The sequence below is a fragment of the Larimichthys crocea genome, chromosome IX (assembly GCF_000972845.2).
Source record: "Larimichthys crocea isolate SSNF chromosome IX, L_crocea_2.0, whole genome shotgun sequence".
NCBI classification, from domain to species: Eukaryota; Metazoa; Chordata; class Actinopteri; family Sciaenidae; genus Larimichthys; species Larimichthys crocea.
In genome coordinates this window covers 1,507,208-1,712,502 of record NC_040019.1, presented here as the reverse complement: position 1 = coordinate 1,712,502, position 205,295 = coordinate 1,507,208, and the positions used below count along the sequence as shown (strand labels likewise).

General features: G+C 41.6%; 5 protein-coding genes and 1 long non-coding RNA gene across 31 annotated transcripts in view; 4 read left to right on the top strand and 2 right to left on the bottom strand.

Moving 5' to 3' along the window:
• erbin (erbb2 interacting protein) overlaps positions 1-6,447 on the top strand; it is a 53,513-nt gene extending 47,066 nt beyond the window's left edge. For all 4 annotated transcript variants that reach the window (XM_019266802.2, XM_019266801.2, XM_010753592.3 and 1 more), the window contains 3 exons: positions 2,873-2,965; positions 3,062-3,136; positions 3,227-6,447. In XM_019266802.2, coding sequence (XP_019122347.2) covers positions 2,873-2,965; positions 3,062-3,136; positions 3,227-3,334 — 276 coding nt within the window. In that variant the 3' untranslated portion in view covers positions 3,335-6,447. The remainder of the gene's footprint in view (positions 1-2,872; positions 2,966-3,061; positions 3,137-3,226) is intronic.
• A 6,513-nt stretch (positions 6,448-12,960) lies between these two features.
• On the top strand, positions 12,961-25,288 carry srek1 (splicing regulatory glutamine/lysine-rich protein 1). 7 transcript variants are annotated; one of them, XM_027282083.1, is made up of 12 exons: positions 12,961-13,238; positions 13,378-13,511; positions 17,819-17,934; positions 18,015-18,158; positions 19,379-19,557; positions 19,663-19,793; positions 19,879-19,996; positions 20,094-20,219; positions 20,491-20,562; positions 20,676-20,790; positions 21,054-21,125; positions 22,600-22,733. In XM_027282083.1, the coding sequence occupies exons 1-11, from the start codon at positions 13,111-13,113 to the stop codon at positions 21,081-21,083; spliced, it is 1,293 nt and encodes a 430-aa protein (XP_027137884.1). In that variant the 5' UTR covers positions 12,961-13,110; the 3' UTR covers positions 21,084-21,125; positions 22,600-22,733. The 7 variants fall into 7 exon arrangements, with proteins under 7 accessions (XP_027137884.1, XP_027137883.1, XP_027137882.1 ...); XM_027282086.1 differs by lacking the exons at positions 12,961-13,238; positions 21,054-21,125 and adding exons at positions 16,418-16,597; positions 16,769-17,460 and having other exon boundaries at positions 22,600-25,288; XM_027282087.1 differs by lacking the exons at positions 12,961-13,238; positions 21,054-21,125 and adding exons at positions 16,418-16,914; positions 17,330-17,460 and having other exon boundaries at positions 22,600-25,288.
• Positions 24,981-25,654, bottom strand: LOC113746435 (uncharacterized). Its single transcript, XR_003462862.1, has 2 exons — positions 25,584-25,654; positions 24,981-25,541 (listed from the first exon to the last, which is right to left on the bottom strand). It is a non-coding gene; the product is annotated as an uncharacterized LOC113746435 (long non-coding RNA).
• A 58-nt stretch (positions 25,655-25,712) lies between these two features.
• Positions 25,713-33,562, bottom strand: LOC104930946 (protein sidekick-2). 3 transcript variants are annotated; one of them, XM_027281946.1, is made up of 16 exons: positions 33,175-33,562; positions 32,956-33,009; positions 32,648-32,704; positions 32,430-32,541; positions 32,178-32,344; positions 31,939-32,084; positions 30,065-30,206; positions 29,889-29,977; positions 29,603-29,810; positions 29,029-29,214; positions 28,678-28,809; positions 28,364-28,519; positions 27,278-27,421; positions 27,105-27,186; positions 26,936-27,017; positions 25,713-26,852 (listed from the first exon to the last, which is right to left on the bottom strand). In XM_027281946.1, the coding sequence occupies exons 1-16, from the start codon at positions 33,254-33,256 to the stop codon at positions 26,397-26,399; spliced, it is 2,295 nt and encodes a 764-aa protein (XP_027137747.1). In that variant the 5' UTR covers positions 33,257-33,562; the 3' UTR covers positions 25,713-26,396. The 3 variants fall into 3 exon arrangements, with proteins under 3 accessions (XP_027137747.1, XP_027137748.1, XP_027137749.1); XM_027281947.1 differs by having other exon boundaries at positions 32,648-32,666; positions 33,175-33,561; XM_027281948.1 differs by having other exon boundaries at positions 32,648-32,663; positions 33,175-33,561.
• Positions 33,563-41,899: 8,337 nt separating this feature from the next.
• Positions 41,900-134,129, top strand: mast4 (microtubule associated serine/threonine kinase family member 4). Of its 13 annotated transcripts, XM_019264950.2 has the most exons (31): positions 41,902-42,508; positions 59,803-59,956; positions 64,369-64,502; positions 86,579-86,610; positions 95,456-95,536; positions 108,507-108,595; positions 111,927-111,996; positions 112,171-112,191; positions 112,622-112,700; positions 114,290-114,444; positions 114,523-114,598; positions 114,689-114,898; positions 115,584-115,685; positions 116,118-116,250; positions 117,268-117,329; positions 117,443-117,534; positions 117,649-117,857; positions 117,943-118,081; positions 118,583-118,715; positions 118,800-118,965; positions 121,610-121,711; positions 122,376-122,498; positions 123,209-123,318; positions 123,924-124,045; positions 124,172-124,386; positions 125,044-125,244; positions 125,671-125,897; positions 126,305-126,427; positions 126,724-126,860; positions 127,407-127,591; positions 127,685-134,129. In XM_019264950.2, exons 1-31 carry the CDS (start codon positions 42,311-42,313, stop codon positions 131,272-131,274), a joined length of 7,470 nt encoding a protein of 2,489 aa, XP_019120495.2. In that variant the 5' UTR covers positions 41,902-42,310; the 3' UTR covers positions 131,275-134,129. The 13 variants fall into 13 exon arrangements, with proteins under 13 accessions (XP_027138109.1, XP_019120497.2, XP_027138108.1 ...); XM_027282308.1 differs by lacking the exon at positions 112,171-112,191 and having other exon boundaries at positions 41,900-42,508; positions 114,308-114,444; positions 126,724-126,872; XM_019264952.2 differs by lacking the exon at positions 95,456-95,536 and having other exon boundaries at positions 41,901-42,508; positions 126,724-126,872.
• Positions 134,130-165,542: 31,413 nt separating this feature from the next.
• Positions 165,543-187,441, top strand: pik3r1 (phosphoinositide-3-kinase, regulatory subunit 1 (alpha)). Of its 3 annotated transcripts, XM_010745839.3 has the most exons (15): positions 165,543-165,808; positions 166,955-167,602; positions 177,018-177,110; positions 177,243-177,317; positions 177,571-177,702; positions 178,318-178,519; positions 178,899-178,981; positions 182,723-182,924; positions 183,018-183,198; positions 183,286-183,411; positions 183,501-183,643; positions 183,732-183,908; positions 184,012-184,086; positions 184,174-184,344; positions 184,596-187,441. In XM_010745839.3, the coding sequence occupies exons 2-15, from the start codon at positions 167,266-167,268 to the stop codon at positions 184,783-184,785; spliced, it is 2,187 nt and encodes a 728-aa protein (XP_010744141.1). In that variant the 5' UTR covers positions 165,543-165,808; positions 166,955-167,265; the 3' UTR covers positions 184,786-187,441. The 3 variants fall into 3 exon arrangements, with proteins under 3 accessions (XP_010744141.1, XP_010744138.1, XP_010744139.1); XM_010745836.3 differs by lacking the exons at positions 165,543-165,808; positions 166,955-167,602; positions 177,018-177,110; ... (2 more) ...; positions 178,318-178,519; positions 178,899-178,981 and adding an exon at positions 180,405-180,698; XM_010745837.3 differs by lacking the exons at positions 165,543-165,808; positions 166,955-167,602; positions 177,018-177,110; ... (2 more) ...; positions 178,318-178,519; positions 178,899-178,981 and adding an exon at positions 181,421-181,695.
• The last annotated feature ends 17,854 nt before the right edge of the window (positions 187,442-205,295 follow it).

The window sequence follows — 205,295 nt, the reverse complement described above, 5'->3', positions numbered from 1 at the left end:
TTCTCTCCTTCTTCTTCAAGCGCACTTAAAACTCCTTCTTTTGCTCATTCGTCATCATCTTCCAACTTCCAAATCACTTTGTGTGTGAGGATGAAAACTGTGTTTGCCAAAAGGTAAGTGGGAGAAATGTGTGCGTGTCTTAGATAGGGATGTAACGATACACTCAACTCACGACTCGATTCGAGTCACGATTTTTTGTTCACGATACGATTTTTTCACGATTTTTTTTTAAATCAAAATGAGCTACAGACAAATTCTGACCAAATAAAATTATCTTTTTATTGTAGGAAAAAAATCTCTCTTTACAGAAACTCTCAAGCAGTTTGTGTTTCTTATTAGGGCTGCCAGCAAGCAGCTGATCTGACCATTACCTTTCAGCTTGAAGTATGAGCTAACTGAAAATAAAAACAACAAGATGATAGCTATTAACCCTTTAATGAGAGTCCACGGCCCACGGGAAACGGCGAGGTCCGGGCGCGTGTAAACGCAGAGCCGGTCGCGGCGCCACGCCGCAGAGGAAATGCGCCCGGCGGGGGCCAGCCAGTGCCGGGGAGAGGACCCATGAGGGGATCCTCCCGCACCGTGCGGCCGTCCCTGACCCGAGTTTAATCCCCGTGCGAGACTGCGCGGAAGTTGCGGAAAAGTTGCGGTGATTGGTTAAAATTGCAACACCCCGAATTCACGGGATTCACTGAAGTTGCGTTGAAGTTGCAAATCGCAACATCGTGAATTACTGGAGGGTCTGTGTTATGGTATCATTTACGCCGATTACCACTACTGCGTGTGTGTGTGTGTGTGTGTGTGTGTGTTGTGTGTTGTGAGACAGAAAGGCAGACGGGCAGCGGAAGCTGCAGCCACAACGTAACTATTTCTAATTTAAAAAAAAGAGAAAAAGAACATATCCTACTTCTCTCGCATCTTCAAGAATCGCGATCATTTTTTCTGTCAACCGATGCGAGTTGTCACGCATTTGTTGCGATTTTAATCGTGGTCACGAGTGATCTTACATCCCTAGTCTTAGATGTGTGTGTGTCTATCTGGAGTCTTGTGTAACCCCTTCTCCATCTAACATTTAAGATCCAGACGATAATATTCAGAAGTACACGCCGCTTCGTGTCTGAATAATCTGATGTGCTCGTCTAAAGCAACACATCACTGCCTCGCGTCTTCATCTTCATCCTTTCTGTTCTCCTCTGCTGGAACGAGGTGTTAATCGGCGCTTTCTTTCCTTTCAGGACGACGTGTTCAGTCCCAAGGGCAGCAGCAGCAGGCTACACCTACACCCTCACAGAAAAGTACGTGCACACACAGCCGCAGATCCCAAATGTTTGTTTGTCAGATGCTTAAAAATCGATCCGCAGAGGCGGCTTTGTGTTTTCTGTGACGCAGGACTACAAGAAAGATGGCTCGTGTTCACCGCTGTGTTTTTTCCTACAAAGGTGCCTTTTGATGAACGGTCAGATGGGCCCTTCTGTTCGCCTCAGATCAGCCAGGCGGCCATGGCTCGCACCCTTCCAGAGAGCAGCTCATCGATTACCTGATGCTCAAGTCTCCCATCCGCCCCAGGGGCCGCGCGCATGCCGCAAGACGACTGCAGCAAGAGGTGAGGAAATCGAGTTTGATCTGAGGATGTTCTGCGATTATCTTTAGTTTATGTCTTCCTGGAGTCACAGCTGGTTTTCCTCACTTAACAACAAGAGCAAGAAAACGCCTTTCTCCATCTGCTCTTGTTTTACTTGTGGTGACTGATGACAACAACACAGCTACTGTTCTGAGATAAGTACGAGCCTTTAGTGATTCACCGCTTCAGTCTTAAGTACACCAGATCGTTCTCCGAATACTCCACAGCACGACGCAGAACTTTACACTGAGAGGACGTGAGCGCCTGTAAAACCCCGTCAGCAGTTAAACAAACCATGTCACAATGTTAAGGAGTGAGCTCTCCTGTCACTCTGCAGGTGTGTCCACCAGGTGAGCTCACCGGTACTGTGCAGCCCATGTACAGAGCGAGGGTTTGATTCTGACCGTGGGCCCTCGTGTGCATGTCGTCCTCTCTATATCGTCTGTGGCCCCTCTGCTGCATGTCGTCCTCTCTCTCTCTGTCTCTGTTTGTCTCTCTCTGTCTGTCTGTCTGTCTCTCTCTCTGTCTCTGTTTGTCTCTCTCTGTCTGTCTGTCTGTCTGTCTGTCTGTCTGTCTCTCTCTCTGTCTCTCTCTCTCTCTCTCTGTCTCTCTGTCTCTGTCTGTCTCTCTCTCTCTGTCTCTGTGTCTCTGTCTCTCTTTCTGTCTGTCTGTCTCTCTCTCTGTCCGTCTGTCTCTCTGTCTCTCTGTCTCTGTCTGTCTCTCTCTCTCTGTCTCTGTGTCTCTGTCTCTCTTTCTGTCCGTCTGTCTCTCTTTGTCTCTCTGTTCCGTCTCTCTGTGTCTCTGTCTCTCTTGCTCTCTCTCTCTCTCTCTCTGTGTCTCTCTCTCTCTCTCTCTGTGTCTCTCTCTCTCTGTCTCTGTCTGTCTCTCTCTCTGTGTCTCTGTGTCTCTGTCTCTCTTTCTGTCTGTCTCTCTCTCTGTCCGTCTGTCTCTCTGTCTGTCTCTCTCTCTCTCTGTGTCTGTGTCTCTCTCTGTCTCTCTCTGTCTCTGTGTCTCTGTCTCTCTCTCTCTCTCTGTCTGTCTCTCTCTCTCTCTCTCCGTCTTCCTGTCCCTGTCAGGTGTCTCTTTAAAAATAAAGGTACAAAATCCCCCCCAATATAGCCAGCAGGCCAGTTATTAAACCGCCCGTTCCCTAAATCCCCTGCTGTGTTATTTTCCCAAACTGATGCAGAAAATTGTGCAATTAATTAATTACCAGCGAGTGACTGATGAAAGTCCGTGGGTGTGTTTCAGATCCGTGTGAAAGTGGAGAAGAATCCAGAGCTGGGTTTCAGTATATCAGGAGGAGTCGGAGGCCGGGGAAATCCCTTTCGTCCAGACGATAATGTAACTAAATGTTTTGTTTTTATCATTCAGCACAACTTAGCAGCTCTTAATAATAATAATAATTAACGTCATACTGTCCATATGATTTCATTCCAGGGTATATTTGTGACGAGGGTTCAACCTGAGGGACCGGCGTCGAAGGTTCTGCAGCCCGGAGATAAAATCATCCAGGTATTCTGCCGCCTGTACACAAACCACAAAGTGTTTTTTTTGTGATTTTTCTGTGTCAACCAACTCAAATTTGTGTATTTTTCCTCGCAGGCAAACGGATACAGCTTTGTGAATATCGATCATGGGAACGCAGTGTCCCTCTTGAAGACATTTCCAAACACTGTGGATTTGATTATCATAAGAGACATGCAAGCGTAAAGAAAGGAAAAGAAAAAAAACTGACCTCGACACGAGAAGAGAAAATTTATGTTGACTCTCATATTTTTCTACACAGCGGAGAGACTGAGATCTGTTGATACCTGTTGGGACTATTTATAGTAGAGATCTTCATAGCCTTGACTTAAACAAAACAAAAAAACGGGGATAAAAACCACTGAATGTAGTGGATCAAAGTGAGACGGCGGCAAACCTCTGCAAGTACGAGTCCTCAAAAGGCCATCACTGTGGTATATATATTTTTCTACAAAAGAAGCTGAAGATACGACCTGCTCTGAAGCAAATAATTACTGTGGTCTCTGTACAGATCATCCTTTTTTTCTTTGTTTTCTTCTCCCCCCACACAAATCTCTTAAATCCTTCATCATGAATTAGGTTTTCTCTCTGCAGCTCGACATGAATTGACCACTAGCTCTTCTGTCATCCAGTTTTTTTTTTAATTTAAGATGTTGAAACCTTTCTCCGGTCTGCCGTGCGATCTTATACGGAGGACAATGTTACGTGCTTTTCATGTGGAGACGAATGTAGATCAAGGAGGAGGTGTTTTGTTTTTTTTGAGACGGAGGAAATCATCCACCCCTGCTTCCATTTTCCACTCCTCCTCCTCCAGCTTTCCTCACAGCAACTGCTCGGCATATCACCAAACCCAAGACCACTAACCTGAGCCGCAGTACAAACAGATCTCGAGCTCCTTCGAGAGGAAAAGCAGTCTGATCGTTTAATGAGGCCGGAAAATGGGAGAGGAGAGCCTTAAAAGTTTTATCAATCGTTTGACATTTTTGGATTTGTTTCCAGGCGATGAGACGAGAAGATTGAAGCCCAGGCAGCTTGAGGCAGCACACAGACTGGAAGCTCTGTCAGAAAAGGGGAAATCCACCTACCAGCACCTGTAAAGCTCACAGCATGTCCAATCTCGTTCAATACGCACAAAAAACTGACGTTTCCTCGTTTATGAGGGCTGCCTGCCGATGGCATAGCATCGAGGAATGGCACCTGACCCTCAGCACGAAAATAAGCTGTACTTTTCCAAACGAGATCCAACATGTTCCGACACGCCCAGCTAACAGTTTCCCTTCGTTTCCAGTCTTTGTGCTAAGCTAAGCTAAGCTAAGCCGGAGGCAGTGGCTCGTCTATTTTAATCATCTCTGATTTTTAAATGTCCCAAAACGTTCCCAAACTTTTTTTTTGTGAAGCAGAGAAACGTTGGAGCGGTGAACTGCTAGTTGAACCAAAGCAAGTTTTTTGGACAGAAGGCAAAAAAAAAAAGCAAAGAGGCAACTGAAGAAAGATATTTGAACACGAACACGTTTCACTCGTGTGTTTTTTAATTTTTTAAAGGGCTTCATCTTTCAGGCGGCCATCGGAGACATGAGCGTGTGTTTGTCTGTGTGTGTGTGTGTGTGTGTGTGTGTGTGTGTGTGTGTGTGTTGTCGGGGTTTCAACATCTGGCAGTTTTATTTTATTTTTTACATGGGAGAAGACCACAGTTTGCCTTTTTGTGTCTTTACAGATGTTTCCTCATGCTTTTTACTCACTCACCTTGGAGCAGTTTCTTTTTCTTTTGGCTGTACAGAGTCGAAACTGGGAGAAGCAAAAGTTGTCAAGTGCCATAGACCTTGAACTGTTTGAATAAAGGGGAAGGACCTTTTTTTTTTTGTTGTTGTTTTGTTTTTTGACCCCAGAGCCCAAGCAATATTCACATCTTCACAACCTTCTGAGTACATCTGCAGCATAACGGACGGCTTCAAAAGAAAAGAGGGGAAAAATAGAAAGAAGAAGCAATATTCAAAGCCTTTATTTTCATCAGAAAAACAACATCAGATAGCATTTTTAAAAGAAACACGACCTTTTAGTATCCCTGAGGATGATTTTACATGATTTTTATATTGTAAACTATCTTTTTTTTTTGTAATGAAATAGCACAGGAGATATATACGGTAGTGCTAAAAAACAAAAACAAAAAAAGACTTCTCTGCATTGTGTAAAAGTGAATGTTTGTCTGCCGCTTAGATTCCCAATAAACTCCCTGTTCATGTTCATCTGTGCAAAATAATCAGTCAGAGCCGCGTCTCCAAACATTCCTAACGTCTGTTTTTATGAAATCCACCATCGCGTCTCTTCTCTGTGTTTAACATTCACGTGTAAATAACTTTTCAGTGAGACGTGTTTCCGAAAGACACGGAAACGATTTTTTTAAAAATTCACGCGAGCGACGGATAAATATAAATTCTCACAGCACATTCGTGACCACTGAATTGTTTGTACGATATATATATACATACAGAAAAGTGTTTGACAGTAGAGCGTGTCGTCTACTGGATGACCCAGATTTCGTGCACGTGACACTGTCGAACCAAAATGAAAACACTGTGGTGATTAACACAAATTAAACGTCCCTTTAATAATAATAATAATTCTAGTGATACTGTTTTAAAGGTAGCTGCACCCTTCCTTTTTAAATTTTTTACTCGCAGGCAAATGACAATATATAACGTGCGATCCCCAAACTCCTCACAGAACATGATAGTATTTTACACAGATGAATTATTGTTTATATTATTTGTATTAATTTTGTTGGTGTTTTGTTTTGGTGACTTTCTAAAAGTAGGGGAAACATTTCCGGGGTGATGGTCACTGTATTCATTGCAAAAACAAAAAAAACAAGTCTGACATTGTAGACAATCTTGGGAGATAAAACGTTGAAATGTTTGTCACATTTTTCTTCATCCATGTCTGTTTCTTACGCTCCCATATTCTTATTTATTTAGCGGTCTTCTGTGGGGTTTTTTTTTTTTTTGTAGACCTTACTAATCAAATTGTAAATACTCTTTAAAAAAAAGAAAACCAACCGAGAAAAGAATTAATAATGGCATTAGTGACTTGCGATTGTAAAACCAGCAATAAATTGCAATGCGGAGGCGCCCGTTTTAATGTATAGCTAGTGTTTCTAAGGTTTCTCTGGAAATAGCCACAGTGAGATGATGATGATGATGATGATGATGATGATTGATATGCATTTATCCAACATTCCAGATTTTGTACATAATTACCTGTTTCTGAAGTAACCTGTGGAAAATAAAAACTAATGCTCTTTACGTCTGGGTTTCTCTTTTTAAACAGTAAATGAAGAAGGCTGCACTATTAGACACATATGTAGTGATTAAATGTAGAAATAAAGCAGCAATCATGCTAAACCTGAAGGATCACGTGTAGAATTTTATATATATATATGAACAGATGATTACACATCGGTATCTTCCTGCCTCGTTCTTTAGTCTGGTTTGTTGTATTTTGTCAGTTTCAGGCAACTCCAGGAGGCAACATGTTGATTTTGTTTTAGATTTTAATATGGATGATCACTTCATCAAGGTTTCAGCTTCCTCTGATCCTCCCTGGAGACTTGTTTTTGTCCCCACAACATTAAAAATGTTTCAGCTTTTAATCTTTTTTTAGACCACTGATGCCACCTACAGGCCAAAACACTTTTTTAAAATATTTATATTTGTTATTTATTTTTATTTTTATTTTTAGCCCAGTGGTATCAAAGAAAATCATTCTCATGGCTTCCCAGCATGGCTCTTTAGTTTTATTTTAGAGGAGGAAGCATCATCACAAAGTAAATTTACTGTACGACATAGTTCTGTTAAACTAAACTGTGATTTAAGAAACAAACATCGCAGCAGAAAATAAATCATAAATCATATATAGGTTCATGTAAAGTCTTTTTTTTAATTATTTATTATATTCCTGGTCACCCTGCATTGATTCCATTACAAGCTTCTGTTTAGAGACGTTTTTGAAGTTCTCGTAATCTGCGATCAAAAATGTGATGATCTTCTTAATCCCCTGATTTTTGATTGTTTTCTCAGAAATGTTGGATCTGCAAGATGAGACACAAACAGAACAGGTAATCCATTTTTTTCTATTTTTAGCCTTATAATAACTTTTATATATTTACTTTATTCAACTTTTATTTCACCTTATTAACCTACTTATATACTGGCTTACTGGCCTATACGTGTTTCTGCATAATTATTGTTGGTTATTAAAAGCCAAGATCTGTGCGTCAAAAAAAAATGTCGGACCCCCTGCAAGTACCTCTGCGGACTCCCTAGGGGTCATGGACCCCTGGTTGAAGACCCCTTTATTAGACAGATTAAAGCTGAATCTGCGTATGAACTGATTTAAAACGACTCTGTCGTCTTAGCAACAGTTTAACATTATATGACACTTCAATCTGATAGGTAGCCTAGTGCAATATTCAATATTAACATTTTAATATAACATTACAGTCATTATGGCCTTGATGTTGATGTTTTTCATGTAGAGCACTACAGGCCACTGAGGCACGGGGCCTATAACATTTGATGGCTTTACAGTATTCCTAATGCCTTTACATTACTTTTACTTTTATACTTTAAGTACTTTTGAAGCCAGTACTTTTACACTTCTACTTGAGTAAAAAGTTTAAGTTGATACTTCAGCTTCTACAGAAATCTTTTTAAACCCTAGTATCTATACTTCTACTTGGGTAATGAATGTGAATACTTTTGACACCTCTGCTACTGTGTCGTAACCAATTATGCTGCAGCTGATAATATTTCACATGTTGCCATCGGTGTGAAGATAAACAGGCAGGAAAGATAGACAAAGAGAGCAAAATGTTAACTTCACCATTCATAGTCAGTCAAAGGTACACACGTACCAAAAACTGCAGTTCCCTCAAACGTCCACTTGAGGCTGGCTCCAGAAGTGAGTCAGTCTCCATAAGTCCCCATGTTTCACAGCAGAAATAAACATGTTTACAGTCTGGTACAAAAAACAGTTTTGGTCTCTGTAGCTAATTTCCCCGTTCATGACAACTGTACTGAGGGTGAATTTATATACAACTCACCTGTTCACATTATATTAAGGCTTAAAGTTATGCAGGATTAAGGACGCTTTGATTGACAGGTGGGTGTAACCAGGTGTCATTAAGCTCGCCTAAGCTCCACGCTCTCCACCTCTTGGCCGGGGCCGGCGGAGGCAGAACTCCCATTGTTGGTTTTGGCTTTTCATGGGATTTGGTGACAGTAACAAAAATATAGAATAATACCAGACAGATTTCCTGATGTGAGATCAGCTGTAATATGAAATGTATCTTCAGTGCTTTCCGTCAGTTTGTTCTGTCAGGCTCATTTACCGCGCAAGTCAATACGGGAGCCCGAGCCCGGCCTGGGCTCAAATTAAAATAAAAATTATGCAAAGATTCGCAGCTCTAGTTTAAAACACGTCTTAAGACCCATTTTTATTCCTTGGCTTTTAACCCAGCATGAGACTCTGTTTTTGTTTTTGCTTTATTGTTATTTTAACATTGTTTTATCATTTATTATTGTTTTTATATTGTTCTTATGTCTTATATGTCTTATATGTCATGTTCTATTTCATGTACAGCACTTTGTCAGCTGCGGCTGTCTTTAAAGGGCTTTATAAATAAAGTTGAGTTGAGTTCTTCTTCCCGGTGTTCCAAAAACGGCACTAACACTCACCCCGCTGCTCTGAGCTCACAGTCCGGGCAGCTTGGCTAACAAACTGAGCTAACAGCAGCTACATTTGGCAGCAGTTTACTACACTGTCCATCAGGAAACTCAAGTCAATTAAAATCTGTTATTTCTTTGGTTGAAAAATTACATAATGTTGCTTTTAATGTGAAGAGTCCAACAGAATTACCAACAAAATGACAAAATGAATTAAAGAGAGGACAAGGGAGTCATAACCAATAAATTAAAGAAATACATACATAACTTTTTTTTTGTTTTTATTTTTATTTTTGTTTTTTTTTGTTTTTAGATCTTATTTAATTTGTGGGGGAAACCAGAGCACCTGGAGAAAACCCACAAAAAAAATCACCTTATGGTCACATCAACCTTTCTTCTTCTTGGCCGTGTTAACCACTACGCTACCGACTGCCCCGCAGTCCAAACTTGTGGAGTCATTGTCCTTATGAACCACAGAGTCAATGCATGCCTGGCCGTCCTGCTCTTGCTTTAGAGTTTCTTTAACCCCAGAGTACAAACTTTGGGAAAAGATGATGCCCTTACTCCTAATCACAGGGTCAGTGGATGTTGAGGCATCTTGCTCTTGCTCCGGAGCTTCAATATCCAGGCAGTCCAAACTTGGGGTGTCATTGTCCTTTGTACTGGGTTGGTTACGTCCCAAACTAGACATGACATGACCTATTTTTTTGGCCACCCAAGGCAAAAAGGATAGACCCAGATTTGATATTGGCCTTTCTTTAGATAGAACGACGTTATCTGAAGGTGATTCCTTCAAATATCCAGCCACCGCAGAGTCAGTGCATGCCTGGTTATCCTGCTCTTGCTGCGGAGTTTTATTAACCAGGCAGTCCAAACTTGGGGAGTCATTGTCCTTTGAACTGGGTTGATAAAGTTCCAATCTAGACATGATGTTGTGACTTGTTTTTTTGTCCACCCAAGGCAAAACAGATAGACCCAGATTTGATATTGGCCTTTCTTTAGATAGAAGGGAGTTATATAAAGGTGATTTCTTCAAATATCCAGCCACCTCAGAGTCAGTGCATGCCTGGCCGTCCTGCTCTTGCTTTAGAGTTTCTTTAACCTGAGAGTACAAACTTGGGGAAAAGGTGATGCCCTTACTCCTAATCACAGGGTAAGTGGATGTTGAGGCATCTTGCACTTGCTTCAGAGTTTTGTTAACCAGGCAGTCCAAACTTGGGGAGTCATTGTCCTTTGAACTGGATTGATTAAGTTCCAATCTAGACATGATGCCGTAAGGAAAAACGGATAGACCCAGATTTGATATTGGCCTTTCTGTAGATTGAAGGAACTTATATGAAGGTGTCTTAAAATATCCAGCCACCGCAGAGGCAATGCATGCCTGGTTATCCTGCTCTTGCTGCGGAGTTATATTAACCAGGCAGTTTAGACTTGGGTCCTTTGAACTGGGTTCAATATCCCGTCTAGACATGATGTCGTGACTTGTCTTTTTTTGGCCACCCAAGGCAAAATGACTCAACCCAGATGTAACGTTTTTGTAGATAGAAGTTATATGAAGATGATTTCTTCAAATATCCAGCTATTGTTGAGGGTTTTCAAGACTGTGCTCAAAGTAGTAGTAACTTGTACTAAGATCAGTGCTGCTTGAAGTTACTTACACATGTCTTACATCTACCAAACATCATCTACCTGCCAAACATCAAAGGGCAAGTGGGAGGAGCCAGAACAGATCAAATGGTAAGTGGGAGGAGTCAGAACAGATCAAAGCATGTGGGCGGACAAGTGGGCGGAGTCAAAACTGATCAAAGCATTCAAAGAAAACAAACAAGCTCTATGCATTTTTAAAAAAATGCACCAGACACCTTGAAAGATTCTCATTTCCACAGCCCAGCCTCTGTGATTTAAGACAGTCCCGTCAGTGTTTTGGGGGGCTGGGCTTGTCAGAAAATATGTTTTTTAATCACAGACTGTATAAACTTCCACTTGAGGCTGGCTCCAGAAGTGAGTCAGTCTCCATAAGTCCCTAAGTTAAAATGTTCAACTTCACAGCTGAGACTCTTTGCATCGGGACTGGGACTTCCTGATTTATACAATTCATTCAATAAATAATTTGCGACAAATTTCACACCATGTTTACCTGTTGTCATAACAACAATATTATTTAAGATAAAGTCGGTGTAACTAAACTGCTTCCTGCATACAGGCCGACACTGCCGTCACTGCAGGTACCTGCAACATGATAATTTAGGACGGCTGTTTCTGCACACATTTTTATCACACACCTTATTATTATTTCCATTTTTGTGGATATGAATGAAGCGCTTTAATTATCAGGAGAGTCATTCATTTGACATCAGAACAGTCCTTTGAGTCGTAATCTTTTATTCCAGCTACAAAATACTGACTGTAAACAACACAACACATTCCTGTTCATGGTATTGACAATATAATATTCAGTATTTTCAAAGAGTTCCAAATAGACAATCTGCAGCTTTGACAAACATGTTGAAGCATATATTTGTGCAGAACTTAAAGTAAATGTACTATACTAAATGGAAAGGTTTCAGAACTGTAATACTCATAATAATTCTGCTGAATTTGAGTATACATATTTAAGAAGTGTAATGTGTGATTTTTCACACATGTAGCTCCACGGCTCCACCTAGCTGATCAGTCCCAAACTACAAACTTCTGATAACTCAAACAGCTGAAAGAGACGCGTGAAAATGGGTTTAAAGAACCAAACATGATCAGGACCTCTCCACTAATCTCCCACATCTAAAGATCATTAATCCAAACATCTCAAAAGACCTTCAAACGACACTTCATGGCAACTCTTCCCTTTTCAGATTAAAATAAAAGAGCTGCAGTAGATACCTGGAGGGCCTCTGTGCTGTTGTAACGCTGTATTTACATGCAGGTAAACTCAAAGCCTGCTCCAAAGGGGACGAGAGGACCCACAGCTGCTGGTTTATGGGATCAGTGTAAATTATGGTGAGGGGTATAGACCCCTATGGAGACTTTTTTAACAGAAAGGCATGAAGGGTAACGCAGACGGGAGGGAGGAAAGAGTTTTAGCAAAGATTTAGCAAATCCAGATTAAAGTTTCTGTATATATGTATCTGAGTCCAGATTAAAAAGTTGTTCATGTATCAGAGAATAATTACTGTATTAGTTTCAAGTCCCTTAAATCTGAATAGATAGATAATGCATGGTTCCTACACATTAAACATTAAATTCAAGGACTTTTCAGGTCCAATTCTCTCACATTCAAGGTCCTAATAAGGCAGGTAACTAGCAGAACGAAGACGATTTACTTAAAATATTTTTAGTTTTGTTAGTTTTAATCTTTAGTTTTGTGCAAGTCTCTTGCACAAAATCTATAAACTTTCAATGACGTCTATATTTTCAAAAACGCTTAAGGCCTTGTTTTTTTCATTTCATTTCAAGGACCCATAGGAACCATTAAAATTATTTATTCTTTTTATTTATTTATTTTATAAAAAAACGTTTTTTTCTCCACTTTTTTAATTATGAAAGCCGAACGTGATTGGTCAAGATGTATAGCAGCATCCACAGCAGGGGTGACACACACTTACAAACACATGTGGACAGACAGCGGAGCAGCTTCTCCCACAGGCTGCTACAGCTCCGCTGTCGAAGGGACAGGTACAGGAAATCTTTCCTGTCACATTCCATCACACTGTATAACAAAAGCTAAAGCATAACCTACAATCTACAGTCACCTCACATTTCCTCTGTACAATATATTTTATTTTATCGTATCTACTATTGCTTTTTGATATTTTATTATGTATATTTTGCTTTATAGTATATTTTTATTTTTTGTTGTCCCTTGTCACTTTGTGTAATGCTGCTGCTGCACTATAATTTCCCAGCTTGGGATAAATAAAGTCTATCTATCTATCTATCTATCTATCTATCTATCTATCTATCTATCTATCTATCTATCCATCCATCCATCCATCCATCCATCCATCCATCCATCCATCCATCCTAAGAAGAAGATGGTAATGCGCTGTCCAGCCCTGCAGGGGGCGGTGGCGCACCTCACACGTTGTGTCGTCATCACGTCAAAGGCGTCAAGAGAGGAAGCCGGTGGAACGTCTCGCGCCGCCTCGCCTCGGATGTAACGGCTGCGGCGCGCGGGGCTGACACACAGGTATAAATACCGCACGGACACAAACACCGGCACGGTAACGGCTCGTCCACGGTCACACCATGAGCGGGATACCGGGGACCGCCGTGGTCCAGGTCACCAACCTGTCCTCGGCCGTGAGCAGCGAGCAGATGCGCACTCTGTTCGGTTTCCTGGGAGACATCGAGGAGCTGCGGCTCTACCCGCCCGAGTAAGAGCGACACACACCCGGCCACGGCTAGCTAGGCGACACCGCGGATGTGCGGCCTTGTTTAAAAAAAACATAAAGACGGTTTGTTGTAAACAAACTAACCCGCCTTTTTCTTTTCTTTTTTTTATCCCTTTCACAGCAATGCCCCTTTGTCTTTCTCGTCCAAAGTGTGTTATATAAAGTACCGAGACCCCTCCAGTGTTGGTGTGGCGCAACATCTCACCAATACTGTGTTTGTTGACAGAGCTTTGATAGTAGTGCCATGTGCAGAAGGTGAGTGCAGCCTGCTTCATTCATAGAAATAACTTGAAAATCACCTCCTGTCCTCTGTGAATACAAACCGCTTCAATGCTGGGTAGGGATGTAACGATACACTGACCTCACGACTCCATACGGTTCACGGTTTTTTTTTTTTTTTTTTTTTTTTCACGATACGATTTGTGTTTTTTAACAGACAAATTATGACCAAATAAAATTATGTTTTTATTTGTAGGAAAACAAATCTTAGGTGCTTTCTTTACAGAAGGAAAAAAAAGTGCAACTTATGTGGTCATCTTTACGGAAGCCCTGTTGAGCCGCATTTTGTAATAACGGTGCATTTTGTAATAAACGTCCAAAATGTAATAACTATTTCATTTAATTTTGTAATAAAGCCACATTTTCTAATAAACTGACGCATTTTGTAATAAACTGCCCCAACGCGCTTTGTAATAAATTTTGCCGCATTATGTAATAAGTTATTACATTTTGACAAGATTATTACAAAATGCACTTGCAACTTGCACTTTTTTATTTTCTAGGAAATGTAATAACATGGTGCATTATGTAATAACAATTCTAAAGCATAGTTTATTTGTTTGTTAATTGTATTTTATTTTACTTTAAAGTATTTGTAAAAGCTAGGCCTATTATTAGTATCACTGTATTAGCCTAGTAGCAGTACTTAGCAATTACTATCAGTACACTATTCAAAGTTTGCATTAACAGAGAATATTATGTAAATTGCAGATTTTTTGCATTTGGTAATAATCTTGTCAAAATGTAATAACTTATTACATAATGCGTCAAAATTTATTACAAAATGTGGCAGTTTATTACAAAATGCGGCAGTTTATTACAAAATGAAATGAAAAAGTTATTACATTTTGGACGTTTATTACAAAATGCGTCTCAACAAGCCCTCAAGGGTCATCAGTCCCACCAGGATTTCACGGGCTTTTTAAAAAAAATAGTTGCGGCCCAAAATGCCTGATGTTGCATGAGGGTTTAAAAAAAATGAAAGTTGCGGTGCTTTTTACATTTTTGTTGCGTGAGGCGATAAGTTGTCGATTTGACAGTTGCGCCTCAGGCGAGGGGGCCCCGGAGAGGGCACAGTGGGCACTAAGTCCACGGCCCCGGGAAGCGGCGAGGTCTGGGCGGGAGGGCGCTGTAAAGCTAACCCTAACCCTTTCCAAGACGACCCAGAGCCGCGGAGGAAATGCGCCTGTCGGACGGGGGAACCAATGATTGGTCAAAGTTGCGGAAAAAACGCGGTGATTGGTTCAAATTGCAACGCCGCCCTGAATTCATGGAGATTCACTGACGTTGCGTTGAAGTTGCAAATTGCAACATTGCGAATTCCTGGAGGGTCTGCTGTCATACATACATACATTTTATTCCACCTGTTTTCCCGTGATAACGAGATAATTACAGTGTTCCCTCATTTATCGCGGGGGATACGTTCTAAAAATGACCCGCAATAAACAAAATCCGCGAAGTAAGTTTTACAATTATTATACATGTTTTAAGGCCGTAAAACCCCTAACCACACACTTTTATACAGCTTTTTACACGCATTTTGTACAGTACTCCCTTAGCCAATCAGGACGCAGAACACAATGCGCGTTCATACTGTACAGTACGCTGTAAAAAAAAGCATGCAAAATGACACACAAAAAAATCCGCGAAACAGGGAGTCCGAAAAGTGAACTGCGATATAGCGAGGGACAACTGTAATTCGAGATCTCTAAAACAAAACGATAGTCTTGTGTATTAAATCATTGCAGGAAACATCATTTAGTGTAGCAGTGTCAGAGGAGCAGGAGACACCTTTAGTGTATTTTGTATTTGTTCTTGTTCTGTCTCAAAACATTTCAAACAGTTACTGAGTTTGAAATACAGATAGTCAGTTTTGATTTTCAGGGTATTTACAACGACATTGCGCCTCCGATAAAGCTGAAGCCTTTTCTCGAGATCTCGAATTAATTATCTTGTTATCACGGGAAAACGGGTGGAATAAAATGTATGTATGTATGACCCTATAGAGCTTCCGTATTAAACAACAAAATAGATGACAAATATCTCGTTTCTTTAGAAACAATCTCACAAGTAAACTGGTGTAATGTGCAGTTTTCGCTCTCGAGGTGACGTAACGTTACTTTGGCGGCTGATATGCTGCTGCGTGTTGCTCGTGTTGTTTTTGGTTTTGTCTGTCCATTTCTCATCATTTCAAACTGCTCGGTGCATCCTCTGTTTTCTACCGTCGCCATGTCTTCCCTCGCTCTGTGCTCCGTACCTACGTAGTGACGTCTGTCGTTGAACAAATAAATCAAGAAGCAGTGACTTTTTTAAAAGATAACGTAAGAAAAACAACACATCCTACTTCTCTCGCATTTGCGAAGAATCGCGATTAATTTTTCCGAATCGTCAAGCATTTGTACCGATTTTTAAATCGTGTCACGATGCATCGTTACATCCCTAAATCTGTGTGTGTGTTTTTTTTAATATTATTTATTTAATTATTCACATGGCACTGTAGCCACACAGGTGACTGGTTGTATCACCTCACTAAGTTAATTTCTTATAGGTTTCTGGTGTCACAAGGTGTTTTTTTTAAGGTCACTGTAAAAAAAATAAAAACTGGATTCTCTGGAACAGGTTTTAATTACAAGTCTGTCATTGATGCTACTTGTTTCATGGAGAAAAAAAAGCTAACTTTCTCTCTCTTTTCATTTTTTGGTGCTCCTTTTTGTTTTTTCTTTTAAAAAAATCCCCCCCCCCCCTAACCCTACACCACTGTTGTTGATATCACCTCTAACCTGATGCTTTTTTTGTCCAACGTGACTTGGTGCTGGATTGGCTACTGAGTTTATTAATTTGGTTTTGTATGTTTTTTCTGTGTGATTATGTGTGCATATCAGATGACTAGACTGGCCCAGCTGTTACACTACACTAGCCTGAGTCAGGCATTGTTTTCCAAGCCACTATCCCCGATCGGGCCAACGCAGCCTTCAAGGGGGGAATGTGACCAGGAGAATAGCCCGCTGAGCCTTCCAAGATGGACACCTTGTCTCTTTTTATTTATTTTTCTTTTCTTTTTGGTTTGTTTCCTTTCATACTTTCCCATGTTGTCCACTTTCTACTGTCTTCTATCTAGAAAAAAAAAAACAGTATTGCTTAATCTCTAGCGTTGTGTTTTTATATTTGTTATTTTGGTTTGTTGTTTTGATTATTGTCCAACCCCCCACCCCCCTCTCTCTCTTCTGCTACAGCTGCAGCTTGTGTGTGATTGAATTCTGTCCAGGTTGCTACGGCATACCGGTGGGATGTGTATCACACATGGGATGCTAGGAGGATCACTAACACTTTACTCTCTTGTCACCTACTCCTGTTGACATAGCGAGGGGGCTATCTCAAAGTGAGACCCAGTAATGAAAACTTTCACCGCACTTGAACGTAGAATCTTTTTAAATTCAACACGTAGGAGTTTTTCCCTCACATTACAACATGACAGCTCTGACATGGATGTTTTTTTAAGACTTTTAATAATAGCACAGGCACACTTCAGTCTTCTTTTTAACTTCGTGACACATCCATTAATGCTTTGCGTCGCTACTTGTTGTTGAAACACATTTCCTAGCTCTAGAAGAGTTCTTCGTGTTTAGACAAATGGTAATTCATGCACAGTTCCTGCAGCTATCATGAATTTCTTCAGATTTTTGGAATTCCTCATTGGTTTGTTTGTTTTTTTTATAGCTAAGTCTTGGTTAACATTTCCTACAGTTCTTAAAATTGTTGTTCTTTTCTGTATCTGATGTCCTGTGTGCTATTAGTGATGCAGCCATTGGGGTTGTCTTGTGTTGCACACCTTTCCAACACTGCGAAACGATCGCCCCTTCCCCCCCACGGAAAAGCGCCCATGCTTGATATCGTATGGTTCATGACCAATATGTTTCCAGTACAGGTGACCCATGCATCAAAGTGTTGACTCATTCTCTGCATTGTGTTTCTTTTTCTTTTCTTTTTTTTTTGAGCTATGAAAAGAGACCAAAGAGACAAAATCAGTCCTCTTTTTGTTTGTGAAAAAAAAAGAATTTAAGATTTTCTTCATTGAAAATAATAATAATTTTTTTAATGAAAGCAAAGTAAGGATGCACGGTCTCCAGTTTACCATGAGTAGACAGTAGAGCACTTGTAGGCTGTATGGGGAAGTGTATGCTCTCTTTCTCTCTAGAATACAGTGGGCTAATTGTGCAGACATAGAGGAGACAGAGAGAAGAGTCCCTCTATTTCCTTCACTAATATCCGCTTCTGTCCTGCAGGGAAAATCCCAGAGGAGGCCAAGGCCTTGTCTCTTTTGGCACCCGCCACCCCAGTACCCAGTCTGATTCCTGGTGGGGGGCTGCTACCAATTCCAACCCCAGCCCCGCTTCAGAATGTGAGTCAGCATCTTTTTTATTTTTTTTGTCCTCTCTGTTTGTCTGTCTCTGACCGTTTTGTTTCATTTCACCCGTGCAGCTGAACCTTCCCGTAGTGAATCGGATGTCAGCTGGTCTGGACGCCACAGCGTCGGTGTCGCAGCCTCCCCTCATGGGAAATGTGGATCCCTCAAAAATTGATGAGATCCGGAGGACCGTCTACGTCGGCAACCTGAACTCGCAGGTAACCTCAAACGTCAAATCTGTGTTCGCACCTAACAGGCTGAGTACGTACAGCAGCAGGGAGGTGTCTCGACTCAGAAATAAAGACTTTGATGGTGAGATTATAGTCTCGGTTTCATGGTTTCATAATTATAATGCTTTAATTTATACGCTGCAGATGTGCCAGATCACTCCAGCTTTTTTGTTTTGATATTTTTGCATGTTACGACCCAGCTCCTATAGGGAAAAGGAAGTAACCTATAATTATATATAATAGTAAAAGTTATAGCCAGAAATTTGGATTTAAAATACAACAAAAGTTGAGGCAAGTAGATGCTGTTCAAACCAACTGAACAAATATAACTCAAAGAGTCGGTCTAAGCAGAGGAATTCATCTAATAACAAAAAACAGAGTGAGTGTCGCGCTTCTAACAAAAATATCTGTGTGTCCCGAATACGCAGTGGTTCACAGTCAGTTCATGATTATAATACAAAGGCAAGCTCAACACAAACCTAAGACTGTCAGGCCGCTCTGAGTCAAATAACATCACTCTTCAAAATGAATGGATTGATTGGTGGGTCAGACCTCGTGCCTCTCCGATCGTCACCCTCAAGTCTCTAGAGAGGGACGCCTCGCAACGAACACTACAAGCCGACGTTTATCATCGGCGTGCCGGCAGAGGCGTAACATCGCGGGCTCGGGAACATCTCTTATGCAGATGATTACAAGCTACTTTGTTGATTGTAATCGACAGAAACACTCGTTGCAGTTGAGCCTTCATGATGATTTTAAACCACAGTTAATGATGATATCAGCTGTGGCTTTTCAGACACACACACATGCTTGTTGTCGTTCATTATTAGATCGGATCGGTCTGTTGGATTTGTTGACAAAGAAAAATCTATATCATCACCAGATTTACCCTTTTTAAGTAGCAACCATCTCCATTATTTACCAGCAATCATTAATATTTCAGTGCAATGCCTCATTTCTGTCCATCATTACTCAGATCCGAGCAAATTACAGTCTCTTCTAATAACGCTCAGAGAGATAAATGAAGCCTTCAAGTGCGATGACTTGTTTTCAGTCACTTGTATGGACTTTATTCTCATGGGACCATTCAGGACGTATCAGATCACTAAAATATGTCATTTGAACTCAGGAGAATAATCAGAGAGGATCAGAGCTTTCCGTTCCGTAGCTGCGTTGGGTTGTCGTTGAGTTGATGTCTCCGTCCGCAGACCACCACTGCAGAGCAGCTGTTGGAGTTCTTCAAGCAGGTGGGAGACGTGAAGTTTGTGCGAATGGCCGGAGACGAGACTCAGCCGACACGTTTCGCCTTCGTAGAGTTCGTCGAGCAGGAGTCCGTCGCCAGAGCGCTGACCTTCAATGGAGTCATGTTCGGAGACAGACCCCTCAAGTACGTATTAAAAGAGCTCTGCAGTGAACAGACTCTTTAAAAAGATTCCTTCTTTGGCGTGATTGATGTCATTCTGAGCACATATTTACCTTTTATGTCTTTCAGAGTTAATCATTCCAACAACGCCATAGTAAAACCCCCAGAGATGACGCCACAGGCCGCTGCTAAGGAGTTGGAAAGTGTGATGAAGAGGGTGAGGGAAGCCCAGTCCACCATCGCTGCTGCTATAGAGCCAGGTAAGACATTTTGATGTGCTGCATGCGATCCAGGTTTTAGTAATAAAGTGTCGTTCAGATGATGAGGCGGCTGCTCTTCCTCCAGCGGACATAAAGAAGCGCTCCTCTAGTCGATCCAGAAGAGGACGTCGAGTGTCCCGCTCGAGGTCACGGTCCCGTTCGCACTCGAGGACGCGCAGGAAAAGGTCGCGTTCGAAACACAGGTGCCCTGCTAAAACTCTCACCTGTTTCATCACATTAATCACAACAGTGTCCAGTCACAGTGACTTTTGTTTTTCTTCTTCCCTCCTGTCGGAGCAGACCGCCACAGAGGTTGTGGCCGAGGGGCGACTCCCACAGTTCCAGAGGCGGTCACAAGAGGCGCTCTCGCTCCAGAGACAGGAGACACAGTCGAAGTCGCTCAAGGTGTGTCGGGAACAGAAACACGTATGAGCTCTTTTACTTTGAAACTCTGAATAATGTTCAGGCTCCCAGACTCACCTGCTGCTGTGCTTTTAATTTAAGATATTACAGTTCTTTATGTTATAACCAGGTACCTCATAAGTCTACTAACTATCTGAATCAGGCTCCTGTTGTTCTGCAGTGGCATCACAGGGGGAAGAAATCGTGTTATCTTGTTATGATCTGATTCTTTAATGCTTCTAGTTTATATTGGATGCAATAATGTGCTATAATACAGTAAATATGTTGTAATCAGGGGCCACAAGAGGAGGAGTAAAGATCGGTCCAGGAGCCCTCGGAGGAAAGCCAGATCACCCTCACCGAAAAGGTAAATCCATGCCAGCTCATCCCGCCAAACTGTTCTGAGATGCCAAGAAGTGTGCGCACACTATCAGTGAATCTGAGTCTAAAAGATTGGTTTCTTTCTGTCGATTCTTTCAGAGGCAAAAAAGACAAGAAGAGGGATCGGAGCAGGGACAGAAAAGACCGCTCCGCATCCAGAAAAAGAAGCCGCAAGGACGAGGACAGGATAAAGAGCAAGGCGAAGCCAGTGAAGGTGAATGAACCTTACACTTCCTCACCGTGCAGATATGCGCCACACCAGAATCTGCTGATCGGTTTCTGCCGGTCGAGCAGGCAGATAAAACCGCAGCACTACTGATAATTTAACGAGCCGAGCTTTGTCGCACAAGAAGACTTGTCAGGCAGCGAGGAGAAGAATGACAAAGAGACGAGCATAAGGAGCTCTGCTCCAGCAGTTTGTCCCCGTGCTGTAATAGGGTGTAGACATTGTCAGTGACCTTGTTTTCCCTCCTCCAGCTCTCTACGGCTGGCAGATTTGCCCGATGAACACCTGCCAGCTGAGAGGAATGCATTTTGTGAGCAATATCCGTAAGCAGTGATCGCCTGCTTTAATGATCTATAACGCAATTACATTTTTGCTGCACAACTTCACCCCATGCATCCTTTGCTGCTCATAACCCGACGCTGTGGTGGACTAAAGGAATTCTACTGTAACATTTGACATTTGGGGAAAGTTCATTCACATGCGTGGTATCGACTTTCTCATCTATGTGGTTGGCCCAAATACTCTGCGTGAAGTGACTTGCTTGAATCATATTCATTAAAATTCACAAGATTAGATATAAGAAGGAACAAATGCCTTCGATAAATTGTTGGTTAATGTTGTTAAACTGTAAATAAAACCTGACACGCTGGCTTTTAACAAGTGTAGCATGTGTAACACTAAGTTAACCCACATCAGTGTGCAGCATGTTGTTAACAAACATCTCTGATCTTCCAGTAGACACATCGAGGCAGTGTAAAATCTCTTTCCTGTCCTGGAGACGTCCCACAGTCACCTTTGTTTCTTTTGAGCCTTTAACTCAAACCACATGAACGCTGGCCTACTTCTGAAAGTTCACCTTATGATGGTTGAGATAACACGAGGTGATGCGTTCTGAGCTTATCAGACGGCATCTTTGCTGTCGATTTAAGAAACTCGCAGCTTAAACGGTTCACAAGTTTCCCAACCGGAACCACTGCAGCCTCACCAGACGGTGCACTTGCAGAATCTCGTTGTGTAGTTTAGTTCACAGCTATCAGAAGTGATACTCAACACCCAAAGTCCCTCTGCAGACTTCATTACTTGTGTTTCCTCATTGAAGAAATGCCGCTGCACTTGAAAAAAAAAATCTATTAAAGTCGACAAACATATTCAAATTTCAAAAATTCTAAGTTCTAAGGTCTGGCTCTCTGAATTTGGGCGACCAAATAGAAGTTCGGACACAGAAGCAGCCAGCGAGCCATCTAAAGGAATGAATATCTGTTTATGTGCACGCTACAGTGATCACATTCGCTGCGTTACCTTGCTCTGGTCCATGTTTTCTACAGGATTTGGTGGGACATTGTCGGGTGATCTCTGAAGAGTTAAACGTACCAATCTGTTGAGAACAAAATTAAGAGGCTGGATCCAAGTATGAATGTTTTTTGGCACGGCAAAATGTCCCCCTGATGCAGTGGGTTTGATAAATACTGGATGATTATTCGGATTTTTGGTGCTGATTACTGGAAGCAGAATCGGCCAATACCAATCACAGAAGTCTTCTATTTCCTTCTGGGAGTAATTAATCATCTATCTTTGTCCCACGTCTATTACTAAAGACTTTCTGTCACTATCAAACTTCCCAAGAAGCTTCAAGGTCCTGGAACAAATCAGACCAATGTCAACCTTCCTGTCCACACAAAAATACTAGTGATACTGTGAATGGGCCGACACGCCTGCATGCCATCTTCAGTATTATCGCGTAGCCTTTCCGTCAGATTTCAGCTGACCGGGTTTGACTGTCGCTCCTTCACATTTCAGGTGGAAAGGGACTACGACAGACAGAGGGACGAGTTCGAAAGCGACCGGGAAGACTCGGTGACGCTCAGCGAGGACATGACGTCGTCGCCCTGCACCCAGCACAACGGCAGCTACAAGACTCACAGCGAGGAGGACGCGTCCATGGGCGCAGACGGCACCAAGTGACTTTACCACGACACCGCGGACACTAATCTCGTTCCAATCGGACGATCTCAGCGCCCATCGCGTACAAAAACACCAGATAAACCACCGTGTTTCGTCCCACGTCATCGTCTCCTGTCGTACGACCCGGTTTCTACTGTACGTTCTTGGCAACACATGGATCCTGTAATTCAGCTCAGCATCCCACCTCGAGGCCAAGTGAGCACGCGTTGCAGCAAAGTGGTATCAAGTAATGCAACAAAACAACACTAAAAAGCTCTAAAACTACCATAAAGTCGTGTCAATGCCTCGACGTCCGGACAAAAGAAGCTTCCCAAACAGTTTATTGTTCATAACTTTTAACTTTTTCCAGTGATTCTTTCTGTTTAGATACTAAAACTGTAGCGGATGAGTAGAATGTGCAGGCCTGAATCTTTATCTCCATTCCTCCAGTGCCATCGTCAAAAAATCTGATCAGTATTCACGTCATACTGTAGTACGTACGCCTTGTTTCCTTCAAAGCGTTTGATCTAAATATTGCAAACGATAACATGCAGCAACAGTCAGCGTTAACGGTAATGAAGTGTTTCTTACGTTGCGCTTAATTTACTGTACTTCTGAGCAAAGTCTGTCAGCGGTAGAGACGTTAAAGTTCCTCCTGCCTGCAGTGTGTGAGAATCGGCAGCAGAGTGCACTCCCTGAATGAGTCACAGATACACAAAGGCTCGATAGGTGTGCAAAGAGTGGCATAAAAACACACAAACGAAGGCTTGGACCGGCAGCTACTGTGGATTACAAGACATTTGAAGCTTGGCACATTTCCTCAGGCAGCATTTTAATACATTTAGATTAAAAATTTCTGCGAATTATTATTGTGTAAAGTTCCTCCTACATGTGTGGCCCGCTGACGGTAAAATAACGTCACTTTTTTAGCTGGAAATGAGTGAATTTTAGGGATGTTTGTGACATTCTGCAGTTGAGTCATCAGTTTCTCGTACGGCTTCTCGTTTATCACACGTTGGTTTTCAGAGAGAGCGAGAGAGAGAGCGGTGCCGCTCGAGCACTTGTTGAGCAGCGGATACAGTTGCATTTTGTCAATGCATAAACAGAAATGAGAAGAAAAGTACAGCTCGACAACAAGACTCTTACCAGTTTACCAATTTCTACCAGATCCTTTTTATTAGCCGGCTGAAATGTGACACCTCCTGAAGTAAAAATAAACTCGCCTCTCCGGCTGAGGCCTCAGGGGGGTGTGACTGTTTACTCGTAACTGCTGCTCGGGCCTTTTCGTGGCTGTCGTAGCAACTTCCCGTATTCAGCTTTGCGTCTTTACTGAGTGAAACGAAAATTATGATCAAAGAATGTAGAGTGTAAAGGTAGAAACATAACTTGTGCTAAAATGCTCATTCGCCCCTTCGTTCAAGAACGGTTTGAACTCGCAGGTCCGTGAAGTGGCCTTTTATTCCCAACCCCCCGCCCCCCACTATTATTTACATTTGTTTGCCTGTTGCTATGACGTTTTAGTAAACAAATCACACATTTCTCATTTGGTCAACATGCACACAGTGTTTCACTTCCTGTTTTTGTTTTATGGATGTACATTTACTTGCTTTTTTAAAAAATATATATACATATATAAATATATATGTATGATTACAAGTAGTCATAACAAGATCACAATGTATCATGTTCATTTTCTTGTTATTGTTGTAATGCTGTGAGATAAAAAAACAAACTATTAAGTGTTTTATAGATAAAATACAGGCCTATACTGTAAAAAAAGATGACGGTGGTGGTGTGCGAAATGTCCGTCAGCTCGTATTGCTGGGTGAGAAAGGTGAGACCGAGCTCACAGGATGTATGTCACAGGTAAACAAACAGAAGGGTCAAAAAAAAGTGCCTAGACTAAGATTGTACAGAATATTCTGATAAAATATGGAGACTTATTGACAGATTCAACCTGAATTTATTGTAAATGATGTTTAACAGCTATATTAAAGTATTGTCTTTTAGTAATTAATAGCAGACTAGGCTGAACGTCGATGGGACTTTTGTGGTTTTTCATTTTGTTTGTCTTTTTTTTTTTTATGTTGCAGTTTGCAGTATTGTGAGTGTGTCAAAAAATGTCTCATTTTTGTGCAAACTGGCCCATAGATGGAGATTTTTCTAAGATTCTATGAAAGCTCGTTCTATTTTAAGAAAATGACTTCATGACTGTCTTCGCCAAATTCCTCTTCTTCATTTATTTCTCGTCTGTCCCTGCTCTGTTTCGTTTTTTTGTTTTTTTTCTCTTGAGTTTAAAGTGGCGAACTCCTGATACAGTTTAGTAAAAGAAAAAAGAGTTTCGACACAACTGACAGTATGTGAAGAATCTTATTTTTTTATACCCGTTATGTACGGTATATACTGTAGGAACAATTCACAGTTTGCTCCTCGGGGGATCGGGCACTTGATATCCGTGTTTGGGACTTGATGTAAAAGGTTTGGCGTGGGTTGTATGTATGTGGTGGTCCTCTGAAAAACATTCAATAAAGAGACTTTTCATTCAGTTGTTTCACTTTTTTCTGCCTTTTGTTTTCCCAGTTTGGGGTCATTTGCTGCAGCTTGACTAAGAAGTGAAGAATTGTGGACTTCAGTGTGCCAAAAAGAAAACAGCTATCTGACATCCACAGGGGTTTATTCATACTTTGTTAATCACATTTTTGTGAAATGTCTCCACAGCTGTTTAATTGATGCGCCCTCTTTGAAAGAAAACGTTGTCAGGATATCATGTACCGTATTTTCTGGACTATAGAGCGCACCTGAATATAAGTGTACCGTATTTTCTGGACTATAGAGCGCACCTGAATATAAGCCGCACCCACTAAGTTTTAAAAAATAAAAAATAAATTACATATATAAGCCCCACTGGACTATAAGCCCCAGATATCCAGGTTGAGAAATGAGATATTTACCGTATACACAGACAGATTTTGTACCGTAAATGTTTGTTTATATACCTGAACTGAATCAACAGAAAAGCCGCATCTTTGTATAAGCCACATTCAAAGCGTGGGGAAAAAAAGTAGCGGCTTATAGTCCGGAAAATACGGTAGTTGCTTTGGTTTCAACGTTTCCTCGGATTGTCCATGTTAGCTCACTTACACACTTAAATAAAATGGAGCCATCATTAATGTCGGTAATTAATACATCTGCTGTGATAGGCTTACGTTTGGTATACAGATTCATGTCCCCCTGAGGATGAATCACATCCCCTGACTTCAACATCTTGGGCCACCACCAGTCCTTCCGTGACCAGTCACGGCCTGTAAATACATTTTCATGTCATGTTTTCATGAGGTATTGAGAGTTACAGATAAAAATAACATACTGTATGTTTAAGAATATATATCAAGCGATAAAGCAGAGATTAAGTTCAAGTACTTGTGTTAGAGAAGTAGTATTTTTGTCAGTTTGAAATAAACCTAGAGCTGTAGTATTGCTATTGATTAAGACTAAATAAATTCATGGTGTTGCCTTGGAACACATGCAAACAGTCCGACAGCCTCTCATGGTGAACCCCTGCATCCTGAGGACTGTCAGAGAATTCATATGATTCAAACATTCATGGATAGTAATTGTGACGGTCCTGATTTCTTGACTCTTCCAAACCGTTTTCACAAAATCGTGCTCGTGCCCTCAATGTCCAACATCGGACTGGCAATGATATGCCTAATATAGTCCTGTCCTGCTTTCATCACGGTAAAGTCTGTCCCCGCTGGTTTGCTTTCTTCAGTAACTGATGTATTCGCCGGCTGAGGCACCCCCTGCTGAAACATTTCCATTGTCGTATATCCACTTGGAAAGGCAGAAGTCTGTTGGTCTGTCCGATGGATGTCCAGGATTGTTTCTGCATTAATGTCAGGTAGGATATCTCCGCTTGAGTCTTCGTTGTCTCTTTGGATCCAGTTGCAAGTCATTTGCGCTGAGTCGTCCTCATCCACTGAGGCACGGAGAAGTGGCAGCATCGATGGCAATGTACTAGCGGGGTTCACGTCTTCTTTCGCAACTATCTGAAGACTATTAGTATCCCATTCTTCAGCCTTCAGAGTGTTGATGGACTTAAGTAGTTCCTGAGTGAAGCGAAAACAGTTTAATCTGCAGCACTGTCTTTGACTAGATTTAACTTTTTTGTTTGAAAAGCACAGGTACTTACCACTTCACAGGGTCTTTCTATTTTCTGCATTGCATTGCTCTTTCCTGGGTTTGGTATGCTCGGCCACAAAATTGCCTTTCCTCTAAATAAGGTAAGCAGAGTAAGTATTTAGTCATGTTAAAAATAGCTGACAGCTTGCTCAATGTACATGCAAGAGTCAGGACTGTACCTTTTTATCAGCGGGGTTCCAAATATCAGCACAAAAGCCACAACTGCAGAGACTATGATGATACTATTCATGTTAGAATATCCTGAAAAAAGGCATAAAATACTCAGTAAGTAAGGATGTATCTTTTGATGCATGATGCTTTGATGAGTCACGATTAAAAGTAGTTTGATTACCATGATACTTTGTTTTAAAGAGGATTGCTTGGCTTCGTTCTCCCTCTCCCGCTCGGGTGAAACCTGCGATTTGGATTTCGTATGCGGTGTCACTTCTCAGGCCCGTCAGTTCATAGCTGTTTTCCAGTGGATCCACTGTAACATCTGCAATCAAAGAGTGACAGTTTTCAGCATATTACAAATGCAACTTGGACACGTCTGCTTTAAAGATGATCATCATGATCCCCAGAGGATAAATCCTTGGTGATCCCAAGGATTGACTTTCCCACTAGTAGCACTTTTTACTCATGCAGTTAAGAAATCTCAACATCTACCAAATAGATTGCCACGACTTTTTGTGCAGGCATTCATGGTTCCCAGATGATAATCCGACCTTGCTGATTCCCTTTGATGATAATCATGGTCTCCAGAGGATGAATCCTTGGTGATCCCAAGGATTGACTTTCCCCGTAGCGCTTTTCACTCATGCAGTTAAGAAATCTCAACATCTACCAAATAGATTGCCATAAGTTTTTTGTGCAGACATTCATGGTTCCCAGATGATAAATCTGACCTTGCTGATTCCCTTTGTGGGTTTAAATGAAATATCTAATATCTAACCCTAACTATTGGACCTGTTGAAGTGAAATTCGGTATACTCATTCCCTGTTCAACTCAGGATAAAGTATTTGGTGATCCCCTGGCTGGACAACTCTTTGGCACCAATATTAGTAGTAGTATGCCAACGTGTAAGTGGGCGTGTAAGTGTGCTGACATTAGCACTTAACTCAAAGCACCACAGTGCAAAACTACAACCTCACATAGCTGTAGACTCTTAAGAGCTTTTCACACTAAAGTCAGCCCAGGGCCAAAAGCATTCTTAGGCTTAGCTCGAGGCTTTCTAGCTCTTCACAGTTTGAAACAGAACCAAAGTTGTACATTAGTGTTAATCGTACCTCCCTGGGCTTCGGTTAAACCTGGGTTGACATTGTGTGTCAATTTCTCAGTCTGAATTTTGCAGTTAAAACTTTGATTTGTATTAAAGAACGACCTGAAATAAACATGTATTTTATGTGTGAATGACTTAGTTTAAAGCGTAATGCTTACTTCTCTCTATCCCCCTGTGGTGATACTCGGAGTAGTAGATGACGTAACCCAGCAGGAAACCTCTGATGTCTTCCTCTGGGATGGACGACCACTGCAGCACCAGTGAATTCAGCGTTGCGTTGTAGCAGCTGATGTTTGTCGGAGCGCTGACAGGAGCTTTGGGGCATTAGGGAGGTGAATTGTTAGTGTGTGGGCACCAAGAATGCCAGACATTCATGGTACCCAGAGGATGAATAACAACTTTTCCTCTAGAGCCATCATCTGGTCAAAATTTAAATGTTTCCAATCGGAAAGGAAGAAGGCCTGTGACTTACATCCTTCAATGAAGTAGAACTGCGTTCTCCCGTAGGTGCTCTCACTGTTATTGATATGCTTCATGTTGCAGGTGTCCTTGTTTGGTCGTCTGTGCAGAGTGAGGCTGTATCTCTTGTAAGGCTCCAGAGGCTCTGCGTGTTTAAAATAACCCAATGGATTATCTCAGAGGCTGGAAAAATGAATATATATGTACCAAAACCATCTCTGTCTCCCAGTTCTGTTTGCATGCTGCTTAATTGCATCAGCAAGCATCCGTTATGTTTTCTTCCAACCATATTTGGCAGAACCATTTAGTAGCATGTAAACAGAATTTCTAGAGGACAGAACAGAACTTATGAATATTTCCGCACCTGGTAAAGGTGATAAGGTCCTGTGGTTGTGTTTATTCTCATAGAAGGACTTGCACTGCGCTTCATGTCCCTTCGTCATCCACTCCGCAGAATAGCAGACGTATTTTTTGATGAGATCGTCTTTCCAGTAGATAGTAATAGATGTATTGCTGTGAACTGTCACGTCCACCTTCCCAGCTTCCATAGCTGTGAGGACAAATTCATAATAATCATTGAATAATCGTTATAAAATCAGATTAACGCACAGTTAAAGGTCCCATATTTAACACTTTTCTGATGCTTTATAATAATGTTTTGATATGATGATATATTAGTAGTTTCAAACACTAAAAACCATCTCCACGAGACTCGAAGAACTCGAGTTTTTGTCTCTCATCAGTATTAATGAGCCTCTTTGGCGGTAACTGTATAGTTTTCCTCCTCACAGCTTATTTAAAGCACAGTTTCTGAATACAAAACGACTAAACCGACTAAGCGATACTATGCGCATTACATATTACTACTTTCTGATAAACTTATATTATCTAAAAGTACCTGTCTTCCTGAGAAGTCACTGCAGCCACTACATACTCACTGAGCTCGTCGTCACGCTGTGGTATTATCTGTCTCAGTGCCGGGGAGGTGCTGGCGCTGTTGAAGGCGCTGATGTTGAGATGATAAGCTGAGTGAGAGAGAATCAGCCTGATCTCAGGATGACTGGTGTTCATGCGCTCACGTGGGGGCTCCCCAGATGCTTTCCCAATGGTCACATAGAAGCCTTCATGCAGCTGTTTAGCAGGAAACTAACAAACAGTAACATCAATTATAGCTGCACAGAAGACACATTCACATTCAGGATACTTTTCAAAAAATGCATTTACCTTCCAGGTTATAGAAAGCAGCCGGGTGCCTTTTCTCTCTGCAATGTCGGTGTCTTCAAGGCGGACAATGACGGGCTGCGTAGTCAACTCTGTGAGAGATCATCTCATGACATTAACGCAACAAATCAAAGCTGACTTATTCAGTTAAAAACCAATAAAGCGGAAATCAAACTGACCTGGTGGGACAGTGTAGACTTCGCTCCATGGACACTGTGTGCATTTATCACTGGTGACACACTGTATCTGCACATTGTAGACCAGTGAGGAGTCCAGATTCTCCACTGTGTATTCCTTTCCGATTTGGCATTGCATGGGTAACTGTGAGCAACGTAGAAATGACTGAATGAAGCAGGAGAGAATAATCCGAGATATTAATAGACACAGACATTCTAGTTTTACTCATCATGAAGAACATTACTCAGCTGGTGACAATGTCTTCTGTAGCTCTGGAAGGAGCTTTATAACTTCAGGGTTATATCTATACTAGCGTTGTGGCTTGAGGAATGGCAGCGTTGGTCCACCACTTTGGACCAGACTGAAATATCTCAACAGCTATTAGATGTGTTATGGAATTTTCTATCCTTAGATTACCTGAAGTTACGTGTGGGCCTTGAGGTCCTCAGCAGTATTAGTTGTTTGGCTTTGACTAGGTGCCAGTCTATCTCAACACTGTGGTGGCCAGGGTCGAAGAGACCTGTTGCTGCCTTCATAGACATAATAGAGAGCTGCCGTTGACGGTCCAATCTGCGCCTCCAGATTAGAATATGCTGACAATAACACCTACATGGGTAAAGACATTCTCTTTGACTTATTCTGGGCGTATAGTATTTGTCTATCCACCAGAGTTCGGCAGAATGTGAGACCGACTCAGGCACTTCTGATGAACTTTGAGAGTGTCTCTAATTCTCCTTGGGCCAAGCGTCAATAAATAATACAACATAAGACATCAGAGGCTGCTGAACACTTTCTTCCTTCCTGACCTCACCATTGACCTTTGACTTCAGCAATTTCTCCACAACAAGATGGATTGGCATGAAACTTTTGTGTAGACATTCATGGTCCCCCGAGGATAAATCTGAATGATATTTCAACATCTGGATGAATTTTGATGCAAAATCTCTACCACCACAATGATGTTTCACCGCCAAGTTAATATTTCTGGTCCAACTTCTGAACAGATAACCACAAAACTCCTCTCGTAGATAGCATCTGGATTTATTTATTTTATTATTATTATTGTGCTGTTGTGATTGAGCATGTTTGTTGTGTTCTCTGATTCCGGATGTACGGCCAATTGAAGCATTAAAACTATTATTCTACTATATTCTGCAGGCATGGACCACACATTCAAATATATATCCCAAAGCCACTGTAGTGGCAAAAAGAGTCCGAGGGGTCAAAGGGTTGTTTTATTTTTAACGTCTCATCCTGTTTTTATTTTGGCTTGAAATACAGTAGATCTGTTCCTGGCAAGCAAGAATAACCTTTCAGAACTTTGCCTTTTTACCTTATTTGATCACCTCAATGACAGCAAGAGAGTGTGAAAATATGTCTTAACCATGTCTTCTTTTTGAAAGAAATAAGGGTCCACAGAGTGCCAAGTCACAGAGAGAGAGAGAGCAATAAACTGAGGCTGAGGTTAGTCAGCGTGGCCTCCGTCACCTGCAGGTCTATGGCAACATGTCATTTGCAGACTGATCGCTGCAGCAGCTACACTACATCACTGAGGGGTTGGTGCATATGTCTACTTTATATAAAATGACATTAAGACGTGATTATGCCTGCATGAAACCTGTATATCAACAAAAACAGTGAATCCTGCAATCTCCACTGCAAACCCAAATCTACACCAACTCTCTAACTACGTAGTTTAGGATCTAAAAAAGTATGAGGAGTTAGTTTCAATCCAGATTCAAAGATGTACAGTTACTCTACTGAAGTTACTAACTCAGGTCTTTGTTGATTGCAATGAAGACTTTAAAACTTCACCTGCTGTTCTAAAATCTCGAAAAGATATTTCATGTTAAATGATCAAAACTTTCATACTGACCTCGCTCCACGAAAGGTTGTCCAGTGCTTTATATCTCACAGAGTAATACTCAACGACCTTTCTGTCCTCCTGTTGCCAGCTCACATTCACAACTAGTCTTCCAGCATGGCGGCTAAAGGACGCATTATAAGGAGGACCACACCGGACTGAAATATAAAACAAAAAATAAATCAAATTCACTTGAGCTCAGATCAGATTTATCATGAAGAGGAGGGAAGTACAAAGAAACGTGGACTTACACAAACTGTTTGGTGAACCTCTGAAAACTGCTTTGGTGCAATTTGTTGACTTGCTGTTTTCAAAAACCTGCACGGTCATGTTGTATTTGTCCCATATTCTGATCTCTTGAGACATGTCAGTGATGTTGATGTGAACTTTGCAAACTTTATTTCTTGTCGTAGGGGTACTGGTTTTAAGAAATTAGATAAAAAATCATTACAGTATATATATATATTAGCTTGATATTCAAGAAGAAAACTGATGGCACTCACTGTTGTTGTATGATGAGTGTGTGCGTCTTGCCGTGGTTTCCAGGTTTCCACACACAAGTTTTTTTACCAGGTGAACTCTTTTTACCAAAACAATCTAAATCATGGACTCCATCTAAAAACAAAAAAAGTAATAATGAAGAGTAAAAATAACTTTTTTTTTCCCCCTTCACCTCAACCTGATGATTCAATTTAAGATGACTCAGATGTGCGATGATTACCTGGGTGAATCCCGCACTGCTGATATTTGAGAGAAATGTTCATTGACTTGCAACTCACTGGAACAAAATGTGAATATGGAGTGAAACTAGATCATGGCCACAAAGAATGGTTTGTCTTTCAGTGGAAAAAAAACACTAAATATGATACCACTTTTATCTTATGGTAGGAAATGTATTTCATGATTTTTGTCAATACATCAAAGGAAATACATCAATAAAAACTATCCAGTTATCAGACACGAGAAATTGCTGATATATGAGTTGTGGTATGACGAGTTATTAGCTGACAAAAAGTAAAATAAGCGTACCTGAAGATGCTTGAACGCGAGACGAGAGCGTAGTGTCATAAGCAAGGATTAGACCTTCAATGTGAACAACAGTTTGTCTTAAAAGCTGAACAGAAGAGCTGTTTGACAGATATACAAAACTCAACTTTATAGCTGATTTAAGGCACTACAAAGAAGAAATGAATATAAAAGACGTAACATAATAGTACAATAGTAACAGAAGATAAAGACAAGACTTACCAATGATAAAGAAATATGAACGTCTCCCATGTGAAGAACTCTTTAGGTCTGAAAAGTCTAACTGAGATCCACTGCCAACCATGTCGCCTGGCACAGAGAGACTGAAACCACCAACAAAAGAAGAAACAACAAAGTGGGTTTATGACAATCTCACACCCACAATCAGCCACTGCTGCCATTCACAGTCACACAGACACACACGGCCGCTGCTCACTGAGTGTGAACGAGAAGGAAATATTTTGAGGAGTTATACGCTCAGCGTGTCGGGGCGGGGACACGTTTGTGACACAGTTCACAGGATTCATAGAGACAGACAGAACTGTCATCTGCTTGTGTACTTCTTCTTTTTTAGACCTGCTCAGCCCAAACAAAACAAGAGGCCTGGCTGTAAACCAACTCTGCACATGGTTGTTTGTCTGAATGAAAATTTCTCTCTTTCTCTGATCAGTTACTGAAAACAAGCTCTCTCTGTCTCTCTCTCGGGTTCAACGTGACTCAAAGTACGAAGACAAATGACTTTTTGACTTCTTTGATTTCAGGAACTCTTCGTGTTTGTGTTGCTTTCAAAGAACTGAGCTCATTTTTGCTTGAAAGTGACAGATTTGTGCTCAAAAATCACGTGTTTCTCATGTTTCATTTCGGATCAGAGGTGGACTAGATTGATTGAAGTGTTTCAGAGAGTTGAGAATCGCTCCCTACGGTTTTCTAGTGAAGTGAATGTTGTTTTGTTTTTTGGATTTTTTTTTTTTTTTTAGAAAACTGTAGTGGAAAGAAAATGTAGGTTATCGTAGTGAGAGTGCACCGTGTCGAGTTTGTCGTGGTTATTTTCAACTGCGCGTGGATGTCCTGATTCACTGCACGCACAACACATACTGCAACGCACGGACAATTAGTGCAAGAAAAATAAACATTTCAGTGTTTTATATTCAAAATTTGTACTGTTTTTAATTATGTTAAAAGAGAAGAATGAGCAAGCAACATGCAAACATCAAACATGTATTTAAAGATCCCCTCCATGCATATTTTAACGCTAAAAAAGTAAACTTCTCTTTCTTTTCCATCATTTGATTGAATCTATGAATATATTTTAATTTCGAGAATGTAATCACTCTGCACAGTGTGAAGTAACAGTCACCAAAATACAGTTTGAGTGGAGTCAACTCTTTTATTTAATTTAAAGCGATATATATAGAGTTTAATTTATAATATATATAATATATACAAAGTGTCAGGAACAACTGCTCATACTGTTCATATTGTATATACTTAAAGCAACCTGCTACACTACTTCTACTCATTTCAGCGCCCGTCATACCGTCTACAAACGTCATTGTTGTTCATATCTGTGTATTTACATCAACCGGATCAATAAAAGTGATCCTGACTCTGATGTGCGTCGGTTGAAAGATTGCAGATTTCTGCGTTCATGCTGTGGGTGTGAAAAACACTGCGTACTGTGTGAGACCACCGGTGACTCAAATACTCACCCTCCGTTTCCAGTGAAAGGTCACAGGATTAATCACAGAAAAAGGACGGTGCACTTTTTTTTTTTTACCAAAAGTGAACACATCCTCAATTCGTGGAGACTAGCAAACTGAGAGTGGACAATCTTTTTGTGCGGCCGTTAAAGTTGTGAAAAATTATTTGCATATTCATAGTTTCTGGATATTTAAATGATATTTAAAAAAGGATGATGATTAATTTGAGTCCAAAATGAATAAACAAATCATGTCAGACACAGATTATTATTTCAAGCAAATGTCAAGAGATGGAAGTTTGAGAGCATTTCTTGTCCTTGTAGGGGGATTTAGTTTGATTTGTGAGTTCCTCTATTAAAAATGTTTTTTCTCATAAATCTACTTCCTATAATCGCACACAGTATGGATTTTTTTTTTAAACATTCAAGGCCGGGCAATGCACCCCGCTCCCCTAACTGGGCTGTAGTTCTCAGCCGTATGAGAAGATGGTATGGTGTGACTGGTGAAGGACGTTTTAGCAAAATGATACAACCCAAAGTAACAACAGCAACGACAAGTATGCACTTACGCGTTGTCATATTTTAAGACAGAGAAGCAGAGAGACATTGCGTCCTTTAAAGCTGCATGTTCCTCTCTCTGTTAGACACACAGGAAGCTCAGTTCTCACCTCACTGACTTCAGTTCGTACAGTTAAACACCAAGACTGACGTTTATCACCGTCTTGATCTCGCCACTGCAAATGAGCTCTTCTCCAGCTGTAGAGTGTGAGAGTGAACCATCATCTTTGTAAAGCTTCTGCCCATGCCTGAAGCCCATGCAGGCCTCTCGAGAAGCCATTTTCTTGCTGACGACGTGCCTATACCTCAGAAATGTTCTGCTGGAGGTGTTCGCGGTATTGAGATTAGGGGAACTGATACTGACAAAGACACGTTCGTAATCAAAAGAAGTGATTAAAATTGGTAAAAAGAACATTTCAAAGATCCTTACCACAGGAAATTAATTTCCGCTAAACAAGTAAATGCCTGCCTACTCATGTTTTTCTCACATGTAAATTTCCCCACCTTTACCCTTATCATCCCGAAGATCAGCAGTGTGTTATAACTCACTTGTGGGCTACGAGAGTTCAAAGATGATGTGGGTTTCTCACATGGTGCTCTGCCAGTGAGCGAGCACAGGATTTAGTAATCGTTTCTACAGTAAGTCGATCATCATCGTCGTCATTTCTTCTGCGTTTACTGTGATACGATGAAATATTCTGCTGGGAAAAGTCAAATCAAGCTCTATTAAAAAGTTGTTAAATAGAAAAAGTTGCTGCATGCGTTTAATGCACAAGGAATTTCGGGCCCCATGACATAAAAAAATCAAACTGTGCAGCTGTTGTCCCCACATCTCTAGGACCTAACTATCCCATCAAAAGCTTCACATAACTCTAATTAATTAAAGGCTTGCAACTGTAGTTCAATACTAGTACTAGCACAATATTTACTGCTGGTGATTTGTACATGCATGCAGGTCTGCATACAGTCTGCAGTGCAGTTCACTATTTGATGCAAGATTCAAAGCCATCGTAAAAATGTGCTAAAGGACATTTTTATTACAGTATCAATGTATTTTTATTGTTAAATTTCAAAATGGAAAATTCTCTTAAGATTAATGAACGATTAAAAACTTAAAGATATATTACATTTTCAATCATAATAAATTAACATCATCCTCTCAAACAATAAAAAATTTTGAACTTAGCTGCACATATGACAACTATATTTTTTGGGGGCCTCTGTCAGTCGTGGGCCCTAACTTTTCCCCCCTGTACGGCGCCCCTGGGTTTGTGTTTTTACAGATTAGTGAAGACGGCTGCACGAGTTCTCGTGCCTTTGACCACCTGTTCCCATCTGAAGTGACTTCCTGATGGTCTGAACTGCGAGGCGAATTCTCTGTAATCATGTTATCAAGATCAGCGTGCGTCCTGATCGGCAGTTATCATGAACGTCTGTTCCCCTTTATTTGGCATTCAGTTGACACCTCGCCCAACGAGCACTGAGTCTGTCTGTGCAACCTTTTTTAAGATCCCACAGCCACTGTGACAAACGTTGCTTGTTGTGTAACAGGACTGCACATTTACCATGTTTGTGCCTCTAGAAATTTGTTCCTATACACCTTAGACTACTTCTAACAATAAACTTCTAAAAGAGTCACCTTGTAGTTCGGTCCAAGAATAGCAACTGTTTTATATTTTTGTTGCATGTTACTTTCAAGCTTCTGCACAAAAAATGGCGTGCTTGTTAAGGTGTTAAAAAGTTAAAATCAACAGCCGAGGGGAGGGTGCATGTTTGGTTGTCAGTGCTATCAACGAGAACACATGATGATCATGAGCTCAGCCTCTTTTCATCGACATCAGCGAACAGTACCCTCCAGTGGAGAGTCTATGTGCTGCCTAACCTGTATGAAACATTTAAGAGAGAGACAGACAATGCATGTGCATCTCACTCTCAGTTTATATTTCAAGATATGCGTTCATAAAGACGGACGTAACATTTAGTCAGGAGCATTTTCATCAAAGAATCTCGGTACAAAAGCAAAACAGTCACACTAAGAACAGCAGTTACTTTCACGTGTTTTCCAAAACTGCTTTGTGACTAATAGCTGGAACCAAGACAACCAAAATAAAAATGTCACAGTGACCGAAGGGCATTTACACCGAGCCGTTTGATGCTGCTCAGAAAGTCAGAATGAACCTCATAAGCGTTGTTTCAGTCAGTCAAACCTAACGAGAAAAAGGTGTAGAAAGAAAGAGAGTTTGATTCAGCAGCTGGATGGAGGTCAAAATAAACTTTAAAACAGATTCAGAGACTGACAAAAGCTGAGTGAGGTTTGTGTTGACGGTTCAGTGGCAGAGGAAACATGTCAATCATTCATTTGATTCAGTAATTATACATAATTACACGTGATTATGTCGACTGACACCTCTAACCCAAGCAAACGCCTACTGCGCCTTGGCAGACATTTGCAGTAAGCTGATGTTTAATGTTCACCGTCACCGTCTGACTTCAGCGTCCTCACACGTCTTTAGTTTTGCAGTCGTAAAGAAATTAATGTCATAACAGGATGATGTTGCTGGATGAAATTCATCTTGAACATGAACGTCTGTGCACAGTCAGTTCATGGCAATCCACGGTGAAATCCAAACGGCCTCATGGTGGTGCTAGAAGAAAAGTCAGGGGATCACCAGCTGGCTGGGAACAACAATGCAAAAGATTTTTTCACCTGAGCGTCCAGTAAATATAGAGAGATATTAAGATATGTAGAGATATGTGACCTAATAATAACTCTGACCTGCTGATGGCGCTACGAGAAAAGTCAGAGTTACTAAAGCCAGTAGAGTACTTACAAGTTTCCTGAAATGATGTTTGAATACGCAAATGAGGATCTTATTAAAAATGCGATCATTTGCAAATATTCTAGGAACAGAAATCTGAACTCCGGATGAACCCAAGTTCAAAATTCTTGTTTCATCCTGTTCACATATTAGAACAGAAGAAGAATATTGGATATTTCTTTTTTGTCGCTCCAGGTTTTTATGGATAAATTGTTCAATAAATCAGACTATGAATGATATACGAACAAACCCCTCTGTAAAAACCTTCGAATATTAGATATGAATATAACTGGAAGGTTTGGTGTATGTAAGTGCTGCTGAAGTCGAGATTCCTGTCGCAGGGCATAGACTAATAATCATCATTTAACTTCCCCAGTAGATTATGTACAGCATACAAATGAGATATTATCCACTTCTACTTTAACTTTTGGTGAATTTAGGAGAAATCTACAGATGCAAATAGACGTAGTGAAGTCAAATAAACACCAAAATATGTAATTTGGGTGTTTTGTCCTTAGAATTTTGGAAGGAGACACGTTATAGAAGCAACATCTCAGATTTGATTGAAATCTCAACCTCACGATGGCACTAAAGGAAAAGTTGGGGCATCCCTAAAAAGTCAGTAGGATCCATCCTTGAAATTTCTGCCTCACCGTCCTTAAATCTGTTGAGGATCCCAATAATAGTTTATTATAGTATGGTGTTGGGCAGACGTGCAAGCTGGCATTCTACACAGGATCTATCTGAAAGTCAACACTTTCACACGTCAACACCAGATCGCAAACAGGGCTGGGCGTAATTGCTTGACACTCAGTCTGTCTGTTTACTCTCAGGCGCTCAGTGTACCTTGACATAACGTGGTAGACAAAGACTGTGAAAGGAGGAAGCTTTTTTAGGTTCACTGCTTGTGACGTTTAGGCTTTTAACGGTGAGGCCAGAGGGCAGTATGTGCTGTTGACTGTAAACTTGTTTTTGGATAGAGATATGTGCCTCGGAGTTGTACTCCATGTATTGTTGTTTTTAGAATTAATTTATGCAGGGCTTGTGTGTATATTACAATTTAAGGTGTAAACAAGTGAGGGCAACACGATGACAAAAAACAAAGAGAAAGAGCGAAACAGTTCTTGTGTTTTTCAGAATTTACGCTGACTTTGTAACATCTGTCCGGAGGCTACGGATGAAAAATTGCTTCTTTTCTAACTGAAATTGAAGGGGACATACCCTCCCCTGCCCTTGGTGGTCATGAATGCTAATCCATCAACTGAGTGATATGATTAATGTGGTGAGAACTGTTGAGCAAACCAAAAAGTTGATCTCTCTCTCTCTCTCTTTGGGTGTAGCATCTTATGGGTGTGGTACTGTACCAACAAAAGTCAGTACATGATGCATTCACTGTCCTGGGAACTGGTTTAATGAAGATGACTGAAGGGATAATATATTTTCTCTCTTGTTGATCCCGTCCGATGTGTTTACGACCTCAGAGAAAGAAATCGGTCTAACATAAATAATGATCTGTGCAGCAGAGTTTCCCCTCTGTGGCTCCTCTTTCATAAGCAATGACTAAACGGTCAGCTATGTTAAACATTTGGGCCCAAACAACAAGCGAATTCCCATCATTAAACTAGAATATCCTTTTTCCTTTACAGTAATTGTAGACTCAAGTGGGTCCTCTAGTGGTAGCAATGTGCATGATGAGCCCTGCTTATATGTGGGATCATAAAGCTCAGGTATGCTCAGGTATGGAGCCGCTTACCTGGAAGGAAAGCACAACCAATTTCAGACAGCTACTTCCTTTAAAGATAAAACTGTTGTAATCTATTTGGGGAGATGTCTAATGGGCGAGGGCGGAAAAGTATTTAAAAAGATAAACAAATCATCCGCAATGATGTCATGCGATCAGTTAATAGGTCACATAACAAGTTATACTGGCTCAGCCTTGTCAGATGTTTTATTTGTTATTTGAACACCTGCAAATCACATTCATGCAAGTCTTGTCTCTTTGTGGTAGTCTGAAAATGTTTTTATAAGAATAAATCATCATCTTCCTACATGTTGGAAAGAAGCTTTTACTTTTAATTTCCCCCTGGGATTATTAAAGTGTTTCTGATTCTGGTTTGTTTATATCTATTTCTTGTTGAGTTTTCTATGCTGTTCTATTTTTGGCTGGGTAGCAGCAGTGATACAAATTACAGGAAAATAGTCAGAACTTTGACTTTACTTTGGCATGTGTTATTGTCTTGTACCACTTTCTAATCATCGGGATGGAAAAATATTTTCTCAGCTTAATCCAAACAAGATCAATTTGCACATCATGAACCAGAATTAAGCAAAAACAAAAAAAAATCAGTTCTATTGGTTTATATTGATTCCAGTATTTCCAATATAACATTAATATTTGCTTGCGTTTTCCAAGAGCAAGAACATATATCATTTCTCGTTATCTGGATTAGGAAATACAGTCACAACTTTAGAAATGGGTCGAGAATGTGTTAGGAATATTTATTTATCCAGGTGGTGAGAAGAGTCTGAAAGGATTCTTGAAATATCTTCAGAACAGCAGTTCAGAGTGTTTACATGAACATGAGCAGTGGTGGAAAAAGTATTAAGACTCTACAGTGGCCGTGAACATGAACATTTCTTATTTTCAGGTGTTTATACACTAATGAAAACATAGTTGTGGATATTATATTTAATTCCTGTCACTAAATCGCCCCTAGAGGTCAAGTGTGTAGGATTTAGCACCACCTAGTGGGGAGAAGTTGCAGACTGCGACTAAATAAATACTCTCCCACGCCTCAGCCTCTCTTTCCAGGCATGTAGGAAAGAAAAACTCTGGCTGCTTTAATTCACATTAAAAGCAAAAAGCACACATCGAGATCAGAGCCTGGTTTGTCTGCTCAGGGCTACTGTAGAAGAGGACCCGCTCCCTCTGTAGATATTCAGGCAACGAAAACACAACTATTCTTATTTTTTAGGTGATTATACACTAATGAAACATACTAATTAATATCATGTCCAAGTCCTGCCTCCTCCTAAACTCCTAAATCTTACACACTGGACCTTTAAGGTAACATAATAACATAATAATTCTGATTTTCAAGTAATTATACACTTAATAAACATAGTTATGGATAATATATTTAATTTCTGTCAACACATCTTACATACTGGACCTTTAAGGTAACATAAACATAATAATTCTGATTTTCAAGTGATTATACACTCATGTAAACATAGTTATGGATAATACATTTAATTTCTGTTAACAATTCTTACACACTGGACCTTTAAGGTAACATAATAAGATAATAATTCTGATTTTCAAGTGATTATAAACATAGTTATGGATAATATATTTAATTTCTGTCAACAAATCCTGCACACTGGACCTTTAAGGTAACATAATAAAATAATAATTCTGATTTTCAAGTGATTATACACTTAATAAACAAAGTTATGGATAATATATTTAATTTCTGTTAACAAATCTTGCACACTGGACCTTTAAGGTAACATAATAACATAATAATTCTGATTTTCAAGTGATTATACACTCATGTAAACATAGTTATGGATAATATATTTAATTTCTGTCAACAAATCTTACACACTGGACCTATAAGGTAACATAAACATAATAATTTGGTAATTTTCAAGTGATTATACACTCATGTAAACATAGTTATGGATGATATATTTAAATTCTGGACCTTTAAGTTTAATTTCAGTTGACTTTAATGTTCTCCCTCTTGTTTCAGGTGACTGTAATAACCTTGCCTCACACTTGAACACATGCACATACCTGATTAAGACGGTCTGTCTGTTTGGTTTGTTTGGCACGGGCTGTGCTCTGATTGGCCGTCGCTTGCACGTTGTGGGCGTGTTTTGCGTTGTGGTGTTGCGGTGCTTGTGCACACTCGGTGCGTTGTGAAAGTCAGTGACAACATGGAGACACGCTCCCTGGGAAAGTAAGGAGACACACTGAGTGCAAACAACTTTTACCTGAGGAGAGAGGAGCCTGGCGTTCACCTGAAACAGTGTCGGTAAATGTTTCAACATCAAAGACTTTGAACAACGTCGTTTTTTTTTTTTTTTTTTTTTTTTGCTACGTCAGAAAATACCCTTTTATGGGCTCGCGACTCCTAACGACCATGAGCTCACCGGACAGGTGCGTGGACAGGTTAATTAACGGCGACGTTTTGTTTTGACGTTCGCACCTGAATGGAAAGGTGTGTTTTGCTCAGAAATATAATTTAAAAATTAATAATAATTAAAAAAAAACATGGAGCAGGAGCGTTTTCTGGCGTGTGGTGAAAGTCAGTCGTCGTCAGGTTCACACACCTTATCCGAGGGAGAGGAAGAAATAACGGCTGTGATGGACGTGAACGCTCCGGGAGATGGAGAGGATGGTCACAACTCCACCGAGGTGGAGGAGGTGGAGGAGGAGGAGGAGGAGGAAAGTGAGGACGAGGACGAGAAGGTAAACACAACATGAGGTGCAGATTAAAAAATGTGTCTTTGCTTTGCATACACACAAACTTTAAGTAACAGAAATACACCCAGGCGTGTCACTAATCCCTAGAGAAGCTCATGTGAAGGCTGTAAACTCATTACTCTCGCCTCCTGCTGTCTAAATATTTGCAAACACCTGCATGAGCTTCTTGCCTCAGCTCATGTTTTCTCAGTCTAAGTATAATTCATGCTGCTCTGACTTCCATCCAGTACAAGTCATGCTCATCCTGCAGGATTTCCAGCACAGTGTCTTGATTTCCTCAACTGTACCTCTTTTTACATTCAAATCTAAGAGCTTAGCGTCACATTCTCCGAGAAATGAAATGAAACACCACAGAAGGTTGTTTTAACAATCCTTAAAGACTCTTCTGAACCAAAAACATCCCATCTGCTGCACGGAAAGCCAAGTCGCACCTATTTTTCCTCATGCAAACGGAGATGGAAGCCCGAGACTACCTTTATGTTAGTGTTTAATTTGTGCAACATGAACCAAACATTAAAATCCAGCTAAGCCCAGTGCAGTCTAGATGAAGGTTATTATTACGGTTACGGTTTTTGGCTTTGCTTCAACTTTTTCCAGTTCGTTTGGAGGCTGCATTTAGAACTCCACTGCATTTCAACGTGAGTTGTTCCTCACACTTTGTCCACCCCATTTCATATCAGCGAGTGTAGACTAAATATTAGAAGCAGCCGCAGCTTCAGCAGCTTCAGCAGCCTCCAAACGAACCGTAAAGTTGAATCAAAAGCGACAAATCCGAACTTGACGACCTCCCTGAAGGCAGGATTAACCACGGGAGGCTGTTGTATTAGACTTTTCTATCCAATAGTGTATATTTTATGGAATGGCATGTTAATATTTGGTTGTGTTTTACACATGCATTAGGAAATGCAACTTGAATCTTTCTCATTGCACAAAAAAGGGAGTATGTTTTCACCCAGGTTGTTGAAATATTCTCTAAAGACTCTGGAAGTGTCGTCCTAACAGCAGCGAGTGTTGTTAAAGATCATCGGGAGGTTTATGTTTCAGAAGATCAGATGTTAAGCTCCGTAAATCCTAATTTAAAGGTAATACACGCACAAACCAGAGGCTTGGATCTTTGAGAAGAACAGCGCAGTTGTTGTGTTTATTCAGGAAACAGATGGGGGGAAAATGAGGAAGACGAAATTCATGTCTCAGCCTTTTATTTTATACAATTTACATGAATGCATTTGCAGACTGGTTTGACTGGCTCTTATTTCTTTTTAAAAAGCCTGGTGCTTACAAAGGTGTGTTTGAGAATCGAAGCACTTGCCTTGACCTATAAACCGAATCATAATATCATGCACCATGACTTCATGCTGTAGGTGTGGCTGACTGTCATCTCTCATTGAGTCCAAAACAAGCAGTGGGAGAATACAGAAACTTGTGCAACGTTAGTCATCTATTACCCCACGACTTCTTCCACATGCAGCGGTACAGGAGTAGTTGAAATAGTTGACTGCTTTTTGGCGTGACAAACTCTTCTGTCATGATTTTAAAAAACTGACTAATCTCTTTGTCATGTCATGGAAGTTGGGAATTCACAAACATGAGGAGAAACCAAAAGCACGATTTAACACGTTTAATTGTTTCTTTGCCTCTCCATGTTGTGACTGCTAAATCAGACTCTCCTTGCGTGCGTGCACCGACCTCCCGTCAAACTTACCCCCAGGGGTGGTGTCATGTTTGCCAACACTGGTGCTCAACTAATTTGGTTCGTCTGAATAACAGATCAGTCGCTTATTAGAGCTGAGATATCACAGGCGAGGTGACTGGTGTCTTATTTCAATCTCACTTTCTGGAAGCTGTTCTACACTGTTCAAAATGCACAATTTATATCTGAATCCAATGTTTTACCCCCTTGTTTTAGGTGGCATGTGTAACATAATAAGGAGAAATAGTTTGACTGAGGTTAAACCTGATATAAAGAGACTTTAAAAGCCAGAGAGAGCAGCGAGCACGCGTTGGATGAACCCTGTGTCCTTTTCCCATGATCGCTTTGAAATGTCAGTTGGAAGTTCATTTAAAACCAGTGACCTCTTTTACGCCGGTCACAGAAGAGGAGCTGTAATATGACCCCGTTATACTGAACTAAATAGAAATGTGACTGACCAAACGGCACAAAGCAGGCCAGGCGAAGAGCAGCCTTCCAGTGGTAATACTATAGGGTTAATCAGGGAACCCTGAACTTTGACCTATGTGTTGCTGTTGCTGAGTTAAAGACGGAAAGTCTTCTGAGAACTCGCATGACGTCACCTCTCCAGAATTATCCCCGTGCAGTGTTTCAAGAAAGGAGACACACTCTTACTACGGCGGAGTTTTCCACTGCGTTTTATTATTTATCTCAGTCCGTCACGGACATCTAAATCAGTCCAGTGTCCAGCGTGTGGGCAGTGACAGAACATTATCTACAGGATGAGATTATCCCACACATCTTCCTTTCTTACATGCATAAGACGGTAAAACAGAAAGTATGTAGCATACCAACAGATTTTAGCCTAAAGGACACTGTCAGTTATGAGTTTAAACTTAGTGTCAGTGTCCAAATATGCTGAAATGATTCCAGCTTTTTTTAAAATTGTGATTAATGTTTTATGTTATTGTTATATTAATTAAATATCTCCGGGTTTTGGACTGTTAGTCGGATAAAACAAGCAATTTTAAAATGTTACCTTGGGCTTTAACAAAGTGTGTCAGGTAACTCCATTATTGATGAATCTGTTGATTGTTTTCTTATTAATCGACTAATTTTTGGGTCCAGAAAATCTCAGAAAATAGTAGAAATAAGAGGATTATTCCAGTTTCCCAGAGTCTCAGGTTTGTTTGCTTGTTTTTTTCTGACCAACAGTCCAAAACCTGAAATATATCATGATCATGGAAGACTACAGTGAGGAAATCAGCGGATATTCACCTTGAAGAAGCTGGAACCACAAAATTTAGTCTCAAAAAACTCAAAGCTTTGAATCGACCTATTTTGTAGTCGAAGAAAATGACCTGCAGGTTAACAGACGATGGTGATAATCATTAGTTGCAGCCCTCATATTTAACTTGTTATGTTTCAGTGTCTTTAAATACGCTGTTCTGCTGAATGTAAAAGCTTTTTTAGTTTCCAATCAATCTGGTTTAGAGCTGCAAGTAACAATCAGTTCTCAGTTAATCAATTAATTGTCCCTTAAGTACATTAAACTAAATTAAATGTCAAGTAGTATGTTAAGTAGTGCCCAGAGCTCAAAGTTATGTTCTTAAATGACTCATTTTGTATAAAATATAATACACTGATTGGCAGATATGGCAAAAACAAGCATAAAATCCTCATTTTTAAGCCGGTACCAGAGGATATTTGGCTGAAACAATGAATCTTTTTTATCGAAACAGCTAAACTGACTAATTATTACAGCTCTAGTCTGATTTATTTAAAGCTAAGTTTACCGTCTAAGTTATTTAAATATGAATTTTGGTGTAAAGCTTCACAGAAAAGCAGTTTTCATCTCCCTTGATACATGTTATATTCTGTCAGTTCACATAATATTTGACTGCTTGTCAGTGTCCACATTTTGTCAGCGTGTTAATCATTGTATTCCTTGTCTAGATTTGTTTTATATCCCCTGGTAATCATAAATCCTGTGTTCCATACTTTCTCATCTCTACCTCTGATGTTGTGTAAACAGAGTATGGGAATTGTGTGTGCTCCGTTTAATCCCACCATTTCCTCTTTTTGCATTTACATTTGCTGCTGCTGCAACAACAAATTCCCACAGTGGAGCAAGAAGCGTTCGTGTTCTCCTGCGTGTTTCAACCTTTCAGCACTGTGTGATATTTGAAATTCTCCGTTATAATACGTACTAAAAACCTGAAGTCATTCTGGCATGGATCAGTGAACATCTTGCAACAAAAGTGACAGATTATTCTCAGGAGAACACCTTTTCCTATTCTTCCCACATGCCAGCTTTATTCTTTGGGTTTTGATAATGACAGCAGATGTTTTTGTAGCACTCACTCGACAATCGGGTGGATTATCTTCAGCACACAGAGCGAGCACCAACACAAACTGAACGGCTTCCTCAGCGGTGGGGTTAGATGGAACACATTGCATCATGCAACAGCCCGTGCCACCCCTCGTAAAAATCACGGTCAGGGCTAGTTCTTGTGTTTTAAGCAGAAGAATGACGCGTCAACAATGAGACGATGTAGAGGAGGTCACCTGTAGTGGTGAACCGGCAGACTCACCTGAATCTACGGCTGACTTTCAGCTCATCGCTCAACTGTAACTTTTACTGTTTTGGCTCGATCCGTCTGCTTTCATAAGCAGCGTTTCCACCCAGCAGTCCAGCTCAGCTCAGCTCAAAAGTTGTGTACGGTACCAACAGAACCACTCCAGTCCGTCCTGTTTTTTCCCCTCTGCACCTAGCACACCAGTCAACAGCCTGCAGTGTTTCTACCTTCACTTTTAGGTGTCCGGATGATTGTGATGGAAACTCCAAACACTTTATGCAAAAACATTTTACCAGATGGCAACAACCGTTCCTGCCCTGCCCAAGAGTACTGTCTGCAGTGAAGAGATGCAAAACAGACAAAGGGTTAGCTACATGTAGGTAGAGGTTAGGGTGTCCAGGGTGCAATACAAGAAGAGTTTGGTGGAAATGTTTTTAAGACAGCAACAGACAGACAAGGTTAACAACTAATTGGTGAACATAGTGGAGCGTTTAAAGAGCCACAGAGAGAGTGAATATTGGACTTGCTTCCATCGTGTGTACACAAACACGACTCTGCAACTGTTTGCTGACAACTTTGACTTAAAAGCTGGCAATATGTCAGTGTTGTGATCGACTAAACGTATTACATTGACTGACTGTACGTCCATTCGTCTTTATCTGTCACCCAGCAGGCAGCTGCCGCCAACTGATAGATTCAACAGCATGTTTGCCTATGCGTGTGTATTACACCGAATGACGCAGTCAGATAATTTACAGCAGTATTGCAGCAGCTGAATAGCACATTACTTCCTTTTTAAAAAGGCCGTGAGAACAAACAAACAGCACAGAAAACTGAGATATTAACAAACAAAACAGAAAATGACAAATGAAGTGTCTTTCTCAGCGCTCGAGCTGGGGAGCAGCGTGCTTTGAACAAACCGCTCTGTGAGTAATGATGTTTGTTCAAATGGGAACTAACCATGTGTGACACTTTGCACTCCGCAAGCTGCATTAACCGGAGGACTAAAACAACTAGACTGGTCTGTTGAATTGATGCTGCTCTGTTTATCTGTGTCGCAGGACACTCATTTATCACATGAGACAAACGTTCACCACTTGGTCTGTCCGTGTTTTAGTACAGAGGGACAGCTTCTGTTTCGTGATTGATTTGTTTGTTTAAAAGTGTCTGCATTATAAAGATAAATAGTTTTTTTTTTATGAATTATATTGAGGCTGGCACAAGTAGAGGCAGGCATGGAGGAGATAGATTAGATTCACATGTTTCCATACGCTGTCATAACAACATAACCTTTCTCTAACTATGTGCTAAGTGCTTCTTCTTTCTGCACACATTGTTCCCGCTGCACCAGTTAGTGCTGAAATGTTTTGTCGATTGATTTAATGATGGAAAAGTAATGGCCATATATGCCCTGGATGCAGCGCTCTCTGGGAATCTACGTTTGTCATTTTAGTCATACATTGGACGTGTTGGAGACTAAATATTTAACACCCCCGTCTACAAACTCTCCACCTACCCAGCCTCCTTCTTTTGCATGATCATTGAACACAAGCTGCGTAGTGAGCAGCAGCAGCTTCAGGGCTCAGTTTGTGCCTACACAGGATGCATTCAGAGTGTAGTTCAGTGCTCAGAGCCCAGTAACAATCACTGTAAAATGGAAGAATTGACTTGGAAGTGTGGAAACATACATTTGTTCCATCAGATGCGCCTGAGCCACATGACTCAAAGGCCTCCTGTGTAGACATGCATTAAAGATTTGTTTCAGAGGAGGACAGAGCCACACCAACAAGCTTCAGGATGTGTCATTGTTGGAAGAGAATCTGGCAGCTCGAGGGGAAGTGATTCTTTCTAGAGATGTTTAATTTATTCTCGAAGGCTTCTTCTTGATCTAACGTGACTTACAATTGTCCCTCCATGGTTAAAGCGTACATACCACTGTATTACTTTATACTAACCAGCTTCTCTGTAATAAAACTCTCGCTAAAGGGGAACTCCGTCCATTTTTAGACATGTTCAGTTTATAGAGTACAATTAAGCCTCCGAGAACAGTTGCATCACATCCTGTGTGGCTCTTTCCAAAGTCTGGAAAATCATTTTGGGCTTCAAACCTCAGCCTTGCATCGCACAGTGGAGGTGTGGCGTTTAATAGATGTGGGCACTTACAGTACAGTTTCTTTAAAACTTTTATTAAAGTGTATTTGGGGCGTGACTCATACTAGGGGATAAAAATCAGGATATCTCCACCTCTGCTGCTTCGATTATCACAGTTTATTTTTAAATCTGTTTCTTGGAAGTCCCCTCACTTTATAGAAGTGCAGCACTAAATCACTATAGTGCCCCTTGAAGATAAGACCAGTTTTATGCTCAGTACCTCACTAGACATTCAGGGTCAGATGAGGCCGTTGATCTTGGTTGTGTTTGTTCGTTGCTCACGCAGCGGCTGTTTGGGGCCGACTCACACAGGAGATCATCGCTTTATTGATATATTGAGTCCATGTGATACCCTGCAACAAACAGGAAGGAGGATTTTCTTGAAAAATTACTGAATTGTTGACTGACTGGAAGTGAGGAAAGCAGCTTAAAAATATATTTTGCTTTGGTAAAATGTTTTTAGACTTCTCTGAGAATATTTTAGGAACAAGAACAGACAAGCAGTATCGTATGGCCTAAAGCAAACCGCTGAGGATGAGCTGCTGCTCTCGCTCCTGGGTGCGGCAATGCTGCTCTTAACGCAAGAAAACAATGACTCAGGTGGCACACAATCGTGTCATGGCTCATTATATCCTGCGCTGATGCCGGGACAATGGAAGAAAAAACGATGGGAACATGGTGACTTGAAGGGGGATTTAAATGATCAAGTTTCAGAGGGGCATTCCTAATTTAATTCCTACTTTTAAACAGCCGCTTCACGCTGACGGTTTACATCTCACTTCTACCATCTGTCTCAATCTGACATAATCCTTCGGTTTATTCTACGAGGGCCTGCGCACTAAAGTTGGAAGGGCAACTGCAGGACGTTGCCTCAGTGCTTACTTGTGTATAAATATTTGCTTCTGTTTGACAATGTTTAACTCTCTCTCTCTCTGTATGCAACGCGTCTGTTCCTGTGGTGTGCCCCTAAATAAGCAGCCATTTATTTAAGCAGGCAGCCAGTCAGGGTGATTAGAGGGACATCCAGTGTCACGCTTATGCTTCGTGTCTAAGAGGATTAACACAATCTGGTTAAGACTCTTTTCACTCCTACGTTGGCCTGTGCAGGATCCGTCTTCTGATTTTTTGACTCTTCTTTCCTGTCCCTTTGCCTGCGTGAACGTCTGGGTTTAATCAACAACCGTCTGTGATGACTGAGCGCCGGAGGTGATACAGGAGCTTAAATTTGTTGTTGCCCAAACAAAATGTCTCTCGGCAGGAATTTACCTGTCGGTCAGTGCGCCTCGTCGGAGGGAAGCAAGGTAAGACACCGCTGATGGAGGAGGACTAAAGCGCCCGGGACCCTAATGTTTTACTCTAGTTTGTGTTTTAAAGTGAGATAGATTTACTTATTGTGTTCAGGGTCCCTCTCAGTGATGTACTGTGCATGCATACATGCAAATAAGTCATCCCGGATTATTTAATCTTTCTGAATTTGGTTGTGCTTTGAGAACAGAGTAAGTTTGGAGTGTTTAACACACTTGAAAATCAGATTAAATTAATCTAATGTGGGATGTACAAGCGTTAATTAATGCGATTGTCAACTACAATCTCTGGGCAGCCATAAATACAGGCTGTATGAACAAGTAATTGTTGTAAATATTCCGCATTAACAAACAAAATGTCCTTATATCTGCTCATAATTACATTAGTGTGTTATAATTCATTAATTAAATGTTTCTATGGTGCTCATAAATTTTAACTAATACTAATACTAATACTCCAGCCTACAGTAAAGAAGCAAGAAGGTGATGTACCAAATCAGACTTTGACACATTGTCACCGTGGAAGTGTTTCATGAAATGAAGTCAAACAAACAGTGATGCCAAAACAATAGACAAAACATTGGATCATTCACTCTTTCCTAAAAATATTCCTGTTACTCATGATGCAGCAACAGAAAAAGACTCTTGGCTGATTCTTGAGGAATTTCTGCTGCAAAAATGGGCACAAAAACAATCCTAGTGGTCACATGGCAGCTCATGAGAGACTTTCTTTTGGTTAGTTTATTACTTGTTGTATTTTTTTATGGCGGAAATCCCAGATGCACATGAAGCACAAAGTGTAATTGGTTGTTCCTTGGCCTAAGGCCTATCAGTCCACCAGATTTTATGGAATGCATACATTAAAGTCTCTAACGCTAAACTGCAGGAACACATGACCTCCTTGTTGGAACAAATAATGCATGGTTTAATTCTTCACATGCTGCAGAAAATGCTTTGTGAAATTGGAGATGGAAAGAGCCGCTGTATTTTTCTAACTTTAGGTCAACACAGGAAACTCAGTTCCCATGTGAATTCAAAACTCAGGGCGAAGATTTTCTTGAGCTAATGAACTCTCACGGAGAAAAATGAAGCGTCCAATGGGTGACTGAAATGTAGAGTACCACACGGAGAGTTTTGATCACGCGGGGTTATTTGGATTCGAGCCGTGGGACTTTAAAGTGTTCTGTTTTTCCTCATGAGTAAACACTTCGATCCTTCAGTGCAGAGAGCAAGGGAAGAGCGAGAGCTTCAGGCCGGGCTGGAATTCGGGGAGAGTTGAAGAAGACAGATGTTGGGTGACGGAGGTCGGCCAGAACATAGTTTACTCTACTGCAGTTGACCCTGAGAAAAAGAGTGATGAACAAGAGTTCACTGAGCACAGTTCACAAAGATGTAAGCATTGTTTGAAATGACCGCATTATATAATTACACCATGTGTTTGTTTTTTAGGCTACTAGAAAGGAAATGTCAGTTTTTATAGGAACTGCAACAACAAACCTTCAAACCCATCCCCTGAACTGTGATTGTCTGATTGAAGCTTTGCAACAGGCAGCAGCACAAAAGAACAATTAAAACAGATACACAATGAAATAGACATAACATAAGAGTCCAACAATCGGTTTAAACAACGACACCCCAGTTACTCACACTCCCAAGTCGTGGAGTTTTATAACTTCCTTCGATATGTTCCAGTCTGAGGGCGTGTAATACAAAAACACCCTTTTTCCAATCTCTCTGCGAGCATTTGAGGTTACAGCTAACATATAAAAGTCGCTTGACCACGACGAATCCGGTCCATCACGTTTCACAGAAATAAAAGTACATAGTTAGAGGATGGGAACAACCCAAGACTTGCTTTTGTTTCTGAAAGTATAGCAGTGTGTGCCAAAGCCTGACCATCTGACCCAGTGGTAAAGCTCACAGGGAGTGAGTCATGGCTTCACAGCTTGATAAGCTGTGTCAGATAATATGCAAAGCCTGAGCACGTATATAAAAGATAACTATACATGACGGCAGCACATGTTGAAGCAGTGAGTGCTCAGCATGTAAAGATCTTTTTAATTTAGACGTTCCAAAACCAAAAACACGAGAGAAGAAGAGTAAGAAATATATATTTAAGTGTTTTTATATGTTAGCTACACTTGTCCAAGTCCAAATATCCAACCAGACAGTCAATACCAAGCCAGTCCTCGATGTGCCTAAACTCTGACACCTCTGATTTGTTATTGGATTTGGAGAAATTTACACTCGAGCAAATCCAGCCAAACTCATTACCCCAGTAATCTTTTCACTGATTAAGTCCACATCCTATAAAAGCCTTTTCTCTCGTAATGCTGATGTGTGAACGTACAAACAAGGATGTAAGTAAGCAGCCAAACATGCTCCTGGTCGAAGGAAAATTTTTTGAAACAATGCTTTTATTTGTCCTCTAGCTTTAACCTCTCTGCCTTTAAGCAGAATATCACATATGTAGCATCACAGTTGAAACCACGACAACATTCTTCTTTGAAAATGAGTCAGCTGATGATGATGATGATTATAATACTAATAATAGCTGATAAACAGCTGATAAAAATCGACCAGCAGCAACTTTTACTTCGGTGGAAAGCAGCTGTGTTCAGACTAGCAGTGTGAGGGTTGGAGTACGCCCGAAAAAGACGTAGTTTGTACGATATTTTCTTCAAATATATTGAAAAGAAAGATCTACCTTTGAAGGATGAAGAACTGGCCGTCATAGAGAGGATGGAGAGACGGTATCAGTTAAATATGTGAATAATGATGCACATTTTTCAGACTTGTCTTACTTTGAAGGCACTCAACAGATAGCTGTAAAGTAGACCTGATCGAGTATTTGTATCTTTATATACACTTGCATGACTCACTGTCTATTAATGGGGCGCTGCTGAGAATCTTAGGACACAAAACACTTGATATTGCAATGAAAGAATAAAAACACTTGGGTTGAATTGCCTGGTTGGTCACTGCTGGACAGCAAAATACCAACCACGATGAAGTGAGCTCATATAACAAGCACCACTCTGACGTCTGTGGTGGATTTTTAAACGCAGCAACGTGGAAAAAATACAGATTCTGGCTTGGAAAGCTGCATTTTATCATGTCTTGGTACAGAGGGTCTAGACTTTCCTAGCGAGAGGATATTTCTCAATGAAAACCAAACCTAAATGATAGAAGGGGGGAATTCTTGTAGCTGTTTCTCTGAAACAGTGAGTCAGATATTTTAGTGTGTGTTTTTCGGTTGTTAGTAATCCGTGTTTTTCTCAGTTGTTGGTTAGAGGAGGATGTGATGGAGAAACAATGGCACGGAGGACGAAGAGTGAAACAAAGGACAGGAATGACTGGACAGCGGTAAGGTGTAATGTCTTGATGTATGGGGGTCTTGTTTCCTGTTTTACTGTAAAAGCGTCATTGTGTCTTAGCAACCAATGAAAGACACTAACGACGACGTGTTCCCACTTGTAATAGGTTCCTTTCATCCATCTCGGTGAGATGATAAACAACACTTCTCCACAAATCCTTCAAAGAGAATTAATATCGCAGGGTGTGAATACGCTTGCTAATTCCCCCTTTGTACAACTGCTTTAGATTTATTTTTCTAATGTGGAAATCATGACGCAACTCCCTTCACCTTTTTGTAATGCAGAAGCGCGCTAGTTAGTTCAGTGTGTCGTCGACAAAGGTAGCGGGGAAAAACATTAGAACCGGCGACAATGCGCTCGCACTTGAGTTGTTTTCATAGCCGAGCCGAGAGGTCTGTCTCTGGCCTCACCGCAGCCACTTTGACATGAAATAATAGGTAAACACACGTCTTACTAATCACGTTAATGAAGCTTCTGTTCTGTTAGGCGCAGAGCCTTAATTAATGTGATTAATAACACCTTCATTTATCTGCTTTTTTTTTTTCTATATCACAGTGGCTGCAGTGAACAAGGTCGATTGGAGTATTACTGCCTGACCTTGAGGACAATGTCCCTGCTTGCTGCCTCGCTTTTTCTGCCCTTTCATCCTTGCATTTTGCCTCTGTCGGATAAACAACCCTTCCTGCACCTCTGTCCTTTCTGTTTAGGTAGCTGTGCATGCTTGTGTATATACCGGTATAGAAAAAAGTGCCTCTTCTCTGTAGCTGAGTGTCTTTCTCCCCCCGCCCGCCTCCGATGTATTTAGTCTTTGCTGGTAAAGGTCGGCAGTAGGAGTGAAACTTCTGCTGAGTGTTTGGTGCTGGAACCGTTCCCTCTGTGCATTTTCTCCTTATATCCTTATTTCCTCTTATTCTTTTATAAGAGATTTTGCATTATTGTAACATTTGGTGGTTTGCACGCAGCCTAAAGTTATGAAAATATAAGTGATTCTCCAGCTCCACACAGTTCTGTGAAGCTTTATAGCGAGTTCACTGTTTTGGTTCACTCTCACCACTCTAATAGAGTTGTTTTCAACCACAAGCAGGCAGCTATTTTCAGCGTAAAAAAAAACCCTACTGCACATGACATGCTCAGCAGACAGACACACAAGCTGGTGAACATAGTGGAGAGTTTTTTTGTAGCTTGAGTGCCAAATCTGTTTATGGTCTTTACCAACTCCTAAGAGTGAGTGAACATTGGACTTGGCATCACAGGCGGCCAGAAACTCGACTCCAAATAAATGCTAATGTTGCTCCGTAACTGCCGAATGTGTAAACATGTGACTGTTATCACCTTTTTAACGTTTGAGCACTGCAGGTTTGATTATTTTTTTAAATGTATAGAAAATATAAAAAGAAGGAGGGTGTTTATGTCAAGCTAAAAACGGATACTGTGGTTAAGATTGTATTGTCAACTACAGGGGCATCAGGATGTCTGATGTGTAATCTTGTGTACAATCAAAGTGACAGGGTTGTATTGTAACATTCGACTCGTATTCTCGTGGTGTAACAGAAGATAAACACAAACACATAAATAAAGTCCATTCAGGATAAGGTTGCCTTGACTTTGCGTGTGGTGCAAGTCCACCTTCCTTTCTGTTTTACTCGGGTTCTTTGCTTTGACAACAAAGGGTTTGTTGGTACTGTCCACTGTGTGTGAAGCTGAGGGTGGAAAAGAGGATGGAGGAAGGAGGGGCAGGTCAGGTTTGATCTTGCTCTTGGGAGCTGCTGCTGCAGGGAGAGAGGAATGGTAGGTGAAAGGGTACAGGCTGCTTCCAAAACAGCAGTGTGTGTGTGTGTGTGTGTGCGCGTTATACCCGCTGTGCACAGTGAGCAAACTGAAATTGGCTCTCTCTCAGTGCTCCACATGTAATCAAACAGGCATTTGAAGGGCTCACACCCACTCTTAAAAATCCATGCAGATGTTTTTTGGACCGGCAGAAATTTGACTTGTATAACAGCCGACTTGTTGCTTAAATTCAAACATGCAGGAACAGGAAATGTTGATTTACTGATTATCACGGTGATCATTTTTAATTGGCTGTTAAGCTCAGCCAACTGAGAATCTGATGAAACTCTGGCAGCTGTCCACACTTATCACTGGCTTCAATTTATGTTTTGGTGCATCGAGCGTGTCAGGAGGATGAAGGCAAAAGTTTGCAAGGATTACGTCGTCCGCTGTGTGTCGGGTTTGCAGTTTTCTGTATCACACACTACTATGAGAAAGATATTGATTCATTGATATTTCATGTTTGCACAGTCGAGTTAAAAGCAAACGTCAGACTGAGATATATTGTATGCCTTTTTAAACTTCAGACTTTGACCGAGGGCACAGATAAAAAGATACTGATGGTTAAATATCTTACTTCCTTTTGAGTCATGTGATCGTTAGTATGACGTGATCTGCCTGTAAAACAACCAAACAAGCAAAACAGAAACATTACTTCTCTGATATCATCTTTTACGTTCTTGTTGTAATGAAAATGAAAAGCGACACTGCAAATAATTTAATTTCCTTGAAGGATGAAGTGATGAAAGGCAGCAGAAGCTGAAAATAGTTGAGCAACACATTCACTACTTCTAGTCCGCGACTTCCGCTCTGATGTAGAAATCCCACAACAGTCCTTTAATAGAGCCGCAGACCTCCATCAGGTCACCGTGCATGCAGCACGTCTCGTTATGATCCGTTAAGGTTACAACGACCTGTCCTGAGAAAGCTGGCGGATGCGTCTGACTCTAAACAATGTGACTGGATGATGCAGCCGCTGATTGTTTCACGGTGTAACTCTGCCTAAGCTGCTTATAGGGGCGCTGCTTGTTTGTTCTAAAATTACATAACAGTCAAACATATTATAATATTATTATGTGATTAATCTGAATGCATTTACCTTTAAATACCTGGAGACCGTTTCACCAGCTGTTTGTGAGTTTATACTAAACTATAAACACAAACCATTTCCTGTGTAGATATTTACGCACACAAACAGCTGCTGTGAGATATGGTTGACATTCGGTCAAAATTCTGTTTACAGGTAATTGAAATTACAGTTTTTTAAACTATATATCACAGTTTCACATTGAAATTACAGTTTTTTAAACTATATATCACAGTTTCACACCGATAATACCTCCAAACTATGAAATATTATGCTAATAATGTATCATTATGAGCCAGAGCTGAAACAATGAGTGTATTGATCGAAATCTGCAACTATATTGATCATTAATGTGGAATTTTAAAGCAAAAATGCTGATTTCTTTTGGTTTTTGCTCAGACAAAAACAAGACATTTGCATGTATCAACTTGGGCTTTGACAAACATTCATAGGGACCAAACTTTTAATGGATTAATCAAGAAGATATAACAAACAAACATATTAATTAATATGCAAATAATCTTCCGTGTTGCAGCCTTACAATTGGCATATTAAGGCATATTTTTAAACTGTGTGTACTACCATTTCTTAAACACATTAATGTCTTTATTCATGAATATATACATAAAACAAAGACATATCTACAGTTACAAAGCATTAGTATTTAAGTTTAATATATATTTTAGCTCTAAAAATTTTGTAAGTTATGTCCTGGACCTGCTCTACATGAAGAGTCCTGAGATGACGTCTGTTATGGTTTGTCGCTGTATAATTAAAACTGAATTAAAGTCGTAACTCAAGACATTTCTTGAGTTTTAACGGTGCAACCTGAATTATTAAACCGCTCTGATACAGTTAGTACTTTAGTGCCAGCTTAGCAATGGATTTACGTACAGCTGGTGCAATATAGCTAATGGAGACTTGAACCGCTGCTTTTATTCTTTGGAAGAGCGACAGGAAACCAGCGGTTGCGTAACGAATCAGCTGCAAGCTTTTGCACAGTGCCGCGTCATTGTATTCAACAGGACGGTATTCAGCAGAAAATTATCTTTTAGTCATACTGGTTAATAACAGAGGGAGTCAGGACTTATTGTTCTTCTTTTTCCAGAAAACTGAAATGTAGCCAAATCATTTGAAACACATGCAGCTCTTTGCCTCATCCTTAACAGTGGTTATTGGCTAAATATTAGGTGGTGGGTGTGTGACTCAGTTTGTGCTTATTGAGTTTGACCAGTTCTTGCTGCTGCGTTCAAGAAAGGCTGGATTGTGTTTCAACAACAAATTCATTCTTATGCAGAAAAAGGGCCATCTTGTAGCGTTGCATAAATCCCTCCTTCTATTATTCAAAGAAGTTACTACTGAGGAAATGACTTGAAAACAGCAGAGCTCACTTCCCGTCTCACTTCTCTCAACATTTCTCTTGCAATGTTCTGCACGGATGGAAAAATTTTCATTCATTCTTCTTTTTTATTGTACTCCAACCACAGCCCGAGGTTATATAATAAAACAAACGTCTTCTGTGGACACATTCAGTACGTTTTAAAATGTCCTTTCTCCGTGAAATGTGCTGCAGGAATTTGCCAGCTTCGATATAAATAGAGGTTATGTCTGTGTTTGGACGTAGTGGAGAGATAATGCATGCTCCACCAGGCTGTTTCTTTTCCTCCCTTCACGTGTGTGTCTGCAGTAACACTGCCGGAGTTCAGACAGAGGACTGAAGATACAGTAATCAGGAGATCTATTTGTGCTCAAGGCGAAGCTGCAGTCACACCATGACTCTTTAGATCTGAAATCATTGTTCCTAGAAGCGTTGCGTACAATTCTGCGTTTGTGTTGAAACTTTCATTTCCTTGTACTGAGTGAGTCTGCAGTCTGTCTCTCTTGCTCTACATTTCTGCATTCATTGAAAGGTCAAGCCACCCTGCTTCTTAGTTGTCCTACTGCGATTATGAATCATCCCATAGAGAAGTGGAGGGTATTTCCTCTCGCAGAATGCTCTGAACCATGTATATCTTTGTACTCTTAGGGAGGGCCCCTTCCTCAACACCGGGCATTGTTATGTGGTCTGAGATTCATTATCTCCTCAGAATACAATAGTACGTTGCAACCTGCTGTGCTGTGTAACACAGTATGTCTGTAATGTATTTCTAACCGTCCATATGCTTTGATTCAGACAGGTGCATGTGTATTTAACTTCTCCCACTGGGATTATATGGAAATGTTTTCTCTAGAATACTCTGTGATGGAAGTTTGGGAGGCTGCTGAGACTGTCCCTGTTTCTCATTGAAAAGCCACAACAGCCACGGGTGTGGCAACTTTTTAAAAGTCCTGGATCGAGGAACTGACTCATAAACTGGACAATATTTGGAGAACACCCTGGGAATCCCCTGTTAAATCATTTGAGAATCCTCCCCTCAGGGTTGTCTGGGGTTTATAGATTTGCAGGTTTGGTTCAGCTTTTGTCCTTCACAAAAAGCTCTTGGGGAATTTTCAGTTTCCTGAGATTTTGACTCCAGATTTCTACAGCGATGTCTCAGACGTCTAATTTTTTGATATGTTGCACAAAGCCTAAGCTCTTAGTAGGACTGATTTGGTATCAGTTCATCAGAAAATGTTTTGTGTTCTTGAAGAATTGAACGATTGCCATGCTGGCGCACACACTGTTTTCTCACTGCACCACACAGCTGGAGTTGTTTACCTTGACATGTTGGAGGTGTAGCCTCTCGCCTGCAGCCCATTTCAGTTCACTAGCTGTTTCTGTTTGTACCATTTCTCCCATAACACAGAATATGTCCATATCTGGTTTATTAGACTCTAATTAAAGAATATCACCACTAATGAAGCTCTGCTGAATCTGCCCTCTGGTTCACAACCGGAAAGCTTTGTCTCTCTTCTCCACTCTGGAAAAGTCTAGACACACCTTTTGTAAAACCAGCCACTGCTGACAGGTTTATTTATTTATCATATTTACTTAGATACTGTAATACGATTATGTGTCTCGGATGACAGAAAATCTGCAGTGGGAATGCGTGAAACACTTTCCCACGTTCTTAAATACTAATTATTGTAACTGCAGCGTGCATTAACCCTGTTAAGTACTTCAAAGATCTAGAAAGTATCCCACTTTCATATTTATGCACAGTGTTTGTCTCCGTTGCATTATTACCATATTTACAATATTGAATAGCAGCGTATGAAATTTCCAAAACAGAAGTAAGAATCTTGGACCTAAAAAACAACCTCTAGTAAAAATTTAACTTAATTGTTTTCTGTCTTTTCATCTAGTTGGACAACATCCTCTACCCTCCCTCCACATCCCTCAGGAAGTCCAGTATCCCCGACTTGACTATTGGACTAAGTCCCGCTCTCAAATTTAGGCGACATCTCAGCGACGATGGAAAAAACGTTCGAAGACGGAGCCTGGGGGGCGGCCTCACAGGTAATTCGTGTCTGCTATTTCACGTTGTAGGTTCACACCAAGTTTTGTTTGGTTTAAACTGTCAGTTTGATGCATTTATATGTAACTGATACCACACCACTGAGTTTGTATATTTTCCTGTGAGGGTTGAGCCTTCCTTACCTTCTGTTCTTGATGTGTTTGTACATCATAATATTCAAACTTGGCACACGTAGTATCAGGTGAGTATTTTTAACGGTCCACCACAGAGGAAGAAATACTGTTTATGTTAATCTTTTTCACATTATTGGCCACAAACCAATGACCATCTGTTTCCTTTATGGGAGATGAACCTATTAATTGCTCCAAATAGCAATTTCACTCTGCCTTACTTATTACTTTTAGTTTTATTGCTTGTGTTTATGAGATCTCACAGACTTCCCAGTACATTGGAATTTAATTTGTGGAGTTCAAAGCAATGAAAAATGACTTTAACGTATTACCAGAAGCTGCCTTAGTTAGAGAATAATCAGGAATAATCCACAGACCCCGCTGTGAGCATTTTTTTTTAAGTGTTTGCTACCTTTGAGGAGAAAATAGTTTCCAACAAGGATTTGAATCCAAAACTCAAGTGGCTGTTTTCAGTTTGTGATAAACACCATCTGTTAGAAGTCACACTTGACAGGACACTGTTCATAAGAGCATCAGAGGTCAGTATGATAGGGTTACGTCATCTGCATCAGCAGAGATGTGATCTAAATGTCACTAAACTGCACTACGGACCTGTAAAGCATCAAGGCTTCTTTATTTTAAAGATCAGAGTTCCTGCACTCCTTTCTGCCAAAGTTGGAGCAGGTTCAATTGATCCACAGGACAGATTTCTCATCTCCTCGTGGTGTTTTGTCAGCGCTCCTCAGTGCCGGTTAGAAGGAGGCGGGATACAGTTTGAAAAAGATGACGTCACATAACTTCAGAGCACCAATCAGGACTTTGCTATATTTGAACGGACAGTTGTTGGATTTGAGCATTTCACATTTTTGCGTTCTCAGGGGTTTGATCTGATTCGTTGTATTGCTGATATGAAAATATAACAAACAGTTCTGCCTCTGGGTAGAGGAGTGGGTGTCTCACATGAGCACAGATAACAAAACAACAGACACAGCTCTTGTTACAGCGAGAAATCTGCGAGTCCTCGGGCAGGCTGTTTTGTTTTAGAGGTTTGAACAGCTTATTTTTCATCGTGAGTTATACGTGCAGGACTTTCACCTCACTGATTAACATGTTGACCTTTTCACACTCAATGAAAGACCGCTTCTTCATCAGGGTGCAGCTTTGAACGAATGCATTACCCTTTTACTAATTGGTCTACATACAACAACAGGATGGATAAGCAAGCATCAGCCTGACACAAGTCAAACTCCACTGGCTTGATTGTGCTATTAAAGTCTTCATTTCTAATTTCAGATTTTATTTGTCGAGGGACATACTATTTTTGAAATGTCATTGAAAGGTTTATTCATGCTTTAATGTTATAAATAACAGGCTGTAATTAAAAGTCCTCCTTCAGCATAAACATCCCTCTCATGTAGCAGCAAAGTCACAACCCCGGCCTTTACAAATGTTGTGGTTGGAACATCAAGTGCTTATTCCTCTGAAACTGTGTCTCCTATCTATATGTTTATGCCAGCTTCTAATACATTTAATACAAGAGTGCTTATGTTTTTAATCCCCCCGAGGAGCGAGGAGCTGTTTTGCTCTCTTTGAGTGGTGGATAACGTGACATAGTTTCAATGGTTTACAACTCTTGAGTTCAGATAACTCGCCTCGTTTGGCCTGTGAGTCTGACAGAGTGAGCACGTGTAGATGACCTCAGGTTAGAGATACTTTTTATTCAAGAAATGTGAACTGAATGAAACTCAGGAGAACAGTGACAATGTGTGTCCAGATTGTTGATTTGTTTGTTACTGTAGCTTTTGCATCATGATTCGAGCTGAGTTGTGTTTGAAACAAGGACATCTGCACAAGGTTGGGTACGGAGTGGTCTGACCTTGCACATACCTGCACTGATTGTAAAAAAAAAAAATTCCCATATGTCCTGATCCACCCTTTCTGAAAGTGTTGACTAGTGCCTGAAGAGAGATTTCCTTTATGCCGGGATGTGATGGACTCTAGTGAGGGAAAACATTTGCCGGTAAAGGAAGGAAGGACCTCAGTTTTCCCTTCTCATCCTGTTTGGTCTCCCTTTGCGTCTCTTGAATATTCTGCAGTGATCACAGTAACTATGAAGGTGACTGCACTGATAATAAACTGTGTTAAGTAGAGGTCTTCAGGACTTATAGCTAAAAATTAACATGGCAAAAAATAAATGTATAAAATAAAGTAAATTTCCAGAAGAACCACAGATAAAATGTCGTATAAATACAGATCTGCAATCAGGGCATGAACATGAACACGCAGTGACCTTTCCCTCGTAAGAATATCTTTATCACCTGATAATAAAAGTAGACATCGTCCACTGTGAATAATTTTCCATCTTAAGGCTGTTTCTCACCTGCCCTGACCACTCCTATCTGCGCGAGCATTCACCCAAAAAGCAAAGCCGCCCTGAAGAGCCGCTGTGAGCTGCCGATACGAAGTTCAGCACAGTGAACTTTGGTGGCAGTAAAATCTGTGCTTCATGCCCGTACCGCTGTGATCGAAAACCGGCGGTGTGAAAGCCTCATCGGGCAAGTGTCAGGTCTGCAAATTGACTCATACAGGAGTGACAAAGTGCAGAGACATGACATGCAGGTCTGAAACACAATGCAACGCTTTGAAAACAGTAACGTCATGTGCACTTATTGAAGTAAAAGGGATAGAAATCCAACTTTTTACATAATCCATTTGATTAATTCATATTTAAAATGGATAAACACAAGAAATATTTGTTTAATTCTTATTTAATTATTGCAGTAATTGAATAGAACTTCTTTTAATGCGTGTGGCAAGTGGAAGTTAATACCTGGTTCATTTATAAAGAGAAGTTATTCACTGACTTTATTTGAAGTATTCTTTGAGAGATTTTCATGCTTTTAAGTCGACAGTAGAGAGGAAGGGCCGCCAAATGATGTATTTGTCACATTATTTTTATTATTACATTAAAGAGAAATGTTGCTCTGACACTGAATTCCCATGTTTGATGAGTCTGGTATTGTTTCCATTAATGTCTAAAGAAACCGTCGACCGACCGGAGCGTTCAAGGTACGGTTGAGAATGCATCTTTGCAAAATAGTGGCAGAAAAACAGTCGCAACATTGTGTGACAGGTGCGGTCGAGTTTTAAACACGACTGCACGGCCTGTTTTGTAAAAAAAACAAACGAACAAGAAATGAGTTAATTAATGAAGTGAATGTGAAATGAAATGCCAGTTCAGTCCAATTATCAGGATAGAGCTGCACACTGTAGCGGTAGAAAATGCATCTCTCTCAAACAGGAAAATCATTTTGAAATCTGTCGTGTTCACCCTGCAATTAGCAGGACGGTGAATCTACAAACCTGCCGATGAATAGAGATATCTGCTCGAGGCCGTATGAACTTGAGACATCCTCTTTATGTTTTGAGCACACACTCTTCCCTCCCTTCACTTGTGCCAAGGTTGTTAATCCTCTCCTCTGTCTTTCTCCTCGAGTGTTTACTCAAACAGGAAATGGAAATGTACACATGTGGATGAAAGATGACAAACACACTTGGGTGAATTATTTTTCAGTCCGCGCAGAGAGCCGCTCGTTCAGGCGCTGAAACGGCTCATGTTGTGTTTTGATCTTTGCCTTGGTGTGCTGATGTTTGAGGATTAGAGAGGGCAGATGAAAGTGGATGAGTGATAGAAAGCAGCTGTTAGTGCCACCTAGCTGTCAAAGCTGGGAGCTGAAAGTGGAGGCAGATCCATTAACTCACCTTCATCGTTTGCTGTTGCTTTGATTATGTAATGTCTGGGGATTGTCAGTGATCTCTTAATGGGCTTTAACCCTTTAACACCCTGCCTGGCTGTCAGCTTTATACTGCTAACAAGAGCCGACAGCTCGGATTATCTTATGTTACTGGTACGCCATTTGATCTGCACTGCCCATTTACTCCCTCTGATTATGGGTCAGGGGTCAGTAGTATGACGAAGTGATTCATATATTCATTGAAAATACTAAATATCAAAAGTATTTATTGTGGAAAATGACCCCTCTGACTCATATATGACTAAGAGTACTGATGCAGTAACTGTTAACGGTTTTAACAAGATAAATCATGCACTGATAGATGGGAGAGAAAAACCAAAAATAAAGTTCTGCTACACAGTTTTTAATTCTCATATTTTTGTGAAAGTTTGAGTTATTTAAGTTAAACCACAGGAGATTTCTAGGCGTGGGAAGTCACGCCAAAAACATGAAACGTTGACTGAACCTCGTCCTGTTGTTGCTCTGCAGGAAAGTACCTCCTGCTACCCACCAACCCCCAGCAGACACAGACCGCATGGCAGCCGTCATCCGAGATCTCCAACCTGGTCCGTATGTGTTCCCTGAACCTCGGAAAGTCGGACCCCTCCCTCACCTCCAGCCTGGTGAGTGCTTCCCGAATCGTGACCCCCGGTGCGATATTCTGCATCCTGATCTGGGCAGAACACATTCCCTCACCCTTTGAACAGCGTGCGATCAAAACAAAAGCTGCTGTGTGTGTGCATTTCACTGAACCAGTTCTGTCGGGTAATCGGAGACTTTTCCTAGAAGATCATTTGCTTATAACCACAATGTCTCACTCATGAAATGATGTCTAGCAATATTTCATGAGTGTGTGCTTAACTCGCTCATCACTGGCATCTCTAAGCATCACTGAAGTGCCAGCTCATCTTTGAGTGTCATATTGCAATTATAGAACCATTATCAACCTCAAATAATATATATAATCAATATTTTGGGGCAATTTTCTCTCAGAATTAACATGTTTTTGCTCATGTTGTCTCTCTTTCCACGGAGATACACGGGCTCTGACTGATACCTGGAAAACAATCAGGCATCATTAGACTCCTATGTGTAATGGAACCCAGTTTACTACTCTGAAGTAGTCCGAGCCTTAGTAACAACCTGAGACGATTTAGTCCCAGACAAGAAATTTTAAAGCGTTCCTAGAAATCGTGAAGTTTCCTAAACTGTATAAATAACACGCATATAAACACATGGACAGATTTATCTACTAAATACATGAACTTCACTTCATTTTTAAGATAATAGCACGGTATCAGCGACTGACCATGCAGCTGATGGAGGATGTGATACAAACATTTCCAATAACTCTGGACAGCGTCATAAAGTCCAAAACTCCCGAATGTATTGGAAAAAGATCGATGTAATCTTTCGCAAAAATCACAACATCTGCTTCGGTCTCTATTAGTCGACCTTTAGTCTTTCAAAAACATTTTCTCTGCACTCGCTAACCTGTTTGGAACACACCTGTGTGAACAGTGCGGTCTAACCGCACCATAAAATACAGTGTAATTAAGATTTATGACTAATCATTGCAGCTCTAAACCTGATTTCTGCAGGGCTGCCACTTCTGTTTTAGTTCTGAGCAGTTTTCTATATTTGTAGAATAACTGAACCAAACTGTAATCAAACACTTCAGTGTGGTTTTCAGGAAAGCATTCATGCATCACTGAGATTCTCTTATCTTATCGCATCATTTCTGGTTTAATGAATGACTTGTATGTTTTGTTCATGGCTCTTATCTGTCACCGCTGCTTTGTTTTGAAAAAACTACTTTATAAATTCATTTATTTCTGTGAACACAAAGTATGACAAGCCACACAACATCAGCGTTCACGTTTATCAAGATAATTAAATACACTCGGCAACTGTTTGTGATCGTCGCTTGACAGGGATGCATGCAACAGAACAAAAAACATGCTGAAGAGGTTCAGGTGCATCGCCGCTTTGAACCGAATGATGTCATGCAGGCGGAGGTGACCTTCAGCTCTGTTCTTTCAGATGACGCTGACAGATACTCGGCTTTTGATTGTATCTCACTCCTGAGACAACGAGATCACGATACCCCCCCTCACTCCTATCAGAGGCTAATCCAATGCTGTTAAGCTATGAGTCATTCCCAGTGTGTGCTTGCCATCAGTTAGGGAAAAGGTTAATGTAATAAAATGTGTTTGTGTGTGCAGAAGTGTGTGTGTGTGTGTGTGTGTGTGACAGAATATTTTGGTAACTGACACTTATCTGACTGGGTCAACCCAGAATACTGTAACCTGAACTAGAAGAGGTCTAACTAAACCTCAGATGACATTACAGTGACCCTGTTGACACTAATAACATAATGCCGTTCATACTCGACGTGCTCCTGATGACTGATTTGGACAATTTATTTAAAGAGAGACACAACTTTGCTGGCTTGAATATGAACTGAATGCATCTCAGGTGATTTTTTAATGATTGAATCTGGTTTGTTTTAAGTACAAAATAACTGAGCAGACTCTGCACACTAGGGGGCGCTAGTGTATTTTCAGTATTTAGAAGTAAACACACGCATCCTTGTGCATGTAAAAGCCACAAATGAATCCCTTTTGGTCACTGTCTCCTGCAGAGTGAATGAATACACGATTTCCTGTAACTTAATTGTCCTCCAGTGGATAAGTTGTCCTGCCTGCATGTTGATTCAATTTATGTTTCAGCACTTTATGACCTGAAAGAGTCTTTGGCATATTTGTGTTTTTAGAATAATCGTCCACTGACCTCGCGGAGACATCCTTTAAAGGTTAGAGTATGAGAGCAGATACACAGCAGCTCTCTGTGGGGAACAAGTATCTTGCTCAAGGACACTTAAGCTGTCTCGACAGCTTTGCATGGATTTAGACTTTCCTGCATCACAATAATCAGCTCTTATTGAACATAAAGGAGTGTTTGATATAAGTGTGCTCGCTGTATTCTGAGCCCAGAATCAGTCAGCGTTAAAGAAACTGAGCAAAGTTAATGGAGAGGACTTCACTCGTCTCTCAGGTAAGGCTGGAAGGTCATGGGGACCCGGGGAGCCTGGCACACAATTCTTTTCATCAGACTTCATTCAGCAAATTGGGACCACAGATTGGGGTTGAAATTGGGCCTGTTGCTAAGGAAAGGCACCGGGGTGCAATGCACAGGGCCACAGTACATCTTCGCTGTGTGTCATGCTTCACCACTCCACCTCCAAAAATTAAGTTTTCATGGAAAAAGGGCGATTACAAAAATGGTGCATCAACTGTAACGTGAGAGAACGTCTTCACTGAATAGACTGTGCTGCTGTGGATAAATTACAAATGCATTGAAATAATGATCATACAATAGATGCAGTGGCCTCCCTCTCACAAATTATGTCCAACACTGTCATTAAAATAAAACACAAGCATCATCTTTAACAGTTAATGAACACTTTTGAGGCTAAAGCATCTGAGACTGTTGGCCTGCCCTCGTACATGGCTTTAAAAAAAAAAAAGGCACGTCCTCATAGCACGTTTAGTTTACTTGCTTAGTTTCATACAATTTCTGGATATCAGCGGGATCAAGATAGCCTAATATTGCTGAACGACTAACGTCAGACTGCAGCAAATACATTAAAAAGATAATTTATGAGTAATTTATTCGTATCTAACTCTGGTAAAGTTGTAAAAACTGCAAACTACTCTCTCTTTAACCAAATCACATACATTTAGTCTCTTCTATGTGCTGGCCTTTTGATGACTAGTGTATTTTTTCACTTCCATTGACTGAAACTGAAACTGTTGGGAGCCCCCCTGAGGCTCCATCCTCCTGCTTTGAACACCTCCGAGCCAGAAGGATCAATAGTTTAGACTGCTGGCACTTTCCTCTGGTGACAAAACTGGTTGAAGCTAACTGAGATATTTTTATTCTTTACATGTTCTCTGGTTTTAAATCTTCCCTGCAGTCATTTGAATGCATACAGTATCATCTTTACGTTACTGTAGTATGCAGGTCAAACGTTGACTCATCCTTATTCTAAACAGTGTTTGCATGCCCCCAGTGACTCTGCGGTTGGCACCTTGTGAAAATTAGATTCTCCTGACCGCTGCTCAGATATTGTCGTATGTAGACACAGGCTGAATGGCTGATGTGTTGCTGCATCTTAACGGTATCTGTTGGAGCCGGCTGCACTGACACCGTGGGGCTTCGTCTGCGGCCTTCAGAATAAGCTTAGAAAAGATAGTGAATTAGTTGACCTTGGGAGAGAAGTGAAAGAGACAAACACTTCAGCTTCGAGCCTCTGAATAAAAGCTGCTGTTTTCTTCTTAGACTAGAAAATTCATCCGAATATTGCGAAGAGAGCTGCACAATTAATCATCAGTTGTGATAATGATTTTGACTTCTTAGTTACACGAATATGATCATAGAAAACTCTGCTACTGCTGCATGAATGAGATCAAGCACCTCCTAAACTAATCACCAGGTGATCGAGATGTTTTGGATGCATCCTGCAGCAGCAGCCTGTGCAAAAACTCTGAAGACTACAGCGGCAACAAAAAGAAAATGTCCAGAGAAAATGGCAAAGAGCTCTCAAAACAGATCATGATCTGCTGTATTTTTAGACTTAGGGCAAGAACAAATCATATGCAAAGTGTGTACAAGACTTGTATCTGCAATGCAAAGCAACACAACGGACTTGTTGACCTAAAAAAACACCACAAGCACACAGTACGATGAACGCACGAGGGCCAAGAAGATTTGTTAACATTATCTCACTGTTGATTTCACTTTAGGTCAAAAGTTTTGTTACAACTTTATTTATATTTGACTTCCATAAGATGTACTGTGTGTAAGATCCAGTCATATTTTGAGGTTTTTACATTAGCAGGAATGTAGCATTGAAGGAAAGCAGTGCTTTGTTTATTTAAATGAAAAATACATGATAAATTATCAAGATCTCAGTATTGATCTTCATAATCATTTTGTCCATAATCGTGCAGCCCTTGCTGGCTGAGTGTCCTTGCCTTTGTTTTGGACATTACATAATCTAAACGGTATCGAAACAACATCTTCAGTTACACAAGCGGAGAGGCATTTGTCATAATGATGGTTATATGACTGGGAAGCGCATTAGTCCCTGGCCTCAGTGACAATGAATGAATGAATGGAGGCCTGCCAGCACAAACACTGATGCTGCATCTCGAGCATGAGATATCACTCCTAACCACAGTCAGCTTTGGCAGATCTCTCCATGTCTGAAGAGATTTAACTGGCTGTTGTCGGATTTGGACGCTGTTCGTTCAGTTTGAAACGGGCGAATTTGAAACGTGGATGGTTTCGATTTTGTTCTTCTTCTTTCATTCGAAATTTGACAATATAAATAATAATTTAAAAGATTCATTTCAAGGGCTTCCAGGAAAAATGTGAAGCTTCATTTGAGCATTTGTTCTTTATTATGGAGGCGTGATAATTCATTTTATATAGCTTCAAGGCTCTCCGGCGTTACTAAAGGAAGCCAAAGGGTTTTAAAAGTCACAAGCTTCCTTCACCATGACCGCAAGTGTTGATGTCCTCAATGCTGCTTTGTTATGAGTCGATGGATTTTGCAGATCTTTGCATTGTCAATGAATCTGTTGGTTCTGTAAACCACCAGAAAATAACTGCTTAATTTACCGTACTGATGAAGAAATGCAGCAAATTCTCACAGCTTAATTTACCGTACTGATGAAGAAATGCAGCAAATTCTCACATTTTTGAACCTGGAATGAGAAAAATAAAAAATAATCTGTGCCGCTGTAAAGCTAGTCCTCACCTGTTGCTTCACCTGAGCTCTTGCTTTGTTTTATTAAGGCGGTATTAAAGTGTTAAGGTATAATAACACTGGCAGTTGCAGCTTCTCATAGCAGAGAAAAAAAAAACAGGCCAGTGAACACACTACTGCACACTAATGGCTTCTTGTTTTCGCTTACCGTGACGTGACGATAAAACGACGCTTTTAATTAGTCATCTGATGATTATTATCTCGCTTAATTACTCATGTAATCTATAATGTCAGAAAGCAGAAGAAATGATGTGGTTCGTTGTTGCCTTTGGTGATTAAACAAAGCGGAAAATAACAAAATATTCAGTTTATAATGATTAAAAACTACAAATCACATCGCTAATGCTCGCATATTAATTATCTGACTAATCATTTAAATGTCTAATTGTTTCACCTGTGGTACATCTTAATCTTCAGTGACCTCCTAAGGTATTTATATATATTCAAACATGTTATCCATTTTAAAACATACACCTCTTGATATTGTTTAAACTATAACAACATTACATACAGACATTGGGAGCATTATTTGGTTGAAGACTCTTGGTGTCATGCTTTATCAGCCGTGCAGCCCCCTCTCTTTCCCTCACAGGACTCCTGTTATTGCTTTTTGTGTTTTTTCCTCCTCTATGCTCTCCCATCATGCCCCTGGGTGTGCATGGCTCTTTGACAAGCGTGGCACATCTCTCTTGACTGTGATGCTCCATGGCAGAAAATCGATACTTCACCTCTGGTGCGATATGGAGATAAGACCGTCATAATCCTGATGTTGTGCCTTTTGTGGACCCTCGTTCTCCTTCATAATTGTAGTCGGTGATGTCCTTCACTGATATCATTGTTGTCGTCTCAGTGGAAGGAAGTGCAGTTTATGTGTACAGACAGAAGGTGTTGTGGTGTTTGGACAGCAGAACCATTAAGTTCTTAACAAATACCAAGGATTTTTTCAGTCGGCACTGAACCACAGAGTCCACCTCAAATATGAAAATACTATACTAAGAAAACAAGAGTGGAAAACAAGTTACTCAGACGCTCTGTGCTCTCTCTCTCTCCTGTTTCATGGTTTGAGCTTCAATTTGTGTTTAGTGATGTTTACATTTGATGTATTATTTGCATATTATACACACTGATTTGTGGAGGTATAAATATAATATATATTGTACTGTTGTGTATATAATTTAATCCCTTTTAATGAGTAGATCTCTCCAAGGTTTAAACTAATCATATGTGCACAGAGCTACAAACTGGAAATAGAAAAGATTAAAGCTAAGTCAACGCTGCAACTAAGTATAATATACTATAATTCAGATTGTGTGCTGATATTTCAGCAGGATTGTGTAACAGTGATACCGCATGAAAACATTTCGCGTTGTGCATCACAAGGCGCTTTCATCTCCGCTCGTGTTTTCTCCTTCTCTCCCCGTTATGTTCCACAGAATGGCTCTGGAAATATGTTTTCTTTCACACATCCCAAAATTACAAACCACGCGGTATGTTACTGTAAACATACGGGTGGTGGGATATAAATGAAACTGTCACTCTAGATAAAGTAGTTGCAGCTGAGACGTTCAGCTCCCTGTCATCCGCTCTGTTTGAGATGCAATTTTTCTCTTTTCTGAGATTCAAATGTGTCCGTGTTTTACGCGCAGCTTCTCTCAAACTGAGTAAAATGAATTGAGAAGAAAGCCTATTGGATTTTCCAAGTGGACTCAAGCTGACATGGTTTTTCATCTGATGAATGCATACATTTACATGGCTACTCCCAATTTACTCAAAATTGGAAGAAGAAAAAAACAGGGAGGAATTGGGAGCGATGCATCGCAACTGTTGGTTCTTTTTGGTTTCAGTCTTTGTGCTTGTCGTCAAGGTTAAAGACTCGCCTCATCCATTGGGTGGTTGGCTCTTCAGGGTTTTATCATGGCTGGATATTCTAACTCCTTTGGCTTTTGACAGATGGATTCTTTGCACTGCTTTGTATGGAGGGAATGGACTCTTTCTTTCCTTGCCGCTCTCTTCACAGGCCAGTGTACCTCCTCTGCTTGCCTTACATCTGCAGGTTGCCTCTTGGTGTGATAAGCTCAGACAGTGCAGAGGCTGTGGGTCACTCAATCAGCGCTCTCTGCATGCTTTCAGCGCCAGCTTTCCCTTTTTTTTTCTCCAAAGGCGAAAGGAAACGACCTCAGCTGCCCACCTGCCAGGAGGAAATGAGTCACAGACAACCCCTGGACTTTTCCCAGAGGCTTTTCTGTGGCTGAGCTCCAAGGCCACTGGCACAAACTGTCTGCCCTCATAGCTGCCCCCCTGAAACCTTTAGCTGCTTTACTTTGTGTCTATTTTAGTTTTTTTTTGAATGGGACTAGATGTGCTACCATCACAGTCTGAGCATAGCTCAATATACCATTTTGAAATATCTTTTTTTTTTAATGCAAAGATAAAAACAACAATGAAAACAGCAGCAAGTCTTCTCATTTGAGAAGCTTGAGGCGGAAAATATTTTGTATTTTTAGCAACATTCTGGGAATTGCAGTGTTGTTCTTTTGGTCAGTCCACCACTTTGGTCCAGACTGAAATATCTCAACAAATCAGTTTGGTGGTCAAGTCATGGTCCAGATTATCTGGACATATGACTAAACACTTGCAGAACCAATCACGTTCCCATCCGCCTTAGCTGTACTTTATATTCATTAAGATTCTTTGATGAACGATTAAATTTCAGCCCTTTAATTTGCTAATTGTTTCAACACCGGTGTGGTGAGTGTTACAGTTAAAATGCACAATAGAGAAAAAGGAGCTTCCTCTATTGAATAATACAAATGAACCCTCCCCTGAGTTCCCGCGGCGTCTCATCCTCATTGTTCGTCCAACGTGGAATTTTCTTAATTGTTCCTTTACGCAGCCACAGACTGAGCAATGGCTTGAGACCGGTCGGATGAGCAGAGCAGGATTCTTTAATTCCCTCAGGTAATCTGGAGGGCATTGTTCAAGCTGGGGAAAAAAAAGTTGACTACTGTAATCCTCGTCCTCTGAGGTTTTAAGAGGTTTATTCAAAAACAGCCTGATTAGCCGAGCTCTCTCCACTCTGTTATCAGCACGGCGGCACAAATGACCATCACGCTTGCAGCACTCAATCAGCTTTGTGTTGCACAGGTTTAAAAAGTTGATGTAGTGGTCACCTGTCTGACAGCACCTCCTCCTCCAGTGCACCTCCTTTACCAGTAACGTAGCTGTCATTCCAGGCCATACTCTCCAAGAGAAATCATTTGAGCTTGGCTGGAGATGAGGAGAATGGAAGTGGCCCACTTAATATTCACAGAGCAGTAGCACAGTGAATGGAAATGAGTAAGAGAGGGTGAAAAAAAAAAAGCGAGAGGGAGGGGGCGCAAAGAAAAACACAGACTGAAACAGAATGTGAAATTGCAGGATGGAATTGGCAGCGCGGCATTGGAAACAACTTCTTTTACGAATGCGAATAATTCAGGAGAGTGTGGGGACATCGAGTTAGTGCGTGTGAAGAATCATGGTCGCTCGCCGGCTGCTTCAAAACTCATCTCCGCGTCGAGCTGGAAGAGCTCTTGAAATTGTTGGAGATCAGCTGCATGAAACAGGTTCTGCAGGCTGATTTCAGCTTGATAATGATTCAATATTTGAGTATTGGAGTGAAGCAACCATCTCTTATTGGACATGTTCACAGCAGTTTGAAAACACTTCTTTACTTAAAGCGTGCCATTATTTCCCTTGTCCTTTCATATACTACTTTCTACTCTACACTTCCTTCTGCATTTAATGTCAGCTGGAGCCATCATGCTTCGTTCACCGCTCTAAGCTTCATTGACTGCAATAAGACCAGTGAGGTTGGTCTGCCTGCCTGCCTGCCTGCCGCAGACAGGATGCCAGATTCATTGTTGAGGTTGGAGCAGAACAATGCTGGGAAGGATATCCTCTCATTTTCATGGTCACCTCGGGTGCCCAAAAAGCGTGGCTGCTCGGAGAAATGAGTCTTGGGGCTCCCACTTGTCCCCGGTATCCTCCCTCCTCCACCTCCCGCCCATCGCCACGCTAAATTAGAACTGCCTATCTTCTCCCTTCACCTTCATTTCTCTCCCCTTCTCCCTCTCCCTCCCTCTCTCTCTCTCTCGCTCCATCTCTCTCTCTCTCTTCACTCCTGAAGTTACAGAGGAGAGGAACAAGAGGAGGTGTCAGCTGACTGCCCCCCTCCAATCAGATAAGTTCTGATGGAAGTGTTTAGCAGCTGCTAAGATCAGATTTAGCCGGAGGGAGGGAGGGAGGGAGGGAGGAGGGAGCAGGAGGCTGGAGCTCAGGCAGTGCAGCGTGGCTTCGCACCGGTAGGGAGGCATGATAAGTCGGGGCTCTGTACCATGGACGAGTCCAGCATTCTGAGGAGGCGAGGGCTACAGGTAGGCAAGGCAAATGTAGCCGTGGCTGTGCGTGGGTTTGAGCTGCAGGGTGACTTTGTACTGAATGCATGCATGCATTGCTTTGTGAGGCTTTTTTCTCACCAGAACACAGTTAGTACTTTGAGACCTTTTTGTGTTAACACTTGGCAGCACAGAGTGGGCAAACGTTTGGGCTCTGCTGGCGCTGGTGTCTTGCATGTGAGAGAATCTGTTGGCAGAACTGTGGAGATATTTTTCAGTAGATCTACTGAAGAGGATAATTAGGATTAATCGCCAACAGTTGATTGAAAACGGGCTGCAAATGTTTCCATCCTCACTACTTTGTGTCTTTGCACAGATTTGGAAATACTGAAACAGTTTACTGACTTTTTAAATCATTTGTCACATTTCATTTGTGTCGGCTGCCAGCAGGGGGAATTAGAGATGTGTACTCACTGATTATGTTGTGAGAAGGGCTTTATTGACTCTGTATGATAACGTAGTGTACATTAAAGCTGTCACCTCCCTATTTGTTTGTTCAATAACAAACGATGTACTTAATCAAATTACTGCTGTGGGAAGAGAGGACAGTGTGTCCTGAAATATAGAAATTGCTTGTATTTTACAGCACATGTTATGTCATTTTTAATTATTCATTAATCATCTCCTCCAGCCGGGCTGACTAACTCTGCAGTAGGTGTTTACAGTAAAGAGTAAATCGGACTCGATTTATTATTTAGCTCGCTCTCGTTCGGGCCACTTACAGAGTAATTGATAAACACGTATTTTAAGGGAAGCCTTATTAAAATTCAGCTGAAACTACTGCGTGTGTTTTGAATCACAAACTCCCTGTGATCCATTGTATGTGTCATTTGTTTTAATTAGGCTGCACTATGGCTGATGAATTGAACCAATAAAAGTGCTTTCACGCTCCCAGCGTTCGTTTTTATAATAAACAAAGGTGAGTTTTGTTTGTTTGAGAGCAAATTGTTTCCTCTGTAATGTTTTTTAGTTATTTAGCTGTTAATGAAGCAGGCAACATTTGACTTTCATGCCCACAAATTTAGTGTCAATATGTTCCTCTGCGATTATGAATCTTTATGAAAATGACACGGCTGAAATGCTGACTTTTAATTTATGCTGTTTTGAGTTTTATTTGATGGTCTTAATGGATTTCTCTGGAGAAACCAATAATGGTTTTTGCAACAGGTTTATCAAAGAGCTTCCAAACTGTAATTTTGTGCACAGTTGCCCTAATCTCTCCTTTCTTTTGTTGGACACCACCTCCTCCTCCCTTTGCTCTCTTTCTCCCACACAAGACTTCTTTATGTGCTCCAACATGCATCAGCTACAGCAGAACACAACGGTCGCTCCTGTGCCCTCCCCAACTTTCACATTCAAAAGGAAACACGGAAGTTAGTTTGTCAGGCAAATGAATTAAGCTGGTTCAGCGCCACAATTTCCCCCATTCATTTCCAGGCCAGGAAGGGATGACTTCACTGCAGGCAGACCTTGTTTATGTTAAGTGGATTGAGAGCTGGGCTATTTACAGTACAGACGGTGTCAGTGCTTTTTGGCCTCAGGGGAGAAATGTTGACGTATTTCAGTATAAACATTATCTTAATCTCGTTACCTCCCTTTTGTTATCATCCTATAAAACCGGGCTATTGACTAGAGGAGCAACATCATTTCATTTATTTACTTAGTCTCAGTTAAACTTTAAAAATGTCCAATTAATTAATCAGAACAGAAGTTCTTAATATTTGTAGGACACCTTTAGCACCTTGTTTATTTATTAATCTAATTACGAATTACTTTTAGGAAGTGTGCTTATTCAAGTTAGTCATGAAGCTACTATAGCTTAGCTCAGCATAAAGGCTGTGTCCAGAGGTAATAAAATGTACATGCCAGCATGTTTAAAGCTCACTTATTAACACATTTAATCTTGTTTGTTTTAATTGGGAGGTTATATGCGGGACTATTTCCAGTCTTAATGCCAAGCTAGACTAATTGGGTGCCGGATGTTATTAAGCAGACAGACATGACGGTGTTAATCTTTATTTTGAGATCCAGTAAAGCGAAGCAACAAGTATTCAGTTGGCAGAAAAAAGGTCTGCATAATAATAATAACAGTTCATTTTACACACTGGTATTTGCGTGACTGGAAGAAATGCCGCGTGTGAAAAAGGGATTTCGTAAGCTCAGTCAAAACTTTGACTTGATCTTCGCGAAGAACAAGAAGAGAAAGCTTAAGCATTCCATGTTGACGCCTAACGAATGCGACAGTGTGCAGAATTTATTTTTAGACTCGTCGGAAAAACAACCGCAGACTAACCAACAATACGCAGGAGAATTATTGTTTCCCGGCATCAGAACCATTAATGAGTTCTCTACTCTAAATACAGCGCTCGGCTGAAGTGTGTTGTTCAGCTCACTTCATTTGTCTGTCAGGGCTGCGAGTCTGGAGACGAATAATGATTTGAGTCGAATGAGGTGAAATTATATGCATATGATGTTCTTGTGCGTTCCTCTTGATTTTTTTTATTTATTTTGTAGGCGTGCTAAATAAGCAGAGAGTTGTCAGGCAGATGTGACACTACAGGAATGAAAGCATTCACCTGTAATTCCTCTAAGAGAGAGCTTCCCATGATTACAGACTTGTGTGTTATTACTCAGGCTTGAACGACCTTGCTGAGATTTCTAATTCACAAATTTTAAATGAATGTTGAGTCTGTTCATTTCTTATTTAACATCAACTACATCTATAGCAAAATATCTGAAGCTCTTTAACAAGCACCTCTGCTCTCCACGTCCATGTCTCACACCAGATGACTTCCCTTTACTTTAGCTTTTTAGCTTTCCCCTTTTCTGAGGGCGTATCAATGCCACGTTTCCTCATTATATAAAAATTTGTAGGATTTATAGAGATTTTAATGACGCCTTCAGCAGCTACACATGACGTTCATCTTAATTAGGAGCAGCCTGTCAGCAGCTTACTCCACTGCATTATGAGCTTTACTGTACTCGTGACATCTAACACTGACTCGTAATAAAAAGGTAGCTCTCAAGAAGAGTGCCGTGACATTGTGTGCCTCTAAAGAGCCGTTTGTGTGAAGTGATGTGAGCCAGCGAGTGCGATACAGTCTGGCTGACAAAACATGATGGTGCAGCACCAGGAGGGCCATCTACTTGCATGTTTTTGAGCACTTCTTTCTACGGCTGACCCATAAATTGTGTAAATGATATTCCCATGAGAGAGGCAGTCATGAAGATGTTGTTTTTTTGTACTAATTTGGTGGAAGAAGTAACTACTTTACTAAAACGAGAAAGGCAAGCTCTGACATGGGAGGGGCAAGTGACCAGGGCAGCCTTTCTTTAGCTTAAAGACGAAGGAAGCCTCTCTGCTGAAGTGTCCTTGTGCAAGACGGCGAGTTTCTATCGACTCCAGCGGTCCTTTATTGACGCTGTCAAAGAGGTCGGATTCAAAGATGAAGTTCTCCTTGAGGAAGAAGAATCACAAACCAAAACCTCTGACATCACGGGGAATATAAGTAGCAGGAGTATAATGCCAGATGCATACGGTAGTCAAACACGTTTGCAAAAGAACAGGTGCAAAATGAACATTTCTGCATCTTCTGTATTTAAAATTTTTACATAAATTGATTGAGAGGAGGTGCCAATATGAAAACATATGCAGAAAGTAAAATTGTGCACAGATAATGTGATACATTGTGTACAATAGCAGCCTCTGGTGTGGATCCCAGGAGCTACCTCTTGTCTCTTTGTCTTGGATATTCAAACTGTTTTTGATCATGTTTACTGAAGGAGAGACAAACTACTTATAGGTAGAATATCGGCATCCGTGCACATGTCTGCACCTGGAAATAAAAGGATCCCACAGTCTGTTAACTGTGTTTCCATCGCAGTCTCTGTCTATCCCATCACCGTCGTGGTCGTCACAGTAACCCTGTAATCGCGGGACAGCGTTTGTGCACGCCGAGCAGAAAAATGCTCCCTCCTGTGGATGGTTTTCGTCTTGAGGATACTGATGGGTATACAGGTTTAGGATTAATTAAACACCAGAGACCTGAACTTTGTCATTCATCCTTCTGTCTTATGCTTTCTTTTGTAACTCCATGTTGATGTGTTGTCACTGAGCCCCCAGGAAGAGCGCCGGGCTTTGAAACCAATTGGACATAGTGGTCAGACCGTGTAATGACGGCGATGGTAAAATGGTGTTTAGTTCTACAAACCCCACAGAATGACTCTATTTTATGGTCAGAATTTCATCTATTCAGTCTGATAACATTTGGAAACTGTCACTTATGGAATCAATTTTTTTGGGTTTCCTGTGCCACTGAATAGCTTCTGTAAAAATAAACCTGCTCCACTGATATATCCAGTTTTCTTTGTACATCCATGATGATAAACTAAAAACAAACCGGTCTGCAGCTGCAGATTTTTAAAAAACTGAAATTCTGCAAGTACTCGACCAGTAAAAAGGGACTTTTTTGGGGATTAAATAATGTCCCTTTAACTTAATTTAGACCCTGATTCTTCCAGTGGAAACGCACCGTGTTCCTCTAAATGTCCCTGTGGAAAGTTCCTGCAGTGGAAACGTAGCTAATGTATATTTGTCAGTTTCCTATATTCCATATTCTATTAATAACCATTTAAATTTAAGTTTTTTTAATGTTTGAATCCCAATTTGATATATTTCTATTAGTTCACCAGTTGTCCATGACGACACAGTTCAAACTTTGATTGGAGTTTGCATCTCTCTGATGTCCTTACCGTACCTTCTGTTGAAACTGGAGGGGCGTCTTTAGTAGCTTCCAGTCCTCTGTCATCTCCAGCTGTTCATCCCGTCTGTCGTCTGAGTTTGTACATCACTTCTGTCATTTGCATTTGCTCCTGTCAAACACGAGCAGACACCGGTCCACATTACATGGTGAGTGAAGACATCAGGAAGATGCGACTGACAGCCGCATCAAAATATATAAATATGTGTAGTATATTTGGCATTTTGTCAAACGGAGCCTCATTAACAACAAGTGGCAATTATCAAACGAGACAATGTGAAACAGCTAAATTAAATGTGATGACACAGATGAACAGTAATAGATCATCAACCAGTAATGTATGTTGTTAAATCTGACAGAATTAAACGTTTAAAAACAGAACATTAAATAATTAGACGTGATGAATGTCCGTCAACTTTTAATGAGCACAGCCTTGAAATCTCTTTTTGAATTGACCACCAACTGGTCTTTTGGTAAATATTTATATATTATTTAATATGCATCACTACTTTCACTAAAACACTCTTTCTTGTCAGCTTAATTAAAGTTGTAAACCTGAAACTGAGGTGCAAACTATTGATTAAATATGTCGCATTACATTACGTAAATCTTACATATTCTCTTTCAAACTTTTGATTTGCATAACTGTTTAATTGGAAGAACTCATTTTAACCTAAACACTTCAGATATTTGTCGTCAGTTCAAACTGTGAAATGTGTATAAAGATGGATGAAATGGGAGCTCCCCAAAAGGCAAAACCAAAACATCATCATCCCCCCCTGGCGGCTGGCTGTAGTATTGGTCATAAACCCCTCCATATCTTAGCAGATGTGCCAAAATAATATGATTTTTAAGTAGGTCTTATAATGTTAATGTATATTCAGCTGTTCCTGATTTTGATTAGTTATTTCATGCTATGTAGGGTTGACATCTGAGGCAGGTGTACGGGCAGGACCTCGATTCACACTTCAAATTAAGTCAGCGGCAAGAGATGGCAGCTGCCGTATCCGGGATGTTTCTACAGTGGAAGTGGAGGCACGTCGTCTTTCTTTATATATGTTAATGGTACAGACATCAGCTCGAGAGGCAAAAACTTTCATTTCAGCTGTCATCGAATTATTAGCTACAGCTGATGTTATTCGGCGTCCATTTTCACCGGCGAGAGCTTAAAACGAGAAACCTGCCACCGCTTGCCACCTCACCTGATTTTTATTCGCCGTGTGAATGAACACCTCTGCTCACTTCTCCCCCCGAAGCTAAAATATTTCATTAAAGTGTAATAATTTCTTATGATGGGAGTGAAGGTGCTTTGTATTTCAGGTGAGGTGGGTCGCCTCCACTACACGGTTGTACACTTTAGGCGGTGTATTCTAGAAGATGTTAATGTGGATGTGTCACATTTGGAAAACGGAGCAGAAAAAGTTGATTTATCTTCATGAAACTTTCTTATTACTTAGCCTTTCACGTCTGACATCCTCCAGCCAGCATTGATGAGATGTTGGTGAAGTCTTCTGTAATTGAGCAAGCAGTAGAGAAGGTCACATCTACAGTTTGGTCAGCAGCGATCTTGTAGTCCTCGAGGACGGCTCCAAATACAGGCTGACAGATTGGTTAGGATCAATAACTGTGCTAAATGGTCAAAGACCCCCCTGTCCAATAATCCTGCAGCTGTGGACAGGGCCAAAACATATGGCACACGCGGCGGCATGTTAAAGATTTCTCATCTAGTTTTGTCAATATGCTGCTGGTTGGATGAAGCCTGAGAAGTCCTTTAAACTGATGCAAACCTGAGGCGTATTGATGATGAACGAACCAGACCAGTTGCCAATATTAATATAAAAAGAAACTCTCTCAGACAAAAACTTTTAACTCGTAAGAATCTGAAGAAGTTAGACTGGCTGCAGTGTTCCATTATCATGACATTAAAAGGAACACCTCATTAAAAAAACAAAGAGAGATAATCAAATTAGAAGACCATTACGCTCAGTGCCGCTCTTGAAATGAATTGTTTCCCTCTCTTACAACGTCGGACGAGGCACTGGATTAAGCATTTATGACACCTAACATCCTGCTACAAGGAGAAATGTGTGGATGCCAACAGATTTAATCAGCAAAGCTTTCTAACAGTGTTTGCTTTGCAGGAGAATCTCCCCCTGCTGGTGCAGAAATCAATACCTTTCGGATTGAGCTGGGCATAATGGTGGAAGATATTATTTCAGACAGTAGGTTGGAGTTTCCCGTAGTTGTCATGGTTGATAAAAGTGATCTCCGTGATCAAAATTCAGGTCCTGATTGTTTGTTTGCTGCTTGAAGTCGATATGTGCACTTTGAGACGTTCTTGCATCAGTTCTGTGTATGTATGGTCTGTTCCTTTGCTTCACATGTGTCGGGAGCAGATAACCAGCTGCATTGATCTATTTAACCTCCTCTAATCTCCAGATGCACTTGAGGTCTTTGACTTTGAAGCAGCAGCCCAGGTTTGTGTTTTTGAGTGAAATGTCTCAATAACTATTCAATGGGCTGCCATGAAGTTTGGTACAAACATTCATCGTCCACATAGGATGGATTTTAATACCTTACTTTCTCCATTAATTATTTACTTTGTCCATTTATGATCAAATTAATGAAATGTTGCCATGTTGGTAGCTGCGTGTGAGTCTCCTGGCTAAGTCTCCTGACTCCTGGTTGCTCAAACAAGCCATCTGTAACAACACCCACCTGTCAATCAAAGCGTCCACGCTCTTAATCCTGCATAACTTTAAGCCTTAATATAATGTGAACAGGTGAGTTGTATATAAATTCACCCTCAGTACAGTTGTCATGAACGGGGAAATTAGCTACAGAGACCAAAACTGTTTTTTGTACCAGGCTGTAAACATGTTTATTTCTGCTGTGAAACATGGGGACTTATGGAGACTGACTCACTTCTGGAGCCAGCCTCAAGTGGACGTTTGAGGGAACTGCAGTTTTTTGGCATGGGCTTCACTTCACAGCCACGGAGGTTGCCGCTTGTTGTTTGATTTTTTTGTCTTCAAGAATAAAGAAAGTGCATCCTGCCACTGTCTCCTGACAGACTCATTGAAGATGACAGCTTACCTTCAGCAGACGAAACATTCAACATTTATTTTTAGATTTTTGTGTCAGTTTATCGTCTGTTTCACTGTCAGATTTACATTTAGCCCAGGGCAGAAATTTGCTGAATGTTTCCAACTCTAGCCTCTGATTACAAAGTATTCAAGTCAGCCATCCTCAGTGATGTTTGATAATTACAGACAAACTAGAGAAAGATTAACCTTTACTCTAAAGTCACTCAAGGTGTTGGAGTAGATGACATCATGACTTAATATGACAATAGGGATTTTCCTGCCAGTCAGCACCAAACCGAGTACACTTTTGATCTTGAGATGTAGGAAAATCCAAAATAAATCAAGGGGAATTATTAATGAACCACTTCATGCATCTGCCTTTTTTTTTTGCACGAGCAGTTCCACAGCTTTGATGTGGTGTCTTGGAGGTGAAATCTTGTTGCTAGAAGTCATTAATTGACATTTACCCCGTAGGACAACAAACTATCGCAGGTTCATCGTGTCAGAATTGTTATCTCTCGAGCACTCGAGAAGGTTACTGGATAAACAAATTATTAAACGAGGCAAGGCTCACTTTCATCACCGGTTTGTTTTCCAGACAGACAACTCTGAAGATGAAAGGTTTTTATGCAGTTACTCTCAGTTTGTATTGCCAATTTGACGACGTTTCAGCCCCTTAAGGATCATAAAATTTAATGGAAATACTTGTATTTATGTTAAGCCTCATTGCTAACTTCAGAAACACACGCCAGAGATATTGTTTCACAAATTTAAATCTTGATTGTCACAAAAGGTTTTTGTCATTTGTACACAAAAGCTGAACCAACAAAAAGATAAATACATCCCAAAAGCTTTATTAATGGATGTTCCTCATAATGTTTAATTAATGTTTAAACTGTTGCACATCTTGTATTACTATCCAACAAGATGAAAAAGACATTAAAGTGCAAAATGCACAGATCTAGACCAAAGCTTTGCAGAAATCAGCGCTGCTCGTACGAGTCCCATGACTTCGTTTCTCCTGTCTGGTCTTGCCTCCATTGATATTGCAGCAGTGTGAGTCAGAAACACTGTTTGACCATGACATTGACACACAGCTCAGGCCCTGAGCACATCAAGAGAAATGTCTGCGAGCTATAATGAAGCAAGTGGTGAAAGACCACTGACCGACAAAGAGAGAAAAGAAAAATGTCTCCATTATGTCTTCCTAATCCTGCCGTGGTTGACCACAGGAGGAAAAAATAACAGCATTTAAATCCTCCTGCTCCTTAAGATTTAATCCCTGAGATTTCAGTCCTGGTTTATTTGGCGATATCTGTGGCCACAGCAAGTGTAGTACTACAGGTCCCAGAATTTAAAACAGCGAAGACTCGTGAGCAGCTACTTCATGCAAAATACAACAGAAGAGTTTATACTGCAGCCGAAAACATGCCATGAGTGACTGCAACACGATGTCATACATCAGTAGTTGGTAACTTTGCTGAGGAGTTGAAGGTGTGCAGCCACGTCTTGTTTCGTATGTACAAATTTTTGATGAACGATCGCTGTCAGCGCTCACCTTGGTGACAACAACATTGCCTTTCCCCGTGACCGCTTCACGCTGTGTTTGTCAAGTTTTAATGTGAGCTAGCAGCAGTAGGAGTAATTTAATACAACACCGGGACGGCGTTAACACAGCAAACAGTTAATTTAGTGCATGAGGGCAATTTGAATCCCACATGGGGATGTTGGCGGACCCCGCCTACAGCGGTGGAAACTAATATGGTAATGTTGCTATTGTTTTGCTGGATTAAGTGCTTTATTTGGTTTCTGTTCGATTCAGGACTCATTTATACTCTGAAGATAAAACCACACTTTAGTCCGAGGAAGAGAGAGAGTGTGTGCTTTTGATGCGTCTTCCCACTCTGTTTCATTAAAATCATGTCACACAGCGCTCTTTGAATGTGCTTGCTGTCAGTAATGGACCCATTTTTCTGCTAACTCAGAAATCTGTCAAAAAGCATCAAATAAGCAGCTCCATACAAGACGTTTATGTAAATATTTTACTGATGCATGAATTTATTTCATGCGAATATGTTTTTCAATAAATTGGTTGATTATCGTCATTTTTCTTCGCTCTTAAATTGCCCTATTATAGACTTCACGCTGTTATTTGGTGTGCTGTGATTGGTGGATATCCCATCAGTGTAAGTCATTCCCTGCTGGTAATTAGTGGTGTGCGAGCTGCGGTCATGTCTCTCAAGGAAAGTCTCTGCCCTTGGTCTTCTGTCGGCAGCAGGGGAAGCCAGACATTAAGCCCTAATTGATAGCAGAGGGAGAGTGGGGCTTAGCACTTTTTCTGCTGACGGGAGCAGCCAATACACATCAACTCAGTGTCCTACACTGCTTGAGACAAAGGACCTCACCCTTATCAGGTTGTTATGAGACAATGAAAAATCTAATGATCAAAATCAGTGGGATTTGTAGTCCCAAAACAAAACAAGATCCAAAGTCAGGTTGTTTCTCATTGCTCTTTTACGGCGAGAGGAACGCCAACAGGGAGAGATTCGAAATAATCCGAGCTGGAGAGCTTTGTATTTTTTGTTCTCTCACTGCTGATATAAAAGAGCACGGGGAAACGTTGTGAGGGCGATTTAAAAACGGGCCCGCTCCTTTTACAAGAAACGACTGTAATTAACTGATGTAAATAATTAAACAAACATTTGTGTTAAGTCTAAAGGTACACCGTGTGCTCCTCTGTCACCGTGGCTGATGTTGGCTTTCCATGTGGCGCTTGACACATCAGCAGATGCTGCAGCAGCATCATTAGTGCTCTGATGTATTTTACTTATTTGTTCCTGGCAGCTGTCAGAGAAATATGTTCTTCGGGGGGGTTTTAATAAAAATCTGTAGTTCGATTTCTGCGAAGGAGCCGAACAACAAATCTCAAGGTGTTGAATTGTTGAGTCCGTACGGCCTCGTAAAAAAACAACAAGTTCTCTGAGTAAACTGGATTTACCAAATGGTAAGAGCACAAGTTGAATGGCATGGTTGTCTAAATTTGTGTCCAATCAGCCGATAGTACGAGGTTTAAGAAGATGCAGCATGTTGTACGCATGCTGTGTTCATTAGTTTGTTCATGTCAACTGCATAAACCTTCATACTACTTAGACTTTAACAAGCCCGAGGCTCGCGTTTTACTTCATATCTCAATTTGTCTAAACATGTTTGAACTCAAGAAATTGTGGCTAATTAAATAGAAACTTGGTTCAAACTTTCAGAGCACATTCCAGACAACTGATGAGTTCATAAGACGAGCCAAAGATTTCAATTTCTCGCCTCGTTGTTTGTTTGTAATACAATGAGAAACCACAGCAGTAATAAAATAACAACATAAAACATAGACATGGAGCAAAAGACAGAACTAAAAGACTTGTGCCAGAGGACCTGATGGGTCTTCGAGTACATGAAAACAGTTTCATATCGATCCAGAATGACCGCTCTGAACTCTCGACCTTTTCTACTTCCTCTCTGGTGGTGTCACACTGTTAAGTCCTGAGGACAGGACTTAACAAATATCCACTGTAAAACATAACATGGGATTGAGGACAGTGTACATCGTGTTAACACATTCTGCGAAATGACTTTGCAATATTGCAAATGTTTGCCAGCGGCATTATCCTTTAGGTAACAAGCCTGTGAGAACACATAATCCCTCAAGAAATCAATGAGGGCATTGTTGGTGCTATTAGACCCTGACTTCATGTAACGCTGCTTTCTCCACTTAGCCTCAGCAACATATGTACATGCACTTTTGTCTTTACTTAAATAAACATGAGCAGAGTGCGTGTGAAAGCACCGTGTGAACCTAATTTACACCTGATCCAGGCAAGGAAGCAAATGAGCTTTACATTTGCAGTTTTTTATCACAGATGCATGCTCCAAAAATCGATAATTAACCTTCCACACTCCACATTTTGTAAGCCTTCCTGAGCATTTTGTGCCTTTCACTAAAGAGTCGACAGCATAAAGATGACAGGAAATGCGTTTTTCTGAGAGCGGCGTCCTTCTGTGGCCTTGACGCTCAGTTCAGATGTTATATGATTTAAGTGAACAGTTTTAAATCCAGATGCTTCCTTTTAAACTTCTTGCCCCGGCCCTCTTGGATGGGACGTAACAGTTCCACACCTGCTCTGTGATTTTCTGTCCATATGGTGGCTGTTTGCGAGGTTGTAAAGTGACTGCTGCTGCAGCAGAATAGTGGACTGCCAATGTGCTTTTAACGGTCTTCAGTGACTGTGGCGTGTCTGCTACAATTTCTCCAGGATCCAGTGAACAGGCTTTGTGCTTATAAATAAAAACAATAATCTGCGGGTACGATAAAGATTTGGTTTGATGAATCTGTAAAGTTTATCAGCTCTGAATGAAGTAACCTTTTCAGTGTTATATCTCCCGTTAAATGACTTTCCTTTTGTTGGAGTTTATGGGCTCCACATGAGGAGGGATAGTACACAAGCTGCCACATAAGTGATGCATTATTTAAAGTTCATATTAAAGTTTTTTAAATGTTTGCACTTATAACTCTTCTTCTCTTTTCATTTGCAGAAAGAGCTGAGTCTTCCCAGAAGAGGCAGTTTGTAAGTACCCTGATTTAAATTGAGTTGTTTAACAGGAATACAGTGTAATAAACATTTCCCTGCAGCTCTCACACTTATTATTACACTTACAGTGAGTGCAGATACAAAATAATACTTGTACAATAGTTCGTGTAAAGTTAAAAGTTTTTATATCAGCTGCACGCTGATGAAAACATAGTACAGCTGCATGATACAGTCAGTCAGTATCATGATATTAATATTCTTCTCATCATAGAAGATCATCAAATTAATGTTCATAATAATAATTGACTTGTATTAAGCTGCATTATAAAATAGGTGCACAGCTAACATGGTTGATGTGACCTGGAAAGATTCTTGATTCTTGTTGTTCTTACGGGTTTTCACATATTTTCCACTTGCTCTGTCACATTTTATCAATCACCGTATGCCTCCCAATTAACAAAATATAATTCACACTTACAAAAATAACACATTTTTTTATTTTGCTCCCATTTTTTCACAAGTTGAAGTAAGAGATATAAGACTTCTCGCACAATTTGCATTGTATTTGTTAAAATCTGTGTTAGTGAGCAAAGATCGTCCATCCAGCTGACAGATGTCGATAAAACAGCATGACCTCGGACTGTTCAAAATAAAAGCCTGCTCTAAAATGTGCAGTTTTATTTTGAAAAAATAGCTTTATTACTTTATTAGACACTTACCTATGGCTATTTCACATACAGAAAGTTATCAGGTGGATAGATTATCATAGTAAAGGTGTTTACATGGACAAAGTCTGAAGGAAATGCACCTCTTGTGTGCAGAGATGAAGTCTCAGACCTAAAACAAGTGCAGTTTGAGTTAGTGTGCATGCTTTTCCTTCCACACATTGATAATCATGGTAAATAACAACATAAATAAAGAATGAATACCATAAGAAAGCAAAAATAAGCACACCAAAGATGAATAATATTAAAAACTTTGATATCCACAGCCCCAAAGTCAGTAGTTTGTTGCCTTTAGCCAAACTGACCAACTCTCTGCGAATTGTGCATTATTTAATCTCCGCATGAAAGTTGTTTTCCTTCCCTATAATTACTGATTTCCACCTGTCATGGGCTGGAGGTTCCTCGTTTTTTTTTGGCTGCTGCCAGCAAGTATGCTCAATAAATATGTATTTTCTCTATCTCCTATTTGCCTGAAATATGGCAAACAGTTGGTCTCTGGGGAGCTTTAATTCAGTATTTCAAATGTTTCACTCGGACGTGACGTGTTAAGGACTTTCCTCGCCGTTTTGCCTCGGGTGACGGATATGGAAAAAAAGATCTACAAGCGAACATGGATTTTCATTTGTTTCTAAGTCTTTTTAAGATGTCTGCTTGTGCAGTGCTTCAGTGTTTGATTGATTAATCATCTACTTTATGTTTGAATCAGGTCATATCTGTCAGGTAGTGTTTGAATACGTTGCTTTTGCACGCTCATTATTTGATTAGGATTCTTAAAATCATCCTCGTCCATTCATTTTAAACCAGATGAAGGCATAATAGACTTCCCTGACATTGATTTTTGGTTTAGTTTGGTGATGCAGGAGAAAGATTTACCCATGACACCTTGCTGCTCTCGCTGGCACCTCACCAGAGGGGGGCATCTACTGTAATAGAGGTGAGCCATTACTAACAGGCTGCTGTGAGATCACCAACCGCAACGGTTTATATTTAGAGTGCTGGAGCCTCTAGGGACCTTGGTAACCATAGTAATGGTGTTTGAATATGACAAAGTTGATATAACCGCTTCAAATTCATCACAACAGCTTCAGACTAATCTGAAAAATGAGAAGTGAGGATCAAGTAACACGTTATAGTGTGTCCTATATGATGTGACATGACTATATTTAAATGTCTTGATTGGTGTTGTAGCTGTAAATCTCCCGCTGTGTCACTCATGCTTCATTTTTTAAAGTGTCAGACGGGATAAATGTTGATGTGACAGATGGAGAAGCTGAAGTAAATAAACATGATAATGATGTTGTAAATCTGTTTAAGGAAGAAAAATGAAACGATTAACTGTTGCCTCGATGTTGGCTCTGAGCACAGAGGTTTTCCTGTGACAGAGAGCCATCTACTGAACATTTGATGCCATTAACATGCTGGCTGCTGTCAACAGGATGGTTAATTACCAAGTTTAGCCTTTTCCACAAACTCTTTACAATCATTGGGCATTTACTATTGTAATATTTCTTCCAGGAAAGATTTTAAGATTGTGTTATATGTGGAGCTGTTTTCAACAGAGTCATTCTAGTTGGGCGATTACTCGAACCTATTTTTATGTTGACCTTAATAACTGGAAGTCTTTTGCTGGGACCATTTAAATAACTGAATTTGTATGACCTCGACGTGCAACTATTATGTTGGATCCTATTCCTGTTTCTTACCGAAACACTGGAGGACCAAAGCTGCTGTGCTGCCCAGCTACACCAGCTGCTTTGCCATGCAACAGGATATCAAAGAGGAACTGTTGACTGTAGCTTGTGTTACACGGCCTTTTTATGGTGATCATCAATTCAGCAGATGTTGTCAAGCGTACTTCATGAACTTGATCACTGCACACGAAGGTGCTGTCAGAGGTTTAATGAGACCCTGTGAGTATAGCTGCAATCCTTCCGATGGTTTTTACAGTTTTCGTCGAGTGTATATCCGTAAGTCTGGCATGCATTTGTTGACAGCTGCTGCTGAATTGATCGGCCATTGAACGATGACTCGTCCTGCTGTCAGTATGATGGTAGGAAACCTCAACCCAAACTCCCGCGTGCTGCTTCGGCGGTGAAACGAGTTGACTCATCAGCAGATTCCCTCTCTGCCTCTTGAAGATCTGCCTCCTGCGAGAGCACCTACTCACTTGACATGCTGCCTCTCTCCTCTCTCTAATAAAAAAATATATAATTCGCCATGACTTACTGCAATCACCTTGTTAATCCGCTGTGGCTTGGACAGTGCCTTATTTGTGCACAAACATCTGCGCAATGAATAAATATGAATGGTAATTTCCCGGAGTGATACAAGGTAGAACTAAAATAACACCTTGTAGTGTGATGTTCTGATTTTCAGTCTAGCAACAGCCTTATTAGATATTTAGTGTTTCTTGAGTTGAAATAAAGCGTAGGCTAGGTGGTGCATTTTCGTGTTTCTCGTTTGTAGAGTCCTCTTAACTGTAAATATTCATAAACGTGCACAGAGTTGCATTTCAACTTTAAAGCTGCACTAATCAACATGTTTGGACGATGAAATAAATGACTGTGCTCAGTGTTTGTACAGAGAATTATCACTCGTCTTTCGTCATTGCTTCTTCCCATCTTTCACACAAGAAGCAGAAAGCTCTAATAAAGCACCAAACAGTGCAGGGGTGGTGTTAGTGATGAGCTGCTGAAGCATTTAGCGAGTTGAAGTGCCAGATATTTTCCTCAGGAGATGGTAGAAACCAAAACCGAGCTAAAAGGAGAGAGAGTGTTGAACTTAGATTCTTCAGATGGACACAAACATGACTTCAAATGAATACTAGTTGTTGCACTACCCTGCAAACAGCCAAACAACATTTAATGCAGGTTTGCACTAAGATATTAGACTTCAAATTCAACACTGTTAGCCACAGTTCTGCCATTTCATGAAGCCTTGGCAGTGTCATTGTGGAGGTGGAATATAACTGATTATAAATGCCAAGTTTGAGTTCATAAGTCGCCGAAAACAGAAATGTTTGACTACTTTCATAATGAGACTTCTTCGCTCGAAGATACACCAGCAATGTTTTTTTAATCGAACTGTTCTGTGAGTGTGTGTGTGACCTCAATTAAACAAACTGGTCACAAGAAGCACGAGGCAGCTTCAGACGAGAGCCGTGGCATTAATTAAAAGGTGTAAACAAAAAGGTGTATGTGAAACTAGTTCCAAGCCGAGGGACGAGCATAGTAAGAGGACGGTGTGTAGTGGAGGATAAGTGAATGAACCACTTTCTGCATAACTCAGTCAGGATGCAGCTGCAGAGAGAGAAAGAGAGAGTCTACTTGGCTCACATCGAGGTAGAACAGAATTCAAATGAAGTCAAGCTGAACAATAGAAGCTCCTCTGCACACTGTGCCGTGAGTCAGTGAAAGTTTTTCTCACCGCAGGTACAGCAGCGGTCATATTTTATTATAAAAACCTCGGTGAGTCACCTGCCTTCAGCAAAAGCTACAAATTACCAGCTCAAACATCAATGACTGAATGAATTCAGCCCAGATAAATGAACCCTCTGTGTTTCTCTCTGTTTTATGATGTTGTAGTGACATATAGTAAATAGATTTTTAGGTAGGTGTAAATAAGAAGTACTATAAATGTGCGTATCTCCGTGCACACTGCTGATGTCTTTTGTGTGCTGCTCTTTATTATGATTTATTTATCCTTTTAAGATAAACGCGGTGATAAAATTTTATATTTTCTCTGGACTGCCAAGCAGCCTGGATGAGAACACGCTGAGCATTCCTCTCTAACTGACTCCTCATGGTGAGACGAGGCGTGTAAGTGAAGTGGAGTTGATTTGTGTGGTCAGATGTTGAAACCAGAGACCTTTCTTTACCCTCTCCTCTGCAAAATAATTAATTAATTATTCTTTCATTTATTTAAGCAGAAAGATGGTACAGAAGGTATTGTTGTTTTCTATTGTGTCTCCTGGTTCAACACAGAAAAATCTATTCAGACAGTATTATTAGGAACAATGTGCCAGTTTAACTCTTTGTTTTTGTATGAATTAAAGAAACTATAACTATATTAATGAGCTTTAGATGTGTTGCTTTGGACAGAGCCAGGCTCGCTGTCTTCCCCTCTTTCCAGTCTAAACTAACTAGCGGCATGTTGTAGCTTCACATTTAAGCATACAGTGGTATCGAACTCTCCAAAAAAAGGCAAATGTTAAACTGCTTCTTTAAAGTATAGGCAGTGATTTAATTTTATTTTGATGGTCAGGGTTAGGGATGGTTGTGAGGACGGTCCTGCATGATTTGACTGGACAAACAGACCTGATAGGTGAGACTGAGAGTTGAATTCATGCAGCACAAGTTATCGGATTTGTGCACCAAAGATCTATGAGCTTGGATCTTGCATGAGTGTACACACTAAAGTGATACTACAGTGTTTGTTTACACATAGTATATGTCTTTGTGTTTCTTTATATTCTCATTGTATGCCTGTGTTTGAATCCTCTTCACTTCATATTCGAAGATACATTTTAGGGCAGAGGTCATTTCCCCAGCACCCTGAAAACGCTGCAGTTACGTCTCATTGACTTTCAGAAGGAGGGAAGAATCCTCTTCAACCCACAGGGCCCAGCACCATTTACTGACAGGAAGTCACGGGTCAGAGGTTTCCGTTCCTACTAAACACAGGCTCCACACACTATAGCTTGGATCGTCGGCATTGCTTTTATTCCTCTACACTCAAGCATAAAAGTCAGTTGAACCCAAGAGTGAAAAATAATTGTGATTGCCCAGCGCTCACTCGTGCACATACACCCACAAGGACACAACACTACGTCACCATCCTGCAAACCAAGTTAGATCCTGTCAGTGCAGGACAACGTAACTTATATCAACCAACTGTTATACAAACAGTTTGCTCATATACAGACATGAGAACTGTGATTAAACGCCACAGAACAGAGGAAATCAAACACCCTACTCTGTGCTACTGCGATGTCTGTCACTCAGACAGGAAACATGCCCGTATGTTGTGTTAATGACAGTAAAGTTGTGTCTAAGGTCTCCTTCCTTCCCTCCAAAAGAGGGAAACAGCCCTACCGGTGGCCAAAAATATATCACATCCGTATTTTGGAGAATGAATGAAATCGAGCTCTGCTATTCATGGTCCTCACACACACGGCCCCATGACAGTTTTTATGCTTGGTGGCCAGAGTTTGAACCCAGATTGCAAGTTGGAAAATTCATCAGCCGACTCTTGACCTGGTTTACTCAAAAAAAAAAAATAAATGCACGTCTACATCTTCTGCTCCAGTTCCTTCCTGCCTCATCTACTCTGTGGTTGTTTTCCTCCTCAAACATGCTCATCGTGATGAAGAATTTATTGGTGCACTCGATGAGTGAAGCAGCAGCTGTCTGGTCTCTCATCATGCAGCAGTTAGGCTGTTGATCTGATGATCTGAACAAGACATGCAGTCGTTCATCCTTAGACAATTTCCTGCTGGTGAGTCACTGACTCATTTTGACTCATTGGGATCTTGATGGTTTGGCATTAGAGCGTCTGCATCATGGGTGATTTTCTTAATGATGAGCAGTAGCCTGTGGGGTCTTTAAGATCCTTGCAGGGGCTTTGACACTTTGGTTCGTCATCATGCTTTATTACTTTGGGTTTTAAAGTAACTCCACGGTCACACCCAACACTCATGTGTCTCTAATCCAAACACAGACACTCAACTCCTTCTTCTATTTGCCTGCAAGGTTTGTTTTTCAGAAACAAAGTCCACTGCAAGATGCATTTTTAGCTCCTTTTGTCTCCATGATTTATTGTTTACAAAGCATCGACTCCAGGTGTGAGCGTGTCCTGCTGCACGCTGACTGATGTGGACTGGCAGGTAGTGGTGCATTATGTTTTTTTCTTTCAAAGATGACATCATCCGTTTGGTTTGTGGCGACATTGCATCGCATGGTGCCGTGCCGTGCCGTGCGTTCGCGTCCGTCAAGGTGACTGCGCGTTAAGAGGCGCGGACGAATTTGTAGGTTTAATTTATTGCATCCATTTCTGCTATGTAGCAAGCCACCAGCTGGTGGGGGAATTGAGGTGGTGGGGAGGAGGTGCATGCGTTTGTTGAAGGAGCAGGGGGGCGTGTATTAGGGGAGGGAAGAAGGGGGTATTGTCCTGCCTCCGTGCCCTCCGCAGGCGACTGAGGATCTCGTTTGACAGCTTCAAGGTGGAACGTGGAAAGACCAAAACAAGAACCGAAGCCCCCCTCTTCTTTCTTTTTTTCACCTCCTCCCTTTTTGTAGGGGTGGGGGGGAGAGAGAAAACCAATCCGTCTCATCGCACTCTGGTGGCTGGGTTTGGCTCTTTGTCAGTGCAGGGGGTGGGGGGGGTTGGACGGGAGGCAGGCAGGCAGGCAGGCAGTGTGAATGCATATCATGACCACAATAGAGCAAACGAGCACAGTTCAGCCATGAAAGCCCAGCGGGAGAGGCTGAGAATTCCAGGGCTGACGCTAGAGTGAGTATTTTCCTCCGTTATCCTACCGGGGTGGCAGCTCCTCTGCAGTGTGTAAGCTCCATCCATCTCTGTGTCATATTTGTTGCTGTCTTTCACTGTTGCCTTAAGCTCTGTGCAGCGTTAGCATTAGCAGCAGAGGCAGCAGCATCTGCAGCAGGAAGTCTAAATGTCAAATCCTTCTAGACAACAGCAGCTTGCTTGTGTGTGTGTGTGTGTTTACACATTTGTGCATGTGTGTGTCTGTGTGTGATAGACAGACGGATAACGTGTCACGCAAAGGAGTGCCGCAACATGCTTTATTTGTGCACACGCAGGAAACACACACGCACACACACGTTCATAACACACCTATGATGAGTGTTGTGGTTTGTCGGATGTGATCAATAAGGTGAAAAGCGGTGATTCACTGACGGCCGTGCATGTGTTTACATGGCAGGTTTCCCCCGTTCATCACAGCCACAGTCATTTCTTTTTTTATTATTATTTAGGTCAACGAGGTATTTGTTATGGTTCCCTCCATTCCAGGCTTAAAAATCTGCAATTGAGGGAGCATAATTGGATTGGATGTTTTGCTTTGAAGCCATTATTTCTGCGCAGATTTTGGGACACGCAGGAGAAACACTCCTCAAGATGAAGTCATTCATTTGTTATTATGGTCTGTGTCGTAAAATTCACCTCTGTTCTATTTGTATGACCATTCCCGAGTGAGCTATACCCACTGGTTATAGTTTATACCGATATTCTATATCTATATATTCCATATTTCTCTAATTATCAGCAGAGCCGATGAAAAGACCAAAACAAACAATGTGTTAGTCCGTCTCTTAACACTTTCTGACACCCCGAGCCTCTCACCCTGAAGGATTATGGTCCCTACTGAAGACGTACATCTTTTAAAAATAGTTTATGAATATATACTTTGACTTTTAAGACAGCAGGTCACTGCAGTTTTTAGCAAATGTTCCTCAAGGACAGGTACACAGGTGGAGATTTTTCTGTGAGTGTTTACTGCAGCAGGATATTGTCTGTGGTATGCACACAAAATAAACAACAGTGCCCCATGTTTATCTTAATGAAAGAACATGTCGTGCCACTGCAACAGTGAGGCTCACTGATGTAGACAGCAGATCTGCACAGATGATACATGTTAGTGGGGTCGATTCATTGTTGGTTTTGGTCTTTTTTTGTGGCATTTGATAAGAAATATTAGCAGACTTCTCCTTTTAAAAATCTGTATTTTGGACTGCCACTGCAGTAAAAATGTGCTCACCTCTGTATGACCTAATGCTCTGCAGTGCCACTGTTCAGTTTAAACGGGGCTCGACCCATGACATCACAGAGAAAACTCTCTGTTGATGATTTAAATAACAGAAGCGGTGAATAATGGGAGGTTAATCTTAGTCTTTTTTTTATTTCAGTCTGAGCTCAAACAACATCCCCAACTCAGAACCAGACAAATTCCTCGGGAACCTGCTCTTTAAACCCAATTTTGGCTCATCTGACAGGGATCATTACTCTTCATGATGCTGCTGTCTTCATCTGGGCACGTGTCAGAGCTGTGTTTGGGGGGGTGTATTGTGTGGTATATGAGTCTGTCCTGTGTGTGATAAAGGACAACTATTCACTACACTCCATTTAACTTACAGCCTCACTCCCCGAAGCTTGAGCCCCACTCCCACTAGCCCCTGCAGCCCGTGCAGCCCGCTGCACGCATTTCATTTTTGGAGGTAAGCGAGAACTCTTTAACCGTGGCTGTTTTTGTGTTCGTGCATGCTCGAGTCTCGTCTTCACGCCCTCAGAAGGCTGGGATCTTCCTGAAATCATCTGCCATTGAAATGACATTGAAACAGGAGGACACGGTGCTTATATAACGTCGATGGTGCCACCCCCTTCCCCCATCTTGCCCCCTCGCTCTGTTCTGAGGTTTATGCTCCTCTTTCATGTGCTAAGTAGGATTTGTGGCATTTGCAGCACATCAAAGTGAAGAATGGTCTCAATCTGTCTGAATCCCGTCTGGATTGATTCATTTAGAAAACGAAGAGTATTCATAACAGTCGAAAGCTACTTTTAGATTTCTCAGTAACGGTTTCCTATCCGAGATTATTGCTTCTATAGCGGCTAGTTTATGATTAGTATTTAAAAGTCTGAGTGCGCTGCTGAAACTTCAGATTTATTAAGTGCATCAAGAATTTTATCCCCGTGTCAGTGAAGAGATTATTTCTTTAGGAGTTGATGTCCTCACGTCCTCAGCTTGAACTCCACATCTCAGCCGTCAGGAGTGTTCAGGAGTTCATGGACGAGCTTCGTTTGGGGTGTCACTTTTAAATAGGTCATCGAGGTTGACGTCATCTTGTTGTGGCTGTATGTAAATATTCTTTATGTCATTTCTAGTTGATTGGATAAAATGTCAATCCGCACAAATATGTGGATTTCTTGACTGGTTCAGTTTTTAACCTTGATCATATAGAAATGTTGTTTTTCCATTATTCATGCTTCAGCCTTAAGGAACTCATCCTTCTGCAGCAGTTTAAGCCTTAAAGAAATGTCTATACGTTTACTGATAACAAGTCAGTCTTTCAGGTTTTGTCGGCTCTATTCAGACGCAGATTTTGCCAATAGTTGGAATGAAGCTTGGAATCTTTTTTTTTTTTTTTTTTTCCAGCTCATTCAAAACTCAGAAGAATTTTCTCTATCAATGAATAGCATGAAACACCCACCCAAGTCACCTCTGATCTCCTCTTGTTCTGTGCAGCTTTCATGCAGAGTCAAGGGGAGCGGGCGTTTGAGTGAGTCAGCTTCATACAAGAACATACTGGCTGTTTTCTTTTTTTTTATTGACAATTTCAGTTTTTATTCTATCCTGTAGAAATATACTGGGTCTGGTGTTGCAGTGCTGAGTGTCATGACCAGAGATGAGGTCCAATTCATGTGCACAGGAATGATGCTGTAACCTATTACTCGCAGTTTCGATCCATCTGCATCTTCAGGACCATCGGACAGCAGCATTTTGCACCAAATCCACATACGAGAGAAACTTTGTTCGTGACTGACTGACGTTTGATAACGATGTTGCAGTATTTTACCATCCCAAGGACGTTTTCATCCAAGCAGGTGTTCAAATCAGGTGCATACAGTCTGTAAACCTTGATTCACCGGTGAACATAGAAATGCTGAGGCTGTTTCTTTCTGTTTTGATTCAACTCTATAGTCGGTATTTGCAGTGATTGCATTATATTGTGTTCAGGGTTTTGTTTAATGCTTGTACACACAGGTTTTTATATAGATATTATGTTTTATTCAGGAAATAGGCAGTACACTACTAGATGTAGCCATAGGATGACCCCCAATTCAAGCTGGTGACCAGATCAGACCGAAAACAGCCGATAGAGACATGAAATATGACTCAGGAAGTTGTGTTTAAGTAACAGATCCTGTTTACTGAGTTTGCATGGTTATCAGATAACAAACATCACCTATCTTTACTCGTCAAGAGCACGGAGGCTCGCAGGATTGTGTTGAATGACTTTCTTCATTTCAAACAAATGAGCAGGATGAGGTAATGTCAGTCTGAATGTGGCCTTTTAAAATATACTGACGTCAGTACGGTGCAGCACTTCAGCTGGAAACAGCTGAGCAGCAGTCTTGTCAGCATTCTGTCAAACAGTTGATTATGTTTTGAGGGATATGCAGCGTTCGTTTACCTCGATAACAGAGTTTGTCTCTGCATAGCTGTTAAACATGTAGCTGCTTGTATTAAATGCTCAAGTTTTTTTTTACAAGTGGAAGCCCAGTGGATTTTGTGCACGCACACAAGGGTGTGATACACATTCCTTCTGCTGGCAACAGGGCAAGAAACCGCCCACAAAGACAAGGAAGCTAACATAAATGAATGTAAACATTGAATCTGAAATCTCAGATTTGAGATGCTTTGCATATGATTCATGAGAAAGTGCATGAATCATGTTTGTTGGACTCTACACACCGTGTGTTTTGATGAGAAACTGAATGTAAACATAACCTCTGTTTGCTTACAGCCACCTCTTTAAGGCATCTTTGATCGGTCACCTGCTCATGATGCAGAGAAATGTCCCGTTTTTACTGTAAGACGTGTTTATTTCTGACTCATCAGAGTGTGATTTCTCAAAGTATGCTGACCTTTCCCAGGATTTATGAATGATAACAGATTGGTGCGTGTGCTAATTACTTTTTTTTGCAAAGGACTACACTTTATGTGTCACGATAGCTGGTTTTTCCTGATTATATGAAAGACTTTTGTAGATTTCTAATCATCACTGCACAGAAATACTGTATATACATCACATACTGCACACACTGCCATCATCATATCTTAATAAAGCTTAAACCAATGTCACATCTTTTTCGAGAACAACCAAGAACCACTTATAAGCCAGTAAGAGGACAGTAACCCAGATGTTCTGCCTGTGATGATGAGTTGGTGGTGACCTCCCTGTTCATGCTGCTCTATGCAGGTTTGACTTTGAACCCTCTGAACCGTCGTTTCTTATGTGGAACGCAGAAACGGAGCAGAGCCATAATTAGAGTGAAGGCTGTCACACCGGCCTGTGGGGAGACGGACTGAGCCACTCTGAGGGAATGCACACACAGACACACACTTCATACTGACAAAGAAGAGGAAAAAAAAAGGCCTCTGATGACACTTTATTACAGAAGAGGTACATGTAAGTAGAACCAGCGCTCATGGTAGTGTTCCTCCTTTGTCGATTTCACTCTCCGTCTCTCCTCCTGAGCTTTTGAATCCCTTCCAGGCAACGCACTTGGCAAGTGATTGGACTAATCTGCAGCATCCTGATGGTCCTCAGGTCTGACTTTGCACTTCCTTTAGAGAAGCTTTCAGCCCGTCTTTGAAACACTTCTCTCGCTCTGCTGTTTATCTTTCTCAGGACACGAGCCGGCAGTAGAGCTGGTACTCGGTGGTCACGTGGTCTTTTTTGTCTTTATCCCTGCAAATATATGAACACAAACCCCCAGGATGTGATGCCTGTTGTGTCTGCTGAAATTACTGAGCCTCTAAAGCCATGCAAAACACAAGAACATAATCACCAAACAGTGTAGTAGTTCTTGGATTTGCTGTGGTACGTCATGGTAGCAGAGACGTGTTGATACCAGAGGATAGTATTAGGACTAGAGCTGCAAGTAACGATTATGATCTGTAATTCTGACAATGATACTAGAGCTGCAAGTAACGATTATGATCTGTAATTCTGACAATGATTTTCTTAATTATTCAGTTGTATTGTTTGTTTTTGCGATCATAGAAGACAAAGAAAACCAATACATTTTCTATTTTTTGTGGGGTTTTTTATTCAGAAAATGACTTAAACCATTATACAATTATTATAATTGTAATTTGCTGTCAATAGTTTCAATCGACTGGTCCATAAACATTAAACATTAGCTCAGATTATTGGAAATCTTTCTTCCAACTCGAGTTGTTTTTATCTTTGCTCATTTGAGGTCGTGGCTATTTCTCTCGACTAAAAAACTCGATAAGACAAGATGAATGTTCCGAAGCCGGATTGTGAAAGTAAAACGCATACCATCAATCATGTGATTACAGCTACTCCAGACTCTGCACGCACACACACACACTAACAGAGGCGATCTTATCGCTGCATATTATTCCAGCGCGGCCAAGTGTCTGTTTGCGGGGCTGAACTTTGCTCTCTCCTGTGGAGGATAGTCAGTGGATAAAAGTAATCAATGGCTTGGTCCTAAGGTTGGGGTCTTTGCGATAGCATCATGATGGTAGAGCATTTGTGTGCTATGATCATCTTGACCCTAAACTCTCACACATGCATGCAAGACTGGAAATTCATCACCAAACTGACAAAACGGCAGTTTTCATGCGTTATGCATGCCGGTGCACGAGCGAGTGCAGCTCGTCCAACCTAGTTTTCCTTTTCCGAGGTCAGTTCTGTTGCAATTAAAGCCAAAACTATTTGTTAATCTAATATTTGGATGTTATAAACTTTGGATCTGGATTGTGTTTGGCTGCCTGTCTGCAAAGATCAAAGGTGATGGGAGTTAAGGTGAGGCTGCCGTCGGATGAATGAGGCTGGTCTGTACGTGCAGGGAACAGCTGAGGGTGGAGTGCATGCAGCAGCAGAAGAAATCCATGCAAAAGCATTGCATTTCCACTTCAAATACGTCCTGCTTAATACACTGACCCACCGGACTTCTGGAGGGGAGCCAGTACGTGAAGGCTGCGAGTGCACAGCAGCATCTGCTGATGATGCAGCACCCCTCTGTCTCACAACTCCCCCCTTCACAGGATGGGAAGTGGTAGATGCCTGTTACATGATATGAAGCATGTTGAGCGAAGGGAGCAGGGTTGAGTGTTTGGGATACAGAACACAGTCGCAGTGAGACGGTAAAACAAAGTCAGCTGGTATTAGGTGTCATATCCCTGCAACAGTGGAGGCTGTCAACACCTGACCTGGATCACACACACTGTGTGTGTGTGTGTGTGTGTGTGCCTTTCAGGATCCCTCCCTGGATTACTTTTTTTTATTTGAGGACAGAGGAGGACAACGTGTCCTCTCTGTGCCACTGTGTTTATGCCGCAGCTGGCTGCAGATGTGCCTGTGCAGAGGAAGTTTGGACCTAAGGAGAGCTGTTGTAGGAGTACTTGTCAGGACTGCGGCGGGGGTCGCATCCTCACGAACCCGGAGCGCCACCGCTTCTCGTCAGTTGGTCTCCAGAAGCCGCCGTTACATCTCCCTCTCTGGCATGACTTGGACACAATGTCAGATTCTAGCCTGTGGACTGTACTGTCCAACTTTAACATGCCGCATTTCTTCAGTGGCGCACGCCTGCGCCGCTCCAAAAGGTAACCTTTAAAACAGTTTGAAGTATTTCTGCTTCTCTACAAATCAGTCCGTCCCGAGTAAGAAGCTTATTTCCCTGTGTAGTTCCTGGACCAGTGATTGGAAGGAGGGCTGTTTTCTTTGTGTTTACAGTAGGGCACTTGAACTGCTTTATGAGGCCAACCTGAATAAGTAGCTGGGTGTTCCCTTCTTGCCTATTGTGTATTATTTGCTTTGTCAGTCAAATGGTGATTGAGTGTTTGTTGTTGGCAGTCTCATGTTCCTCACTCAGGATGTAAAATCCTCAGTAACTAACAGCTGGGAAGTGGAAATGCTCATTGTTTTTGTTGTTGTCACAGTTTCTGTCCACCTCTAATTGTTTCTTTGTTTCGCTTCAAGTTTCGTACCACGCTGTATATTTCATGTGACTCTTTAACTGGTTTATGTGACCCACAATGAGTAGACACACTGGTTTATAGCTAAGCCAAGTATATGGTTTGGTTGAAGCCCATATAACTGATATTTATTTTTAATCCCTGTCCTGACCCATTTGTAGTGCAGAACAGCTTAACATGAAATACAGCCTGTTTTACCCCCTTTTTCTTTTTCCAGCGCATGAATTTTTATTTTTGATTTATCTTCGTTTGAAAACCTCTGTCAGATTTAGCGGATATTAAAAACAGCCGTGTTTGTCTGCTGTGTGTTTGTGGTTAGATTATTGACTGTGAAGAAGATCTTTGCATGTAGATCATGTCCTTTCTCACACAATATTTTGATACTTCATGAAATCTGACACGTCAGTCAGTTCAATAATAAGCCAGCTGATGAGTCTGTCTTAAGAGAAGATGCAGCAAACTTTATTCTGTGATAGTTCTGGAACGTTTTAGGGATTGCAACATGTATGAACTTTGCTCTAACTCTGACTCTACTTCCGAGTTAAATATGAGACGCGCAGCACTTGAAAAAGTCTATAAAAACACTGTACATGCTCAGAAGATTGCATTCCTTTTATCCAAGCAGCGTTTTTTAAATACTATTAATAGAGCAAGCGCGTGTGTCATATGTCTGACTTTGAATTTGGGTTTGTCAGCGCAGAGCAGCAGTTTATGTGGCATTGCGCTTTGTCAGCTCACCTGACAGCTCTGACAAGTACAAAAAAATAAAACATGAATCGTGGCTTTTTGTTGACGTGGGTCAAGATCAGACATTTCACACGTATCTGGACTCGGAGTGTCGTAAATCAGAGAGAGGCTTTTATCTATTCTGGCTCATCCGCCACCCAAAAATAAGCGCACGAGTTGAAATCTGAGAAATAGTTTCTGACAGATTGAGATTACTTTGTAATAATGAAGGGTTACAGTAATGTAGGTCGATACGGAATATGAAACAAATGTTAAGGTAGAGGTAAAACGACGACACGTGAAGTGTTTCTAACTTTGCTAAACACCTTTGCAAAGTATTTTTAGTCGCTGGAAAAGAGCTTTGCAGCCACGCTTGTGCAGATTTCATGTGTAGTACAACAATGGTTTGATGAGGTTGAGGATTTTTGCATTTAACTGTGACTGCTAAATCTCACATGGATCCGTTCCAGGAAATCTCACACATCTGCAGTACAGCATACAACACTGGCCTACTTTCTCCCTATCGTCTTCGCCCAGGGCTTCTTTATCCCTCCTTTTTAAAGCTTCACTATACCAACACGTTTCCCCTCGCCCTCCCTCGCTCAGCCTTTCTGGCCACAGAGGTGCTTCTACCAAAGCTCAGCTTAGCATCGAACATGATGAACACGGCCCGTGTGTCATCATAACCTGCGGCGTTTTTTGTTTTTTTATGTCTCCATGAGTGGCACTCAACTCTCTAAAAGGGGTTATAATAGTGCAAACACTGGGATGGGAAGAGAGAGGGTGAAGCAACAAGAGGGTTGATTGGGCAGCAGTGTGGCATTCTCTTGGCCTAATCCACAGTGAGAGGGTATAAATAGATCTCGTTAAATCTGATCCTCTTTGACTGAGCACCTGTGTACCAGATATTATTCACTCCCTCCCGTACGTGATAAATGATTCATGGCATGGTGTCCACGCACTCCTGATTGCAGGGGTTAGCCCTCGAAACCACTCTAGTCAACAGGGATGAGTGGGATTTCAGTCAAAACAGGGTTTCCCTCTCTGATTTAGGGAGATGGATTTAGATTTTGGCGTGACAATGGGGCAGCAACAGGATGGCAGAGGAACCACAAGCAGCTCTGCAGTCAGTCATCGGGCCTCGTGAAAGAATCTCTCTCGCTGTTTTCTGCGAGGTTTGCTCGTGGGTGTTTTCAAGCGTCTTGTCACTCATTTCAGCACAAATATGAATAAATAAAAAACAGATATACCAGCATAAGTGAGATTTCATCATTAGCATAATCCACGCTCCTAAAATTACATTTGCAAAAAAATATTTAAAAATCACACCGCGGAGCTTCGAACGCTGCTGTCAGAAATCAGCAGACAAACACATAACAAGTTTGGCAGCGTCAGTGGTATTAAGAGGGCCAATTGTATATTCATTGTGCAGCTGTCAACAACATGTCATCCGAGCGGCGCCATAGAGATAAAGGCAGAATTGTTTAAGTTAGACGCTGGAAAAAAAATGTTTGCATAAGCAACGATGTAACACTGTCGGGTGGAGCAGTTTGTCTCAGTTTGTTGGTCATGTATGTTGGCAGACCAGGTCAGAATATAATAAAGTTACAATAAGTTTATAAATACATACCCGCCTCTTCCTCCTGCTGCCTCCCCTCACCTGGCCCTGACTCCTCCACCACCTCTGCCTCTCCCTCTCCATGTCCCTGTTACCAGTTTATTTATCCGATTTTTGACTATGATTGAAAATAAAAACAAGTCATATCAGACTGAACGCAAACGACAGATCAGCTATTTAGCCTCATGTCGCTGATCTGAGCTTCTAGTTGCATGCAGAGCAGCTTGCTAAAGTCGACAAACGCAAATGAACAAGAACAAATAATAATCAACGACTATTCCTCAAAAACCTCGACAACCTCTTTTGTCACGTAGCTTCTCCTAAGATGAAGACTGAGTTCAAGTCTCGCACTTCACCTCTTTAAAAGTAAATCCTGTTTGTGTGACTGGTTGTTACTCGAGGCCTTGTGTCTGAGCAGGTGTTGTCTATGCTTAAAAAGATTTTCCAGTGTGCATTAACGTTAAATCTTCTACTTCAAGATTATTCCTGCACCTTTTAAGCATTATCACTCAGTTCTCATCCTCCTAATTTACAGTCATAAGAGCCCTGAGCCGAAGTAACCGCTGATGGATTAATATTTCGTTCCTGCGCTATTTGTTTGTCATCTATTCATCATGTCATTAGACATCACTAGGCGGCTGATTGCGCAGCCACCGAGCAGGAGCGAGGCTTCTTCCTCCGTCCGCTGATGTCTCTGCTGTCATTGTCAAATCAATGCATCAGATTTTGTGGGGCTGCCCCGTGGATCATCGACAGCAACATGAGCACAGAAGTCATCCACACATGCCTCTTGAATATCACTCAATTAACTAATACAAACATAACACACTAACCGGTATTAAATTATATCTACCTGCTAATCATGTCTGATTTGTTCATTTGGCTGGTAAACACACAATATATGAAATATACTAACAAAGATTAGCACTGCAAGTGGTGCAGCCTTGAGTCTTGACATGAATACATCCGCGTTATTGAAGAACATGTACTGTAATCTATTAAAAATCACAAATCTGCAGGCTACAAACTGAATTATTTACAACTTTTGATCATGAGAGAGTGAACCTAATTGACTGAGACGCCGCTGTTCATATAGTGACGTTCGTTTTTGCATAAACTTTTATGAGCGTCGCCTGTTTTGGGAACGCCTGCAGGGTTTGACCTTAAATGCAACAACTCACGAGAGGAAAAACAAGACGATGGCCGATTGCTGCAGAACAATGTCTCGCTCTGAATGCCGTAATTGCATTTGTACCCATCAAAAGCCTTCAGCGTAAGTCTTTTGGAGCGTGGCGCGGAGTGTCGAGTGCTTTTTGCACATCATTATCAAGTCTTGAAAATGTGCGTCTGCCTCGTCACTATAGCTGCCGTGACATTGAAGCTCGCAGGGCTCTGCAGCGGCACCTGTACGAGCTGCTCTTCAAGCACTGTTGAAAAGAGATGAAGACCGTCTGCTCACGCATGTCTGCATCAGCGCAGAAGCCCGTGTGGATTTGATAGTTTCGTGTGATCAACGCTGCGATGCACAGACAGGCGGGCTGCACCTGTGACTACCTGACACTCCCTTTCTCTCTTTGTCTTCTACACGAGTCGTATATCACTGGAGTAAAAGGCTGTAGCCGTGCAGCTTTTCATAAATGATCTTTCTAGTCTTTTAGCTTATTATTCTTTATTTGGATCCCCATTAGCTTCCACAAAGAGGTCGCTGCAGGTCCAAAGAAACACAACAACAGTGCACTCAGAGTTCACCTCTCTGCCAAAGCCAATAGTCCAGTCATCTATGACATGCAAGTCTGCAGGCACAACCCTTATTTATATCTGTATTATAATTGTCCTGCAGTGTTAACGAAAGTAAAAAATAATCTGTGTGACCATCCCGTGATTCAGATCCTCTTTCTCTCCTGGCTGGCTCGTGCTACATCCTTCCACCAAGTTTCATGAAAATCAGGCCAGTAGGTTTTCTGCAGACAGACGAACAAAACAAACAACCTTGGCAGAGGTAAAAAACAAAAAAACAAACAGTTCAGACTCACACAGTATCAAGAAAACAATGAAATTCAATAGTAAGATCAGACAATGAGTGAAATGACTTTACATGTGAGAAGACTGACAATGAAGACAAAAGGTTTTTACAAATAAACAGCAACAAAAAGAAAACGGGAACAGTCATATACCTATATGATAAAAAGCAGTATATTCCATTTTGCATGAATAACAGAAAAACAGCTTTTAATTCAGCCTCCACAGTTCGTCATGACACAAACCGGCTGCTCTGTTTGGTGTAATTTAAAGTTTTCTTCATGTTTCTCATCAGCACTTCTCTAAAGTGGCTATAGTGCATGCAAAGGTGTAGCACAACAAGACACAACATGCGTATTTCCTTAAATTTGCCATCATGAAATCGACGTGATATGATCCAATGAAGACAGTAAATCATTTCAGAACATTCCCACAACATAATACATTTAGTTTTAGCAACAATAAGTACTAATTTATTCGTTCCAACCCATTTAGTAACAGCTCAACAATCTCTTCAATCACAGATCGAAGTTGCTCTGCATGCATAAGTATGTTGGCGTTTTAAAACAACAGAAATTGAAAATAAAAATGGAGCCAAACAGCTCAGCCGTGGAACAACGTAAGAGTGAAAATGAAATGAAAACAAAATTAAGTGCTTCTGCTGTCAGACAAGCTGACATTGGAAAAAATACTCTTGTTATGCCAGAGTGGTTCAGCCAAGCAAGAAATAAAGGTAGAAAACAAAAAAAAATACCATTTGAGTTTGGCAATGAGAATCCAGGAGCAGAGCTCACACACAAACACAGACACACACACACACACACACACACACACACAGAAAGCGGAGAATCAGTCTGTTTTTGTGTTTGTATTACGCACAGGATTGAAATCGAACAGCATCTTAAATATTCTGTTGGAAATGGTTCAGTTCTCCGAGGAGGTTATGTAACAGGATGTCATTGAGCCTCTGACCTTGAAGTGAATTCATGTTCTTCATCATTCATGTGTTTCCACCGACGGCCTCTCATTTTCAACGTAGAAACCCACGACTAATCGGGACGTTCACCACCGAAGCTGCTTTTTCTTTTCTTTTCTTTTTTACGTTGAAGTAGTTCATTTTTTTCTCTCAAGGTTAAAAACTGGGCTACTTTCATGAGTCACATGTTGTTGATCACAGCGACTCCTCGTGAGTCACAGTCCTGTATTAACAAACAGAAAGCATTCACTCAGTGCTGTACACACAATCTGCAAGATGTTCTGTGTCTTGTTTTGATGCTTCGATACCGTTTACTCCAGTGATTGAATGTGTAACGAGGCGGCGTTTACAAGTGATAGTCAAGATTGATATTGCATCCACAATGATGACCTCTTAGAACAGGATTGATTGGTTAAAATGCAGCCTGGATTTTACAGTCAATATTATCTTTTTTATTTAGTTTCTCCATAGAGGATGACGTGTTACAAAACTGAAGCGATGATGTCGGGCATTACAGGTGTTCTGTAGATGTTTATGGAAGTTTAAAACAGCCAAAGCAAGAAACAGAATATTAAGAAATTGAGTTTTTACTTTGAAAATCTCATTTTTTTAAAGATAAGGTAGATCGACTTTATTGATCCCACGCCGAGGAAATTCACTTGTCACAGCAGCTGGTGCACACAAGGTGGAAACGAAATTGGTCTTTGCTCTCCTGTCCGCTCTTTGAAAGCGAGGCACACAGAGACGTGGTCAGAGCCTCGGTAACTAATGGCAACAGAGTAATGTCAAGTTCTGAAATCACAAAAGCTCATAGGACAGAGTCTGACTGACTCTGTTCAAGCTCAATTTCTCCTCTTTGGGAGTCCAGATGTTTGACTTTGACATCGTGTGACTTGTGAACCCTGAAGAGAGGTTTTGAGCTAAACATCAACATCCTAACATTTGATAATTAGCTCTACACACAAAGCTGAGTCCGATAAGGGTGACATTAGATTATATAGGTAACTGGCTAATAATTATTAAGATAATTAAAGCTGCAAGCAGCGATGGTCGGGCCCTCGCACATGTTCGCACGTCGAAATGACCGCAAGAAGTTTCAGACAGCTCTGAGAAGGTGCTTCCTGACGATTTCTTCTTTGAATCTTTTTATGGATCGCCACGCCCACACAGTTTTGCCAAATTTCATCATTTTGATAACTTTCACTCAGGAACTCTATATGAACAGACCTACCAAGTTTGAAGTCAATGAGGTAAAATCCCTATGAGGAGTTCGTTCAAATGCGACCCCTGGAAATGACCCCCAAAAACAAGAAAAGTCCAAATTTGACAAAAATTGGACGCCGTACGCTTCACTGTAGCCCGGGTCACCAAGAGACTTTTTTGTGTGTCTCGGTATGTTACATACTCCTTCCAAATTTCGTACATGTGGATGAAACCGTGGCGAGGGGCCCCTCCGAAAACACACATCTAGGTGGCGCTGTCGAGCCATTTGCGTACGTCCATGTGCGAGACCCCCAAAATGCGTAATTTTACGCCCGACATTGGGGGGGGTAGGCAAATTTTCCGGAGTTTTCGAGGGGATGCGTGCCGTCGAAAATGCGATTTACTTTTAAACGTCGTTCAGCGTTAGAAATCCAATAGGGCCTCGACCCAGCGTGCCGTGCTCGGGCCCTAATAAAGATAATAAATTACAATGTTAAGTGTTGGGACAAATTTAAAGTCATTAGGAAGTGAAGCTGTAATTTGAAATTAGGATTAGACTGTGGATTTTCAAAGTAAAACATTTCAGGGGTGTCTAAATCTTAGTGGTTTAATATCACATGATATTTGACTGATCCCAGCAGTTACTTTGTTATAGAAAATGTTTCCTCTGAAGGTCTAAACTTGCTTTTTTTTTACCCTTGTGTACGTGATAAATTTTCATCTTTTATAACACCTGACAAAAACAATATCAAGTCTGAGGGGTTAGCCAATACTCAACACTAAGGCTGAGTACAAATAACATATTCAAATTCAAATATGTGTACACAAGTTGAGATTTCACCTGCTGTCAGTCAGTTATATAAATGATTTTTTGTTTCTCGTGTCTAATATTCGACTCTGTGATTTTTACAGCTGCAGAACGAGCAACAGAAAAAGCCTGATAGGAAGCGGTCAGTCTTCAGGTTTACCACGACCTCACTCCCCTCTCTCATCTCTCACAGGTAAGTCCATGTACAACTCATGTGTTAGAAAAACCTACCTTATATTAGTGCGCAGGGTTCACAGTGTTCTCTCCCAGGAATGCAGTCCATTGTGTGATGCGAAATGAAGTTTGGATAACAACACAGGAAAATGCACACGTAGAGATATAATCCTCATGTTTCCCTTTGTTTAGCTTTAAACCAAAGGCCAGCACTTATCTGGCACCCTCATACAACTCTGATATAATCAAACAGACAGTTAAAGTACACACTGAGCACTGTCGAGTCACCCTAACAACATGGGATGAAGAGGCTTGTCTGGCACGGAAAGCAATGAGAGAAAAGCGCTGAAAAAGACTGAGTCGTACATTTTTTATGATCCTTTCAGTGGGAATCTGTCAGGTCAGTTCTGCGGTGTTTGGGTGAGAATTTAAGTGGCAAGTTGAAGGGCAGTGATTGTGCTCGGTGAGGAAGTGGTGGCCTGCAGAGAGGAAATGCACAGGAGCAGAGGGAGGGGAGGCCTCATTTACCAAAGGGCGTTTTATTTCCTGGCATTGGTCAGCAAATGCAGAAGCAGAGCAGCTCGCAGTGTTTGATCTGGGCTTCGAGATGGACTCAGAAAGCCACAGTGTTCTTGCTAATGAATGTGTTCAGCTCTTGGATGACCTGAGACTGTGGATCAGTCGTAATATTAGCACCAAAGGTAAGAGAGACAACCTTTCACTTTTAATTCACAGCAGTCGTTTACCTCTAATCGTTCAGGTTTTGTAGCATGCATTGTAGCAGATCAAACCTTTGTTCGTAATCGTGAACAATGATCACGGTTCTCGGTTGATAAGCCGTCTCTTCAAGTTCAAACTAACTCCCAGAGGACGAGGTTATCATCTTTAATTGGCTGTGATTAAGATAACGGCCCGTTTAAATAGGTGACATTCATCACCAACACGTTTCAGTGGCTCTATCATTGTTCTCCAGCACGCAAAAGGGCCTGTCTTTATCACCACAGGAGGTCGTGGCATCGTAGCTTCTGGTTAATTAACTGTTTGGTACCTCCCTCCGTGAGGGTTATAATTATGTCTGATTAATGCTGAACCATAGGTTTGTTGTGGAAACACAACGGCTGATTGGTGCCTTTTCAGAAAGAGAAAATATAGTATGTAGACGTTAGGTAAAGAGAGGGAGCACTGCGATGCAAACCATTTATAAAAACCATTATTACATTTATCCGTAATGCATTACTGTGACTAAATTTAGAAATGACATTGCGGTTACTAATCAAACAATCACACAGTTGATAATCTGCGTTACATAACCTTTAATTAGCTGCACAGCAGAAGGATTAACGTCCCTTTTGATGCATGTTCGGTGAGGAGGATACAGCTCCGGCAACGAAGTCAATGAATATTTGTAGTCGGAGCCAGAGATGGAGATCATGTTCCCCTAAAGAGAGGCTCCTCAGCCTGGGCCGTCTTGTGCAGACGATGAGGTCGTCTAACAAACTATTCCCATGAAGAATAGCCACTACTTTTATGATGAACACGTCAAAAAATCTGGACTTTTCTACTATAAAGTCATAGTTTTAGGAGTTCGGCTCGTTACGGATTACACGACATGCTCAATATATGTCACCTTTTATCCAAATTAGACGTTCTTGTACTTGCAGTACGCTTTCATCTTCACTTGGAGTGTCTTTTGCATTAAGTGCAAATACAACACCTCCTTCTGACTTCCAAGCTTCTAAATGGATTGTCTTTTATTACTCCGTATGCTCCCTCACGTCCTTTGTATTCTCCTGACGATGATTATGCAACTGTTCCTTGATTTAACCGAGAAAGACTTTCCTTCTTTGAAATAAACTACCTATGTGCAAATTTGAGAAGCAGCCAAACCAACCTTTTTCCTCTTTGCCGTCACCTCCTCTTAGGGTCACTGGCTGGGTAAATATTCAGCTCTTTTAACTTTGATAACTACTTACATACTTATTTAAATCTTACCTATAAAAAGATCTGCCTTTTCACCCGAGCACTTTACTTTTTACAGCAACGTCGAGTTGAGTTATGTGCCTGTCGGGCTTTACAGCTATCACATTTGCAAAAGAAATCAGCGTCTCTCAGAAGTTTAACTATTTAAGAGTATTAAACTACAGCGTACACTGCCATCAGGTATCACGTTTCACATGCCGTGTGGAAACCAAGAGGCTAATTGGTCAAAGCATACTGTTTTACTATTACCGGCCGAGTGGAAGGTGTACAGTAAGAGAGAGGAGGGTAGAGATGACATTTGAGATTAAGCCAAACGGGGCTATTTGGAAAGTGTCCACAACAATGTGCATTCTGTGAGTTCCCGGTTGATGAAAATGATACTTCACTGGAATGAGCCGTGGGTGGATTTAGTTGCTTGTTTACTGACCTCGTTTTTTAACTAAACCAGTGCACTGTAGTATGGATTAATTCGAGATATCAAACAGCGACTGTTCTCGAAACCTACTTCAGTATAGCAGTGATTACTATCGCAGCCATGAGGTCTTTGGGAGACCACTATAGGCTGAGATGAGGCGCATTAATCCTCTGTATCTGGGTGTTTTCCGGGTATCAGCGCGTGGTACACAAACCTATAAAAACTGGACCTGTGACGTTTTATGTCTCGCTTTTGGCTTAAATGGGAGAATTTGCTGCTTTTCTTTGTCGTGTGTGTTGTGAGAGTAAACTGAGCCACCATCTCGGCAGTCCTGCCTCTTCCACCTCCCGACTAATCTAAAAATTGGCAAAGACAGATCTGAGGTGGGATGGGTGCTCAAACAAGCCACCTGTAACGACACACACCTGTCAATCAAAGCATAATCCTGCATAACTTTAAGCCTTAATATAATGTGAACAGGTGAGTTGTATATAAATTCACCCTCAGTACAGTTGTCATGAACGGGGAAATTAGCTACAGAGACCAAAACTGTTTTTTGTACCAGGCTGTAAACATGTTTATTTCTGCTGTGAAACATGGGGACTTATGGAGACTGACTCACTTCTGGAGCCAGCCTCAAGTGGACGTTTGAGGAACTGCAGTTTTTGGCACTTGGGCAAAACAAGCATCTTAATGACGTCACCTTGAGATTAATTGACAGATGGTTCAGTTTTTTGTCTTCTAGGAAAGATTTCAACAAATAAATTGAAGACGACGTTATTGAAATCTCTCTCGACATCTCCGTGATGTTCTCGCTGATCTGCCATCGGTCGTTGATTGCAGTTTGTCAGACTTTGTTTCGGCTGCAAATTGAACCTGGAATTGAATTCTGTTCGCTTGCAGGTTGTTTTCCTTTTCAATTTGTTTTATCTGTGTTTTTTTTTTTTTCTTGCAGGAACGAGCCCACAGGACAGTCCTAGAAATTTCTCTCCTAGTGCCTCTGCTCATTTCTCCTTTGCACGAAGGTAAACACACCACCACGGATATTTACGTGATTTCCAGCTGATCAGATCAGCCTGGTTTAAAACCAGAGACAGATTCTTAAAGAAAAAGTTAATATTTTCTCTGCCTGTTGATTTATTTTACACCATTTCTCAACACGATATCATGTAATTGTGTATTTTTATTATAATCCACAGTCATTGCCACAGAGCAGACAGGTAACTTCATGTTAGGCTACCATTTGTCCTCGAACCCCGCATTCGTACACGTCACGCCTCTCTCCATCAGTTTGTCTCATCGTAACTCTGAAGTTTTCTTTCACATCATTCTGGCATCTAGTTTCAGTTCTGCACCCTTTTATTGTTGAACTTCCTGTTTTTCTGTGTAGTGACGATACAGAAGAAAAGGTCACTGTCACCTACAACCATCATTAGGACTGTAGTTACTGAGTTAGTTTACATGTTTTCAACACAAACATGGGAATTAGACATGTTTCATGTTTCTAAAGACAATTTTTACAAACTTGTCTTTGAACAAAGACACATAAATCTCACTGATTAGCAAAATAAAGACTGGAAATGTCTTAGCCATTATTAATTTATAGATTCAGTGCCTGACTCTCTGTGTTTCTCTGCTGTTGTGTGACAGGACCGATGGTCGCCGCTGGTCGTTGGCCTCCCTTCCCTCCTCTGGATATGGAACCAACACGCCCAGCTCCACCGTCTCTGTAAGCAACAGATTGGATCAGTTGTATTCTCTTGTGTTCTTGGAGGTCTCTATTCAGAGCAGGCTCTGTCACGAGGCAAACATCAACAGCAAAAAGACACGGCCCACTCCTTATTTTAAACTTATAAAGAGAGGTGTTCACATGTCCACAAAATGAAAATGTACAGACATTTACATGCAGAGCGTGAACATATTAACTCACTTTTAACCTTTGTTCACATGTTTGTGTGTCTCAGAGACTAAAAGTTCTTGTTTTTGCCACTGGCAGGCTCAGATTGTTGTTGCTTTTTGTTCGAACTAATGTCCTAAAATGCCCAAATCACACAAATTCCTGCTATTATCTATAACAACTGCTTAAACAAAGAGCGTCTTACTCTTTAACAGGAAAGTCTCTCACTTAGAATAACAATCTGAGCTTGTCAGTGTCAAAAACACATCGCTGCTCGATACTGGACCAGTTTTAAAAACTGTCGTTCTCATTCGTCACTTAGACACAAAAACACAACTGAGTAAATTTACCGGTTGTCACCACAACTGTTGAAATCAGCGGCTGCTGGCTTAAACTTTAAACTTGCTGCAGGTTGTGAAGACGCGTTCAATTATGTAAGTTATAATTAAAAACCACAGCTCTTGAAATATGGGAATTGCACTCTTTCAGTATCAAAATGATTAATTGCTCAGTCCCGATTACACCCAAGTTTATTTTTGCTAAAACACGACAAAGCTGGTCAAGAATTCAGTCTAAGTCAGAGGAACAAAAAAAATGAATCATTACAGTTGAAATTATTTATTCAGGATTTGTCACGGTGGCTCTGTTAAGTCGTGTAAACTCTCTGTGGGAGGATTAGTTCTTACTCTCTCTGTTATTGTGTTTAGTTCCTCTGTCCACATCTCACTTTCACTTTCACTCTGTCCAAACATAATTGCATTCAGATATATCAGCGATTGTAACATTTAAAGGGTTGTCGCGGTGATTTAGAAATTGCCTGTATTCATGTTGAGTTTTTGTTTTTCTGTGGTTTTTTAGTCACCTGCTACATTTCCTGCGATTCACAGGAAGCATGTCCGTCTTCCTCTGAAACATCTTAGAAAGTCTCAGAAACAGAAACAGTTTTAAATTCGTGGTAAAGATCATAGATCATAGTTATTCAGCTAAGAGTTTAACTTGTTTAATAAACTATAATCTAATGCAAATATCAGTCTCATGTGTTTACTGTGAGTCCAGAGTGAACATGGTTTATTTAGGATGATTTAAAGGTTAAACTAGTTTGTTAATGGCTCTGTCAGACGGTAAATAAATCTGCCTAGCAGCTAATTATTTATTTTGATTTCTTTTATTTTTTATCCTCTTTTGACAAAGCTAGGCTAGCTCTTTCCCCCTGCTTCACGTCTTTAAGGCTGTAGCTTCATATCTTGGAGAGAAGTTCAGATTTTTTCATCTACCTCTCAGTTAAAAAATATGTCCCAAAATATCGAACTGTTCTTTAAAAATTTGGCGATTTTTGTTTGTTTTTTTCCCCACAAAAATTGCAGTCTCTCTCTTTTTTTTTTTTTCTTTTCATGTTGAATATATATGTGTTTCATTTCCAGTCATCCTGTTCATCACAGGAGAAGCTGCACCAGCTGCCCTTCCAGCCTACGCCCGATGAACTGCACTTCCTCTCCAAGCACTTCTGCACAGAGAGCATCTCCGGGGATGAATGCCGCAGAGCGGCGGCCATGCGACCCCGCTCGCGCAGTCTCAGGTACTGCTTCACCTGTACAAATGAACGCCGCATGCCATTGTTAACACCCAGGCACTGACTTTTAATTTCATTTTTCAGCCCTGGAAGATCTCCGTCGTGTTACGACCATGAGATTATTATGATGAATCACGTCTACAAGGAGCGGTTTCCTAAGGTGAGCGCCCGCAGTAAGTTTTCTGCAGCCATGTCCGGCCATTAATTATCTCATGCACCACCAAACAGACGCTTTCTCTTTTTACTGCAGGCCACAGCTCAGATGGAGGAAAGGATTCAGGACATCATCCGCAGCAACTCTCCGGAGAGCGTCCTCCCTTTGGCAGATGGTGTGCTCGGCTTTGCCCACCACCAGATAATTGAACTGGCCCGTGACTGCCTGGAGAAGAGCCGGCTAGGACTCATCACCTCCAGCTACTTCTGCGAGCTCACCGACAAGCTGGAGAGGCTTGTTCAGGAGGTGAGTGCGCCTTCAAGAGAAAATGTTGTAGACGATGACGTTTTAGATCTTTACAGCACTGTTTGTGCTTCTCATGTGGTATATTACATTTCAGTCACAGAGTATGTTTCTTTAATTTTCTGAAAGATAATAATCCTTCGTCTCTGCAAAACACAGAAGGTTGTTTAAAAGCTGCTGTGCTTGAAGGTATTTCCAGACTTCTTCCTCAAACCATCTGGATGAAAACGAATGAACCAAAACCAGTTTGATTGATTTGCCCGAGTGCACAATGAAAAAAAAAAAACAGCACCTGTTTGACTGAGTGTGCCACAAAAACATGATTTAGGGAAATTCAAAAACTGAAAAAAAACAATGTCTGTTTGTTTGTCTTTAGGTCAACTTGTTTCTCATCTTCTTCTGATCCAGGTGGCTGGAAAACCTCACAAAATATGTTTTTATTTTAACATTTGCATAACATGTTTTTGTTTTAAAGGGCACATGCCATCTCTGCTACCATCTCGAAGGTCAGAAAAGTGTTTCTGGAAATACCTTCAGGACAGTCGGCTGTTGTTGTTGTTGTTGGTCACAGAGTATCCTGTGACTTTTATCATGATGTTAATACACGAGAAGCACAACAGAACGTGACTTTTACCACAATGATGTGTAATAAATCTGAGATCTTGGATGTTTTTCTGCTGCTGTGTAGTCCACGGAGAGATCGGAGAGCGAGGAGGTGAACTTCATCAGAGAGCTGGTGAAGAAGATCCTCATAATCATCGCCCGACCTGCTCGACTGCTGGAATGTCTGGTATGCTTCACGTCACTGGACAATAAAGACAGCCTCTAAAATACACTTTGTATAGACTGTATGTGTGTGAGAAATGTTTTGAGTTTGATGTTCTTCTTTTAGATAATTATCAGTGCCTAATGAATGTTATTTTTCAAGGTAAAATAGTGAAATTGAGTGAAATTAGACAGTAGAAGATTCATATTTTATCATTTTTCTTTATACACGTGTAACTTAAACAGCTTGTATTCATCTACCACTTGGCAGAGCTGCTACTTCATCCTGTAATTCACATGAACTGCAATAATGTCACCATCCATCAAAGCTTCAAACTGCAAGGCATCGTGTGTGTGTGTGAGATCTGCTACAAAAACCACCGATGTTGTTGCCGGCCTCTATTAAAACGTTTTAAACATTGTTCACGCTGACTGCTGTGTGCCGCCGTGTCTCCAGGAGTTTGACCCAGAGGAGTTCTACCACCTTTTGGAGGCCGCTGAAGGACACGCTAAAGAGGGCCAGGGCATCAAGTCGGACATCCCTCGTTACATCATCAGCCAGCTGGGACTCACGAGGGATCCTCTGGAAGGTACAGGAAGGACTCGTCATAACAAAATACAAACGGCTCTGGCTGGGACTGCTAGCACGCTCATGACAATTATGAAATATGGGGGAAATTTAGATTATTCCACTATTAATGTGCTTCGGTTCTCGGTTTTTCAGCATTACTGGAGCAGCAAATTGTGGTTATCCAGCTTCTTATTCTTTAGGTTGAAGAAGAAAGCTAATAAAATGTATCTTGTATTATTGCTGTGAAGTTATGGATATTACAGTTCCTGCTTCTTCAATAATTCGCAGTCGGTGCGGTAAATATGACCAAATTGAATACGGAGCTGTAAAGGAATGAAGGAATAAAGCTGTGGAGGGAAGTAGAAGACAAGGATACTCTTGACTAATGTCCTGTACTGAACAGACTGCCTTTCTAATGACCCTCTGTCTCTCCAGATTCAGTAACAAACAACATTCATTATGACTAATTAGAAAGGAATGGCCTCCCCACAGACCTTATACAGATCCACGCAGGCTGGCTCATCAGCCAATCTCTCCGTTCATTTCCCCCGAGTGTCTCCTGTGTGTGCTTCGTTCGCCCGGTGCCTCGTGCGCCTGAAGCAAACCTACGAGGAAGGACAGATGTTAAATAGCAGTGGAAATGTGTTTACAGACTGTCTGGGGACACGACAAACACCCCCCTGTGAAATCACACACATGGACTTTGGCATGATTGCACGCCAAAAAAAACGTAAAAGACGCAAGGTGGTTTATAATGAGCGCTTGTTCTGGGGCAGTGATTTTCAAAATGGGTGCTAGACGTAGATGTTTGTGTTGTTGCCACATCTGATTTCCGCCCCATTTATTTTCAATTCAGATTATCTTGGAGTCAGCAGCACAGCTCAAACATCGCTGATGAATAAAGGCTAAAGTCTGCTGTTTTTTGTTTTTATGTGTCTCAGCGTTTAGGATACAAAAACTGCACTGCACAACACGTCCACAAGCTTCATATGAAGTTAAATCTATTTCTTGTTTTTTTTTCTGTTTCTCTCTGTAGAAATTGCTCAGCTGACCAGCTGTGATAGCGGCATTGCAGAAACCCCAGAAACGGATGACTCCGTAAGCACTCTGAAATTGATTACTGTATCGATCCGCTCCATCTTTTACCCGAGGTGGGCCAGCGAGGTTACAGATTTTATCTTTGTGATTTGTTTTTATTATTTGTCTCTCAGTCTCAGAGCCTCAGCACAGCCCTGCGGTCGCGGCGTAAACCCTGTGAATTGGACTTCGAGATGACAAAACTCATCAGCAACGGCGCCTACGGGTACGGCAGCCGTATTTTCTTATCAGATGTTGCAGAACCCCCAACAAGGAGCCTCCGTTTCCACTGGAGGTCATCAGTGAAACAGGCTTGACTAACAAACTGTTTATTCCACAGAGCTGTTTACCTGGTTCGGCACAAGGAAACGAAGCAGCGCTTCGCCATGAAAAAGATCAACAAACAGAACCTGATTTTAAGGAATCAGATACAGCAGGCCTTCGTGGAGAGAGACATCCTCACCTTTGCTGAGAACCCCTTTGTGGTGTCCATGTACTGCTCCTTTGAGACGCGGCGACACCTGTGCATGGTCATGGAATATGTCGAAGGTCAGTTATAGTGCTGCAGCTTGAAAGCAGTACACTTTGAACGGGTCTCCTGTGTTCTGTAACATCCCTCCATTGATCTTTACAGGTGGAGACTGTGCCACTCTTTTGAAGAACATGGGTCCTCTGCCTGTGGATATGGCCCGGATGTACTTTGCAGAGACAGTACTGGCTCTGGAGTATCTCCACAACTATGGCATCGTGCACCGGGACCTCAAACCAGACAAGTGAGGAGACCACGCAAAAATTTAAAGCGGCTATAGTCAATCTTTTTATACGAGCAGTAGCTCATCGTGATGAACCCACAGAGATTTGACTCTGCAGTTCCCCACAGAGTGTTTTTTATCTCGTTGTTTTGGTTTCCCGGTGTGCAAAAATTACTGTTTTTATTCCTTCTCACCACTTTCATAGAGTCATCTAGTCGGGCACAGCAGGCAGCTCTAAAACCTGACTGCTGCTCACTACCTGCTCAGCAGCAAACAGCAGTTAGAGACGAGCTGGTGAACATGAAGGAAGCGTGTAGCTGCGAAATAATTCCCCTGTTAATTCATCATTTAAAATAATACGATAAGAAAGTATTTATTGAAGCGAAGTACTAAATAAAGGATCATATACTTCCTCTGCCACTATAATACAGTATAAATACTACTAATGCTAGAAATACAAGTAACCTGTGCTGTCTTTTATGATGAGGTTTGCTGATTCTCACTCTCGTCTCTTCATCACAGTTTGCTGGTTACTTCGATGGGTCACATCAAGCTGACAGATTTCGGGTTGTCCAAAGTTGGACTGATGAACATGACGACTAACCTGTACGAGGGTCACATAGAGAAAGATGCCCGGGAGTTCTCTGATAAGCAGGTAAGTCTTATTTAACTACAGTGACTGACTGTTTTTCTTCAAACCGCATCATGTTTAGACTTCGGGTGTTTTTGGTCCGTACAGGTATGTGGAACCCCGGAGTACATCGCACCAGAGGTGATCCTCAGACAGGGCTACGGGAAGCCGGTGGACTGGTGGGCTATGGGCATCATCCTGTACGAGTTCCTCGTGGGCTGTGTGCCTTTTTTTGGAGACACACCAGAGGAGCTGTTCGGACAGGTCATCAGTGGTCAGTGTCGCCTCTCTTTCTCCTCAGATGATTATTAGAAATATGAAGTTTCTGTGGTACATTCATATTTTTATGCATTTAGAAAATGAATGTCAAGAATAAAACAAACTCCTCTGGTCCATCAAATCAAGTTACAATCTTATAAAATACTATTACTTATTATTACTACACTGTTAATGAGCTAAAAGATAAATAAAACTAAATCTGCAGTACAGTTTAACTGGAGTAATACGCTGTCCTGCAATCCACATTGATACATAATAACAACAATAACAACATCATACCGGCTTAAAATAACGTACAGTTATATTTATTTGGCAGATTTTATACACATCAATGACACGGGTTTCTTAAGAGCTTAAAATGTGTGGCAGAGCCTCCCAACTAATCTATCATGGGCTGAATGACGCCTGGCCGCCTGTAATGACACCTGCTTGTCAATCAAAGCATAATCCTGCATAACTTTAAGCCTTAATATAATGTGAACAGGTGAGTTGTATATAAATTCACCCTCAGTACAGTTGTCATGAACGGGGAAATTAGCTACAGAGACCAAAACTGTTTTTTGTACCAGGCTGTAAACATGTTTATTTCTGCTTTTAACATGGGGACTTATGGAGACTGACTCACTTCTGGAGCCAGCCTCAGGTGGACGTTTGAGGAACTGCAGTTTTGTCTTTCTTTTACAGCCACGGAGGTCTAATTACAGTGTATAGTATAAAATCTCACTGAAGAATGAACTGTGCTGGGGTTTTCCCACATGTTTTATTTAAAATATTTTCTGCTGCCAGAGGTGACTTACTCAAAGTCTCACAGGACCTGGCTTGTAGATTCTGTTGAGCACATCGGGAGAGATTCCCAAACCTCATGCAGATATGAATTAAACATTAAATAGTGACCACATGGAATTAGCTGGTGTGCATATTTCTGAATTTATTGAGATTTCCCCGAGGGGCCAGTAACAAAAACAGATGAGAGTAAGTGGATTCTGCTTGACTTCAAACCACAAGTGAAGTTTTATTATTATGATGATGTTACTTTGTTCTCTTGTAGTCTCACGGTGACAGCCCGCACAGAGACTCAATCTTAATCTTGAAAAACAAGAGCTTTTATCTTGTCGACGGTGTGGCTCAGATGAATTGTGTTATTTGGAGTTGTTGGATGGCAGCCTCTATCTAAATGAATGGACTGCCATGACTGATTTGGTACGCTCTCAATCAAACTGTACCAAGCCTCTGAGAGTGACTGTTAATTAAAGGGGCCTGAACACACTGAATGCATGCCACCGTGGCCTCAGGCTGCACATACATATTCATAAACACACCCCCACACCCCCAAATTTGATTAAAATGGGGGACAAACTGCGCACAGAGCAGACAATCAGCGCGGCACAGACAGGCTTTGCTCCCCTTATCCGCGAGGCTTTTCACTGAGAGCTAGAGCACACATGTAAATTGTCTCATTCATCATAATGCTTACACCTTAGAACTGACTTTGTTTTGTCTGAGTTTGCTTGGTTGAAGCTGTTTTTGAAATATCAGCATCAGCGGGTCACAATTAGGTCAAAGTGTCAACAGTAGAATTAAAAACATGCTTTTGTTGCAGGGTTTTAAATATGTGCATGCGACGTATATGGACAGAATGATATCATACATGGCACTGTTTTTACTGCACGCCACATTTTGATATTTGTGTCTAGCTCACATAACAAATATGTTAAAGCTGACGACACAAAATAAAACTGTGTGTGCATGGGTTAAAATAATAATCTGGATATTCAAGGCAAGGCAAGTTTATTTGTATAGCACAATTCGTACACAAGGCAATTCATAGTGCTTTACAGAGGCAAGGAAAAACATTTGACATTAAGACAAGCAATAGCAATAGAAATAAAAAATTAAAAAGAGAAGAAAATTTAATTAAAAACATCAGAATGTCATTTAAAATAATTAAAGCAGCAAATTTGAAAACAATTTAAAACATTAAACGAATCACTTGTTTATGATTAAAAATTCAGTGATTTACTGTATATTATCTCTATATACCTGACACCAGATAAGTCTGCAGTATCTTTGTCAGCAGTCACAAGTCACACACTGAAACCCGTATCCAATCACCAGATTTTATTTTTACGAGTGTCAAGTGCTGAAATCTGACAACGTCCACTTGAGGCTGGCTCCAGAAGTGAGTCAGTCTCCATAAGTCCCCATGTTAGACAGCAGAAATAAACATGTTTACAGCCTGGTACAAAAAACAGTTTTGGTCTCTGTAGCTAATTTCCCCGTTCATGACAACTGTACTGAGGGTGAATTTATATACAACTCACCTGTTCACATTATATTAAGGCTTAAAGTTATGCAGGATTAAGAGGGTGGCTGCTCTTAGTGATCAAATACAAAACCAGGCTTTACTCGGCCTCAACTCCATCCACCTCTTTGTCTGTTTTTGGATTAGCTGGGAGTCAGTAACTGCCAAGGTTGGAGATGGCCAGAGCCATCACACTGAGCTGAGTGAGGCTACGTCCACGTTATATAAAGTCTGAGCAAAATCCAAACCCACGACTCGTTAATATATCAGCTGAGCTTCACGGTATGTTGCTATGTGAAGTATTTTTGATTCATAGCGATGCACTTTGTCTTTACAGACGAGATCAACTGGCCTGAAGGAGAAGACGCTCCTCCTCTTGACTCCCAGGAGCTCATCACCTTGCTGCTCAGGCAGAATCCTCTGGAGAGGATGGGCACAGGTACAAACACAAAAGGAGCAAAGAAACTGTGGCACAGTCGGTAACTCGGTTAGGACCAGACAGGCACAGCGGGCCACCATAAATTCTCATGTGGTCGTTAATGCCACCTCAGCACCGCACATTATTTCAAGTCACCGGGGAAGAAATTGAGGTCACCCAACATCAGAGCAGTTCATCCCGTGGCCTCCTAACCTTTTCCCTTTGATCAATTGCAATTATTTCCCACCGAGTCCATGAATCTAGCTCCATGCATGATCAGGCTCTTGGAGTGTGGGCTGTAAAAGTGCCCGTGACCCGGGACAAAGGCCTTTAATCAGACGGACGCATGTAGCCGGTTCAGTCTGGGGACAGCTGGACCTCCTTGTTCATCTAGAGATCTCTGCTCGCCAAGCTGCCATTCACGACGGCTCCCGCTATTCCACGAAAGGTCACAGGCAGGAAATTGTACTGCATAATTTATGGTCATGATATCTGTTTGGCCTGCAGCCACCAGGGGAAAGGAAAACATAGCGTAAGCGTTTCTTCACCTCCTGCGTCTAACTGAACCGTTCAATGTCAGTTCCCGTTTTTGTTTTTTTTGTGTGTGTGTATATTTTATTTTTTTCACGTTTGTCCTGAAATTTTATTCAAGCTAATTATTCATTTGTATTTATTCCATCTGCAGGTGGAGCTGCAGAAGTGAAGCAGCATCAGTTTTTCCACAACCTGGACTGGAACAGCCTGCTGAGGCAGAAGGCTGAGTTCATTCCTCAGCTGGAGTCTGAAGACGACACCAGTTACTTTGACAGTGAGTTATGGAGTTTCTCAGTTGAAAACAGAAACTCTACAGTCTTACAGTCAAGATTCTTTATTATTTCTTTTGTGTAAGTTAAGTTAAGTTTTCTTCAGTGTCACCAGTATAGAGTTGACGCAGAAGAAGAGCTGTTTTGGGCACAAAGTCCCGTTAATTTAAATGTTGCATGGAACATTTCTGCAGCTTGAATCATTAGTCCCGAATATTTGCAGCTGGGTTAAAAAATGTTTGATTATTTGATGGAAAGTTACAGATACAAGCCTGTGTACGTCAAAACTTCAAGATAGAGGTTAACTACGACTCCCAGGCTGCATTTCAGCAAGAACCAGCCAATCACAGAGCTTAAAATTCTTAAAACGTAGCATCTCAGAAAACTGAAACACAATCTGCAGCTTAAATCTTTTCAAATTCAAAATTCATTCAGTGAATTCAGCAGCTATGCACAGACGAAGCGTTTTGAACTTTCTAGTTCTCTGATTTGTGCCTCTGACAGTGGCAGCTGAGGCTCATGGGTAGTGTAGTATTTACAACAAACAAACAAATATGAGATAATTAAAAGGCAATAACATAAAGCAATGTGATCACTACATAACCCTTCATTTCCTACTTTAAGTCACCTCGTAGCACCTCCTTTTTAAACCTGTAATAAACTGAATGCATTAAAAAAAGAAACATCCGAAATCTGAACCTGTCGTCGTTCCCAGCTCGCTCCGAGAGATACCATCACCTGGAGACGGAGGAAGAGGACACGAACGACGAAGACTTCAACGTGGAGCTGCGGCAGTTCTCCTCGTGTTCGCACAGATTCTCTAAGGTTTGTAACTGACACCAGCACACGTGCATCATCATCATCATTACTGCCAGAGATGTTACTAATGTAAATGAGTTGATGCCCTCATCTGGCCCGCTTCTTTTTCTCATGGGAAAGAAAACATGAGGAATCTGTATTTCATATGGAAATGAGTGCCCCTCCCCTCTCTCCCGCTCTTCCTTCACCCTGACTGTATTAAATGTAGATTTCGGCTTTGCATATATTTTCTGCTTGCAAATCAGACTTTTTTTTTTTTTTAACGTTTTAAGATGAAACACAATACAGTCATACAAGCTGGGAGTTATTGTTGTGCTGCATTGCAGTATGCTCCCCTCTCACATCAAAACAAAGCATTCTCAAAAAGCAGCGGGGCGTCTCGGAGGAAGTGTTGAGCTTTTCCTCAGCTGCACCTAAAACTGCATGCATGGTGAAGTTTGCATTAACACAAGCAGCACCGTGCTCCTGCCCTGCTGTTAATTGTAAATCCTAAAAACAGAAATGTAATTTACTGTTGGAATATTACACAGTCATCACACAGTGTGTTTTTAAACTTTGCATCCATGGCTCGCACGTGCTGATGTGAATCATTGCTTCTGTGCGTTTGTCAGGTTTACAGCAGCCTGGATTTGTCCCGTGGGCACCTGGAGGAGAAGGGCGAGACGGAGGGGAAGAAGAGCGAGAGTCCGCTGACTGTTGACTCTCTCAGCTGGACGCCAGACTTTACTGAAATGTATGTTCGCCTCCGTGCTTGAATCCAGATTAAGACACTCGCCTGTACAGTATATTCAAACATCTGGCTCTCACCAGGAGTTTGGATTTGTTCGTCTCATGAAAATCCGTCCTCTCCTTCATCCAGGCCGTCGCTGTCCCACTCGACGGACACAGACAGCGCGAATCAGGGTCCTCGCCCCAACCTGCTACCAAAGTTTGCCATCTCGGCAGAGAGTGAAGGAGACGAGACATCGGGCCTCGGCGACCCCAGCAAGATCTCCTTCTCCATCGGAGAGCTCCCGCAGGACGAGCCTAACGCTACAACTCCAGGCAGCACCCACAGTGGAGCCACGCTCTCCGGTAGGAAATATAATATATATGTAATGGATGTGATTTTCAGGACCTTAAACATCATAGTAGAAAAACTATGAGCACTATGAATGATGAAGAGGTGTGACAGCGTCTGACAAAATACAACTAGTCTAAAAAACAGGAATACAACAACACAACAGCTGTGTCACGCGTCTGAAGCGTTACAAAAATATCTGAAGGTTAAACGATCATTAAGGGCCTGTCAATCCAAAACATCTCTTTGGGAAAGATATTTTGGAATATCACCTCCTCTAATGAGACTTTTCAAGGTGAGCGAACAGGAGGTGGGCCATGTTTGTCCTCTCTGTGATGACTGGGCAGTGCATGGTCCAGATTTGCTTCCTTTTGACGGCTGTGTCTAGTCTATCCAATATAGGCTTTTCTCCAAGGAGAGGTCAACACGTATGCAGAAACGTGCATTGCTGCACTTCTGTGTTCTGTGTTTGCTGTAATTTTTATGTGTTGTCAGCATGTAACTGCCCGTAAAACCATTTCTTAGATATAACATGTGTAACTAGCTTCTTATTTAACAGACAGACATGAGAGCGGTATCAATCATCTCATCCATCAGGATGCTTCCCCACCAGCAGCGCTGCTAAATGACAACTAAACATCAACTTCATGCTCTTCCTCTGTCATAAATAGGGAGTTTCTCAGAACATCTGGACCAGCTGACGCCCAGAGGTGAAGGCGAGGAGAGCCCCGACAGCACCAGTCATAACTCTGCAGACCAGGCGGTTCAGACGAACTCTCCACGGGCCGAGAGCTCTGCGGAAAAGACCAGCGCTGTGGCAAAAGTGCCGAAGTCGGTCTCGACCGGAGCCCTGTCACTGATGATCCCCGGGGGTGAGTCGAACAAGATGCACATACCTTAACTAAAAAAAAAAGTGATCTCAGCCTTGTAGAAGGTTGAAGTATGTCAGAGCGATAACGCGTCGGGAATAACAATAAGAGCAACAGACTAACGTGAAAGAGATGAAAGCGCTCTATAGATCTGTACGAAATTGGCCCAGCATGACGCCTGCTGCGAGCTGGCAAGTAGCCGAGTACAAGCTGCTAACAAGGAAAGTAAGCAGGCAGTGTAGGAGCGAGAGATCTTCACTGCTGGCAGAGTGAAAATCCCATTAGTTTCACCCACAGCAGGAGCAGAATGAACCAGACTCATGAGCTTTATAGCAACAGCTCAGCACTGACCCGAGGGTCGGTCAAAGTCTGATCGATTGGATGAAAGATTCTGCTCAGGCGGTGATTATCGCTTATTTTTTTTTCCAGATATCTTCGGGGTGTCTCCGCTGCCCAGTCCCCTGTCTCCTTACTCCCTCTCCTCAGACCCTTCCTCAAGAGACTCCTCTCCGAGCCGGGACTCCTCCCTCTGTACCACCAACCCGAGGCAGCCTGTCGTCATCCACAGCTCAGGGAAGAAGTTTGGCTTCACGCTGAGGGCAATCCGGGTGTACGCCTGTGACAGCGACATCTACACCGTCTACCATATGGTCTGGGTAAGGATGATATCAGCATGTAGGAGACAAATCGTGATCGATTACGAGTCTGTAACTTTACAGCTCAAACAAACTGTGGTGCGTTTGTTTGTGTTCATCTAGTTTGGTTCATTTTGGGCTGATATGAAACCTGTAAATCAAATTCTTGTGAGAAATAAACAACCAAACCAAGACCAAATGAAACTGGGGCTGAACTTCTGTTCAATCCATCCAATCCTAGTTAAACGAGAGGCGTGCTGAGCTTCTGTTTATCATCAAACTGGGTGAAATGTGGCGACTATCCCGCTAATTTTTACCTCACCTGTCAGTCCACATGACTTCTGTTTACACCTCTGTGAACAGAGCTGTATAAAATGAAAAGTAGATGATGACAATCATAATAAATGTCTCTCATGTGTTTTAATCAGAACGTAGAAGACGGCGGGCCCGCACACAAAGCAGGACTCAAAGCCGGAGACCTCATCACCCACGTGAACGGAGAGTCCGTTCACGGTCTCGTCCACACTGAAGTGGTGGAGCTCCTGGTCAAGGTAAATAATAATGTTTGACTTTAAACTGCAGACTCATCAAAATGTTATTATGGGATGATTAATTGACTTGCTCAACTTAAATTAACTTGTAGACCAGTGACGGATAAATACTGATTAAACTGGCAAAAACACGATAAGCTAATCAAATTCTGCTGAGTGGATGTTAATACTGCAGTCCTGCATTTACTGCAAACACTGATCTGCTTTGTCTGACTTTACCGTATTAAACACAGTAATCCTGATACAAACATTATCCCCTGCCTCCCTCCTTCTAAAGTTCTGTCCTTTCTTTTCAGAGCGGTAGTAAAGTCGCCATCTCCACAACCCCGTTTGAAAACACTTCAATAAAAACCGGCCCAGCCAGGAGGAACAGCTACAGGAGCAAGATGGTGCGATGTGCCAAAAAACCCAAGAAGGAGAGGACGCCAGAAAGGTACAAACCACAGTATGTTTCCAACATGTGATCACATAACGCCCATTTAATCTGATGTGTGTGTGTTTGATGCACAACATATACTGTGGCCATTATTTGTGTCATTTATGATGTCAGTGGTTTTGCAGAAAGGATGTTTTATGTCAGCCTCTAGGGGGCAGAAAGAGAACACTGAAGGAATATTTAAACATGAGTGGTTAGCCTGCAGGATTATTATATTATATGTTGTATCTAAAAAATGATTAAAGGAGACTGTAAATGTGCAAGATGATGTGTGTACTGTGATAAAAGCAAATTATTGGATTGATATAGAGATGCAAAGGAGAAGTGAATGTTCCTCCATCGGCTGTTTTTTGTTTTTGTGTTTTTAATTTGTAAGTTAGCCTTTGCAAAAAAGCAATACAGTAAATGATGCATAGAAAATGACACTCACACTTTTAAACTTCCTGCTTAAACACACAGTTTTATTATCTAATGTTCATTTTAGTAACTGTTTCTATCTATAGAGACTCATTTTCTTTTGTCTTTGTCTCTGCTTTTTTCCAGGCGGCGCTCCCTCTTCAGGCGCTTTGCCATGCAGCCGTCTCCTCTCCTGCACACGAGCCGCAGTTTCTCCTCTCTGAACCACTCCCTGTCATCTGGTGAGAGTCTCCCTGGCTCCCCTACCCACAGTCTCTCCCCTCGTTCCCCCACCGCCGCCTTCCGCCCTGCACCAGATTTCACCCAGTCAGGTGGAGATTTTAACTCGTTTCGATGACGGCTTCATTTTCATTCATATGTTACATGTTAACTTACTGATATCCATTTGTCCTCCTAACTTGCAGGTGGAAACTCCTCTCAGAGTAGCTCTCCCAGCTCCAGCGCTCCAAACTCCCCTGCAGGCTCAGGCCACATTCGTCCCAGCACTCTGCACGGCCTCGGCCCCAAACTGCCAGGTCAAAGGCTTCGTCAGGGGCGCCGCAAATCTGCCGGCAGCATTCCCCTTTCACCTCTGGCTCGCACGCCTTCACCTACCCCTCAGCCGACGTCTCCCCAGCGCTCACCCTCTCCCCTTCTTAGCGGCCATCCTGTTGCCATTTCCAAGACAACGCAAGCTTTCCCAGCCAAGATACATTCCCCACCCACAATTGTGCGTCACATCGTGCGCCCCAAAAGTGCTGAGCCGCCTCGCTCGCCCCTCCTAAAGCGCGTTCAGTCTGAGGAGAAGCTGTCCCCTTCTTACACAGGAGAAAAGAAGCACCTGTGCCCCAGAAAACACAGCTTGGAAGTGACCCAAGAGGAGGTGCAGGACGAGGAACTGAGGCCTGGGGAGCGGGATTACACCATCTTGCAGAGCGTGGAAGAAACAGCCTGCGAGCCGCCAGCGATCACCCGCGTACGACCTGTCGAGCAGGGCTGCTTAAAGCGGCCCGTCGGCCGCAAGATGGGCCGGCAGGAGTCTGTCGAGGAGCTCGACAAGGAAAAGCTGAAGTCCAAGATGGTTGCGAAGAGGCAGGACTGGTCAGAGAGGAGGGAGTCTCTGCAGAAACAAGACGCCCTGCGTGATCCTGACCCATCCCCCCTGTGTGGTGATGACAGGGATGAAAGTTTTCTGGCCAGGGGCCAAAACAAAAGCAGCCCAGACTCCGGCCCTGCAGAGGCCAAAGCTGCTAGCACGACCCTTAAAGACGTGCTGTACAAGAAACTCACCACTCGTGTCTCTGAAGGCATCGCTGACACGTCCAGCAGCAGCGGTGAAAGTGACGGAGGACTCAGGTCAACTCTCTGCTCTATTCACCCGGAGTGGCAGCACTCCAGACAGAGTAAAGACAACATGAAGCCGGACAGACTGGACTTCAAAGCTCCCAACATCGAGTTCACCAGGAAGAGGCTGTCGTTCGAAGAACGAGAGGACTGCATGTGTCGCTGCTCCTCCGGCATCCACGAGAATCTGCACTTTGGCTCCACCAGGTCCAAGAGCCTCCAGCTGGACACGGCCATGTCTCATGACCACATGAAGGCAGGACTGGGGAGCGTTCACACCAGCCCTGAAGGACTCGCCCCCAAGCTTTTCTCTGGCAGAGGAGAGAGCGCTGTGGAAAAGCTCCAGCTCATCTCCTCCGCGGAGTCTTCACTTCGAAAGACGTCATCTGAGTATAAACTCGAAGGTCGCCACGTCTCCTCTCTCAGACCTCTGGAGGGCACTCTGGATATCGGTCTGCTCTCAGGGCCCAGAGTCTCCAAAACAGAAACCTGTTTGTCTAAGATGGCGGAGAACACAAGCGACACTGTTTCTGTGAGTCCTCCGATTTGGCTCCAAACCCCTCCGGAGAGACAGATAACCATCCCCCAACTGAAAACTACAGACAAACTAAAGAGCCCCCTGACTTGTTCTCCAAACCCCGAAGCTGTTTCTTCTCTAAACAGCATAGTCACCTCCAAAGATCAGTCAAATAATGCAGCCACAGAGGTGAAACTCAGTGCGAGTGCTGAGAAAACACAGGACAGACAGAGCGAACCATTAAAGGCTCAAACCAGCAAAGTGGAGGCGTCAACTTTTACCGTGAAACAAGAGAGCCGGACGGCCATGAAGGCCGGTTCATCACTGGCTCATGAACATCGAGGCCCTCGGCACAGCTCCCACTTCTCCTCCTGTGGAAAAACACCCTCCATACGGGAAGTGAGCAACGAGGATCAGGAGGATGAAGTGGAGCAGCAGGAAGTCACACCACACACTACATCACAAAACACTGACAGCTCCAAGACAGTAGTCTCTTTGACTTGGGCAAAGCCGGAGGTAAACATAAAGACTGTGGAGGCTCCGGCTCCAGCTGCCAGTGAGCCGTTACTTGTGTCAGTGAAGCAGAGTACAAACTGTGGTTTGGATACAGGTCAGCGTCAGAGCTGTGAGAAGAAAGCAGCACAGAGCTCAAACACCACCTCCGTTTCTAAGGTGCAGAACAGCTCTGCGTCTGTGCGCGCTCCAGAGAACGAGCTTTCAAAACAGCAGCTGGCGAACATCTGCTCTTCAAATACAGAACCGCAGGTTTCCATCACATCAGCATCTGCTTCAACGCGTGAGGATAAAACCTGCAGTTTAAAAGCTGAAGGTCAGGACGGCTCGGAAAGATCTGTTAGCAAGGACGGCGTGCAGGCGAGCAGATCAGCTGTGAAGGCGGTCAGCAAGGGTGGCGGCTCGGGCTCCAAGGAGGACGTCAACACATGTGGCACAGCTGCAAAAGTTGAGCAGAAGAGAGAAGTTTCTACAGTAAATATGGTCGCCGTGTTAAATAATGTTACTTTGAGTGTAAATAAAAAGGAGAAAACTGTGTCTACTGGTGCAATAGAGAGCGGCAGCGCGTCGCTGCAGAAAAAAGAGGCTGCCACATCACCAAAGATTAAGAATGTGAAGGATTCAGAGCAGCCAATGAAAACCAATCCAGCTGAGAAAGCACAGCACAAATCATCAGATTCAGAGTACGGCACCGCTAAAAAAGAAGAACCTGTGATCAGTTCAGCTGAAAAAGTCAAGTCAAGGCCTGACCCACAACCTGTAGCACACACCGCTGTGAAGACGGAGAAGGAGACCAAAATACTTGAAGTGAAATCTCCTGTCCCGGCACAGGGCAGTCCGAATCCCAAACAGAGAGATCTGTCTAAAGAATCAAACTCTCAAGTTGCCCATGATTTTAAACACAAAGAGGCGTCGGTGCCGTCCACTGGAGCCGACGTAAAGCGGGAGGAGTCAGTGCAGCTGACACCTTCAAGACAAACCCAGCCCAAAAGCCCTGTAGCAATCTCAGCTGATATCGTAAAAGAAACTCCCGACTTGAAGCCCAAAACTGCCCCCACATCATCAACTCTAAAGACTTCTGTAGCTCCCACACCTGTCAAACAAAGTCCTGATGCCAAACATAAAGACCCCTCACCCAGAAATCAAGCCCCGTTCGTTAAAAGCTATCACGACTCCAAGCCAAAACTCGTCCCTTCACCTGTTGCCACTCAGCTGCCGTCAGATGTTCCCTCACAGCCCGATCTGCCGGCAGTGCTGCTGAAACCTGCAGCCAAAAAAGAAACATCAAGCGGCAGCAGCGCCGTCGTCTCAGGCCGGATCTCCAGCTGTGCACCACAGGAGACCGTAAGCAAGGTGGTATCCAAGGAGGGCCCCAAGTGTGAATCTCTTAAACCGGACAGTAACAAGGGCCCGGATACCAGAACGACCGTCCCAGACAACAAACAGGTGACCTCCGGCAAGAAGGAGCCGGCTGAGAGGAAGAAAAAAGAAACCGTCCAGGAGGCGACGTCCGCACAGAGAAACACAAAAAGAGACGCGAGGGCTGCTCCGCCTGCTCCGCCTGCACCGAAAGACACTGCAGACAAAGACACTGGCAGGTGCAAGCAGCAGAAGGAGTCACCACGTAGTAACAAAAAGTAAAAGAGCAGCCGGCGCCATCGCTCCAGAGATGTAATCAAATGTTAGAAATGGTTTGTGCAAACATCATCATGCCTTCTTTTCTTTTCCTTTGTTTTGTTTTTGTTTGAGGACCGGGCAAGCTGTTACATGCTGATAGAGAGATGTGTGTGTGTGTGTGTGCGTGTGTGTGCAGTGTGCGTGTGTGCGTGATAAATAAGAAGATAACACACGTAGGTCTGAATGTAGGCGATCATTTGATGATAATTTCTCAAGTTTTACTTTTAATGTCAATCGAATGTTCGGGACGTTTTCGTTTGTGTTTCTCGCAGAATGCTTTTGTGCAATCAGTACGTCAGGGGCAAATAGGGTAAGTAGCCTTACAAAGGTTGTGATGTACTGTAGAGTCAGTGCCATAAAAGATTTTGAATTGCACTCTTTACTCGTAGACTCGGAGGACCTGATGTCTTTTTAATGCAGTAGACCACACGATTTTTTGCGCAGCAAAACTTAGCACGGTTGTTTCTGTTCGGCGTAATCCGATTCTTTGTTTTTTCTTTTCTTTTGAAGTTGGGTTTTGTGCAGTGGTACACAGAGGGAACGCACTAAGTCCTGTGCTTTTCAACCTAAAACTCAAAAAGAAAAAGAAAATCCAGAATCATCTCACGGTTCTAGAAATCATAAATTAGTGAAGGGGCCTTAGGATTATAGAAATTAAACTTGCTGTTCTTAGCAAGCTGTGGTGTTTATTCACATTCCTCTGACATCTGTACATATATTTTTGATTTTTATGCAATAGGGTGTAAATATGATAACACTGTAAAACGGGGATACATGGGGCTTACATGATTGTCGTCTGTATTATATGTATAGTTTTTTTTTTTTCATTCGTTCGTACGCTCGACGTTAGAGCGTCACGCTCTGCTTGATAACTCTGTGGTCTAAAAGTAAGCTACCGTGATGTATCTCGTCAAAAGGCATCCTCCGCTTTGTGACCTTTCACATGTTTTCACATGTTCCAAAATGAACTTGAAAAGAGAGAGACAGTGAGTGAGAGAGAGAGAGAGAGGTGGAAAAGGCGTGAGAGGGGCTTTTTCTGAAAAAAAAAATGTAGCATTATTTAACAAAACTGTGAGGGCTGTCAGCGTTTCCCAAGAATGTCTTTGTGATGTGTTTTTGCTGGCTGGCTGTGGTTTGAAGAGTGATGACTGTGTAAAATATGAAATATCATGTATGATTAATGAGATGAGCCAGCAGTTCTTCATACGTTTGCCAGTAATTACTAAGGCTGGGGGGAAAAATGATGATACCACTATGAATACCAATACCCCCAGAGATGATATCGACACCTTATTTTTTGGTTTGTTTCTGGCCCGGCGCAGCCATGAGCTGTTTTATCACGTTAACCATATCCCCACATTTTATGCATTTTTATTTTAAATGTTTTGGTGGCACGCTGAACTTCCAGCTGCCAGATGCACCACGAGACGGTGGAGAAACACTTGCTGTGATTGGCTGCAAGCGAAACCACGCAGTCATTTCTGTCTAGATTTGTTCACAGGTTTCCATACGACTTGTTTATTTCAGTCGAGTACTCGTTACCCAGCCCTGATAATTACTGCGGTGGATGTGTGAAGGCCTTGGGCGTCGTCTCCCGTTGTGTCCATGTCTGTGCAGAGTGCCATAGGGTCAGTCATGTGAGTGACACAAGGTCAGACTGTGACCACAGAGTGCGTCACCGTCCTGGTTCTCATGTCAGGCGTCAGTCATGTGTCTGGATCTCAAAGGACTCTTCATAAAGAGCAGCAGCTGGCTCGAAGCTTCACCTGGCTTAAAGGTTTTTACACGAGGATTCCCGATGATTTGCCTGGCATAGTTCGTGTCCATGACATACATCCGATGTTAACGTGCGAATACATGGTACTACACATATAGGCTGTCATATATCCGCGTTCACTCTGAGCAATTTACACGTGTTTCTATACTGTAGATGCCTTTTAAATTGCAAAACCCTAAAGGACAACCAGAAAGTAGCCTAGGACACTAAATATGTAATGCAGTATTTTTGCTCTGTTGTGCTCAAAAACAATACTCTTGTCTACTACATATACTCTATGTTGATGAGTCAAAAAGAAGAAAAAAAAAAGACTTCATTTAACATGACACAGAATATAGTTTATCTAAACGGCATAACATGAACCACGCGAGACCGACTGCAGAGATTTTAAATGCTGAAAAAGAATCAGACGTCGTAAATGTATCGTGAGAGAAGAAATGCACCTTAATGTTCAGTTCAAAGGCTGAGAAGAAGAGTCAAAAACTGGAACTGAGACTGGTTTATGAATCCCCCCCACTCGTCCTGATTTCAATGAATCACTGAATTTTATTTGAACAATTCAACTTTTTTTTCCTTTCCTGTGATGACTGACATCTAAAATCCTCAAAGCACATTCAATGTTTGTTTACAAAGCATCATGGATGTATATTTTGTATATTGTTGATTTGCCAAATCTATGTTCTGTGTCACAGATAATGTTGTTTATAGTATAGTGTGAGACTTTTGCTCCCTTTGCCACAAGGATGTGTAATAAGAACATTTGTTTGTGCAGTAATCAATGTCTTTTCACATGTCAGGTTCTTCTTCGTCTGCTTGTCTGTTCATTTCTTTTTTTTTTCTCCTTCTTCCTCTGTGCAAAACTAGTATTAGATGAACTTGCTTATGATGGTTTGTCTTTTAGAATATGTGCAATAAAAGTGTTTTGAGTTTTGTATTTTGCCCAAGGAAAGCTCTATGGATGTCATAGATGTTGTATATTAAAACAGATATTTATACTTCTAATGTTGCGTAATACTGAAAATAAAATGGAATTATAAATTAATCTTTTCATTTCTTTTGTCAGATTGTTGAATTGGGTGGCGCTGTGGTCGCCTCACACCTGGTTCAAACCTCACCTCATCTTTGTGTATGTTCTCTCCGTGTCTGCACGGGTTCTCTCCCGGTACTCCGGCTTCCTCCCACCGTCCAAAGACACGCAGTCAATTGGTGACTCTAAATCACCCGTATATGTGAATGGTTGTTTGTCTCTATGTGCTCTGTGATGGGTGTACCCCGCCTCTCGCCCTAAGTCAGCTGGGATAGGCTCCAGCTCCACTCTGACCCAGATGAGGATATGCAGTTAGAGTTTGGGTGGATGGATGATGGTTTAGTGGTCGACTCACAGCAAGAAGGTTCCTGGTTCGAACCTCGGCTGGTGCCTTTCTGTGTGTGTTCTCAGAAAGCGAGGTGTAAATCACCCGTAGGTGTGAATGGTTGTTTGTCTCTATGTGTCAGGGTGGGTGTACCCCGCCTCTCACCCAGTGCCAGCTGGGATCGGCTCCAGTGGTTACAGAAAGCGGATGGGTGGGATCGTTGAATTGCAAATATCATCAGCAGCAATGTCTTAAAAGTTTCCTGAAAATAAAGCTGCTAATTCTGCAGAAAAACTAAAGCTGTTTAATTAAACTTAATACACCTCAAATGAATTGCTTCTGTAACCAATTAAGTCCTTTTAATTGAGGCATAGTAAGTCCACTGAACATGAAAAAATGGGAAACCTAGCAAACATACAGTCCAACACAAACAGAATAAAACTTCTAATAACTGAAATACAATATTGGGTTTAAATTGAGCTCATAACTTTCTATTTTGGCTATAATGAGTACATAAATACATGTTGCAGTTCAGAAAACGTACAAAGAAATGATTACATACTTGTAAAATAAAGCATCCCCCAAAGACTTAATAATAATCTCATTGTCCAGAAGGTGAGGACATAAAAAAGACAAAATAATCTTAAATACATGATCATATATTCAATTTATTTTGCACCCCTGTTACTGAAACACACAAAGAATCATCCTTTTGTTTACAAAACTTCAGTTTATGTGCAGTGATGTACAAAGAGGCGTTCACCGAACCACGATGTGCAGCAGTATACCAACAGGGGGCAGTATCCTTCCATCTGTTTACTTCCCAATACACTGTAAACCTTCTGTTGTGTAACATGTATTCAGTGGAGATGCAGAGGACTAATGTAGTGTACGGAAATCCTCTCAAGATTACAATGAATCTGATAAAGCTGCATATTTAAACAGATTGCAAACAGTAACACAAAGTTTAACTCTCATGTGACAAAAAATAATTTCTGATGACGTTATAGGTGCTTTCTGTTCAAACAGGGGATACATGCAATCTTTATCAGACGAGCCTGAATACACACGAGGCCTCTTCCTCCAACAGAAAATAAGTTGATGTTCAGCAACCGTGGTTTTACATGAGATTACAGCGTTAATGACAGATGGATCAGCGTCCATGCAGACTGATTACTAAGCAAAAAATATTAAATAGAGGAATGAATGGAGAAAAAAATCCTCTTAGGGTATGGGAATTGGGTTAACCGTTGGGAAAGAGGAGGGCGTGTTGCAGCAGCAGCAGAGAGAAGCTCATACATGGTGAAGAAAGAACATTGTGGTGCCTAATTTATTATCATTAATTGGCTGTGGGCTTCATCTTGGAGTTGTTTTCCAGCAGGGAGCAATTTCCTCCCTGTCTCATGTTTCATCGCAGCCGTAGGCCCTTATATCCTTATAGCCGCAGTGTACAAAATGTTAAACCCTCTAATCTATGTACTGTATATCAAAATACTAACTGGCTCCAGCGTTGGTGTCTCCTCCTTAAACCGACGTTTGAGTGATGTATGTAAAACACGGCACCGAAAGAATGTCTAGAGGAAAATGCAGATCACTTTTATGTGCATTTAAACCATAAAGTATGTGTTGTTTGCTACAAGGAAGTCAAACCATCCCCCATCCCCGCTCCCTTTGTTCTGAGTCTTCAAACACTGATGTGAATCATGGAAGTTTTGGCACTCTGTTTGTTCTTTCCCCTTCAAAATAAAACAGTTTGTTTTTTCAGTGAGGGTAATAAAATGTATCTTCATTGTCCATCTGGGTGCTTCCAGAGAGTGGAGCCTGGCTGGTTTGTAATCCATTTTAGAAAGACTAATCGATACTAATGATGTAACCAACCGTGTGCACTGTTATCAATAGGGTGTGGAGGTAAAATGGGGTTGGAAGTGCATGTATGTGCACTGCTGAGAGAAACGGCAAGGCAGAAACAAACAGCTGCCAACGCTTCAGGCACGGCAATGCTTTGAGCTAACGTCGTGCTAACGTGCTAAAGTTTAGCAGGTAGTTTTTCACCGTTGGCGTACATGCTTTTCCTGAAAGCTGAGGATAAATGTATGAATCAGTTCTGCAAATGTTTATTACTTTAGACCTGATGGTGGCAGTAGTTTTCCTCTGAAAACCACAAATGTCTGCACCAATTTTCATGGCTGTCCATCATACAAGCAAAGGCTGGGAGATCAACAAAGTCACTAGGGATCATCATCTGGGGACCATGACTGGATGATGTAGAGTGTTTTACTATAAACGTTCGTAGAAGCGTCAGTCCGCTAATAAAGACCTTTTATTATTTGTGATTTAGCGCCCGAGTTTTAGAGTGTAATCCCACGGCGGTAAATATGGAATAGCTGTACACGAGTATTTTTTTGATTACATTACTTATCAAAAACTAGCGAGTCGACAATTTTCTAAATGTATTGGGGTTTTTTTTGTTTTGACCTAATTGTGGCGGTAGATATAAAGTCAGGGGATCACAAAAAGTAGCAGGGTTCATCCTCTGAAAACCATGAATGTCTGCACCAGTTTTCATGGCTGTCTATTATACAAGCAAACGCACAAGGGATCATCATCTGGGGACCATGATCGGATGATTATGGTGGAGTGTTTTACTATAAACGTTCGTAGGAGCGTCAGTCCACTTATAAAGACCATGAGATGTGGTTGAAAGCTCTCAAGAAAGCTACTAAGAAGATATTAAATTAAAGGTGAAGTCCAATGATTTCATACACCAAAGTCTGTTTACAGGTTCTGAGAGCAGTATTACACAGAAATCTGTATTTTTGTGATTTAGCGCCTCGAGTTTTAGAGTGTAATCCCACTGTGGTAAATATGGACAGCTGTTCTGATTACATTACTTATCATCAGAAAGTAGCGAGTCGACAGTTTTGCTAACAGCCAATCATCAAGCGAGGTCAACAACACAAGACATAGCAACCAGTTAACAGCAGTCAGCCAAGCTCGGCGTCTGTCTTTCAGTTTTTTATTTCACCAAGACCTTGCATATTTACTCTCGTCCGGCGGCTTCTTGCTCTGTCACTCTCTCATTTTCTCTTCTTAGTGGCCTTAGTCAACGTCCTCTTGGATCTCTTTGTCTCTGCCATACTCTATGTTCGCCCTCTGCTCCAATTCTGAATGTCGCCATTCATCATTTTTACCAAAATCAGTTGAATAGTTAGTAGTGTGTGATTTAGTGCCGTAAAGTGTTATGTACTTACCTATGGGCGTATCCAGAGCATAAAGTTACATATGATTACATATCAATGTAGCATCAAAATCTGTTATTTTATGCTAGAAAAGTTACATAATGTTACTTTAAGATTCATCCTCTGGGTACCATGAATGCCTGTACCGAATTTCACCCCAATCCATCCCATTGTTGTCGAGGCATTTCACAAAAAGTTAAAGATTCCAGCCACACAGTGGTGGCAGAGGAAAAGTCAGAGGATCATCAAAGTCAGCAGGCTTCTCCCTCTGGGCACCATGAATGTCTGTGCCAAGCATCATGGCAATCCACCCAGTAGTTGTTGAGCTATTGTGTTTCGTTTTGGACCGAAGCAGTGCCCCAACTTAACATTCCCAACCATGGAGTCACGCAGTTAGCCCGGCTAAAAATAAAACTAAATTACATTCTCAAGCAATGCTTATTAATATGTTAACAGTATGTACTGTTGCTGTGGTAGAAAAAAAACCCTCTGAAAACATTCAGTTTTCCCGTCTTTAAACAGCCTGTGGTCATTCAGAGGACAAGAAGAGAAAAGTGAATCTTATAAATAAAGAAGTAGAGATGTTGAAAATGGTGGTGGGAAGATTGCTTGTTCTTGTACACACATGCAATCTGAGACACAGATAGATAAACCCACTCTGGCCTGTATTAACTTTTGCTGCTGGAATTTGTTCAAGTACATTCTGTGACTTGGGGGGAAGCCAAAACTCCAGCCCAGCTCTCATATCTCATGTTGCAACTAATGGCTTCTGGCCGAGTTTTCGTCCTCAGCCACTGGCCCATCACGCACAGAGCGAGAAGAGAGTTTGTTGTGTAGGAGAAGGTTCGCTCACAAGCTAGAAAAACTGTGTTAGAAAGTAAATGTTTGACATCTGTATGCTTGAGACGACTTTAAATGTCAGTACAAGCTCAACTTTTGTGGCTTTTCTCATTAAAACAGCTTTATGACATGTAATCCTGTAGATATAACTAAAGTATGTCAGCTGTTTTTTTGCAGGGGGGGGGTTGTTTAAAAAATGAAAACATCCTCTACGATTATGCAACAGCTCAAACTGTCATGTATGCCCTGTGGCCGACCAGATCATGTGACATATTCTCTGCTGTAACACATTTCGCCGTGTTGATAAAGTCCTTTCTGAAAAGTGCTGTGAGTGATGCAATGTAGACACAAGGAAAAGTGTGTGTGTGTTTGTGTGTGTGGGCGGGCGGCGGCCGGTCGAGTGTGGGCGAGTGAATGCGAAAGTACACAATATGGAGATTGTGAACGAGTCTGGAATACCAATAAAAGAATATTATTTTCAGAATTCATGGAAACGGATCGTGTTGCAACAATAAAATAAATAAACACTCATAACTGAATCTCATGCGGCCGTTTGAAATAGATTCGGGGCCTTCTCGAGAGCAGAAATGTGACTTCATGTGTGGCAAAATACAAAGAGCACGTTGATTAAAACCCTCGCTGTGTAGTTACAGTGAAATGAGAGGATGATGTATGACTGGATGATATTGTGGTTTCTGTGTGAGGCTGCTAAATGGTGGGTGTACTAACAAACTGTGTACACTGTGAGCTCAGATACAGAGTGCTGCTGGCTCATCAAAGTTATTGCGTATTGTAAGTTTATATGCTTTGGGAATGTGCTTGTGTCACTGGCTTATTTAGTTTAGCTGTATTATTATATCGTGACTTCATAGTCTATAAACAGAGAGGTGAGGCTGATTTTCTGGGTGCTGCAGGAAACACATAAGTAAGTAACGCATACATCCATAATGACCTGCGCGGTCGCTTTTTGAAGCATCTCCAGTCACATTGAGATAACTTGTTGTACTGTCAGTCCTGAAGATTTTTGTTTCACAGCTAAAAATCTAAAAGCAACATTGTGTAACTTTTCTACCATAAAATAACAGATTTTAAGTCACACACCGCCACCAACTATTTCACTGATTCTGGTAAAACTGGATCAGATTTTATGGAGAATTTTTTTTCTGTTTTTCCCTCTGATGTCCTGCAAACTGTAGCTGCTGTTAGCTAAGTTTGTTGTGAGTTTAGAGCACCAGGGGAGTGTTAGTGTTTGTACCGCAGGTGTTTTGGACCACCGGGAAGAAGAAGAAGAGGTTTTCAGGCCCTGGTTGCAGGGAAATGCTGACGTGAAGCAGAACCAGTGTCATGCCAGAACCGGAGCTGGGTAAGCGGACAGTGAGCTCAGCAGCAGAGTCAGAGCTGTTGTATTTTTATTCCATAAATTCGCCTTCCATCCTACATTACCCACAATGCAACCCAACAGTCCAGTTGAAGATTTGGGTGTATTATTCTAGTAGCGGCTAGAGAAGAGGAGCTGATGGGGACTACGGAGGTCCGGTAAGCTCGCTTGATGAAGCTTTTCATTTCCAGTCTTATAGTTTTCAGCCCCAACTGATGCCAACTCAAGTGACATCACTTGAGGCAAATTATGAGGCTTCAAACTGCTCCCACCGGAGCCAAATAAGGGTTTAAACAACATATCCATTAGTACTGTACTATACAAGACCCGTAAACAGACTTTTAACCACATCTCATGGTCTTTGTTAGTGAATTGACTCATGTTGTCATGGATTTGGCTCATAGACTGTGAGAGTTCAACCAGCATTAAAGATACTGTTTTATTCCACTGAAAATAAGTTAGAGGTGATAATGTATTGCTAATAATTGTAGCTAAAACAAGGACGAAGCTTATGCACTAACATTGATGTGAGCATTAGACAACTAAATGTTTTATTACAAAAGAAATGCACTCAACATGACAGTGACAGTCAGGCCTCACAGGTAAACTAAATATGTACCTGTGAGAAACAGACTGCACTGTAAACACAACATTGTCGAGTCTGACACAAACAGGAGGCAGCATTTGGAGTCATGTTTTTGTCAACCTGAATTTATGTCCAATGTTCATATGAGCTCTGCTTTTGCTCTCCACCAACTCCTGCGGGGAAACATTTGGCTCCAAACCTAGCTGCCAAAACGTTTCTGATTAAAAGAGCTGCAAACTGGGAAGATTAAAGCAGTGAAAATGAACCAAAACCTAAAGTTATGGGCCAAACTGAAACCAAAACAACGTGTTGAAAGATGCTAAATCCATAGAACTGCAGAGTTGATGGTATCATTGTGCAGCTTTAAGATTATTTGGGCAAAGTACTATTCCCCTGGTCAAGAATGAACTCTCATGAAACTTATACATAATGACTCATATCCCACCATGGAATACAAAGTTTCACTTTTAACTGTCAGATACTCTGTATTTTCCTAAATCAAACTTTATAAGAGATCATAAAATAAGAAAAACAAGACTTGGCGAATCATATGACTCTCAGATGATCAACAGATCCCCTTACGCTTGGACTCTGTCAATCATCACTTGCTCCTTTATTTCTTTTAGTCATCTATCATGAGACGTGAACTTTGCCTCTTGCACAATCCAGTGTCAGGACATTGTTGTTTGAAATGGCAAGAATAGAGAGGCGTACACTGTAATCATTTTAAATATGATGCTTCTATTTTCTAGATTTATCACTCTTAAAAACCACACATGAAGCAGTGAGAAGTCGGGGTTCATTAAATCACTGCGATGACTTGAAACTGCAATAACAAATACAGGGCGGTACGACGGTGCAGGACTGTAGCCGTTGAGGTTCAAACCTACATGTGTGTCCATGTGTCCGAGGACATGCAGGTTAGGTTAATAGGCCACTCTAAATTTTCCATGGCTGGGAGTATGTGCATGAATGGTTGTTTGTCTCTACGTGTTAACCTTATGATTGAGCTTGAATGGCAAACTAGCAATGTCAGCTAGGATTGGCCTCAGCTCATACCCCCCTCTGGGCACCACCCTCAAGGATAAGCGGGTGTAGCTAATGGATGCTATGTATAGCTAAATACAAATTTCACAATCGGCTGCCCTGTCTTATTCCTAGCTCAGCTGACCACAGGACCCTTTTTGTTTTCTTAAGTTTTCAGACTGAGCGTAACAGAGAGTGTTCTTTGTGAGGTTTTTAATGACAATAATGCATTCACATGTTTGCATTAAAGTTGTGTTTTTCTCAGCTTGAGCAGACTTTTTAGACGGTGTACCAACTCATGAAATCTCTTCAAGTGCTACCATTATGGCAGTTTATGCAGAAGGCACCACCCACTTGAACGCAAGAGCCCTCCAACACAAGGCTGATAACGTGCCAACAAGCACCCAAGCCCAAGAAAAGGAACACCAACATTTGTAGGACACATTCGGAGTTTGTGGATACCCCAACTGGACCTTTAGAAAAGCTGGCCACAAGATCCAGGGAGGACACTAACACAACGGTTGATGAAGAAAAGAAGGATAGATACATTGAACATTGTCACATTGAACTCCCTGTGTTCTTCAAACACAGCAACACACTACAACAGAAACTGATTAAAAACCTCGCACCCAGAAAAGAAATATTGTGGGTGTGGTCCAATGCAGCGAGGAAAGCACAGACCTTTACATCAATGAAACCAAGCAGCTATGTAACAAAGACATGGCTCAACACAGAAGGGCCAACTCATCAAGACTAGACTCAGCCTTGAAGAAGAAGGGACACTCATTGCTGTTCGCATTTTGGACACAGAAGACAGGTGGTTTGAAAAAGGACTGAAGAAGGACATCTATGTAAAAGTAGAGAAACCATCCCTCAACAGAGGAAGAGGCTTCAGACGCAACTTATCCCCCATCTACAGTGCTGTCCTTTAAGCCCTTCCCAGGAGACTGAACAACACTTGGCCTCGTGTGACGCTAACAACTTGGACAAGCGTTGTCACAACAAGAAGGACTAATGATCCAGGAGCCTCTTGGACGCGAGGTGAAACGTCTTCACGGATCTGCAACCCAACCAAGATTTGTCCTAGACGATGACCTAGACGACCGAGACTATTTATAACAAGAAGATTGTCTGACTGTTGTTGAATCCTTAACAGAACCGGAATGCGTTTGTTCTGATTGAGTAATCTCTCAGACGCTTTGTTGATGTGGGAGAAATGTACAAGGTGAACGTCAAACTGCTTCTCTGTTTGGGTAAAGAACGACACTTGATATACAGCTGAATCTTCTCTTGATTATCTCTTTTTGTTGTCATATTTAGAGGAACCTGTGCAGAGGATGACGAGGGTTAAAGGTCAGAAGGTGGCAGAGGCTGAGAGAGACAGAGGTTTAAGAAGCAATGAAAGAGGATGAAGAGGATGGGGGTGGTGGAGAAGATCCCTCTGTCAGACGCAGGGCCAAAGTTCTGGGCTCAGGAGAGTGACATAACCCTGGTGTGGCCCCACATCGAGCGTATTAATGAGCGTCTGAGAGGGATTTAAGCTCCAGGGCTTAGCACAGATCAGGGGCTGATTCTCTGAAAACGGGACTGGACTCTGAGCCACCATTATGGTGGGATAGTTGTTTCAAAGGAAAGCAGTACGTGAAACACTGAGCGACTAATACAACATGTAATCTACCACACCGGCGAGGCTGAGCCTTGTGGGACCTGTGCTTTCTGCTAAGTGTTGGTTAGACTTTCTATCAACATTGACATTACTGCAAGTACTGTACTTAAGTATAATTTTTAGCTGACGTGTACATCACCTCAGTATTCCTATTTTATGCTATTATATGCTACAGAGGAAGATACTGGATTTTTTTCTTGTATCAGCCGATAAAAACTCAACTTCTGATATCATACACTGTCATACTGTGTCTCTATGATACTTCCGTTAGTACACTTCTATGTAGTACACTGTGTACTTCCTCGCACTAGTGCGCTTCAGCAGTGTTGTGTTACCTCAGTTACCGGAAATGAAGACCAATATTTCACCACTTCTTGTTCTTCCACCGAATTAGAATATAAATATAAAACATATGTATAACTTGTGTTTGTATAGTGTGGTATTCACCACAAGCACTTCAGCTCAAACAGTTTCCTCTGCTGCCACTTTCACAATGCTGGTGGTCTACTTACTCTTCTGCTATGTAGCTGAAATGGCGACCGTTGAGGGTTAGACGTGATCAGCGTTCTAACAACTCAACTTTTTAAACCATTATGGGTTTGGAAGTGTGGAAACACACAAAATGAGACACAGCATTGTACTTTGACATTTGCCAACATTACCATTTCTGTCTGATATTGAGTACCAGTGTGTAGATTTGTTGGCATCCCCCTTGTTTCACCCTGTCTTTCCGAGCATTAAGGACGGAGAAACTATGGTTACTGTGAAACACGCCAAAGACGTTGAACTACTTTAGAAAAATGGCGCTTCAACATGGCGTACTCTGCAGAGGAGGACCCACACTGTCTGTAGGTATAAAAGACTTCTTCTTATTATTATCAGGTAGTTATACACCAATGAAAACATACTCATAAATATTATGTTCCATTTATTCCATCTTCTGTAAATAGAGCCCCTTAAATTTGACACACTGGCCCTTTATTTCGTGCCCGCCGTGTAGAAAAAGGCTGTAGTAATCCCTCTTGCTCGAAAGGGGAAAATCCAACAAGAACCAGAACGCATTGCTCAACAGGTCCTTAAAATACGCTGTTTGTCTATGCCCTTTTAGAATGATACCAAAAGAGCTTCGTCATCATGGTTTGAATAATAAACAATAATTAAGGTTGGGGAACAATCGTGGTCATGGTTTAAAAAAAAAGAAAAAAAACAACGTTGAGTGTTGGTTGGAAACGGGAAATGAACCACCGCGTTCTCTTGTGACAAACTCAGATGTTTTGTTGACCCGTCCATCCACCGCAGCCTCTTTTCCACGCTGACTTTAGCGCCCTGTAACACCTCCACCTGACTTCCACCTTTGCATCCGCCATAATTATGATGATCATTAGAGGAGCTTTGTCGCTTAAACGTAAACACGTGTTTTGGGGGAACGCGGAGCCTTGACTGCCACCATCATGCAAAAGCTTCAACTAGGGGTGTCCCAACAATGAGAGGTGGATTGAAAATCAGTGAAGTTGCCCTTTAATGCATCAATTTTAATAATCAAACAACGTAATATAGAGAAGTAAATCTCGAAAAGAACCATCTTGACTATTGTGTATTTTTATTTTCCATATCTTACGTGCAGTTTTGTATTTTTTCAATGTGGTTTTGCTACTTTTACGCAACACAAGGGTTTAAATACTTTTTTCTACAACTACTAAAAAACATGCTGTGCTCACTCTTTCACTTCTCCCGATATAACAGACACTAAATAGTTCACTCTGTAGTTTACTCCACAGTCAGCAGTAAATAGGAATGTCAGATATGAATCATCTGCATTGAGCATCCTCATTCACCAGCGTTGCACAATAGTACATCCTGTAAAATGCAATACTTTGCATTGTAGGATTGTATTGAATAGTACTTATAGAGTATACTTAGATAGTGCCAGACTCTGAGATAAAATGGCAGGCAGTAACTATAGTGTGCTGTATAGAAACGATGGAGGAAGTGATTTCAGAAGCAGCCGAACTGAATGATAAAATCATGCATCAGTCATTTCCTTATTGGATGTGGTTTATAGTTTGCACGTTATTCCGTTAACTAGTAGTTAACTTCATTTTCTTTTGCAAGTCCTCAAGTAATAACTCCATAATAAGATTTCCTACTGTATGTACATGAACATATGAACAGCGCAGTTAAGACACCATCACTGATCTGTTTCAGTTAACGAAGGGACAGAAAATAGTCTGTCACCAGGTTCTCAGGCTAAATCACTGACAGTATTAAGAATGGACAGCAAATATGCGACGTCACCCGCAGGTTTATGAAGAGCTGTTTTGAAATGACACCTGGTTGCCATTTGTAACGGCATCTACCGGTCAATCAAAGCGTCCACGCTCTTAATTCTGCATAACTTTAAGCTTTAATATAATATATGTACAGTTGTCATGAACGGGGAAATTAGCTATAAGTACCAGGCTGTAAACATGTTTATTTCTGCTGTGAAGTTGGACATTTGAACATGGGGACTTATGGAGACTGACTCACTTCTGGAGCCAGCCTCAAGTGGACGTTTGAGGAACTGCAGTTTTTTGCCCACTTGGGCTAAATCTGCACTTCCTGTGTGTATTTAAAGACAGTAAAGTATAAATAATAATATTCTACCTCTTTATGTTGTACAGCTTAACATAGCACTGTATAAATATCTGTATTTTGATTTTGAAAAAAATCTTAAAAACAGGCTTGTAGTGGAAAAAAAGTTAATAAATAAAAAGAATCTAAATGCATGCTTTGAACTTTCTTTCGGACCTGCTGTGAAGTGAAAAAAAAAAAGCCCAAATGAGCGTTATGTAAACACATTCCCTGCACGCACAGCCCAAACAGCCACAGCTGGCTGAACTTGCGTAAGAGGCCCTGGCTCAGTCTCTGTGTATGCCATCCGGGTTTGTAGATCACTGTAAATCTGCTTTGGTTCAGTCCTGTGTCACGGGCACTGACTGCATGGTACTGCAACAGATGGATTAACATACGTGCAGGATTGAGGTTATCCCAGATAACCAGAAAATCAAAAGAGACGTTTTGCTCCGAGCGTTTTCCCAAAAGCATTCATGAAACTTTCCCGGGGTTGCCCAAAGGTTGCTGGATTGAAATATGAGCCACTTTTTTTCATGCACACTGAATGAGACTACTGGTGTGTACTGTACTGTGTGTGTCAGTATGGGAAATGGTTGCTTTATAGTCGAAAACACACATGAGCCAAAGTAATTGTTGATTTTATTATCTGCAGTTATCAGAAACAGTGAGTATAACATGTATGGCATGCACTATGGCGAGTGTTTGAGCACAAGGCTGACTTTGATATACATTTCTCCTCGCTGCACAGGACTTCCACTTCCTGTTTAACCAGAGTTATCTTGTATCTTGTGCCATCTCACTGCAAGGGATAGTCACACCATCAACATAAAATGTGTGTGATCTGATGTAGAGCTGCACTGGCATGCCATTAAAGGAACCAATAGCCGTACGTGCATGTACATTTTAAATAAAGTATCACTGAGGCTCTTTCACAGCGGACAAAAAAAGGAACTGGCTTGTGTTTAGTTCGTATAAAAGCTACAATCAAACAGATAATCAGTGTCGTTTAGCTTGGCTGTGTGTACATTTTAACACTTACAAACTCTAACGCTCATAAAATAACACTTAAATCTTGTTCAACTCGCCAAGAAATAGTTCCAACATATAATATTTCACCACAGCATGTGTTTTTTGTTTTTACACTTCAGGGTTTTGTATGAGGTAAATTTGAAATATAAAGTGGGAATTAATAATATTTGGTGCTAAATCTTTGGATAGAGCCAAGCTAACTGTTTGACCCTGTTTTCAGTCTCTCTGCTACACTAATCAGCTGTTAGCACATAGCTGACAATGTGTTCATCGTGTTTGTTAGATCTTAAGACAGCGTTACTTGTAGTGGTAAATGGTTTTTTACTTTATTATTGTCACATGTAACTGAAGCTCCCCTTGGCTTTATGGAACTTATTAGCAAGTTTCAGCTCATTGATTAGCAGTCTGACTTTACTGTTTTAGCTCGCTCTCACTGCTCTTATAGCGTTATTTTTAGATGACAGGGAGTTGTATAAACCTTCATTTCACTGTACACTAGCGGACAAACACATATAGTGACTAGCTGGTCAACATAGTGGTGCATTTAGCAGCTAAAGAGCCAGATATTTGCTGGTGGAGACCAAAGATGGAGCAAAAAAGTGTGAATATTAGATTTTTGTTTACCGTATCAACTTAAAAGATGATGATTTGTTATATAAACGTTATCTGTTGAAGGTTTTTGCAGGCAACTGGACTTCAATGTCAGAACTGAGAATCCTCAGACACGTTAAGAAATGTGTTGTGTTTACAACTTATTTCCGCCGCTCCAAAGTGCCCAAAAAAATCAGTTATTCAAGGTTTAATGACATTTTTGTTTCAGCGAGAATGACTAAATGTAAACTCCACAGGACACCTTCATGCAGTACATGTTTGTTTCACAGCAGCATCTTTGCTAATGTGTGCTCCAATGTGTGCTGGCTGCTGCGGAGAGAAACCAGAAAACATTTTCTAAATTATAGAAATAAACTACTGCTTTGCATATGAATAAGAGAATTCACTGTGATGGGAAAATCAAGCTAATTTGCCAGAAGCACTTACCTTGGCATGAATATGAGGGAAGGTCATGCACTAACAAGCACAGCCAGGCACTGATTATGGGTAATGCACTTACTTCAGTAAGTGGAGTAAAGCGCTCCACTGTATAATTGGGATATACTGGATTTGCTTCACTTGGTCTGCCAGCATGGCACAGTCTTAACAGTTACAGGAACGCGTAGCTTACAGCTGCTCATTTCATCAACTCAGAATCAACAATGAGCCATTGTTGAATAGAAACCTGGAGAGAGAAAAAATAAAGCACATTAAACACCTTTATATGGTTCACAGGTCACATTTGTGCTGAGCAGGTGTTTGTATTTATGGTGATTGCACAATTTAGATGTTTAATCCAGGCTGATGGAGGTTTAGCTGTGTTGGATTAATGCGGTTTCTCAATTAAAAACCTCCTTTAGATACAGAAATAATAAGACTTGATTTGACAAGGTGTTTGCAGTCAGTTAGTTATTGGATTATGTTTTGGTGGCGGTGGTTGAATGTTTAGATTGTTTACTTCAAAAAGGAAAGTGCACAATGCAAAAATGCTTCATTACAAGTAAAGTTCCTCTGTCAAAATCTTATTTAAAGGTCCGATATGTAAGGTTTATGAGGTTCTATTGGAAGAATATGTTAGTGATGTTAGTTTTTAGTGTATAATCAATTTTCACTGCCTTAAAATGAGCCTTATATATCTCTTCCATACCCTTTTCCACAGAGTACGCCATATTAGGCTGCAATGTTTCTACAGTAGCCTAGAACGGACAAACTCAACACCGACTCAAGATAGGGCTGTTCGTGTTTTTGCGGTTGAAGTGATGAGGTTGCAATCAGCGACTACACTGCTCCTATAAGTCACCATATCACAATGTAAAAACCTTAACTTCCTCTGTGTTATAAGTTGATATGGTGAACAAGCTGGCAACCAGTTCTTACATTTGTATATCCCGACACAGAGCAACAATATTATTTATTTGAAGTAGCATCTGGTGAAAACGCCAATGTTCAGTCTCCTTGTAGCTCTTTTTTGCTCACCACCAACTCCTGACGGAAAAATGTATATATATCGTAAGTCACCATATCATATGGAGACTTTTTTTGTTCTAGTAGCTGCAAAAAATAAAATATACAGTGTAAAAGTAGGCTGCTCATTACTTAGACTTACACACATATTTTCCGGTTTAAATCTGTAACAGCACATTTTATTCTAAAAAAAATAAGCTGTCAGATGAATATAGTGGAGTAGTAGAGTGACATAAAATGGAAGTACTAATTGAAGTACAAATAAAACATGTACAGTACTTGAATAAATGTACTATAACATAACTAATTCTCCCATTTAGACTTGCAGAGGCCACTGCATCTACTGGACTGGACAATATGTAAGTATGACCAAGCACCGTGATATATTTGACTTTGTGCTGAAACTGAGCAAGAATTGAGCAGGCGAGAGGCGACAAATCTGCTATTGGCAGATTTCTCACACCGTGGAGACCAGCAGGCGACAGACTAGTCAAGCTGCAGATGTTCACAGATTATAGGCTTGTGTGCAATAATCAGCTTGGTGGAGACGTGTTCACTCTCTCATTACAAGTGACCTAGAGTGACGGACAAAGATACAAATGTATTCGCTCTTATTCTTTGGAAACCGTACAAGTTTTAAACGACACTGGACGAATGAAATTAAGGGAATATGCGTGTGAATGTGTGCGCCAGTGCAGTCCTGTAAACACACTTACAAAATCACCTTAGGCGAACTAGTCACAAGTGAGAGCGAGACAAATGGTAATTCGCACGGAGCCCCGTGATTCATTCATTCTTTCACTCGATAACCTTATTCTAGGAATAAAGGACAATAAAAGCCACCTATGGTGACACATATTGGAGTCACCCTCTCAGGAAACGTCTGGTCCTTGTTTGGCGTCAATAGCTCAACGATTTAACCGGGAACAACCTGAAAGAAAAAGCAATGCAGGGCCTTGAAGTGCAGGCTCAAGTCCTGCAAGGGCAAAGTAAACAATCCAGTGCAGAACACACCACTGAAAACTACCACAACACACGTTCTTAAGTGAAGTAAGGTTATTTTTCTGTCCTTTAAGAGGACTATATGCATCACTATATGGGGAACTGATGACTTAGCATTATGACATTAGCATGTGACACCAGAATACATCCAGGACAGTTTGGAGGTCGTGCTGCAGAGCACTGCATAACCCCTTTTTTTTTTTTGCTTGAAGCATATCTAAATATTTAATACAAGGTCACTCTACTGAGCTATTACTGGAGAGCAGGGAACGTCTGTAAATTGTTGATTTCATATAGAACGGATGGACTCCAGGAGCAGAGGCCAGAGGTTAACATGCCTTCTCTGTTCACTATGAAACACATTTCATTGTGAGCTTAATGTGTGTAGCCGAGGCACACTTAAAAGCACACAAAGTGCCACAATAGCCACTGGTCTTTTAAAACTAATGTATGGCAGATATGTTTACACGGTAAACCGTGTTTTAGTCTCTGAACTTGCACTGAAGCATTTACTTGCTCGCATTAAAAGCCTCGAATGAAAAGCAAAGCGAACATCTGTAATGACACAGTCTATTTTAGCCTCTCCCTCAGATCGCAGGAAGCACTTCTCTTTAATGGATGACTCATGCTGCTACTTGTTGACAAGAACATGGTCCAATGTTCCCAGAGGAGTTGTGCTGAAAAGCCTCCCACTCACATTATCCATTTTAGGGTTCAATGAAGGACCAGGTAATCAAATGAGGTAAAAGTCAAACCTTTCAGTGCACATGTTCTGTTTGTTATGTTTTCAGTACGTAGATATTTGGCTAAGCGTGGGCGCAAAAACACTGTGCAGCCTGGTGCTAAAGCAGGAAAACAATATAAAGATTAATTTGGGCTTTAAACTAGTGAAGTCATTCAGAGCTGTGGTAATCAGATTTTACATGGAGGCATCACTCAGTGTCGACTGATTTCACCACTAATGATATTTCCTCTGGCGTAAAGGCAGTTCACGGTCACACTTTATGCAACCGTTTCCCACAAACGATTCTAACAAGACTCATTAGAGACTGAAAAATCTTTTCTTCTCAACTAGCCACATAAAATCAGGTTCTAAGTGATGTTGAGGCAAGTAGCGACAAAGCACGGAGATGTCTGTGCACGAGCTAAACTATCAAAGTGTAACGCACAAGAATTCTGACTTACATCTTAAAATTAAACCTGTGGCGACTGATTTTTTTTGGGCCACTTTTGCGGCAACATAATCTGTCTGCACCAGATGGTTTGTTACACAGAACATCTAAAAAGTCATTATTGGAAACCTATCATTGAACTTCAACCAGTCAGGTCAACAGTTTGTTAAACATAGTCAAACTCTTATCGGAGCCAGTCAGGGGAAGAGCGAAAACTTTTCTTTTCCATCAAGAAAAGCCTTCAATGTCGTTCTTTGCTCTTTTTTCAGTGAAAATTACTCTTCAGTTCTGGTGTAATGGTGCTAGCAGCATCTACGCTGACCTCTTTACATACATGTACCTCATAGTACAGCAGTAGTTGCAGGTAGTTCCTCATAGGATGCTGATTTTGTGATCCCATGAGTCCAGCTGCACACGACACTGACATATCACCTTAGTTGACATGGTGAACGAGTCAGCAAACAGTTTTTTACATTTGCACATCCAGACCTGGAGAAACATTGTGATTTTTTTGATTAAAAAAGTCGAATATTTACTCTTCTTGTAGCTCCGTTTTGCTCTCCACCATCTCCTAAGGGAAATATCTGGCTCTTTAGCTGCTAAATGTTCATTAGAGTGCTCTATCTGGATGTGACACTGATGAGAGTGATTTTTAAAATGTGGGCTGTAAAACCGAAAACAATGAGCTGAGAGACGCTAAAACGCTGAACTGTGGGTTACTCGCTTTGATCTATTTTGAAACAGCAGCAGCAGCAGATACCGTACGCACATTTAACGAGCAGGTTATGCTCAAAAAGAAGTGTCGACCGCGTTAGAAGCTGAAAGTTTATAGCTGTTCTGAACGTGCACACGGTCAAAATCCAACCATCATGCCGAGGGAGGGGATGCGATCATCATGAATGCCTTCCAGGACATGGTCTCTCTTTAATTCATAGTGTTGCACTTCTTGTTTCATTTCACACTTCTCTAATCTCCAGGCCACCATCGCCCTTATTTTACAGAGATAACTAAACATGAAATACAAACCAGTACTTTTGAAAGCTGCAGAGTTCAAACATATATCGTACTGTATGCTGTGCAGCTCCAGAGAGAGAAGTTATAATCATTTTAGAGTTGAGGAGGTCCTAATATTAGAAAGGAGTTTTTAAATGAGTTTGGCAGGGAGAGGTTTGAACAGACAGGATGTCTGATTCTAAACAGGGACTGGAAACCTCTAACAGGCCTGCACCACTCTAAATCAGATATGGTACTGTCCCAAGAGAGGACCAAATCAAAGGCATTAGCATTGCCAGGGGACTTTTTGAGCACAAAAACTAAATGTGTTCGTAAACAACCGAGACGGCCTTCGGAGAGTCCAGGAAATCATAACCTTTAACCTAATCTTTTTTTAATAAAACTGTTATTAAATTCAGCCGTATAATGACGAGGGATTCATCATAGCTATGATGCGAATGTTCCGAACAACGGATGGCTTGAACATTAGGAAAGTTCATTTTATATTTAGTTTGGTTCGGTTAAAGCGACATGATGTCAGATTTGGTTGGTATTTTTGGAAATTTGGCACCGGTGCAATTCGCTTCACAAATATGGACAGCTGCGTGTATTTGTTCTGATTACTTATGATCAAAAAACTAGCGAGTTGACAACTTTGCCAACACCCAAACATCAAGCAAGGTCAACAACACAAGACTTAGCAGCCGGCTAATAGTACCAACAGCAGTCAGCCCAGCTTGGCGTCTGTCTTTCAGCCTTTTATTTCACCAAGCTCAAAGTCAGTCCCAGATTTACTCTTGTCCGGTCAATGTCTCTGTTTCTCTTCTCAGCTTTTTGTCTTCAGCCTCTGCCATGTTCTCCAGAGGCTGCTGAGCCTGGCTCCAATTCTGGTTTGGCAACACCAGCGTTCCCCGCTGGCCTCCCCTCACCCCCGGTTAACTTACTTTAAGCAACAAGTAAGGCTTTCTGTCCGTGACTGTGATTGCTGTTAAATATTAACAATCTGATGTAACCTCGTCTATCAACACTTTAATAGGCACCCTGCATTCCAATACAGCAGCTCTGCTACATGTTCAAGCTTATATATAGCCAGTTTCTGTTCAAACCTTCCCAGGCATAATGGCGCGGTGGGGTTGTACTTGGCTGTGTTGTATTGAAATGTGTTTCCAATAATCCTCCCCCGTCAACTTTGTAAATGGGTTGGGCCAAACATTAGAGACACCTCTCAGTTCAACACTACAGCTCTAATAATGAACATTTAGTTAAATGCCTTTCTGACAATGTCATTATTAGGTTTTACACGTGTACCTAATAAAACGGCCACCGAGCATGGATTCCCAACTGGACAAAATGATGGACTCGTTCTCATTATTTGGTATGAATTAAGACATATTGAGGATTAATTCATTTTATGGCCTGAGGCGTACTCAAGCTCTTCCCGGTGGACTTGGTATTGGTGTCACGATCAGACCAGGAGAGCAAGCTCCAATATTTTTTATATCACTTCCTAGAATGATAAAATGCCTCGGAGCGATGTTCATAAATGTCAATCACGCCCCAGCAGAGGACCGCACGTCTGAATTAATACGATATGTCAAACAATGCTCAATCCAATTTTATGGGTCTATTCTGTTTGCACATGCCGTCTGAGCCTCCAGTCATGTGGACCTGTTCTGGTCTGCATGGGGAAGCCAGACGACGCTCTGAGTGAGCTGTCTAGTGTTAGATATTTAAGTCTGTTTCTTTTAGTTCAGAGAATGTTTAATGGATCGTGAGTCGAGGGTAGAAGAACACTTAAACATCCTAAATATTTCAGCAGTTAATACCTTAGTTTTTTCCACATAATCCTATGAAATAGCAAACCTTATCTGTGGCAAACCTCTTTGCAAATATGTCGTTTATGGACTTTAACCTTGTGCAGATTGTGTTTTAGTCTCACTAACATGATTATTGATGATAATGATGTTTATGGCTGCAACTGACAATTACTTTTATCGATCTGCAGTTTATATTTTTAGGAAAAGTAGTTTCTGATGTCTTCACATTGTTTGTTTTGTCTAACAGGATAATCACATTACAATAATGTACAACAGAGAAAACAACATCTCCTCACATTTTAGAAGCTGAAACTAGAAAATTATGTTTTTGTTGCTGATTTTTTTTGTCAGTCAACTAAACCATTAATCCACTGATCGTTTCAGCACTAGTTAATCGTCTGTGTCAGGGTTACTGAGTATAATGTTTTCGTGTTGCCTGGTAACTTCTCGATAAGAGACGAGGAAGTCACTGATCCCGGCAAAGAAATAGTTACGTAATCCACTCTCAAACCACAACTTTCATTATTACACTTTGTAAGGTTTATACAGTTGATATATTGTGTTCACTGGCGAGCTTTAGAGGGGCTGCTAGACCGATTTTGTTATCTTTGGACAGATCCAGGCTAGCTGTTTCCCTCCGTTTCCAGTCTTTATGCTAAGCTAAGCTATTTTACAGGCTTCATATTTATGAGAAAATCAAAGTGGTATCAATCTTCTCATGTAAAACAAATTTCTTGTCTTTCCCACAGTGTTAAACTTTCAACCTCAAATATACACCTGTTCATATCAACAAGTCCTTGATATGCTAATATATGTAAATAAAAATCGAATATCTCAAACGTTTATACTTCTTTTGACAGAAATTGCTGTCGAAACAAACACACAAGTCAATCTTGACAACTACCATTCAGTGTATTGTCGTCGTGTGGTGGGGCCTCTCTCTCCGCTCCCTGCTTTTTTTTATGATGCCAGATGGTCGGCCTTATACACAATGCAGCACCCTCTCCATCATGTCCCCTCGCACTGATACCTAAGCTCGGTGGTGGGAACTGGATGTGGAGTCCAGATGAAAGTAGCAGGTCAGACTGTTGTTTTAACTGGTCTCTAGAGCTTAGAGCCTCTCTTTCAGTGCTGCATTCAAAGCCTCGCTTCTCTTTTCAGTTGCCGTTCCTTCTGCCATCTTCTCGAGGTGTTTTGATTCGCTTGCCATCTGCTGTCAGGGTTTAAACAAACGTACATTAGCACACATGCTGGGAGCCCATTTTGCCTTCTAAAACTTAAAATTCTTTAACTCAAATTGAAAAACAGAGGATGCTGTGGGTATTCCAGTTGATAGAGACTAACATTATCTCTGACCTTGGACTCAAACCACAACACTGCGCCTGTTCCCACATGCAGGAATCTAACACTACTTCTTCCTGCAGCATGTTTTTTGTGTTTTTTTTTTTATTTCCAGAAATTCTCAGCTCACGTAGCAACATGAAATCCTGCCCACCATGTTAGGATCATACTGCAACCAGTAAATGTCACCTTTATAAGATATTTCCATGTTAAATATACTCATTATTGGACGCAAATGTGGGGTTTAATTTAATTTAACTGGCTGTAATAGATGTAAATTAGTATTTATCTCTGAGTTTTGTTCACTTTACAGCAGATTTAATGTTGTGTGCGATTTATGTTGTTTGAAATAAACTATTTTTGGCTATAAAACATTCATTAAATGAGTAAAATGATAATGATAAAAGAGTTCAATTTTGCAGATGATATTAAAACCAGCATGCATTGATTGATGTTATGGTACATTATAACTTTTGAGTTGAATATTGACAGAGCACATTCATTCATGCAGGTGAGCCGCAGAATAAGACAATAAGAGTCTCTCCAACAATGTATCTTACAATCTGACTGAAAATGTAACAGCAGACCAGTGACGGGGATGGATGAGTGTCTACCAGGAAATTCAATTTGCAGCCAGATCTTATAGCCCCCTCATGTAATTCAAATTGACACTTTGAAAACCCTCGCTGTGTGTTGTTGATGACGAATTTGAAATGCAGGTGAGAAATAGCTGGACAGATCCTAAGTGTCGGTGAAGAGAGAACAGAGCAGCATGTGTTCTGTGCTGGGCGCTGGAGTCACCCTGGGACTGTAGGACAAAGTCAGTCAGGACTTAACTATAAGATAATGCATGCAGCCCATTTCGTACACATTTAACCCAGTGCTTTTTGAAAATAAATACCCTGAGGCAAACTTATACTTATACAGTAGCTAACCCTAACACGCTTAAAATAGCAATGCTGTTTAGCAGGTAAATGTCCTTAATTCCTTCTTTATGCTGTGTCTTCAATTTAGATACTGTTCGTGCACTTCTGCATAGTACACTATGTACTACCTGGCGTAAGGCACTCATTTGGGCAGGGTAGAGTTGCCTCAATTTGAGCGTGGCTGTTGTGCATTTACAGGAAATGGTGATCGCAGCATTAGTCTAAATCGAAATATAAAACATACATAAAACATTTGTACATGCTACGTAGCTTGAAATAGCAACCACCGAGGATGAGAAGTGTTCTTGAGTGGTTACAGTACACTACATGTTGCCATAATTTACAGTGTGAACGCACTTATGTGTTCCGAGTAGAAGTCAGGGAATCGCTAAAGTCATTGGGATTCCTCCTCTGGGAATGTCTTACAATTTTTTTTGTCAATCCACCAGGTAGACTTTGAGCTAATTTACTGAATAAGTGAAAATATTGACATGCTGTCGGTGCTACATGAAAATTTATGGGATCACCAAAGTCAATGAGATTCATCCTCTAGGCACCACAGATATCTGGACCGAATTACAGAGGGGTCACTGGTTCTGGAAGTGTTTTTCCTCATTTTGTATTCCCATTTATTTATTTATTTTATCCTCAATGAATTGACATAGAAACATGAGACCACCAGTCACAGAGGTCATGTATTGTCCATCATTTCGGTATGACGATGCTGTTGCCATACAGAAAAGGCCAGTCAGAAGCATGAACTGGAGTAGTAACACATTCAAAATTCTTGGAAATGTTTGCAACTCTATAGTTGTTGTGATATTTTAGTCAGCCGAGCTTCTGGGTCACCAAGATGGTGATGACCATAATGCCGAACTTGAGGCTTCAAAATGGTAATCCACGAACCAATGTGGCCCTGTTCACTGTTTATTATCCAGTCTAGACCAAAGTTTGGTCTGGACCAAAGTGGCATTTTTCTTATAGCCACAAATGTCGTGGTGGTGGTCAATGGCCAATGATGGCACTAGAGGAAAACTGAGCAAATCACCAAAGTCATTAGGGTTCAGCCTCTGGTGAGATCATGGATGTCTCTTTCATGGCAATTCACCCAATAGTTACTGAGAGATTTCTGCCTAGACCAAAGTGGTGGATCATTTTAATCCCAAGAGTCACAGCACTGATGCTTGTTTCAAGTTTTCTTCGGCACCAAGTGATGTTTATTTTGTAAATAATGGTTCCATTTAAAGTAAAATAGAGTAGGGTATGCCTTAGGGCATCACTATCATGGTGTATTCTTGGGTTCTTGGGTCAGATCCAATGAGGACAGAGGCGTAGCTATGTTATTCTACCCAGCTCCTCCATGTCATCAAAATATGGTGACTTCTAGCTCCTAAAAACCAAGGTGACGACCATAATGCTAAACTCGAGGCTTCAAAATGGTAGTCCACAAACCAATATGGCCCTATCCAATGTTTATTATACAGTCTATGGTCTGGACCAAAGTGACATTTTTCTAGTGTCAACCAATGGTGTTGGGGGTGGTCAATGGTCAATGATGGCACTAGAGGACAATTGAGTAGATCACCAAAGTCAAGTCTTGGTCATGGGAGTTCACCCGATAGTTATAGAGAGATTTCTGTCCAGACCAAAGAGGCGGATTGGCTGAACAACGAGCTGGCATTTAATTCCCAAGAGCATCACTATTGATGTGGCAAAAAAAAAGGAAAGAGAGAGAAAGAGTTAATATCAAGTCTTGACCATGAAGGTTCATTGTGTTGGTCATTTTCTTTATGACAGTGAACACATTACAACCCTGCCATTGCTGGCCCCACATAAATCCCCACTGAGCGGAGAACAGCAGTGGAAATTGATCTTGAGGCCAAGTCAACCATAGGAAATTATCATCCATTGTGGTTTTATAACTGTATTATTAATGTCAAAAGCAAAAGCTCATACTGGGACAAAATGTCTTTCCCATTCTCTGACTGATGATATGACAGGGTAACACAGTGGTCTCGCTCTCTCCTCTGCCCTTAACCTATCCAATCTCTGTGAATTATTTTCTCCCTCACAGGGAGAGCGTCGTGGCAAACACATCAAACAAGATTACACTTATAGAGCAAGGGTATGTTTACTCCCCTCTGAGACATATTTAATTTGCCTGTTGCCCTGGTAACATGAATCTCACAAAGAGTGGCTGAGGAGTTGCCTGTAATTATAGAACAGGCCTCTTCATCAGAGGCTTTAATTTGAAAAATGAATACACTCAGGCTGTCATGCAGGCCCTGTGGCAACTCACACATGGCCTTGGACACCATGAAATAGCAGCCATGGGGATAAGGACTCATTATTGCTCTTGAACCCATGAACTTCTGAAATGAGTATTAAGTATAATTTTGAAATAATGGGGGATAGGGTAATTGATGTCACCGTTTCCTGAAGTGTAATACAAAAAGAAGACATATATTTTCACAAGACAAAGAAAATGAGCATGTGAAAGGTTGCTGGGTTTACTGGTACTCAAGTACTGTATCTCGACCCAATGTAGTTGTCTCATGTTGGAGGCGGGGGTCGGGGATTAATAATTTAAGCCAGGAGAGGCGTTCACTACAGAGGCACTTAAGGAAACTTGGTGAGCCTGAACTTACATGAACCTGAAAATGCGAATTTCATTAATAAACATTTGTGTAATATTTGTGTAAGACTAATCCCTGGATTCCACCATGCAGGGCTCTGTCACGTCACTGCCACAACATTGTTGTGGTCGCCACGCAGCCATACTGCAAAGCAGATATAATGTTTAAGTACAGCTGAAGCTAGCAGGGATGTCATTAGTTTGGCATGTAGTTGGTCATAAACCAAAGAACTGGATACATTTGATGATGGCACTGAAACAAGTCATCTGGCGGACTTTTGCTGGCAAATGAGCAAAGAGCTCTAGGTGCAGACAACATGAAAGGAAGTAAAATGTATTATTTTGCATATGCTACCCACATTGTAAATATGCAAAGCTGGCTTCCTCTTAGCATCACCAACTTACATATAACATTTCATCCTGGGAGGACGATTGTACCAAATTCTGTGGGAAAACATCCAATAGATGATGTACCAAATATTTTCAGCCTGCTTCCGCTGGAGGAAAAGTCAGTGAATTACCAACGTCAACAGGATAACGATGAATGTCTGTACAAAAAGACTGAAGACCATGAATTACTGTGCAAGATTTAATGGACATCCAGCGTGTAGTTGTTCAGATATTTCTGTCCTTTAGACAGACAGACAGACAGACAGACAGACAGACAGACAGACTGGCCTTGCCATCTCTAGCGTCATGCTGCTAGCACGGCTAAAAATGTAAGAGATGTAATGATAGAGACATAAAGGCAATGAAGGCAAGAGAAGACACGGGGGCTGGCATGAAGGAGGAGTATTCAGGTTCCACCCAACAAGAATCGTGTCTCGTCTGTTGGAACCATTTCAAGCCCAAGTGCTCCAAATGAGAGGGCCCTGGAGCAAGGGTGCAATCTCTGCCAGCGAAATCACTGGCCTGTGCTCATCAGCCATAAACATGTCAGTGCCAAACTAGGTCAGTGTTCTCTGTGCGCGCACATCAAACAGGGGGGGCCTCCAGTGCGCTGTTAGCCGGCAATGCGACTTTCTGTGCTGTACCTCCACATGATGTGGCCCATTTTTTTTCACCACCACCCCCCCCTCTCTGTTTATGTGACATGTCACTGCCTCTTTGCCCCCACAATGTGCAGTAAAGAAGCGGGGAGACGTGGACTAACAAGCGTTCCAGACAGGCAAGTGTTAACAGGGAGGGGAGGGGAAGATCGGGCTGGTGAGGCAAAAAACAGAGGGAGTAAAAGTGAAAGAGAGGAAGTGTATGCATATACTGTATGTGTATAAATAAAAAGAGAAGTTCAGTGGAACTGCAATAGGAAGTCTTGAGGTTTTAAAGGTGTCTTTGAATGAAAAGTACCAAGTAAAAACACATGTTTCTACATAAAAAAGACTGAAGATGATCACAAAAATCTATAAAAAACAACAACAATCTAATAAACTGATCTTTTGTTTAAATAATGACGTTTCTGAACAGAAGGCTGCTGCAACAGAAGAAAGAACAGAGCAAGAGGAGAGAGGGGGGAAAAAAAGTCCAAACATTCACTTCAGATGACAGTTCAGGTTTGTATCTGTGTCAATGATTTCCCAGAAGTCTCCACTACAGCTTGCCAACATTATTCATTAATCACCTTGCAGTGCTTTGTGCCAAGACGTCTTGTTAATGCAAGGCAGAAGTTACTGGATTATTCTGGAGCAGCGCTCAGCTAACATGTGGAAGCACACACAAACCTCCTATTTTCTTCTTTTACGCCTTCTCAGTCTGCAGCAGCAAACTGTGAGCTCTTCATGGTTACATTGAATATTTAAGTGCTCTATAATTTCCATCCTTTCCAAGCAGAGTGGGAGATAACCATCGTTCATCATTTCCCATGTGATGCACTCTTGCTCTTTGAGGTTGCTGAACATTTAAAAACTGTTCTGCACAACAACACATTACAGCGGTGGGTCAATTATGATAGCTCAGGTTGTCATGCAGTGTTCGACTTAACTCCTGTCACAAGTGTAATATTATCACACGTACTACACCACAAGTGTTCCATTAGTTAGGCCTTTCACAGCATAAGAATAATGTGACAGGGTCAGCACACACAGAGAGAGACCTGCTCACATCCACATACACCCACCAGCTTCGTGCTTCATTGATACAGTTGTGTGAAATATGAGCATAATAAAGAAGAAATACTTTATCAATCCCTCGATGGGGAAATTCTTTTTTCACTCTATTTTATTTTTTACATGCATTTTAACCCGGACACACACACACATGCTGTACAAGGGCATAGACATGCAAATGTGGAGAGAGATGGTGGAGTGATGGGCAGCCAGCCAGACCAGCGCCCAGCGAGCAGTTGGGTGGGGTCTTGCTCAAGGGCACCTCGGCAGTGCCCAGGAGGTGAACTGGCACCTCTCCAGCTACCAATCCACCTTCCATATTTTTGGTCCATGTGGGACTTGAACCGACCACCCTCCGATTCCCAAGCCCTATGGACTGAGCTACTGCCGCCCCTAAAGTGGAAGTTTTGTAATGCATGCAGACGTGTTGTATTGTGATTGATCCTATGTTGTGCGCCCATTCTGATCTTGTTTTGTTGGTGTGTGTCAATACGAGCACAAAAATGTGACTCATTGTTGAGATCTGTGTGTGATTAACTGCGCGGCATCAACAACATGCCGCTTGTGTTTATTCACAATGCTGCTGCTGCTTAAGTTAAATCTGCTATAATCAAAAAATGTTTTATTAACAAAGGATCAAATGACTAATGCGAGCGACTCTGCAGTCCGCAGAGCGTTTTACCAACTTTCAGCTCATTGTTTTTGGTTTCGCCGCCCACAACTTTACTGCTTTGGCTCACGCTCGCCGCTCTCATCGGCATCATTTTTAAGCAAAAAAAGCTTTAAAAGCTTCCAGTAAACAACCACTCGCCCAGTACCAAACAGCAGGAAGACAAAGTTAGAGAGCAGCCAGTGAAAACGGAGGAGCATTTAGCTGTAAACAGGCTTTCTAGTTGCTAGTGTCACTTCATCATATTGTTAGCACTTTCTACACATGTGCTAAGCAAACAACAAACCCTGCCAACAGACAGACTCCACCATACGTCCGTATGTTCTTTAAAGCATGTAGAAATTCAGAGAGCAGAAAACACTTGAACTGTGTCTAATAATGAAAATGAAAAATTTATGGACTACTCCAGTGAACAAGGTCATTGTCTGATGGATTGATGGATTGATGGTCGAGTAGAGAGAAGTGTTCTTTCATACCAGAGGAAGGTTGTGAGTACTGTTGTGAGCCTTATGTACAAGAATCTGCAGAGGATTCTTTGGATTGCAGGATGAAAATTACAAAGTGGAGAGAAATGCTGCACTAATGAAGACTCGTTACGGACGATGCGGATCATGGGAACCTCAAAGTGCCACAAACAATTGGAATTATCATTAAAATAACCATATTTTTTATATGAATTGTTGATTTAATGATGCATGCAATAATTAAGCTGTGAGAACATGTGAACACTTCTCAGTAATGTCTAATTATATTGGGGTTTTTTTTAGATTACATTCGCTTTATTGTCATGTCAGGGACTGAGACAACGAGAAATTTAGATGTTTAGCTTCTAACCAGAAGTGCAAAAAGGCAGTAAAGTGCAGAGTAATGTACATATGTATAAGAATATATAAATAATAGTGCAGATATAAATGTGAATTATGTTATAAGATATATACAGTGTTAACAGTATGGACGGATTGAAGATCTTACAGCTTCTATAGCAGCAGAGATATATTGTTTCAGTATGTAATATAATAAATATATATATTTACATAGTGCAGTTGTGAATATAAGTGATTAAACATTATACACAGAAAACACAGCTAGATATGAATATGTACAGTACAGACAGTACTTTATGAATACATTACAGATATTTCGCACATATTTATGCTTGCATGCTGATTAAAAATAAGCCATGATAAATAGGTAATTACTATTTATCATGCATGTTTCATCACACTTAAGATGCTTAAGTCTGTTTTTATGGTAATTCCTCGATGGCTTTGACAATGTTTACTTTCTTCTTGTCAGGCACTTCAAAATATAATGAAGCACTGAACAAACAAATGTGCCAATGGAGCTTAAAGATGACTGAGTTTATTGTGTGTGAAAGAGTGCTGCTCCTGTGGTTATGGGGAACCAAAGAAGCATAAGGAGGAAGTATCAGTTATTTCTTTTTTTCTCTTTGGGTTTTTGTTTAAATAAGCGTTGGTGGGTGAAGCATTTCACAAGTTCATCTTATGTTGGTGAGCATTATGGGGTTTACCCATGTGAGAATTCTCAGCTTGCTCACAAAAGTAAAAGAATCAGTGAATAAAAAGAGAGCGAGAGAGGAGGGGGGGGGGGGGGGGATAAAAAGCTGGAATCCTGAGAGCTCTACACCCTAAAGTTAGCCATTATTAAAAGCCTGAAAACACAGCCTAGATTAATGGTTTAAGGGGCCCAATCCATGCAGAGAGAATTCTTTAAAAAGTAGATCCCACTGCTGCGACATGAAAGGAACCCACTGCCGTATACCTGCGGCTTTAATTCAGAGTCTGAGAGCCCATACAGCGTCTGCTCCCCCAAAGCAAAACTATTTTGACAGATGCTGAAAGGGAGGAAAAAGTTGTTTTCAAAATGTTACAAATATTTCAAAGAGCGTGCAACGTTTGCTGAGATGTATAGAAATGAACATATAAGCCATAAAAGAACAGTGCTCACATTAAAATGATGTTATCCTGTCACACGTACACTTCACTTATGAAGTATTGCGATGTTATTCTGCGATATCAGGGTTGTTGATCTATTTCAGACTTCTCTGGAACGCTGTAGCAACATGGTAGGTGGTCTGAGAGCAACTTCACACTTTGAGAATTAGCATGACAAAGGCTGAAGAGATCTCACAGTATGTGGTGGACCTCCAAGTGCTGTTCAATGACATGTACGTCAACTGAAAGTGCTTATCGGGTGAATTATTCAAGAACTTGCTAAATATGCTGCCAAATAGAAAAAAAGTAAGTTACACGGCTCTCCACGAGGAAAAATACTCAAGGCTGAAGTACACTGCAAACAAAATTTGTATGAAATCAGAGTGCTGCAGGAATTAGATTGTAACTGTGTTTCTTATATGGTGAAAAGTTTAATGACGCTGTCAAATATCATAAACTATCTTCAGTATCCTTGCTCGTGCAGCTACAGTAGATAGCTGGCACTATCTGTGCCGACGAGACCTAAAGGAAACACTGTGATCAGAAAATACTCTTTGCATAAACAAATCCATTTCAGAATGTGGAGCAGTGCGTCATGGAGAGTTTGCATTGAAAGATTCTCGGCATAAAACATGCAAACAGTCTGTGATTAAAAATCCAACTCGTCCTGGGAATATAATACAACACCTGATAACTGTTTCCAAGGACTATGTTTACACTTTCCTGGTATAGCAGATGAGAAAACACTAAATGAGTAACTCTCTGACTGAAGAATAACCAGCTATTTTTGAAAGTCCACTTGCTTGTTTTTCACTGTGCAAACAAGCCAAACGAAGTTTATGGGAAGTATGACGTTCTTTTGTTTTCAGGCCTCACCCTGAAATGTCTGTTAGAAAAGTCCAAACCAATAAAGGCTCTGTGTGGGCACAAGGGAGGGATCCTATACCAGATGTGTTAGTTTGGGTATCCGCGGGGCAACAAATGGGTCACCAGAGTTTATTTAATCATGAAGGGGGCTGACAGAATCTGGGATTATATGGTCTGGTGGTTCAAATATTAATTTTCATCATCTACAGCAGAAATATAAACCCTTCTACTGGACACGGTTGAGTAACGATAGAAAGAAATACAGTCAATGGTGACAGTGAGGTTACACTGTTGTGGGCAAGTGACTCAAAGAAAGATTATTGAAGTTTCCCAACACCAAGTTCCTAGTAAGTATTCATTACAACACAACCAATTCTCCTGTTTTCTAAACTCCTTCCTCTTTTGCTCATGCGGTGATGATGTCCTGTCTCTTGACTGTAGAATACTCAAAGGGGCCTACCCGGCTGCACAAAGCTGCTTACAGTCTCTTTTTTTAAAGCACGCAGCCCGGGACAGTAGGGTTAAGACCTGATAGGGGATTTCTGCAAGCTCCACAGCCTCTTCTTTCCCTACCATAATTAGGCCACCCACATTCACAGTCATGTGCTTTCAGATGGTGACACTGTAAGATTTTTGGGATCTTCCATACATGCACGAGAAGATCTGATGATTTACGAAGAAAAACATGGTCCTACGTGCTGTCCTGGCTATCACGAGAAAAAGCCCCCTCTCCCTTTTTTTTGTTTTTGTTTTAGATTATATTGCCAGCTGTGTTCTGTTTTGATGAAATCCACCATAATATTGACTCAGAACACAAAGAAAATGATGGTTTTATGTGTTCACATGCATCCTCTGGAGTGATATCTTTACATTATCCTCTTTGTTTTGGATGATAATACTTTTAAAAGTATAAGAACAGATGCTGGTAATAAAAAAATAAAAAATAAAACATGGTTAACATCAGGTTTGCGTGAGTGAGGCAAGTTATGTAATTTCCATAGGCGGTTGCGTGCAAGATTATACATGGCAAAGGGAAGGGGAAGGGGAGGGGGGGGGCGGTGTCCGATTTCCACTAGCGCGCATGTGATTGGCTCGCACGGAGCGACGTGAGTGATTGACAGCGGTGTGAGCCAATGCGCTGCCGTGCTTTTGTCCTCCTCCCCTCCCTCCTCCTCCTCTCGTCTCTCGCCGTTCAGGGAGCATTTTGTTCAGGACTAGGAAAACGTGCCGTTATGTGCACGGGCTGTAGCAGTTTGTAGTACCCGTTAAACCGGATTTTAAACACAGAGCGGTTTTTTGTAGTTGTTTAGTTGTTTTAAAACCCCACCGTGTTGGTACTGTATCCGCGTTGTTTTGTTTTATCCTCAATAACATCGCGTAAACTTTTGTTTTTAACGGAGCGAAGGAAGGAGAAGAAGAGAAGAAGAGGACTCGCCTGTTGGATCTCAGACTCGGTATGTGCGATATAAAACAAATATTAACATTAAAAACCACTTTAAAACGTCATAAAGTTACACTTTAACACGTTACTTGTGAGCTAACTGCACTTTCTTAGCGGTTATTCAGCTTAAACTTCACTTTCTATCCACTTTAAGCGATCATTTTTTTAGTGTTATCGTGTAAAAACGAACCAACGGTTACGAGAAGTAACCGTTGGTTCGTTTTTTACACGATGGAAACTTTTAGTTAAACTCGTAATTACTTCCAGCTGATGGTTAATTAACACTTAGCTCGAGCTAACTAGCCCGAGCTAACTCGAGCTAAAAAAAAAAAAAAAAAAAAAAAAAAAAAAAAAAGCAGCTCCAGTCGACATTTTATTTATTTATTTATTTTATAGTCTGTCTCTTAATGTTAGTATATATTTTTTAGCTTTAGTTATGTAAGAGAGTGGCGAATTTAAGCTGTCACGGATAAAATGCTACTAGTTAGCAGCGATATGTTGGCTTAAGTCGAGCTTAGAAACTGTTAAATTTAGGCTTAACCCCCCAAAAAAACACAACTGATGCAAATATACATATTTAAAAAAGGAGGGTTTTGCATATATGATCTATCAGCTTGTATAGTATGAAGTAACTGTGTTTTTATTTCAGTTTTATATGCTTAATACAGCATAAGAGTTCATGCATCAGGTTAAACATGTGTGTTAGATTACATGGTAACAGACAAACATAACAGTAAGTAATGTAGTAATAATGTGACTTCTGCAGGTTAACATATATATATATATTGTTCTTAATAGATGGTTACATGTGTTGTTTTTGTTTGTTTGTTTGTTTACAAAAAAGCATTTCTGATTTTTGCAGCCTGAAGTTATATGTTCCTTATGATAGATACTCGGTTCATCACAACATGTGGATTACATGTTGTATGTTTGAGGGTTTTAACCATTTAACTGTAATGCATATAAGAGCTGCGGTCAGTAATATTTGTAAAAAGGTGCAAAGTAACAGTTTTAACAAGTGTTTCTTCTGCAAATGCAATGTAAGCCTGTTGTGCACAATCTGCAAACAATTTAAGATCCCTTGACTGTGAATCTATACCGCTATATTGTCTTATGCAATGTGTTTCAAATGACCTCTCCACCTCCTCTCATCTTACAGGTCTGGATTGCATTTTCAAGATCACCACCATCAGCTGCTGCTGCAGGCCATTTATTGATGGGTACATACTGTGAGGCGACGCACCAAGAAAACTGGAAGTCGTTCAGAAGAGACAGGAACTGTGAAAGAATGAAGACGAGCTAGATATCTCTGTCTCCTGCAGTGCTTTTGTTGTTGTCGGGACATTTACACCTACAACAACCGTTTGAACTAGCAAATGTGTACCTGGACTAAACGCATAATCAGAGAAACCTGAAAAGTAACTTTGTTGGTTGAACTTCTTCTTCAGAACACCTCACAAAGCGATCAATATGAGCGCAGAGGGGTATCAGTACAGATCGCTGTACGACTACAAGAAGGAGAGGGAGGAGGACATTGATCTGCATGTGGGGGATATATTGTTGGTAAGCAAAGGAGCTCTGGTGGCGCTCGGGTACACCGATGGGCTGGAACAGAGGCCGGATGAGATTGGCTGGCTGCCAGGATTCAACGAAACCACTCAGGAAAAAGGGGACTTCCCCGGGACATATGTCGAGTTCATCGGGAAGAAATGGATCTCTCCCCCCACGCCCAAGCCGAGGCCGCTCAGACCCTTACCTGTAGCTCCGGGCGCCTTCAAGGCGGAGACAGACTCCGACTCAGAGCAAGGTGAGTTTAACTAGCAGTTTATCAAACAGGGGCGCAAACATAGTGAAAAATGTCCATCACATGTCCCCGTAGTCATGTTTTTTGAACAACAAAGACATACAGTGTCAGAAAAGCAGAAATTAAGACCTTTGAGGGGATTTTTGGTGTTTTGGAGTTGGTGTTTTGTCTTAAAACCTTTAATTTATGGGTATTACATATCTATAAGTTTGTTACAATCTGTGAAGGATGCACTAACTCTGTCAACGCCACACTTGACCTATCAGCTTTGTCTTTTTTTCCCATGCATTCCACCATTTTTCATCTCTCCAAACACTCCAGTGACTAGTTTGAAACACATGTTAGCACTCCTACACAGTCAGGAGGTAAAGTCGTTTGCAGACTGCTGTAGATCCATAATGAAACCGTTTTTATGCAAAAAAAAATCAATTACACAACTTCCTCAAATAATGGCTTTAGCAAGAAAAACTAGAGTTTCACTTTGCGTGACAAATTCTTCACTGTTCTGCTCTGGTGCCTGAGAAAAAAGAAAACTCACCGGATGTGAACTCACAGCCATAATCGAGAATTAGTGTTAACCCTCATCTGGTAGCTCACTGTTGAGTTAATTCAAATTGATTAGCCGCGTTTCAGATTTCACTTTGAGCCAATTTGTTGGTCGAGTAAAGATAACCTGCGAACGTGCTTCTAGCCTCTTGGCGTCAGTGAGAATTTATGTCGCCCGAGGATCAAAATATTGGTCGTCAAGTTAATGAAGGATGAAAGAAAGGGGCAGCTGTGCTAGCGGAGCATGACATTTTAATTCTCTAACAGTTAATTAACTGTTTGACGGAAAAATCTGATTGCACGCTGACTTTGAGTTTGGACTTTTGTGGGTTTGAGGAGGAGGTGGTTCCTTCCCCTCTGGCCTCCTCGGTTCTGGGTTGAGCTCGACAAAGTGTGAGAAAGATGCTGAATTCGCAGAACAGTTGCGGTTCTTTGACAACAAGTTGCTCGACCCCGTGCTGTACAGCTGCACTGAATGTGAAGCTCAGTCCCAGAGGACAATGGCGCTGGCCACTATCCAGGCTGTCGTACACCAGAGCATCTTGTGCCAGCCATATGTTACCAGCGGATATCATCTGTGTTTCTCCACAAAGCCACATCTTAAGGGAATATAATTCCCCTGTCAGCGTTGAGAAAGATGATTAGATCACTGTACACTGATGATTAAGGCAAATTGCTCCTTCTCTGAAGGCCTCGGGTGAACAGCTGGGCTAGCTCTTCAGTTCATGATAGGGTTATTATGACTTAGCAACATCCTTACAGTAAGTGCACAGGACTTTGCAGACGCTGCATCGAGCGGTCCTCGGTTAGGAAATGCCGTCGCCCAAAGGTGCTTCATTTTGCCTGCAAATAAAAACAACTTCAGAGATATGTGAAGATACTTTTTTGCAATTTTGAGTAACGTGGGCGAGCTGTGTCGCCCAAGTTTGACGCAAAGCTCGGCCTGAACGTGATCAATCTCTACGGCGGACACAAAGAGACAAAACAGATCCTTGTGTCCGACAGCAAACAAGCCGAACTGTTTAACACGTCCCGTTTGGTTCAAATCCTCTGATCTTCAAGATGGTTGCGTAAAAAAAATTCCCCTTTGAAATCTGTGTGAGTGTTACACGCTCCGGCCACAACTATGAGCTGCAATTAAAACTCGCATCTTTTTAAAGACACTGCGGCTTGTGTTGAATGTGCACTTAAAGCTTCCTGCTCACCTAAAGAGCAGCTGTAGTTGCCAGGTTTCTAGTTTCTGCCCCTTTTGTGGTCCGATTGTGAAATTCTTTGCTGTGGTTTTTTTTTTTTTTTTTTTTGCAGGACGAGCGAGGAGCTGTATGAAGGGGGCATGTGTTGAATGGCTGTGTTGTGGTTGAGTGGCAGCGCTGAGCCCGGAGCGAGTGTGAATGTAGCACCGGGAGAAGAAAAGTCTCTGTGTCCTGGTGCTGTGAGAGATGCAGGGAGAGAGAAAAAAAGAAGGGAGGAGGAGGAAAAGAGGCCCTGAGGTTGTGGGTGAGGGAGAGGGAGAGCTTTGCTAAAGGGTCGGTGCAAAAGGGGATCAGGACCGGAGTGGAGCTGGGGGCTTGAAGCAGGCACGGGGTACAGGGTGGGGGCCTTTTGGGGAGGGCTCTGCATGCTCAAGGGGGCTTTGAAGAGGGGGCTCCGCGATTGAGGCAGGGCTCTTTTTTGCTCCCAGAGTGTTTGTGATTTATTGCCTACCACCAAGGGATCTCACTCCCTTCCTCCTACTCCTCGGCTTTTTTTTTTTCTTCTTCCTCCTCCTCCCTTTTCTTCTCCCCCTCATCCCCCTTTTTTTTTTAATGTTTTGATAGTTCCTACAGTCAGCTCTGCTAGGGGGAAAGGAGGTGGAGAATGGAGGTTTGGAAAGGGGGCCTCTGCTCTCTGAGCCACAGGGGTTTACATGAGTGCAGCAGATGTGGAGAGGGTAAGAAGGGAAAAGAAGAAGAAGAAGAAGAAGAAGAAGAGGGCTAGGCTGGGAAACTGTTCCGCCTCATTCCAGCTCTCAGCTCTTTTTTTTTTTCTCAAACATTAAAGTGTTGCTCCTTTTCTGGGCCTCACAGTTGAGAGAATATACATGTGTCCGGGCCCGCCGAGGAAAAGGAACTCGGGGAGATTGAAACTCAAAGAACGACGCCCCACCAAACATCAACTTCCAGCTCCATTTTCCTACTCGGCTTCGCACAGACGTGCAGGATAGATTCATATTCGCCACAGTGATGCACAACATGCTTTTATTTTATTAAAGTAACAAAGAATTTCTGGACTTTACACATTGATTTCTCCTAAATCGAATGAGTATTTCTCAACATATTAAAGCGCATCATCAGATGATCAGATGAATCATTGTGCGGCTAAAACTTCCTGCACTTTTGGAGCATAGTGTCATCATTACAACCATTTTAAACTATATTAAAGTTCACTGACCGTGTCCGGTACCAACACTGGCTCTACACGGTTAAATGTTCGCCGTGTTTTGTGTTTATCTTCTAACAGCCAGTGCGAGTGAACATTCCTCCAAATGTTTGAGATAAAAGTGTGAATAACTGGTTGTTACTCTACGTGCTCTCACAGGGTTCGGCCTGCATGCTCGGTCTTGTTTATGGAAATATTTGATGCCATCGGGCATCTCTCTCTCTCTCTGCTGCACGTCTGAGGCTTATCATTATGTTTTCAGTTTTCATGCAAAAAAAAAAAAAAGCACTAGCACTTAAAACTTAAAATGTGGATTATTTTCATATTTGCACGGTAAACTGACTTTATGGAACAGTTGGGTTGTGTAATAAAAGGGGCTACTGGAAGGAAGAGAGCATGCTGTACGGAGGAGACAGTCGCAGAGAGAGTACTCTGCATAGCTGGAGATTGAGATAATGTAGCTCTCCTTCCCTGGGCCTCTTTAGCACTCAGGCTGACATCTGCTGCATTAAACACTCTTTCTGTCTTTTACTGTCAATTTTTTTTTTTTTTTTTTTGTCTCGGCTAACAATCCTCTCTCAAACTGAGCGTGGAGCGATTTCAGTTTTGGTTTCACACTGGGTGTACCTTTCAGTCACAGATCAGTAAATCCAAAGTGATCATCACCGGCGGCAGCAGCAGAAGTTTTTATAACGTGATAGTTTGCTCTGATGTAGCGTTCCTCTGTGGGGCTGGCCGGGGCCAGGAATGTGTTGGCGCTTCTTTGGTGGAGAGGGGCTGCACACAGACTGCATGGTAGACTGATTTGTAGCTTTGTGATGAATCAGTATTGTGCTAAGTGCTGATTGCAGTAACTTGGTGCACAATGCAACTGGACAATAAATGGTTGCGCGGCTGAATAGGACCCCCGACGATTTGCTGTTTCACACTGTAATTGTCATCAGCGTGCGCGCTGCTGCCGTGAGGCTAATTTCAAATTTTATTTTGGCTTGTTTTACCATCACTAGATGTAGAAGTTCTTATTTTATTCACTTCACCTGCTTAATATGAGCATGTAACGTTGTCGGTATAAATCTGGGGATGAGAAGAGCGCCTGCGACAAATCCTCTGCCTGCGAACGTCAGACTCGAGCTGGATTTAAATTTATCTCTGGCCTGTCATCGTTTCCATCATCGGAGTGTGTCACAGAGGAGTGTTTATTAAATGTCCGTCATCAGCTACACATATGTTCCCTCAAAATATGTTTAACTCGTAAAATGAGTTGCTCATGAGCAACTTTCCAGCTAGTATGACAACTCTCATAATCCTCGCTAAAGCGTGTGAAAAAGAGGTTTTTATGTGGATCACAGGTGTTTAAAGTTATGTTGTCCAGCCAGACTGAAAAGTGCCCATAACTAGAGCTTATGTTCATCGTCGTTTGGCTTTAAAAAGTGTGAAAAAAGTCCACCAAAAACTCAAGATGTCATCTTTTAAGATGCACGTTTTGTCTGACAAACGGTCAAAAACCAAAAAGATATTTAGTTACAGACACATCCTCACATTTGAAAGGATGGATTTGACTTTTTTTTAAATGGTTTCAGCACTACCTGCAGTTCCTCATCTAACCAAAGTTTATACACATCTAGATTCAGGCCACATTGTAACCTAGATTAAAACTTAACTTACGCACACCAAACCAGTTCGGTCTTCCTGTGTGAAACAGTGAGCTTGTGACACACTCAGCGGTTGTAACCGTGCACGTTTTTAATAAACATGTTGCTTTTTTTAGTGGTACAACACAGGAAAAAAAGAAGTAATGACGTATCAGAGCTCTCCAAACTACGTTGGAGTATAAATCCAGTCAGACTCGTGTGCATGAAAGCGCGCATAACCGTTTCATTACTTGATTGTGTGCAGAGACCCAAGTCTGAATCGGCAAATCTTCTTTACTAGCAGTCCGAGCATGTCTGCAAGCAGGATTAAGAAAGAGAGAGAGAGAGACGCACAGAGAGAGAGAGGGAGCTGAAAAGCAATAAGACAGGTGAGATTAGAGAGACACAAAGTCATAGAGGGGAACAGAGGAGGCATTTCAAATATTTGATGTGTTTAACTGGGAGGGAGACGAGGTCGACTAGCCAGTGTAGCTCAGGTACTGTGTGCGGGCCTCGTGCTGTGAAGGTGTGGCGTTACATAACAACCCCCGAACAAGATGGATCATGAGCTGCACGGTTATTTCCAACCGGGGACTTATTTCTCCTAACTTGGGTCATGATGACGGACGCTTCAATTAAAAATAGAAGCAATTAGTTCACTAAAAGAGCCTTCTGGTGCCTTGCAATGTGCACGCAGCGATGCGCTCCGAGGAGAGCCAAAGAGCAGTCACAGCACGCCCTTTCAGCGCGGAGCTCACATTGCATTTAAACGACTCAACATTAAACTATCACCGCCTCACGCCACCAGACGTGCTCGATCAAGATACTGCATAGAAAACCAGCTGTGTGTCTGCATCACGAACCCCCTCGTGGCACATTCAGATCTAATACTCGCTTTTTGAGGATGCATGAGGCAGAAAAAGTCTTTGCACATGCTCTGTTTGTAAATAAAACCAAGTTTGACGTGAGTCTGACATGACAACACTGCACACGTCTGCTTCAGTGCAGGGTGAGGAACTACTTTTCTGTGGTTCTACAAATAACAACATATATCAGACGTGACGCGGTGACATTCAAATCAATCTGCATCGTTGGGCGAAAAAATGTGGTGAAATAAAGCTGCAGGTTTGAACACACGTTTGCTGACATAAAGTATATCCGGCATCACATTCGTGCTGCGACCACTCGCCTCTAAAAGTTTCATTTTATTCCTATTTAAAGAGGCGTCAGCGCTCTGCAAACGTGGCCTGATGTAATTCTGATTCACAGTTAATTGCACGTCAGGAAACTGGTGGTTTGTGTGTGTGTGTGTGTGTGGACCAGCTGCTCTTTATAGGGTTAATTGTCAGGCTGTAGCAACAGGCTCCTCATTGGCTGTTGCTAAGCTTTTGCACTGCGTCTTCCACCCTGCAGGAGGAGACATTGCCTGTCCTTTTTTTTTTAACTCACCACAGCTCAAGAGCTGCATCATTCATTGACTTCTAGACACATGTTGAAGCATGTTGGAGCTCCACTTTTAGATGTTGTTAAAAGAATCAGCTTTATTTCGTGTGTTTCATGTCGTCGGAGGTCTGAATGATGCTTCAGGTCGACTTTCCCAGCTGCTTCCTGCACTTGTATACCTTTTTGTATTATTGCTCTATAATGTGCTGTCACGCATGTTGCATTGTGACGTGCTTTTCCGTGCGTTATTAACTTTTACCGCTGTGCCTCAGCTGAAACCCTTTTCACACAAGAAGAAATGGTCTAACCTGAAAATGCTGGTTACTTGAGCAGGCCCTCTAAATTTAACCTAAGTGTGTGCTATCTTTAGTGTGCCCGTGGTGCCCCGGCCCTGTCCTGCCCGCAGTCTGCAGTTTGTTCGTTTCAGACATACCGTTTTCAGCTTCCCCCCCCCCACGCAATCATCACCGCCGCAGCAGCAGCAGCACCGGTGGCAGCTGCATCGACTTCCTCAGCCTGCGGTTTGACTAACTGACTACTGACTGGCTGAGGCCTTTTGGGATATCACGAGAAGAGGTCTGCCAAACATGCAGGCTTGCAGAGACACGTCCAAGAGGCCCCCCGTCTCCTCCTCCGCGCTCCCCCCACAAGTTGCCACAGAAACCGACCTCCATTGAAAGTACGAGCGCTGTCTCGTGATGTCTGTGTGTGTGCATACGGTGCAGCCCCTCAGCTGTTCTAAACAGAGCAAGACGGCTGTAGTGCATTGTGTTATTACAAAGAGGATTGCTTCGTGAGTTTCTTGAGTTGAGGTGATTTTTGCTTTGACTGAAGGCGTTTCTGAAAGTTTAGTGAGCCAGAGTTTCAGCAGCACTTTGTTGCTCAAACAAGCTGCGCAGAAAATATGTTGAACTCTGCAAACAGTCATGAAAGATGTGGTAAAATCGACTACACCTGACTGCCCGGCAGCAACAAACTCCATCCAGTTATTGTCATAAACACGAGTTTGGCTGCATTTCTTGGTTTTAAATCAGTATACTTAATTCCTCGTACAACCCAGAGTCCAAAAAAGTTGGGACGCCTTGTAAAACAAATGAAAACTGAATGCAATGATTTGCAAATCCCTGCAAAGACGAAGTTTAATGTTCAAATCATAAAATAAATACGCACGTGTCGCGTTTTTGTGCCCCAACTTTTTCAGACTCAGCCGTGACGCACGCAGCAAATATTCCGAAATTAATTTATTATGTAATTTCATGTTTGTGTTTCCATGACTACAAGCGGCGGCACCGGGTTGGGGACACGTCGACCGTTTGATCTCACGCCAAGGCATCTCAGAAATCATCACCGATAGCCCCGAACATTTCTGTCATATTTCCCCCGCCACTCGATACATTTCCATCGGTGCCGAAACTATCACATCGTCGACAGTACTGAGAAGCAACTCTATCTGCGGCCTGTCCGGTGTCACTCATACGCTGGCGGGTAAATAATCACAAACCGTCGGATCACCTTGAAGCGTCTTCTTGTTATAGAAGTTATCACCGAGCAATCTTAGATGCTTTTAAACCGGTTTGTCGAGCGTATTTAAAACTTCTAAAGACGCGTCAGGAATGTTATCTTAATAAAACTAGCCAACTCTTTAGATTGTTTCTCTTGGGTGATTTCCATAGATATGAACTGTGTGTGTGTGTGTGTTGGGGGTCTAAATTTAACTCCAGGTTGTGAGTTGAGTTTCTCAGAAAAAGGTTGGCCGTAGAACGGCAGCCGTGTTAGATATCTTGTCTGGGAGAAAGGTTACACTTCCAAGGTGTGTGATGGCAGCGCTGCGTGTCTCGATCTCTATTTAGGGAAACTCTGGTGTTCCGTCTCAGAGTTCACTACTTCTGAGAAAACCACCCCCTCGCCCGCTTCGCAGTTCCAATAATGTCTTCCAGATGACCAGTTGTCCTACATGGAGTTTTGTGTGTTGTGTGGTTAAGAGGGACTTGGGTTAAGCCAGTTCCTTCACACGCAACGTGCCAGCCGGGCCTGTGTGTGCTCGGCCCGGGCCAAAGAGGATGTGGATTTGGATGAAGCGGTTCATTATTTGTCTGATTGGACGCTCTTTAGTCGAAGAGGGCAGTTCCGTGCTAATGAATAGCAGCAGAGATGCCCACTTTAATGCCCCGATTCAAAGAAAAAATTTGTAATAATTTTAAAAGGTACAAAGAAAGAAAAATACGCCCGCTCCACTAGAAAGGGTTCCATTCATAGTTTGCGAGCATTTTGAAACTGCGGACTCGCTGTCGAAACAGTCGAGCCTTTCAGAAAAGCTCCTTTTTAAAATACGCCTTTGCAAATCCAAATAAAATCCCTGCCAAGCCCTTCATCCTTTCATGTCCACACCTGGATCCAAAGTTCTGAAGGAGAAACGAGGGGGGGAGAAAAAACTCAGACCTGGCTTAGCTCATATCACAGCGTTATTTGCTCAGTTCTTTGGACCTCCAAACCTCGACTTTAGTGCTCGGCACCTCCTGTTCTTCAATCAGTCCGTTGTAAATACTCTGAAGGCCGGTCCTCTGGTCCTGGACCTGCTTTCCTTTTGAAGTTCTGAGCAGTTTGTAAGTCATGCACCTCGTCAACGTTAGCCGGTTCAGACGGATCACAGCCATTTAGCGTCTCACACACACACATTTTCTGTTCACTGATACGAACTCACATCGGATTCGAGAGAAATCCACTTAGACAAACACACTGCTGTACTTTGACACTCTATGCATGTATGCATTCATTGTGAAAGGTGGAGACGGCCAGTGTTTCCTCTTTCATTGCTCACATCCCTGTGAGACTCAAGTTTTATCAAAACTTTGTGTTGGAAACTGATTTTTAGAACAAAAAACGAGTAGTTGAGCCAACTCCTGAGTCATTTTTTTCAAGTAAAAGTACCAAATGTTGAACGGCTCTGGCTTCTACTTGTTGTTAAACTGTTGGTGGTGTTGATAAAGAGTGATCTGACTTCATTTTGACCTTTTTAGGACATTTCACACTCTGTTTTGCCATTTTTCAGAAGTTTTAGTGGTAATTGAAATCATCTTTGACGAGCTAATACTTTGTGTAGACTTGTGTGTTAAATGCACTATTTTCTGATGCAAGACCGGGCTGCGACTAGTGATTATTTTCACTATCGATTAATTGCTTATTTGCTTCAAATGTCAGACATATTCGCATTTGAGGAGCTGTCTGGTTGCAGATAAACTGTTTAACAGTGTCAATGTTACGTCCACGGTGTGATGGAGCGTGTCAGACGATCACAAGACGGAGCGTTGACTTTGTGAATAATTAGCAGGAAACTCGTTTTACTCCCTCGGTTCACGGCCTGTCGTTGTCTGCTCCTCCAGGCTTCTGTCTGCTGGACTTGACGGAGCAGTTTTCCCTCCCGGAGACTTCTCCACCCATGCTGGCTCGACTGCTGGAGGCGATTGAGAGGAAAGGTGAGTTTGACCGCTCGCCGTGAGTTTTCAGTTTGACATAACCACATTGTTACACAAAACCACATGAACCAAACTGTGTCAACTTTGTCAGTCGATAAACGTAACGATTCGTGTCACGCTGATGATTTTCAGGGCTGGATAACCCCACGTTATATCGGACGTTTACTGCTGGAGGTGGACTTGAAGTCAGGCAGTATTTTGATTGTGGTACGTATGTTCATTTTTTGTTTAACACCCTTTTATCAGCCTGAGTACACGAAAGAGGAAGTCTTAAATGGCCACCTAAAAAAAGAATGACGTTAATGCCAACCATGAACTGATGCAACTGAAAAAGTGTGCATGTACGAGTGAAAGGACAGTGACGTGTGAACACAACAGTTTTGCATGTTGTGCATGATTCAAAATCCCCCCATGCAGGAATGAGTTGGAGCATCTAAGCATGTGTCTTTGTGCACTTCAGATCCTCCCCCAGCAGACCTGGATCAGCTGGAGCTCCCCGTCCTGTGCGACGGTCTGCGCAGGTACCTGCAGGATCTCCCCCAGCCCATCGTCCCCACTGCAGTATACGCTCAGATGGTCCACACCGCCAAAGGTGAGAGCAGACAGACCCCGCCACAGCGTGTTATCTATGTAAAACAGAAGTGCTGATGTAATGTACCCTTGACACACTAGTGAACACGCAGTACTTTGAACACAAAACCACACGGCGTGCTCTGTACCCTTCATGTTCCACGCTTTCATGTTTTGAGCTCTTGTTTTTTCAGCCCGTTTTTTGGCTCTTTTTCTGCTCATAAATTTAATAATCTGTGTATTTTGTCACCTTCTCTAAACGTCCGTGTCGCTCTCTCTGCTGCAGGCAACGCTCTCACACGACACACTGTTCTGTAGCGCTGCATTCTCTCGCTGTCACAAGGCCAGAAACAGGATATCTGTGGTTAATAGGAACTAAAACAAACCTGAAAGTTTATCTCTAGCATCTCTGAGCAGCCAATCACCTTCCAGTGTACCTTACGCTCATTGTCAACCACACAATCTCTCTGCGGTTTCCAAACCGAACTGCACATGACGCATTTTTTCCACTTCTCTCAATGTTTAAAGAAACATCTTTTTGGTTTCTTTTCGTGCTGCTCTTCAAACCGGCAGCGGCTGAACGCTGGATCAATTTTTTTTTTCAAATCCTGTTCGTTCTCGTCTGTTGTCTCGACAGAGGTGGTGAATCCTGAGGAATGCGCCCAGCTGCTACGTCGCGTCGCCAGCACCCCGAGCCTCCCCCCACAGTACTGGCTGACTCTCCACTGTCTGCTGAAGCATTTCGCCCGAGTGTGCCAAAACTGCTCCAAGAACCTGCTCAGCGCCAGAGCCCTGGGCGAGATCTTCAGCCCAGTGTTCTTCAGACAACAGGCCACCAGGTGAGGTGTCAGAGCGGGCCTCCCCGGATCGTGCCCCAGTATGCTGCTGCTGCATACTCTGTCAAAGATAGACACAGCAGACAGACAGACGTGTGCAGGCTCAGTCATGCAACAGCGAGGCACACAGACTCACATGCTTGTCTCACACACACACACACACACTGTGAGAGCGTAGGCAGGTTGTCAGGCACTCATGGGTCTCAGCTGTACACGGATATAGGTTGGGAGCTTTTCTACTCACCAGCTGTGCTGTGCAATTAAAGTAGCTAAGCCTGAATTACCATCAGATTGAAACCAGCACACAGCAGCAGAGGCTGTCACCTGGCCTGTAAAACACACACTTTATTTAACTTTTTTCTTTTTTTTCTCCCCTCCACAGTTGTGAACCCAGCTTGGATGCTCACATCAAGATCATTGAGGTTCTGGTGGCCAGTGAATGGAGTGAAACTCAAGCAGCTCCAGGTAGATACACACTTCATTTCTGCCTCCTGTCGTCCAACGCTGCTGTTATTTATCAAGAAAGGTTGTGAAGCATTGCATCGCTTCTTGTTTTTGTACGCTGTGCATTACTGGATGCAGAACACGGGTGTCTGTTCTGCAGAACACGAACTGAGACCTGAACTATTAATAGCTTCGAGGAAAGGTGTTGAGACCTGCAACTGCTGCAGTTGTAGAGAGAGACAGACGGCATGCTGTGGAGGTAAATACTGACACGGCTGAAGCGAGTTAAGACTGTTTAATTATGTACCGGTTAGAGTTTGATGAGTGCAACACATTTCCTGATTATCTTTGTTACATAACAGCAGAACACGGGCAGCTTGAATGAGGCCTGCACAGTTTCTGACGCTTCAGCTGCAGAGGATGTCTGTTCGAATACGACTTTCTGTTTCTATAGTTTTAATTCGGGCACTCGTGTGCAAGCTCTTCACTTCTCGGGTTCAAATTTGTCTTGCAGCGTGGTTACCGGTGAGTTTCCATGGAGCCACGATTGTGTTGGTATGGAGATAAAATCTCATTTGACATTCTGGTTTTCTTCTCAGGGCAGATTTTTTTGATGTTGGTCGATCACAGACGTGCACGGTCGTTTTTTTTTTCTTCACGTGGTGGTGCAGCGGTGGTCTGTGTTAGATAAAGCTGGTGTTGCGTGCCAGTTATGTTTTTACAGTGCTAGTTAAAAGCCCAGAGCTGTGCTGGCTGCGGCTGTTTAAAACATTTTATTACCTGTTAGGGCTATTTATAATGTTCCTGTGCATGGGCTACTCTCAGCTGTCAGTAATTTGCACCTGCAGGAGTTCTTAAACACGCGACCCCGCCACCAAAAAAAAAAAAAACGAACTTAGCGCGCAAAAGTTCAGACACCAAACTGGTTTGTGTCTCCTGCCTCCGATAACAGAAGAAGAAGAAGCCCACTTTGTAAACACACATGTACAGAATGTGTGTGTGCGTCCTCCCAGTTACTGCGTGCCTATTTTAAGTAAGCGACAAAAGGCCCACTTAGATTTGGTTGGCTGGAAAGTCGGCCTGCTCCACAGAGCACTTCTTGTTAACCGAGGGCTGATTCCAGTTTCTAGGGCCACTCGCCTCCGCCCTCCCCTCTCCGCCTGGATCTCCACATGTCCCCCCTCAAAGTGCCCAGCTCAGCAAATATTTGAAACTTTGCAAGTTAATCATAAGACCGAACCTCCTCCACCTCCCTCTCCTGCCTCCTCCTTTACAAACAGAGAGAGAGAGGGAGTGACCAAAGCGAGGGAGAAAGACACGCACACACACGCTGCTGGCACGAGCGGCCGCGTTCAGAACAGGCAGAGCGGCTACTGCTAATCATTAACTACCTGCCTCCACACAAGGAGGTGGGAGGTGGGGGGAGTTAAAGCGAGAGAGCGAGAGAGAGAGAGAGAAGGGGGGAGAGAGACTTTACCTCACTCACAGCAGGAACTGAGCAGTCAGTCAGCTAGACGGTCGCATGTTGCACCTGCCTCACGTCGAGCGGATTACCTGGATTTCAATAAGAAGCACGTAAAGCTGCTGCGGGTTTTCTTCTTTTTTAAAGAATAAACTATGAAATGGAGCTTTACTGGAGGACTTGAAAGTTACTCACCCACTGGATTTAATTCACCTTTTGGGACTAAACGAGAAGCCACGAAGAAGAACAGTCACCAAAACATGCACAACTTGCAACGTAAGTTTCTTTTAAATTGTCACACCGCTGCAGCTTCAGGCTACAACGAAAGGAGTCGTTTGGGGGTTAGAATAAGACACAAATAACCGCGGCTTAAAGAACAAGAACAAGAATAATAGGTTTTTTTGTTTTCTTTAAGCCTCCAGTCGTAGCTGTCAGCGAGCAGCTTTGCCTGCGGCCGCCGCTCGTGTTGTGCGGTTCTAAACTATTCGTACAGGCTGTACACCTTTAGTGAGGTTTAGGCTTGATACTCAAAGAGGTTTTTGACTTTCAACATCAAAGTACAGATGATGTTTTTCACACGATTCTTAAAGAATGAGTGATTTTCTCAGGCTTGTTCATTAAAATATTCTCACAAACTCTGATTTATAGTCCGCTTTGACACTTTGCAAGAGTTTGAGCCGCGTTCCACTTGTGTGTTTCCACCTTACCGAGAGCCACAGAGGTCTATTTTAATTTCACTCAGGAAATCAAGGCAGCTATCTCTGTCATGCCGAGTGTCACGCTGTGGGATTACAGGCGTATTTGGAGCTCCGGGTGCCGCTGACCGGGGGGCCAGGCCTTATAATTTAGCTGCGTACGTGCTGCTGCAGCAGAGCTGGCTTTGTCTGAGTGCCAGAAGTGGGACGGACTAAAACCGCCGCACGACACGCGCAGAGAGAGAGGAGGGGCCGAGCAGCAAACCTGCAGGAGAGAGCAGGCGGCCGAGCTCGACACACAGAGAGAGAGAGAGAGGAGAGGGGAAGCATGGAAACAGGCTGCAGGTTTTCTCCCCTCTGCTAACAGAGAGATGCTGCACGTTTGCTTTTAACATGGAGACGTGACGCTGCACGGACGAGTTGTTTCAGTTCAGCTGCAGCGCTTATTTTTATTTCTTGTGAAGATTCAAAGCAGGAAGGTAGAAAAGTGAACGGGCTCTTCACAGTGACCTCATCGCTCTCAGGAAATGAAAGATGCAGGAGTGGTTGGTGACAGACCCCCCGTGTGATTGGCTGTGGTAAGTGATGTAACACGTTACCGAGCAGGCTGCCCTTTAATGGCTTTTTCAAGTGGATGTTTGAGGCGGTCGTATTTAAGAAGAGAAACCAGTTTATGGAGGTTTGCATCGTTTTAAATATGAGCGCTGTGTGTTGGCGTAGAAATCTCCGGTTGCTAAGCTGTTAAGACTGGATCGTCCACATTAGAAGCATCTTATAATCTGGAGATGAAATGTGAGGAAACCGTGAGCTTGAACTGCTTTCTGCACAGATCGGAGACTCTCTTCTCTCTTTTTCTTTTTTTGCCGTGTCACTCATGAATCGCCCGGCGACAGAGAGCAGCGGTCTCAATGAGTCCCTGCAAGGTCCATTGTAGCAGAAAGGGTGTTAATGCAGCAGGAGTGAACAAAGGCAGTGCAGATTTGTGGGTTAAAAATAGCCTGCTACCTTTTTTGCTCCGCTACAGCTGGTGTCAGCTCGCTGCAGATTTAAGGCTTTTTCTTCCCGAGCTCGAGATCTTTGTGGAAATCACCACAGAAGCTCTGCAGAGCTCTCAGTGCTGCCTGAAAGCTGCAACAGGAAGAGGAGATTGATTGTAAATACAGCCTGTGATGATTATCTGCAAAATCTGCATGTTCAGCTGCTGATCTGCAGGTTAGGTCCTGCATTTTTTTATTTTTTTAACCTTTTCTGTCCCGGCATGATGGGGGGAGTCATTGTTTCTTCTGCAGCTATACCGAAATATTAACAGATATCTCCCTTTTCTTGAATGAAATTCATTCTCCCTGACTCATGCTTCATTTCCCCTCCCACTGCCTTGCCGTCACCGCCTCTTTCTCTCAGAGAAGGGCAGCGTTTTCTTTTTTTTATTCCCCCCCTCCTCAGCTCTGTTTAATCGATGGAGAAAAAAAAAGACGAGCGAGTCACAGAGCATGAGTGTGCGTCTGCAAAGCCATTAAATAATCTCAGAGATGAGAGATTCGAGGATGTAAACATCCAGTCACATCGCAGTACACTTATTTATGCTCCCTCCTCTCGTCCTCACAGCTCTACCTCCAAAGCCACCCAAGCCCACAACTGTGACTAACAACGGTATGAACAACAACATGGCTCTACAAGACGCCGAATGGTACTGGGGAGACATCTCAAGGGAGGAGGTCAACGAGAAGCTGAGGGACACCGCGGACGGTACGTTTTTGGTGCGAGACGCCTCCACGAAAATGCACGGAGACTACACTCTGACTCTGAGGTAAGCTTTCCTCCTCTTACTCGCCATCTTTTAGTTATTTTTAGCGGTTCGATTAACCGGTTTCGCTTCTTTTCTTTTTGGTTTCGTCCACAGGAAAGGAGGAAACAACAAGCTCATTAAGATATTCCACCGAGATGGGAAGTACGGCTTCTCGGACCCGCTGACCTTCAGCTCCGTCGTCGAGCTCATCAACCACTATCGCAACGAGTCACTGGCGCAGTACAACCCCAAGCTAGACGTCAAACTGCTGTACCCGGTCTCCAAACACCAGCAGGTGAGACGTCAGAGCTTAGTCGAAGCCGGAGCGTTCACGGTACTTCAAGTTCAGGCGATTTAAACACAACTCTTTGTCGTTTCTCAGGATCAGGTGGTGAAAGAAGACAACATCGAAGCTGTGGGGAGGAAGCTCTGCGAGTACCACCAGCAGTACCAGGAGAAGAACAAAGAGTACGACCGCCTGTACGAAGAATACACCAGAACGTCGCAAGTGAGTACCGCCCAGAGTCGTAACGCCATCGAGAATTTATCCCGTTTGTCTTTGTGCAACATACGCTAACGCCACGCTTCTGCCTCCAGGAAATCCAAATGAAAAGGACGGCAATCGAAGCTTTTAACGAAACTATAAAGATATTCGAGGAGCAGTGTCAAACACAAGAGCGGTACAGCAAGGAGTACATCGAGAAGTTCAGGAGAGAAGGCAACGACAAGGAGATCCAGAGGTGAGTCAGCAGGTCACCTGTAGAAGAAGCAGCAGATGATAAAAGTTAAATCAGGTGCACAAACTCACTCCTGTGTTGTCGATTTCAGGATCATGGGCAACTACGAGAAGTTGAAATCCCGGATTAGCGAAATTGTCGACAGCAAACGCCGACTGGAGGAAGACCTGAAGAAGCAGGCGGCGGACTACAGAGAGATCGACAAGAGGATGAACAGCATCAAGCCAGACCTCATCCAGCTGCGTAAGACCAGAGACCAGTATCTCATGTGAGTACAGCCCTCCTCTGAAAGCCACTTCCCTCTCTGGAGAGGACATCAAAATGGGTCTGGCCTGGTTTCTAACGTCCTCGTGTTGTCTCTCTCTCGTCAGGTGGTTGACCCAGAAGGGAGTCAGACAGAAGAAGCTCAACGAGTGGCTCGGCATCAAGAACGAGAACACAGAAGAGTGAGTGTCCGCTTTAAATTCAACAAACTAACCAACCAAGAAACAAACTCCCAACTTAACGTGTTCCCTTTTTGTTTTTCCCCTCAGTCAATACTCGATGGTGGACGACGACGAAGATCTTCCTCACCACGACGAGCGGTCCTGGAAGCTGGGCAACATCAACCGACTACAGGCGGAGGCTCTCCTCCAGGGCAAGAGAGACGGAACATTCCTGGTTCGAGACAGCAGCAAAGCGGGATGCTACGCCTGCAGCGTTGTGTACGTATCAATACTTTTACTCAAAGTTTTAGAACACCTAAGCTGCATTAAACGCACGTTAAGACCTGATTTCTAATGTCTAGTATGAACAAGAGGACGATTGCAGCAAGAAAAAGCTGTTTCAGTGTCTAAATCTGCACCTGATTATTGTTTTAAGACCAGTGTTTTAAAATAGGAAGTGGTTTTAGTCTATAAAAGAGCTCCAGCACAGACTGTGACCACTGTCCTCCTCCTCCTTCTTCTCTTTGCAGCGTGGACGGCGAGGTGAAGCACTGCGTCATCAACAAGACCCCCTCAGGTTATGGCTTCGCCGAGCCGTACAACCTGTACAGCTCACTAAAAGAACTCGTACTTCACTACCAGCACACGTCTTTGGTCCAGCACAATGACTCTCTGAATGTGACGCTAGCGTATCCAGTCTATGCCCAGCAGAGACGGTGAGGACCCGGATTTTACTCCCCCCTACCAAACACCACATGGACACAAGAAAAAGGCCTCACGGGAGCTGGAGATAACGAGATAACGTCGCCAGACTCCAAATAAAAAATTAAAGAGAGAGAAAAGGAGGCTTTGTTTGCCGAACTCAGAGGACAAATAATAAAAAGAGAGACACAATGAAGCCTGAAACATTTCAGTGACTTTGCCCGACCACGAGCCCAGAGGCGAGTCTGAATGTAGATTTCTTCTTTTTGTTGTTGCTTTTTTTTCGTGGGAGCACAGAATCAAGCGGGAAAACTGCTGAACTCTCCCCGGAGCAGAGGACATTTTGAGGCCTTTTCCTAATGGTGCTTGTTCTTTTTTTTTTTCAAAGCTTTACCAGCCGGGAATGTCTGAGCGCAGATAGAAAAACAAACAGAACTGAACCCACCGGCCACAACTTTAGTTTTTCTTTTTCCACTTTTGTTTCCTTTCATGTCATCTAAGCGTGTGTGTGTGTTTCTGCACAAGTGTTTCAGTGTATGTGAGTGTGTGTGTGTTTGATTGTCCATGTGACCAAAACTCATAGAATCAGGAAACTGTGTGACGTTTGTCGTCGTTGTCGGAGGAGGAGGGGAAGCTGTGTAACACATTTGCTTGTGTTAACTGTCGAGTAGCAGACCGCGGGGTCAGCTGATTAAATGTAGCAAAATGGCACTTTTGAAAAAAAAAAAACAAAGTTTAATTTTTTTTGTTTTATTTTTAAAAAAGACTCCTATGGATTTTTTATTTTTATTTTTTTTAAAGAAGAGCGGCCTTCAACGCTGCCTTCTTTTTACTGTCGAGCATTATAGCGCAGAAGTAAACTTGATCTTTTAACTGTGTGGGCGGGCGAAACTATGAATGGACTGAACTATTTCATGTACATATGTGAAAATGTGCAAAAGTCATGAATCGAGAAAAGAAAAAAAAAAAGTGCACCATACCAAAAAGGATCAGTTCCTGTTTTCAGTTCATATTCTTGATCTGCTATGCAATTCTTTCTCCATTACTTCTTCAGAATTGTGTTTTTATTCTGTTGCGAACCCACGATATAAGCTTGTTTTTATTGCTTGAAAAGTATCTTTTCCTGTGTAAATATCCAAGAGGATATTTTGTGTCAAAATGCCGATACAGTAACAGAAAAACTGCTTTTTTTTTTTTTTTTTTTTAAGAAAATATAATAATAGCAACATACACTTTATTATAAATTACTTTAACAACTGGTATAAAGATGGAAAAGATGAGTATATTATTTTTGTTTCCTCTCTCTCTCGCTTCAAACTAATGTTCTTCTCAGGCAGAGCCTTTTTGAGTGTTTGAGCTGCTTCAGTCACAAAGTACTATTTCTTACAGAGTTAGAAAAAAACGTGGATGATGGCATCGTACAACCCTTATATATAAATATAAATATATATATATATCGACCATCACCGTAGAAATAATAAAAAAACAAAAAACAGGACAGTATAGATTTATTTTGTTATAAAATATATGTTCCCACATGAGAATATATCAACGCAGACTGGTGTTTTTTCAGCCGATGGATATTGTTATTAAAGATCGATACACATTGTCCACTTTAGTATTTTTCTGTATCAGAAAATCACTGTGTTTACATAGGTGGATCAGCTCATTTCAGATCTGTCTGTAATTTCATAATTTTCAAAAAAAAAACAACAAAAAAAAACGGACAAACACGTGCCAGTTGACAGAAATATTCAGCCACAGCTCGACTTACTGTTTTATTTTTATTTTGTTTGTTTCCCCCTCGTCCATCTTTTAATCTTTTAGCTTCAAAAAACGATTGGTACACGCTTAAAACTCGGAGTGGCGTCCGTTAGCCGCGACTAAACGACGTGAAGAAATCACTAAAATATCACGACCTGCTGTTAAATTATTTCCATGCGGTACTCTTATTCCCACCAAAAAATATATATATACACTCATGATCAGCGCGCGGCTGTGAAGTTGAAAAGTTTTAACGTCTTTGTAACAGATTAGTTGTAAAAAATAAATAAATAAATAACCCAATGACGTTTTGATCATCGCTTCCACTTTCACGTCAGATTCCTCCATCATGCTTATAAACAGACTTACAGCAGCAGTTACACACTCTGTTGTGTGAAATACGACCACGGAAGGTAAAATTTTAATTTAATTATTAGTCCCTCACGGATGATCTGTCGTACGAGTTCCCGTACACGCAACTGAAAATGTAAAATAAAGTGTTTTTAGATGTATTTGACCAGATTACTCATCCAAGATTTAAATTTTTTTTTAGCATACTGATAGTAAATGTCATTTATTCTAGATTTTATTGGTTCTTTCCAAGCCGTTAACAGATGTTATGGATTCTAGATCTGACATTTATTTTTACTAGAGGAAGTCTAGATTTTATTTACCTCCCCCACAGCTGCTGGCATGAACTTTTTGTTTCTTATTGTCAAATTTTTATTTTATTTTATAGTTCTTGGACGACATGCACCATTATTTTCTTGGCCCAGATTCTGGGTTGTACGATTATTTTTAGGTGTCTTTTTATTTTTTTTATTTTGAAGCTCATCTTTTTTGTGGGTGTCCCCTCAGACATGATGATTGGATTGAGATTTACCAGTGTTCCCCAGTTTTGCTTCAAAATCTGTATTGGGCTTTGTTAAAAAGGAAATAAAACACTTCTTTTTAAGAAACACAAGTCTTGTTTTGGTCTTATTATTGACATCATTTATTATTCCTATCATTAAATCTGCAGATTATTGCAGATTTCTGTCAGAAAAAAGATGAAAAATTACATCTTCAATACAAATCCAGATTCAACAATTCAAATTTTCATTATCTATTAATATTTTTTGGACTAATTGATCACTTGTCAGTCTATTAAGTGTCAAAAATAGTGAAAAAATGTCAATTCCAACTTCCTAGAGACCCATATGGAATCCTACAACTCATAGATATCCAGTTTATTGTCATTTATTACAAAGAAAAGTCACATTTAAGAGTAAAAATAATATAATAATCTGGTGGCTTTGAATGAAACGTCGACATAAACGCTGAATATAATTTCAGCTAGCGCTAACCCGCCTACAGATTATATAGTTTATACTTGCGACTGTTTCGCTTGTCTGCAGATTATTTATAGAGTCACAGAGTGAACGTGACGCTCATGAACTCTAACCAAGATCTTTCTGGCGCCTGAACTGAAACCAAACGTTTAACCGCAGTAATTTTAACATCAGAAAAAAGCTGTTTAATCTCAAATAATGGCATAAAATATCTGCAGGCTGGATTATCCAAACAAAGAGTTAACTAAACTCGCTTAGATTCAATCATAACTTTTAATTAAAATGTGTCCGATACTTTGATTTACAACCAAACGCCTACAGAACATGGTGTGAAGCTGTAACTGTGTTTAACGCTAACGAGCAAATATTAACACGCCACGATACAGAACATGTTAAATGTCGTGTTAGTGTGTTTACATGAGCGGCCTCACAGAGCTGCACGACAGAAACCAAAAAAAACACGAATCCAAACTGAAGATCTTCCAGCTAACGAGTTGAACTTGTCACTAGCAGCATGCTGCTGGAGCGTTGCAGATACCAGGCGGGTGAACCGACTGGTTCTCTTTTTTTTTTTTTTTGAATGACTGAAATGTCTTTGATGCTGTGAAGGTGCAAACTCGGTGGACGTGACTGTCATACCAGACGTGCTGCAAAACTAGAACACAATGTCAGCTTGGAAACTTTCCACCAGACTCGATCCTCTACTGTTTCTTTGTGTTTCACAAGACTTTCACTTGTCGTCATGTGTTTGTACTCTGTGGTATTGCGACTTTGACTGAAGGAAAAAGCATCTGAATGCTCCCTTTTTATGACTGGATCACGATCGGCTAAGCTTGTGCAAAAATTTTACAGTATTTTTTACATTATTTATGGTCAGTTTTCCTTAAAAATGTTGGATTTTTGTATCAAAGCACACCAGATGATTCATTTACGACAACACAGTTATGACTAAACTTCAATCATTGTTGGAGTCTGAATAAAATAATCATAAATTGATCATCATTAACTAATTCCCGTCAAAATAAGAGTCTGCAGTCATTTCCTCAGAGAAAATATGCCACTTACTGATAAAGAAGTCTGGAGTCTTTATACTGCTGTAAATCCTGCAAACAACCAAGGACAAAGAGATGATTGTGACACCAAACATCCACAGCTGTACACATGTTATCTGTTACTATAGCAAGCGATAGCCGCCAGCTAATGGAGAATGGACGAAAGCCTGGTGGGGATTTCATAGCTCCTGTTCTAGCACAACACCGGCTCCACTCCCCATCAGCATTCATCTAAAAAAACAAACAAAAAAAACTTCTCTTCTTCTTCCAGGTGGTCCATATCACCTGTGGTACAAACACTAACGCTCTGAGCTCACAGTCCCGGCTAACAAACTGAGCTAACAGCAGCTACAGTTTGGCAGCAGTTTACTTCACTGTCCATCAGGAAACTCTGTAAATCACAGAGAGAGAGTTGCAACAGAGAGAAAAGTTTCAGCAGATACTTAAATTCTGTAATTTATTATTTCACAGCTGCAGGAAAGTCCAACTTGCATTTTATAGATCAAAACTTTAGCAACATATGAAACAGATTAAATTAACTTTGACCAACAGTCTAAATACTGTGACATTGCTCACAGGCAGGCAGGGCTTCTTTTTTTTTTTTTTTTTTTTAAACTTTCCACTGGGTACTCGAAGGCGTCACGAGTTAACCACATCTGCTTTCTGCGACTCTGAAAAGTGACTCAGTGTGATTCAAAAAAAATAAGAACGTAACACGACCGGCCGCATGTTCATGCTCTATTATTGACATTGCCACCTCGAGCGTCAGAGATGGTGGGCGGTGGATTGTTAATGGAGCTCCTATAACTGTGATTAATGGTCATAATCTGCAGATGACGGGGATTTACTCGGAGTTTACATGAGGACGAGATATTATGAAGCGAATCATAGGTGAATAACTGTGTCATGCTTCAGGGTATATATAACGCAGCTTCTTTGAAGTAACTACAGACACTGTCCTCTTTATCTCAAGATACAAAGAACTGCTATCACGGTAAATGAAATGTTTTTCCCCCCAATCTTTCTGTGTTTATTTATTTATTTTTTAGTTTCTGGCTCTTTAAGAAGAGGAATTGTTCATCTTTTAGGTCAGATGTAGGGACTGTAATGCAGCCATGCCGGTTACAGAGCTGTAAAGGATGATGTTTAAAAGATAAGGCAACGGGTTCAGACGGCTTATCTTCAGAAAACCCTGATAGAGGGAGCAGAGGCTTTGGCATTGCACAGCACTCTGTTAATATTTAACAGATATATCTGAAGCATTGATGAGCAACTCTCAGAAAGAGATCGCAGGGAAGTAAATCGGGACCAAAGTCCCATCAATCAATCACCGGGGCCTGCAAAGCATTAAGTATGATCAGCGATGTTTGATTTAAAGCTTTATCTCATTTAGTGGCTCAACAAGTAAGCCAACTTTTTTTCCAGTAAAAGTTGAGTTTGACCTACTTTGTCATACTTATTCATCAGTCAAATCAAAGTAATCCTTCCTGTTTCAGTGAAATCTAGAGATGCAGTCCAAATCTGTTCCAGGAAGCCGAGTTCACTGAGTTATTTTAACTCCAACGAGTCACAACACAGGAACCTCCGAATATCTGGAGTTTGGATCGATGTACAAAGAGACACGTTCTGGGTTTCATTAAGCAAAGATAACTCCGGCTTCCCAGAATAGGGAGCCAAGTAACCTTTAAGTAAAGACTTTAGCTTCGACTGAGGGCAATTATATCTGTCCGAAACCGTTCCAAAAATACATATAGGGCAGACTCAGACATACACTCTGCCTTCTGTCGGATGGCCCGGTGGTTAACACTGTCTTACCCATGTGGTCACACCGGGAAGGCTCCAGGTGTGCTGCTGTATGAATACCTAACCCTCTCGAGAGAAACAGTGATTAGTCACACTGTAAACGACCTCGGCCTGCACACTTAGAGGATGTCTCGAATGGAAGAAGAAGACTTTAGTACCTAGTCACATGCTGCTGAGTGCATCGCACCCTGTGGCTGCCCTGCAGAAGTGTGCACACAGTAAATACTCTGACTGTTAATCAATAATCGAGGCCATTATCCTGACTAAGTGCCCCTTGCCGGGGCAGTATGTGGTGTCTGGTAGATATGAAGGCATATAGTCTATCTTGATTGCAGTCATTTTATCTGGTGATAGAAGTGACTGTAGTTCCTTGAACTTGAGTAGACAGGTCAACAGAGAGTCAGTGCAACAGTTTAAATAAAATGAGTCAAGAAGTTACTGCTCATGTGTCAAGTTAGTCATACATTTGTACAAAAAAAAAAAAAAGACGATACACGTGTTTCTGGATTAAATATGACGCCAATGAACGCTCACATATCCTGTTAGAAATGATTAAAAAATCAGCTTTTATGACTCTAGAGCTGCTTTTTTTTTCTTCTCAGTATCAAAGTAACCTGGTGATAGTTATCTGTAACATCCATGTGTGCAATGTTTTATAACTTTCAGAGGGGAATACCAACGGTCGTTAATATAGAAGGCTGTAAAAGCGTGTTTGTTTTATCAGATTATATGACTCGCATGATCAGAAATAGCAAGTCGGCAGCCAAACATCGAGAAAGTTCGACAACTCGAGACATGGGAGCCAGCTAATATTAGTCGACCAACGTCTTTTTGCCTCTATGATTATGTCTGTAGAGGCTGCTGAGCCTGGTTACATTTCCCAGCTCCTGTTCTGGCACGACACTGTCTTAATACAACATGTGTATGTTTGCTTAAAGGCACTAAAAATCGATGTGAGCACTGTGTTCTTAGTTTTCTGATTGAGTTTTGACTAGTTTTTGTTATTCTACATCAGATATATCTGCGTTTATTTTTTTATCTCTATCCGCTCTGCTGGTTGGGCGGGGTGATGTCATATATTTCTGTGCACCGATTAGGATTTGATTCAGGTCATCTCGGCCAATAAAATATGATCACACCACACCCATAAGTCCACTGTTGTTGTTGTTGTTTTTCTTTACTTTTTATTGTTGCTTATTTAGTCATGAATATTTAATGTTCTGTAGAAACACTTAAGCTGAGATTTCAGGGCCTTTAAACCCCCTGAAAAAAAAGTCTCAGACCAAGTAGAATGCAAATCTATAATCCTGTCTACGGGCTATGTTCAGAGATAATGCTGCTTGAGGGCGATTATCTAATTGCTAATGTGTAATATAGGTCTGTTAATAATTAACGAGGCTGGGTCCACCCAGCTGCAATGACATCAGCTCTAATTAGTAAAAGTGTGTGGATAGGAGTCGTACCGCTGGATGGAGAGCAAGCCAGACTGTAAACCGTGATACCGTTACAGCCTGATTTATTAATTTCATAACAAGTCTGTCAGGACGCAACACAGCAGCAGCAGCAGCAAGAAGAGAATCTCTGCTGCCATATAAAAAACAAAGACGTTAGATTTACTGTAAGATATTAACAAGTCTGTCAGAGTCGATGGTAATTTTATTACGGCTTCCCCCTCCTCACTTGTTAGAGCTTGTTCCCTCCTTCAAAGCTGCGCCCCAAATAATCTATAAATCTATAAAGAATGAATTACTTTCAACCGTTGCCGTCACTGATCTTCCCCTTTGGGGCTCGTGTCTGATGTTGGCTAATCATGAAGTCTGCTCTAAGGTGAAAAACAATTAACTGAAGCGACATAATTTAATAGAAATCAGGCTTTTATAGATGTTTATAACAACTGGTTGTGAATAATACGGAGACTTTTAAAGCCAAAATTGATATTTAAGTGTTTTTTTATCACATATTTCTGGTGCTACATGACACTTTTCTTTGGCATTTTCAGGTATTTGTCATGAAGTTTTAGAGTTTGTCATTTCCTGAGGAACGATAAGTTTATGACTCATCCTGCACTTCTCAGATACGAGTGTTTTTTTTAGTCTATGAGTGACTTTATTCACTGACTTCTGTGAAAGTGGATCATAAATTTGATACAGAATATATTTTCTAACGTAATCTGCCATCAGCAGGTGACAGAACCGGGCTCAGCAGCCAGACCGGGTTCAAGCACAACCTCTGAGACCAGCAACACATAATATGTTTGTTTACAGACTTTCCTGGTGAAAAGATTGGTCAGTAGTGAACCGCTAACTGTTGTGAGATCAGTCAGCCATGTAGCTTGTGATACATCATCTGGGAACCATGAATACCTATGACACATTTTGTGCCAATTCATGAAACAGTGGAGGCATTTCAATCAAAGCCAGAAATGACGATCTTGGTGGTGGTGCTATTAGGGAATCATCAAAGTCATGAGGATACATCATCTGGGAACCATGAATATCTGTAACATTCTTACCGCCTAACAACCGCCTAGTTTTTTAATGTAATATCTTTTTATCTTTAAATTTTGGTAATGCTGGTGATGCTAAATGAAAATTCAGATAATCAACAAAGTCCTTATCCTCTGGGAACCATGAATATTTGTGACAAATTTCGTGCCAATTCATGTCGTAGGTGTTGCAATATTGGAGGCTTGTGGCGCTAAAAGGGAATCACCAAAGTCATGAGGATACATCATCTGGGAACCATGAATATCTGTAACATTCTTACTTTGTAACAACCACCTAATTGTTAATGTGATATCTTAATATTTTGGTAATGCTGGTGATGCTAAATGAAAATTCAGGTAATCAACAAAGTCCTTATCCTCTGGGAACCATGAATATTTGTGACAAATTTCGTGCCAATTCACGTCATAGGTGTTGCAATATTGGAGGCTGGTGGTGCTAAAAGGGAAGCACCAAACTCATGAGGATACATCATCTGGGAACTAAGAATAATCAGCATCTCTCTGTACTAAGTTAAAAAGCAATTCATTTAAAGTTGAGACATTTCCCTAAAAAATTACATTAATGGTGGCACCAGAAGAAAAATCAGGGGATCATCAAAGTCAGTAGATTTCATCCTCTGGGAACCACGAATATCTATGACAAATTTTGTGCCAATTCATGGAACAGTGAAGGCATTTCAATCAAAGCCAGAAATGACGATCTTAGTGGTGGTGGTGCTATAAGGGAATAACCAAAGTCATGAGGATACATCATCTGGGAACCATGAATATCTGTAACATTCTTACTTTGTAACAACCACCTAGTTTTTTAATGTGATATCTTAATATTTTGGTAATGCTGGTGATGCTAAATGAAAATTCAGGCAATCAACAAAGTCCTTATCCTCTGGGAACCATGAATATTTGTGACAAATTTCGTGCCAATTCATGTCGTAGGTGTTGCAATATTGGAGGCTGGTGGCACTAAAAGGGAAGCACCAAACTCATGAGGATACATCATCTGGGAACTAAGAATAATCAGGATCTCTCCGTACTAAGTTAAAAAGCAATTCATTCAAAGTTGAGACATTTCCCTAAAAATTTACATTAATTAAAAAATCAGGGGATCATCAAAGTCAGTAGGTTTTATCCTCTGGGAACCACAAATGTCTGTATAAGACTTCATGAATAACTGATTATTGGCACGATATTTCAAGCCATGGCGAGACGATAGCTTAGCAAGTAAAAAAAAAAAATAAAGCTGTCAACTAAAGATGTATTTATTTAACGATTAATAAATACAATTAAGCCAAAAATAACAAAGAAGAACAGAAAAGTTCATCATGCAGTGTCTGACAGCTCACAGTGTTTATTTAAGAGAAGAGGAAAATCACGTGTCTTGGTTTATGACACAATATTGCTCCTTGCACCTACAGACGGATGAATTTCTCTCATGACCTTTGAGCTCTCAGGCTTTGGGCCGCTCAGTCGAGATGATGGAAACTGTCACCGTGTTGTAAAACTGGCTTAACTGTCACAGATAAACTGACCTGGTGGCGGTGGCGAATGAGAAGCACTATTTTTCTCCTCCATAACGGTGCCCCCCCTGACTGAACAAGACACGCCGGCCACAAACTGCTCTCAGAGGCCGGCTTTAGAAAAGTGTGGTTTGAGCAGTTTCACAGAGGAAATATGTGAACATGAATGCTTGTCAGCTGACTGTCAGCCTTCAGTTTTCTCCTCTTCAATCTCTGCTCTTTGTCTGCTCTGGCATTTATTTCAAGTATCTTCCTACAAACCACTTCAAAAAATCTTTTGTCATGGTTTCTTTATAAAAAATCCTCTTCCTGCTCCGTAGATTCATTTAAGTTATTAAAGCTACATTGTGTAACCTCACTAAAAACATGAAAGGCGCCTTTCCTTTTGCATTATTTGCAATGTTTCATGGTCACTCTAGTTTCTCCTTGAGGCTTCAGCAATCAGCAACTACAGCACTATTTTATCTACAGACGTCATGGGTCCTCTTCTATGGAGTCCGCAATGTTTCTGCAGAAGCCTAGAAGAGACAAACTAAACTCTAGTCAGGGCCTTTTGCATTTTGCATTTGTTCTTCGCATCAGGAAGGAGCGGGTGACATGAGGGGGATGCAATGCAATCAACAACCTGACCTCTTTTATACCTATGTTAAGGAGTCCGGGATGTTTCTACAGTAGCCTAGAAGAGACGAACTAAACGCTAAATCAGGCCTTTTGCATTATTTTTTGCTTGTTTTGTAGCCAAGAAGAGGGTGACACGAGAGGGTTGCAATCAGCAACTACACCTCTTTTATATCTACCGACACTGCAAGTTCTCTTCTATGGAGTGCACCATGTTTCTGCAGGAGCCCAAAAGAGACAAATTAAACTCTAGATTGGGCCTTTAGCATTTTTTTTTTTTGCACGTTTGGTGGCCACCGTAGGAAGGAGAGGGTGAAACAAGGGGGATGCAATCACCACTAGATGCAGCTAAATTATATATATATTATAATAAGGACATTTAATTTTTTATTTAATAAACATAGAGGCCTCGTTATCTGTAAGATCAGTGCTTGCAGACTGCACCACCTTGACTCATTTCATAAGTAAAGTTTATCACCACTCACATAAAAAGCACCTCCAGAAATCATTTACCAGCAGCTGTAGTAAAAACATCTGAGTAAGCAGTGGCAGATAAAAGCTGTCACCACCGGACGGACCCTCTAAAAACCACACGGCACTTATCAAAAACGGACACCTCACTGGAATGACAGCTGATCAAATCTATGTATAACTATCACAACACAGATGGAGATTTATAAACATTTCAAATGTCAAAGGCCACGGAGGAGCTGACCTCTGGGTTTGAATGCCCGGGGATTCATTGTGACGCTAATCCTGTTTCATCCAGTCGGACCCTAAAATAAACCCAGCGCTCTGAAGAATGAGCCATAATCCCCCCATCAGCGAGCCCGTGTGCTCCTGTTCTGATCCGGCGTGTTATGTCACAGAGCCCGCAGAGCTGAAACCATCATCGAACCAAGAGAAAATGAGAGAGCAGGTACAGCGGACATCGTAAAGAGATTGTCCGAGCTGATTTGAAATGTTTTGAACAACATATAAACAAATGCACGCTGCAGAAAACTGCAGAATTAGATTAAAAGATTGAACCATAATGATATCTGTACAGTAAATATAAAGCTGCAGCTTGCAGCTGGTCAGCGTGTAGACTGGAAACAATAAGAACCAGCTAATCTGACTCCTTCTAAAAGGTTTAAAATCCAGCTACCAGCACCACTAAACCTCTCAAATTAATATATCATTGTTTTGTTTCATCCGTGCAAAACTTGAGGTGTTTAAATGACAAGCTGCACGTGTGAATAAAAACACTTATTTTCATTTTTACACGTTGTTTTTTGTACAAATTAAAACAGCCTTTGGACTCGTTGTTTCCCGTCTTGATGCAGCTTCTAGCTTCACACAGTACAGACGACTATTTATCAAAAACTAGTGAGTTGATAACTCTTTACTCTCTCCTTTTCTCTTCTTAGCTTCCTCCTTCAACGTCCTCTTCAATCGTTTCACCTCTGTCATTATGTCCCTAGAGGCTGCTGAGCCTGGTTACATTGCCCACTTGCTCAGCTCCTGTTCTGGCACGACACCGACTCCACTACCCGTCAGCATTCCCCCTGAAAAACGTCTTCTTCTTCTTCCTGGTGGTTTGAAACGGCTGTGGTACAAACAATAACACTAACTTCCCCCGGTGCTCTGAGCTCACAGCCCAGCTAACAAACTGAGCTAACAGCAGCTAACAAACTGAGCTAACATTAACTAAGAGCATGCTAACAAACTGAGCTAACATTAGCAAACATTAGCTAACAAACTGAGCAAACATTAGCTAACAGACTGAGCTAACATTAGCTAACAGCAGCTAACAAATGGAGCTAACAGACTGAGCTAAAATTAGCAAACATTAGCTAACAGACTGAGCTAACATTAGCTAACAGCAGCTAACAAATGGAGCTAACACACTGAGCTAACATTAGCAAACAGTAGCTAACAGACTGAGAAAACATTAGCTAACAGCAGCTAACAAATAGAGCTAACAGACTGAGCCAACATTAGCAAACAGCAGCTAACAAATGGAGCTAACAGACTGAGCTAACATTAGGTAACAGCAGCTAACAAACTGAGCAAACATTAGCTAACAGCAGCTAACAAATGGAGCTAACAGGCTGAGCTAACATTAGCAAACAGTAGCTAACAAACTGAGAAAACATTAGCTAAGAGCAGCTAACAAATGGAGCTAACAGACTGAGCTAACAGCAGCTAACAAACTGAGCTAACATGAGCTAACAGCAGCTAACAAACTGAGCTAACATGAGCTAACAGCAGCTAAGAAATTGAGCTAACATGAGCTAACAGCAGCTAACAAACTGAGCTAACATGAGCTAACAGCAGCTAACAAACTGAGCTAACATGAGCTAACAGCAGCTACAGCTGTCAGCAGTGTACTTCACTGTCCATCACCGTTCAGCTGATCACAGGTCAGTGTAGCATCAACAGGATTTAAGTTAGTTTATGGTGGAAAAGTTGCACAGTGTTGCTTTAAGGAAGTCATTAATAAACGCAGATTTGCATCTTGTGTATCCCCAAGATGCAACAAAGCACAACATGTCTTTAAGTTGGCAAACAAGCGTTTTAATCAGGATTACCCCGACTCTTCCAATTCCCTGCACATACATGACTTGTACTAGACATTCAGTGAACGTAAACGCTGATTAAATTTGCTATAATTTGCTGTAAGGAGCTTTGAACTCAAAATGCCAAAAGTCCAGATGGTGACTTGCTGAGGTAAAGAAATTGGGGTTGTGATCTCTGTCGTATGCAGGACCAGTGCAAGCGACGCAGCTTTAGCCGGTCATATGTGAGGTCCAACATACAGTACATGCTCTTAACACAGATACAATCCTCTTAGGCTCAGGTCCAACTTGACGTACATCTGCAGCGATCTAATGAAATGTATTTTTGCCTTTAATGCTCTCAATGTAAAGCAAAGGAGGAGGAGGAGGAGGAGGAGGATGCGCTGCAATGCGAGGATTAGAAGATCGCTTCATCCGAGCCGGAAAAAGAAAAGGAGAGCGAGTGTGTACAGAACAAAGGAGATCAGAACTAGCGTGGCTTTAAAAGCTGCAGCCAAATAATTCAGTTTAATGTAGCTGTCAGCTCCGCTTCCTTGGCTTTTAATCAGAGGTCAGACATCTGGCCTTGGGGGCTTTCATGTAATTGCTCTGCTTTTCTGAAATGGACAATAGCATCAAATCTATAAATTTGATCCAGTCCTCAGTGATTAACTAAATGAGCTCTGTTGTTAATCTATGAAATAGGGATCCATTAGAGGAGATCACTCACCATCTTGATAGGTTATAAACCCCTCTGATGCATGTTGGTATGTTCACGGGAGGTCACTGACACTCTCATTGTACGCGCTTACATTTCGATGACAGGTCGGATCCATCGTTGAAGCCTACAGATGTCAGGGAGATGATCACAGTGATTAATGAGTATAATGGGATCATTTTCTACGATGCCTAATGTCATGTTTGTGACTCTACAGTATCAGGGACATAAAGCGACACTGTGTTTATTTCGATAACAACCTGCCAAGGTATTGCATTACTGTTTTTACGAGGTAGCTTTTGTGTCGAGTGTTGTTTTTAGCATGCTGGCAGCTCTGAAATGTCTCAACTGAAATATCATTTATTATATTATTAAATCGAGACTCATGGTAAACAGGTGATCACAGGTAATTAATGTTTGTTTTCAGTGCAGAGCAGAACTTCTTTTGGTGACAGAAACTGACTGAAAATGAGGTGATGTGAAGCAACTTCGTTTGTGCCAAGTGATCAATCAGATCATTCAGAGACAGAATTGGGGCATAACTCAGAGGACGTGAACTTGTTCTTACTGTGCTGACAAATTGTGGGTGTGTGTTTTTGTGTCAGTCATCGAGCAGTTCAACATTAAGTTACATTAAAAGATAATTATAAGTTGTAAAACATTTACATTGGTAACAGGCCAGGCTTTAGTATAACCTCCTGAGGCATATAAAACTATAAAAATATAAACATAACCATGTGATGGATGCCACAATGTGATGTATATGTAATGTTTTAATTAGACCAGTAACCATGGCAACACATCAATATCAAGATAGTACTGTGATGGTTCAACAGTAATTACTCCATATTAAATTGATCCATTTTGCCCACAACTAGCCCTACAGTGAGTCCTTTCCTCTGCAGTGGTGCTGTTATATTCTGCCTGAATGCAGCACATATGCAGCATTAATCAATGTTCAATAACGTTTGGTATGGTGCGCTGGCTGTGTGTGCATTGTCTGTTGTTTAAAGTTTGCAGGAACACTAGTGAAATACTGCAGGAACACTAGTGAAATACAGCAGGAACACTAGTGAAAAAACTACGGGCAGGAAGACAAGTGAAATACTGCAGGAACACACAAGTGAAATACTGCAGGAAAACACAAGTGAAATACTGCAGGAACACTAGTGAAATACTGCAGGAACATTAGTGAAATACTGCAGGAACACTAGTGAAATACTGCAGGAACACTAGTGAAATACTACATGAACACTAGTGAAATACTGCAGGAACACTAGTGAAATACTGCAGGAACACTAGTGAAAAAACTATGGGCAGGAAGACAAGTGAAATACTGCAGGAACACACAAGTGAAATACTACATGAACACTAGTGAAATACTGCAGGAACACTAGTGAAATACTACATGAACACTAGTGAAATACTGCAGGAACATTAGTGAAATACTGCAAGAACACTAGTGAAATACTGCAGGAACATTAGTGAAATACTGCAGGAACACTAGTGAAATACTGCAGGAACACTAGTGAAATACTGCAGGAACACTAGTGAAATACTGCAGGAACACTAGTGAAATACTGCAGGAACACTAGTGAAATACTGCAGGAACACTAGTGAAATACTGCAGGAACACTAGTGAAATACTGCAGGAACACTAGTGAAATACTGCAGGAACACTAGTGAAATACTGCAGGAACACTAGTGAAATACTGCAGGAACACTAGTGAAATACTGCAGGAACACTAGTGAAATACTGCAGGAACACTAGTGAAATACTGCAGGAACACTAGTGAAATACTGCAGGAACACTAGTGAAATACTGCAGGAACACTAGTGAAATACTGCAGGAACACTAGTGAAATACTGCAGGAACACTAGTGAAATACTGCAGGAACACTAGTGAAATACTGCAGGAACACTAGTGAAATACTGCAGGAACACTAGTGAAATACTGCAGGAACACTAGTGAAATACTGCAGGAACACTAGTGAAATACTGCAGGAACACTAGTGAAATACTGCAGGAACACTAGTGAAATACTGCAGGAACACTAGTGAAATACTGCAGGAACACTAGTGAAATACTGCAGGAACACTAGTGAAATACTGCAGGAACACTAGTGAAATACTGCAGGAACACTAGTGAAATACTGCAGGAACACACAAGTGAAATACTGCAGGAACACTAGTGAAATACTACAGGAACATTAGTGAAATACTGCAGGAAGATTAGTGAAATACTGCACGAACACTAGTGAAATACTGCACAAACACTAGTGAAATACTATAGGAACATTAGTGAAATACTGCACGGACACTAGTGAAATACTACAGGAACACTAGTGAAATACTGCAGGAACACACAAGTGAAATACTACAGGAACACTAGTGAAATACTGCAGGAACACTAGTGAAATACTACAGGAACACTAGTGAAATACTGCAGGAACACACAGGTGAAATACTGCAGGAACACACAAGTGAAATACTGCAGGAACACTAGTGAAATACTGCAGGAACACTAGTGAAATACTATAGGAACATTAGTGAAATACTATAGGAACACTAATGAAAAAACTCTGGGTTTAGTAGTGAAAACTACAGGAACGTTTGTAAAACCTACAGAACACTAGTGAAAACTACAGGAACAAGAGTGAAAAACTACAGGAACACTAGTGAAAAACTAGTGAACACTACACTAGTGAAAAACTAGAAGAACACTACTGAAAATCTCTTGGCTGCTTTCATATTTTTTTGTGATGAGTCAGAAAGAAGAAAACCCATCGCTGGTCTAAAAACATTAGAAAAGAAAATTATATCTGCGGGGTTAAAGGCAAAATACAAAATTAAAGCATGTTCTTTATGCAGCAGTCAACTTCAATTTACAGCACATGCATGAAGAATTCACTCAGCATATAGAATAATCAGACAGAGCGTGAAATTACCCATTTTTCAATTACATACTGTATGTGTAATGGTGGAGTGGAAAGTAGTGTGGAGTGCACTGACAGGGTCGTGGCAGATGATTTAGATACATGTTCACACAGTGCCAGGGACTCTGCACCGAGAGCAGAGCCAATTCAAATATAGCACAGGCTCTTGGGGAAAAGTTTCCTTGAAAAACATGATTAATGGCAGTCCGGCATGTTTCAGCGAGGCTGAATGGCGTGACTAATGCAAACAGGTTTTCTTAGGCAACAGAGCAACCTTTGCTCAACTGGCACATACGGAAATCACATTTTTATTTCGGCTCCTATTTGACCTCATGAAGTAAAATCTTTCATGTCGCTTTCAGAAGATATTTCACCCAAACTTCCCCTTTTCTATGGTGTTAAAATGCTTGCACTCAATCGTACACTAATAATATAACACGCAAACTGATTTAATTTGTCTCAATAGAAACTGCGAACAGGCAGACTCGTCTTGAGGTCGTTGTATAAGCAGGAGAGAGTTGGCTGTGTAAACGTAAGGCAGCTCTTTGAGCAAACAATGACATAACACTGTGCAAATACTGACAGTATCACAATGTGTAGCAACACCATGACAGTTCTGAGAACTGTTGGCTAATTTTGGTTCACATGTATTGAAGGAGCTACTTGTTGAACTGCAGCCTTACCTGGCATGTACACATTACACCAAAGGGAGTAGTGTAGGCAAAGTGGTGATTTGGGCATGGAAGAGTTCGAATTCACTGAATTTAGTGAGCTAAGAGTCGACCTAAACACTGCCACGACTTAATATTTCTAAGAAACTGCTTGAATTGAGTTCATGGGGGTCAACATTTCACTTAAATCAATGTGTAGTGTCATTTATGTGACCAGAGTATTCACCCACGCTAGCAGCTTTAAGATATGTTGCTTAGGCACAGCTTTGAGCTGAATGCTAATGCCTCCAAACACATTGAATTCAGTGAGCTGAGGCGACTTAAACACTGCTACTACTTAGTATTTCTAAGAATCTGCTTATATTTCACTTTAAGTCAATGTGCAGTTCAATTTATCTAACGAGAGGTATCATCTGGGAACCATGAATGTCTGTAAATCTGTTTTGTAGACCTTAGATAGTGCTACATGAATAGTGAGGGATCACCAAAGTCATTAGGATTAATCCTCCTGGGGCCATGAATTTCATGGCAATCCATCCAATAGTTGAGAGATTTCAGTCTATCTACTATCAGCTTTTTAGGGGGTAAAAAAAAGTATATAAAATGCACAGTGTTTAGCTGAAGGAAAGCAGATCACCATAAGGATACATCATCTGGGGACCATGAAAGTCTGTAAACAATCTGTTTTGAAGATGCTGAGATATTTCAATTAATAAATGGGCCACTGGTGGTGCTACACGAAGAGTCAAGGGATTATCAAAGTCATTAGGATTAATCCTCCTGGGACCATGAATCGCCGTATAGAATTTCATGGTAATCCATCCAATAGTTGTTGAGACATTTCAGACTACTGATCAACATTGCTGCGTACTATTCTCTGTACTATTAACATACTAACATGTGCGAATTAGCACTAAACACAAGGTTCAGATGAAGGAAAGTGAGAGGATCACATCCTGTGGGAACCATGAATGTCTGTAAAAAATCTATTTTATTTATATTGAGATACTTCACTGGATAAACGGTCTGCTGGTAACGCTACATGAAGAGTCAAGGGATTACCAAAGTCATTAGGATTAATCCTCCTGGGACCATGAATCACTGTATAGAATGTCATGGTAATCCATCCAATAGCTGTTGAGACATTTCTGACTACTGCCCAACATTGCTGTGTACTATTCTCTGTACTATTAGCATACCAACATGTGCGAATTAACACTAAACACAAGGTTCAGATGAAGGAAAGTGAAAGGATCATATCATCTGGGAACCATGAATGTCTGTAAAAAAAACTATTTTTTTTATATTGAGATACTTTACTGGAAGTATCTCAATATAGCTGGTAACGCTACATGAAGAGTCAAGGGATCAAGTCATAAAAGATTAATCCTCCCGGGACCATGAATTTAATGGCAATCCATCCAGTAGTTGAGAGATTTCAGTCTGGTTTGGTAGACTACCAAACTTGGGTCTGTAAAGATCCTATCAAATTTCTAGAGGTAAAAAAAAGTAAAATGTTAAGCAGGTAAACACAACTTTAGCTGAATGAAAGTGAGAGGATCACCATCAGGATACATCATCTGGGGACCATAAATGTCTGTAAACAATCTTGATTTGCAGAAGTTGAGATATTTAATTGTATAAATGATCTTCTGGTGGCGCTACATGAAGTGTCAAGGGATCACCAAAGTCATTAGGATTAATCCTCCTGGGACTATGAATGACTGTGGACCAACAATTCCTAAAACCAGTAGCATGGTTAGAAACATTGGAAACCTACAACTGAACCATTTCTCAATAATCTGTTGGGTTTAAGGCACAAACAGCGACTATCTTTATTTTGCAGGCACTGTAAAAACCAAAGTTGGAATACATATCATCGCTCAATGAGGCCCGTTATCGGCTCTTATCTGTCCTCCTGACAACAGGAAGTAATCTGGGTCATGGGAAATATGGTCCTGATTTTTTGACAAACACAAGTGGCCAGATAACTGTATAATCTCTTCCTAAACACGGACAGGGGTAAGATCATTGGAAGGAGTCTTATCACTGATACTCTTCGGAGAATCTCACAAGGACATTTGACTCATGACCTCGGGAGTCCTTATTTAGAAACGTCTCAGGATGAAATGTGAGGTCAGGCCAACAGTTATGTTCTAAGCGAGAAAACTCCCAGCTCGATGCCAACCGATCTAGAGTTTCACCATTCCTCTTTGCATTCCTCATATTGAAATAAAATGTTCCAACATCCTAAACCTTTCAACAGCTGAGTGTGTCAGGCTTTCTCTGAACACATTAAAAGGGTGATCGGAGCTGAAATACTCGGAAATATCGCCGCGATCGTGACAATACCCAACAGTCGAAATGTACCCATTGAAAGCGAGCTGCACAAACAAATAAACAAACAGTACCAGAGAGGGTGCAGAGAGGACACCGAGATGGCCGCGGATCAAGATGAACAATCGACCCGAGGACACGAGGTAATGCCTGATCACTGGGTCACCTGCCTGATGTCGAAAGACTTGAATGACCTTACACTTGCTCGCAGGCCAAGTGTAACACAAAGTAGGACACGTAGATCCGTCTTATTAGATCAAATAATCCCTCGTTTAAAAGGGGCTCTTGTGATTCTTAAGAAGTTGGACAGTCATCAAACGCTGCAGTCCGCCTTTGTTAAGAGGCGATGAGAGGAACAAATTAGTTCCACTTAAGATCTGACACTGTTTACGTGAGGATGGATTTGATGATAATTGTGGAAAGATATTGATTTTGAGAACCTTGTGTGCTCCAGTTGCAAAAGAAAGATAACCCAGATTTTAAAACCTAAACTTTGGAACCATGAAGACATCCTGTTAGGGGAATATCAGGTTGAACTCGCTTAAATATTACTGGCGTAATGCTGTCTGACTTTGATAAACACACCTAATGTTTAAACTTCTCAGAGTGAAGTCAGTCAATACGAAGGATTAAAGTCCTCCTGCATTTAAACCAAATGCCAAAAAACTGCAGTTCCCTCAAACGTCCACTTGAGTCCGTCTCCATAAGTCCCCATGTTGACATGTCCAACTTCACA

Excerpts from the sequence above, each read along its gene's own strand:
- LOC104930946 (XM_027281946.1), bottom strand. The coding sequence starts at position 33,256 with ATGGTTGGCAGTGGATCTCAGTTAGACTTTTCAGACCTAAAGAGTTCT. Across the intron at positions 32,542-32,647 it reads GCAGTGCGGGATTCACCCAG|ATGGAGTCCATGATTTAGAT; the intron begins GTAATCATCGCA and ends TTTTGTTTTTAG. Across the intron at positions 28,520-28,677 it reads GTTCTACTTCATTGAAGGAT|CTCCTGTCAGCGCTCCGACA; the intron begins GTAAGTCACAGG and ends AATGCCCCAAAG.
- pik3r1 (XM_010745839.3), top strand. The coding sequence starts at position 167,266 with ATGAGCGCAGAGGGGTATCAGTACAGATCGCTGTACGACTACAAGAAG. Across the intron at positions 178,982-182,722 it reads TGAAACTCAAGCAGCTCCAG|CTCTACCTCCAAAGCCACCC; the intron begins GTAGATACACAC and ends TCGTCCTCACAG. Across the intron at positions 184,087-184,173 it reads AAGAACGAGAACACAGAAGA|TCAATACTCGATGGTGGACG; the intron begins GTGAGTGTCCGC and ends TTTTCCCCTCAG.
- mast4 (XM_019264950.2), top strand. The coding sequence starts at position 42,311 with ATGGAGCAGGAGCGTTTTCTGGCGTGTGGTGAAAGTCAGTCGTCGTCA. Across the intron at positions 42,509-59,802 it reads GTGAGGACGAGGACGAGAAG|TTGGACAACATCCTCTACCC; the intron begins GTAAACACAACA and ends CTTTTCATCTAG. Across the intron at positions 116,251-117,267 it reads CACGAGGGATCCTCTGGAAG|AAATTGCTCAGCTGACCAGC; the intron begins GTACAGGAAGGA and ends TTCTCTCTGTAG.
- srek1 (XM_027282081.1), top strand. The coding sequence starts at position 13,111 with ATGAGCGGGATACCGGGGACCGCCGTGGTCCAGGTCACCAACCTGTCC. Across the intron at positions 13,239-13,377 it reads CTGCGGCTCTACCCGCCCGA|CAATGCCCCTTTGTCTTTCT; the intron begins GTAAGAGCGACA and ends TCCCTTTCACAG. Across the intron at positions 20,563-20,675 it reads AGATCACCCTCACCGAAAAG|AGGCAAAAAAGACAAGAAGA; the intron begins GTAAATCCATGC and ends CGATTCTTTCAG.